Source organism: Drosophila gunungcola, unplaced genomic scaffold (assembly GCF_025200985.1).
Source record: "Drosophila gunungcola strain Sukarami unplaced genomic scaffold, Dgunungcola_SK_2 000022F, whole genome shotgun sequence".
NCBI classification, from domain to species: Eukaryota; Metazoa; Arthropoda; class Insecta; order Diptera; family Drosophilidae; genus Drosophila; species Drosophila gunungcola.
Window position 1 is genome coordinate 127,291 of NW_026453202.1, and position 288,358 is coordinate 415,648.

General features: G+C 38.7%; 1 protein-coding gene and 2 long non-coding RNA genes across 4 annotated transcripts; all 3 read right to left on the bottom strand.

Moving 5' to 3' along the window:
* Nucleotides 1–54,358: 54,358 nt before the first annotated feature.
* On the bottom strand, nt 54,359–54,799 carry LOC128263858 (uncharacterized). The gene is made up of 2 exons (XR_008268543.1): nt 54,678–54,799; nt 54,359–54,624 (listed from the first exon to the last, which is right to left on the bottom strand). It is a non-coding gene; the product is annotated as an uncharacterized LOC128263858 (long non-coding RNA).
* A 50,983-nt stretch (nt 54,800–105,782) lies between these two features.
* On the bottom strand, nt 105,783–111,923 carry LOC128263856 (uncharacterized). The gene is made up of 8 exons (XR_008268541.1): nt 109,691–111,923; nt 109,560–109,624; nt 109,301–109,498; nt 109,170–109,234; nt 108,909–109,108; nt 108,779–108,842; nt 108,648–108,712; nt 105,783–108,586 (listed from the first exon to the last, which is right to left on the bottom strand). It is a non-coding gene; the product is annotated as an uncharacterized LOC128263856 (long non-coding RNA).
* A 1,040-nt stretch (nt 111,924–112,963) lies between these two features.
* On the bottom strand, nt 112,964–208,358 carry LOC128263851 (double-strand-break repair protein rad21-like protein 1). Of its 2 annotated transcripts, none has more exons than XM_052999126.1 (8): nt 208,016–208,358; nt 207,671–207,961; nt 191,928–192,048; nt 176,225–176,401; nt 175,812–176,067; nt 175,002–175,752; nt 148,181–148,342; nt 112,964–114,003 (listed from the first exon to the last, which is right to left on the bottom strand). In XM_052999126.1, the coding sequence occupies exons 1-8, from the start codon at nt 208,271–208,273 to the stop codon at nt 113,878–113,880; spliced, it is 2,142 nt and encodes a 713-aa protein (XP_052855086.1). In that variant the 5' UTR covers nt 208,274–208,358; the 3' UTR covers nt 112,964–113,877. The 2 variants fall into 2 exon arrangements, with proteins under 2 accessions (XP_052855086.1, XP_052855085.1); XM_052999125.1 differs by having other exon boundaries at nt 176,222–176,401.
* Between the last annotated feature and the right edge of the window lie 80,000 nt (nt 208,359–288,358).

A 288,358-nucleotide genomic window follows, 5' to 3' on the forward strand; every position in this document is an offset into this window, starting at 1 on the left:
TATTGAGGATCGAACAAGCGAAATATAAAAAAGCCCAGTGGTGTAAGGGTCGTTAAACTGTTTTATGAACGCTTATACCCCTTTTTCCTATCCCACTATAATGCAAATTTAAGAAGCAAAATTTAGATGATGTTTAATTAGAACGCCTATTTCTGATGTTAGTGAAACACATAATATCTGGTTTGAGCCCAGATAATAATTAGATGCCATTGGTCCAAAGCGGTAAAAGGACATATCATCGCATTTAGAGTGGTTTAAGTGAAGATCATTACTAGCGCATCAGGATTTTAGTATATTTTAGGTCACTTTGCAAACGAATTTGCGAATCAGTTCTTTCAATGTGCCTACAGATTTTGACATCATCAACATACATCAGAGTATTAGACTCAAGTAATGTAGATAAATCTTTTAAGAATAAGGCGAAGAGAAGAGAACCCAAGTGACTTCCTTCCGGAACTCCGGAGGTGACGAGGACATTTTCAATCCATTTGAATAGGCGAGTTGGAAACTCAATAGGGATAGCTAATTAACAGCAAAAGGTGGTTTACTGCAGTGACGACATCAATTTTGTAATTTTGTTTGAATCCATTTCTAATAAAAGACGTAAATTTGTTTTTATTCAAAATATTGTAAATGTGAGTCGACGCCTCATAAAACCGTGATGAGATATGGACATTCATGAGTAGCATTGATGTTGTAATAGAAAAGATTATATCAACTCTAAAAACTTCGGTATGGCGCAGAGCTTCGACGGTCATTTATAATGTCTGACTTGCGACCTTTTTTTGGAGTGGATTCCTTCCATATTGAAGATATGCTACCTTGGCATTAATATGGAAACAAATAAAGGTAAAAACTCAGCCCTAGATGGTATGAGGTTGGTTTTAATACGTAAGCGTTGTGGAAAAAAGAGTCTTTCTCCGCATCGAGGTATCGATGCATATCGGAAACAATCAAACTCGTATCTATATAGATTACCCATCCCCGAGACAAAAAAAATTATCAAATACTATTTCTTCATTAATGATTGGCATAAAAATACTTGCCGAGTGCTGCAGAGAGTAAGGATGATATTAGTAAATTCGGTTTCACACTCTAAAAACAACTCTCATTTTTAGTTTTCTCTCTCACCGCTCTCTTGTTGAGAAAGCGCACATTGACTTAGAAAGTGAGAGCTCATATGCTAACCAACTCGTATATGATAAAGAGAGATAACTGTAATATTCAAACGGATCTGAAACAACGACAACTATAAATTTAGGAGCCGTCTTCGGAGGCCTAATTTAGGAGTTCATTCGCTGCCTCTGCTAAATCACATTCGGTGGTGTCCAATGGCCGTTGAGAGGTGCTTGGTTTCCGCCACTGTCTTCACACCTCCTGCACGTGATTTTTGCTGGTTTTGCCGATTTATGCCGCGGAAACTTGTTCTCTTGAAAAAAAGCTTCCCGCTCTTTGTCGATGTCTTCGTACTCGTCGGTCGAATCATAAGAAATTCTAGATCGTCTAACTTATATGTTCTCAAAAAGATCCGGTGCGCAGTTATCCTTAATAACCTCCTCTGCTTCACCTGGTCTGCGAGCTTTGAGAAAATCACCTCGGTAGGAAAGACGTTTGAAAGCTCTCGCTGTTCTCCGCCCATGCTCTCCAGTGTTCATTGTCGCTATGCCTTGTAGCAGTTCTCTGGGTCTTTGCTGTCCTTGTCTTCTGTCTTGACTTGAACCCTTAGTTCTTCCCGCCTTCTTTATGCTAATCACGCACAAATGTCCTCTAAGCTGTTCGGCGACCTGCTTTCCAGGATAACGCCAAGCATGGATGCCACGTGTGGCAAATCTTCTTGCGCAGTCTAATGTCCCTTGCTTTGTCCCGGCCGGTCGCGCCGAATGCCTGCTCAGTTTTTACCTGACGGTTCAGGCGTACTCCGGAAGCCGCCAACGTAGTCCCTGAGGTAAACGCTAGGTTCTAGACAAACGCTTCCCCCTAGCCTTCTTGCAGCGGACTTTTAGATGTTGAAGTAACCAAAAGCTAGCTTGCTGCTTGCCTCGATGTCATCGCTCTGCTCCTTGTTACGGTGTCCTGGTTCTGCTCCTTGCTTGCTTTTCAGGACCTTTGGCTCTCGGGATTCGTCAGCTGCGGTTCAGGACTCTAGCGGTGCACTGCTGGGCCCTCCGCGCATCGCCTTTCGAGACACCAGACGATCCAAAGCGCGTCCTTCCTGGCTAGTCGCACCAGGACATGACAGCTCTCACAGGTCGATCAACGACGACAACTCTCCTTATCGAAGGACTATTTTAGTGTATCTCTGCCTGCCACGCCAGGCAATACGCCAAGCTCAAATCGAGACAGAAGTTGTAACAAAGCGTCTGGACTTAGCCGTGTGACGCCTTAAGGCCCTCATGTACCTGTGTCACAATTCGGAGACTTCAAACTTCTTGATCCTTAATGACTCCGTACGGCTTCAAATGATTTTAACGTTGTTGAGCTGAGCTTTTCGGGAAGTAGGGACCTATGACAGACGAACTTAATAAATACTGTTTACTCAGGCACATTAACCATTTGTTTGTTCTACCCAGAGGCGAAAAGGTGAATAGGGTTTGGAGAAAAAATGCCCTACCTTGGCCCAAAAGTAAAGCAGAACATGACAAAGAATCCAACGGCCGACCAGCCAAGCCAGCAAGTCCAAGATCGAAATGCTCCTACTAATAAATCTGGACCACAGCAAAGCATCCTCTCCTGCCCGCCATTTCTATTACACTCTCTTATCTACTTTAAGGGTAAGGTCAAAGCCAGAACCTACATTTTAAAACGACTTTAACGCATTCCTACCCATTCCCATTCCTTATATTTAAGAACTCATACATACAACGGCTTCACCGTGGGGTAGTATTAACACAAATAAAGGATTTAAGTTACTTTTTGATAACCTACATTAGAATCTTAATTTATTTTCGATTTTTTTTTTGCTAATTTTAAAATGAATATAAATGTTCGAGTTTTTTACACGATAAATGCCTTTATTTGAAGAGTACTAGGATTTTTTTTATCACGTGGCGACGGATGGTCAGAGTCTTTTAAAAAAATGTAATCTTGAGGTGCGTAAAGCCTAGACTTAGCGATATAAACAAATAAATTAAATTTAGCTATTTAATATACTAGTTTATTGTGCGGATGAACGAAATTAAATTGAAAAATAGGCGATTTTGAGTTTTTGGAGCGGTTTTTAAGTCGGATTTACCATTTTTACAAATATAACAATAAAAAAAATGTTCTGTATTAATGATGTGTATTTACTGTATAAATTTCATTTAGATCGGACCATTACTTTTTGAATTACATTACGCACCGTTACGTTACCTGCCTTGAGAATTTAGCATTCATTCAAGAACGCACACCAAACACGCTTACTTACGTAAGCGCAATAGGTGAGTTACTTTTTGATAAGGTCGTACAGTCAAATCTGTACATCAGCACTCCTGCTCAGATCATCTCCTTCTAGAATTTACGATATCACAACAATTCCCTTTTGCTAAAGATATTTCTTACTAAGGAAAACCATCTGGCCTTACATTAAGAAAAATTCCTTTCAATAAGAATCCTATTTACACTTTCACCTTTCAAACTTAGTTCTAACACGAACAAAACAAATTGGTTAATATCTCAACTGTCACCTTTGGAGCACTGCTTTTTCATACTCACAGTCGGTTTCCTTAGTTTCGCTAATCGTTCGTGGTCGCCTTATCTTTCGTAGATTTTTTGGTTGCTTTTTTCTTGTACATTGCTTAATTGGCTTCTTTTTTTTCCTAACTCTTTTTTTTTCTTTACGACAAATCTTTTGGTTAATTCAGTAAATGTCTAGCTAGTCTCGATGTCCCTGCTCGGGCGCCATTTGTAAGGAGGCTCTCTTGTCAGGGTACCGAGCTCAGTTAGATCCAAGAGTCCCTTGCAAGAAATTTGTAAATCACAAAGAAACCAGACTAGGGAGTTCCTTTTAGTAGTGAACAGAGAGTTTTAGTGGTCAAAGCAAAGGTTATTCACGCCTAAGAAGGACGCCTTTCACTATTAACTCGAGAAATAGCGAGTGTATGTGTTACCTAGGCAAGAGAACGGTCCTTAAAAGAATAAAAATCTATGTATTATACCATTGGGAGAGGACAAGCCTATGTTTATTTATTTTCATGAGTTAACAAATTCTTGTCAACATTAAAAACCTTAATTGTAGTCTCGGCCCCGACCTGGTAGGAGTTATTTTTTACGATATGCTCCGTCTCACACCAAGTAGACGGCGGCAGAGATTAAGGGTGTTATTGGTTAGTTCGGTTTCACATTCAATATGCTGTTCGCAGGCAGCTAAAAACAACCCTCATTTTTAGTTTTCTCTCTCATCGTTTTCCGTTGAGGGAGCGCACATTGACTTAGAAAGAGATAGCTTATATGATAACCAACTCGTATATGACAAAGAAAGATAACTGTAATATTCAAACGGATCTAACAACTACAATACATTTAGGATTTTCTTAAAATATATACTTAAACTTTATACTTATAAATAAATCTGATAACAAAAAGAGTTATACTGAACAAAATCCGACTTGGCACCTAAGAAGCTCGAATGGTCGACACAGGACCCAGGCCTCTTATATTTTCTAAAACGCCTATTCTTGATATTTTTAAGCTAGGAAAGCCGGGTAATCCAGGGTGGTTTTCGAGAAGTCGCAAAGATGACGCAGTAGGAACAAACAGGTCAATAGACGAGTTGAGCAAGCTATTAATTTCAAGAGTAGGATGATGTAAAACTTCATGGGTTGAAAGAGGGTTGATTCTTGATACAGAAAAGATTGAAAATTCAGAACAGAAAACTAAATTCAGGAGCTTGCCGTTTGAGTTGACAACTGAATTGATTTGACTTAGGGAAATGTCAGCCATACCGTGAACAAACTCATGTGCACTAGTCTGTATTAAAGAATTGGAATCCTTTAAGGGCACCCAAACAAGAGAGGGAAAGAAATGTCAACAACACCGTGAACAAATTCATGAGCACTAGTCGGTATGAATGAATTGGAATCCTCTAAGAATACCCAAACAAGAGAGGAAATATTAAAAACACACAAAACAACTAGGTGATCATTGTCCCTAAATAGGACTGAACAGTATGGATTGCCGATAAATTTTCATATAAACAGAAATGTCAGATCGGGATGGTATGCATAAGCTAGAAATGTTAACAAAGGCATTATTAAAAGTGATGCGCACGGAGACAAACTATATGTTTTGACGGGGATTGCTGGTACTGACACTTATACGTTATTGGAAGGTGAAGGATTGGATTTTAATGGGCTAGTGTCCCCAGTTATGGCGACATCAGCAGTGGCAGTTGGTTGATTAGGCGTTTGTAAGTTATTCGAAAATGACGGTTGGAAGTTCAAAGACTTTTTGTTCCCAGCTACGGTGATATCAGCAATGGCAATGGAATGCTTAGGCGCGGAGCTCAATGGTTCCTTCAGGGCGGAAGGGCTAACCATGTGGGCGGTTAAACAGGTTCCGGCTGAGAATCAGTGGTGGCAGAGCCAGGTTGAGGATCGTCTTCGTTGCTGATGGGATGAATATTTCCACTGTTAACGGAAAAGATGTTTCCTTGGGGTTCAGCTATAGAACTGAATTGCATTAGTGACGGATTATCTGGAACAGTAATAGTTTTAGTATTAATTTGCGGGCTGCACTATTTACGTTTAGGTGTTAGTTATAGAATTTTAAGACTTTTAAAACGTGTTCCCATAGCTTTAAGCTGAGCTAGAACAAAGTTTGTGCGCAGATCCTGAAACTCCAGATGTGTTTCGCCCATATATGCTGAATCCTCTACTACCAGACGTCTGCACGTTGGACGCGCCCAGAGTAGACCAATTTTACGCTTTAATCGCTGACAAATGTGGGCACCGATGTGGCCAAAGTCCATACAGCCTGGATGAGTGACGTTATGTAGTTTTGTTATTGTAAGTGCATTTATTGGCGCAGCAGGAGAACATAGTTCTCGCAATAGAAGTTTGACAGTTGGGGTTAAGTAAATCCAAATTTATGAGAGATGCTAATGGTGAGTGGGTAAATAAATTCAACAGTAATAACAACAGCGTCCGACAAAACTAAATGAATCCAATAAACAAACATAGAAATATATGTACGCCTTTGCTGCGCGAAAAAAATAGTCATTTCAGTTTGATAAGTTCGAAGATAGTATAGTAAATACTTTGCATCATTGAAAGGTGAATAAATCAATATATTTAGCGTCGCTTGTGATCAGTTGTGTTTATTTTTTTCTCTGTGTTTTTGTCAAGTTTTAATTAATTTCTGAAAGTACTTGTGTTTTTCTTTTAACCAAGCTAGCTTAACTACATTATTTGTGTTTGGAACTAGGGTTTCTTATAAATCTGTACTCAATATTAGAGTTTTATTAATTTTATTTTAATTTGTCTAATCCCTGGGCACTGTTATTATAAATTCATTCTCTTGTACTTGCTTTGCCAGTGTAAATTATGTGTAAATTATGTGTCTTGATAGAGCCTCGGTTAATAGTGTTCACTGATTAGACATATTTATATGTGCGTTTTCGAAACACATTCGGTGCTTTCTAAATATAGACTCATAAGAAGCTCTTAAATCTGACCACCTTCGGAACGTTGAAAGAAAAATCAAAGTAATAATGCATACCATCCCGCATGCTTTTCAGGACCTTTGGCTCTCGGGATTCGTCAGCTGCGGTTCAGGACTCTAGCGGTGCACTGCTGGGCCCTCCGCGCATCGCCTTTCGAGACACCAGACGATCCAAAGCGCGTCCTTCCTGGCTAGTCGCACCAGGACATGACAGCTCTCACAGGTCGATCAACGACGACAACTCTCCTTATCGAAGGACTATTTTAGTGTATCTCTGCCTGCCACGCCAGGCAATACGCCAAGCTCAAATCGAGACAGAAGTTGTAACAAAGCGTCTGGACTTAGCCGTGTGACGCCTTAAGGCCCTCATGTACCTGTGTCACAATTCGGAGACTTCAAACTTCTTGATCCTTAATGACTCCGTACGGCTTCAAATGATTTTAACGTTGTTGAGCTGAGCTTTTCGGGAAGTAGGGACCTATGACAGACGAACTTAATAAATACTGTTTACTCAGGCACATTAACCATTTGTTTGTTCTACCCAGAGGCGAAAAGGTGAATAGGGTTTGGAGAAAAAATGCCCTACCTTGGCCCAAAAGTAAAGCAGAACATGACAAAGAATCCAACGGCCGACCAGCCAAGCCAGCAAGTCCAAGATCGAAATGCTCCTACTAATAAATCTGGACCACAGCAAAGCATCCTCTTCTGCCCGCCATTTCTATTACACTCTCTTATCTACTTTAAGGGTAAGGTCAAAGCCAGAACCTACATTTTAAAACGACTTTAACGCATTCCTACCCTATCCCATTCCTTATATTTAAGAACTCATACATACAACGGCTTCACCGTGGGGTAGTATTAACACAAATAAAGGATTTAAGTTACTTTTTGATAACCTACATTAGAATCTTAATTTATTTTCGATTTTTTTTTTGCTAATTTTAAAATGAATATAAATGTTCGAGTTTTTTACACGATAAATGCCTTTATTTGAAGAGTACTAGGATTTTTTTTATCACGTGGCGACGGATGGTCAGAGTCTTTTAAAAAATGTAATCTTGAGGTGCGTAAAGCCTAGACTTAGCGATATAAACAAATAAATTAAATTTAGCTATTTAATATACTAGTTTATTGTGCGGATGAACGAAATTAAATTGAAAAATAGGCGATTTTGAGTTTTTGGAGCGGTTTTTAAGTCGGATTTACCATTTTTACAAATATAACAATAAAAAAAATGTTCTGTACTAATGATGTGTATTTACTGTATAAATTTCATTTAGATCGGACCATTACTTTTTGAATTACATTACGCACCGTTACGTTACCTGCCTTGAGAATTTAGCATTCATTCAAGAACGCACACCAAACACGCTTACTTACGTAAGCGCAATAGGTGAGTTACTTTTTGATAAGGTCGTACAGTCAAATCTGTACATCAGCACTCCTGCTCAGATCATCTCCTTCTAGAATTTACGATATCACAACAATTCCCTTTTGCTAAAGATATTTCTTACTAAGGAAAACCATCTGGCCTTACATTAAGAAAAATTCCTTTCAATAAGAATCCTATTTACACTTTCACCTTTCAAACTTAGTTCTAACACGAACAAAACAAATTGGTTAATATCTCAACTGTCACCTTTGGAGCACTGCTTTTTCATACTCACAGTCGGTTTCCTTAGTTTCGCTAATCGTTCGTGGTCGCCTTATCTTTCGTAGATTTTTTGGTTGCTTTTTTCTTGTACATTGCTTAATTGGCTTCTTTTTTTTCCTAACTCTTTTTTTTTCTTTACGACAAATCTTTTGGTTAATTCAGTAAATGTCTAGCTAGTCTCGATGTCCCTGCTCGGGCGCCATTTGTAAGGAGGCTCTCTTGTCAGGGTACCGAGCTCAGTTAGATCCAAGAGTCCCTTGCAAGAAATTTGTAAATCACAAAGAAACCAGACTAGGGAGTTCCTTTTAGTAGTGAACAGAGAGTTTTAGTGGTCAAAGCAAAGGTTATTCACGCCTAAGAAGGACGCCTTTCACTATTAACTCGAGAAATAGCGAGTGTATGTGTTACCTAGGCAAGAGAACGGTCCTTAAAAGAATAAAAATCTATGTATTATACCATTGGGAGAGGACAAGCCTATGTTTATTTATTTTCATGAGTTAACAAATTCTTGTCAACATTAAAAACCTTAATTGTAGTCTCGGCCCCGACCTGGTAGGAGTTATTTTTTACGATATGCTCCGTCTCACACCAAGTAGACGGCGGCAGAGATTAAGGGTGTTATTGGTTAGTTCGGTTTCACATTCAATATGCTGTTCGCAGGCAGCTAAAAACAACCCTCATTTTTAGTTTTCTCTCTCATCGTTTTCCGTTGAGGGAGCGCACATTGACTTAGAAAGAGATAGCTTATATGATAACCAACTCGTATATGACAAAGAAAGATAACTGTAATATTCAAACGGATCTAACAACTACAATACATTTAGGATTTTCTTAAAATATATACTTAAACTTTATACTTATAAATAAATCTGATAACAAAAAGAGTTATACTGAACAAAATCCGACTTGGCACCTAAGAAGCTCGAATGGTCGACACAGGACCCAGGCCTCTTATATTTTCTAAAACGCCTATTCTTGATATTTTTAAGCTAGGAAAGCCGGGTAATCCAGGGTGGTTTTCGAGAAGTCGCAAAGATGACGCAGTAGGAACAAACAGGTCAATAGACGAGTTGAGCAAGCTATTAATTTCAAGAGTAGGATGATGTAAAACTTCATGGGTTGAAAGAGGGTTGATTCTTGATACAGAAAAGATTGAAAATTCAGAACAGAAAACTAAATTCAGGAGCTTGCCGTTTGAGTTGACAACTGAATTGATTTGACTTAGGGAAATGTCAGCCATACCGTGAACAAACTCATGTGCACTAGTCTGTATTAAAGAATTGGAATCCTTTAAGGGCACCCAAACAAGAGAGGGAAAGAAATGTCAACAACACCGTGAACAAATTCATGAGCACTAGTCGGTATGAATGAATTGGAATCCTCTAAGAATACCCAAACAAGAGAGGAAATATTAAAAACACACAAAACAACTAGGTTATCATTGTCCCTAAATAGGACTGAACAGTATGGATTGCCGATAAATTTTCATATAAACAGAAATGTCAGATCGGGATGGTATGCATAAGCTAGAAATGTTAACAAAGGCATTATTAAAAGTGATGCGCACGGAGACAAACTATATGTTTTGACGGGGATTGCTGGTACTGACACTTATACGTTATTGGAAGGTGAAGGATTGGATTTTAATGGGCTAGTGTCCCCAGTTATGGCGACATCAGCAGTGGCAGTTGGTTGATTAGGCGTTTGTAAGTTATTCGAAAATGACGGTTGGAAGTTCAAAGACTTTTTGTTCCCAGCTACGGTGATATCAGCAATGGCAATGGAATGCTTAGGCGCGGAGCTCAATGGTTCCTTCAGGGCGGAAGGGCTAACCATGTGGGCGGTTAAACAGGTTCCGGCTGAGAATCAGTGGTGGCAGAGCCAGGTTGAGGATCGTCTTCGTTGCTGATGGGATGAATATTTCCACTGTTAACGGAAAAGATGTTTCCTTGGGGTTCAGCTATAGAACTGAATTGCATTAGTGACGGATTATCTGGAACAGTAATAGTTTTAGTATTAATTTGCGGGCTGCACTATTTACGTTTAGGTGTTAGTTATAGAATTTTAAGACTTTTAAAACGTGTTCCCATAGCTTTAAGCTGAGCTAGAACAAAGTTTGTGCGCAGATCCTGAAACTCCAGATGTGTTTCGCCCATATATGCTGAATCCTCTACTACCAGACGTCTGCACGTTGGACGCGCCCAGAGTAGACCAATTTTACGCTTTAATCGCTGACAAATGTGGGCACCGATGTGGCCAAAGTCCATACAGCCTGGATGAGTGACGTTATGTAGTTTTGTTATTGTAAGTGCATTTATTGGCGCAGCAGGAGAACATAGTTCTCGCAATAGAAGTTTGACAGTTGGGGTTAAGTAAATCCAAATTTATGAGAGATGCTAATGGTGAGTGGGTAAATAAATTCAACAGTAATAACAACAGCGTCCGACAAAACTAAATGAATCCAATAAACAAACATAGAAATATATGTACGCCTTTGCTGCGCGAAAAAAATAGTCATTTCAGTTTGATAAGTTCGAAGATAGTATAGTAAATACTTTGCATCATTGAAAGGTGAATAAATCAATATATTTAGCGTCGCTTGTGATCAGTTGTGTTTATTTTTTTCTCTGTGTTTTTGTCAAGTTTTAATTAATTTCTGAAAGTACTTGTGTTTTTCTTTTAACCAAGCTAGCTTAACTACATTATTTGTGTTTGGAACTAGGGTTCTTATAAATCTGTACTCAATATTAGAGTTTTATTAATTTTATTTTAATTTGTCTAATCCCTGGGCACTGTTATTATAAATTCATTCTCTTGTACTTGCTTTGCCAGTGTAAATTATGTGTAAATTATGTGTCTTGATAGAGCCTCGGTTAATAGTGTTCACTGATTAGACATATTTATATGTGCGTTTTCGAAACACATTCGGTGCTTTCTAAATATAGACTCATAAGAAGCTCTTAAATCTGACCACCTTCGGAACGTTGAAAGAAAAATCAAAGTAATAATGCATACCATCCCGCATGCTTTTCAGGACCTTTGGCTCTCGGGATTCGTCAGCTGCGGTTCAGGACTCTAGCGGTGCACTGCTGGGCCCTCCGCGCATCGCCTTTCGAGACACCAGACGATCCAAAGCGCGTCCTTCCTGGCTAGTCGCACCAGGACATGACAGCTCTCACAGGTCGATCAACGACGACAACTCTCCTTATCGAAGGACTATTTTAGTGTATCTCTGCCTGCCACGCCAGGCAATACGCCAAGCTCAAATCGAGACAGAAGTTGTAACAAAGCGTCTGGACTTAGCCGTGTGACGCCTTAAGGCCCTCATGTAACTGTGTCACAATTCGGAGACTTCAAACTTCTTGATCCTTAATGACTCCGTACGGCTTCAAATGATTTTAACGTTGTTGAGCTGAGCTTTTCGGGAAGTAGGGACCTATGACAGACGAACTTAATAAATACTGTTTACTCAGGCACATTAACCATTTGTTTGTTCTACCCAGAGGCGAAAAGGTGAATAGGGTTTGGAGAAAAAATGCCCTACCTTGGCCCAAAAGTAAAGCAGAACATGACAAAGAATCCAACGGCCGACCAGCCAAGCCAGCAAGTCCAAGATCGAAATGCTCCTACTAATAAATCTGGACCACAGCAAAGCATTCTCTTCTGCCCGCCATTTCTATTACACTCTCTTATCTACTTTAAGGGTAAGGTCAAAGCCAGAACCTACATTTTAAAACGACTTTAACGCATTCCTACCCTATCCCATTCCTTATATTTAAGAACTCATACATACAACGGCTTCACCGTGGGGTAGTATTAACACAAATAAAGGATTTAAGTTACTTTTTGATAACCTACATTAGAATCTTAATTTATTTTCGATTTTTTTTTTTGCTAATTTTAAAATGAATATAAATGTTCGAGTTTTTTACACGATAAATGCCTTTATTTGAAGAGTACTAGGATTTTTTTTATCACGTGGCGACGGATGGTCAGAGTCTTTTAAAAAATGTAATCTTGAGGTGCGTAAAGCCTAGACTTAGCGATATAAACAAATAAATTAAATTTAGCTATTTAATATACTAGTTTATTGTGCGGATGAACGAAATTAAATTGAAAAATAGGCGATTTTGAGTTTTTGGAGCGGTTTTTAAGTCGGATTTACCATTTTTACAAATATAACAATAAAAAAAATGTTCTGTATTAATGATGTGTATTTACTGTATAAATTTCATTTAGATCGGACCATTACTTTTTGAATTACATTACGCACCGTTACGTTACCTGCCTTGAGAATTTAGCATTCATTCAAGAACGCACACCAAACACGCTTACTTACGTAAGCGCAATAGGTGAGTTACTTTTTGATAAGGTCGTACAGTCAAATCTGTACATCAGCACTCCTGCTCAGATCATCTCCTTCTAGAATTTACGATATCACAACAATTCCCTTTTGCTAAAGATATTTCTTACTAAGGAAAACCATCTGGCCTTACATTAAGAAAAATTCCTTTCAATAAGAATCCTATTTACACTTTCACCTTTCAAACTTAGTTCTAACACGAACAAAACAAATTGGTTAATATCTCAACTGTCACCTTTGGAGCACTGCTTTTTCATACTCACAGTCGGTTTCCTTAGTTTCGCTAATCGTTCGTGGTCGCCTTATCTTTCGTAGATTTTTTGGTTGCTTTTTTCTTGTACATTGCTTAATTGGCTTCTTTTTTTTCCTAACTCTTTTTTTTTCTTTACGACAAATCTTTTGGTTAGTTCAGTAAATGTCTAGCTAGTCTCGATGTCCCTGCTCGGGCGCCATTTGTAAGGAGGCTCTCTTGTCAGGGTACCGAGCTCAGTTAGATCCAAGAGTCCCTTGCAAGAAATTTGTAAATCACAAAGAAACCAGACTAGGGAGTTCCTTTTAGTAGTGAACAGAGAGTTTTAGTGGTCAAAGCAAAGGTTATTCACGCCTAAGAAGGACGCCTTTCACTATTAACTCGAGAAATAGCGAGTGTATGTGTTACCTAGGCAAGAGAACGGTCCTTAAAAGAATAAAAATCTATGTATTATACCATTGGGAGAGGACAAGCCTATGTTTATTTATTTTCATGAGTTAACAAATTCTTGTCAACATTAAAAACCTTAATTGTAGTCTCGGCCCCGACCTGGTAGGAGTTATTTTTTACGATATGCTCCGTCTCACACCAAGTAGACGGCGGCAGAGATTAAGGGTGTTATTGGTTAGTTCGGTTTCACATTCAATATGCTGTTCGCAGGCAGCTAAAAACAACCCTCATTTTTAGTTTTCTCTCTCATCGTTTTCCGTTGAGGGAGCGCACATTGACTTAGAAAGAGATAGCTTATATGATAACCAACTCGTATATGACAAAGAAAGATAACTGTAATATTCAAACGGATCTAACAACTACAATACATTTAGGATTTTCTTAAAATATATACTTAAACTTTATACTTATAAATAAATCTGATAACAAAAAGAGTTATACTGAACAAAATCCGACTTGGCACCTAAGAAGCTCGAATGGTCGACACAGGACCCAGGCCTCTTATATTTTCTAAAACGCCTATTCTTGATATTTTTAAGCTAGGAAAGCCGGGTAATCCAGGGTGGTTTTCGAGAAGTCGCAAAGATGACGCAGTAGGAACAAACAGGTCAATAGACGAGTTGAGCAAGCTATTAATTTCAAGAGTAGGATGATGTAAAACTTCATGGGTTGAAAGAGGGTTGATTCTTGATACAGAAAAGATTGAAAATTCAGAACAGAAAACTAAATTCAGGAGCTTGCCGTTTGAGTTGACAACTGAATTGATTTGACTTAGGGAAATGTCAGCCATACCGTGAACAAACTCATGTGCACTAGTCTGTATTAAAGAATTGGAATCCTTTAAGGGCACCCAAACAAGAGAGGGAAAGAAATGTCAACAACACCGTGAACAAATTCATGAGCACTAGTCGGTATGAATGAATTGGAATCCTCTAAGAATACCCAAACAAGAGAGGAAATATTAAAAACACACAAAACAACTAGGTGATCATTGTCCCTAAATAGGACTGAACAGTATGGATTGCCGATAAATTTTCATATAAACAGAAATGTCAGATCGGGATGGTATGCATAAGCTAGAAATGTTAACAAAGGCATTATTAAAAGTGATGCGCACGGAGACAAACTATATGTTTTGACGGGGATTGCTGGTACTGACACTTATACGTTATTGGAAGGTGAAGGATTGGATTTTAATGGGCTAGTGTCCCCAGTTATGGCGACATCAGCAGTGGCAGTTGGTTGATTAGGCGTTTGTAAGTTATTCGAAAATGACGGTTGGAAGTTCAAAGACTTTTTGTTCCCAGCTACGGTGATATCAGCAATGGCAATGGAATGCTTAGGCGCGGAGCTCAATGGTTCCTTCAGGGCGGAAGGGCTAACCATGTGGGCGGTTAAACAGGTTCCGGCTGAGAATCAGTGGTGGCAGAGCCAGGTTGAGGATCGTCTTCGTTGCTGATGGGATGAATATTTCCACTGTTAACGGAAAAGATGTTTCCTTGGGGTTCAGCTATAGAACTGAATTGCATTAGTGACGGATTATCTGGAACAGTAATAGTTTTAGTATTAATTTGCGGGCTGCACTATTTACGTTTAGGTGTTAGTTATAGAATTTTAAGACTTTTAAAACGTGTTCCCATAGCTTTAAGCTGAGCTAGAACAAAGTTTGTGCGCAGATCCTGAAACTCCAGATGTGTTTCGCCCATATATGCTGAATCCTCTACTACCAGACGTCTGCACGTTGGACGCGCCCAGAGTAGACCAATTTTACGCTTTAATCGCTGACAAATGTGGGCACCGATGTGGCCAAAGTCCATACAGCCTGGATGAGTGACGTTATGTAGTTTTGTTATTGTAAGTGCATTTATTGGCGCAGCAGGAGAACATAGTTCTCGCAATAGAAGTTTGACAGTTGGGGTTAAGTAAATCCAAATTTATGAGAGATGCTAATGGTGAGTGGGTAAATAAATTCAACAGTAATAACAACAGCGTCCGACAAAACTAAATGAATCCAATAAACAAACATAGAAATATATGTACGCCTTTGCTGCGCGAAAAAAATAGTCATTTCAGTTTGATAAGTTCGAAGATAGTATAGTAAATACTTTGCATCATTGAAAGGTGAATAAATCAATATATTTAGCGTCGCTTGTGATCAGTTGTGTTTATTTTTTTCTCTGTGTTTTTGTCAAGTTTTAATTAATTTCTGAAAGTACTTGTGTTTTTCTTTTAACCAAGCTAGCTTAACTACATTATTTGTGTTTGGAACTAGGGTTTCTTATAAATCTGTACTCAATATTAGAGTTTTATTAATTTTATTTTAATTTGTCTAATCCCTGGGCACTGTTATTATAAATTCATTCTCTTGTACTTGCTTTGCCAGTGTAAATTATGTGTAAATTATGTGTCTTGATAGAGCCTCGGTTAATAGTGTTCACTGATTAGACATATTTATATGTGCGTTTTCGAAACACATTCGGTGCTTTCTAAATATAGACTCATAAGAAGCTCTTAAATCTGACCACCTTCGGAACGTTGAAAGAAAAATCAAAGTAAAAACCACACTTAAAATAATGGTAAGCAAATTCTTGCAAGCAGCAAGATGATTGAAATTTCAGGATTTCCAATTTGTGCATTCAGTTATAAATGATGAGTGTGCAAGAATTTAGCCGAAATGAGTGTACAAAATAATGAATTCCCTAAATTTGAATATTTGTTGATCGACCATGTTTATGCCTTTATCAAAATTTCCTTACTATGTCTTTAAAATATATTTTTTTATTAGGGATGCCAAATAAATGAAACAACCTTCTACATTGAGGTCTGAATTTAAATTTTTTTTTTCAAATATTGTTTTCAAGATTCTTATTCTAGTCTTATCTATGGCCTAAACAAATACCGAATCTGTTTGCATAAGCGGGGGACATTTTGTCCAAAATTTTCCCCTTGGTGGTTGGAGTTCTGAACTCGCGGTTACTCTTTACTTCAAACGAGTTGCACCTTAGATTACTTTACTCTTGTGCCGCCGAAATGGGAAAGTCTGCTACCCACGCCGGAAAGTTCGCGGTAGTCACAGAGCAGTCTAAGGTGAATTTTAGGAAAAGTTGACACATGCCACTGTTGCTCTCAGATCGACTTTTCACCCCTGCCAGAACCTTCTACCTCCGAGCTCTAGGTGGCGCTAATAGTACCTCAAGGCCAATTCCTAGATGTAGCCAAAAACGTATCTTTTCCTCTCTTATTAGTGCTACAAGAATTTGAATCTTTTAAGGGCACCCATATATTAAAATCATCTTAAACAACTAGGTGATAATTATTCCTTAGACTGAACAGCGTGGGTTGCCGATAAGTGTAGCGTATAAATAAAAATGTCAGATCGTTTTGGTATGTATGAGCTATAAATTTAATCATTAAAATAACACGGACGGAGACAAACTCAATGTTATTGCCGACGTCAAGAGCGATGAGAACTGACAGGGCGTAGAATTGATCGCGGTGAGGATAACACCGGTCCCATCGATATATAAAGTAATTGTTTGCAAAATCAGACACAGTCGAGTTTAAACAAGTAAAAGCGAGTACGCTCGCATCAAACGAAGCCCTATTGCCCTATTTGCAAACAACTTATTAAGCTTACCTAATAAGTTACGTACATTTTGATAGTCTATGGTGAAGGCCGAAGTGTGGAGGCGGAAAATATATTTCAGGTTTGTTAATATAAAAATGTAATACTAGTTTGTATTAACGAAACGGGAAACTTGTGTGACTGCAGTTGGATTCAGCGGATTTAATTGCGAAAGAATGTGTAAGATTTAGCGAGATTGCGACGACGAAAGGGAGTGGTTTCGATAGAGTTCAAATGATCATTTTAATTTTCCACTAATTTCTCTTAGAAACTAACTTATGCTAGGTGATCATTGTCCCTAAATAGGACTGAACAGTATGGATTGCCGATAAATTTTCATATAAACAGAAATGTCAAATCGGGATGGTATGCATAAGCTAGAAATGTTAACAAAGGCATTATTAAAAGTGATGCGCACGGAGACAAACTATATGTTTTGACGGGGATTGCTGGTACTGACACTTATACGTTATTGGAAGGTGAAGGATTGGATTTTAATGGGCTAGTGTCCCCAGTTATGGCGACATCAGCAGTGGCAGTTGGTTGATTAGGCGTTTGTAAGTTATTCGAAAATGACGGTTGGAAGTTCAAAGACTTTTTGTTCCCAGCTACGGCGATATCAGCAATGGCAATGGAATGCTTAGGCGCGGAGCTCAATGGTTCCTTCAGGGCGGAAGGGCTAACCATGTGGGCGGTTAAACAGGTTCCGGCTGAGAATCAGTGGTGGCAGAGCCAGGTTGAGGATCGTCTTCGTTGCTGATGGGATGAATATTTCCACTGTTAACGGAAAAGATGTTTCCTTGGGGTTCAGCTATAGAACTGAATTGCATTAGTGACGGATTATCTGGAACAGTAATAGTTTTAGTATTAATTTGCGGGCTGCACTATTTACGTTTAGGTGTTAGTTATAGAATTTTAAGACTTTTAAAACGTGTTCCCATAGCTTTAAGCTGAGCTAGAACAAAGTTTGTGCGCAGATCCTGAAACTCCAGATGTGTTTCGCCCATATATGCTGAATCCTCTACTACCAGACGTCTGCACGTTGGACGCGCCCAGAGTAGACCAATTTTACGCTTTAATCGCTGACAAATGTGGGCACCGATGTGGCCAAAGTCCATACAGCCTGGATGAGTGACGTTATGTAGTTTTGTTATTGTAAGTGCATTTATTGGCGCAGCAGGAGAACATAGTTCTCGCAATAGAAGTTTGACAGTTGGGGTTAAGTAAATCCAAATTTATGAGAGATGCTAATGGTGAGTGGGTAAATAAATTCAACAGTAATAACAACAGCGTCCGACAAAACTAAATGAATCCAATAAACAAACATAGAAATATATGTACGCCTTTGCTGCGCGAAAAAAATAGTCATTTCAGTTTGATAAGTTCGAAGATAGTATAGTAAATACTTTGCATCATTGAAAGGTGAATAAATCAATATATTTAGCGTCGCTTGTGATCAGTTGTGTTTATTTTTTTCTCTGTGTTTTTGTCAAGTTTTAATTAATTTCTGAAAGTACTTGTGTTTTTCTTTTAACCAAGCTAGCTTAACTACATTATTTGTGTTTGGAACTAGGGTTTCTTATAAATCTGTACTCAATATTAGAGTTTTATTAATTTTATTTTAATTTGTCTAATCCCTGGGCACTGTTATTATAAATTCATTCTCTTGTACTTGCTTTGCCAGTGTAAATTATGTGTAAATTATGTGTCTTGATAGAGCCTCGGTTAATAGTGTTCACTGATTAGACATATTTATATGTGCGTTTTCGAAACACATTCGGTGCTTTCTAAATATAGACTCATAAGAAGCTCTTAAATCTGACCACCTTCGGAACGTTGAAAGAAAAATCAAAGTAAAAACCACACTTAAAATAATGGTAAGCAAATTCTTGCAAGCAGCAAGATGATTGAAATTTCAGGATTTCCAATTTGTGCATTCAGTTATAAATGATGAGTGTGCAAGAATTTAGCCGAAATGAGTGTACAAAATAATGAATTCCCTAAATTTGAATATTTGTTGATCGACCATGTTTATGCCTTTATCAAAATTTCCTTACTATGTCTTTAAAATATATTTTTTTATTAGGGATGCCAAATAAATGAAACAACCTTCTACATTGAGGTCTGAATTTAAATTTTTTTTTTCAAATATTGTTTTCAAGATTCTTATTCTAGTCTTATCTATGGCCTAAACAAATACCGAATCTGTTTGCATAAGCGGGGGACATTTTGTCCAAAATTTTCCCCTTGGTGGTTGGAGTTCTGAACTCGCGGTTACTCTTTACTTCAAACGAGTTGCACCTTAGATTACTTTACTCTTGTGCCGCCGAAATGGGAAAGTCTGCTACCCACGCCTGGAAAGTTCGCGGTAGTCACAGAGCAGTCTAAGGTGAATTTTAGGAAAAGTTGACACATGCCACTGTTGCTCTCAGATCGACTTTTCACCCCTGCCAGAACCTTCTACCTCCGAGCTCTAGGTGGCGCTAATAGTACCTCAAGGCCAATTCCTAGATGTAGCCAAAAACGTATCTTTTCCTCTCTTATTAGTGCTACAAGAATTTGAATCTTTTAAGGGCACCCATATATTAAAATCATCTTAAACAACTAGGTGATAATTATTCCTTAGACTGAACAGCGTGGGTTGCCGATAAGTGTAGCATATAAATAAAAATGTCAGATCGTTTTGGTATGTATGAGCTATAAATTTAATCATTAAAATAACACGGACGGAGACAAACTCAATGTTATTGCCGACGTCAAGAGCGATGAGAACTGACAGGGCGTAGAATTGATCGCGGTGAGGATAACACCGGTCCCATCGATATATAAAGTAATTGTTTGCAAAATCAGACACAGTCGAGTTTAAACAAGTAAAAGCGAGTACGCTCGCATCAAACGAAGCCCTATTGCCCTATTTGCAAACAACTTATTAAGCTTACCTAATAAGTTACGTACATTTTGATAGTCTATGGTGAAGGCCGAAGTGTGGAGGCGGAAAATATATTTCAGGTTTGTTAATATAAAAATGTAATACTAGTTTGTATTAACGAAACGGGAAACTTGTGTGACTGCAGTTGGATTCAGCGGATTTAATTGCGAAAGAATGTGTAAGATTTAGCGAGATTGCGACGACGAAAGGGAGTGGTTTCGATAGAGTTCAAATGATCATTTTAATTTTCCACTAATTTCTCTTAGAAACTAACTTATGCTAAGGTGGCGAGAGACGGAGCGAATTCGCAAAAGCGAACGAACGAAAACTTTATTGGCTCCCGTTCTCGCCCTACAACTAGTAACTTTAATTTAAATAACAGCACCAAGTGGGCAAACACCGCCACCTCTGAAGGGACGACGTCCTTCAGCTCAAAACGGGCAACAGGGCCAGTCGGTGGACCGCTCGCCGATATTCCCCCTCCTGCGTCCTGACGTCCGCCCCGCGAACCGCTAGCACACGGCCTATCCTCCACTGCTGGGGCAGAAGGTTGTCTTCAGCGACGACGACAAGCGCTCCCTAGACGATTTTAGGCTCCCCTTGTTGCCACTTGGGCCGTTGCTGGAGGCTAGAAATGTACTCCCGGGACCATCGCTGCGAAAACCTGTGCCTGAGAGACGAGACCCCTCGCCATTGCATATTGGTAAGTTCCATAGGCCATAAAAATAAAAATTCAATGTGAAAATATGACTTTAAATGTACCAGTTCTTATTTATAATTGGTCTAGCTATTTGAATTTATTCATTATTTTGTTTTGCTATATCTGTCCTCTTCAAGAATAGCATCGAAAGAGAGAGCATGATATTTATTGGGTATTTCAGCAACATGCAAGGTAAGCTTTTCCTAAAAAAATTGTCTAAGCTTATTAAAAACAAGGTTTTGTGCAATGAGAGTGCTTAATATTTTAAATAAAGGTATTAAGTTCCATTTTACAAAAAAAAATATATATATAAAAAGTAGAATAGCATCGAACGAGATAGCATGATATCTATTGGGTATTTCAGCAACGTGCAAGGGAAGCTTTTCCTAAAAAAATTGTTTAAGCTTATTAAAAACAAGTTTTTGTGCAATGAAAGTGCTTAATATTTTAAATAAAGATATTAAGTTCCTTTTTTAAAAAAAAAGTGTATATAGTATGTGTGGTGTTTTGTGTAAATCAATATTGTATTTAGTACATAATTGTGAGCTTTCTTGGTTTGTTATTTCTGTGTTTGGTTAGAGTTTTAGTTGTGATAGCATTCTTTGGCACAAAAAAATCTTTTTGTAAAATATTCTTAAGCATTTTAAGAATATAGGAATATTTAATTCAAGTGCCAAAAGTTGCCGAACGGCTTGCAATTATACAAAAAGGTAACCTAACCTATATTTTTAAAAAAAGACGTGCTTCTGCTGTGTGTTGTAGTTTGTTGCAGTTTCTTGTATTGTATTTTCGTTTGTTGTTATTTTTGTGTTATGTTTAGTGTTTATATTCTTTTCTTTAAAATAAAAGCTTCTTATTTCCTTGTGAGTGCCAATTTACACGATTGCGTTCTGTTCTGTGTCGTATCAATAAAAGCTATATGATATAATTGTGCGATTTTAAAACCGAATCTCGGGAATATTAAACTATTTTTAAATCTTAAAGAACTAAAAAAATGTAAAAACAAAAAAACTATGAAAGTACGATCTGGCCAATTATTGTCCTATATATTTATAAAATTTGTCTAGATTTTTGGTACAAGTTTCAAAGCGATAGCCCCTTTAGAAGTGTTTGTGGCCGCGGCTCCCATACAAGCCCGACCACTGTAGAGCGAACGATCGAATGCTTTATTGGCTTGTAACTTCAATTTAAATGTCAGCGCCAAGTGCGCAAACACACATCTTGGTTGCAGCAATAACGACACGGGTCGATTATGTTTCTTTAGGGAAGAGCAGACGATGTTTGCCCTTGCTGACTCCAGCTTCGGGGAGAATTTTTGGGAAAAAATCAGGTGATGAAGACTCCTATAGACTGGACCTCTGGGCGGGGCTAAGCCGGGTAAAATTCTTCGGGGTAAAGCAGGCAATGTTCCCCCCCATTCGAAGAAAAGCTGTGACAACATCATTGTTTGAAAAAATAAGAAATATTTAAAAAAAATAGCTGATGTTTATAAAAATGCAATGATCGATTATTTAAATATTAAAATAAAATGTTGTCTCAAAAATGTATTATTGAAACTGTATAGATTCGGGCGAGTACTGTAAAACTAACTTTTTAAATTCCTATGTAAGCATACAAAATCATACACACTTTTAAAATCAAAACCAATTTTTACATAAATATTTCGAAATTTTGATCAAAAAATTTAAGGACGCGAGTCTGAGAAAAACTTTATGTAAAAAAGCCGTTTATACCCGTTACTCGTAGTTTAAAACGGTATTTATTTATTTTGTTATATCCTAGCGCCTCAATTTTGGTTAACTTATAATTCAAAGGACAAATTAAAATGTTGGTCTTATTTAAAAAGGCATGCATGTTGACTAAGCATGTTGACTACCATGGGCATGTTGTTTTTATAGATTAATCTGCTGACCACAAGCTTTCCATAAGATAGTTCGATTTATGTACATTTATAGTATATGTAATGAAATGAAAATTCATAAAACCACTATCCCCACCATATTCGGAGAAGCGATTCATGTCTTTGAAATAAGCAAAACCTAACTAACAGTTTTTACTAAGAATCCTTTGCTCCTTTAATCTTGTGTTGGAGCTGTTTGAGGTCACTTGGTGACTTCATCTTGTCAAACTGATAACTAACGCCGTCCGTTTTGGAAATTTGCTCTTACGACTGTTTAATCATCGACAAAAAACGCGACCAGTTATATAAAGAGATAAATGCGGTTGAATTTTAAAAGCCTACAGTTTATTTTCAAACCTTAAATTTTTTGTTATCTTTGACATGAAAATCGAAATTGTTCACCAAATTAATACTAACAAAAAACAAAATTTGTTTTTTTTACTTATATTTAAAATAAATTAAAAAATGTGTAAATTAAAATTTATGTGAGCCAAGACAGATCTTAGTTTTACAAGTCGTTTTATTCAGATTTTCGGATTTTCGAAAGTGGGTCCTCGAGTAATAGAAGTATCTGCATAGGGGACAGAATGAGCAATGTGAAGCACCTTAAATTTCTTTCAGACAAGCAAGGAGTAAAACTTTTGAGCCGCCTGAAATAAAAAAGAAATATCATCATTAATTAAAATTGTTCTCAGCTATTTATAAATACGAAACCAATACAAATGTTGCCGTGAGAAAACACACACAAAGGCAACTTTACAAAGGGTGTGATACGGTCAAAGTGGAGTGAAAGAATATACATGTGAGTAGCTTGCTTTCGTTGTTTAAATAAAATCCAAATTGTTGACCAAATTAATAACACAGGTACACAAAATCAAACTTTTTCAAATTTCCACGAATCAATTTCGTTTTATCTACTTCTATTTACTCTCCCATTTTATAAAAGTCATGGCACCCTTAAAATGTCTTGAAATGAAAGCCAATTTATTTATACAAGTCAGAACATACATTTTTCACTTATGTATACAGTTCTGGACAAGAAATCCGGACATGCAAAAAAATGGTTGTTTTGGTTTTTTTTTTGATTGTGTTTATTGTTTCAAAAAGAATTAAATAATTGTATTTTCCAACCAAAACATTTTTTTCGATTCCAAAAAGGTTTTTTTTTAAATCTTAAGTTACTGTATATATATGAATATATTCAATATAGCCTCACAAAATTTACAAATGGAATGACGGAACAATATTGTTAGCTGTGTATCATAAAAAAGAGCTTGGTTGCTCACAGGACAGTTCGAGAGCACATTTTTACAAACTTTTCCAGCTGATCTGTACACGAAATTAACCCATCAAATCATTCAAGGATTACTTTAACATTTTGTTGGAAATCGAAAATGTCATGGAAGAAACACCAACCTCTCCACTTGAAGAAACATTATCGTCTACTTTCACTTGCTCACAGTAGTCAAATATCAGAAACCCCTGCCAACAGTGCCCCTTGAGGGGATATTTTTCTCTTATGGAGAAGAGATCTGCCATTGTATCAAGCGATTGAATGGCTAAAGAAATCATGTTTTTTTTCATTGTTACACGGTAGTGCAAGGTTTCAAGTGTATTTCCAAGATTGTTTCCGACCAGCTTGGGATTTGTAAAAGTCAAGAATTGTAAAAGATAAATCTGAAGAATATACGTTTAGCTTAATTTTGGATTTAACAAAAAAAAAAAAAATTTTTGACGATTCTGTTCTGATTTGGCGCTCAGGACAAAAGCTTTTTCTTATCTGTAATAACTACAATCTATTTATATTAAAAGTTTTTTTTTTCTATTTTTTGAACTCCCAAATATAGTAACTAAATTTTTTATATCCATATTGTTTGCTTTCCTATTTTTAATTGAAATAAGAGACAGAGAGCTTAATCGGTCTTATCCCATTATATTGCAAAGATTATTTTGTATGATCTTTAATTTTTAAAAAGACCTTTCAGCTTTTGCAATGGTAGCTGGGATAGTAAGAAATAAGCAACAAGCTGTAATTTTTAAACAGGATAAAATCAAGAATATGTGCAGCGGAATTTATTGTCTTTAATTTAAAAGAAGCCTTTAAGTTAAAAGAATATAATTTACTTAAACTTTGTGTTGTGCTTTTGTCATCGTAAATTGTGTATTTTTTATGTGTATGTTATAGGCTAACCATAAAAATGTAGTTTTGTGTTTCCGAAGGCGCACAGAGGTGCACAAGGTACAATATGGAAAAGTTGTTAACCAATATAATCCTAACAATATATAATTCGACCCCCTCGACCCCTGTTTTTTTACGATTTTTTTTTTTTTTGTTTTTGTGGTCTTAAATTTTTTTTTTAAGTTCATGTACTAGTCCCATGTTAGGTGTAAATTCTTTTACAACTATGTTAAAACGATTTATTAGTGTAATGAAGAAATAAACTTAATATATTACCCGTGCCCAGACATAGTAAATGACTTTTTATAGCCTTGCAGAAAGTATTATAATTTCAGTCAGAAGTTTGTAACGCAGTGAAGGAGACGTTTCCGACTCTATAAAGTACATGTATATTCTTAATCAGCATCACTAGGAGAGTCAATAATAGGGTTAAATATTTCAGAATTACGGTTTAAAATTCATCAAAATCGGACGACTATATCATATAGCTCCCATGGAAAGAATAAAAATATTTTAAAAAAAATTTTAAAAATTTAATTTTTTTTTCAGAAATTTTTTTAGAAATTCTTTTTGATTAATTAATAACTTTCCAGTCCAAAATTACTCTTTTAATTTTATTAAAATCGGAAAACGATATCATGTAGCTGCCATAGGAACTATTAAATAATTGTAATTTGATTAAGTTTAAATATACGACTTTAAAGTCTTATTGAGAATGGAACTGTGAACCAAAAAGAAGAAGATACAGCTGCGGTCAATATAGTAGTGCTATCGCCTCTCATCTTTAAATGTTTGTAATTGTTGTTTTTCTTGTCCAAATCTTGACATGATTGAATATTTTATAATATTAGACCATGTACACTGGTTTACAAATTTAAATCGATAAAATCCTCCAGAGATGAAACCTTGATTTTCCAATGACACTCAGAATTTTTTGTATGGAACCATTTTTTTTTAACGTGTAAATAACGATTTTCACCTGTTTTCTTTCGCATTTTATTTCATATCTACATTTCTGATTAACCGATTTCGGTCATCGAAAGCTTATTTCACTAAATATTTGTCATTCTTCAACTTTTCTGTACATGTTATAAGGATAGGTTTCCTAATATAGATGCTAGTTTGACTTAGTTTGAATAAATTGCTAAAACTAAAGTTCCGACACCATTAATAATATTCTTTAAAAATACACGGCTGATAACCGAAAATAATTTTATCATTTTATCTTAAAGATGGAACATTCTTAAAGAAGACAACAGCGGTCTAACAGTCGAAAAATAACTTTTTTTCGCAGACATTAAACTTCGTATAAAATGGGTTTACCGGCGTATTGTTGAAGAAAGTAGCTTAATGATTTAATCTTGAAGATAAAGTGATAAAATTATTTTTGGTTTTCAGTCGTGATTTTATGAAAATTAATTTATGTTGTTGAAACTTCAGTTTTACCAATTTATTTAAACTATACTATTATATCTTTATATTAGGAAACCTGTCTTATTCAAGTATAAGAAAGTTGAAGAATGATCTATTTCTGGAGATAAAAATTCGAATTTTTAAAAAAAATGGTACCATAAACACAAATGTTGAGTATAATTTTTTGAATCAGGGAGTTCATCTGCACCGGAAAATCAAGGTTTGATCTCTGGAGAATTTCATCGCTTTAAATTTTAAACCAGAGATATAATTGAAAACAAAAGAAATCCGGACCATTTTGAAGCTTTTTTTTATGAAAATCAGCCGTTATCCGAAATTAAAACTAGCTTCGGCCGGTCAAAATAATAGTAGTGAAGACAATTAATTTAGTAAATTTAAAAAATCGAAAAGAGTTATAATTCTTTATTATTTTATAAACAACATAATCCTTTTTTGTTACAACAATTTTGTAATTTAGCTATTATAATTAGTTTTCTGGATTTAAAAAAACACATAACCCGTGTTATAATTTTTCGAAAAAGTACATGTAATTAGAATAAAAAAAAACAAAAGCTGAATTTAAATTTTATAATTCGTAATAATTTTAACGCATTCAGTTATAAATCTGAGCTAAGAATCTTAATTTTTACGATGCGTGATCTCTTTGTAAAAATTTAAGTGTTTAAAGAATACCTTAGTTTATGAGGTCTTAGCATCTGAAATATCCTTAAATCAAAAATTTGCAGTGCATCGGCTTAATTGATGCTAGAAAAGTTAGGTAATAGACGAGTAAAGGCCAACAATCTTTTCACAAATACGAACAAAACAAGTTTTGAGACATATACCGCACACATGATTTTTTACAGAGCCAGAACTTAGGCTTAGTCTTTAATAATCAAAGATAAACTGTTTGATTTGGAACCAGACACCCTATACGTTAACTTTGTTTATCTTATCTTATAAGCGCATTGTATTATATCCACACTCACACGAGTGCATGAAGCGCAGCTTAATTCATATGTACACTCATAGAAAAAAATTTCCAAAATTTAGAAATCTCGCCTTTAAATCGACTAGTCTTTGAATCAATAACAAAAATTCAAGAAAAAATTTTAATTAAAAATGGAAATCCTTTCTGATTGTAAACTTTTAAGAAAAAGCTTTCTTAAAAAAAGACTTTTTTTGTTTTTTTTTTATTGTTTTTTGGAGAAAAAAAGTAACAAAAATTGTTTAGTTTTTAAAGGTGAATTTGCCTTTGAGTTCCCTAGTGCAATATCCTTCAAAAATAGAAAACCAGCCTTTGACTTACAAAAGCAACTTGAAAGAAAAAGAACGGTAAAATACGAAGTCAACGATGTCAGTCGGATGACTTTGCCAAAAGCTTAAAAAGCGTTCGGCTCAGCAACGTCATTCATTAGGTTTTTAAAGGAGAAATCGCCTTTGAGTTCAAGAAAGAAGTATCTCTCAAATATAGAAAAGCGGCCTTTTACTGAGCCGATTAATGGTAGCCTAGCGGCTAAGTTGCCTGACCAGGAATCTGAGCAGTAATTCTGAGCAGCACGAGTTCGAATCCCCCATCTCAGAAATCTTTTTTTTTTTGTATTTGATGAAAACGGGGAAACGCTCACGTGTCCTAATGTGCTTTGCTAAGTTAAGGCAGACAAAAAACTTAAGGAAATTATCTAAAATGATCAAAAAATTTTATGTTAATACATAAAAATAAACAATTTCTGAATAGATAGTATCAGATTCTAAACCATCTCTGAAAATGTATGATTGTTAAGATTTTTTTTAACAAGACTCGTCCAAGCTTACGAAACAGTCTTTGCTTTTGACGTTCATTCTTTAAGTGCGAACATAGCCTAGTGTTACAATGTCCATCTCCCGCGCAGAAGGCCCGGGTTCGATTCTGGCCGACGACCAAATAAAAATGTGAGTTTTATTAAAATTTCAAGTGCTATTTGTGTATCTAAATGTTCTAAATGTGAATTTCACAAATCATGTTTAAGTTTAAATTAAAATGCATGTGTGTTAGTTAGCTAGCGGGGTGGGAAGACCGCAAAACAAACATGGATTGTCCTGTCCTTGTCCGTTCTATCTCGTCGTGCGCTTCATTTGTGTTCAGTAGTTTTCAAGGCGAAACTTGTCAATGTATGTATGTCGATGACTGCGATTTCATACAAATTCTGGCAGAGCTTTGAGAAATTATCTTATTTTTAAGAAATACTGTTCTTGTTTCAAGAAAATAATCTAATTTTAAGAAATATTGTTTCTTGATTTCAGAAATAATATTTTCAAGAAATTTTATTTCTTTCAAGAAATTTTATTTCTTGATTTTATAAATAATATTTCTTGGTTGAATCACCATTAATTTAAGAAAGAAATTTTCTTCAAATGGAGGTGACTCGCCTTTGGCGAAAATTCAAAGGCGATTTCACTGGATTTTAAGAAGAAATTTCTATGAGAATGTGCGGTGAATGCAGATTAAGATCAAACCAAACAGTTATCATTTATTAACAATATATTTTCAAGCATTTTATAGTCGGTAGCCATTTCCGATACGATACGGTAAATTAAAATTAAATTCTAGTTGTTTAACATTTTCAAGTTAATTTTTTTTAATTTTTTTTATTTTAGATAATAGAAAAGTTATAATGTAAATATGTTAGATATTAGTAATTTTCATTTTTAAAGACTCTTGAAAAGTTACTTTTAGTTATTCGATGGACCTGAGTCTGATAAGACCCCTAAAGTAATTTGTTAATCAACTTTTAACAAATTCAGAAACAGCCACAATTCAAACAATTATTGCTCAAATCTTACCTCTTTTGACATAAATAACACTCAGAGGTTTCTTGAACATATAGAATAACGGACTTAAGTCAAAGCTTACAATAATCACCAAAAATTGCAATAAATCAATCTAAAACACGTTTGGGAAATAAATTATTCAAATATATTTAAGTTTTCTCATTATTTTTCAAATTGGAAGTAGCCTTACTATTATTTAGACCGCAACTGTACAAAAGTAAAGTTTTCGATGACTTCATAGCTTATTGGTTAGCGAGTTGACTACAAACCCAGAGGTCGCGGGTTTGAGTTCATGTCAAAAAGGATTTTTCTCAAAACAGTAAGTTTATTGATTATGTATTAATTCTCTAATCCAGATAACACATTTTCATTAACGTTATTATTATAAATATGCATTTTAAAAGCAAAAAAAAAATGTTGTGTAAAAAATAATTAATAAAATAATTGCTTCAATAAAATTCGCCCTAAATTTAAGAAAGATTGCCCTTAAACTAAGAAGTAACACGCCTTGACCTTGTTTTAAACAAAATTTTGCGCCTTATTTATGAACAATTTTTAGAATTATAGCCCTAAAATTAACAATCACGTTCTTAAGTTAAAGAAAATCGCCTTAAATTAAAGAAAACATTTATTTAGGAAAAATTGGCCTAAAAAAATGGGTGATTTCGGGCTAACATTTTTTTGAGTGTAGAAAAACAAAAAAAAAAAACCGTATTGAATTAATAATTTAAATGTTAAAAAAAATTAACCGAATTCAGAATAATAAAACCGTTTTTTAAATTTAGTTATATACATTAAATTAACTTTAATTACAAAAAACATTTTGAGGTTATGTCAGCGGCAGAAAAGTGGGCATGGTTAAGTTTAATTTTTGCAATTAATGTGCCAACTTTGAAGGCTCTATCATCAAGTTAATACCAAAAAATTCAAACAAAACCACTGTGCACTGGTCATAAATCTCGCATTTTTCAATCGTGGAAATCCAGCCTACAACTTCAGCCACCCGTTCCATAACACAGGTGAGCAATGGACGGCTTTAAAGCTACGCAGCTGTGTAGCGGTAACTTCGAAATTGCATTCGGCGCAAAGATAAATAGCGAAAAAAAAGACCGATCACACTATAAGCCGACAGAAGGAGACAGAAAATAATTTTATAAGCAATTTCCCGTTCTTAGTCAGTGCAGTACATAGGAGTCCACACAATTGCATTTACATACGTCTTTGGAATGAAATACCCCACCATTCTTCCCCACAGAGTTTACTATCGTAAAGTGAATTTCCTTTGCGGTTGCCCATGCGACGGCAGAATTGACCTACACATTGTATAAGTACTTTTCCTTTTGTTAATATCGCTTTGATGCGACAGAGCATAATTTTCTTGAAGAATCAAAATCTGAATAAAATTCAGTTTATTTATTAGTCGGACATTTAAATGGCAAATGCTTACTCGAAAGGATAAACAGAAAGTGAGTTCGAAATAGAAAACATAAAAATCAAAAGACTATAAATAAAATATATATATATAATAAAATAATAATAGAAAACGTCCGAGAATAACTTACAATAAAATGTATAAAATAAATTTAAAACCCAAAAAATATAAAGATCTCGGAATTTTTTAATTTATAAGAGTGAAGAAATTGTTATAAAAAATTGAAAATCAAAGGTGCCGCGAAAAACTAAAAATAAAATTTATAACAAATAATTAAAACCTTAATTAAACAAAAATATCCCAAAATTGGTTGAAAGTTATAAAAGTGAAGGGAGAAATTGTTAAAAAAAAAAAGTTTAAAACTGCCGTTATTAAATATAACATAACAAAAAACAACTTAAAAAAAGTTCAAAACTTAAAAGACAAAGGAAAAAATTAGAGGACTTTGAAAAATTTATAAAAGAATAGAATGTATTAAAACCAACGAATTCGAAATTTGAACACGGCCTCCACGCTGGTGAGGAGAGTTCCGAGCTCCTCCTGTCAAAAGGTCTTGGCCTACCGTCCAATGGAACAGTTGCGAATGTTTCGATACCGCCCACCTGCTCCTCCAGACGTGCCCGGAAATCCCTCATGTGCCGATCTGCGCCACGCCTTCTACGGAATCCCGCGACGACTCACGAACCTTTGAAATGCCAACAAGAACGTATCAGTGGTTAGGTCGTACACTAATTCAGACGAACCAGGCCAGTTCCCCATAATTTGCGTCAAGAGTTTCGGCTTGCAGCGAAAGCATTGCATACACGACGGAACTGTTGGTCGGCAGACTTCTTCAGCATTAACTAGCGATATTTTTCGCGCAGACAACTTTCGAGAGCTCGTGGGCCAGCGTGACACAGGGGAGCTTTTGGACAGCAACAACGAGAATTTGGCTTCGTACGGGATAGGAGCATTCAATTACCGACCCCCAACTCGTAGCAATGTCGAGGAACACCAATCTAATTTATTTTCCTGAATAAAAGGTTTTAGATTTTGAATATTCGATGCTACTAGTTTATTTTTCCGAATTTTACTTATGTCGTCCCTGAATTCGTGAAATTGGATAGCTTCAACAATTTTCTCAAAAGCGAAATCCAGTTCTCTTGGAGAAATACTTTTTTCGACACCTTTCTGCACCTCTGAATAAAACGGAAAACCTACGAGAACACTCACAGAAGCTTCAGGTGCGACGAAAAGGACAATTTAGCAATGGCCTGACACAATAATAGAGGCAGGTTGCACACAGCTCAAGGCGAGGCAAAGTTTTCGTCTTGAGGAAAGCTACTTTCGATGTTGCGGTCAATAAAAACACTTTCAAACCATCAACAGTTTGAGTACGAACGTGAATGACGCTCTAAAAATTCGCATGGAAATTATGTATTTGAATCGGGAATTGTGGATCTGTGTGATCCGGCACCTGCAGAAGCGTTGCTTTAAACGACTCCTATGATGTAAGCAACTGCATTGGTAGCGACTCGTCCCAGTCTAATTTTCGAAATTGAAAGTAATCATTAACCGGTAACCAAACCACGCCAAGGGTCTTAGTTACGTCTGAGTTTGCCATAAGTGGCATTGCAGCGTTGTCAGATGGGGATAACTCTGGGCAGTTTGAAAACCACTTTGCCAATTCAAAACCTGCCTCTTGCAAGACCTGAGAAACTTCGTCTCGAAGATTTTGCAGGTCCTCAACGCAGCCAGCGAGACTCCTCGCCATCGCATATTGGTAAGTTCCATAGGCCATAAAAATAAAAAATTCAATGTGAAAATATGACTTTAAATATACCAGTTCTTATTTATAATTGCTCTAGCTATTTGAATTTATTCATTATTTTGTTCTGCTCTATCTGTCCTCTTCAAAAATAGCATCGAAAGAGAGAGCATGATATTTATTGGGTATTTCAGCAACATGCAAGGTAAGCTTTTCCTAAAAAAATTGTATAAGCTTATTAAAAACAAGTTTTTGTGCAATGAAAGTGCTTAATATTTTAAATAAAGATATTAAGTTCCTTTTTAAAAAAAAAAGTGTATATAGTATGTGTTGTGTTTTGTGTAAATCAATATTGTATTTAGTACATAATTGTGAGCTTTCTTGGTTTGTAATTTCTGTGTTTGGTTAGAGTTTTAGTTGTGATGGCATTCTTTGGCACAAAAAAATCTTTTTGTAAAATATTCTTAAGCATTTTAAGAATATAAGAATATTTAATTCAAGTGCCAAAAGTTGCCGAACGGCTTGCAATTATACAAAAAGGTAACCTAACCTCAATTTTTAAAAAAAGACGTGCTTCTGCTGTGTGTTGTAGTTTGTTGCAGTTTCTTGTATTGTATTTTCGTTTGTTGTTATTTTTGTGTTATGTATCTGGCCAATTATTGTCCTATATATTTATAAAATTTTTCTAGATTTTTGGTACAAGTTTCAAAGCAATAGCCCCTTTAGAAGTGTTCCCATACAAGCCCTACCACTGTAGAGCGAACGAACGAAAGCTTTATTGGCTCTCGCCCTAAAACTTGTAACTTCAATTTAAATATCAGCGCCAAGTGCGCAAACACTCATCTTGATTGCAGCAATAACGACACGGGTCGATTATATTTCTTCAGGGAAGAGCAGACGATGTTTGCCTTTGCTGACTCCAGCTTCGGGGAGAATTTTTGGGAAAAAAGCAGGTGATGAAGACTCCTATAGACTGGACCTCTGAGCGGGGCTAGCCGGGTAAAATTCTTCGGGGAAAAGCATGCAATGTTCCCCCCCGATTCGAAAAAAAGCTGAGACAACAAGATTGTTTGAGGAAATAAGAAATATTTAAAAAAAATAGCTGATGTTTATAAAAATGCAATGATCGATTATTTAAATATTAAATAAAATGTTGTCTCAAAAATGTATTATTGAAACTGTATAGATTCAGGGCGCGTTCTGTAAAAGTAACTGTTTAAATTCCTATGTGGGCATACAAAATCATACACACTTTTAAAATTAAAACCAATTTGTACATAAATATTTCGAAATTTTGATCAAAAAATTTAAGGACGCGAGTCTGAGAAAAATTTTATGTAAAAAAGCCGTTTATACCCGTTACTCGTAGTTTAAAATGGTATTTATTTATTTTGTTATATCCTAGCGCTACAATATTGGTTAACTTATAATTCACAGGACAAATTAAAATGTTGGTCTTATTAAAAAAGGCATGCATGTTGACTAAGCATGTTGACTACCATGGGCGTGTTGTTTTTATAGATTAATCTGCTGACCACAAGCTTTCCATAAGATAGTTCGATTTATGTACATTTATAGTATATGTAATGAAATGAAAATTAATAAAACCACTATTCCCACCATATTCGGAGAAGCCATTCATGTCTTTGAAATAAGCAAAACCTAACTAACAGTTTTTACTAAGTACCAATCCTTTGCTCCTTTAATCTTGTGTTGGAGCGGTTTGAGGTCTCTTGGTGACTTCATCTTGTCAACTGATAACTAACGCGTTCCGTTTGGAATTATGCTCTTACGACTGAAACTCTAGTTTAATCATCGACAAAAAACGCGACCAGTTATATAAAGAGATAAATGCGGTTGAATTTTAAAAGCCTAAAGTTCTTTTCAAACCTTAAATTTTTTGTTATCTTTGACCTAAAATTTGCTTTCAGCCATGAAAATCGAAATTGTTCACCAAATTAATACTAATAAAAAACAAAATTTGTATTTTTACTTATATTTAAAATAAATTAAAAAATGTGTAAATTAAAATTTATGTGAGCCAAGACAGATCTTAGTTTCAGAAGTCGTTTTATTCAGATTTTCGGATTTTCGAAAGTGGGTCCTCGAGTAATAGAAATATCTGCATAGGGGGCAGATTGAGCAATGTGAAGCACCTTAAATTTCTTTAAGACAAGCAAGGAGTAAAACTTTTGAGCCGCCTGAAATAAAAAAGAAATATCATCATTAATTAAAATTGTTCTCAGCTATTTATAAATACGAAACCAATACAAATGTTGCCGTGAGAAGACACACACAACGGCAACTTTACAAAGGGTTTTGTAATACGGTCAAAGTGGAGTGAAAGAATATACATGTGAGTAGCTTGCTTTCGTTGTTTAAATAAAATCCAAATTGTTGACCAAATTAATAACACAGGTACACAAAATCAAACTTTTTCAAATTTCCACGAATCAATTTCGTATTATCTACTTCTATTTACTCTCCCATTTTATAAAAGTCATGGCACCCTTAAAATGTCTTGAAATGAAAGCCAATTTATTTATACAAGTCAGAACATACATTTTTCACTTATGTATACAGTTCTGGACAAGAAATCTGGACATGCAAAAAAATGGTTGTTTTGGTTTTTTTTTTGATTGTGTTTATTGTTTCAAAAAGAATTAAATAATTGTATTTTCCAACCAAAACATTTTTTTCGATTCCAAAAAGGTTTTTTTTTAAATCTTAAGTTACTGTATATATATCAATTCTGTATATGAATATATATATATGAATATATTCAATATAGCCTCACAAAATTTACAAATGGAATGACGGAACAATATTGTTAGCTGTGTATCATAAAAAAGAGGTTGGTTGCTCACAGGACAGAGAGCACATTTTTACAAACTTTTCCAGCTGATCTGTACACGAAATTAACCCATCAAATCATTCAACGATTACTTTAACATTTTGTTGGAAATCGAAAGTTTTTTTCTTATCTGTAATAACTACAATTTATTTATATTAAAAGTTTTTTTGTTCTATTTTTTGAACTCCCAAATACAGTTACTAAATTTTTTATATCCATATTGTTTGCTTTCCTATTTTTAATTGAAATAAGAGACAGAGAGCTTAATCGGTCTTATCCCATTATATTGCAAAGATTATTTGTATGATCTTTAATTTTTAAAAAGACCTTTCAGCTTTTGCAACGGTAACTGGGATAGTAAGAAATAAGCAACAAGCTGTAATTTTTAAACAGGATAAAATCAAAAATATGTGCAGCGGAATTTATTGTCATTAATTTAAAAGAAGCCTTTAAGTTAAAAGAATATAATTTACTTAAACTTTGTGTTGTGCTTTTGTCATTGTAAATCGTGTATTTTTTATGTGTATGTTATAGGCTAACCATAAAAATGTAGTTTCGTGTTTCCGAAGGCGCACAGAGGTGCACAAGGTACAATATGGAAAAGTTGTTAACCAATATAATCCTAACAATATATAATTCGACCCCTCAAAAAGTCAGGTGTTTTTTTTACGATTTTTTTTTTTGTTTTTGTGGTCTTAAATTTTTTTAAGTTCATGTATTAGACCCATGTTAGGTGTAAATTCTTTTACAACTATGTTAAAACGATTTATTAGTGCAATAAAGAAATAAACTTAATATATTATCCGAGCCCAGACATAGTAAATGACTTTTTATAGCCTTGCAGAAAGTATTATAATTTCAGTCAGAAGACTCTATAATGTACATGTATATTCTTAATCAGCATCACTAGGAGAGTCAATAATAAGGGTTAAATATTTCAGAATTACGGTTTAAAATTCATCAAAATCGGACGACTATATCATATAGCTCCCATGGGAAGAATAAAAATATTTAAAACAAAATTTTAGAAATTTAATTTTTTTATTTAGAAATTTTTTAGAAATTCTTTTTGATTAATTAATAACTTTCCAGTTCAAAATTACGCTTTTAATTTTATTAAAATCGGAAAACGATTTCATGTAGCTGCCATAGGAACTATCAAATAATTGTAATTTGATTAAGTTTAAATATACGACTTTAAAGTCTTATTGAGAATGGAACTGTGAACCAAAAAGAAGAAGATACAGCTGCGGTCAATATAGTAGTGCTATCGCCTCTCATCTTTAAATGTTTGTAATTGTTGTTTTTCTTGTCCAAATCTTGACATGATTGAATATTTTATAATATTAGACCATGTACACTGGTTTACAAATTTAAATCGATAAAATCCTCCAGAGATGAAACCTTGATTTTCCAATGACACTCAGAATTTTTTGTATGGAACCATTTTTTTTTAACGTGTAAATAACGATTTTCACCTGTTTTCTTTCGCATTTTATTTCATATCTACATTTCTGATTAACCGATTTCGGTCATCGATAGCTTATTTCACTAAATATTTGTCATTCTTCAACTTTTCTGTACATGTTATAAGGATAGGTTTCCTAATATAGATGCTAGTTTGACTTAGTTTGAATAAATTGCTAAAACTAAAGTTCCGACACCATTAATAATATTCTTTAAAAATACACGGCTGATAACCGAAAATAATTTTATCATTTTATCTTAAAGATGGAACATTCTTAAAGAAGACAACAGCGGTCTAACAGTCGAAAAATAACTTTTTTTCGCAGACATTAAACTTCGTATAAAATGGGTTTACCGGCGTATTGTTGAAGAAAGTAGCTTAATGATTTAATCTTGAAGATAAAGTGATAAAATTATTTTTGGTTTTCAGTCGTGATTTTATGAAAATTAATTTATGTTGTTGAAACTTCAGTTTTACCAATTTATTTAAACTATATTATATATCTTTATATTAGGAAACCTGTCTTATTCAAGTATAAGAAAGTTGAAGAATGATCTATTTCTGGAGATAAAATTACGAATTTTAAAAAAAATGGTACCATAAACACAAATGTTGAGTATAATTTTTTGAATCAGGGAGTTCATCTGCACCGGAAAATGCAAGGTTTGATCTCTGGAGAATTTCATCGCTTTAAATTTTAAACCAGAGATATAATTGAAAACAAAAGAAATCCGGACCATTTTATAGATTTTTTTATGAAAATCAGCCGTTATCCAAAATTAAAACTAGCTTCGGCCGGTCAAAGCAATAGTAGTGAAGACAATTAATTTAGTAAATTTAAAAAATCGAAAAGAGTTATAATTCTTTATTATTTTATAAACAACATAATCCTTTTTTGTTACAACAATTTTGTAATTTGGCTATTATAATTAGTTTTCTGGATTTAAAAAAACACATAACCCGTGTTATAATTTTTCGAAAAAGTACATGTAATTAGAAAAAAAAAAACAAAAGCTGAATACAAATTTTATAATTCCAGTTATAAATCTGAGCTAAGAATCTAAATTTTTACGATGCGTGATCTCTTTGTTTAAAGAATACCTTAGTTTATGAGGTCTTAGCATCTGAAATATCCTTAAATCAAAAATTTGCAGTGCATCGGCTTAATTGATGCTAGGAAAGTTAGGTAATAGATGACTTAGTATAGTAAAGGCCAACAATCTTTTCACAAATACGAACAAAACAAGTTTTAAGACATATACCGCACACATGATTTTTTACAGAGCCAGAACTTAGGCTTAGTCTTTAATAATCAAAGATAAACTGTTTGATTTGGAACCAGACACCCTATACGTTAACTTTGTTTATCTTATCTTATAAGCGCATTGTATTATATCCACACTCACACGAGTGCATGAAGCGCAGCTTAATTCATATGTACACTCATAGAAAAAAATTTCCAAAATTTAGAAATCTCGCCTTTAAATCGACTAGTCTTTGAATCAATAACAAAAATTCAAGAAAAAATTTTAATTAAAAATGGAAATCCTTTCTGATTGTAAACTTTTAAGAAAAAGCTTTCTTAAAAAAAGACTTTTTTTGTTTTTTTTTATTGTTTTTTGGAGAAAAAAAGTAACAAAAATTGTTTAGTTTTTAAAGGTGAATTTGCCTTTGAGTTCCCTAGTGCAATATCCTTCAAAAATAGAAAACCAGCCTTTGACTTACAAAAGCAACTTGAAAGAAAAAGAACGGTAAAATACGAAGTCAACGATGTCAGTCGGATGACTTTGCCAAAAGCTTAAAAAGCGTTCGGCTCAGCAACGTCATTCATTAGGTTTTTAAAGGAGAAATCGCCTTTGAGTTCAAGAAAGAAGTATCTCTCAAATATAGAAAAGCGGCCTTTTACTGAGCCGATTAATGGTAGCCTAGCGGGTAAGTTGCCTGACCAGAAATCTGAGCAGTAAATCTGAGCAGCACGAGTTCGAATCCCCCATCTCAGAAATCTTTTTTTTTTGGATTTGATGAAAACGGAGAAACGCTCACGTGTCCTAATGTGCTTTCCTAAGTTAAGGCAGACAAAAAACTTAAGGAAATTATCTAAAATGATCAAAAAATTTTATGTTAATACATAAAAATAAACAATTTCTGAATAGATAGTATCAGATTCTAAGCCATCTCTGAAAATGTATGATTGTTAAGATTTTTTTTAACAAGACTCGTCCAAGCTTACGAAACAGTCTTTGCTTTGACGTTCATTCTTTAAGTGCGAACATAGCCTAGTGTTACAATGTCCATCTCCCGCGCAGAAGGCCCGGGTTCGATTCTGGCCGACGACCAAATAAAAATGTGAGTTTTATTCAAATTTCAAGTGCTATTTGTGTATCTAAATGTTCTAAATGTGACTTTCACAAATCATGTTTAAGTTTAAATTAAAATGCATGTGTGTTAGTTAGCTAGCGGGGTGGGTAGACCGCAAAACAAACATGGATTGTCCTGTCCTTGTCCGTTCTATCTCGTCGTGCGCTTCATTTGTGTTCAGTAGTTTTCACGGCGAAACTTGTCAATGTATGTATGTCGATGACTGCGATTTCATACAAATTCTGGCAGAGCTTTGAGAAATTATCTTATTTTTAAGAAATATTTGTTCTTGTTTCAAGAAATATTTTTTCTAATTTTAAGAAATATTGTTTCTTGATTTCAGAAATAATATTTTCAAGAAATTTTATTTCTTTCAAGAAATTTTATTTCTTGATTTTATAAATAATATTTCTTGGTTGAATCACCATTAATTTAAGAAAGAAATTTTCTTCAAATGGAGGCGACTCGCCTTTGGCGAAAATTCAAAGGCGATTTCACTGGATTTTAAGAAGAAATTTCTATGAGAATGTTCGGTGAATGCAGATTAAGATCAAACCAAACAGTTATCATTTATTAACAATATATTTTCAAGCATTTTATAGTCGGTAGCCATTTCCGATACGATACGGTAAATTAAAATTAAATTCTAGTTGTTTAACATTTTCAAGTTAATTTTTTTTTAATTTTTTTATTTTAGATAATAGAAAAGTTATAATGTAAATATGTTAGATATTAGTAATTTTCATTTTTAAAGACTCTTGAAAAGTTACTTTTAGTTATTCGATGGACCTGAGTCTGATAAGACCCCTAAAGTAATTTGTTAATCAACTTTTAACAAATTCAGAAACAGCCACAATTCAAACAATTATTGCTCAAATCTTACCTCTTTTGACATAAATAACACTCAGAGGTTTCTTGAACATATAGAATAACGGACTTAAGTCAAAGCTTACAATAATCACCAAAAATTGCAATAAATCAATCTAAAACACGTTTGGGAAATAAATTATTCAAATATATTTAAGTTTTCTCATTATTTTTCAAATTGGAAGTAGCCTTACTATTATTTAGACCGCAACTGTACAAAAGTAAAGTTTTCGATGACTTCATAGCTTATTGGTTAGCGAGTTGTCTACAAACCCAGAGGTCGCGGGTTTGAGTTCATGTCAAAAAGGATTTTTCTCAAAACAGTAAGTTTATTGATTATGTATTTATTTCTCTAATCCAGATAACACATTTTCATTAACGTTATTATTATTAATATGCATTTTAAAAGCAAAAAAAAAAATGTTGTGTAAAAAATAATTAATAAAATAATTGCTTCAATAAAATTCGCCCTAAATTTAAGAAAGATTGCCCTTAAACTAAGAAGTAACACGCCTTGACCTTGTTTTAAACAAAATTTTGCGCCTTATTTATGAACAATTTTTAGAATTATAGCCCTAAAATTAACAATCACGTTCTTAAGTTAAAGAAAATCGCCTTAAATTAAAGAAAACATTTATTTAGGAAAAATTGGCCTAAAAAAATGGGTGATTTCGGGCTAACATTTTTTTGAGTGTAGAAAAACAAAAAAAAAAAAACCGTATTGAATTAATAATTCAAATGTTAAAAAAAATTAACCGAATTCAGAATAATAAAACCGTTTTTTAAATTTAGTTATATACATTAAATTAACTTTAATTACAAAAAACATTTTTGAGGTTATGTCAGCGGCAGAAAAGTGGGCATGGTTAAGTTTAATTTTTGCAAATAATGTTCCAACTTTGAAGGCTCTATCATCAAGTTAATACCAAAAAATTCAAACAAAACCACTGAGCACTGGTCATAAATCTCGCGTTTTTTCAATCGTGGAAATCCAGCCTACAACTTCAGCCACCCGTTCCATAACACAGGTGAGCAATGGACGGCTTTAAAGCTACGCAGCTATAAGCCGACAGAAGGAGACAGAAAATAATTTTATAAGCAATTTCCCATTCTTAGTCAGTGCAGTACATAGGAGTCCACACAATTGCATTTACATACGTCTTTGGAATGAAATACCCCACCATTCTTCCCCACAGAGTTTACTATCGTAAAGTGAATTTCCTTTGCGGTTGCCCATGCGACGGCAGAATTGACCTACACATTGTATAAGTACTTCCTTTTGTTAATATCGCTTTGATAAATCAAAATCTGAATAAAATTCAGTTTATTCTCAACAGTTTTAACAATCAAATGTATATTTATTAATCGTACATTTAACTGGCGCTTTCGGTATCAGTTGCAAATGCTTACTCGAAAGGATAAACAGAAAGTGAGCTTAAAATAGAAAACATAAAAATCAAAAGCCTATAAATAAAATATATATATATAATAAAATAATAATAGAAAACGTCCGAGAATAACTTACAATAATATGTATAAAATAAATTTAAAACCCAAAAAAATTTTTTAATTATAAAAGTGAAGAAATTGTTATAAAAAATTGAAAATCAAAGGTGCCGCGAAAAACTAAAAATAAAATTTATAACAAATAAATTAAACAAAGATATCCCTAAATTGGTTGAAAGTTATAAAAGTGAAGGGAGAAATTATTAAAAAAAAAAGGTTTAAAACTGCCGTTATTAAATATAACATAGCAAAAACCATTTTAAAAGTTCAAAACTTAAAAGACAAAGGAAAAATTAGAAGATTTTGAAAAATTTATAAAAGTGAAAAGGTGAAACCAATAGAATGTATTAAAACCAACGAATTCGAAATTTTTTAAAATTTAACAAAAAGGGGGTTACATAAAATAAACAACTTAACAAAAAAGAACAATCGAACAATCAAAGCAACTTTAAAACTGCAAAAAGGAACGAAGAAATCAACTAAACAGGAAATCAATTTATGGACGGCAAATGTGAACAGAAGACAGCCAATACTACGCATACTCTTATTTTTTGTTACAACTGATCTGCTAGGCAATTAAATTTTTTACGCCAGTATATACACCAAATAGACATTTATTTTATTAATAAGCGAAACAAAAATTCAAATTTTCAAAAATCCGATGTCTACCCTAAAGAAAAGGAACGATCTACCGGAAGCACTTACAATGCACTATGGTCCAAAAGTCGATTTTTTGGCGTAAACTCTAAAAATCTCACTTGCACACTATTTTTTTTTTAAAGAGTAAAAAAATGGGCAAAACAAAAATTGAGTCTGTGCGTCAGACAAGTTACTTACATTTATATAGTGACATATCCACAGTCCCACAGACTTAGCACATGCCTACTTATAATTCCACAGTACATGTATAATCATCGTACCCTATACTACCCTACAATTGTACAAACACATAACACATACACCCCATGCTACCCTACAACTATGAATAATGATCGAATGATAAGCATAGACTAAAAAACTTTTATTGTGAAAACATCCTGCCCCATTTTTCACACGCTCTAGGTTCGGACTCGACAGCCCGCCAACTCTATTATATTCCCTTATCTTCTTTAAGGGTAAGGCCAAAGCCAGAACCTAAATTTTAAAACGATTTTAACGCATTTTTACCCATTCTCATTCCTTACATTCAACGGCTTCACCGTGGGGTATAAAATATTTGAGTTACTTTTTGATAGCCTGCTTTCAATCTTCATCAAAAGAAATTACCTATTTTAAATATAAGAGACGTGGTTTCCAACGCTGAAAAAAAAAGATTTTTGCAATTTTTTTTTTGCTAATTTCAGAGTGAATATAAATATAAGTTTTTTACACGATAAATACCTATATTTGAAGAGTAACTAGGATTTAATCGGGGTCTTTTAAAAAAAATGGAATCTTGCGGTGCGTAAAGCCTAGACTCAGTGATATAAAAAATTAAATTAAATTGAGTTATTTAATATACTGGTTTATTGTGCGGATGAACGAAATTAAATTGAAAAATATGCGATTTGGAATTTTTGGCGCGGTTTTAAAGTCGGATTTCCCTTTTTTGCAAATATTTAAAATTTGTGAATAAAAACTTTCGTTCATCCGCAAGTATTTACTGTATAAATGTTGGGTATTTACTGTATAAATTTCATTTAGATCGGACCATTATTTTTTGAATTACGTTACGCACTGTTACGTTATCGCCTTGAGCATTGAGCATTCATTCAAGAACGCACACGAAACACACAGAGTTTGTACTTACGTAAGCGCAATAGGTAAGTAACTTTTTGATAACGTCATATAGTCAAATCTGTACATCAGCACTCCTGCTCAGGTCATTTTTTTTTTTTGAATTTACGATATCACAACAATTCCCTTTTGATAAGGATATTTCTTACTAAGGAAAACCAAATGGTCTTACTTTAAGAAACATTACTTTCTATAAGAAACAAACAATCCTATTTACACTTTCACCTTTCAAACTTATTCCTAACACGAACTAAACAATTTGGTTAATATCTCAACTGTCACCTTTGGAGCACTGCTTCTTCATACTCACAGTCGGTTTCCTTAGTTTCGCTAATCGTTCGTGGTCGCCTTATCTTTCGTAGATTTTTTGGTTGCTTTCTTCTTGTACTTTGTTTAATTGGGTTCTTTTTTTTCTCTTTTTTTCCTAACTCTCCCTTTTACGACAAATCTTTTTGTTTATTTAGTAAACGTCTAGCTAGTCTCGATGTCCCTGCTCGGGCGCCATTTGTAAAGACGCTCTCTTGTCAGGGTACCGAGCTCAGTCAGATCCAAAAGTCCTTGCAAGAAATTTGTAAATTAACAAGAAACTGGACAAGGGAGTTCCGTTTGGTAGGTGAACAGAAAGTTTTAGTCGTCAAACCAAAGGTTATTCACGCCTAAGAAGGACGCCTTTCACTATTACTTCGAGTAACAGCAAGTGTATGTGTTACCTAGTCAAGAGAACGGTCCTTAAAAGAAAAAAAATCTATTTGTTGGACTATTGGGAGAGGACAAGCCTATGTTTATTTATTTTCATAAGTTAACAAATTTTTGTCAACATTAAAAACCCTAATTTTAGTCTCGGCCCCGGCTCCGTCTCACAACGAGTGGGCGGCGGTAGAGACTTACAAATGTTTTAAGTGAATGTAGGCAATAACTTTAGAAATATTGATTTGGCAGTCGTTTCAATCCAAACAAAAAATTCAAAACGGGTCGTGAAAGGCGAAATTAGACTTTCATATTGACAGGAATATAGGGCGGAACTGTCTTGTAAATCTAAGAGGAACACAAAAATTAATAAAACTTAGTAAGGATCTAGAGTTATTAATAAGTTTAAATATAAAAATAACACTATTGCATTTTCTCCGGTCCTGCAAGGTTGGCAAGTCCAAAAGGCGGAGCCTGTTGATTTAGGGCGGCAGGTGAAGATGTGGACACCAGTTAAGTCCCCTCAAGGCAAACAGTAGCGATTGCTCCTGAGCTGATTGAATAGGGTTCTGAAAGCTATTGAGGATCGAACAAGCGAAATATAAAAAAGCCTAGCGGTGTAAGAGTCGTTGAACTGTTTAGACCAATTTTTTATGAGCGCTAAAACCCCTTTTTCCTATCCCACTATAATGCAAATTTGAGAGGCAAAATTTAGATGATGTTTAATTAGAACGCCTATTTCTGATGTTTGTGAAACACATAATAGCTGGTTTGAGCCCAGATAATACTTAGATGCCATTGGTCCAAAGCGGTAAAAGGAACATCGCATTTAGAGTGGCTTAAGTGAAGATCATTACTAGCGCATCAGTATAGTATATTTTAGGTCACTTTGCAAACGAATTTGCGAATCAGTTCCTTCAATGTGCCTACAGATTTTGACATCATCAACATACATCAGAGTATTAGACTCAAGTAATGTAGATAAATCGTTTAAGAATAAGGCGAAGAGAAGAGAACCCAAGTGACTACCTTCCGGAACTCCGGAGGTGACGAGGACATTTTCAATCCATTTGAATAGGCGAGTTGGGAAACTCAATAGAGATAGCTTTTTAACAGCAAAATTTGATTTACTGCAAAGACGACATCAACTTTGTAATTTTGTTTGAATCCATTTATAATAAAAGACGAAAATTTATTATTATTCAAAATATTGTTAATTTGAACCGACGCTTTATAAAATCGTGATGAGATAAGGACATTAATGATTAGCATTGATGTTGTAATAGAAAAGTTAATATCAGCTCTAAAAACTTCGGTGTGGCGCAGAGCTTCCACGGTAATGTCTGACCTGCTACCTTTTTTTTTGAGTGGATTCTTTCCATATTGAAGGTATGCTACCTTGGCATTAATATGGAAACAAATAAAGGTAAAAACTCAGCCCTAGATGGTATGAGGTTGGTTTTAGTACGTAAGCGTTGTGGAAAAAAGAGTCTTTCTCCCTGTTGTATATCGGAAACAATCAAACTCGTATCTACAAAGATTACCCATCCCCGAGACAAATAAAAAAAATCAAATACTATTTCTTCATTAATGATTGGCATAAAAATACTTACCGAGTTCTGCGGAGAGTAAGGATGATATTGGTTAGTTCGGTTTCACACTCTAAAAACAACCATCATTTTTAGTTTTCTCTCTCACCGCTCTCTCGTGGAGAGAGCGCACATTGACTTAGAAAGAGAGAGCTTATATGCTAACCAACTCGCATATGATAAAGAGAGATAACTGTAATATTCAAAACGGATCTGAAACAACGACAACTATAAATTTAGGATCCGTCTTCGAAGGTCTAATTTAGGAGTTCATTCGCTGCCTCTGCTCAATCACATTCGGTGGTGTCCAATGGCCGTTGAGAGGTGCTTGGTTTCCGCCACTGTCTTCACACCTTCTGCACGTGATTTTTGCTGGTTTTGCCGATTTATGCCGCGCTGCTCTTGAACAAATTCGTGAGAGTTTCTAGATCGTCTAACTTATATGTTTTCAAAAAGATCCGGTGCGCAGTTATCCTTAATAACCTCGAACTATGCTTCCTCTGCTTCACCTGGTCTGCGAGCTTTGAGAAAATCACCTCGGTAGGAAACATTTAACGTTTAAAAGCTCTCGCTGTTCTCCGCCCATGCTCTCCAGAGGTTATTATCGCTATGACCTGTAGCACTTCTCTGGGTCTTTTCTGTCCTTGTCTTCTGTCTTGACTTGAACCCTTAGTTCTTCCAGCCTTCTTCGTTCGGCGTCTGAGTTCAGCAATTTGACACTTGGGCATGGTTACGGTATTGTCCGACCTGCTTTCTAGGATAACGCCAAGCATGGATGCCACGTGCGACAAATCTTCTTTCTTGAGCAGATAAATCCATCCTTTTCCTATTTCTGTTTTATGCTGATTCTTACTGTCAGGTCAATCACGTTTTGAGCGCCAGATGTAACGAACTGATTTTGTTTATTCTGCTCGCTTCGAATATAGCTCAGAAGATCTATGTGTTCATCCCACCATATTTATATAATCGTGACCGCCCAATTGACCAGCAAGAACGCACAGAAAGTTGGGGTGTAAAAAAGGATCTTTATTTGCCGACTTGACGCTCGGCCTGGGGCTGATAGTGACAAATAGGTAACTTCTTCGCCGGTGCAGTATGAGCACTCTCCTTTCCACGTCGCTGCTCTGGGCTCTGTCGTTGATCACCTCGCTCCGTATTAATTCTGTTGCTGCAGGTTTCTCTCGGGGTTCATTCTGCTGCCGTTGTCTTGGGATGAGCTACGGGATGCCTCTCCCTTCTCAGACTAGGGAGAACACGCACTGTGCTCTTAAGATACTTCTGTCGCAGTCTCCAGTCCCTTGCTTTGTACCAGCCGGTCGCGCCGAACGCCTGCTCATTTTTTACCTGACGGTTCAGGCGTACGCCGGAAGCGGCCAACGTAGTCCCTGAGGTAAACGCTAGGTTCTAGACGAACGCTTACCCCCTAGCCTTCTTGCAGCGGACTTTTAGATGTTGAAGTAACCAAAAGCTAGCTTGCTGCTTGCCCAACGCTAGTCTCTCGTCGTCCTCGATGTCCTCGCTCTGCTCCTAGTTACGGTGTCCTGGTTCTACTCCTTGCTTGCTTCTTCAGGACCTTTGGCTCTCGGGATTCGATCAGCTGCGGTTCTAGGACCCTAGCGGTGAACTGCTGGGCTCTCCGCGCATACGCCTTTCGAGACACCAGCCGATCCAAAGCGCCTCCTTCCTGGCTAATCGCATCTGGACCTGACAACTCTCACAGGTCGATCAACGACGACAACTCTCCTTATCGAAGGACTCTTTTTGTGCAACTCAGCCTGACACGCCAGGCAATACACCAAGCTCAAATCGAGACAGAAGTTGTAACAAAGCGTCTGGACCTAGCCGTGTGACGCCTTAAGGCCCTCATGTACCTGTGTCTCAATTCGGAGACTTTAAACTTCTTGCTCCTTATTGACTCCGCACTAGTCAACTGGCACTTAATGACTGATTACTGGTAATAAACGACTGATCAAGCTTCCTGCGCTAGGCCTCTGTTTACAATTAGTTATCGGCATATCCTTGCCTCCTAAACCAAAGTCAATGGTCTTACCGTTCGACCTTTCGCCCTCTGCGCACGGCCTCTCAGCAGGGTCCGAAGCCCGTTGCTGTCCCGTCTTTTTTTATTTTGCACCCGGCACTCCGACACTATCTCTCCTGTCTCTCGGACTCTTCCTGTCTCTTTCTGTGCACCATATCTCCCACCGCACTACCGTTACTAAGGGCGAATTCGCGTTATATATATATCTATTCAACTCCTCACAAATGGTTTGCTTTTAAGAAGCCGACCACAGCAAAGAGAGTTCTCATCGCTGGACTCAAATTAAAGGGACAGGGTTATTCGGGAATAAATGTTTCTGGTTTGTGCATAACTCTAGTATACATATAATTGTGTTTCGATCCACCTACAGCTGAGCTTTTCGGGATGTAGGGACCTATGGCAGACGAACTTAATAAATACTGTTTACTCAGGCACATTAACCATTTGTTCTACCCAGAGGCGAAAAGGTGAATAGGGTTTGGAGAAAAAATGCCCTACCTTGGCCCAAAAATAAAGCAGAACATGACAAAGGATCCAACGGCTAACCCAGCCAAGCCAGCAAGTCCAAGATCGTAATGCGCCTACTAATAAATCTGGACCACAGCAAAGCATCCTCTTCTGCCCGCCAATTCTATTATACTCTATTATCTACTTTAAGGGTAAGGCCAAAGCCAGAACCTACATTTTAAAAAGATTTTAACGCATTCCTACCAATTCCGATTCCGTTTATTTAAAAACTCGTACATTCAACGGCTTCACCGTGGGGTAGTATTAACACAAATAAAAGATTTGAGTTACTTTTTGATAACCTACATTAAAATCTTAATTTTTTTTGCGAATTTTTTTTTTGCTAATTTCAGAGTGAATATAAATGTTTAAGTTTTTTACACGATAAATGCCTATATTTGAAGAGTACTAGGATTTTTTTTTATCACGTGGCGACGGTTGGTCAGAGTCTTTTAAAAAAAATTTAATCTTTAGGTGCGTAAAGCCTAGACTTAGTGATATAAACAAATAAATTAAATTTAGCTATTTAATATACTAGTTTATTGTGCAGATGAACGAAATTAAATTGAAAAATATGCGATTTTGAGTTTTTGGAGCGGTTTTTAAGTCGGATTTACCATTTTTACAAATATTACAATAAAAAAAATGTACCGTATTATTGATGTGTATTTACTGTATAAATTTCATTTAGATCGGACCATTACTTTTTGAATTACATTACGCACCGTTACGTTTCCTGCCTTGAGCATTGAGCATTCATTCAAGGACGCACACCAAACACACAGGGTTTGTACTTACGTAAGCGCAATAGGTGAGTTACTTTTTGATAACGTCATACAGTCAAATCTGAACATCAGCACACCTGCTCAGGTCATCTCTTTTTAGAATTTACGATATCACAACAATTCCTTTACTAAGGATATTTCTTACTAAGGAAAACCAACTGGCCTTACTTTAAGAAACAAGAAACAATAAGAAACAAACAATCCTATTTACACTTTCACTTTTCAAACTTAGTCCTAACACGAACTAAACAATTTGGTTAATATCTCAACTGTCACCTTTGGAGCACTGCTACTTCATACTCACAGTCGGTTTCCTTAGTTTCGCTAATAGTTCGTGGTCGCCTTATCTTTCGTAGAGTTTTTGGTTGCTTTTTTCTTATACTTTGCTTAATTGGGTTCCCTGCTCGGGCGCCATTTATAAGGACGCTCTCTCGTCAGGGTACAGAGCTCAGTTAGATCCAAGAGTCCTTTGCAAGAAATTTGTAAATCACCAAAAAACCAGTCTAGGGAGTTCCTTTTAGTAGGTGAACAGAGAGTTTTAGTGGTCAAAGCAAAGGTTATTCACGCCTAAGAAGGACGCCTTTCACTATTAACTCGAGAAAAAGCGAGTGTATGTGTTACCTAGTCAAGATAACGGTCCTTAAAAGAATAAAAATCTATGTATTGTACCATTGGGAGAGGACATGCCTATGCTTATTTATTTTCATGAGTTAACAAATTCTTGTCAACATTAAAAACCTTAATTGTAGTCTCGGCCCCGACCTGGTAGGAGTTATTTTTTACGATATGCTCCGTCTCACACCAAGTAGACGGCGGCAGAGATTTACAAATGTTTTAAGTGAATGTAGGCAATAACTTTAGAAATATTGATTTGGCAGTCGTTTCAATCCAAACAAAAAATTCAAAACGGGTCGTGAAAGTCGAAATTAGACTTTCATATTGACAGGAATATAGGGCGGAATTGCCTTGTAAATCTAAGAGGAACATAAAAATTAATAAAACTTAGTAAGGATCTAGAGTTATTAATAAGTTTAAATATACAAATAGCACTATTGCATTTTCTCCGGTTTTGCAAGGTTGGCAAGTCCAAAAGGCGGAGCGTGTTGATGTAGGGCGGCAGGTGAAGATGTGGACTCCAGTTAAGTCCCCTCAAGGCAAACAGTGATATAAAAAATAAATTAAATTGAGCTCTTTAATATACTAGTTTATTGTGCGGATGAACGAAATTAAATTGAGAAATATGCGATTTTGAGTTTTTGGAGCGGTTTTTAAGTCGGATTTACCATTTTTACAAATATTACAATAAAAAAAAGTGCTGTTTTAATGATGTGTATTTACTGTATAAATTTCATTTAGATCGGACCATTACTTTTTCAATTACATTACGCACCGTTACGTTACCTGCCTTGAGCATTGAGCATTCATTCAAGGACGCACACCAAACACACAGGGATTGTACTTACGTAAGCGCAATAGGTGAGTTACTTTTTGATAACGTCATACAGTCAAATCTGAACATCAGCACACCTGCTCAAGTCATCTCTTTTTAGAATTTACGATATCACAACAATTCCCTTTTACTAAGGATATTTCTTACTAAGGAAAACCAACTGGCCTTACTTTAAGAAACAAGAAACAATAAGAAACAAACAATCCTATTTACACTTGCACTTTTCAAACTTATTCCTAACACGAACTAAACAATTTGGTTAATATCTCAACTGTCACCTTTGGAGCACTGCTACTTTATACTCACAGTCGGTTCCCTTATCTTCGTGATGGCCTTATCTTTCGTAGATTTTTTGGTTGCTTTATTCTTGTACTTTGCTTAATTGGGTTCTTTTTTTTCCTAACTCTCCTTTTCACGACAAATCTTATGGTTAATTCAGTAAACGTCTAGCTAGTCTCGATGTCCCTGCTCGGGCGCCATTTGTAAGGACGCTCTCTTGTCAGGGTACAGAGCTCAGTTAGATCCAAGAGTCCTTTGCAAGAAATTTGTAAATCACCAAAAAACCAGTCTAGGGAGTTCCTTTTAGTAGGTAAACAGAGAGTTTAGTGGTCAAAGCAAAGGTTATTCACGCCTAAGAAGGACGCCTTTCACTATTAACTCGAGAAAAAGCGAGTGTATGTGTTACCTAGTCAAGAGAACGGTCCTTAAAAGAATAAAAATCTATGTATTATACCATTGGGAGAGGACAAGCCTATGTTTATTTATTTTCATGAGTTAACAAATTCTTGTCAACATTAAAAACCTTAATTGTAGTCTCGGCCCCGACCTGGTAGGAGTTATTTTTTACGATATGCTCCGTCTCACACCAAGTAGACGGCGGCAGAGACTTACAAATGTTTTAAGTGAAGGTAGGCCATAACTTTACAAATATTGATTTTGCAGTCGTTTCAATCCGAACAAAGAATTCAAGACGGGTCGTGAGAGTGGAAATTAGGCTTTCGTATTGACAGGAATATAGGGCGGAATTGTCTTGTAAATCTAAGAGGAAATAACACCATTGCATGTTCTCCGGTCCTGCAAGGTTGGCAAGTCCAAAAGGCGGAGCGTGTTGACATAGGGCGGCAGGTGAAGACGTGGACTCCAGTTAAGTCCCCTCAAGGCAAACAGTAGGGATTGCTTCTGAACTGATTGATTAAGGTTCTGATAGCTCCCATATTGAGGATCGAACAAGCGAAATATAAAAAAGCCTAGTGGTGTAAGGGTCGTTGAACTGTTTAGACCAATGTTTAATGAACGCTAAACCCCCTTTTTCATATCCCACTATAATGCAAATTTGAAAGGCAAAATTTAGATGATGTTTAAATAGAACGCCTACGTCTGATGTTCGTGAAACACGTAATAGCTGGTAATTTATAATGTCTGACCTGCTACCTTTTTTTGGAGTGGATTCCTTCCATATTGAAGGTATGCTACCTTGGCATTAATATTGAAACAAATTAAGGTCAAAACCCAGCCCTAGATAGTATGAAATTGGTTTTTAGTACGTAAGCGTTGTGCAAAAAAGGGTCTTTCTCCGCGTTTTACAATGCATAGTGTTTGCGAGGTATCGATGCATATCGGAAACCATCAACACTGGTATCTTTAAAGATTACCGATCCTTGAGACAAAAATAAATTATTATTAAATATCAAATACTATTTCTTATCAACTATAAATTATCAAATACTATTTCTTCGTTAATTATTGGCATAAAAATACTTACCGAGTGCTGCAGAGAGTAAGGATGTTATTGGTTAGTTCGGTTTCACATTCAATATGCTGCTCGCAGGCAGCCAAAAACAACCCTCATTTTTAGTTTTCTCTCTCACCGTTTTCTCGTTGATGGAGCGCACATTGACTTCGAAAGAGATAGCTTATATGCTAACCAACTCGTATATGATAAAGAGAGATAACTGTAATATTCAAACGGATCTGAAACAACGACTATACATTTAGGATTTTCTTGAAATATATACTTAAACTTTATACTTATAAATAAATCTGATAACAAACAGAGTTATACTGAACAAAATCCGACTTGGCACCTAAGAAGCTCGAATGGTCGACACAGGACCCAGTCCTCTTATATTTTCTAAAACGCCTATTCTTGATATTTTTAAGCTAAGAAAGCCGGCGGGTAATCCAGGGTGGTTTTCGAGAAATCGCAAAGATGACGCAGTAGGAACAAACAGGTCAATAGACGAGTTGAGCAAGCTATTAATTTCAAGAAGAGATTGAAAATTCAGAACAGAAAACTAAATCCAGCTTGCCGTTTGAGTTGACAACTGAATTGATTTGACTTAGGGAAATGTCAACCATACCGTGAACAAACTCATGTGCACTAGACTGTATTAAAGAATTGGAATCCCTAAGGGCATTCAAACAAGAGAGGGAAAGAAATGTCAACAATACCGTGAACAAATTCATGAGCACTAGTCGGTATGAATGAATTGGAATCCTCTAAGAATACCCAAACAAGAGAGGAAATATTAAAAACTCACAAAACAACTAGGTGATCATTGTCCCTAAATAGGACTGAACAGTATGGATTGCCGATAAATTTTCATATAAACAGAAATGTCAGATCGGGATGGTATGCATAAGCTAGAAATGTTAACAAAGGCATTATTAAAAGTGATGCGCACGGAGACAAACTATATGTTTTGACGGGGATTGCTGGTACTGACACTTATACGTTATTGGAAGGTGAAGGATTGGATTTTAATGGGCTAGTGTCCCCAGTTATGGCGACATCAGCAGTGGCAGTTGGTTGATTAGGCGTTTGTAAGTTATTCGAAAATGACGGTTGGAAGTTCAAAGACTTTTTGTTCCCAGCTACGGCGATATCAGCAATGGCAATGGAATGCTTAGGCGCGGAGCTCAATGGTTCCTTCAGGGCGGAAGGCTAACCATGTGGGCGGTTAAACAGGTTCCGGCTGAGAATCAGTGGTGGCAGAGCCAGGTTGAGGATCGTCTTCGTTGCTGATGGGATGAATATTTCCACTGTTAACGGAAAAGATGTTTCCTTGGGGTTCAGCTATAGAACTGAATTGCATTAGTGACGGATTATCTGGAACAGTAATAGTTTTAGTATTAATTTGCGGGCTGCACTATTTACGTTTAGGTGTTAGTTATAGAATTTTAAGACTTTTAAAACGTGTTCCCATAGCTTTAAGCTGAGCTAGAACAAAGTTTGTGCGCAGATCCTGAAACTCCAGATGTGTTTCGCCCATATATGCTGAATCCTCTACTACCAGACGTCTGCACTTTGGACGCGCCCAGAGTAGACCAATTTTACGCTTTAATCGCTGACAAATGTGGGCACCGATGTGGCCAAAGTCCATACAGCCTGGATGAGTGACGTTATGTAGTTTTGTTATTGTAAGTGCATTTATTGGCGCAGCAGGAGAACATAGTTCTCGCAATAGAAGTTTGACAGTTGGGGTTAAGTAAATCCAAATTTATGAGAGATGCTAATGGTGAGTGGGTAAATAAATTCAACAGTAATAACAACAGCGTCCGACAAAACTAAATGAATCCAATAAACAAACATAGAAATATATGTACGCCTTTGCTGCGCGAAAAAAATAGTCATTTCAGTTTGATAAGTTCGAAGATAGTATAGTAAATACTTTGCATCATTGAAAGGTGAATAAATCAATATATTTAGCGTCGCTTGTGATCAGTTGTGTTTATTTTTTTCTCTGTGTTTTTGTCAAGTTTTAATTAATTTCTGAAAGTACTTGTGTTTTTCTTTTAACCAAGCTAGCTTAACTACATTATTTGTGTTTGGAACTAGGGTTTCTTATAAATCTGTACTCAATATTAGAGTTTTATTAATTTTATTTTAATTTGTCTAATCCCTGGGCACTGTTATTATAAATTCATTCTCTTGTACTTGCTTTGCCAGTGTAAATTATGTGTAAATTATGTGTTTTGATAGAGCCTCGGTTAATAGTGTTCACTGATTAGACATATTTATATGTGCGTTTTCGAAACACATTCGGTGCTTTCTAAATATAGACTCATAAGAAGCTCTTAAATCTGACCACCTTCGGAACGTTGAAAGAAAAATCAAAGTAAAAACCACACTTAAAATAATGGTAAGCAATTCTTGCAAGCAGCAAGATGATTGAAATTTCAGGATTTCCAATTTGTGCATTCAGTTATAAATGATGGTTGTGCAAGAATTTAGCCGAAATGAGTGTAAAAAATAATGAATTCCCTAAACTTGAATATTTGTTGTTCGACCATTTTTATGCCTTTATCAAAATTTCCTTACTATGTCTTTAAAATATCTTTTTTTGTTAGGGATGCCAAATAAATGAAACAACCTTCTACATTGAGGTCTGAATTTAAATTTTTTTTTTTTCAAATATTGTTTCCAAGATTCTTATTCTATTCTTATCTATGGCCTAAACAAATACCGAATCTTTTTGCATGAGCGGGGGACATTTGGTTCAAAATTTTCCCCTTGGTGGTTGGAGTTCTGAACTCGCGGTTACTCTTTACTTCAAACGAGTTGCACCTTAGATTACTTTACTCTTCTGCCGCCAAATGGGAAAGTCTGCTACCCACGCCGGACATAGAAATATATGTACGCCTTTGCTGCGCGAAAAAAATAGTCATTTCAGTTTGATAAGTTCGAAGATAGTAAATACCTTGCATCATTGAAAGGTGAATAAATCAATATATTTAGCCTCGCTTGTGATCAGTTCTGTTTATTTTGTTCTCTGTGTTTTTGTCAAGTTTTGATTAATTTCTGAAAGTACTTGTGTTTTTCTTTTAACCAAGCTAGCTCAACTACATTATTTGTGTTTGGAAATAGGGTTTCTTATAAATCTGTACTCAATATTAGAGTTTTTTTAATTTTATTTTAAATTGTCTAATCCCTGTGCACTGTTATTGTAAATTCATTCTATTGTACTTGCTTTGCCAGTGCTCCTAGTGTTTGTTTTTGTAACTCTCTCCCAGCAAGCAAAGTTAGGAGCGCTCTAAATTATGTGTCTTATTAGAGCCTCGGTTAATAGTGTTCACTAATAAGACATATTGATATGTGCGTTTTCGAAACACATTCGGTGCTTTCTAAATATAGACTCATAAAAAGCTCTTAAATCTGACCACCTTCGGAACGTTGAAAGAAAAATCAAAGTAAAAACCACACTTAAAATAATAGTAAGCAGGTTCTTGCAAGCAGCAAGATGATTGAAATTTCAGGATTTCCAATTTGTGCATTCAGTTATAAATGATGATTGTGCAAGAATTTAACCGAAATGAGTGTAAAAAATAATGAATTCCCTAAACTTGAATATTTGTTGTTCGACCATTTTTATGCCTTTATCAAAATTTCCTTACTATGTCTTTAAAATATCTTTTTTTGTTAGGGATGCCAAATAAATGAAACACCTTCTACATTGAGGTCTGAATTTAAATTTTTTTTTTTTTCAAGTATTGTTTCCAAGATTCTTATTCTATTCTTATCTATGGCCTAAACAAATACCGAATCTTTTTGCATGAGCGGGGGACATTTGGTTCAAAATTTTCCCCTTGGTGGTTGGAGTTCTGAACTCGCGGTTACTCTTTACTTCAAACGAGTTGCACCTTAGATTACTTTACTCTTCTGCCGCCAAATGGGAAAGTCTGCTACCCACGCCGGAAAGTTCGCGGTAGTCACAGAGCAGTCTAAGGTGAATTTTAGGAAAAGTTGACACATGCCACTGTTGCTCTCAGATCGACTTTTCACCCCTGCCAGAACCTTCTACCTCCGAGCTCTAGGTGGCGCTAATAGTACCTCAAGGCCGATTCCTAGATGTAGCCAAAAACGTATCTTTTCCTCTCTTATTAGTGCTACAAGAATTGGAATCTTTTAAGGGCACCCATATATTAAAATCATCTTAAACAACTAGGTGATAATTATCCCTAAGACTGAACAGTGTGGGTTGCCGATAAGTGTAGCATATAAATAAAAATGTCAGATCGTTTTGGTATGTATGAGCTATAAATTTAATCATTAAAATAACACGGACGGAGACAAACTCAATGTTATTGCCGACGTCAAGAGCGATGAGAAATGACAGGGCGTAGAATTGATCGCGATGAGGATAACACCGGTCGCACCGATATATAAAGTAATTGTTTGCAAAATCAGACATAGTCGAGTTTAAACAAGTAAAAGCGAGTACGCTCGCATCAAACGAAGCCCTATTGCCCTATTTGCAAACAACTTATTAAGCTTACCTAATAAGTTACGTACATTTTGATAGTCTATGGTGAAGGCCGAAGTGTGGAGGCGGAAAAAGTATTTCAGGTTTGTTAATAAAAAAAATGTAATACTAGTTTGTATTAACGAAACGGGAAACTTGTGTGACTGCAGGAGGATTCAGCGGATTTAATTGCGAAAGAATGTGTAAGATTTAGCGAGATTGCGACGACGAAAGGGAGTGGTATCGATGGAGTTCAAATGATCATTTTAATGTTCCACTAATTTCTCTTAGAAACTAACTTATGCTAAGGTGGCGAGAGACGGAGCGAATTCGCAAAAGCGAACGAACGAAAACTTTATTGGCTTGCGTTCTCGCCCTACAACTTGTAGCTTTAATTTAAATAACAGCACCAAGTGGGCAAACACCGCCACCTCTGAAGGGACAACGGCTCAAAATATTGGTAAGTTCTATAGGCCATAAATATAAAAAATTCTATGTGAAAATATGACTTTAAATGCACCAATTCTTATTCTTAATTGCTCTAGCTATTTGAATTTATTCATTATTTTGTTCTGCTCTATCTGTCCTCTTCAAAAATAGCATCGAAAGAGAGAGCATGATATTTATTGGGTATTTCAGCAACATTCAAGGTAAGCTTTTCCTAAAAAATTGTCTAAGCTTATTAAAAACAAGTTTTTGTGCAATGAAAGTGCTTAATATTTTAAATAAAGATATTAAGTTCCTTTTTTAAAAAAAAAGTATACATAGTATGTGTTGTGTTTTGGGTAAATCAATATTGTATTTAGTACATAATTGTGAGCTTTCTTGGTTTGTAATTTCTGTGTTTGGTTAGAGTTTTAGGTGCGATGGCATTCTTTGGCACAAAAAAATCTTTTTGTAAAATATTTTTAAGCATTTTAAGAATATAAGAATATTTAATTCAAGTTGCCGAACGGCTTGCAATTATACAAAAAGGTAACCTAACCTCAATTTTTAAAAAAAGACGTGCTTCTGCTGTGAGTTGTAGTTTGTTGTAGTTTCTTGTATTGTATTTTCGTTTGTTGTTATTTTTGTGTTATGTTTTGTGTTTATATTCTTTTCTTTAAAATAAAAGCTTATTATTTCCTTGTGAGTGCCAATTTACACGATTGCGTTCTGCACTGTGTCGTATCAATAAGAGCTATATGATATAATTGTGCGATTTTAAAACCGAATCTCGGGAATATTAAACTATTTTTAAATCTTAAAGAACTAAAAAAATGTAAAAACAAAAAAGTTATGAAAGCTATAGGATATAGTGGTACGATCTGGCCAATTATTGTCCTATATATTTATAAAACTTTTCTAGATTTTTGGTACAAGTTTGAAAGCGATAGCCCCTCTAGAAGTGTTTGTGGCCGCGGCTCTCATACAAGCCCTACCACTGTAGAGCGAACGAACGAAAGCTTTATTGGCTCCCGCCCTAAAACTTGTAACTTCAATTTAAATATTAGCGCCAAGTGCGCAAACACTCATCTTGATTGCAGCAATAACGACACGGGTCGATTATATTTCTTCAGGGAAGAGCAGACGATGTTTGCCTTTGCTGACTCCAGTTTCGGGGAGAATTTTTGGGAAAAAAAGCAGGTGATGAAGACTCCTATAGACTGGACCTCTGAGCGGGGCTAAGCCGGGTAAAATTCTTCGAAAAAAAGCTGAGAAAACAAGATTGATTGAGAAAATAAGAAATATTTAAAAAAAATAGCTGATGTTTATAAAAATGCAATGATCGATTATTTAAATATTAAAATAAAATGTTGTCTCAAAAATGTATTATTGAAACTGTATAGATTCGGGCGCGTTCTGTAAAAGTAACTGTTTAAATTCCTATGTGAGCATACAAAATCATACACACTTTTAAAATCAAAACCAATTTTTACATAAATATTTCGAAATTTTGATCAATAAATTTAAGGACGCGAGTCTGAGAAAAATGTTAGTAAAAAAGCCGTTTATACCCGTTTTGGAATTATGCTCTTACGACTGAAACTCTAGTCTAATCATCGACAAAAATTGCGACCAGTTATATAAAGAGATAAATGCGGTTGAATTTTAAAAGCCTACAGTTCTTTTCAAACCTTAAATTTTTTGTTATCTTTGACCTAAAAGTTGCTTTCAGCCATGAAAATCGAAATTGTTCACCAAATTAATACTAATAAAAAACAAAATTTGTATTTTTACTTATATTTAAAATAAATTAAAAAATGTGTAAATTAAAATTTATGTGAGCCAAGACAGATCTTAGTTTTACAAGTCGTTTTATTCAGATTTTCGGATTTTCGAAAGTGGGTCCTCGAGTAATAGAAGTATCTGCATAGGGGGCAGATTGAGCAATGTGAAGCACCTTAAATATCATCATTAATTAAAATTGTTCTCAGCTATTTATAAATACGAAACCAATACAAATGTTGCCGTGAGAGGACACACACAACGGCAACTTTACAAAGGGTGTTGTAATACGGTCAAAGTGGAGTGAAAGAATATACATGTGAGTAGCTTGCTTTCGTTGTTTAAATAAAATCCAAATTGTTGACCAAATTAATAACACAGGTACACAAAATCAAACTTTTTCAAATTTCCACGAATCAATTTCGTTTTATCTACTTCTATTTACTCTCCCATTTTATAAAAGTCATGGCACCCTTAAAATGTCTTGAAATGAAAGCCAATTTATTTATACAAGTCAGAACATACATTTTTCACTTATGTATACAGTACTGGACAAGAAATCCGGACATGCAAAAAAATGGTTGTTTTGGTTTTTTTTTGATTGTGTTTATTGTTTCAAAAAGAATTAAATAATTGTATTTTCCAACCAAAACATATTTTTTCGATTCCAAAAAGGTTTTTTTTGTTTTAAATCTTAAGTTACTGTATATATATCAATTCTGTATATGAATATATAAGTTAACACCCAAAATAATACAATTTCTCAGACAGAGGAAATGAGTAAGCATTGATTGCACAACAAACAGCAAAGCAATGCCCTCAATAATAGAATTTCCCAAACCGTAGAAGAGAGCATTAATTGCACAACTAACAGCAAAGCAATGCTCTCAATAAAGTTCTAACGAACTTAGCTTGCACCTTTTGGTCAGCGATCGTGGGAATGCAGAATAGCCAATTTCCAAAGTTGATCGAACTCAACTTAGTGCATACAACAAAAACTATAATTAAAATGCACTGGCCAATTACAATTAAGTTTGGCCAACGGCGACGGCGACCAAGAGCAGCAACCAATAATATGAAAGAACGTCAGCAGAAACATCAACAGCGGCAGAGACGGCGGCAGCGATGGAGCGACGCGACGCGACAATTATTTAATCTAAGTAAGTTAGTTCTTAATCCAACTCAATAAAGAAAAGTTAGATTTTTTTATATAAAAATCATAATCAATCTTTTAACTGGCGCCCGAACAGGGACCTGATTAAAACCGCGAAAGGATAACAAGTTCCGCGTCTCGCGAAGTTCAGAAAGTAAAAAATTCTGACGTTTCGTTTCAAACCTCCGCCTAATCAGTGAGAAGTAAAAAACCAAAAATACCGAGATTCGGAAGTGCAAAAGTGCCGTTTAAAAAACGCCGCAAATTGTCACTCCTGAAAAAAAAAAAAAGGGACTTGTACCCGGTGGAATAATCAGGCCAAATTTTATCGCCGTGATCCCTTTAGTATCCGTTCGAAGGGAACGTGAATTAAGGTACAGAGAAGGCCCCTTAGTAAACTCACACTCAGGAGAGATCGTTGCAGAGTGGGATAAAACGGAATCTGCCGAGCCTGTCATCACGAGAGCACGCCGAGATATGTTACTACTGTAAGAATAGTTTTAAGCAATTTATTAACAAAAACATAAAAAATATTTAATCGAAAAATATTCAAAGAAGAAAAAGTTTTACCCAAATATAAAGTGTAGAAGACATATTTTAGTGAGTTAAAAAGAAAAAAAATCCAAAATATAGGGAAAATAAAAATTCCCACACAATAATTACAAAGGTAATAAAAAATCGCACACCCTAATTCTTAGAAGACAACTTCCGAATTCTGAATAACTAAAATTAAAAAATTAAATTAAACTTTTCGCTGCTCATATATCCATACCCAAAATGACCGAACAAGATTTGGCAGACAGACTCGCGAATCTTACCGGACCCTCATTAGCCAGTTCCACACAAATAAACACACGAATCATGACCGAGAGGGACATTGAGGAAAAAATAAAAAACAATCTTAGAGACAAATCTCAGTAAACTAGTAAAGGAAATACTTAATCCAAATAAAGATTTTTCCAAATATACAGACCAAACAATTAAAAGAGAATTAACGCACAATCTTAGTGAGTTAGATAAATTACCAGACATTGTTCGGACACTTAGAGACTTTTCAGGAAACAAAAGTGAATATTCATCATGGAGGAAAAGTGTCGAGAGGGTGTTAAAAATCTATGAAAACAGAATTGGTTCACCAAAATATTATGGAATTCTTTTAGCAATCCGTAACAAAATTACTGGTCAAGCGGACGCAGTATTAGAATCATATAATACCCCCTTAGATTGGACAGCTATTTCAAAATGCCTAACAGCGCATTTCGCCGACAAGCGCGACTTAAAGACCTTAGAATATCAACTATATGCTCTTAACCAAGGTAACAATACTATAGATGAATATTATCAGGCAGTCTATCAACAATTATCACTAATTCTGAACCAAATTGGCAGCTTAGATGCCTCACAAGAAACTATACAATCTCTGACAGCCATGTATAGGGAAAAAGCCTTAGACACTTTTGTCAGAGGACTTAATGGAAACCTGGCACAATTGCTGGCCATTAAAGAACCACATGACTTAGGACACGCTCTACATTTATGCAGTCTGCTAGAGAATCAAAAAGCTAGGAATAACCAGACACCAAAAACTCCGTATTTAGGGAGGGCACCCATGCTACCACCTAAACCTCAACAACCATATCGGATGGTAGCCGTCAAACAAAATTTCCATCCGCATCTCTACCATAACCCAAACCAATCCGGAAAACCCCTAACAACTCAAACTAACCAATTCAAATCTTATAGTCAACCTTATACAAACCAATCCGGTGTAGTAGCGTCCTATAACATACCAAAACCTCCGCCACGACCACAACCGAAACCGGTACCTATGGACGTAGATCAGTCAGTTCGATCACGTCATATAAATTATATGAACAAACCAGCAAATAATGATTATGCAGGGAAAAGACCTCTCAGCACCGCTAATGCCCCAAATAATAATAATATGCCAAGACAGTTCCATATTCAACCAGAGACAGGAAGTAACGCGCAGCAAAATTCAGATGAAGCTTCATCAAGTTCAGAACAAGAGTATTATCAGTTGGCAGAAGAAAATAACGTTAACGAACTTCAGGAGGAATATGTATGGCAAAGCGATAACGAACAACAAGAATACATAGATATGTCAGAACTTTATTTTTTAGAATAAATCGTTCCTCACTACCTTACTTTAAAGTAACCACGGGGAACGGAAAAATTCTAAAATTCTTAATCGACACGGGCTCTAATCAAAATTATATTCAAAATCAATTAGTACCAAATCCAAAGCCAAATGAGAACACTTTTTCAGTTAGTTCAGTCGGTGGTAACAATAAAATAACACAACACGCAATACTTAAGCTCGCTAATATTTCGGATACACCCATGAAATTCTTTTTACTAGACACCCTGAAAACCTTTCATGGTATCTTGGGCAATGACACAATGAAAAGACTAGGAGCAATAATAGATGTAAAAAATGATATATTAATTCTCGGAAATAAACGCAAAATTAAAATTCATCAACTAGCGACACAAGCAGTAAATACAATTGGACCGCAAGTCAGCCATATGACCGAGTCACAAAAATCAATAATAAAACTCCTCGTACAAAGCCACAAAATCCTCTTCGCAGATCCCGATTCAAAGTTAGCATACACAACTAAAGTAGTAGGTGAGATCAGAACTTCATCAGATTCTCCAGTTTACGGAAAACATTACCCATACCCAATATCACTCAAACAAGAGGTAGAAAAACAAATAACTGAGATGCTAAGAGATGGTATTATAAGACCTTCAAGATCACCATATAATGCACCAGTCTGGGTAGTTCCGAAAAAGTCCGGCCAGTCCGAAGAAAAAAAGTACAGATTAGTAATTGATTATAGGAAACTTAATGAAGTTACTATCTCAGATCGGTATCCCATACCCGAAATTGGAGAAATTATTGCGCAGCTCGGGGACAACAAATATTTTTCGGTATTAGATCTCAAGAGCGGTTTTCATCAAATACCACTAAAAGATACAGACATAGAAAAAACAGCATTCGCGGTAAATGGCGGAAAATATGAATTTACGAGACTCCCATTCGGTTTGAAAAATTCCCCTTCCATTTTTCAAAGAGCGTTAGACGACATATTGAGAGAATACATAGGGAAAATTTGCTATGTATACGTTGATGATATTATAGTCTTTAGCAAAAACGAAGTGGAGCACGGCAAAAACTTGGAAAGAGTATTTTCAACGCTACAAAACGCAAATATGAGGGTTCAAATAGAGAAATGCCATTTTTTTAAAAACGAAGTAGACTTCTTGGGGTACACAATATCAGAAAATGGAGTAAAAACCAACATAGATAAAATAAAAGCGATTACAAAATTTCCAGTCCCAAAAACATTAAAAGATCTCCGTTCCTTTTTGGGCATGACAGGTTATTATAGGCGGTTCATAAAAGATTACGCCAAAATAGCAAAACCCCTAACCATTCTTCTAAGAGGCGAAGAAGGCCGGATATCTAAGACCAAGTCAAGCAGAACTGCTATCAACTTGAGCAAAGATGCGATTACAGCATTCGAGGTTACCCTTGCCTATCCAGATTTCGGAAAAGAATTTCAATTGACTACTGACGCTTCAAGTTACGCAATAGGCGCAGTATTGGAACAAAATCATAGGCCAATAACGTTCATTTCACGCACCCTGTCAAAGACTGAAGAGAACTACGCAACTAACGAAAGAGAGATGCTCGCGATCGTTTGGGCGCTCCAAAGTTTAAGACATTATCTTTACGGGTATTCAAAAGTGGTAATATACACGGATCACCAACCCTTGAGTTTTTCGAATAGCGTAAATAACCATAACGCTAAGCTTAAACGCTGGAGAGACCTCATTGGCGAGTATAACCACGAGATCAGGTACAAGCCCGGAGTAGCTAATGTGGTAGCGGATGCGTTGTCCCGGGCCCCCGCAGAAATTAACTCAATCAGCTCCTCAGCATCAGCCAATAGCGACGAAAGCTCGTCACACAACCTCATATTTTCAGTAGAAGCTCCAATTAACGTATTTAAAAAGCAATTATTATTACTGACTGCCGATACAGAATCCTATAGCTTCGAAATGCCATTCCCAACATACCACAGACACATAATTAAACAAAAATCTTACACGGAAGAAAAACTTATTGCAATCTTAACTAGTAAACTTGATCCGAAGCTTATAAACGGAATCATTACATCCGAAGAGGTAATGGGAAAAATTCAAAACATTTACCCTACCTATTTTAAATCATACAAGGTAAGGTTTACTCAAAACGAAATAGACGACGTAACTTCGGAGTCCCAACAAAACGAAATAATTATCCTCGAACATAAACGAGCCCATAGAGATGCAAAAGAGAACAAATTACAAATTTTGAAGAATTATTTCTTTCCACAACTTACCAAGAAAATCCAAGCAATAGTTCAAGCCTGTCAAACTTGTAAAGAATCAAAATACGATAGACACCCCCCAAAAGGAGAAATCCAACCGACCCCTATTCCTAATTACCCAGGAGAAATAGTTCACATAGATATTTATATTACCGAAAAACATAGAGTCTTAACGGGAATTGACAAGTTTTCAAAATATGTTCAAGTAAAAATTTTAGAGTCAAGAGCATCTGAAGATATTAAAAATCCGTTGAGGGAAATGTTAATTGCTTTCGGTATGCCGAAATGGATAATAATGGACAACGAACGATCATTTGGCTCAGCAGCAATAAAGTTTATGTTAGAAGATGAACTCAAAATATCATTACACACCACCGCACCGTACGCATCGACAAGTAACGGACAAATAGAAAGGTTTCATTCAACCCTATCTGAAATCATGCGGTGTCTCAAAAAAGACAACGGGAGCATATCATTTGAAGATTTAATCTTTAAAGCAGTTCAAGAATATAATAAATCGATACATTCTGTAACAAAAGAAAGACCCATAGACATATTTTTCAGAAGCACAATCTCTAGTTCAACAGAAGACATAGAAAAGAAACGAGAAGAAATAAAAAAGAAAATTAAAAATAAACAAACAGCCGACCTCGAATACCATAATCAAGGAAAAATATTACCAAAACTTTTTAAGCCAGGCGAAACTGTACATGTAAAAATAGATAAAAGATTAGGAACTAAACTTACACCGAGATACAAAACCGAGAAAGTAGCGGAAAATAGAACGACCACCATTAAAACACAAACCGGAAAAATCATACATAAAAATAATATAAGAACATAATTTTTCAGATTATTTTTACCAACATGCTTGGGAATAACTACAGTCCTCGACTATTCCAATTCACAGAACAATTCACGACTATCAGATCTTAGAAGACAAGATAAATGAGCAGCTAGAAAACAACAATAGACAAGTAGTAATTAACAGATTAATTAATCAAAAAATAAACCAACTTACTAACGCTACTAATGCAATGTTGAAAATTACCCAGAGCTCGGAAGAAATCATAAATCAGAAAGCAAATATTTTAAAGTATAAAATTCAATTAATAAAAGAAGAAATAATTAACATAATATACGCAATTACATGGGCCAAATCTAATACAATAAATTCATTTGTACTTACAAACACAGAAACCAAAATAGTGGAAGAAATTTTTAAAAAAGAAAATAACTTATTTTTTAACATAGAAGAATTATTGGAATTTGCTCGAATCAAGTTAGCCACAAATGGCAACGACCTTATTTACATTATTAGCTTACCAACCATTGAATCAGATAATTGTAGAACTTTAAAAATTAAAGCAATAAAAAAAGCCCAAATAATCAATGATATAAAATATGAAAATTTTTTAGAATGTAAGAGACAATTATTGGCAATAATTAAACCTTGTGAATCCTATAATGATAAGACAAGTTGTAATTCAGAAAATTTGTTAGATTTAAGCAATGATACTTGCGTAAACGCTCTATTAAACCTTCGAGAACCAGAATGTAAGATGATCAACAATCAACATATACCGGATTTCGAAGAAATACTACCAGGCACCATCCTGCTAAACAACTTCAATGGACCAGTCTCACTAGATGAAAAACTTCTACAACTTCAAGGCTCTTTCATAATACAATATCGTAATTCGACGGTAACAATTGGTGAAACCATCTTCAAGTCAAAGGAAATCAACGTAGTCGAACCAGAACCTCCGTTATTCCAACTATTGGGCGAAAAGACTAAGTTAGAGGAAGTTCTATCACTACAAATGGTCAAGGAACTCAACATTAACAACACAAAAGCGCTGGAAAAATTAAGAAGCAAGGCAACCATAGAATCTTCCGTTAGCTACGGATCCGCCATCATCCTACTACTTCTTATAATAGGATCAATCACGGAACTCCTACGAAGACGTAGGTCAACGGAAAGGACACCAGTTTCCGTGCCAGAAACGCAAGAAAAGCCCACGCACTCCGGACCTGTACTCTACTACGTTGCGACCGAGGACAGTCGCGTTTAAGGAGGGAATAATACAATTTCTCAGACAGAGGAAATGAGTAAGCATTGATTGCACAACAAACAGCAAAGCAATGCCCTCAATAATAGAATTTCCCAAACCGAAGAAGAGAGCATTAATTGCACAACTAACAGCAAAGCAATGCTCTCAATAAAGTTCTAACGAACTTAGCTTGCACCTTTTGGTCAGCGATCGTGGGAATGCAGAACAGCCAATTTCCAAAGTTGATCGAACTCAACTTAGTGCATACAACAAAAAATATAATTAAAATGCACTGGCCAATTACAATTAAGTTTGGCCAACGGCGAAGGCGACCAAGAGCAGCAACCAATAATATGAAAGAACGTCAGCAGAAACATCAACAGCGGCAGAGACGGCGGCAGCGATGGAGCGACGCGTAGCTATAAAAACAATTGTTTAATCTAAGTAAGTTAGTTCTTAATCCAACTCAATAAAGAAAAGTTAGATTTTTTTATATAAAAATCATAATCAATCTTTTAACTTATATATATGAATATATTCAATATAGCCTCACAAAATTTACAAATGGAATGACGGAACAATATTGTTAGCTGTGTATCATAAAAAAGAGGTTGGTTGCTCACAGGACAGTTCGAGAGCACATTTTTACAAACTTTTCCAGCTGATCTGTACACGAAATTAACCCATCAAATCATTCAACGATTACTTAACATTTTGTTGGAAATCGAAAAGTCGTTCCGAAAGAAAATCTGTAATGGAGTACTCTAAACATTACATCTTAGAAAATGTCATGGAAGAAACACCAACCTCTCCACTTGAAGAAACATTATCGTCTACTTTCACTTGCTCACAGTACTCAAATATTAGAAACCCCTGCCAACAGCGCCCCTTGAGGGGATATTTTTCTCTTATGGAGAAGAGATCTGCCTTGGTAACAAGCGATTGAATGGCTAAAAAAATCATGTTTTTTTTCATTGTTACACGGTAGTGCAAGGTTTCAAGTGTATTTCCACGATTGTTTCCGACCAGCTTGGGATTTGTAAAAGTCAAGAATTGTAAAAGATAAATCTGAAGAATATGCGTTGAGCTTAATTTTGGATTTAACAAAATAAAAAACAATTTTTGACGGTTCTGTTCTGATTTGGCGCTCAGGACAAAAGCTTTTTTCTTATCTGTAATAACTACAATTTATTTATATTAAAAGTTTTTTTTTCTATTTTTTGAACTCCCAAATACAGTAACTAAATTTTTTATATCCATATTGTTTGGACTTTTTATAGCCTTGCAGATAGTATTATAATTTCAGTCAGAAGTTTGTAACGCAGTGAAGGAGACGTTTCCGACTCTATAAAGTACATGTATATTCTTAATCAGCATCACTAGGAGAGTCAATAATAAGGGTTAAATATTTCAGAATTACGGTTTAAAATTCATCAAAATCGGAAGACTATATCATATAGCTCCCATGGGAAAAATAAAAATATTTTAAAAACAATTTTAGAAATTTAATTTTTTTATTTAGAAATTTTTTTAGAAATTATTTTTGATTAATTAATAACTTTCCAGTTCAAAATTACGCTTTTAATTTTATTAAAATCGGAAAACGATATCATGTAGCTGCCATAGGAACTATCAAATAATTGTAATTTGATTAAGTTTAAATATACGACTTTAAAGTTTTATTGAGAATGGAACTGTGAACCAAAAGAAGAAGATACAGCTGCGGTCAATATAGTAGTGCTATCGCCTCTCATCTTTAAATGTTTGTAATTGTTGTTTTTCTTGTCCAAATCTTGACATGATTGAATATTTTATAATATTAGACCATGTACACTGGTTTACAAATTTAAATCGATAAAATCCTCCAGAGATGAAACCTTGATTTTCCAATGACACTCAGAATTTTTTGTATGGAAACATTTTTTTTTAAAGTGTAAATAACGATTTTCACCTGTTTTCTTTCGCATTTTATTTCTTATCTCCCTTTCTGATTAACCGATTTCGGTCATCGATAGCTTATTTCACTAAAAAATTTTCGTTCTTCAACTTTTCTGTACATGTTATAAGGATAGGTTTCCTAATATAGATGCTAGTTTGACTTAGTTTGAATAAATTGCTAAAACTAAACACCATTAATAATATTCTTTAAAAATACACGGCTGATAACCGAAAATAATTTTATCATTTTATCTTAAAGATGGAACATTCTTAAAGAAGACAACAGCGGTCTAACAGTCGAAAAAGAACTTTTTTTTATAAAATGGGTTGAAGAAAATGGCTTAATGATTTAATCTTGAAGATAAAGTGATAAAATTATTTTTGGTTTTCAGTCGTGATTTTTGAGAATTATTTTATGTTGTTGGAACTTCAGTTTTACCAATTTATTTAAACTATATTATTATATCTTTATATTAGGAAACCTATCTTATCCACGTATAAGAAAGTTGAAGAATGATCTATTTCTGGAGATGAAAATACGAATTTAAAAAAAAAATGGTACCATAAACACAAATTTTGAGTATAATTTTTTGAATCAGGGTGTCCATCTGCACCGGAAAATAAAGGTTTGATCTCTGGAGAATTTCATCGCTTTAAATTTTAAACCAGAGATATAGTTAAAAACAAAAGACCATTTTGAAGCTTTTTTTTATGAAAATCAGCTATCAGTTCTCCAAAATTAAAACTAGCTTCGGCCGGTCAAAACAATAGTAGTGAAGACAATTAATTTAGTAAATTTAAAAAATCGAAAAGAGTTATAATTCTTTATTATTTTATAAACAACATAATCCTTTTTTGTTACAACAATTTTGTAATTTGGCTATTATAATTAGTTTTCTGGATTTAAAAAAACACATAACCCGTGTTATAATTTTTCGAAAAAGTACATGTAATTAGAAAAAAAAAACAAATGCTGAATACAAATTTTATAATTCCAGTTATAAATCTGAGCTAAGAATCTAAATTTTTACGATGCGTGATCTCTTTGTAAAAATTTAAGTGTTTAAAGAATACCTTAGTTTATGAGGTCTTAGCATCTGAAATATCCTTAAATCAAAAATTTGCAGTGCATCGGCTTAATTGATGCTAGAAAAGTTAGGTAATAGATGACTTAGTATAGTAAAGGCCAACAATCTTTTCACAAATACGAACAAAACAAGTTTTAAGACATATACCGCACACATGATTTTTTACAGAGCCAGAACTTAGGCTTAGTCTTTAATAATCAAAGATAAACTGTTTGATTTGGAACCAGACACCCTATACGTTAACTTTGTTTATCTTATCTTATAAGCGCATTGTATTATATCCACACTCACACGAGTGCATGAAGCGCAGCTTAATTCATATGTACACTCATAAAAAAAAATTTCCAAAATTTAGAAATCTCGCCTTTAAATCGGCTAGTCTTTGAATCAATAACAAAAATTCAAGAAAAAATTTTAATTAAAAATGGAAATTCTTTCTGATTGTAAACTTTTAAGAAAAAAACTTTCTTAAAAATAGGAAAAAGACGTTCGGCTCAGCAACGTCATTCATTAAGTTTTTAAAGGAGAAATCGCCTTTGAGTTCAAGAAAGAAGTATCTCTCAAATATAGAAAAGCGGCCTTTTACTGAGCCGATTAATGGTAGCCTAGCGGGTAAGTTGCCTGACCAGAAATCTGAGCAGTAAATCTGAGCAGCACGACTTCAAATCCCCCATCTCAGAAATCTTTTTTTTTTTTGTATTTGATCAAAACGGGGAAACGCTCACGGGTCCTAATGTGCTTTGCTAAGTTAAGGCAGACAAAAAACTTAAGGAAATTATCTAAAATGATCAAAAAAATTTATGTTAATACATAAAAATAAACAATTTCTGAATAGATAGTATCAGATTCTAAACCATCTCTGAAAATGTATGATTGCTAAGATTTTTTTTAACAACACTCGTCTAAGCTTACGAAACAGTCTTTGTTTTTGACGTTTATTCTTTAAGTGCGAACATAGCCTAGTGTTACAATGTCCAACTCCCGCGCGGAAGGCCCGGGTTCGATTCTGGCCGACGACCAAATAAAAATGTGAGTTTTATTCAAATAGAAAATAAAAGACGAAGAAAGGAAAGAAGTTTTATACTTTATATGGACTTGGTCAGCGGATTGTTCTAGAACATACTCGCTTGTATTCCAACTCCGGATTAAAAGAATATAAATCCTCTAGTCCCAAGAAGGGAAACAAAAAATTTGTTCATAACCTCTTTCTGGATATGGCACAGCTCGTGAGTAATGCCAGTATTTTCCGTATAGAGAAGTATATGTACTAATTTAATTTCATAAAGGCGATAAGCTCAATGACTCGGCATTTGATTCCGGGTCAGAAAATCTACCTAGTTGTGGTTTATGCCTCTGCTTTCCTCAGATCAAGACACCTTGTCCTTTCTGCTATTTAAAAAAGAAAAACAAATTCTCTCGTTAATTTATAATTTTCGGACAGTCAGAAATACTAAGTCACTCGATCTGTTTTCCAGGAATAATTAAAAATTTAAAAAAGAATTTTAAAAAGAGTAAAGAAAATGTTACAGACTGTTAAATTTATGCATCTGTGAGTCTCAATGAATTAAACTGTATTCATTAAGGCCCCACGTTGGGCGCCACTTTTAATAATAAATTATAACTGTAGCGTGTAACGTTTGACTAAAGTACAAAGTACTTTAAATGTTTTCAAGGATCTGCATTGGCTGGGCACGCTAAATATTCCGGCTCTAGCTCGTCGGCTTGGGGGGTGGAGGTCTTGCTCGTACAGATCTTGACACTGTCTACGTATTACTATTAATAAAATCAGAATTGAGCGTGCATGCGACAATATCAAAAGCTAGTTACTTAACCGGAAAAAAAGATGCATAAACGTAGAAAAGAAGAGTTTTGAGAAAGTAATGAAAGGGGACAGTGTGAAAGAAAGAGAGAGAAATTTGTTGTTTGCGACGCCGTAGATGTAATTTGGCTCGCAGATTGCCCACCCTACCTATGACCACCTGCCGCTAGAGTATAACTCTGGTGATCCCTTGTGTACCCTACAACCGCAGAGACATCAGCTGAGTTCAGTTAGTTAGTTTTCTTTAAGCTTTCATTTTTATGTTTAATTCAATTGCAAGTTACATATTTAATCTTTCTTAGATAATTTACGGAAGAGAGAAACAATTTAGGCGAGAAAAGAAAACAAAATATAATAAGCGTTAAATCTCATGGGTAAATACTGGGCTTCACAGGTGTATAAAATTATTAATGTAAAGTACATATGTATTGTAAAAATAGTTAAAAATAAGTATAGGGTATGTTAAACAAAATGATCTTTAAAATAAATAAATAGTTATATGTTCAAGGAAATTCAATAATTTGTTCTTTCATGATTATTAATACTCATTCTTAATTCATCATTCATCAGTGGTTCGCTAGTTAATTACTTTTGATTTTATTTAAAATTAATTATTTTTTTTCCAAAGGAACAAAATTCTCAGTGTAAATTCATTTTTTTCAATTCTCTTTTTTTTATAGTTAATTTTAGAAGTAATGATTTCTTAAATTTTCGGCATTGACATATATATATATATATATATATTTTTTTTTTTTCTTTTTTTCTTGTTTATGAGAATTTAATTGGCACTAATATTTAAATTTTTAAATAATTTGAAATAAAGGTAAAACAACTCACACAGCTGGTTCCTCGGCGGACGATCGATCTTCCGACGTAGGTAGGCTGGAAAAGAAATCAAGGCATTTCTGCTTTGACATGGTTATTATTTTATATAATTATTTAATTATATTTATGTGCACTTATAATTATTTTGTTGTTTTCGAATCGAAACGAATTTAAGAAAATTTTGGCAGGGAAATAGAAACCGTAAATTAACCGCGCACTAGATGAATCATAACTTAATTTAAATCTTATAATTATTTAATTAAATTAAATTTTTTTTATAACATAATTATTGTCACTTTAATATTCAATCGCATTCTTTTAATACATTTTTCTTGATTTACGTTAACACATGGTTAGGAATTTCTCCCAGTGTAGCCTGGTTGGCTGATATGCACGTGAACATTTTTCGCAAGCTGCATTTTTTTTAGGTTTCAAATGAGGTTAAGATCGAGCCCAAGCGTAGATTTTACATTTTTTTTCTAAATTTGAATTTGGGTTAGGGCCGATCTAATTGGACATTTTTTTTTCTAGCCTATACTCTTATTTGGCCGAGGTAATTCCTCGTTAAATTAAACGAGAGAGTGCTCCCTGCTTCACCGGCTGATCACTAAACAAAAATTTGGGGTGCTCCCTAAGGCACTGCGGTTTGGCTGGCGGGGGCTCCTCAGGGCGACTGCAGTTCGCCGGCAATGGGGTGCTCTTCCGGGCGGCTGCAGATCGCCGACAATGGAGTGCTCCTCTGGGAGGATCCGAATCGCGGGGCAGCGTGGGTGCTCCGCGGGACAGATATAATTGCCGGCCAAGATGGGTGCTCCTCCGGGCTGATCCAAATCGCTGGGCAGCGTGGGTGCTCCACAGGGCAGATCTAATTGCCGGCCGAGGTGGGTGCTCCCCGAAACGCAAAATTTCAGCCTTTTAAAAGAGATCGAAAATTCAGCACTTGAAAATATTTAGCGAGAAAACCCACACAACTCTCTTTTTAGCTCGAATTATTACGTTAAAAAAAATCACTTTGAGAACTTCGAAATACCGCGTGTATATATTTTTTTTTCCACTTTGCCGATTGGGAACGGATAAAATTGCACACGTCTGACTGCCACGCCGGTTTAATTAAGAAGGAAGTTCAAAAATCAAGCGGCGTCGGTTGCGGCCTTTTCTAGAAATTTCTGCCAGATGAAAAATTCGCCCTTTTGGCTTAGAACAAGCTTCTCGGCAACAGCTGATCGTGGAACTATCTGGCATCACCCGCAAAAATACTAATTAGTATTTTTTTTTGCTGAACACTTATTTCCGACACAAAACAAACAAATGTTCTTCAGGCGCCGCTACATGTTCTAAATGTGAATTTCACAAATCATGTTTAAACCCTTAGTTTAAGTTTAAATTAAAATGCATGTGTGTTAGTTAGCTAGCGGGGTGGGTAGACCGCAAAACAAACATGGATTGTCCTGTCCTTGTCCGTTCTATCTCGTCGTGCGCTTCATTTGTGTTCAGTAGTTTTCACGGCGAAACTTGTCAATGTATGTATGTCGATGACTGCGATTTCATACAAATTCTGGCAGAGCTTTGAGAAATTATCTTATTTTTAAGAAATATTTGTACTTGTTTCAAGACATATTTTTTCTAATTTTAAGAAATATTGTTTCTTGATTTCAGAAATAATATTTCTAGACTTAAGAAATATTATTTCTAAATTCAAGAAATTTTATTTCTTTCAAGAAATTTTATTTCTTGATTTAATTTAAGAAAGAAATTTTCTTCAAATGGAGGCGACTCGCCTTTGGCGAAAATTCAAAGGCGATTTCACTGGATTTTAAGAAGAAATTTCTATGAGAATGTTCGGTGAATGCAGATTAAGATCAAACCAAACAGTTATCATTTATTAACAATATATTTTCAAGCCATTTATAGTCGGTAGCCATTTCCGATACGATACGGTAAATTAAAATTAAATTCTAGTTGTGCAACATTTTTCAAGTTAATTTTTTTTAAATTTTTTTTAATAATTTTTTAATTTTAGATAATAGAAAAGTTATAATCTAAATATCTAAGATATTAGTAATTTTAATTTTTAAAGACTCTTGAAAAGTTACTTTTAGTTATTCGATGGACCTGAGTCTGATAAGACCCCTAAAGTAATTTGTTAATCAACTTTTAACAAATTCAGAAACAGCCACAATTCAAACAATTATTGCTCAAATCTTACCTCTTTGACATAAATAACACTCAGAGGTTTCTTGAACATATAGAATAACGGTCTTAAGTCAAAGCTTACAATAATCAACAAAAATTGCAATAAATCAATCTAAAACACGTTTGGGAAATAAATTATTCAAATATATTTAAGTTTTCTCATTATTTTTCAAATTGGAAGTAGCCTTACTATTATTTAGACCGCAACTGTACAAAAGTAAAGTTTTCGATGACTTCATAGCTTATTGGTTAGCGAGTTGACTACAAACCCAGAGGTCGCGGGTTTGAGTCCATGTCAAAAAGGATTTTTCTCAAAACAGTAAGTTTATTGATTATGTATTTATTTCTCTAATCCAGATAACACATTTTCATTAACGTTATTATTAATATGCATTTTAAAAGCAAAAAAAAATGTTGTATAAAAAATAACTAATAAAATAATTGCTTCAATAAAATTCGCCCTAAATTTAAGAAAGATTGCCCTTAAACTAAGAAGTAACACGCCTTGACCTTGTTTTAAACAAAATTTTGCGCCTTATTTATGAACAATTTTCAGAATTATAGCCCTAAAATTAACAATCACGTTCTTAAGTTAAAGAAAATCGCCCTAAATTAAAGAAAACTTTTATTTAGGAAAAGTTGGCCTAAAAAAATGGGTGATTTCGGGCTAACATTTTTTGAGTGTAGAAAAACAAATAAAAAACCGTATTGAAATTAATAATTTAAATCTTAAAAAAAATTAACCGAATTCAGAATAATAAAACCGTTTTTTAAATTTAGTTATATACATTAAATTAACTTTAATTACAAAAAACATTTTTGAGGATGTCAGCGGCAGAAACGTGGGCATGGTTAAATTTAATTTTTGCAATTAATGTGCCTACTTTGAAGGCTCTATCATCAAGTTAATACCAAAAAATTCAAACAAAACCACTGTGCACTGGTCATAAATCTCGCGTTTTTTTCAATCGTGGAAATCGGTTAAACTACTGATCCAGCCTACAACTTCAGCCACCCGTTCCATAACACAGGTGAGCAATGGACGGCTTTAAAGCTACGCAGCTGTGTAGCGGTAACTTCGAAATTGCATTCGGCGCAAAGATAAATAGCGAAAAAAAAGACGGATCACACTATAAGCTGACAGAAGGAGACAGAAAATAATTTTATGAGCAATTTCCCATTCTTAGTCAGTGCAGTACATAGGAGACCACACAATTGCATTTACATACGTCTTTGGAATGAAATACCCCACCATTCTTCCCCACAGAGTTTACTATTGTAAAGTGAATTTCCTTTGCGGTTGCCCATGCGACGGCAGAATTGACCTACACATTGTATAAGTACTTTTCCTTTTGTTAATATCGCTTTGATAAATCAAAATCTGAATAAAATTCAGTTCATTCTCAACAGTTTTAACAATCAAATGTATATTTATTAATCGTACATTTAACTGGCGCTTTCGGTATCAGTTGCAAATGCTTACTCGAAAGGATAAACAGAAAGTGAGTTCGAAATAGAAAACATAAAAATCAAAAGTCTATAAATAAAATATATATATATAATAAAATAATAATAGAAAACGTCCGAGAATAACTTACAATAAAATGTATAAAATAAATTTATAACCCAAAAAAATATAAAGATCTCGGAATTTTTTAATTTATAAAAGTAAAGAAATTGTAATAAAAATTTGAAAATCAAAGGTGCCGCGAAAAACTAAAAATAAAATTTATAACAAATAAATTAAAACCTAAATCAAACAAAATATCCCAAAATTGGTTGAAAGTTATAAAAGTGAAGGGAGAAATTGTTAAAAAAAGAGTTTAAAACTGCCGTTATTAAATATAACATAACAAAAAAACAACTTAAAAAAAAGTTCAAAACTTAAAAGACAAAGGCAAAATTAGAAGACTTTGAAAAATTTTTAAAAGTGAAAAGGTGAAACCAATAGGCTGTATTAAAACCAACGAATTCGAAATTTTTTTAAATTTAACAAAAAGGGGGTTACATAAAATAAACAACTTAACAAAAAAGAACAATCGAACAATCAAAGCAACTTTAAAACTGCAAAAAAGAACGAAGAAATCAACTAAACAGGAAATCAATTTATGAACGGCAAATGTGAACAGAAGACAGCCGATACCACGCATACTCTTATTTTTTGTTACAACTAATCTGCTAGGCAATTAAATTTTTACGCCAGTATATACACCAAATAGACATTTATTTTATTAATAAGCGAAACAAAAATTCAAATTTTCAAAAATCCGATGTCTACCCTAAAGAAAAGGAACGATCTACCGGAAGCACTTACAATGCACTATGATCCAAAAGTCGATTTTTTGGCGTAAACTCTAAAAATTTACTTAGTGTGAGGTCTCACTTGCACACTATTTTTTTTTTAAAGAGTAAAAAAAAGGGCAAAACAAAAATTGAGTCTGTGCGTCCACGACTGCTTTAGCCTCCTATTAAAACAAAATTCCTAGTATTTTTGTTTGACTCTGAATTCAGACAAGTTACTTACATTTATATAGTGACATATCCACAGTCCCACAGACTTAGCACATGCCTACTTATAATTCCACAGTACATGTATAATCATCGTACCCTATACTACCCTACAATTGTACAAACACATAACACATACACCCCATGCTACCCTACAACTATGAATTATGATCGAATGATAAGCATAGACTAAACAACTTTTATTGTGAAAACATCCTGCCCCATTTTTCACACGCTCTAGGTTCGGACTCGACAGCCCGCCAACTCTATTATATTCCCTTATCTTCTTTAAGGGTAAGGCCAAAGCCAGAACCTACATTTTAAAACGATTTTAACGCATTCCTACCCATTCTCATTCCTTACATTCAACGGCTTCACCGTGGGGTAGTATTAAAACAAATAAAATATTTGAGTTACTTTTTGATAGCCTGCTTTCAATCTTCATCAAAAGAAATAACCTATTTTAAATATAAGAGACGTGGTTTCCAACGCTGAAAAAAAAAGATTTTTGCAATTTTTTTTTTGCTAATTTCAGAGTGAATATAAATATTCAAGTTTTTTACATGATAAATACCTATATTTAAAGAGTAACTAGGATTTTTTTTTTTATCACGTGGCGGCAGTTAATCGGGGTCTTTTAAAAAAAATGGAAGTCGGATTTCCCTTTTTTACAAATATTAAAAATTTGTGAATAAAAACTTTCGTTCATCCGCAAGTATTTACTGTATAAATGATGTGTATTTACTGTATAAATTTCATTTAGATCGGGCCATTATTTTTTTAATTACGTTACGCACTGTTACGTTATCGCCTTGAGCATTGAGCATTCATTCAAGAACGCACACGAAACACACAGGGTTTGTACTTACGTAAGCGCAATAGGTAAGTAACTTTTTGATAACGTCATACAGTCAAATCTGTAGAATTTACGATATCACAACAATTCCCTTTTGATAAGGATATTTTTTACGAAGGAAAACCAAATGGTCTTACTTTAAGAAACATCTTTCTTATCTTTCGTAGATTTTTTGGTTGCTTTCTTCTTGTACTTTGATTAATTGGGTTCTTTTTTTTCCTAACTCTCCTTTTTACGACAAATCTTTTTGTTTATTCAGTAAACGTCTAGCTAGTCTCGATGTCCCTGCTCGGGCGCCATTTGTAAAGACGCTCTCTTGTCAGGGTACCGAGCTCAGTTAGATCCAAGAGTCCTTGCAAGAAATTTGTAAATTACCAAGAAACCGGACTAGGGAGTTCCGTTTGGTAGGTGAACAGAAAGTTTTAGTCGTCAAACCAAAGGTTATTCACGCCTAAGAAGGACGCCTTTCACTATTACTTCGAGTAACAGCGAGTGTATGTGTTACCTAGTCAAGAGAACGGTCCTTAAAAGAATAAAAATCTATTGGATGGACCATTGGGAGAGGACAAGCCTATGTTTATTTATTTTCATAAGTTAACAAATTTTTGTCAACATTAAAAACCCTAATTTTAGTTTTGGCCCCGACCTGGTAGGAGTTATATTTTACGATATGCTCCTCTCACAACGAGTGGACGGCGGCAGAGACTTACAAATGTTTTAAGTGAAGGTAGGCCATAACTTTAGAAATATTGATTTGGCAGTCGTTTCAATCCAAACAAAAAATTCAAAACGGGTCGTGAAAGTCGAAATTAGACTTTCATATTGACAGGAATATAGGGCGGAATTGCCTTGCAAATCTAAGAGGAACATAAAAATTAATAAAACTTAGTAAGGATCTAGAGTTATTAATAAGTTTAAATATAAAAATAACACTATTGCATTTTCTCCGGTCCTGCAAGGTTGGCAAGTCCAAAAGGCGGAGCCTGTTGATGTAGGGCGGCAGGTGAAGATGTGGACACCAGTTAAGTCCCTCAAAGCAAACAGTAGGGATTGCTCCTGAGCTGATTGAATAAGGTTCTGAAAGCTCCCATATTGAGGATCGAACAAGCGAAATATAAAAAAGCCTAGTGGTGTAGGGGTCGTTGAACTGTTTAGACCATTGTTTTATGAGCGCTAAAACCCCTTTTTCCTATCCCACTATAATGCAAATTTGAGAGGCAAAATTTAGATGATGTTTAATTAGAACGCCTATTTCTGATGTTTGTGAAACACATAATAGCTGGTTTGAGCCCAGATAATACTTAGATGCCATTGGTCCAAAGCGGTAAAAGGAACATCGCATTTAGAGTGGCTTAAGTGAAGATCATTACTAGCGCATCAGTATAGTATATTTTAGGTCACTTTGCAAACGAATTTGCGAATCAGTTCTTTCAATGTGCCTACAGATTTTGACATCATCAACATACATCAGAGTATTAGACTCAAGTAATGTAGATAAATCGTTTAAGAATAAGGCGAAGAGAAGAGAACCCAAGTGACTACCTTCCGGAACTCCGGAGGTGACGAGGACATTTTCAATCCATTTGAATAGGCGAGTTGGGAAACTCAATAGAGATAGCTTTTTAACAGCAAAATTTGATTTACTGCAAAGACGACATCAACTTTGTAATTTTGTTTGAATCCATTTATAATAAAAGACGAAAATTTATTATTATTCAAAATATTGTAAATTTGAACCAACGCTTTATAAAATCGTGATGAGATAAGGACATTAATGATTAGCATTGATGTTGTAATAGAAAAGTTAATATCAGCTCTAAAAACTTCGGTGTGGCGCAGAGCTTCCACGGTAATTTACAATGTCTGACCTGCTACCTTTTTTTTTGAGTGGATTCTTTCCATATTGAAGGTATGCTACCTTGGCATTAATATGGAAACAAATAAAGGTAAAAACTCAGCCCTAGATGGTATGAGGTTGGTTTTAGTACGTAAGCGTTGTGGAAAAAAGAGTCTTTCTCCCTGTTGTATATCGGAAACAATCAAACTCGTATCTACAAAGATTACCCATCCCCGAGACAAATAAAAAAAATCAAATACTATTTCTTCATTAATGATTGGCATAAAAATACTTACCGAGTTCTGCGGAGAGTAAGGATGATATTGGTTAGTTCGGTTTCACACTCTAAAAACAACCATCATTTTTAGTTTTCTCTCTCACCGCTCTCTCGTGGAGAGAGCGCACATTGACTTAGAAAGAGAGAGCTTATATGCTAACCAACTCGTATATGATAAAGAGAGATAACTGTAATGTTCAAAACGGATCTGGAACAACGACAACTATAAATTTAGGATCCGTCTTCGAAGGTCTAATTTAGGAGTTCATTCGCTGCCTCTGCTCAATCACATTCGGTGGTGTCCAATGGCCGTTGAGAGGTGCTTGGTTTCCGCCACTGTCTTCACACCTCCTGCACGTGATTTTTGCTGGTTTTGCCGATTTATGCCGCGCTGCTCTTGAACAAATTCGTGAGAGTTTCTAGATCGTCTAACTTATATGTTTTCAAAAAGATCCGGTGCGCAGTTATCCTTAATAACCTCGAACTATGCTTCCTCTGCTTCACCTGGTCTGCGAGCTTTGAGAAAATCACCTCGGTAGGAAACACGTTTAAAAGCTCTCGCTGTTCTCCGCCCATGCTCTCCAGTGTTTATTATCGCTATGACCTGTAGCACTTCTCTGGGTCTTTTCTGTCGTTGTCTTCTGTCTTGACTTGAACCCTTAGTTCTTCCCGCCTTCTTCGTTCGGCGTCTGAGTTCAGCAATTTGACACTTGGGCATGGTTACGGTATTGTCCGACCTGCTTTCCAGGATAACGCCAAGCATGGATGCCACGTGCGACAAATCTTCTTTCTTGAGCAGATAAATCCATCCTTTTCCTATTTCTGTTTTATGCTGATTCTTACTGTCAGGTCAATCACGTTTTGAGCGCCAGATGTAACGAACTGATTTTGTTTATTCTGCTCGCTTCGAATATAGCTCAGAAGATCTATGTGTTTGTCCCACCATATTTATATAATCGTGACCGCCCAATTGACCAGCAAGAACGCACAGAAAGTTGGGGTGTAAAAAAGGATCTTTATTTGCCGACTTGACGCTCGGCCTGGGGCTGATAGTGACAAATAGGTAACTTCTTCGCCGGTGCAGTATGAGCACTCTCCTTTCCACGTCGCTGCTCTGGGCTCTGTCGTTGATCACCTCGCTCCGTATTAATTCTGCTGCTGCAGGTTTCTCTCGGGGTTCATTCTGCTGCCGTTGTCTTGGGATGAGCTACGGGATGCCTCACCCTTCTCAGACTAGGGAGAACACGCACTGTGCTCTTAAGATACTTCTGTCGCAGTCTCCTGTCCCTTGCTTCGTACCAGCCGGTCGCGCCGAACGCCTGCTCATTTTTTACCTGACGGTTCAGGCGTACGCCGGAAGCGGCCAACGTAGTCCCTGAGGTAAACGCTAGGTTCTAGACGAACGCTTACCCCCTAGCCTTCTCGCAGCGGACTTTTAGATGTTGAAGTAACCAAAAGCTAGCTTGCTGCTTGCCCAACGCTAGTCTCTCGTCGTCCTCGATGTCCTCGCTCTGCTCCTAGTTACGGTGTCCTGGTTCTACTCCTTGCTTGCTTCTTCAGGACCTTTGGCTCTCGGGATTCGGTCAGCTGCGGTTCTAGGACCCTAGCGGTGAACTGCTGGGCTCTCCACGCATACGCCTTTCGAGACACCAGCCGATCCAAAGCGCCTCCTTCCTGGCTAATCGCATCTGGACCTGACAACTCTCACAGGTCGATCAACGACGACAACTCTCCTTATTGAAGGACTCTTTTTGTGCAACTCTGCCTGACACGCCAGGCAATACACCAAGCTCAAATCGAGACAGAAGTTGTAACAAAGCGTCTGGACCTAGCCTTGTGACGCCTTAAGGCCCTCATGTACCTGTGTCTCAATTCGGAGACTTCAAACTTCTTGCTCCATATTGACTCCGCACGGCTTCAATTGATTTTTACGTTGTTTCACTGATTTCTGGGTTACTCCATCACTAGTCACCTGGCACTTAATGACTGACACTTGATTACTGGTAATAAACGACTGATCAAGCTTCCTGCGCTTGGCCTGCTTATATAGGCCTCTGTTTACAATTAGTTATCGGTATATCCTTGCCTCCTGAACCAAAGTCAATGGTTTTACCGTTCGACCTTTCGCCCTCTGCGCACGGCCTCTTAGCAGGGTCCGAAGCCCGTTGCTGTCCCGTTTTTTTTTATTTTGCACCCGGCACTCCGACACTATCTCTCCTGTCTCTCGGACTCTTTACTCAAATTAAAGGGACAGGGTTATTCGGGAATAAATGTTTCTGGTTTGTGCATAACTCTAGTATACATATAATTGTGTTTCGATCCACCTACAGCTCAGCTTTTCGGGAAGTAGGGACCTATGCCAGACGAACTTAATAAATACTGTTTACTCAGGCACATTAACCATTTGTTCTACCCAGAGGCGAAAAGGTGAATAGGGTTTGGAGAAAAAATGCCCTACCTTGGCTCAAAAGTAAAGCAGAACATGACAAAGGATCCAACGGCTAACCAGCCAAGCCAGCAAATCCAAGATCGTAATGCGCCTACTAATAAATCTGGACCACAGCAAAGCATCCTCTTCTGCCCGCCAATTCTATTATACTCTATTATCTACTTTAAGGGTAAGGCCAAAGCCAGAACTTACATTTTAAAACGACTTTAACGCATTCCTACCAATTCCGATTCCGTTTATTTAAAAACTCGTACATTCAACGGCTTCACCGTGGGGTAGTATTAACACAAATAAAAGATTTGAGTTACTTTTTGATAACCTACATTAAAATCTTCATTTTTTTTGCGAATTTTTTTTTTGCTAATTTCAGAGTGAATATAATTGTTAAAGTTTTTTACACGATAAATGCCTATATTTAAAGAGTACTAGGATTTTTTTTTTATCACGTGGCGATGGTTGGTCAAATTCTTTTAAAAAAAATTTAATCTTGAGGTGCGTAAAGCCTAGACTTAGTGATATTAAAAAATAAATTAAATTTAGCTATTTAATATACTAGTTTATTGAGCGGATGAACGAAATTAAATTGAGAAATATGCGATTTTGAGTTTTTGGAGCGGTTTTTAAGTCGGATTTACCATTTTTACAAATATTACAATAAAAAAAAGTGCTGTTTTAATGATGTGTATTTACTGTATAAATTTCATTTAGATCGGACCATTACTTTTTCAATTACATTACGCACCGTTACGTTACCTGCCTTGAGCATTGAGCATTCATTCAAGGACGCACACCAAACACACAGGGTTTGTACTTACGTAAGCGCAATAGGTGAGTTACTTTTTGATAACGTCATACAGTCAAATCTGAACATCAGCACACCTGCTCAAGTCATCTCTTTTTAGAATTTACGATATCACAACAATTCCCTTTTACTAAGGATATTTCTTACTAAGGAAAACCAACTGGCCTTACTTTAAGAAACAAGAAACAATAAGAAACAAACAATCCTATTTACACTTGCACTTTTCAAACTTATTCCTAACACGAACTAAACAATTTGGTTAATATCTCAACTGTCACCTTTGGAGCACTGCTACTTTATACTCACAGTCGGTTTCCTTATCTTCGTGATGGCCTTATCTTTCGTAGATTTTTTGGTTGCTTTATTCTTGTACTTTGCTTAATTGGGTTCTTTTTTTTCCTAACTCTCCTTTTTACGACAAATCTTATGGTTAATTCAGTAAACGTCTAGCTAGTCTCGATGTCCCTGCTCGGGCGCCATTTGTAAGGACGCTCTCTTGTCAGGGTACAGAGCTCAGTTAGATCCAAGAGTCCTTTGCAAGAAATTTGTAAATCACCAAAAAACTAGTCTAGGGAGTTCCTTTTAGTAGGTAAACAGAGAGTTTTAGTGGTCAAAGCAAAGGTTATTCACGCCTAAGAAGGACGCCTTTCACTATTAACTCGAGAAAAAGCGAGTGTATGTGTTACCTAGTCAAGAGAACGGTCATTAAAATAATAAAAATCGATGTATTATACCATTGGGAGAGGACAAGCCTATGTTTATTTATTTTCATGAGTTAACAAATTCTTGTCAACATTAAAAACCTTAATTGTAGTCTCGGCCCCGACCTGGTAGGAGTTATTTTTTACGATATGCTCCGTCTCACACCAAGTAGACGGCGGAAGAGACTTACAAATGTTTTAAGTGACGGTAGGCCATAACTTTACTAATATTGATTTTGAAGTCGTTTCAATCCGAACAAAGAATTCAAGACGGGTCGTGAGAGTGGAAATTAGGCTTTCATATTGACAGGAATATAGGGCGGAATTGTCTTGTAAATCTAAGAGGAAATAACACCATTGCATGTTCTCCGGTCCTGCAAGGTTGGCAAGTCCAAAAGGCGGAGCGTGTTGACATAGGGCGGCAGGTGAAGATGTGGACTCCAGTTAAGTCCCCTCAAGGCAAACAGTAGGGATTGCTTCTGAACTGATTGATTAAGGTTCTGATAGCTCCCATATTGAGGATCGAACAAGCGAAATATAAAAAAGCCTAGTGGTGTAAGGGTCTTTAAACTGTTTAGACCAATGTTTAATGAACGCTAAACCCCCTTTTTCATATCCCACTATAATGCAAATTTGAAAGGCAAAATTTAGATGATGTTTAAATAGAACGCCTACGTCTGATGTTCGTGAAACACGTAATAGCTGGTAATTTATAATGTCTGACCTGCTACCTTTTTTTGGAGTGGATTCCTTCCATATTAGTATGCTACCTTGGCATTAATATTGAAACAAATAAGGTAAAAACCCAGCCCTAGATAGTATGAAGTTGGTTTTAGTACGTAAGCGTTGTGCAAATAAGGGTCTTTCTCCGCGTTATACAATGCATAGTGCTTGCGAGGTATTGATGCATATCGGAAACCATCAACACTGGTATCTTTAAAGATTACCGATCCTTGAGACAAAAATAAATTATTATTAAATATCAAATACTATTTCTTATCAACTATAAATTATCAAATACTATTTCTTCGTTAATTATTGGCATAAAAATACTTACCGAGTGCTGCAGAGAGTAAGGATGTTATTGGTTAGTTCGGTTTCACATTCAATATGCTGCTCGCAGGCAGCTAAAAACAACCCCCATTTTTAGTTTTCTCTCTCACCGTTTTCTCGTTGATGGAGCGCACATTGACTTCGAAAGAGATAGCTTATATGCTAACCAACTCGTATATGATAAAGAGAGATAACTGTAATATTCAAACGGATCTGAAACAACGACTATACATTTAGGATTTTCTTAAAATATATACTTAAACTTTATACTTATAAATAAATCTGATAACAAACAGAGTTAGTCCTCTTATATTTTCTAAAACGCCTATTCTTGATATTTTTAAGCTAAGAAAGCCGGCGGGTAATCCAGGGTGGTTTTCGAGAAATCGCAAAGATGACGCAGTAGGAACAAACAGGTCAATAGACGAGTTGAGCAAGCTATTAATTTCAAGAAGAGATTGAAAATTCAGAACAGAAAACTAAATCCAGCTTGCCGTTTGAGTTGACAACTGAATTGATTTGACATAGGGAAATGTCAACCATACCGTGAACAAACTCATGTGCACTAGACTGTATTAAAGAATTGGAATCCTTTAAGGGCACCCAAACAAGAGAGGGAAAGAAATGTCAACAATACCGTGAACAAATTCATGAGCACTAGTCGGTATGAATGAATTGGAATCCTCTAAGAATACCCAAACAAGAGAGGAAATATTAAAAACACACAAAACAACTAGGTGATCATTGTCCCTAAATAGGGACTGAACAGTATGGATTGCCGATAAATTTTCATATAAACAGAAATGTCAGATCGGGATGGTATGCATAAGCTAGAAATGTTAACAAAGGCATTATTAAAAGTGATGCGCACGGAGACAAACTATATGTTTTGACGGGGATTGCTGGTACTGACACTTATACGTTATTGGAAGGTGAAGGATTGGATTTTAATGGCTAGTGTCCCCAGTTATGGCGACATCAGCAGTGGCAGTTGGTTGATTGCGTTTATAAGTTATTCGAAAATTACGGTTGGAAGTTCAAAAACTTTTTGTTGCCAGCTACGGCGATATCAGCAATGGCAATGGAATGCTTAGGCGCGGAGCTCAATGGTTCCTTCAGGGCGGAAGGGCTAACCGTGTGGGCGGTTAAACAGGTTCCGGCAGAGAATCAATGGTGGCAGAGCCAGGTTGAGGATCGTCTTCGTTGCTGATGGGATGAATATTTCCACTGTTAACGGAAAAGATGTTTCCTTGGGGTTCAGCTATAGAACTGAATTGCATTAGTGACGGATTATCTGGAACAGTAATAGTTTTAGTATTAATTTGCGGGCTGCACTATTTACGTTTAGGTGTTATTTATAGAATTTTAAGGCTTTTAAAACGTGTTCCTACAGCTTTAAGCTGAGCTAGAATAAAGTTTGTGCGCAGATCCTGAAACTCCAGATGTGTTTCGCCCATAAATGCTGAATCCTCTACTACCAGACGTCTGCACGTTGGACGCGCCCACAGTAGACCAATTTTATGCTTTAATCGCTGACAATTGTGGGCACCGATGTGGCCAAAGTCCATACAGCCTGGATGAGTGACGTTATGTAGTTTTGTTATTGTAAGTGCATTTATTGGCGCAGCAGGAGAACATAGTTCTTGCAATAGAAGTTTGACAGTTGGGGTTAAGTAAATCCAAATTTATGAGAGATGCTAATGGTGAGTGGGTAAATAAATTCAACAGTAATAACAACAGCGTCCGACAAAACTGAATGAATCCAATAAACAAACATAGAAATATATGTACGCCTTTGCTGCGCGAAAAAAATAGTCATTTCAGTTTGATAAGTTCGAAGACAGTAAATACCTTGCATCATTGAAAGGTGAATAAATCAATATATTTAGCGTCGCTTGTGATCAGTTGTGTTTAATTTGTTCTCTGTGTTGTTGTCAAGTTTTGATTAATTTCTGATAGTACTTGTGTTTTTCTTTTAACCAAGCTTAACTTAACTACATTATTTGTGTTTGGAACTAGGGTTTCTTATAAATCTGTACTCAATATTAGAGTTTTATTAATTTTATTTTAAATTGTCTAATCCCTGTGCACTGTTATTGCAAATTCATTCTCTTGTGCTTGCTTTGCCAGTGCTCCTAGTGTTTGTTTTTGTAACTCTCTCCCAGCAAGCAAAGTTAGGAGCGCTCTAAATTATGTGTCTTATTAGAGCCTCGGTTAATAGTGTTCACTGATTAGACACATTGATATGTGCGTTTTCGAAACACATTCGGTGCTTTCTAAATATAGACTCATAAAAAGCTCTTAAATCTGACCACCTTCGGAACGTTGAAAGAAAAATCAAAGTAAAAACCACACTTAAAATAATGGTAAGCAGATTCTTGCAAGCAGCAAGATGATTGAAATTTCAGGATTTCCAATTTGTGCATTCAGTTATAAATGATGAGTGTGCAAGAATTTAGCCGAAATGAGTGTAAAAAATAATGAATTCCCTAAACTTGAATATTTTTTGATCGACCATTTTTATGCCTTTATCAAAATTTCCTTACTATGTCTTTCAAATATCTTTTTTTTTTGTTAGGGATGCCAAATAAATGAAACAACCTTCTACATTGAGGTCTGAATTTAAATTTTTTTTTGTTTCAAATATTGTTTCCAAGATTCTTATTCTAGTCTTATCTATGGCCTAAGCAAATACCGAATCTGTTTGCATGAACGGGGGACATTTTGTCCAAAATTTTCCCCTTGTTGGTTGGAGTTCTGAACTCGCGGTTACTCTTTACTTCAAACGAGTTGCACCTTAGATTACTTTACTCTTGTGCCGCCGAAATGGGAAAGTCTGCTACCCACGCCGGAAAGTTCGCGGTAGTCACAGAGCAGTCTAAGGTGAATTTTAGGGAAAGTTGACACATGCCACTGTTGCTCTCAGATCGACTTTTCACCCCTGCCAGAACCTTCTACCTCCGAGATCTAGGTGGCGCTAATAGTACCTCAAGGCCAATTCCTAGATGTAGCCAAAAACGTATCTTTTCCTCTCTTATTAGTGCTACAAGAATTTTAATCTTTTAAGGGCACCCATATATTAAAATCATCTTAAACAACTAGGTGATAATTATCCCTAAGACTGAACAGTGTGGGTTGCCGATAAGTGTAACATATAAATAAAAATGTCAGATCGTTTTGGTATGTATGAGCTAGAAATGTAATCATTAAAATAACACGGACGGAGACAAACTCAATGTTATTGCCGACGTCAAGAGCGATGAGAACTGACAGGGCGTAGAATTGATCGCGATAAGGATAGCACCGGTCACACCGATATATAAAGTAATTGTTTGCAAAATCAGACACAGTCGAGTTTAAACAAGTTAAAGCGAGTACGCTCGCATCAAACGAAGCCCTATTGCCCTATTGATACATTTTGATAGTCTATGATGAAGGCCGAAGTGTGGAGGCGGAAAAAGTATTTCAGGTTTCTTAATAAAAAAAATGTAATACTAGTTTGTATTAACGAAACGGGAAACTTGTGTGACTGCAGTAGGATTCAGCGGATTTCCTTGCGAAAGAATGTGTACGATTTAGCGAGATTGCGACGACGAAAGGGAGTGGTTTCGATAGAGTTCAAATGATCATTTTAATGTTCCACTAATTTCTCTTAGAAACTAACTTATGCTAAGGTGGCGAGAGACGGAGCTTATTCGCAAAAGCGAACGAACGAAAACTTTATTGGCTTGCGTTCTCGCCCTACAACTAGTAACTTTAATTTAAATAACAGCACCAAGTGGGCAAACACCGCCACCTCTGAAGGGACGACGTCCTTCAGCTCAAAACGGGCAACAGGGCCAGTCGGTGGACCGCTCGCCGATATTCCCCCTCCTGCGTCCTGACGTCCGCCCCGCGAACCGCTAGCACACGGCCTATCCTCCACTGCTGGGGCAGAAGGTTGTCTTCAGCGACGACGACAAGCGCTCCCACGACGATTTTAGGCTCTCCTTGTTGCCACTTGGGCCGTTGCTGGAGGCTAGAAATGTACTCCCGGGACCATCGCTGCGAAAACCTGTGCCTGAGAGACGAGACCCCTCGCCATTGCATATTGGTAAGTTCCATAGGCCATAAAAATAAAAAATTCAATGTGAAAATATGACTTTAAATGTACCAGTTCTTATTTATAATTGGTCTAGCTATTTGAATTTATTCATCTTTTTGTTTTGCTCTATCTGTCCTCTTCAAGAATAGTATCGAAAGAGAGAGCATGATATTTATTGGGTATTTCAGCAACGTGCAAGGGAAGCTTTTCCTAAAAAAATTGTTTAAGCTTATTAAAAACAAGGTTTTGTGCTTAATATTTTAAATACAGATATTAAGTTCCATTTTACAAAAAAAAGTATATGTAGTATGTGTTGTGTATTGTGTAAATAAATATTGTATTTAGTACATAATTGTGCGCTTTCTTGATTTGTAATTTCTGTGTTTGGTTAGTGTTTTAGTTGTGCTAGCATTCTTTGGGACAAAATAATCTTTTTGTATAATATTCTAAAGCATTTTAAGAATATAAGAATGTTTGATTCAAGTGCCAAAAATTGCCGAACGGTTGCAATTATACAAAAAGGTAACCTAACCACAATTTTTAAAAAAAGACGTGCTTCTGCTGTGTGTTGTAGTTTGTTGCCGTTTTTTGGATTGTATTTTCGTTTGTTGTTATTTTTCTGTTATGTTTTGTGTTTATATTCTTTTCTTTAAAATAAAAGCTTATTATTTCCTTGTGAGTGCCAATTTTCGCGTTTGCGTTCTGTTCTGTGTCGTATCAATGAAAGCTATATGATATAGCTGTGCGATTTTAAAACCGAATCTCGGGAAACTATTAAACTATTTTTAAATCTTAAAGAACTAAAAAAAACGTAAAAACAAAAAAGTTTTAAAAGCTATAGGATATAGTGGTACGATCTGGCCAATTATTGTCCTATATATTTATAAAATTTGTCTAGATTTTTGGTACAAGTTTCAAAGCGATAGCCCCTCTAGAAGTGTTTGTTGCCGCGGCTCCCATACAAGCCCTACCACTGTGCATCGTCGCAAGCAGGATATGCTGATCTGGTCAGGGAGCGCAGCTGATGATGGGGTCAGGTGTCAGGGCTTTGCCGTCGTTCGGGTCGCTGCTTAGAGCTCCGAGGGTCCTGGAGTTGAACACGGCCTCCACGCTGGTGAGGAGAGTTCCGAGCTCCTCCTGTCAAAAGGTCTTGGCCTACCGTCCAATGGAACAGTTGCGAATGTTTCGATACCGCCCACCTGCTCCTCCAGACGTGCCCGGAACTCCCTCATGTGCCGATCTGCGCCGACGAAGATGGTGGCGTTGTCGCACCACGCCTTCTACGGAATCCAGCGACGACTAACGAACTTTTGAAATGCCAACAAGAACGTATCAGTGGTTAAGTCAGACACTAATTCAGACGAACAAGGCCAGTTCCCCATAATTTGCGTCAAGAGTTTCGGCTTGCAGCGAAAGCATTGCATACACGACGGAACTGTTGGTCGGCAGACTTCTTAAGCATTAACTAGCGATATTTTCTCGCGCAGACGACTTTCGAGAGCTCGTGGGCCAGCGTGACACAGGGGAGCTTTTGGAAAGCAACAACGAGAATTTGGCTTCGTTCGGGATAGGAGCATTCAATAACCGACCCCCAACTCGTTGCAATGTCGTGGAACACCAATCTAATTTATTTTCCTGAATAAAAGGTTTTAGATTTTGAATATTCGATGCTACCGGTTTATTTTTCCGAATTTTACTTATGTCGTCCCTGAATTCGTGAAATTTTCTCAAAAGCGAAATCCAGTTCTCTTGGAGAAATACTTTTTTCGACACCTTTCTGCACCTTTGAATAAAACGGAAAACCTACAAGAACACTCACAGAAGCTTCAGGTGCGACGAAAAGGACAATTTAGCAATGGCCTGACACAATAATAGAGGCAGGTTGCACACAGCTCAAGGCGAGGCAAAGTTTTCGTCTTGAGAAATGCTACTTTCGATGTTGCGGTCAATAAAGACACTTTCAAACCATCAACAGTTTGAGTACGAACGTGAATGACGCTCTAAAAATTCGCAGGGAAATTATGTATTTGAATCGGGAATTGTGGATCTGTGTGATCCGGCAGCTGCAGAAGCGTTGCTTTAAACGACTCCTATGATGTAAGCAACTGCATCGGTAGCGACTCGTCCCAGTCTAATTTTCGAAATTGAAAGTAATCATTAATCGGTAACCAAACCACGCCAAGGGTCTTAGTTACGTCTGAGTTTGCCATAAGTGGCATTGCAGCGTTGTCAGATAGGGATAACTCTGGGCAGTTTGAAAACCACTTTGCCAATTCAAAACCTGCCTCTTGCAAGACCTGAGAAACTTCGTCTCGAAGATTTTGCAGGTCCTCAACGCAGCCAGCGAGACTCCTCGCCATCGCATATTGGTAGGTTCCATAGGCCATAAATATAAAAAATTCAATGTGTAAATTATGACTTTTAATGTACCAATTCTTATTTATAATTGGTCTAGCTATTTGAATTTATTCATCTTTTTGTTTTGCTCTATCTGTGCTCTTCAAGAGTAGCATCGAAAGATGCAAGGGAAGCTTTTCCTAAAAAAATTTTTTAAGCTTATTAAAAACAAGGTTTTGTTCAATGAAAGTGCTTAATATTTTAAATAAAGGTATTAAGTTCCATTTTACAAAAAAAAAAGTATATGTAAAAAATAGAATAGCACCGAAAGAGATAGCATAATATTTATTGGGTATTTCAGCAACGTGCAAGGGAAGCTTTTCCTAAAAATATTGTTTAAGCTTATTAAAAACAAAGTTTTGTGCAATGAAAGGGCTTAATATTTTAAATAAAGGTATTAAGTTCCATTTTACAAAAAAAAGTATATGTAGTATGTGTTGTGTTTTGTGTAAATCAATATTGTATTTAGTACATAATTGTGAGCTTTCTTGGTTTGTGATTTCTGTGTTTGGTTAGAGTTTTAGTTGTGATGGCATTCTTTGGCATAAAAAAATCTTTTTGTATAATATTCTTAAGCATTTTAAGAATATAAGAATGTGCCAAAAATTGCCGAACGGCTTGCAATTATACAAAAAGGTAACCTAACCTCAATTTTTAAAAAAAAGACGTGCTTCTGCTGTGTGTTGTAGTTTTTTGCCGTTTCTTGGATTGTATTTTCGTTTGTTGTTATTTTTGTGTTATGTTTTGTGTTTATATTCTTTTCTTTAATATAAAAGTTTACTAATTCCATGTGAATGCCAATTTACACGATTGCGTTCTGTTCTGTGTCGTATCAATGAAAGCTTTATGATATAGTTGTGCGATTTTAAAACCGAATCTCGGAATATTAAACTATTTTTAAATCTTAAAGAACTAAAAAAATGTAAAAACAAAAAAGTTATGAAAGCTATAGGATATAGTGGTACGACCTGGCCAATTATTGTGCTAAATATTTATAAAATTTTTCTAGATTTTTGGTACAAGTTTCAAAGCGATAGCCCCTCTAGAAGTGTTTGTGGCCGCGGCTCCCATACAAGCCCTACCACTGTAGAGCGAACGAACGAAAGCTTTAATGGCTCCCGCTCTCACCCTACAACTTGTAACTTCAATTTAAATATCAGCGCCAAGTGCGCAAACACTCATCTTGATTGCAGCAGTAACGACACGGGTCGATTATATTTCTTCAGGGAAGAGCAGACGATGTTTGCCTTTACTGACTCCAGCTTCGAGGAGAATTTTTAGGAAAAAAAGCAGGTGATGAAGACTCCTATAGACTGGACCTCTGGGCGGGGCTAGGCCGGGTAAAATTCTTCGGGGAAAAGCAGGCAATGTTCCCCCCGATTCGAAAAAAAAGCTGAGACAACAAGATTGTTTGAGGAAATAAGAAATATTTAAAAAAAATAGCTGATGTTTATAAAAATGCAATGATCGATTTTTTAAATATTAAAATAAAATGTTGTCTCAAAAATGTATTATTGAAACTGTATAGATTCAGGCGCGTTCTGTAAAAGTAACTGTTTAAATTCCTATGTGGGCATACAAAATCATACACACTTTTAAAATCAAAACCAATTTATACATAAATATTTCGAAATTTTGATCAAAAAATTTAGAGTCTGAGAAAAATTGTATGTAAAAAAGCCGTTTATACCGGTTACTCGTAGTTTAAAATGGTATTATTTTAATTTGTTATATCCTAGCGCTACAATTTTGGTTAACTTAAAATTCACAGGACAAATTAAAATGTTGGTCTTATTAAAAAGGCATGCATGTTGACTAAGCATGGTGACTACCATGGGCATGTTGTTTTTATAGATTAATCTGCTGACCACAAGCTTTCCATAAGATAGTTCGATTTATGTACATTTATAGTATATGTAATGAAATTCATAAAACCACTATCCCCACCTTATTCGGAGAAGCGATTCATATCTTTGAAATAAGCAAAACCTAACTAACAGTTTTTACTAAGTACCAATCCTTTGCTCCTTTAATCTTGTGTTGGAGATGTTTGAGGTCACTTGGTGACTTCATCTTGTCAACTGATAACTAACGCCGTCCGTTTTGGAATTATGCTCTTAAGACTGAAACTCTAGTTTAATCATCGACAAAAAACGCGACCAGTTATATAAAGAGGTAAATGCGGTTGTATGCCGAATGAATCAATGAATTTTAAAAGCCTACAGTTCTTTTCAAACCTTAAATTTTTTGTTATTTTTGACCTAAAAGTTGCTTTCAGCCATGAAAATCGAAATTGTTCACCAAATTAATACTAATAAAAAACAAAATTTGTATTTTTACCTATATTTAAAATAAATTAAAAACCGCTAGCACACGGCCTATCCTCCACTGCTGGGGCAGAAGGTTGTCTTCAGCGACGACGACAAGCGCTCCCACGACGATTTTAGGCTCCCCTTGTTGCCAATTGGTCCGTTGCTGGAGGCTAGAACTGTACTCCCGGGACCATCGCTGCGAAAACCTGTGCCTGAGAGACGAGACCCCTCGCCATTGCATATTGGTAAGTTCCATAGGCCATAAAAATAAAAAATTCAATGTGAAAATATGACTTTAAATGTACCAGTTCTTATTTATAATTGGTCTAGCTATTTGAATTTATTCATCTTTTTGTTTTGCTCTATCTGTCCTCTTCAAGAATAGTATCGAAAGAGAGAGCATGATATTTATTGGGTATTTCAGCAACGTGCAAGGGAAGCTTTTCCTAAAAAAATTGTTTAAGCTTATTAAAAACAAGGTTTTGTGCTTAATATTTTAAATACAGATATTAAGTTCCATTTTACAAAAAAAAGTATATGTAGTATGTGTTGTGTATTGTGTAAATAAATATTGTATTTAGTACATAATTGTGCGCTTTCTTGATTTGTAATTTCTGTGTTTGGTTAGTGTTTTAGTTGTGCTAGCATTCTTTGGGACAAAATAATCTTTTTGTATAATATTCTAAAGCATTTTAAGAATATAAGAATGTTTGATTCAAGTGCCAAAAATTGCCGAACGGTTGCAATTATACAAAAAGGTAACCTAACCACAATTTTTAAAAAAAGACGTGCTTCTGCTGTGTGTTGTAGTTTGTTGCCGTTTTTTGGATTGTATTTTCGTTTGTTGTTATTTTTCTGTTATGTTTTGTGTTTATATTCTTTTCTTTAAAATAAAAGCTTATTATTTCCTTGTGAGTGCCAATTTTCGCGTTTGCGTTCTGTTCTGTGTCGTATCAATGAAAGCTATATGATATAGCTGTGCGATTTTAAAACCGAATCTCGGGAAACTATTAAACTATTTTTAAATCTTAAAGAACTAAAAAAAACGTAAAAACAAAAAAGTTTTAAAAGCTATAGGATATAGTGGTACGATCTGGCCAATTATTGTCCTATATATTTATAAAATTTGTCTAGATTTTTGGTACAAGTTTCAAAGCGATAGCCCCTCTAGAAGTGTTTGTTGCCGCGGCTCCCATACAAGCCCTACCACTGTGCATCGTCGCAAGCAGGATATGCTGATCTGGTCAGGGAGCGCAGCTGATGATGGGGTCAGGTGTCAGGGCTTTGCCGTCGTTCGGGTCGCTGCTTAGAGCTCCGAGGGTCCTGGAGTTGAACACGGCCTCCACGCTGGTGAGGAGAGTTCCGAGCTCCTCCTGTCAAAAGGTCTTGGCCTACCGTCCAATGGAACAGTTGCGAATGTTTCGATACCGCCCACCTGCTCCTCCAGACGTGCCCGGAACTCCCTCATGTGCCGATCTGCGCCGACGAAGATGGTGGCGTTGTCGCACCACGCCTTCTACGGAATCCAGCGACGACTAACGAACTTTTGAAATGCCAACAAGAACGTATCAGTGGTTAAGTCAGACACTAATTCAGACGAACAAGGCCAGTTCCCCATAATTTGCGTCAAGAGTTTCGGCTTGCACGAAAGCATTGCATACACGACGGAACTGTTGGTCGGCAGACTTCTTAAGCATTAACTAGCGATATTTTCTCGCGCAGACGACTTTCGAGAGCTCGTGGGCCAGCGTGACACAGGGGAGCTTTTGGAAAGCAACAACGAGAATTTGGCTTGGTTCGGGATAGGAGCATTCAATAACCGACCCCCAACTCGTTGCAATGTCGTGGAACACCAATCTAATTTATTTTCCTGAATAAAAGGTTTTAGATTTTGAATATTCGATGCTACCGGTTTATTTTTCCGAATTTTACTTATGTCGTCCCTGAATTCGTGAAATTTTCTCAAAAGCGAAATCCAGTTCTCTTGGAGAAATACTTTTTTCGACACCTTTCTGCACCTTTGAATAAAACGGAAAACCTACAAGAACACTCACAGAAGCTTCAGGTGCGACGAAAAGGACAATTTAGCAATGGCCTGACACAATAATAGAGGCAGGTTGCACACAGCTCAAGGCGAGGCAAAGTTTTCGTCTTGAGAAATGCTACTTTCGATGTTGCGGTCAATAAAGACACTTTCAAACCATCAACAGTTTGAGTACGAACGTGAATGACGCTCTAAAAATTCGCAGGGAAATTATGTATTTGAATCGGGAATTGTGGATCTGTGTGATCCGGCAGCTGCAGAAGCGTTGCTTTAAACGACTCCTATGATGTAAGCAACTGCATCGGTAGCGACTCGTCCCAGTCTAATTTTCGAAATTGAAAGTAATCATTAATCGGTAACCAAACCACGCCAAGGGTCTTAGTTACGTCTGAGTTTGCCATAAGTGGCATTGCAGCGTTGTCAGATAGGGATAACTCTGGGCAGTTTGAAAACCACTTTGCCAATTCAAAACCTGCCTCTTGCAAGACCTGAGAAACTTCGTCTCGAAGATTTTGCAGGTCCTCAACGCAGCCAGCGAGACTCCTCGCCATCGCATATTGGTAGGTTCCATAGGCCATAAATATAAAAAATTCAATGTGTAAATTATGACTTTTAATGTACCAATTCTTATTTATAATTGGTCTAGCTATTTGAATTTATTCATCTTTTTGTTTTGCTCTATCTGTGCTCTTCAAGAGTAGCATCGAAAGATGCAAGGGAAGCTTTTCCTAAAAAAATTTTTTAAGCTTATTAAAAACAAGGTTTTGTTCAATGAAAGTGCTTAATATTTTAAATAAAGGTATTAAGTTCCATTTTACAAAAAAAAAAGTATATGTAAAAAATAGAATAGCACCGAAAGAGATAGCATAATATTTATTGGGTATTTCAGCAACGTGCAAGGGAAGCTTTTCCTAAAAATATTGTTTAAGCTTATTAAAAACAAAGTTTTGTGCAATGAAAGGGCTTAATATTTTAAATAAAGGTATTAAGTTCCATTTTACAAAAAAAAGTATATGTAGTATGTGTTGTGTTTTGTGTAAATCAATATTGTATTTAGTACATAATTGTGAGCTTTCTTGGTTTGTGATTTCTGTGTTTGGTTAGAGTTTTAGTTGTGATGGCATTCTTTGGCATAAAAAAATCTTTTTGTATAATATTCTTAAGCATTTTAAGAATATAAGAATGTGCCAAAAATTGCCGAACGGCTTGCAATTATACAAAAAGGTAACCTAACCTCAATTTTTAAAAAAAAGACGTGCTTCTGCTGTGTGTTGTAGTTTTTTGCCGTTTCTTGGATTGTATTTTCGTTTGTTGTTATTTTTGTGTTATGTTTTGTGTTTATATTCTTTTCTTTAATATAAAAGTTTACTAATTCCATGTGAATGCCAATTTACACGATTGCGTTCTGTTCTGTGTCGTATCAATGAAAGCTTTATGATATAGTTGTGCGATTTTAAAACCGAATCTCGGAATATTAAACTATTTTTAAATCTTAAAGAACTAAAAAAATGTAAAAACAAAAAAGTTATGAAAGCTATAGGATATAGTGGTACGACCTGGCCAATTATTGTGCTAAATATTTATAAAATTTTTCTAGATTTTTGGTACAAGTTTCAAAGCGATAGCCCCTCTAGAAGTGTTTGTGGCCGCGGCTCCCATACAAGCCCTACCACTGTAGAGCGAACGAACGAAAGCTTTAATGGCTCCCGCTCTCACCCTACAACTTGTAACTTCAATTTAAATATCAGCGCCAAGTGCGCAAACACTCATCTTGATTGCAGCAGTAACGACACGGGTCGATTATATTTCTTCAGGGAAGAGCAGACGATGTTTGCCTTTACTGACTCCAGCTTCGAGGAGAATTTTTAGGAAAAAAAGCAGGTGATGAAGACTCCTATAGACTGGACCTCTGGGCGGGGCTAGGCCGGGTAAAATTCTTCGGGGAAAAGCAGGCAATGTTCCCCCCGATTCGAAAAAAAAGCTGAGACAACAAGATTGTTTGAGGAAATAAGAAATATTTAAAAAAAATAGCTGATGTTTATAAAAATGCAATGATCGATTTTTTAAATATTAAAATAAAATGTTGTCTCAAAAATGTATTATTGAAACTGTATAGATTCAGGCGCGTTCTGTAAAAGTAACTGTTTAAATTCCTATGTGGGCATACAAAATCATACACACTTTTAAAATCAAAACCAATTTATACATAAATATTTCGAAATTTTGATCAAAAAATTTAGAGTCTGAGAAAAATTGTATGTAAAAAAGCCGTTTATACCGGTTACTCGTAGTTTAAAATGGTATTATTTTAATTTGTTATATCCTAGCGCTACAATTTTGGTTAACTTAAAATTCACAGGACAAATTAAAATGTTGGTCTTATTAAAAAAGGCATGCATGTTGACTAAGCATGGTGACTACCATGGGCATGTTGTTTTTATAGATTAATCTGCTGACCACAAGCTTTCCATAAGATAGTTCGATTTATGTACATTTATAGTATATGTAATGAAATTCATAAAACCACTATCCCCACCTTATTCGGAGAAGCGATTCATATCTTTGAAATAAGCAAAACCTAACTAACAGTTTTTACTAAGTACCAATCCTTTGCTCCTTTAATCTTGTGTTGGAGATGTTTGAGGTCACTTGGTGACTTCATCTTGTCAACTGATAACTAACGCCGTCCGTTTTGGAATTATGCTCTTAAGACTGAAACTCTAGTTTAATCATCGACAAAAAACGCGACCAGTTATATAAAGAGGTAAATGCGGTTGTATGCCGAATGAATCAATGAATTTTAAAAGCCTACAGTTCTTTTCAAACCTTAAATTTTTTGTTATTTTTGACCTAAAAGTTGCTTTCAGCCATGAAAATCGAAATTGTTCACCAAATTAATACTAATAAAAAACAAAATTTGTATTTTTACCTATATTTAAAATAAATTAAAAACCGCTAGCACACGGCCTATCCTCCACTGCTGGGGCAGAAGGTTGTCTTCAGCGACGACGACAAGCGCTCCCACGACGATTTTAGGCTCCCCTTGTTGCCAATTGGTCCGTTGCTGGAGGCTAGAACTGTACTCCCGGGACCATCGCTGCGAAAACCTGTGCCTGAGAGACGAGACCCCTCGCCATCGCATATTGGTAGGTTCCATAGGCCATAAATATAAAAAATTCAATGTGAAAATGACTTTAAATGTACCAATTCTTATTAATAATTGGTCTAGCTATTTGAATTTATTCATCTTTTTGTTTTGCTCTATCTGTCCTCTTCAAGAATAGCATCGAAAGAGAGAGCATGATATTTTTTGGGTATATCAGCAACGTGCAAGGGAAGCTTTTCCTAAAAAAATTGTTTAAGCTTATTAAATATTTAATATTTTATATATAGGTATTAAGTTTCATTTTGCAAAAAAAAGTATATGTAGTATGTGTTGAGTATTGTGGAAATCAATATTGTATTTAGTACATAATTGTGAGCTTTCTTGATTTGTAATTTCTGTGTTTGGTTAGACTTTTAGTTGTGATGGCATTCTTTGGGACAAAAAAATCTTTTTGTATAATATTCTAAAGCATTTTAAGAATAAAAGAATGTTTGATTCAAGTGCCAAAAGCTGCCGAAAATAAAAGCTTATTATTTCCTTGTGAGTGCCAATTTTCACGATTGCGTTCTGTTCTGTGTCGTATCAATGAAAGTTATATGATATAGTTGTGCGATTTTAAAACAGAATCTCGGGAATATTAAACTAAAAAAAATGTAAAAACAAAAAATTTATAAAAGCTATAGGATATAGTGGTACGATCTGGCCAATTATTGTCCTATATATTTATAAAATTTGTCTAGACTTTTGGTACAAGTTTCAAAGCGATAGCCCCTTAGAAGTGTTTGTGGCCGCGGCTCCCATACAAGCCCTACCACTGTGCATCGTCGCAAGCAGGATATGCTGATCTGCTCAGGGAGCGCAGCTGATGATGGGGTCAGGTGTCAGGGCTTTGCCGTCGTTCGGGTCGCTGCTTAGAGCTCCGAGGGTCCTGGAGTTGAACACGGCCTCCACGCTGGTGAGGAGAGTTCCGAGCTCCTCCTGTCAAAAGGTCTTGGCCTACCGTCCAATGGAACAGTTGCGAATGTTTCGATACCGCCCACCTGCTCCTCCAGACGTGCCCGGAACTCCCTCATGTGCCGATCTGCGCCGACGAAGATGGTGGCGTTGTCGCACCACGCCTTCTACGGAATCCCGCGACGACTCACGAACCTTTGAAATGCCAACAAGAACGTATCAGTGGTTAGGTCAGACACTAATTCAGACGAACAAGGCCAGTTCCCCATAATTTGCGTCAAGAGTTTCGGCTTGCAACGAAAGCATTGCATACACGACGGAACTGTTGGTCGGCAGACTTCTTAAGCATTAACTAGCGATATTTTCTCGCGCAGACGACTTTCGAGAGCTCGTGGGCCAGCGTGACACAGGGGAGCTTTTGGACAGCAACAACGAGAATTTGGCTTCGTACGGGATAGGAGCATTCAATAACCGACCCCCAACTCGTAGCAATGTCGTGGAACACCAATCTAATTTATTTTCCTGAATAAAAGGTTTTAGATTTTGAATATTCGATGCTACCGGTTTATTTTTCCGAATTTTACTTATGTCGACCCTGAATTCGTGAAATTGGATAGCTTCAACAATTTTCTCAAAAGCGAAATCCAGTTCTCTTGGAGAAATACTTTTTTCGACACCTTTCTGCACCTTTGAATAAAACGGAAAACCTACAAGAACACTCACAGAAGCTTCAGGTGCGACGAAAAGGACAATTTAGCAATGGCCTGACACAATAATAGAGGCAGGTTGCACACAGCTCAAGGCGAGGCAAAGTTTTCGTCTTGAGAAATGCTACTTTCGATGTTGCGGTCAATAAAGACACTTTCAAACCATCAACAGTTTGAGTACGAACGTGAATGACGCTCTAAAAATTCGCAGGGAAATTATGTATTTGAATCGGGAATTGTGGATCTGTGTGATCCGGCAGCTGCAGAAGCGTTGCTTTAAACGACTCCTATGATGTAAGCAACTGCATCGGTAGCGACTCGTCCCAGTCTAATTTTCGAAATTGAAAGTAATCATTAATCGGTAACCAAACCACGCCAAGGGTCTTAGTTACGTCTGAGTTTGCCATAAGTGGCATTGCAGCGTTGTCAGATAGGGATAACTCTGGGCAGTTTGAAAACCACTTTGCCAATTCAAAACCTGCCTCTTGCAAGACCTGAGAAACTTCGACTCGAAGATTTTGCAGGTCCTCAACGCAGCCAGCGAGACTCCTCGCCATCGCATATTGGTAGGTTCCATAGGCCATAAATATAAAAAATTCAATGTGTAAATTATGACTTTTAATGTACCAATTCTTATTTATAATTGGTCTAGCTATTTGAATTTATTCATCTTTTTGTTTTGCTCTATCTGTGCTCTTCAAGAGTAGCATCGAAAGATGCAAGGGAAGCTTTTCCTAAAAAAATTTTTTAAGCTTATTAAAAACAAGGTTTTGTTCAATGAAAGTGCTTAATATTTTAAATAAAGGTATTAAGTTCCATTTTACAAAAAAAAAAGTATATGTAAAAAATAGAATAGCACCGAAAGAGATAGCATAATATTTATTGGGTATTTCAGCAACGTGCAAGGGAAGCTTTTCCTAAAAATATTGTTTAAGCTTATTAAAAACAAAGTTTTGTGCAATGAAAGGGCTTAATATTTTAAATAAAGGTATTAAGTTCCATTTTACAAAAAAAGTATATGTAGTATGTGTTGTGTTTTGTGTAAATCAATATTGTATTTAGTACATAATTGTGAGCTTTCTTGGTTTGTGATTTCTGTGTTTGGTTAGAGTTTTAGTTGTGATGGCATTCTTTGGCATAAAAAAATCTTTTTGTATAATATTCTTAAGCATTTTAAGAATATAAGAATGTGCCAAAAATTGCCGAACGGCTTGCAATTATACAAAAAGGTAACCTAACCTCAATTTTTAAAAAAAAGACGTGCTTCTGCTGTGTGTTGTAGTTTTTTGCCGTTTCTTGGATTGTATTTTCGTTTGTTGTTATTTTTGTGTTATGTTTTGTGTTTATATTCTTTTCTTTAATATAAAAGTTTACTAATTCCATGTGAATGCCAATTTACACGATTGCGTTCTGTTCTGTGTCGTATCAATGAAAGCTTTATGATATAGTTGTGCGATTTTAAAACCGAATCTCGGAATATTAAACTATTTTTAAATCTTAAAGAACTAAAAAAATGTAAAAACAAAAAAGTTATGAAAGCTATAGGATATAGTGGTACGACCTGGCCAATTATTGTGCTAAATATTTATAAAATTTTTCTAGATTTTTGGTACAAGTTTCAAAGCGATAGCCCCTCTAGAAGTGTTTGTGGCCGCGGCTCCCATACAAGCCCTACCACTGTAGAGCGAACGAACGAAAGCTTTAATGGCTCCCGCTCTCACCCTACAACTTGTAACTTCAATTTAAATATCAGCGCCAAGTGCGCAAACACTCATCTTGATTGCAGCAGTAACGACACGGGTCGATTATATTTCTTCAGGGAAGAGCAGACGATGTTTGCCTTTACTGACTCCAGCTTCGAGGAGAATTTTTAGGAAAAAAAGCAGGTGATGAAGACTCCTATAGACTGGACCTCTGGGCGGGGCTAGGCCGGGTAAAATTCTTCGGGGAAAAGCAGGCAATGTTCCCCCCGATTCGAAAAAAAAGCTGAGACAACAAGATTGTTTGAGGAAATAAGAAATATTTAAAAAAAATAGCTGATGTTTATAAAAATGCAATGATCGATTTTTTAAATATTAAAATAAAATGTTGTCTCAAAAATGTATTATTGAAACTGTATAGATTCAGGCGCGTTCTGTAAAAGTAACTGTTTAAATTCCTATGTGGGCATACAAAATCATACACACTTTTAAAATCAAAACCAATTTATACATAAATATTTCGAAATTTTGATCAAAAAATTTAGAGTCTGAGAAAAATTGTATGTAAAAAAGCCGTTTATACCGGTTACTCGTAGTTTAAAATGGTATTATTTTAATTTGTTATATCCTAGCGCTACAATTTTGGTTAACTTAAAATTCACAGGACAAATTAAAATGTTGGTCTTATTAAAAAAGGCATGCATGTTGACTAAGCATGGTGACTACCATGGGCATGTTGTTTTTATAGATTAATCTGCTGACCACAAGCTTTCCATAAGATAGTTCGATTTATGTACATTTATAGTATATGTAATGAAATTCATAAAACCACTATCCCCACCTTATTCGGAGAAGCGATTCATATCTTTGAAATAAGCAAAACCTAACTAACAGTTTTTACTAAGTACCAATCCTTTGCTCCTTTAATCTTGTGTTGGAGATGTTTGAGGTCACTTGGTGACTTCATCTTGTCAACTGATAACTAACGCCGTCCGTTTTGGAATTATGCTCTTAAGACTGAAACTCTAGTTTAATCATCGACAAAAAACGCGACCAGTTATATAAAGAGGTAAATGCGGTTGTATGCCGAATGAATCAATGAATTTTAAAAGCCTACAGTTCTTTTCAAACCTTAAATTTTTTGTTATTTTTGACCTAAAAGTTGCTTTCAGCCATGAAAATCGAAATTGTTCACCAAATTAATACTAATAAAAAACAAAATTTGTATTTTTACCTATATTTAAAATAAATTAAAAACCGCTAGCACACGGCCTATCCTCCACTGCTGGGGCAGAAGGTTGTCTTCAGCGACGACGACAAGCGCTCCCACGACGATTTTAGGCTCCCCTTGTTGCCAATTGGTCCGTTGCTGGAGGCTAGAACTGTACTCCCGGGACCATCGCTGCGAAAACCTGTGCCTGAGAGACGAGACCCCTCGCCATCGCATATTGGTAGGTTCCATAGGCCATAAATATAAAAAATTCAATGTGAAAATGACTTTAAATGTACCAATTCTTATTAATAATTGGTCTAGCTATTTGAATTTATTCATCTTTTTGTTTTGCTCTATCTGTCCTCTTCAAGAATAGCATCGAAAGAGAGAGCATGATATTTTTTGGGTATATCAGCAACGTGCAAGGGAAGCTTTTCCTAAAAAAATTGTTTAAGCTTATTAAATATTTAATATTTTATATATAGGTATTAAGTTTCATTTTGCAAAAAAAAGTATATGTAGTATGTGTTGAGTATTGTGGAAATCAATATTGTATTTAGTACATAATTGTGAGCTTTCTTGATTTGTAATTTCTGTGTTTGGTTAGACTTTTAGTTGTGATGGCATTCTTTGGGACAAAAAAATCTTTTTGTATAATATTCTAAAGCATTTTAAGAATAAAAGAATGTTTGATTCAAGTGCCAAAAGCTGCCGAAAATAAAAGCTTATTATTTCCTTGTGAGTGCCAATTTTCACGATTGCGTTCTGTTCTGTGTCGTATCAATGAAAGTTATATGATATAGTTGTGCGATTTTAAAACAGAATCTCGGGAATATTAAACTAAAAAAAATGTAAAAACAAAAAATTTATAAAAGCTATAGGATATAGTGGTACGATCTGGCCAATTATTGTCCTATATATTTATAAAATTTGTCTAGACTTTTGGTACAAGTTTCAAAGCGATAGCCCCTTAGAAGTGTTTGTGGCCGCGGCTCCCATACAAGCCCTACCACTGTGCATCGTCGCAAGCAGGATATGCTGATCTGCTCAGGGAGCGCAGCTGATGATGGGGTCAGGTGTCAGGGCTTTGCCGTCGTTCGGGTCGCTGCTTAGAGCTCCGAGGGTCCTGGAGTTGAACACGGCCTCCACGCTGGTGAGGAGAGTTCCGAGCTCCTCCTGTCAAAAGGTCTTGGCCTACCGTCCAATGGAACAGTTGCGAATGTTTCAATACCGCCCACCTGCTCCTCCAGACGTGCCCGGAACTCCCTCATGTGCCGATCTGCGCCGACGAAGATGGTGGCGTTGTCGCACCACGCCTTCTACGGAATCCCGCGACGACTCACGAACCTTTGAAATGCCAACAAGAACGTATCAGTGGTTAGGTCAGACACTAATTCAGACGAACAAGGCCAGTTCCCCATAATTTGCGTCAAGAGTTTCGGCTTGCAACGAAAGCATTGCATACACGACGGAACTGTTGGTCGGCAGACTTCTTAAGCATTAACTAGCGATATTTTCTCGCGCAGACGACTTTCGAGAGCTCGTGGGCCAGCGTGACACAGGGGAGCTTTTGGACAGCAACAACGAGAATTTGGCTTCGTACGGGATAGGAGCATTCAATAACCGACCCCCAACTCGTAGCAATGTCGTGGAACACCAATCTAATTTATTTTCCTGAATAAAAGGTTTTAGATTTTGAATATTCGATGCTACCGGTTTATTTTTCCGAATTTTACTTATGTCGACCCTGAATTCGTGAAATTGGATAGCTTCAACAATTTTCTCAAAAGCGAAATCCAGTTCTCTTGGAGAAATACTTTTTTCGACACCTTTCTGCACCTTTGAATAAAACGGAAAACCTACAAGAACACTCACAGAAGCTTCAGGTGCGACGAAAAGGACAATTTAGCAATGGCCTGACACAATAATAGAGGCAGGTTGCACACAGCTCAAGGCGAGGCAAAGTTTTCGTCTTGAGAAATGCTACTTTCGATGTTGCGGTCAATAAAGACACTTTCAAACCATCAACAGTTTGAGTACGAACGTGAATGACGCTCTAAAAATTCGCATGGAAATTATGTATTTGAATCGGGAATTGTGGATCTGTGTGATCCGGCACCTGCAGAAGCGTTGCTTTAAACGACTCCTATGATGTAAGCAACTGCATCGGTAGCGACTCGTCCCAGTCTAATTTTCGAAATTGAAAGTAATCATTAACCGGTAACCAAACCACGCCAAGGGTCTTAGTTACGTCTGAGTTTGCCATAAGTGGCATTGCAGCGTTGTCAGATGGGGATAACTCTGGGCAGTTTGAAAACCACTTTGCCAATTCAAAACCTGCCTCTTGCAAGACCTGAGAAACTTCGTCTCGAAGATTTTGCAGGTCCTCAACGCAGCCAGCGAGACTCCTCGCCATCGCATATTGGTAGGTTCCATAGGCCATAAATATAAAAATTCAATGTGAAAATTATGACTTTAAATGTACCAATTATTATTTATAATTGGTCTAGCTATTTGAATTTATTCATCTTTTTGTTTTGCTCTATCTGTCCTCTTCAAGAGTAGCATCGAAAGATGCAAGGGAAGCTTTTCCTAAAAAAATTTTTTAAGCTTATTAAAAACAAGGTTTTGTGCAATGAAAGTGCTTAATATTTTAAATAAAGGTATTAAGTTCCATTTTACAAAAAAAGTATATGTAAAAAATAGAATAGCATCGAAAGAGATAGCATAATATTTATTGGGTATTTCAGCAACGTGCAAGGGAAGCTTTTCCAAAAGAAATTGTTTAAGCTTATTAAAAACAAGGTTTTGTGCAATGAAAGTGCCTAATATTTTAAATAAAGGTATTAAGTTCCATTTTACAAAAAAAAGTATATGTAGTATGTGTTGTGTTTTGTGTAAATCAATATTGTATTTAGTACATAATTGTGAGCTTTCTTGGTTGGTGATTTCTGTGTTTGGTTAGAGTTTTAGTTGTGATGGCATTCTTTGGCACAAAAAAATCTTTTTGTATAATATTCTTAAGCATTTTAAGAATATTTTTTTTATTAACTTTGCTTAATTTATTGAATCTTCTCTTAGCTTTGAGACTAACAATAAGTTTTCGAATCTTAAAAGTTAAACATTAACTAACAGTGGACTGTAATTTTGGTTGCGCGTCCCTCAAGTTGGTCGCTGGGTAGGTAAGTTATTGCGACGAAGACGGGATTGGTTGCACAACTTATTAGATCTCTTGCAAGGTGGTTGGGGTGCAAAGATAGCTTGGTGAGGTACTTATCCTTTTGTACTGCGATAACTGCTTTGACTGGTGGGATGTTCAAGTCACGATGTATGTTTTCGTTGCGAACGTACCACGGTGCCCCGGTGATCGTTCTCAGGATTTTTGATTGAGCCCTCTGGATTATGTCGATGTTGCTATTGCTAGCATACCCCCATAACTGGGAGCCGTACGTCCATATAGGCTTTAGTACTGAATTGTACAGCAGGACTTTGTAGTCTAACCTAAGGGAAGATCGAGCGTTGATGAGCCAGTGTAGGCTACTGGCTTTCAACTTTAAGTGTGTTCCTTTGGCTTCAATGTGCCGGCGCCATGTGAGTCTTCTGTCGAGATGTACTCCTAGATACGTTACTTCGTTTGATTGCGGAAGCAGGGTGTTATTTAATGTGAGGTGTGGGCAGTTTTGCCTATTCAGGGTGAAAGTAACGTGCTTGCATTTTTGTTCATTTACTTTAATTCGCCAAACAGATAGCCATTTTTTCAACGTCGGCCAAGTGAAGAGCTAGTTGCGCAGTTGCTTGTATTGGACATTTTGAACGGCTGAGTATAGCTGTATCATCAGCAAAAGTAGATGTTGTCAGTCGACTGCTTGTCGGGATGTCTGCTGTGTAGAGGACATATAATGTTGGCCCGAGCACGCTACCTTGGGCGACTCCAGCCAAAATAGAAAAATCGTCAGATATGGCAGTGTTACATCTCACAGCAAATTTTCTGTCGTGTAGATAAGACTCTAAAAGTTTGTGAGTGTTGCTGGGAAGCATTGTCTTGATCTTGTACATTAGGCCTTCTAGCCAAACTCTATCAAACGCTTGAGAGACGTCCATAAATATGGCGGTGCAGTACTCACGTTTTTCGAACGCGTTTCGAATTTCTTATGTTATTCGGTTGACCTGCTCAATCGTTCCGTGTTTTTCTCGAAATCCGAATTGGTGTGATGGAATTCCATTCTGGATTCGTAGATATGTGTTTATCCGAGTTAATATGCATTTTTCAAAAAGTTTAGATAAGCATGATAGTAGGCTTATAGGTCTGTACGATGTGGGGATTGTGGGGTCTTTTCCTGGCTTCGAAATCATTATAATAATTGACTTTTTCCATCTTTTTGGAAAGTGGCCATGTTTAGCGATGGCATTGAAGAGATGTGTAATGGTGCGAACGGCACAATATGGAAGCTCCGTGATCATTTTAGGGGTAATGAGGTCGCAGCCTGGAGATTTTTTCGGGTTCATATGGTTTTTGATGATGCTAACGATTTCCAATGGGCGAAACTCGATTGGCTCATGGTGAAGCTGGGTGTCATATGCAAAAGTCGGCAGAGTGCATGCATTGGTGGCAGGATTTGGTTGAAAGATATTTTTAAGGTGGTCGGCGAATGTGCTGGCTCTATCTTTATCGCTGCGCGCCCAGCCGCCTGAGGGGTTTCTAATAGGCATCACGGTTTCTTTCGGTGAGCTAAGAGATGGGTGGGCTCTCCATAGTGAGTGTTTTGAGCAAGTTGATGACAGTTGCTCTATATAACGGCGCTGGGAATATGATTCTTCTTGTTTTAGAGCTTTAGTTAGTTGCCGTGAGGCGTATTTCAAGTTCTGCCTAGCAGATGGCGATCTATAGAATTGCCACTCCCGACATAAGCGCCGCTTTTCTAGGACAAGCTGTTCGATTTGTAGATTTGTCTTCTTTTGCTTGCATTGAATATTTGAGGTTTGGGGTGTGGAAACTCGAGCCGCAGTGACGAGTACGGACTCCAGTGTAGTTACAAAGCTGTCTATGTCAGCTTCGTCGTTGAGGCGAGGACATAGCTCAATATGTGTGCTAATATATTTTCTAAACTTGAGCCAGTTGGTTTTTTGTGAGGTCAGGTTAAACTGGTGTTCTAATGTTCCTGGTTGTTGGAGAAGATGAAATAAGACCGGCGAGTGATCAGATGAAAGATCCGAAAGGCATTCGGCGCTTATAAGATTTTTGGGAATATTTTTGGTTATCGCTAAGTCAATAAGATCGGGTAGTTTCTTTGGGTCTGTCGGCCAGTATGTTGGTCTACCAGAAGAGACATAGTCAAGCTTGTTGTTGGATTTTATGATTGCATTGTAAAGCTGCTTCCTTTTGGAGTCACGAGGCGAGATCCCCAGTGTGTGTGTTTGGCATTGTAGTCTCCTGCTGCTATAAAATGGTCACCTAATGTGTTGAAGAACTGCAAAAACTCATATTCGGTTATATTGAAACGAGGGGGGCAGTATACTATGTCCGATTCCCTCTGACTTGACTGCGGCGAGGGACGAAACTCTGAAACAAAATAAAAAAACACAATTAAGAAGCATATGCACAAATACAAAAATTAAAATCTACACATATCTGCCACAGATGCTCCCTGTCCAAATACAGCTGACGAAGCTATGATGAGGGTTGAGACTGCGTATAAATTAATATAAATTGTAAAAACATTTAAAATCAAAATAAACACAACACTTACCTGTCTAAAATGTTTCTTGGCTCCTTGACCAATCCCTACTGGTGTGACTGCGGCGAGGGATGAGACTGTGGAAATAATAAAATTAAAATAAATACACAATATATAAAATTAAATCAATGACCACACTTAACTGCAAAAATAGCGTTTTGGCTCCTTGACCAATCCCTACTGGTGTGACTGCGGCGAGGGATGAGACTGTGGAAATAATAAAATTAAAATAAATACACAATAAATAAAATTAAATCAATGACCACACTTAACTGCCTAAAAGCGTTTTAACTCCTGTCCGATTCCCTCTGACTTGACTGCGGCGAGGGACGAAACTCTGAAACATAATAAAAAAAAACACAATTAACAAGCATTTGCACAAATAAAAAAAGTTAAATCTACACATATCTGCCACAGATGCGTCTCGTGCTTTTGTCCAGATCCAGCTGACGAAGCTTTGATGAGGGTTGAGACTGCGTATAAATAAATTCAAATTATAAAAACATTTAAAATCAAATAAAACACAACACTTACCTGTCTCAAATGTTTCCTGGCACCTTGACAAATCCCTACTGGTGTGACTGAGGCGAGGGATGAGACTGTGGAAATAATAAAATTAAAATAAATACACAATAAATAAAATTAAATCAATGACCACACTTAACTGCCTAAAAGCGTTTTAACTCCTGTCCGATTCCCTCTGACTTGACTGCGGCGAGGGACGAAACTCTGAAACATAATAAAAAAAAACACAATTAACAAGCATTTGCACAAATAAAAAAGTTAAATCTACACATATCTGCCACAGATGCGTCTCGTGCTTTTGTCCAGATCCAGCTGACGAAGCTATGATGAGGATGAGACTGCGTATAAATAAATTCAAATTATAAAAACATTTAAAATCAAATAAAACACAACACTTACCTGTCTCAAATGTTTCCTGGCACCTTGACAAATCCCTACTGGTGTGACTGAGGCGAGGGATGAGACTGTGGAAATAATAAAATTAAAATAAATACACGATAAATAAAATTAAATCAATGACGACACTTAACTGCCTAAATAGCATTTTGACTCCTGTCCGATTCTAGAGTTAGTTGGTTGCCATTAATCAGTTGTATGCTTATAGATGTGGCCTGTAGATAGTTTTTAGCAGTTTTGTTATAATAGTGGTGCTTAATACGACTTCTGATTAGAATGCCAGTCCCACCATGTGCTTTACCGTCCGGATGATTTGTTCCATAGAATGAGTAGCCTCTTATTAGAAAATTTTATCTGTTTGTAAGGTGTGTTTTCTGAAAGTAGCATTACATCGATGTGATTGTCGAGTAGAAATTGAGTTAACTCAAGTTTGTGCTGTGAGACGCCGTTAGCGTTCCACGAAGAAATTCGTAGGGACGTCATTATTTTGGTTGTTGTGAGACCAGCATTTGAATCAGAAGATTTTGGTTTCGCATTAAATCTTGCATAGTTGTGCGCATAAACGACATAAACTCCATTAGGCTTTGTTGCAGGCTAACTATCATTGCTTCAAAGTTGCTTTGTGTCTGCTCCGTTGGTTGACGTTGTTGAGTCATGTTGTGTTCTAGACATGCTGCTTGTGGAAATGAAGTTTTAGATACAGGAGGAGCCAGTCCTAATTTTAGAGCGCTTGCAAATGTCACATTTTTGTTGAGGGTTACGGGTCCTAGTGAGGAGCTGGGTGCAGTCGAAAGGAAGACTTCAGGGTTTGATTTTGATGCTGTGAGCTGTGCGTTGTGGGAGCGGGCAGTGGTTCCTCGTTGATGGATGCGACTTTTTAGCTCCTTGTATATTGGGCAACCTCTATAGTTGGCTGTATGATTGCCGCCACAGTTGCCGCACTTTTTTACATTGGAGTCGTTTTTGCTCGCTGGGCAGAGTGCTGAGTCATGAAGGTCTCCACAAACTACACACACTGGGCGTAGTGTGCAGTATGACTTTGTATGGCCATATTCTTGGCAGTTCGTACATTGTACCGGCCCATTGCGCTTATGTGGTTGCTCTACTGTGATTCTACGGTGGAGAAGGAACTGAAGTTTGTATATGGGGTGCACTTCGTTTCTATTAAGGGGCTTAGTTTCCGGTTCGAGCTCTATCTTGAAGAGTGGTTGCGGTTTCCTATCCCTGTTCAAGATATTGAAGACTGTCTTAGTGTTTAAACCTTTGTCTTGTAGTGCATTTTTTACTTCTTCAGGTGTTACATCGGATTCAATTCCTTTAAGTACAACTTGCAGACCCTTGCTGCTTTTAAGTTGGTACGTGTAGAAGTTCTTTTTCTTGTCATTAAGATATTTAGACAACACTCGGTAATTGTCTTCGTTCTTCGTTTGAACTTTTGTTTCGTGTATGCTGCCCTTCACAAGGGGAATTATATGAAAGTTATCTTTTCCAATAAGCTCAACTATTTTGTTAACAAGTGCATTGCAGCTTTTCTCCCGGATGTATATTGGGGGGGCTTCGGTTTCTTCTTCTCAGCTTCGGTAGCTTCGTCAACTTCTTCGTCAGTAGCGTCTTCCAAAATTTTAAATCTGTTTGTATTAATGGGCGTTTCAGTCTCAGCTGATTTATAATTGGCACGGGTTATTTTTCGCTTAGAATTTAGGGGGCTCAGCTTTCTTTTGATTTGGATGTAGCGATCCATACCAGTCTGCACAACCGGCCTTTTATTTTCGTTGGTTATTGTGTATTTTTCGGGCAGCGCAGCGAACGCCGTTTTTGTGTTGGCTACGGGTTTGTTTATCGATGGCGAAGTTGCTGATGATGATAATAAACGGTTGGTCGATACCGTTGCTGCTGTTGTTGTTGTTGTTGTTACCGTTGCAGTGGTTAAAGACACTGCTGTGCTACTTATTGCTGATAAGCGTAGGTCAGTGCATACATGCATTGGAGTACACTCGGAACTTTTTGGCTTTAGAGACATCGATGGTAGCGCGGGAGAGCAAGAGCGCGCTCTCTCGCTCGTTACGTTCAAGAGGTCAGTCGAACTGGGGGTGATTGACCGCGTATTGTCTGGGTTTGCATAATTTTCGGTTGCATTATTTCTGATCGATGAGAGCCGTCTCTCGTCTTGCTCGCGCTGACGTTGCATGCGGATATCGTTTTGACTCATTGTCTTCACTTTAATTATAGTCTGCGTATATTAATTAATTAATTAATTAATATGTGTGTTTGCGATTACATCGCAAGAAGCGTCTTTTCGCGTTGTAGTAGGTTGGTTAGAAACCAATCTACCTATTTGTGCCCGAGGGTCTTTGCGGAATTTGATTATTTTCGATTTGCACTTTTCCAATTATCACTTTTTGAAAGCTTGCACAAATTAAGCACGGTCCGACAACACGTCCGATCGCGGCGACAGTCTGTGATTAAGATTTTAAGAATGTTTAATTCAAGTGCCAAAAATTGCCGAACGGCTTGCAATTATACAAAAAAGTAACCTAACCTCAATTTTTAAAAAAAAGTCGTGCTTCTGCTGTGTGTTGTAGTTTTTTGCCGTTTCTTGGATTGTATTTTCGTTTGTTGTTATTTTTGTGTTATGTTTTGTGTTTATATTCTTTTCTTTAAAATGAAAGTTTACTTATTCCATGTGAGTGCCAATTTACACGATTGCGTTCTGTTCTGTGTCGTATCAATGAAAGCTTAATGATATAGTCGTGCGATTTTAAAACCGAATCTCGTAATATTAAACTATTTTTAAATCTTAAAGAACTCAAAAAATGTAAAAACAAAAAAGTTATGAAAGCTATAGGATATAGTGGTACGATTTGGCCAATTATTGTCCTAAATATTTATAAAATTTTTCTAGATTTTTGGTACAAGTTTCAAAGCGATAGCCCCTCTAGAAGTGTTTGTGGCCGCGGCTCCCATAGAAGCCCTACCACTGTAGAGCAAACGAACGAAAGCTTTAATGGCTCCCGCTCTCGCCCTACAACTTGTAACTTCAATTTAAATATCAGCGCCAAGTGCGCAAACACTCATCTTGATTGCAGCAGTAACGACACGGGTCGATTATATTCCTTCAGGGAAGAGCAGACGATGTTTGCCTTTACTGACTCCAGCTTTCAGGAGAATTTTTAGGAAAAAAAGCAGGTGATGAAGACTCCTATAGACTGGACCTCTGGGCGGGGCTAGGCCGGGTAAAATTCTTCGGGGAAAAGCAGGCAATGTTCCCCCCCATTCGAAAAAAAAGCTGAGACAACAAGATTGTTTGAGGAAATAAGATTTATTTAAAAAAATATCTGATGTTTATAAAAATGCAATGATCGATTATTTAAATGTTAAAATAAAATGTCTCAAAAATGTATTATTGAAACTGTATAGATTCGGGCGCGTTCTGTAAAAGTAACTGTTTTAAATTCCTATGTGAGCATACAAAATCATACACACTTTTAAAATTAAAACCAATTTGTACATAAATATTTCGAAATTTTGATCAAAAAATTTAAGGACGCGAGTCTGAGAAAAATTTTATTTAAAAAAGCCGTTTATACCCGTTACTCGTAGTTTAAAATGGTATTTATTTATTTTGTTATATCCTAGCGCCTCAATTTTGGTTAACTTATAATTCACAGGACAAATTAAAATGTTGGTCTTCTTTAAAAAGGCATGCATGTTGACTAAGCATGTTGACTACCATGGGCATGTTGTTTGTATAGATTAATCTGCTGACCACAAGCTTTCCATAAGAGTTCGATTTATGTACATTTATAGTATATGTAATGAAATGAAAATTAATAAAACCTCTATCCCCACCGTTTCGGAGAAGCGATTCATGTCTTTGAAATAAGCAAAACCTAACTAACAGTTTTTACTATGTACCAATCCTTTGCTCCTTTAATCTTGTGTTGGAGCTGTTTGAGGTCACTTGGTGACTTAATCTTGTCAACTGATAACTAACGCCGTCCGTTTTGGAATTATGCTCTTACGACTGAAACTCTAGTTTAATCATCGACAAAAAACGCGACCAGTTATATAAAGAGATATGCGGTTGTAGGCCGAATGAATCAATGAATTTTAAAAGCCTACAGTTCTTTTCAAACCTTAAATTTTTTGTTAACTTTGACCTAAAAATTGCTTTCAGCCATGAAAATCGAAATTGTTCACCAAATTAATACTAATAAAAAACAAAATTTGTATTTTTACTTATATTTAAAATAAATTAAAAAATGTGTAAATTAAAATTTATGTGAGCCAAGACAGATCTTAGTTTCAGAAGTCGTTTTATTCAGATTTTCGGATTTTCGAAAGTGGGTCCTCGAGTAATAGAAATATCTGCATAGGGGGCAGATTGAGCAATGTGAAGCACCTTAAATTTCTTTAAGACAAGCAAGGAGTAAAACTTTTGAGCCGCCTGAAATAAAAAGAAATATCATCATTAATTAAAATTGTTCTCAGCTATTTATAAATACGAAACCAATACAAATGTTGCCGTGAGAAGACACACACAACGGCAACTTTACAAAGGGTTTTGTAATACGGTCAAAGTGGAGTGAAAGAATATACATGTGAGTAGCTTGCTTTCGTTGTTTAAATAAAATCCAAATTGTTGACCAAATTAATAACACAGGTACACAAAATCGAACTTTTTCAAATTTCCACGAATCAATTTCGTATTATCTACTTCTATTTACTCTCCCATTTTATAAAAGTCATGGCACCCTTAAAATGTCTTGAAATGAAATCCAATTTATTTATACAAGTCAGAGCATACATTTTTCACTTATGTATACAGTACTGGACAAGAAATCCGGACATGCAAAAAAATGGTTGTTTTGGTTTTTTTTTTAATTGTGTTTATTGTTTCAAAAATAATTAAATAATTGTATTTTCCAACCAAAACATTTTTTTCGATTCCAAAAAGGTTTTTTTTTGTTTTAAATCTTAAGTTACTGTATATATATCAATTCTGTATATGAATATATATATGAATATATTCAATATAGCCTTACAAAATTTACAAATGGAATGACGGAACAATATTGTTAGCTGTGTATCATAAAAAAGAGGTTGGTTGCTCACAGGACAGTTCGAGAGCACATTTTTACAAACTTTTCCAGCTGATCTGTACACGAAATTAACCCATCAAATCATTCAAGGATTACTTTAACATTTTGTTGGAAATCGAAAATGTCATGGAAGAAACACCAACCTCTCCACTTGAAGAAACATTATCGTCTACTTTCACTTGCTCACAGTAGTCAAATATCAGAAACCCCTGCCAACAGTGCCCCTTGAGGGGATATTTTTCTCTTATGGAGAAGAGATCTGCCATTGTATCAAGCGATTGAATGGCTAAAGAAATCATGTTTTTTTTCATTGTTACACGGTAGTGCAAGGTTTCAAGTGTATTTCCAAGATTGTTTCCGACCAGCTTGGGATTTGTAAAAGTCAAGAATTGTAAAAGATAAATCTGAAGAATATACGTTTAGCTTAATTTTGGATTTAACAAAAAAAAAAAAAATTTTGACGATTCTGTTCTGATTTGGCGCTCAGGACAAAAGCTTTTTTCTTATCTGTAATAACTACAATTTATTTATATTAAAAGTTTTTTTTTTCTATTTTTTGAACTCCCAAATATAGTAACTAAATTTTTTATATCCATATTGTTTGCTTTCCTATTTTTAATTGAAATAAGAGACAGAGAGCTTAATCGGTCTTATCCCATTATATTGCAAAGATTATTTTGTATGATCTTTAATTTTTAAAAAGACCTTTCAGCTTTTGCAATGGTAGCTGGGATAGTAAGAAATAAGCAACAAGCTGTAATTTTTAAACAGGATACAGAGGTGCACAAGGTACAACATGAGAAAGTTGTTAACCAATATAATCCTAACTATATAATTCGACCCCTCAAAAAGTCAGATGTTTTTTTTTACGATTTTTTTTTTTTGTTTTTGTGTTCTTAAATTTAAATTTTTTTTTAAGTTCATGTACTAGTCCCATGTTAGGTGTAAATTCTTTTACAACTATGTTAAAACGATTTATTAGTGTAATGAAGAAATAAACTTAATATATTACCCGTGCCCAGACATAGTAAATGACTTTTTATAGCCTTGCAGAAAGTACTATAATTTCAGTCAGAAGTTTGTAACGCAGTGAAGGAGACGTTTCCGACCCTATAAAGAACATATGTATATTCTTGATCAGCATCACTAGGAGAGTCAATAGTAAAAGTTAAATATTTCAGAATTGCGGTTTAAAATTCATCAAAATCGGACGACTATATCATATAGATGGATATCATATCATGGGAAGAATAAAAATTTAAAAAAAAAATTTTAGAAATTTAACTTTTTTATTCAGAAATTTTTTTTTAGAAATTCTTTTTGATTATTTAATAACTTTCCAGTTCAAAATTACGCTTTTAATTTTATTAAAATCGGAAAACGATATCATGTAGCTGCCATAGGAACTATCAAATAATTGTAATTTGATTAAGTTTAAATATACGACTTTAAAGTCTTATCGAGAATGGAACTGTGAACCAAAAAAGTAGAAGATACAGCTGCGGTCAATATAGAAGTGCTATCTCCTCTCATCTTTAAATGTTTGTAATTGTTTTTGTCCAAATCTTGACATGCTTGAATATTTTATAATATTAGACCATATACACTGGTTTATAAATTTAAATCGATAAAATCCTTCAGAGATCAAACCTTGGTTTTCCAATGACACTCAGAATTTTTTGTATGGAACCATTTTTTTTAAAGTGTAAATAACGATTTTCACCTGTTTTCTTTCGCATTTTATTTCTTATCTCCATTTCTGATTAACCGATTTTGGTCATCGATAGCTTATTTCACAAAAAATGTGTAATTCTTCAACTTTTCTGTACATGTTATAAGGATAGGCTTCCTAATATAGATGCTAGTTTGACTAAGTTTGAATAAATTGCTAAAACTAAAGTTCCGACACCATTAATCATATTCTTTAAAAATACAAGGCTGATAACCGAAAATAATTTTATCATTTTATCTTAAAGATGGAACATTCTCGAATCTATCAAGTAATTAACCTTTATTTGGAAAAACGGTGATTTTTGGGGTCTTATTGGCTGTAAAGCATATGCTAAGTGCTATTTGCAGATGTTAAAGAAGACATTAAAATTCGTATAAAATGGGTTTACCGGCGTATTATTGAAGAAAATGGCTTAATGGCTTAATCTTGAAGATAAAGTGACAAAATTATTTTTGGTTTTCAGTCGTGATTTTATGAGAATTAATTTATGTTGTTGGAATTTCGATTTTACCAATTTATTTAAACTATATTATTATATCTTTATATTAAGAAACCTATCCTATCCACGTATAAGAAAGTTGAAGAATGATCTATTTCTGGAGATAAAAATACGAATTTAAAAAAAAAAGGGTACCATAAACACAAATGTTGAGTATAATTTTTTGAATCAGGGAGTCCATTTGCACCGGAAAATCAAGGTTTGATCTCTCGAGAATTTCATCGCTTTAAATTTTAAACCAGAGATATAGTTAAAAACAAAAGAAATCCGAACCATTTTGAAGCTTTTTTTATGAAAATCAACCGTTATCCGAAATTAAAACTAGCTTCGGCCGGTCAAAATAATAGTAGTGAAGACAATTAATTTAGTAAATTTAAAAAATTGAAGAGTTATAATTCTTTATTATTTTATAAACAACATAATCCTTTTTTGTTAAAACAATTTTGTAATTTGGCTATTATAATTAGTTTTCTGGATTTAAAAAAACACATAACCCGTGTTATAATTTCTCGAAAAAGTACATGTAATTAGAAAAAAAAAACAAAAGCTGAATACAAATTTGATAATTCGTAATAATTTTAACGCATTCCAGTTATAAATCTGAGCTAAGAATCTAAATTTTTACGATGCGTGATCTCTTTGTAAAAATTTAAGTGTTTAAGAATACCTGAGTTTATGAGGTCTTAGCATCTTAAATATCCTTAAATCAAAAATTTGCAGTGCATCGGCTTAATTGATGCTAGAAAAGTTAGGTAATAGATGACTTAGTATATTAAAGGCCAACAGTCTTTTCACAAATACGAACAAAACAAGTTTTAAGACATATACCGCACACATGATTTTTTACAGAGCCAGAACTTAGGCTTAGTCTTTAATAATCAAAGATAAACTGTTCGATTTGGAACCAGACACCCTATACGTTAACTTTGTTTATCTTATCTTATAAGCGCATTGTATTATATCCACACTCACACGAGTGCATGAAGCGCAGCTTAATTCATATGTACACTCATAGAAAAAAATTTCCAAAATTTAGAAATCTTGCCTTTAAATCAGCTAGTCTTTGAATCAATAACAAAAATTCAAGAACAAATTTTAATTAAAAATGGAAATCCTTTCTGATTGTAAACTTTTAAGAAAAAAACTTTCTTAAAAATAGGAAAAAGACTTTTTTTGTTTTTTTTTTTTTTGTTTTTTGGAGAAAAAAAGTAACAAAAATTGTTCAGTTTTTAAAGGTGAATTTGCCTTTGAGTTCCATAGTGCAATATCCTTCAAAAATAGAAAACCAGCCTTTGACTTACAAAAGCAACTTGAAAGAAAAAGAACGGTAAAATACGAAGTCAACGATGTCAGTCGGATGACTTTGCCAAAAGCTTAAAAAGCGTTCGGCTCAGCAACGTCATTCATTAGGTTTTTAAAGGAGAAATCGCCTTCAAGAAAGAAGTATCTCTCAAATATAGAAAAGCGGCCTTTTACTGAGCCGATTAATGGTAGCCTAGCGGCTAAGTTGCCTGACCAGGAATCTGAGCAGTAATTCTGAGCAGCACGAGTTCGAATCCCCCATCTCAGAAATCTTTTTTTTTTTGTATTTGATGAAAACGGGGAAACGCTCACGTGTCCTAATGTGCTTTGCTAAGTTAAGGCAGACAAAAAACTTAAGGAAATTATCTAAAATGATCAAAAAATTTTATGTTAATACATAAAAATAAACAATTTCTGAATACATAGTATCAGATTCTAAACCATCTCTGAAAATGTATGATTGTTAAGATTTTTTTTAACAAGACTCGTCCAAGCTTACGAAACAGTCTTTGTCTTTGACGTTCATTCTTTAAGTGCGAACATAGCCTAGTGTTACAAAGTCCAACTCCCGCGCGGAAGGCGCGGGTTCGATTCTGGCCGACGACCAAATAAAAATGTGAGTTTTATTCAAATTTCAAGTGCCATTTGTGTATCAAATGTTCTAAATGTGAATTTTACAAATCATGTTTAAACCCTTAGTTTAGGTTTAAATTAAAATGCATGTGTGTTAGTTAGCTAGCGGGGTAGGTAGACCGCAAAACAAACATGGATTGTCCTGTCCTTGTCCGTTCGATCTCGTCGTGCGCTTCATTTGTGTTCAGTAGTTTTCACGGCGAAACTTGTCTATGTATGTATGTCGATGACTGCGATTTCATACAAATTCTGGCAGAGCTCTGAGAAATTATCTTATTTTTAAGAAATATTTGTTCTTGTTTCAAGAAATATTTTTTCTAATTTTAAGAAATATTGTTTCTTGATTTCAGAAATAATATTTCTAGACTTGGTTTAAGAGCTGCATTTCTTGTTTGAAGAAAAGAATCACCATTAATTTAACAAAGAAATTTTCTTCAAATGGAGGCGACTCACTTTTGGCGAAAATTCAAAGGCGATTTTACTGGATTTTTAGAAGAAATTTCTATGAGTGTATATGTAAGAGCTTTGACCAACTGCATTGTCTTAGTCAATACTTTTCCACTCATTTCAAAACGGTGTTTACGAACTAAATTAGACTATTCTTGTATTCTACCAACGCAACCATAGCGCAGCGCGTGTATCGACGCATTTAATTTAGAATGTTCGGTGAATGCAGATTAAGGTCAAACCAAACCATTTATAGTCGGTAGCCATTTCCGATACGATACGGTAAGCTACAATTAACATTAACATTGTGTAACATTTTTCAAATTCATTTTTTCTTTAATTTTTTAAATATTTTTTTAATTTATAATAGATAATAGAAAAGTTATAATGTAAATATGTAAGATATTAGTAATTTTCATTTTTAAAGACTCTTGAAAAATTACTTTTAGTTATTCGATGGACCTGAGTCTGATAAGACCCCTAAAGTAATTTGTTAATCAACTTTTAACAAATTCAGAAACAGCCACAATTCAAACAATTATTGCTCAAATCTTGCCTCTTTTGACATAAATAACACTCAGAGGTTTCTTGAACATATAGAATAACGGTCTTAAGTCAAAGCTTACAATAATCAACAAAAATTGCAATAAATCAATCTAAAACACGTTTGGGAAATAAATTATTCAAATATATTTAAGTTTTCTCATTATTTTTCAAATTGGAAGTAGCCTTACTATTATTTAGACCGCAACTGTACAAAAGTAAAGTTTTCGATGACTTCATAGCTTATTGGTTAGCGAGTTGACTACAAACCCAGAGGTCGCGGGTTTGAGTTCATGTCAAAAAGGATTTTTCTCAAAACAGTAAGTTTATTGATTATGTATTAATTCTCTAATCCAGATAACACATTTTCATTAACGTTATTATTATAAATATGCATTTTAAAAGCAAAAAAAAAATGTTGTGTAAAAAATAATTAATAAAATAATTGCTTCAATAAAATTCGCCCTAAATTTAAGAAAGATTGCCCTTAAACTAAGAAGTAACACGCCTTGACCTTGTTTTAAACAAAATTTTGCGCCTTATTTATGAACAATTTTTAGAATTATAGCCCTAAAATTAACAATCACGTTCTTAAGTTAAAGAAAATCGCCTTAAATTAAAGAAAACATTTATTTAGGAAAAATTGGCCTAAAAAAATGGGTGATTTCGGGCTAACATTTTTTTGAGTGTAGAAAAACAAAAAAAAAAAAACCGTATTGAATTAATAATTTAAATGTTAAAAAAAATTAACCGAATTCAGAATAATAAAACCGTTTTTTAAATTTAGTTATATACATTAAATTAACTTTAATTACAAAAAACATTTTTGAGGTTATGTCAGCGGCAGAAAAGTGGGCATGGTTAAGTTTAATTTTTGCAATTAATGTGCCAACTTTGAAGGCTCTATCATCAAGTTAATACCAAAAAATTCAAACAAAACCACTGTGCACTGGTCATAAATCTTGCATTTTTCAATCGTGGAAATCCAGCCTACAACTTCAGCCACCCGTTCCATAACACAGGTGAGCAATGGACGGCTTTAAAGCTACGCAGCTGTGTAGCGGTAACTTCGAAATTGCATTCGGCGCAAAGATAAATAGCGAAAAAAAAGACCGATCACACTATAAGCCGACAGAAGGAGACAGAAAATAATTTTATAAGCAATTTCCCGTTCTTAGTCAGTGCAGTACATAGGAGTCCACACAATTGCATTTACATACGTCTTTGGAATGAAATACCCCACCATTCTTCCCCACAGAGTTTACTATCGTAAAGTGAATTTCCTTTGCGGTTGCCCATGCGACGGCAGAATTGACCCACACATTGTATAAGTACTTTTCCTTTTGTTAATATCGCTTTGATGCGACAGAGCATAATTTTCTTGAAGAATCAAAATCTGAATAAAATTCAGTTTATTTATTAGTCGGACATTTAAATGGCAAATGCTTACTCGAAAGGATAAACAGAAAGTGAGTTCGAAATAGAAAACATAAAAATCAAAAGACTATAAATAAAAAATATATATATAATAAAATAATAATAGAAAACGTCCGAGAATAACTTACAATAAAATGTATAAAATAAATTTAAAACCCAAAAAAATATAAAGATCTCGGAATTTTTTAATTTATTAAAGTGAAGAAATTGTTATAAAAAATTGAAAATCAAAGGTGTCGCGTAAAACTAAAAATAAAATTTATAACAAATAAATTAAAACCTAAATTAAACAAAAATATCCCAAAATTGGTTGAAAGTTATAAAAGTGAAGGGAGAAATTGTTAAAAAAAAAGAGTTTAAAACTGCCGTTATTAAATATAACATAACAAAAAAACAACTTAAAACAAGTTCAAAACTTAAAAGACAAAGGCAAAAATTAGAAGACTTTGAAAAATTTATAAAAGTGAAAAGGTGAAACCAATAGAATGTATTAAAACCAACGAATTCGTTTTTTTTTAAATTTAACAAAAAGGGGGTTAAATAAAATAAACAACTTAACAAAAAAGAACAATCGAACAATCAAAGCAACTTTAAAACTGCAAAAAGGAACGAAGAAATCAACTAAACAGGAAATCAATTTATGGACGGCAAAATTGAACAGAAGACAGCCAATACTACGCATACTCTTATTTTTGTTACAACTGATCTGCTAGGCAATTAACTTAATACGCCAGTATATACACCAAATAGACATTTATTTTATTAATAAGCGAAACAAAAATTCAAATTTTCAAAAATCCGATGTCTACCCTAAAGAAAAGGAACGATCTACCGGAAGCACTTACAATGCACTATGGTCCAAAAGTCGATTTTTTGGCGGAAACTCTAAAAACTCTCACTTGCACACTATTTTCTTTTTAAAGAGTAAAAAAAAGGGCAAAGCAAATATTGAGCCTGTGCGTCCACGACTGCTTTAGCCTCCCATTAAAACAAAATTCCTAGTAGTTTTGTTTGACTCTGAATTCAGACAAGTTACTTACATTTATATAGTGACATATCCACAGTCCCACAGACTTAGCACATGCCTACTTATAAATACACAGTACATGTATAATCATCGTACCCTAAACTACCCTACAATTGTACAAACACGTAACACATACACCCCATGCTACCCTACAACTATGAATGATGATCGAATGATAAGCATTGACTAAAAAACTTTTATTGTGAAAACATCCTGCCCCATTTTTCACACGCTCGAAGTTCGGACTCGACAGCACGAAATAAAATTATCAAATTAATAAAGAGCAATTGGTCGGTGTTCTTCATTATAAATAATCTTGTATTAATTCGGTTAAATAAAATAAAAAATACTTTTTTTTTAATTTACGAATTATTCGAGCATTTATTTGGCGCAGCCAGTAGGATCAAAATTTTAAAAGAGTCATTTTAGTACAACTAGCTATCCAGACCAGGATTAAAAACAGTGACTCAAAGCTTGATCCGCAAAAGAATCTACGTGCGTGTAGTATTCAAAACCGAAAAAATCTCGTGCGGTTGGAAACAATTCCCTATCAACATCGTTTAAGGATCACTGGCCCTATGTAACGCTTGTACAACAATTGGAAGACACCTTATACATCCAGTCGCTGGAAGTTCAACATCGTAATATTTTTGATAAGTTAGAGTTAGAAAGTGACCCTGTAATTAAAAGTAATTATTCAGAAATGTTGAAGGGGACTATCAAAACCACCATTGACAGAAAATTACCAGAATGTACATGTCGTTGGCTCGCAAGGAAAATTAAAACAAGCCACCATGGGACTAGGTCCTTATGATGCAAATCCTGAAGACGTTTATTTACAAAAATCTCATTTTCATAATCGCAAGAACAAGGGAAATAAAAATCAAAGTAACAATCAAAGGTATTACAATGACAAACATAATACGAGTGCGTATTATTCATCAACTAATCAAAATAATTATCAATCTAATCAAGCTAACAATTCGGATAGAAATACTCAGAATCGTAATTCAAGTAACCCTACCGTTACTGACCCACAAACATATAAAAATTTTTGGAACAGTTTAAACCAAGGTAGGCAGAATAACCCCTTGAATTACCAACCTTCTAGGCGTAGGCGCAAATTTTCATCAAATTGCCTCGAAAACCTCGGACACGGGAGAAGAGGAAGAGTCAGTCGATATGTAAATATCACATATCAGAACAATCTTTACAAAGGTATGATCGACACAGGATTGTCATTAGGGAAATTTTTGCAAATTTAAAAGAAACAGAAGAAAAGCTAACGAGTTCAGACTCGAACATCTCAATGTTGAGGAGGTGGAATGTTTGAAGAAGGTCTTATACGAGAATGGATACATTCAATACAAGGAAGTTGAGAAGTTGACTTTTACTAGTACAATCAAGCATACTATCCAAGCCCAGCATGAAGATCCTATTTATCGTAAACCATACAAATACCCCCAGAGCGTTGATCAGAAGGTAAACAAACAAATTAAGGAAATTATGGAGCAGTGCATCATTCGAAAGTCTAAGTCCCCCTTTTGTTTACCTATTTGGGTAGTCCCCAAGAAGGCAGATGCCTCAGGTAAACCAAAGTTCAGACTAGTAGTCGGCTATAGGAATCTTAATGAAATAACATTCAATGACAATTTTCCGATTCCTAGAATGGACGAAATTCTTGATAAATTTGGGTAATGTCAATATTTAGCATCGGCTTAATTGATGCTAGAAAAGTTAGGTAATAGATGACTTAGTATATTAAAGGCCAACAGTCTTTTCACAAATACGAACAAAACAAGTTTTAAGACATATACCGCACACATGATTTTTTACAGAGCCAGAACTTAGGCTTAGTCTTTAATAATCAAAGATAAACTGTTCGATTTGGAACCAGACACCCTATACGTTAACTTTGTTTATCTTATCTTATAAGCGCATTGTATTATATCCACACTCACACGAGTGCATGAAGCGCAGCTTAATTCATATGTACACTCATAGAAAAAAATTTCCAAAATTTAGAAATCTTGCCTTTAAATCAGCTAGTCTTTGAATCAATAACAAAAATTCAAGAACAAATTTTAATTAAAAATGGAAATCCTTTCTGATTGTAAACTTTTAAGAAAAAAACTTTCTTAAAAATAGGAAAAAGACTTTTTTTGTTTTTTTTTTTTTGTTTTTTGGAGAAAAAAAGTAACAAAAATTGTTCAGTTTTTAAAGGTGAATTTGCCTTTGAGTTCCATAGTGCAATATCCTTCAAAAATAGAAAACCAGCCTTTGACTTACAAAAGCAACTTGAAAGAAAAAGAACGGTAAAATACGAAGTCAACGATGTCAGTCGGATGACTTTGCCAAAAGCTTAAAAAGCGTTCGGCTCAGCAACGTCATTCATTAGGTTTTTAAAGGAGAAATCGCCTTCAAGAAAGAAGTATCTCTCAAATATAGAAAAGCGGCCTTTTACTGAGCCGATTAATGGTAGCCTAGCGGCTAAGTTGCCTGACCAGGAATCTGAGCAGTAATTCTGAGCAGCACGAGTTCGAATCCCCCATCTCAGAAATCTTTTTTTTTTGTATTTGATGAAAACGGGGAAACGCTCACGTGTCCTAATGTGCTTTGCTAAGTTAAGGCAGACAAAAAACTTAAGGAAATTATCTAAAATGATCAAAAAATTTTATGTTAATACATAAAAATAAACAATTTCTGAATACATAGTATCAGATTCTAAACCATCTCTGAAAATGTATGATTGTTAAGATTTTTTTTAACAAGACTCGTCCAAGCTTACGAAACAGTCTTTGTCTTTGACGTTCATTCTTTAAGTGCGAACATAGCCTAGTGTTACAAAGTCCAACTCCCGCGCGGAAGGCGCGGGTTCGATTCTGGCCGACGACCAAATAAAAATGTGAGTTTTATTCAAATTTCAAGTGCCATTTGTGTATCAAATGTTCTAAATGTGAATTTTACAAATCATGTTTAAACCCTTAGTTTAGGTTTAAATTAAAATGCATGTGTGTTAGTTAGCTAGCGGGGTAGGTAGACCGCAAAACAAACATGGATTGTCCTGTCCTTGTCCGTTCGATCTCGTCGTGCGCTTCATTTGTGTTCAGTAGTTTTCACGGCGAAACTTGTCTATGTATGTATGTCGATGACTGCGATTTCATACAAATTCTGGCAGAGCTCTGAGAAATTATCTTATTTTTAAGAAATATTTGTTCTTGTTTCAAGAAATATTTTTTCTAATTTTAAGAAATATTGTTTCTTGATTTCAGAAATAATATTTCTAGACTTGGTTTAAGAGCTGCATTTCTTGTTTGAAGAAAAGAATCACCATTAATTTAACAAAGAAATTTTCTTCAAATGGAGGCGACTCACTTTTGGCGAAAATTCAAAGGCGATTTTACTGGATTTTTAGAAGAAATTTCTATGAGTGTATATGTAAGAGCTTTGACCAACTGCAAATTCTTAGTCAATACTTTTCCACTCATTTCAAAACGGTGTTTACGAACTAAATTAGACTATTCTTGTATTCTACCAACGCAACCATAGCGCAGCGCGTGTATCGACGCATTTAATTAGAATGTTCGGTGAATGCAGATTAAGGTCAAACCAAACCATTTATAGTCGGTAGCCATTTCCGATACGATACGGTAAGCTACAATTAACATTAACATTGTGTAACATTTTTCAAATTCATTTTTTCTTTAATTTTTTAAATATTTTTTTAATTTATAATAGATAATAGAAAAGTTATAATGTAAATATGTAAGATATTAGTAATTTTCATTTTTAAAGACTCTTGAAAAATTACTTTTAGTTATTCGATGGACCTGAGTCTGATAAGACCCCTAAAGTAATTTGTTAATCAACTTTTAACAAATTCAGAAACAGCCACAATTCAAACAATTATTGCTCAAATCTTGCCTCTTTTGACATAAATAACACTCAGAGGTTTCTTGAACATATAGAATAACGGTCTTAAGTCAAAGCTTACAATAATCAACAAAAATTGCAATAAATCAATCTAAAACACGTTTGGGAAATAAATTATTCAAATATATTTAAGTTTTCTCATTATTTTTCAAATTGGAAGTAGCCTTACTATTATTTAGACCGCAACTGTACAAAAGTAAAGTTTTCGATGACTTCATAGCTTATTGGTTAGCGAGTTGACTACAAACCCAGAGGTCGCGGGTTTGAGTTCATGTCAAAAAGGATTTTTCTCAAAACAGTAAGTTTATTGATTATGTATTAATTCTCTAATCCAGATAACACATTTTCATTAACGTTATTATTATAAATATGCATTTTAAAAGCAAAAAAAAATGTTGTAAAAAATAATTAATAAAATAATTGCTTCAATAAAATTCGCCCTAAATTTAAGAAAGATTGCCCTTAAACTAAGAAGTAACACGCCTTGACCTTGTTTTAAACAAAATTTTGCGCCTTATTTATGAACAATTTTTAGAATTATAGCCCTAAAATTAACAATCACGTTCTTAAGTTAAAGAAAATCGCCTTAAATTAAAGAAAACATTTATTTAGGAAAAATTGGCCTAAAAAAATGGGTGATTTCGGGCTAACATTTTTTTGAGTGTAGAAAAACAAAAAAAAAAAAACCGTATTGAATTAATAATTTAAATGTTAAAAAAATTAACCGAATTCAGAATAATAAAACCGTTTTTTAAATTTAGTTATATACATTAAATTAACTTTAATTACAAAAAACATTTTTGAGGTTATGTCAGCGGCAGAAAAGTGGGCATGGTTAAGTTTAATTTTTGCAATTAATGTGCCAACTTTGAAGGCTCTATCATCAAGTTAATACCAAAAAATTCAAACAAAACCACTGTGCACTGGTCATAAATCTCGCATTTTTCAATCGTGGAAATCCAGCCTACAACTTCAGCCACCCGTTCCATAACACAGGTGAGCAATGGACGGCTTTAAAGCTACGCAGCTGTGTAGCGGTAACTTCGAAATTGCATTCGGCGCAAAGATAAATAGCGAAAAAAAAGACCGATCACACTATAAGCCGACAGAAGGAGACAGAAAATAATTTTATAAGCAATTTCCCGTTCTTAGTCAGTGCAGTACATAGGAGTCCACACAATTGCATTTACATACGTCTTTGGAATGAAATACCCCACCATTCTTCCCCACAGAGTTTACTATCGTAAAGTGAATTTCCTTTGCGGTTGCCCATGCGACGGCAGAATTGACCCACACATTGTATAAGTACTTTTCCTTTTGTTAATATCGCTTTGATGCGACAGAGCATAATTTTCTTGAAGAATCAAAATCTGAATAAAATTCAGTTTATTTATTAGTCGGACATTTAAATGGCAAATGCTTACTCGAAAGGATAAACAGAAAGTGAGTTCGAAATAGAAAACATAAAAATCAAAAGACTATAAATAAAAAATATATATATAATAAAATAATAATAGAAAACGTCCGAGAATAACTTACAATAAAATGTATAAAATAAATTTAAAACCCAAAAAAATATAAAGATCTCGGAATTTTTTTAATTTATTAAAGTGAAGAAATTGTTATAAAAAATTGAAAATCAAAGGTGTCGCGTAAAACTAAAAATAAAATTTATAACAAATAAATTAAAACCTAAATTAAACAAAAATATCCCAAAATTGGTTGAAAGTTATAAAAGTGAAGGGAGAAATTGTTAAAAAAAAAGAGTTTAAAACTGCCGTTATTAAATATAACATAACAAAAAAACAACTTAAAACAAGTTCAAAACTTAAAAGACAAAGGCAAAAATTAGAAGACTTTGAAAAATTTATAAAAGTGAAAAGGTGAAACCAATAGAATGTATTAAAACCAACGAATTCGTTTTTTTTTAAATTTAACAAAAAGGGGGTTAAATAAAATAAACAACTTAACAAAAAAGAACAATCGAACAATCAAAGCAACTTTAAAACTGCAAAAAGGAACGAAGAAATCAACTAAACAGGAAATCAATTTATGGACGGCAAAATTGAACAGAAGACAGCCAATACTACGCATACTCTTATTTTTTGTTACAACTGATCTGCTAGGCAATTAACTTAATACGCCAGTATATACACCAAATAGACATTTATTTTATTAATAAGCGAAACAAAAATTCAAATTTTCAAAAATCCGATGTCTACCCTAAAGAAAAGGAACGATCTACCGGAAGCACTTACAATGCACTATGGTCCAAAAGTCGATTTTTTGGCGGAAACTCTAAAAACTCTCACATTGCACACTATTTTCTTTTTAAAGAGTAAAAAAAAGGGCAAAGCAAATATTGAGCCTGTGCGTCCACGACTGCTTTAGCCTCCCATTAAAACAAAATTCCTAGTATTTTTGTTTGACTCTGAATTCAGACAAGTTACTTACATTTATATAGTGACATATCCACAGTCCCACAGACTTAGCACATGCCTACTTATAAATACACAGTACATGTATAATCATCGTACCCTAAACTACCCTACAATTGTACAAACACGTAACACATACACCCCATGCTACCCTACAACTATGAATGATGATCGAATGATAAGCATTGACTAAAAAACTTTTATTGTGAAAACATCCTGCCCCATTTTTCACACGCTCGAAGTTCGGACTCGACAGCACGAAATAAAATTATCAAATTAATAAAGAGCAATTGGTCGGTGTTCTTCATTATAAATAATCTTGTATTAATTCGGTTAAATAAAATAAAAAATACTTTTTTTTTAATTTACGAATTATTCGAGCATTTATTTGGCGCAGCCAGTAGGATCAAAATTTTAAAAGAGTCATTTTAGTACAACTAGCTATCCAGACCAGGATTAAAAACAGTGACTCAAAGCTTGATCCGCAAAAGAATCTACGTGCGTGTAGTATTCAAAACCGAAAAAATCTCGTGCGGTTGGAAACAATTCCCTATCAACATCGTTTAAGGATCACTGGCCCTATGTAACGCTTGTACAACAATTGGAAGACACCTTATACATCCAGTCGCTGGAAGTTCAACATCGTAATATTTTTGATAAGTTAGAGTTAGAAAGTGACCCTGTAATTAAAAGTAATTATTCAGAAATGTTGAAGGGGACTATCAAAACCACCATTGACAGAAAATTACCAGAATGTACATGTCGTTGGCTCGCAAGGAAAATTAAAACAAGCCACCATGGGACTAGGTCCTTATGATGCAAATCCTGAAGACGTTTATTTACAAAAATCTCATTTTCATAATCGCAAGAACAAGGGAAATAAAAATCAAAGTAACAATCAAAGGTATTACAATGACAAACATAATACGAGTGCGTATTATTCATCAACTAATCAAAATAATTATCAATCTAATCAAGCTAACAATTCGGATAGAAATACTCAGAATCGTAATTCAAGTAACCCTACCGTTACTGACCCACAAACATATAAAAATTTTTGGAACAGTTTAAACCAAGGTAGGCAGAATAACCCCTTGAATTACCAACCTTCTAGGCGTAGGCGCAAATTTTCATCAAATTGCCTCGAAAACCTCGGACACGGGAGAAGAGGAAGAGTCAGTCGATATGTAAATATCACATATCAGAACAATCTTTACAAAGGTATGATCGACACAGGATTGTCATTAGGGAAATTTTTGCAAATTTAAAAGAAACAGAAGAAAAGCTCACGGTATACACAGTAAAGGGCCCAATAAGATTAAACAAGCCCACTGGTACATGTCCGTCCGAACAAAAATTTTAGGTGCATAAATTTTCTCACAAATTTGATTTCCTGTTAGGTCGTCAATATTTAGAAGATACCAAAGCAAAGATTGACTATGAGAAGGAACCTGTAACTTTAGGTTCAAAGACCTATAAATTCAGGTACGAGGAGGAAAAGGGCGAGACCGCATCAGCAAGATGCCTTGACCCAAAGAAAAAGGATGAGACCGCACCAGCTAAGTCCCTCAATCCAAAATCAAGGAAGGTTTATACCAAAACAAACATCAAAGTGCCTTACTCCTACAACCAGCAAAGATTCAGAGGACGAAAGTGCAACGCAATCCGATTCCACATCTATCGCTGATGAAACAATTAACTTCGCGATCAATAACGAATTACGGGAATGTAACGAGTTCAGACTCGAACATCTCAATGTTGAGGAGGTGGAATGTTTGAAGAAGGTCTTATACGAGAATGGATACATTCAATACAAGGAAGTTGAGAAGTTGACTTTTACTAGTACAATCAAGCATACTATCCAAGCCCAGCATGAAGATCCTATTTATCGTAAACCATACAAATACCCCCAGAGCGTTGATCAGAAGGTAAACAAACAAATTAAGGAAATTATGGAGCAGTGCATCATTCGAAAGTCTAAGTCCCCCTTTTGTTTACCTATTTGGGTAGTCCCCAAGAAGGCAGATGCCTCAGGTAAACCAAAGTTCAGACTAGTAGTCGGCTATAGGAATCTTAATGAAATAACATTCAATGACAATTTTCCGATTCCTAGAATGGACGAAATTCTTGATAAATTAGGGTAATGTCAATATTTAGCTAAAGGTTTCCACCAATTACAGATGGAGTGAAACTTAATTGCAAATACAGCGTTTTCAACCAAACATGGGCACTACGAATATACCTGCATGCCCTTTGGCCTTCAAAATGCACCGGCAACTTTTCAGAGATGCATGAACGATTTGTTGGAAGATTTAATCTACAAGGATGGTTTAGTATACTTGGACGATATCATAATTTACTCCACTTCATTGGAGGAACATATTTTACCACTATGGAAAGTCTTTGGAAAATTAAGGGACGCTAATTTAAAATTGCAATTGGACAAATGTGAGTTCATGAAGAAAGATACAGAATTCCTAGGACACGGAATTCGACCTAACCCAAACAAAACAAACGCACTCACAAATGTTCCATTACCGAAAATTTCAAAACAAATAAAATCATTTTTGGGATTATGTGGGTTCTATTCCTAACTTTGCTAAGGTAGTTTAAGGTAAGTTGCTAGGGTAGTTGCCCTTTAAGTTGAAAAAAGGAGCGGTAATCAATACCAAATGCAGAGAATACATAGAATCATTTGGACGGTTAAAGATACTGATAACTTCGGATCCAATTTTAATCTATCGGGATTTCTCAAAACCCTTTTCCTTAACAACTGACGCTAGTAATATAGCAATCGGTGCTGTTTTCTCACAAAATCACAAACCAGTATGTTACGCCGGCAGAACGTTAAGCGTTAGGTATAGTTTGGGTAACGAAATATTTCAGGTCATATTTATTTGGCAGGCCGTTTGAAATATTAAGCTATCATAAACCACTGGTGTGGCTTAACAATAAACAAGAATGGAAGCAAACTTCGGCAAGCCGAAGTTCATATACCCTTGCAGCTATTTCAAAAACTAAATACTCTTGAAAACGTTAAAATTATTATTTATTTGCGAGTAGTTTAAAAACATTGAAGCTATGATGATTTGCAGCTTAATTATACGATAGTTCCTTTGGCAGATATACTATTGTTCCTATGGGAGCTATATGCTATAGTCGTCCGATTTTGATGAAATTTAAATCGTAATTCTGAAATATTTAACCATAACTATATCTCGAAGAACTAAAAAAAAATTAAAAAACACCAAAGTTATAATTTTTTTATTTTTTTTTATGATTGTTCCTATGGGAGCTATACGCTATAGTGGTCCGATTTTGATGAAACTTAAGCCGAAATTCAGAAATAATAACCAATTAATATAACACCAAAGTTATAATTTCTTTTTATTTATTTTTCCGATTGTTCATATGGGAGCTATATGCTACCTGCAACAGAAAGACAACTATTGGGAAAGTTTCATGCAGATAGCTTTAAAACTGAGAGACTAGTTTGCGTTGAAACGGACGGACAGACGGACATGGCTAGATCGACTCTCCTAGTGATGCTGATCAAGAATATATACACTTTGTTATTATAAAAATTAAAATTATGATTTACTTGCGTATATGTTTAAAAACATTGAAGCTATGATGATTTGCAGCTCAATTATTAGATAGTTATTTTAGATATTTTTATTATTTCTATGGGAGCTATATGATATAGTCGTCCGATTTTAATGAAATTTAAACCGTATTTCTGAAATATTTAAACATTACTATATGTCGAAGAACTAAAAAAAAAAATTAAAAAACAGCAGTTATATTTTTTTTTTATTTCTTTTTTCGATTGTTCCTATGGGAGCTATGTTCTATAGTCGTCCGATTGTGATGAAATTTAAACCGTAATTCGGAAATATTTAACCATTACTATATTTCGAAGAACTAATAGAAAATTTTAAAAACAGCAGTTTTCATTTTTTAGCTATAGCTATAGTCGTCCGATCCGGCTCCTTCCGACTTATATACTACCTGCAATAAAAAGACAACTTTTGGGAAAGTTTCATGCAGATAGCTTTAAAACTGAGAGACTAGTTTGCGTAGAAACGGACGGACAGACGGACATGGCTAGATCGACTCGCCTAGTGATGCTGATCAAGAATATATATACTTTATAGGGTTGGAGATGTCTCCTTCACTGCGTTGCAAACTTCTGACTGAAATTATAATATTCTTTGCAAGGGTTTAAATATGTTATTGATTTTTATCACACAGGGAATCAAATCTTCCTTTCGTGCATATATATCTATTCGAAATTTGCTACATAAATTGAAGGTAAAAGTAGAGATTGGTTAGAAGCGAGTAGAGCTATCATGAAGGTATTTAACGATATGGGATAACGATCTGTCTGGCAGTTCACCCTCTTCACGACGGTTCAAGGGAATAGTATAGAAGTAAACTCAATAAGACCATGCTTATGTTCGAGAACTTATTGAAAGAGGCGAAATTCTTTCCCGACATAATCCTAATAGTGTACCTAGTCGTAAAACTAAAAAAGGAAAATAAACGGTTTGAGGATAATTAATAGAAACAAACGAGGTCTGGTAAATATGGTAAGAAAGGTGTACAAATACCTATTCGGCACGCTAGATCAAGATGACAGGGATCAGTTAGAGCAAAAGATCAACAATTTGTCAGAAAATTCTGCTCAGAATCATGATTTGAATATGATCGTAGACATGATTAACAGTGGAGTAGATATTATCAACAAATTCAAAACAGAAAAGGAGAAAGATCAGCAACAAGCAGTTCAAATCTTTAATATGCAACCATTCACCGAGTACATCGAGGATATAGAAATAGGTATGCAACTCACGAGACTGGGAATTTTTAATCCGAAATTACTTAAACACGATTATCTGAAACAAGAAAATTCTGAAAAATTACTAAAAATTAAAACATCTACTTTGCTCAAAACAGATACAAACGAAATTTTAATTATTTCCCATGTTCCTAGCGAAATCACAGAAGTTCCAGTTCTTGAAAAAGTCCCATATCCCGATGAGTCCAACTACATTCTCACCGAACCTATATTCAATAAGTTTTATATTTACGAGGATAAGGTATATTACACACATACAGACTAATAAATTTTCGACAAATGTTTAGTCGCGATTTTTAAACAGAACATACTGAATGCAAATAAAAATGTCAATTAATCAAAACTGTTTAAAACATAGAGTCTCTATTCAAGGAAACAACATTTTAAAATCAAGAATTTTACTATGCAAATAAATGAGTTTATAATTTCAAACCACTTTTCAGATTTTACACATTCAATTTATATTGTTAACAACGTAACCAAAATATAACTTTGGCATACATTCAGACAAAAGAAATAATTGAATCAAATTTAAAATATTACAGCGTGTTCCAAATCATATGTCTTACATCTTTTGTTATCACAATTTTAAGTTTAATTCTGTATGTCATTTATAAGTTTAAGAGCATATCTAAGCAACTCATTGTTAAATATAAAAAAACAAAAGAAGAACAGCCGATCCCGGACCAAATTGTAAATGATCAGATCATTCTGTCCTCAGCGACAGGCCAAAATCAAAGGTTAGGGGAGTGACATATCCACAGTCCCACAGACTTAGTACACGCCTACTTATAATTACACAGTACATGTATAATCATCATACCCTACACTACTCTACAATTGTACAAACACATAACACATACACCCCATGCTACCCTACAACTATGAATCATTATCGAATGATAAGTATACAGTAATAGGACACCACAACTCCACATAAGTCCCCAACAGTCGAGTAAACACAAGTCCCCAGCAGTAAACTAAACTACTTTTATTGTCTAAACATCCTGCCCCATTTTTCACACGCTCGAAGTTCGGACTCGACAGCTCAAAAACAAAATTATCAAATTACAAAAGAGCAATTGACTTCAAGAGAAATCAAAGTATTAAAAAAAAAACATCGAGATTAACCCAAAAGCTCGAGACCAAGGCTTGAACCGCAAGCCTTGCAGTTCTATAAGTCAAGTTCAGTTTGAGCCCTACATCGAATTGGTCGGTGTTCTTCGTTATAAAAATTCTAGTACTAATTCGGTTAATTAAAATAATATATTTTTTTTTTATAATTAAGATTTATTTGAGTATTTAATTGGCGCGTGAAATGAGCTTTCCAAAAAGGAATAGTATGACCTGATGCGACGAACTACGCGCTTTCAGCGCCAACTAGCGAAAATGCCGCAAGACTTTTTGACAACCTTATATATATATATATGTCGAGAGAACTAATAATAATACTAATTAATGTAAAATAAAACCAATGTAACTGAGAGAAACCTGTCATTTCAAATAAAGAATTGAGAGAAAGAAGTGTAACCTTCTAGGACCGTTAAAGGGTTTCAAGAGCGTGGCTAGGTGAGAACTCACCTTAGCCGGGTGTGGTGCAATTGTTGTTGCAATAAGATAGAGTTGTGCAGAGTACAATTGCGACTCGCTGCGCAACTTACTAAAAAAAACCCAAGTGAAAGTAAAGTCAAGACGGACAAATCAAGTCGCCAAGCGGCTAAGAGACCACCATCTCCGACATCAGAAGTGAGATCCCTATCGCCACAAGAACATTCTGATGGTGTGTTGCAGCCTCGCAAAATATTTCGGTGACATTGCCTATGTTTAATCTTGCTTCAAGTGTGGCAATCCTAGTCAGTTGCAAACTGCATGTACGAAGGGAACGACTTCGGCGAACAACTTTAACAACGAGAAACGAGTCGACATATGTGCAGTGTTTGAGCCAACTGGTATTATGAAGCAAATGGGTGAATGTTCTTTGGTCAAGGAGAAACTTTGCAACAAACTGGCTTGAAAAAGGATTTATAGTACGGTAGTGCTAAGAGGAATAGGTGACAAAATTGTAAAAAGTTACTTACAAATATTGGCAACTGTAAATATTTTCGAATTTAATGTAGAAGTCCTATTTCATGTAGTAATGGATAATTACCTTAAGTACGATACTATAACTGGTCGGGAAATATTACAGCTAGGTTTTGATGTCATGATTGATGCTGAATCAAATTATCAAATTAGTGAATAATGAAACTTCGATAAATACTTTAGAAAATCTGGTTAACGATAATGTGGAATTAGCTGATAATGATAAGGTAATATTAAGAAATATATAAAATGAAGTCTCAAATCGATTCAAAACTGGCATGCCACACATGCGTATTACTACAGGAGAATTAGAAATTCGTATAATTGATGAACATAAGGCTGTACAAAGACGTCCGTATAGATTAAGTGCAGAAGAAAAACTAATAGACAGGGACTAAATTCAACAAATGATTGAAAGCAATGTCATCCGCCCAAGTAGCTCTCCATTCGATAGTCCTATGCTTTTAGTTATTAAGAAAGATGGCAGCGATAGACTGTGCATTGATTTTCGCGAATTAAATGCGAATACGGTGACTGATAAGTATCCATTGCCATTAATATCAGATTAGATAGATTGATTACGTGGTAGTTAGGCCAATATGGGTCCTTGCTCTGTTATTCGGGTTGAAGAACGCTTCGTCAGTATTTCAAAGAGTAATAGTACGAGCCTTAAGTGATTTGTGTCTTAATAGTCCTAAACTCCAAAGAAGCTTTTACAAGATTGAAAGTTGTGCTTAAAGCCTTGTCAGATGCCGGGTTTTCATTCAATGTAAAAAAGTGTACAGTCTTCAAGACAGGAATAGAGAATCCCGGGTTTTATATTGAAGATGGCGGCATTAAACCAAATCCTAGAAAAATAGAAGCTCTATCCGCATTAAGCCAACCAACCACGCAGTTAAGACAATTTATAGGTTTGGCTTCATATTTCAGATAGTTTGTTTTTCGATTCTATGATAACCATTCTAAGGTATATGGGTTTGTTTGGAAGGAGAATCACGAACAAATACGTAAAAGGATTTTTGATGTGTTGACAAATGACCCGGTGCTAACCATATTTAACCCTCAGCTTCCGATCGAATTGCATACAGACACAGGATTGACGGCAAATGTAGGGTGATCGCGTATTTTATGAAGTGTACATCGGCTTCAGAATCAAAATATTCATTTGAGCTAGAGACTTTAGCCGTGTTTTGACATTATCTGCATGGTCCATACTGACTGCAATTCCTTAAAAGCGAGTCGCACCAAGGCTGAGCTGACACCACGTGTACACCGATGGTGTGCGTTTTTGCAGGCATTCGATTTTAGTGTAGAATATAGAAAGCAGAGTGACTTAGTTATAGTTGATATCATGACACAAGTAAATGAAGGTGAGATGCTTGAACTTCGAAAAATCTCATGTATATACATACAAACATATTGGTTGACCGCATGTATTTTTTAGTCTTAGTAACACTCTTAACAAGCCACTGGAGTGGAATACATCTCTTTTGTAAAGCTCAACCAAATTCAAAAATTAAAAGTGAATTATATCGTTTGATCAGAGCTCGGGTTTCTTTTTCTTATGTGGTCGGAAAAGTCGGCGCATTTTGCCCGATCATAAAGCCCTCTGCCGCTGCGGATGGCAGTTCACCATGGCCGCATTACAAATCTTTGACGCAGTCTGTGGCTCCGTTTTTGGTACGCAGCCAAGAGACAGCACAATACATTAAATAAAACAAAATTTTACATCTTCCCATTTTAGATTAACATCAGTATCACATCAAAAATTTAAGTTCACTTTTAAAGAATGTGTTATATATGTATATAATTAGACTCAAAAATCAACAATTAAAAAGAAAATTAACAATTGTAAAAATTAATTAACGGTCTAGCGATAAATTTGATCTCTGGCAATATGGACTCTAAGCGTCCATAGAATTTAAAAATCAAAATTAATCAAATCAAAGAAAATTCTCAAAGCACCTAAATCGAATTATCTCGCTAAACTTAACACCTGTATTTTAGAAAAATGGAAATATAACACAATATCGAACTATATTAGGAATGGGTTTTATGATAAAAGAATTATAAAGACCCAGAACATTTTAATCAAAATACAATATACAATTATTTACATATCTAAAGAATGTGTTAGAGATGTATATAATTAGACTCCAAAATCAACATTAAAAAAAGAAAATTAACTATTTTAAAAATTAATTAACGCTTTAGTGATAAATTTTGTCTCTGGCAATATGGACTCTTAGCGTCCATAGAATTTAAAAATCAAAATTAATCAAATCAAATAAAATTCTCAAAACACCTAAATCAAATTATCTCGCTAAACTTAACATCTGTCTTTTAGAAAAATGAAAATATAACACAATATCCAAAATATATATTAGGAACGGGTTTTATGGTAAAAGAATTATAAAGACCCAAAACATTTTAATCAAAGTACAATATCTTAATAGACTTGGTGATATCATCGATGATATTTCAGAAAGCATTCTTTTGGTCAGAAATAACACAATTTCTTAATTTTATTTTATCAAAATAAGAACTCGAAACTTTACGCATACATTTAAGAACAAATCTGTCACCTTTTAATCAATTTCAAATTTCTAAGAATTAATTAGCCAACAAGCGTACTTTAAACACAACAAACAAATAACGTAATTTTACAAGCAAAAATACCCAACAGTATAGGACATATGTTACTGCGACAAGACAAAGGACGAAGAAAAAACGATAGCAATCAAACTGCATGGGGAAGTCATTAACAACGAGCAACCGACGTGCAATCTAGTCGACAAAGGACGGATTAAATTCGAAAATAACGTTGTTCTGGTAGCAGACATACCAAGAACGCTTATCTCTTCTGAATGCAGGGAACCGTTTTGCTTTCCGCTACATAGGACTACTGCAGCGTCACTATAAACGACACCTTCAGCATTTTGGTCGCTATAATAACCCTACACAATCATAATCAAATACACAAGCACCGCTGCCTTCAGCCACCGCTACCCGCTCAGGCCAGCACTCCATTAACGTCACTCTGGCCGTCGCTTTACTCTAAGGGGTGAGGAGTTATAAATCCGCTCTTGGCCGGCTCCACTTCAAACCCGCCCTTAGCCCCCTCCCTTTCGACTTAAACCAACAACAACAACAACGCCAAGTAGCTCGTTTGGCAAAAACTCGCTGCAAGAATCGGTTTTCGTGAAGTTGAATAGAATTGAATTGAATTTCGCAAAACTTGTAATATACTTATTTTGGGAATTAATCAAGCAATTCAAAAACCTACATTTTATAGTTTGCAAAAAATGGTTAACTGCTCAAAGTTGGAACTATTTTTATGAACTTGAAGAATGGTGGTAAAACAAAGCAAGTTCAAACTAATTTTTTTTGATAATACTAACCCATACAGCCTAACTGACCCTACAAAGTCGGCCATTGCGGAATACTGAAGTGATTTGGCGTAATAACTTTTTACTTTTAATTTAAACTAAAAAAAACCAATAATTATCCTCTTCACGAAAAAAAAAATATTTTTTGTTTACTCTTTTTCTGCTTTATATAAATATTACAATTAAACCATTTTCGATATTGTCGAAAAAGGTTACCATTTCTGACGAATTCTCCAATTTTTAAAGACCGAAATGGATCCACATGTTTTAGTGCTAAAATGATTGAATCCGAGAAAGCTACAAGATTACTAAAAAAATCTTCATTTTTTTTCCGTCGAGAAAAATTGCGCTTCTTCCAAAAAAAACGTCCATTGAGAAGGATTGATACTCGATTATGTCTTGCCCATGATCAAGAACCTTATGCACCGTTGGTGTGAACATTTTTCTTGGATATCGCCGAACAACTTTGCATTTTGTTGCCTTGGTTTGTTCAACCAACAACCCTAATTAATTTCGAAACCGTTCTGAATTCTCTTTTTGGCATCGTTTCCGTTAATTGGTTTTTAGGCGAAGTGTAATCAAGCTTCAAGAAGAATTCCATGAATCGAATTCTGGCATGTAATGATTAATTATGTATGATGTAATTATTAGCATTCGCAATAGATTTGTATAAATTTTTGAAGTTTTTCTGTATACGCTGACAAATTGGCATGTATTAGCTATACTTATCTAAACATAACTCCATAACTAACAATATAAAACAATGTGGGAAGTTCAATGTTTTAGGAACACTTAACTTTACAAAGTTTGTCGGGAGCAGTCAATTGCGTCGCCTGATTTCTGTCCTATCTTCACATGATCATTAGTTCTTCGCTCGCTATCGACTTGCATTGACGTCTGTGCCAAATAAACGCTCCTAAATCTTTTTCTTTCCCGTTATTAAAACCGTGCCGTTTCGTTGTACAATTGCTAAAAAGGTGGCATAAATTAATGCCTCCTCAAAACAAAGTTAAATATAATTTAGAATGTGCATATGAAATAATAAAATAAAAATAAAAGTGTAGGTCAAAATTATGGAAGCAAAACCAATTGGTTTAACTCCCGGAATTAATTTTATTTTTTTTTTATTTTTTTTAGTTGTAATTATTTTTTTCTTTTTTAATTAAATTGATTCTATAAAAATTTTATTTTTTTAGTTTAAAATCTAAAGTTTTAGTTTGGTGGATTTTTTACACCCCTTTTGGTAGTCGTAACTAACAAATGGAGCCGCAGCCTGCAATTAAACAGCGGACAATAAAAACGGAGATTCCCTAATCCCTAATTCCCTAAACACTTTAAAAACACTATGGATTCGATTTAAGCTGAATGGGAATGCTTGCCGCGCGACCGATTGATTTTCTAGGTAATAAGATTGATGAGCAGGGCATTCGAAAATCAAACAAGAAAGGAAGCCAATTTCGGCAAGTCTTAGTTTTTAGCCCTTGCAGCTTTTGAAAAAATTTAAATATTCTGTTAACAACTTTATTCCGATTTTTATGCCCATAAAGTGAAGCTATGATGATTGTCGTTTAATTATTCGATCGTTTCTATGGCAGCTTTATGGTATCGTCAACAAAATTTTAGTCAAAGTTGTGATATAATAAACCATTACTACATGTTCGGCTAGCATTTTCCATTCCAGTATTGAAGTATATTCAAATCAGAGATCGGCACCGGTGCCTGATTTGACCACTACAAGTGTACTCGCTTAAAATGCTATGCCGGTGCTGGAAGAATAACAATGTGCAAGAAAAAAATTCGAAGATAACTGTTGCTTATTTTCTTGCGCTCTATTCTGGTCTAGAAAATTGAAAATATCTATTTTTATTCCTTACTTTGAATGTTAAGACTTTTAAAAATATGATCATAAAAGGATGTTTCAAAATTCGAATTATTTTCGGAGCTACAGCCAATTGTGACTTGGCGTTTGAGCTATTAACATTTTTTCCTAACCTAAAACGCGTTTTTCTCGAAACTACTTTTTTTGAGGGGGTTGACAATTATCCACGCCAAGTAGGCGTTTGCATTTTCTGCCAGTGAAGAGCGACAGGTTTTCATCCACTATCCCTACGCTCTCCTCCGCTCCGCTCTGGAGCGCTTTAGATAAGTTAAGCTTATGTAAGTTCCAATTTACAAGTGTAAATAAACATCCGCACGTTGGGCGAAAAACTCAATTATCTAGAGTTCTTGTTATTTTCGCAATCCTACGTGGGAATCGGTTTCACAATTCTATTCCAGCCTAAAGAAGCCACCCCTAACCCCAACAGACTATGTAAAGTATAAATATATTCTTGATCAGTATCAATACTCGAGCCGATCTAGCAATGTCCATCTGCCTGTCGGTCTATAGAGATCTCGGAAACTATAAAAGCTAGAGATTTGGGACTTGGCATGCAGATTATAGTAGTTCCTAAGCAGTCCAAGTTTATTTCAAAACGAACGTCCACAAATCGAGAAACACTAACGCGTCTATCACGTCACTCTGAGACATGTTAGGCCTTTTATGTTATACACCGTGTGTGTGTGTTCGGCCATATCCGTCGGTAGACAAAAACATTTGTAAAATCGCTTCTGCCGCTCCTCTGCCGCTGCTTGGCCGCTGTTCGACCGCTGCTCTTCCGGTAATCGCTGATGTAGAGAAACAGAACGAATGAACTGTTAGCGGGAGGTGGGAGTGCTGCACGCACTTAGCTTCTAGTGTTGGCTGTGCAGTTTCACAGGCTTTCATCTCTACAAAGGTTGAAATCATGTCAACCCACTCCACCACTCCATCTCAGCGAAAGGAAGCAAACTTTGGCAAGCCGAACTTTATTTACCCTTGAGGTATTGCCAAAAATAAATATTCTTCAAAACATCTAAATCTCCATTTATATGCGAGTATACTTAAAAAACATCGAATCTATGACAATTTTAAGTCAATTATTCGACCTTTCCTATGGCAGCTACATGTAATCTTTTTCCGATTTTAATAAAATTAATAGTGTAGTTCAAAAATTTTAAATCCTAACCATGTTCAATAGAACTAGAAAAAAAATTAAAGTAACAGAAGTTATAAGTTTCTTATTTTAATTTAAACCGTTATTCTGAAATGTTAAACCATTATATAAAAAAATAAATTAATTAAAAACAGCAAAGTTATTTATAATATTTTTTCATTTATTTTTTCGATTGTTCCTATGGGACATGATATAGTCGTCCGATCCGGCTCGTTCCGACTACCTGCAATAGAAAGACAACTTTTGGGCAAGTTTCATGCATATAGCTTTAGAACTGAGAGACTTGTTTGCTAAGAAACTGACGGACGGACATACAGACGGACGGACGGACAGACGGGCGGACGACATGGCTGATAAGGAATATATATACTTTCACTGCGTAGCAAACTTTTGACTGCAATTATAATACCTTCTGCGAGGGTATACAAATTTGCAACCTTTTAGTTTAAACATACAAGAACGGGATTTGTTTTGTGACGCCCCCCGCCACAAAATAAAATAAATAAAAGAAAACTAAGAACATTCCAAAATACAAAGCACTTTATTTTAAAATCCCACGTCAACACAGAGCCCGCGAAACTATTCCAACGCGCGCCCCAAAGCAAACAACACCTGGTCACACCAATCCGTCGGAGATATCGAAAGCCAATAATCAGTGGCATAAGCCATCACAAACCCCGATAGCAAGCCATCAAAACCACCGTCGCTCACGTTGGTCACACCAACTGTCGCCACGTCCTCAGACCAGTCACGCGCATTCCGATGGACTTCGAGGAAACATCCGCAGAGGGGAGATATCCGGGTAAGTGTTCTGGTTGCTAGTCTTGGAAGTGGTGGTGGATCCGTACAGTTAGTTTTTGAATCGGCTCTGCGACCCGATGAGGATCGCCGACGCCCGAATCAACTTTGGCCCGGCCATGATCACTGAACGCGACCGGTGTTGGATTTCAAGCCCACCTCATTGAGTTCCTCCCAGAAGTCACGTTTTCGGGTTCCGACAAAAAGTGGAAGGTCAAAAACGAACGATGAACGGTCCACTCACTAATTCCACTATAACCAAGAACCCGAAATTCCGAGCGACTGCTCTTCGAGGTACCGAAGCGCCGATACCCTAGAGAACGAAATTACCAACCGTCTAACTTAGTTATTAAATAACCAAATATAAGGTATTGGGTAAGGGGAGGTAAACAGTTCTGAAGATGAATCAAATCAAATAAAAATTTCTGTCTCGAACCCTGCCCACGGCGAGCTATACCTCCTCCCGACACAGGGTCGTTACTATTTGAAATTAACAATTTTTGTGTATCAGTTTGATAATAGCCTACTAGTCTGATAACCTACACATAAATTTAAATCCACATAGCCCGGCCTCATTTTTGTGAGTAAGTTGAGATAAAGCTTAAAACAAAGTTATTTTTCTCCGATAAGGCTTCATCCACTTAAAATCTGCTCAATATTACCGCTCATCTGGGCTGCAGTTGCTGTCCATTCTTGCCAGTAGTGGAGCAGGCGAGTGAGCATTTTTCCTTGCAGGAGAGTCACCTTTTATAAATATAGCGAATTCTCTATCGCTCAATGAAAGAGTGTTAATCCTCTCTTTCGCCTCCATTGAAGTCACTTACATTTCGAACTCCAGCGATCGCAGAAACTTCTAAGCGAAAAGAAAAACTCCACGGCAACCCACGAAAATATAATAAACTAAAATAAAGCAACACTTGAATTTGAACTCAACTGTCGTTTATTAATTATTAACCAATTGTTGTTGAAAAAGCTCGCCAACTCATAATATTTTGGTGACCCCGACATAATTGCCGTGAAATTTTGTGGCATTTTGAAAAATTAATGGAATGGACATAACTAAGACTTTTGGACTGGTCTGGGATCCAAATCGTCATATTGGATCTGGACGCCGCACAAAGCGCTGAGTATTGATAAGTTGATTATTGTTATTTATTATTTATTTCTTATTATTTATTATGTTTTTATATTGTTATTGTAAACATTATCTAAACTCGCGCCGCTGATAAAATTTCAACGCCACGTTCTTACACTATTGCCAGATTCAAATTGCGTCTCCTTAAAACCTGTAAACAAGATAAGACTCAGACCTCTCTTTCACTCAATTAAAATCAAAGCTCACTCAATCGAAATATAAAGTTCACTCAATTAAAAATAACTCACTCAGAAGATTGAAAGCTTTCGGAAACCGAGTCTTGATCCACAAGTTAATTAGATTTAAGAATCAGTTCAGTTCAAGACTTAAAATCAATTAGTAGTTTTCTCATAAATAAAAGAGTTGTAACTAGTTAACTTTTTAAAAAATAATAAATACATTTTTTTAGAAACTAAACTTATAGTTCAAGTTTTTAATTATATATATATTTTTTTTTGATAACAACCTAGACGAGATTCTGGAATTAGATGACAAAATTATTCACATAAAGCATATTTAAAATATGTAGACGACATTTTATTAATTATAAAAGCGAAAGAGGCTGAAGAAATACCAGACACAAACCGAAACCGAACCAAAAATCAAAAAAAAACAACTGCATTAGCGCAGCCACAGTTGAAATGTACAGATGCCGAAATGTACAGATTTGGACATCGAGAAAGAGAGAGAACGAGAATGACACTTGTTGATAAACGCTTTGCAGCCGTTATTCTGAATTCATATATTTGTATTCAACTTAAGTTTTCGTATTATTTAGTGTTATATACCATTTGTGCTGCGCCACACTGTTGAGATTTCTTAGTGATAAGACTACAGCCAAACATGTCGGACACACAGAAACCGTCTGGTTAAAATAAAAATAACACAGTCCACTCAAACTCGGGAATTAAACGTTTTAATTCATCACCATCACTAGAAGGTCTAAGTATACAATTGAAAGGTAAACGCAATATCACACAAACATAACAGTGGAAAAACAATCTTTGACAAACATAAAAAGCTTGACGATGGAAACACTAGACACACTGAGGAGTTGGTGCAATATTAGGATAGAAATGACGACACTGCACAGTGGTGCCGCCTTCATCAATTTTTTTTTTGAATCCTTGTACACAACAACTTGTCTTTAAAATGTTCATTTTTGAGGCACAGCTGTTCTTTGCTCAAAATATTTCGAAGCAAAATGTATTTTTCAAGTTATGAACTTAAGTTCATAACTTAAAATTATTTTTAATGGATTTTAAAGCTTTAGTAATAACTTAAACTTGTATAATAAATAAAAACTAGGTTGATTTGTGTTTTTGTGAAAATAAATGTTTTAACCTAGATTTTTGTACCACTTATGTGCGTCAACAACTTGTTCATCTAAGGTTTTACTTGTGTTCCCCCAAATTCACCCTTAAGTTTATCTGCGGAAAGTGACGGATCTTTTTATAATCGATAATATACTAACAAGCCTTCTCATTTTTAAAGGTCATATTTGACCATGAAAGCCTTTGTCTTTCGTGATTGTTTACAGTTTTCGATTGTCATTTGACTATTTCTTAATATTTTTGTATTTTTCGTTTTCTCAATGGCGATTCATATCAGTGTGCGTTTTCCCGACTGCATATTTTCAATTTGTGGTACATAATGGCTTTTGTATGGCTGTGTAAGTTTGAGATTGTTAAATTGGTTTAGTTTTCAAAATGAAAAAAAAATAAATACCCCCAAGCCAAAAATAAAAAATATCTGGTAGAGTACGACTTCTAGATATCTCTGGGACATTTTTTTTTAAAGATTTTTTGAAGTTTTTGTCGGCTGTCTTTTAAAGTTTTATTTTATATCTCGAGTTGTAGCCAACCGCTAATACTATCCTACCTTTCTGCACCACATCTGTAAAACAAACCACAACGAACAAAAAACAATACCAAAAACTAAACATGTTTTCAGAAAAATCTACCGGAAACTTGTACTACTAAATATAAATAATATACATTTAAAAACAATAATAAAAACCATAAGCAAAAAGACCAAAATTGAATTTTCAAAAACCATAATGTTAATTAAAGAAAAAGATGTTATTCGAGTGTAAAGTTTACACTGTAAACTGATTTTATGTCTGAGAAAAATAAAATTTTATCAAGCGTCAGATATGTGAAAAGAGATGATGAGCAATTAAGCGATTATTTTGAAAAATACCGAAAAGAGTTTAGTGATGCCACCCCGGTCCAATTAATCATTTTAAAATGAGGGTTTAAAGGCAAAAGTTTTCTGCATTTTACTCAGCTTTTCACAAAAGTCATAAAAAATGAAACGTGTGTTTTAACTAGATCTATAAATTTTGCTTAAAGGTTGTTTTGACAAATTTTATATTATAGGACAGACACATTTCATAAAATACCCTTTGAATTAATTTTTTTTTAATTATTACCTCAAATCGGGCTTTATTTCTTTTTTAAGCCATTTTTTTTTATTAAAAGTTATCACAATTTTTATAATCTGACATGTGCACATTGCACTTAAACCTTGTTTTATTTTAAGTACAATGTGCAAGTCATTAAGAATATATTATATATGAAGAAATCTCTTCTTCACTACGTTGGAAACTTCTAACTGAAGCTGTGTTACTTTCATCAAAACCAAAACCAATGGAGGACGTGTCACTTTCTCTGGGGAAAGCAGAGTACTAAGCATAGATATTCTTAACAAAGGCCAGTTTTACTGGACCAACAAATTTAGCCTACAACAGTATTAAGCAATTATTGGTATCTGGGAGCAGTGCTATGGAAGGATATGGAAGGAACGTCCAAAAGCTTTCGACTTCCGAACAATGACTGTAACAGAACACCACTATCTCCAGCATAATATGCTATTGTATGGCTGGCAAACAAGTTCTATAAGTGCGACGTAGAGCCCGACGTATTTGACAACATCGTTATACGTCCAGTTAAAGAAATACCATTGACTTCAACTTGAATAGCTCAGGAGACTGGAAAAGACGAAAGCGGTCAGTGTCCCAGGCGAGCCGGATATAAAGACTCGGAATATCACCACTAAATTTCATCTGGTTGCCCAGTCTTTGAACACATTGGTAGCATTGCCCTCTTATTTATTTTACTTTACTTACAAGGATATTAATATTTTGTTGACCATTATTTTAAAAGATTCTATTGGAATTGTTTCAAAGATCTTTTCGCACAGTGATACTTTGAGTTGACTGATATTAAGTATACCGGCTTGCCGCTCAAGTTTTTGGAAAAACTAACCTAAGCCAAGAGTTGGTGTACATATCGGTAAAAATAATTCTTGCTAAAGCCTTTTTTTATGTTTTACGAAACGTCACTACTGTTCGTTCCCTTATCATTAACAATGATTTCGTATACGTTGGGCTTAAAAGCTTTAGTTAGAAAATGCCTTAGCAAATATAATTGATCTTTTCCTGTGCAGGAATTTTTCTGCTAACTTTGATTTCTGGAAGGGACGGTTTTGAAAGTACGGTTTGGACGGTTTTTTTGTAATTCTGGATAGCGCGTCAACTATGAGTCTTTTCCGTTAAGATATTCTACAGTAAAATCACATTCTTCCAAGTCAAGTCCATTATTGCCCAATGGATTGCTGCTAATTCTTGTTCTGGGGTATATTTGTTACTTTCTCCATTTATAAATGATCTAGATGCTACTGATAGCTGTGTTCCACTATAATCTTGAATTAAAACAGCTCCACTTGCTTGTTTGCTTGCACCTGTTGTTATGCTAAATTCTTTATTAAAATCAAGATACTGTAGAAACGTGGTTTTCATTGAACTTTCAGATAATCAAAAGATTTTTGACATTCATCTGTCCATTCTAATCTAGTTATGAGTAATCGTAGATATAAATAAAACGTCTGCAGTAATTACAAAATGCAACAAATCTTGCGCTGTCTGCATCCGTTGGGACAGAGTATTTTTCTGTCAACAGGTTCTGGGCATAACGTTGTTGACAATGACGGATGCGTAAATGACGAAGCAACATTCGTCGCGTTTTTTTCGAAACAAGAATGCAACTAAATTAGGTAATATGTTGAATTTTAGCAATCTTTACTTCCCTATAATCTGATCGAACCAATACAGCAGATTTTCAATTTCTGATGCAATAAATTTGTCTCCACCCCACAGTTTGGTGTGAATTGTAACTACATCACACATTGCGCAACACAATGCAGTGACTGCTTTGAATGTTAATCTTACCTGTTTTCTTGTGTTTCCTGATGTAAGTTGGGAAAGATCTAAATTATCGTTAACGTTGAAATGTGCTCTAACGTCGATAAAAAGTTGAGCAGCTCTTTTATTCAAAACACGTTCTTCAAATTGTTCATCGGTTTCATTTTCCATCTGTTCGTCACTGTGATTCTGCAAAACATGTAAACAAAAATTGTTCTTAATTTCTTCATTCGCACAAACCATAACGGTAAAAAAAAGAATATTTCATATTTAGCGTTTGTTTTTAAAGGGTTTTAATGGCTATCAAAAAAAATTACTTCCGTGATTCTGTTTTTATATTTATATTTTTTTTCTTTTTTATTATTTATTGTCACTTTAATTATCTTAAAAAAATGTTAATCCAAAAATAACGACACATAGGGTCGTGGCAGCCAGTCCTCGACGTCCCTTTGGAAAAAGTGGTTTGCGGTGACCGTCATAGGGCATCTATTATATAAATATATATACATATGTATATATTAAATTTTCTTTGTGCCTATATTTTATCGTACACTCTAAAATATAAAAATCAGAATTCTACAGATAAAAAAAGGAACAAAAATAACCTTCGTAAAATGAAATTTTTTTGTAAGCCAGAGGCCCAGCCCCGCATAGAATTGTCTTGTTTAAAGGCATTCTTTAAGCAAAGCTACAACTCTGGGCCACGTAAGAACTCGTTGTTATTAATTCTTAAACACCTGAGGTATTTGTAATCTTAATAAGGTTCCTTTTTTTTGCAGCGTGTGGTTATCGGCGAAGAATACTGGCACAGGGGCGCAGGGGTACCCTATCCGGGCTTGTCCGAGCCAAAGGGGAGGGCCTAACGAGCCCCCGGACCAGTCTAAGGTCTAAATCGGCCGTTCCGAGAGTCAGCCTGGCTGAGGGCCCGGGTTAACAACCCAGTCTCAAACGTTGGGTTCAGGGAGATGGCGACACCCTGTCCTAACTATCGCCTTACCCGGGCATCGCGGATCTCTGCCCGGGTGGACCTTCCCTTTCTCCGCAACTCGTGGGATTCAATAATGAACACAATCAACAAAAAAACAAGAAAGGAAGCAAACTTCGGCAAGCCGAAGTTCATATACCCTTGCAGCTAATGCAAGAATTTTTTGAATTGAATTTTTTTAAACATTAAAATTATGATTTAATTGCGTATATGTTTAAAAACATTGAAGCTATGATGACTTGCAGCTCAATTATTAGATAGGTTTTTTATATAGTTATATTATTTCTATGGGAGCTATATGATATAGTCGGCCGATTCTGATGAAGTTTAAATCTGAAATTAATTCTGAAATATTTAACCATTACTTTATGTCGAAGAAATAAAAAAAAACATTAAAAAACAGCAAAGTTATATTTTTTTTATGCAATAGAAAGACAACTTTTGGAAAAGTTTTATGCATATAGCTGAGAGACGAGTTTGCGTAGAAACGGACGGACAGACGGACATGGCTAGATCGACTCGCCTAGTGATGCTGATCAAAAATATATATACTTTATAGGGTCGGAGATGTCTCCTTCACTGCGTTGCAAACCCTCTTTTGTAATACCCTCTGCAAGGGTATAATAAACACCACATTGGAGCCGGGCACTCCTAAGAAACCCGAAACAAATTGCGATAAGGCACCGGGACTACGTAATCAATAAAAATACAAGAATTTTTTTTACACATAAACTGTAAAATATTTACAATCGTTAAAATTCGTGACTGAATATGTGCACTTAAAACGCTGATAAGGCTCCGGTGCCGGTGCCGGACGTAGCTGAAATACAGATTTTTTTTCCTTTTTTTCCCTTTACATGAGCTTAAACTGCCGCATCAGCAGTTTTCGCTTGATGTGGCTTTGCGAGCAAATAAGTATCTCCAACTGTACACTAAGCGGGAAATTGGATTCAAACAATTACGTCATTATACCTCGATCGAAAATATTCCCCTCTTTCTTATAGTCGGCATATGTTCACCTGCCTATATTAAATTATATCCCCAAATTTTAAACAAATTACTAACTCTATAAATGTATACATTACACTCAACACTAAGAAAAACGACACAGGGAGTGGATACCAACGAGAAAACGCACAACAACTAGTTGCAATAAGTAACATCTACACAAATACTAAACATATTAATAATAAGATAAACATATTACATTACAATTGCATATTAAAATTACATCTTTATAACATAAGGAAGGTAACTAAATGTTAAAAAAAGTTAGCGCAGCTAGTAGAAGAATAGGTTTAAGAAGTAAGGGCAGTTTGCCAGACCTAAGTGAACTTGAAGAAGAACAGCAGCACGACCAAATAAATCAATCTTCTAACCCCATCATGAATCATTCACGCATCGGGTTCCATCAGACCCACAGTTAGCAACTCGTTGTTATTCTTCGCAATAGCAAAATTTAGAGGCCAACTGGTATCATTGTCTAACGACTCAAGCCGAGGTGGCCAGAACACCTCGGAAAAACACGCCCGTTACTCCGATATCTGCCTCAATGCATTTATGGTCGGATTAAACAGTCCACTAAAAACAATAATTAGATCCCGAAATCCGGAATCTATAGAAAAGGCTTACGAATTGGCACAAATAGAACAGAATTTTTTTTACCAAAAACGGTCAACAGAATAATCGTTACCGCGAGAATTATAATGAACGACAAAATAATAATCATCGCAGAAATTGTAATGATCAACAAAGTTATGGCCACCGCGGAAATTCGGGCGAACGAAACCGCCCATATCAACGTTACGAACAGAACCAGAAACAATCAGATAACAACAACACTAAAAAAAATGAGACACGACAACCATCCCAAAACCGACAAGACAGTCATTCATCTAGAACCCAAAACCCCTACTGCTTTCTGCAACATCAACGATGGTCCAATTTTTTACAAGAAGCCTCGGACAACCAGTCGGCTTCTTAAACAAAAAGTGCCACGGAAAATATTTACCTTATGTCTTTTTGTCTTCAAAATTTCTTACAACTAACCCACACAAATTTCTCATAGATACCGGATCAACTTACTCTTTTATGAGACCTGCTCTAGATTCAAAAGACCAGATTTAAAAACTTAACACTCCTATTAGCATTCATACCAGTTCTCAACAAATTCCAAATTCAAGAATATACAGACTCAGTTATCTTCCAACAATTCGATTCAACAAAAGAACCTAAATTCTTTTTATTTGACTTCCACCCACATTTTAATGGTCTCTTGGGCATGGACTTTTTAAGTACCCTAGATGCAAAATTAAACATAGCGGACTCTGTTCTAGAGATGAAAAAGGCTTCTTTACCAATCCTAACAAGCACAAACCCGGTAGACACAACACATACCGTACCACTAAACACGAAGATCAGATTGTCACTCCCTGTAAACATAATGGAAGGGGATTTCTTATTCGAAACCACATCCCTAAACAATGACTTATCAATCACGGGGGGACTATATACTGCACTGGATGGCTGCAACACATGACCAAACACTGTTCCTAGAGAAACCATTACAAGCTGAAATGACTCTTATACGGATTACGAGTACTTGAACTGCATGTTCGCGGGGGAAACCACACAACCCACAAACATACGGACAAAATTATATATCCAAACGGGACCCTTAAACAACGAAGAAACACAAAATTTACCTCAACTTTGCAAACAATTCAAAAAACTTTTTTATAACGAGAATAACCAACTGACGTTTTCGAATGTTGTCACACAAAATCCTATAGATACCCTTTCATACACAAGGAAGAAGTTCGGAAGCAAATTTCAAAGATGCTTCAACAGAATATTATCAGAAATAGCCATTCCCCTTGGAGCGCACCTGTATGGGTTGCGCCTAAGAAAACCGAGGTCAGAAAAAGTGGCGATTGGTAATAGATTTTTGAAAATTAAACGAAAAAACAATTTCAGATAGGTACCCAATCCCTAATATAGCAGACATATTAGACAGTATAGGGAAAACGAAATATTTTACAACAATCGATCTGGCTAGTGGTTTTCATCGTTTTGATGCAAACAAAACGGCGTTTACTGTTGAAAACGGACATTCCGAGAAACCTAACCCCAAACCTTTAACTAGACAACTAAAAGGAAAAAAATCAATAGTGATAGACGAAGAATTTAAGAAAGCGGTAGCCTATTCAAAAAATCTCTTGCGTAACGACCCGTTTCTAGCTTACCCCGATTTCTCGAAACCGTTCACCCTGACTACAGACGCGAGTAACTACGCCATAGGCGCAGTATTATCTCAAGGACCAAACACCAACGATAGGCCTATTTCATTTGCCAGTAGAACACTATCTGAGACCGAAGTTAGATATTCAACAATAGAAAAAGAGATGCTTGCGATCGTTTGGTCTGTAGGACACTTTAGACCCTACTTTTTCGGGCGCCGATTCAAAATAGTGACCGACCACATGCCGCTAGTCTAGCTGGAAAATCTTAAGGGCCAAAACCCAAAATTACTTCGGTGGAAAACCACTCTAGCCGCCTATGACTTTGATGTAGTCTAAAAAAGGGATCTCAGAATGTCGTCTCTGATGCACTCAGCAGAATAGAACCCAATCTAAATGTAATTGAAGATCCAGGAAGAATAACAGTTGTTCAGAAACCACTGAACTATTTTAACATCCAAACAATCTTTCAAATCGGTCCATCAATCACAGTACAATTAATTACTCCATTTCCCCATAAGATAAGGCGCATATTTTTGGAACCGGAGTACACATTTGACGCAATCACAAAAATATTGCAGACTATTCTTAAGCCAAACAAACGCATGCCATATTAGCACCCGACAACCTCTTTTATATAATCTAAGAAGCATACAACAACTATTTTACAGGCAATAACGTGTATAATATTTGTCGTTGCTCATCGCTTCTAACCGACCTTCCCGATCTACAAGAACAAAAGCAAAGGGTCCAGTCATACTATCTTAATAGTAACCACAGAGGTATCGACGAGACCCTTAACCATCTTAAAAGAGACATTTATTTCCCACGTATGAAGGAAATTATTTGCCTAACACTCAAATATGATAGACAACCTCACAAACCTTTTTTTCAAACCCCACCGGCACCAACAGGACTCTTAGATGTTATCCATATTGAAATTTATGTAATCAACAATACAAATAAATTGACCATCATTGATAAATTCTCTAAATTTGCACAAGCATATTCATTAAATAATAGAAATTCAATTAGGGTAATCGCAGCACTATCAAAATTTTTTAGTACCTTCGGCCTACCAAAAAAAAATGTCTTTGACCAGGGTGCAAAATTTTTGGGAAACCAGCTCACCGATTTTCTGACCCAGTATAATATAGAAACTCACATTACCTCATTTCAACAATCAACGGGAAACGCACCCGTCGAAAGACTTCACTCGACATTCTCGGAGCTCTATAGAATAATAGATAACCGCATAACAACATATAACAACGCAATACACTCTAGCACTGCTCAATGAGCAGCAGAAACAAGATAACACCTAGATTTTCTTTACACAAAGTCAGGGCCGACAAAGGAGTTACATTACTAACAACCAGACAACAAAAACGACACAAGCAGGAAATAAGAAAGATAATCAGGAGTAATAATAACACTCAATAAACTACTTCATTCCAGAACTACCCATTCCGCCACGCAATCCTTCTCTTTAGAAAGACTCAACGGATCTTCACCCCTCGCCATCATTTATCTGGGAGGCGCTCGTATAACACAGAGCTATACAATTCTAACCCATGTCGTAGATGTTCAAGAGTTTAAAGTATGCCTTTCCAGAATAAAAACACATTAAAAGACCTCAGACTAGATGAAACATTTGACATTTCGCTAGGAATTATAAAAGGGAAACTGCAACAACTAAAAGCTCAAGAAAAACAGGAAAATTTCGATAAACAGGTTATTATTAGACTTAATAATATTACGAACCACATAAATAGCAAACAAATCAAAATACAAAAATTTTTAGACACAGCACAAAACACTATCTTCAAGGAACATAGGGAAGATAGAGAAAACATTTTTACACTCCAATATATTAATCGAATAAATTTCCTTATTGATACCTTGAAAGAACACATTAATAATATAGCTGAGAGCCTTCTGGCCAGCAAATTGGGCTTAATCCCAAAATTCTTGTTTAACAAACGAGAAATAAATACTATAAGAAATATGTTAATCACACAAAACATTACCCTACTTACACCATCTTGTTTTACTTTTAATAACAAACTATTGTTTAACGTTAAGATACCAATTTTCGATACAAAAATTTATAAGTTCACCAACCCCTCCCAGTAAATAATTCACATTTTATCATTTCCCCCGAATTATTGGCACATGATAACAACACTTTACATCAATTCGCGAAAGTTGCCTTAAGGTGGAACAACAGTTCTTCTGTCAGGGAAACCACACGGACTCGACAACAAAAAACAACAAATGCTTGTCAGACATCGTCAATAACGTAAAGGAGACAAAATGTGACATGATAGACACAGGTCACGAAATGAACATATTCGAGCCGGAAAAGGGTTTATTTTCATATTCAACGGAAAGAACACCACCCTTAAAGCAACCTGCAACGATGAAATACTTTTAAATGGCTCTTTCGTAATCCGTTATTGCACCATATGGATAAACGGAAAAGAATTCAGCGACAGAGAACTGGTGGAACATAATAATTTCACCTTCGTACTTCCACCAGTCGTCAAAGATAATAAAAATTCAACGATCAAAACTTTATCACTGGAAAAATTACACTTAGAAGCCCTTTCGACAGCTGAAAAATCATCAATATGGATAATATAACACACTAAAAATTTACGGCCATATATTCAGAAATATCATTGACCCTTATCCTGATCGTCATCCTTCGATTATGTCATAAACCACAGGACATCCTCCTCCCACACCCGCCGCTGGCACTACCTTGGTGGAGCCGACCATTCCTTCGTTATGGCCCTCTCTCCACTCTAGGGGTGAGAAGTTACCGCACACATTGTTGCGGACACATCGATGGCCCCCAAACCTCAGCGACTCGGACAAATGGTCATTAACCCAAACACTGGATGCGTAAACGCTGAGTTTGGGAAACAACGGAAGTAAGCAGAACCAACACTTAATAGCTATGCGAAACCACAATCAAACCAACACATCAGATGCCAACTATGCAGATTCTCATTCTCCACCCGAATCTGCTAGATATGCGAATTCCCAATCATACCATAAACATTCCCATATATTCCTCTGTATTCCACAAGTTACTCTTTAGTTTATAGAATAATAAAGATTCATTATAATTTTGACCGAAGTCAAAGGAGGTTCTCATTTTTAAATTTAATTATATCAAATACACCGAAAACACCCATTGGACTCAACTCACAGTATACCACGACACTGGAAGCACCCATTGAACTCGACCCTCAGTATACATAGATACTGTAATTCGAGCGTTGGCTCCGCCTGTGCTGGCACTAGCTCGGGGGCTATCCCGAAAGGGCCCCATCCCAAATTGGGGGTGAAAAAAAAAAAACTGCAGAAGGTGCGGCTAAGACTGTCGCTCCACCGACCGAGCAAGGCAATTTTACATATGCGGAGAAGCGGACTGCCGCGCAGACACTCCGATCACATAACAGGAGCAAGAATTCCAACCCCTCAGCCGAATGGTTGAAGAAGGTGGAGTGGGCGAGAAAGGTGCTTCCAAATTATGGCCAAGAGAGCTTTAGTGCAGAGAACGCACAGCCGGAGAGGTAACGATCTCTTGAATTGCCGGTACAGGATTTTGATTGGGCTGGTGGACGAGGGAAATCCCGGAGGCCGGATCCCCAAAAAGCTGGCCATCTTGTGCATGGCACTGCTTCCCCCAGCCAACACCAAGCTGCAAGGACGAGGGGTGGTTTCAAGGCAGCGTCAAGGTGGTGGCCTGCGATAGTCAGTGGTCGGCTGACCTATATAAGATGGCGACAGAGCAGTTCGGCGAGGTGTACAAAGCGGCGAAAATCGTCGCGCTGGATTGGCGTGACGTCCCCAGTAGGCCCTGAGCGAGGATCTGGCTGCCGTCCTCTATAAAGACACCGGCAGACATCCTCTTCATGTTGCAGAGGTGCAACCCAAACCTCCCCACGCACGACTGGAAGGTCGTAAAGGTTGAGCAGCATGAGGGGGCCGGTGAGTCAGGCCATCGTCGTGGTGAACAAGGAATCAGTTTCCCCAATAGTGGCTGCTCACGGGGAACTGAATTTCGGTTTCAGCGAGATCACAGTGAAGGTCTACAAGGGAGACTCGAGCGCGGACGCTCCCGGAGACGAGGAGCCGGAGGACGGCTATTCCACCGACGCATTGTTGAGCAGAGTGATGCAGGCGATGAAGCCGGCTATTGGAGACGACGACCTCAGTGACGATGAGGAAGCCGACGTCACGGTGGTGGAGGGAAACGTTGCCGATGCAACGAGGAAATGAGGACCCCCAGACAAGCTAGTTCGACAACTGGTCGAAGAGAGCGAGGCGCTTAACTTCGTCCTGGTAATCGGCTGCGACGCAAATGCTCACCACACTCAGTGGGGAAGCCCATCAAGCAATAACAGGGTGAGTCTCTTTTTAATTTCATCCTTGGCTCGAACCTATTGCTATGCAACCGGGGTAACACCCCCCAAACGGTCATTGACCTCACCTTGCTTTCAGGCAGTCTGCTTGAAAAAGTCAGAAATTGGGAAGTCTCAAGCGAGCACTCCTTTTCAGACCACAGATTCATAGAAATTCATTCATTATCATTAGACCCCCCCACTCCAGTTGAATTCGTCAGCCTTAGAAGAATAAACTGGCTCGCTTATAGAGAAGCCTTACTAGGTATTCTTCCAATAGAACTTTCAAATGACAATAGTGATCTACCCAATCTAGATATTTTAGTAGGGACCTTCACAGAAGCCTGCCCCCTTGGTGGACCCAGAAACTTTCAGAACTCGGATCCAGCTGCAGAACCCTTTTTAACAGCAGGGAATGAAGATCTAAAATGGCAACAATATAAGTTGGAACTAGTTTCCTACTACAAGGTCATAGGAAAAGGAAAATGATCAGATGGTTCATGGTCAGACACTAGTGAGGAGACCCTAAGCCTACTTCTAGACTCCCACTTTCCGGGTAGTCTCCCGGTAGAACGAAAATCAGTCTGGTTCAAGCATCGACCTGGAAACGCTTCTGTTTAAACGTAACATAAGATGGGCCATATAAAGTTTCAAACCCTTCAATTCAGCAGGACCTGATCATCTCTCCCCTGCGCACATCCAAAGAAAATTTTCCGCACCATACTTAAGATAGGAAAATTGCCATCAACATGGAGGGAAACAAAGGTATTCTTTATACCCAAAGCGGGCAAAGCCTCGCACATGACGACGAAAGATTTCAGTCCTAAAAGTCTGACATCCTTTCTACTGAAGAGTTTTGAACGACTAATTGGACTGCACAATAGGTTAGTCATGGACTCAAAACAACTATCAGCAGCACAACATGCTTACTCAAAGGCCAAGTCCACCGAATCAGCTCTATACGCGGTAGTCAGCCAAATCGAAAAGTCACTTAACCACAAGGAATACGCACTAGTTGCATTCCTGGACATAGAGGGCGCTGTCAACAATGTTCTCCCTGCAGCCATAACCGAACCCCTCACTGACCTGGGTGTTGAGTTTCAAGTCGTGGAGCTAATCCATAAATTGCTGATGAGCAGAATGGTAACCTCCACCCTAGGAACATCAACACAAACAAGGTTCGTGACTGGACAACAGAAAGAGGTCTAGGGGTAAACCCCTCGAAAACGGAGCTGGTGCTGTTCACAAACAGATGCAAGGTTCCTCAACAAAACCCACCAACTTTAAATAACTGCTCTCTCTTTCAATAATAACGCTAGCGGAGCCCTTCGTACCACCCCCAACGCTATTCTGAACCTTCCCAGCCTGGACTTAGCCGGCATGGAGCGGGCCAAGATAGCCGCGGTTCAAATGAGGGACTTAGGGCAATGAAAACCCCAGGTTTTCATGCCAGGATACTCCAGCTAGACACAACGATCGCAAACGTCGATTATCTCGACCAATACAAACTCTCAAACTATATCAAACTGCTGCAAATCTCTACATAAGATGGCTATGCAGTTTAAAGTATACCTAATATGGGTCCCGGGTCACCGAAACATTGCAGGCAATTGTATTGCAGATGAGTTGGCCAGGCATGGCACTTCCGTTCCTCTCCTTCCGGACAAGGAGAACATTGGTATGCCGATGGCACCCTGCAAGCTAAACATTAAAAACAAATATAAATAACTTGCGAGCCTAGCGCAGGGTTCAGTTCCGTTTGTGATAGCGAGGCTGATAATGTTGTTTGACTGAGATTCGTCTGTGTAGATGTAGGTGTACGAGAGATCATTGGCTTGCTTTTCTGTGAAGTGTTCAGAATGTTTGTGGGGGTGTGTTTGTTTTGTTGAAGTTATTTGGCATTGTCACGATTCTTGAGAAGTTGATGTTCCAGGGTGGTGTGGTTTGCGCGGAAAGTGTTTTTTGTTTAAATGGCAACTGATTGGCTTTGCAGAACTCTATTATTCGGTATAAGGTTGATTTGGATTGGTTACGCTTTGGAGGGCGATAGGATTTTAATATTTTTATAATTGGGGAGTTTTTTGCGTTGATTAGAATTTTTATGAGCTTTGACGTTAGAAGGTCTCGTCTATCTCCTAGAGCGTCTGCGCGGGCTTTGAAAAGGATGTTGAGTTGATCTGATAGCACCAAGAGCGATTCTGAAGGCTGTGTTGATAGTAGATTTTATTTTTCCTAGTGTCCCAGTTTTCCAAGCTGCAAGTTGGTCAAGGATGGAGTGGAAGTCAAGTGATATTATTGATGTATGGTTTCATCAAGAGATAGCGCGTGCTAATCAATAGCCGATTTCCCTTTCTTGAAACCAGTTTGACTGTTGTGAATGAGTTTGTCGTTTAATTCAAACCACAACAGTCGCTTTGCAATAATTTTATCCAAAATTGTTGATAAACATGAGTTCAGTGAGATAGGCCGGTATGAATTTAGGTTTTATCTGTGTTTGGCTTGGCAATTGATATTATTAAGCTATTTTTGTAGTCTTGGGGGATGTATCTATTTAGTATTTTGTTTTGAAGATAAATAACTTTATCTTTGGTTTTTTTTTTACCAGGTTTTTATTCTGTCCAGTCCAGGCGTATTTCCTTTTAGTTGATTTAATGCTGCTGTAAATTCAAGGTGAAATTTTCGATGCTTTCTTTTTTTGCTTGTTTTAATGTAAGTCTAAAAACAGCATTTGATTATTTATAAAGTATTATATTTTCGGTAGAAATTGATCTTTTTAGGATGTTCCAATGATTTGGTCTATTGTGGTTTAATAGACTGTCGTTATATTGAGTGATAAATTTCTATACTGTTTTGCCTCTAGAATTTTGTTTGTCGAGCCCCAGTTTTTTGAAAACCGTTGAAGTCGCCAGTGACTAAGGTGGGTATGTGTAAGGTGTCCAGAACGGATTGAAGGTTTTGCAAGGTAAACTATTTGTTTGGTGCTATGTATGCTGAGATAATTCTGAATTTAATCTTGGAGTTGACTTCTGTGCTGACTGCGTCAAAGTCGTCACTAAGGGTTATTTCTCGAGCTTGTAGAGAATTGTGTGTCAAGAGAGCTAAGCCTCCGTGGAATGTAGATGACTTTTTTGATGTGAGGGTATGGTTAATGGGTACGGGTATATAATTGATGTGTTTTAAATATTTAAATAATTTAAATGTATTTTATGTGAGTTTCTTGTAGTTAAATTATGTGAGGTGTGTGTTTTTTAATAGTTAATTGTAGTTCGCAGTAGTTGTTTAGGTATCCGTTCATGTTCCATTGTATAATTTTGATAGCCATTTAAAAGGATGTTTATTAATTGACGGGGGTTTTGAATTGGTTGATTGCGTAATTGTTTTAAAGAGTTCATTAAAATAGCAAGTATTGATTTAGTTTTTAAATATAGTTAAACCTTTTATTTCATCTGAGTCATTAAGGCACTAGTCTTAGATCTAGTTTGAATCGAATTATTTTGACTACTATTGATATTTTTTGTTTTTCTTTTCTCTATCTTCAATAAGTTTTTAGGATAAATAAAAAACTTCGAATTGGACCAAACTCGGAACTAACAGAGCAGGTGTACATTTCATCTTCTTCTTCATAATGTATTATTTTCCGGTTTTTGCTTGTCGTGGGCTCTTCGATGTTTGTTGGTGATGAGGGTTTGGTAAGTGGAGTCTCCTGATGTTTGTGGTTTTGACTTGTTCTGGCCACTGATAAATATAGAGCTCCGTCGTGCTGGTGAGTCCTTGTTGATAGACCAGGCATTTCGGTTTTCGACTTTTTGTAGCACTTTTATAGCTTTGATTTCTTGATTGGCCACTGGCAGTTGATGCAGCTTGGATTTTCTTTACATTTTTCCCCGAGGTCTGTATTAATATGGGGTGTGCGACTACACTTAATGCATGATGATGAACTTTTACAGAATTTAGCAATGTGTCCAATACGCCAACAATTCGAGCAGCGCATTGGTGGAGGAATATAAGGTCGAAATTTAACCTTTTCGTAGCCCATGTTTATATTTTCTGGTAGACTAATTAACAAGTATGTAAGAATAATTAATCCAGTTTCAGAGGATTTACTCAAAATGAACTTTGTTATCTTTTTTACTTCGATAAAGTGTTGATAGTTTAGGTTTTCAAATATATCTTTCTCTTCAATTCCTCTCAAGTCATTGCAGTGTATAACTCCTTTACAAGAATTCAAAGATCGTTGTTCTGATATTTGTATACCAATATCACCGGGTATGTAGGTTAGTTTTAATAGTTTGTCGACTTGGAATTTATTTTTTGTTTTGACTAGGAGGTTTCCGTCTCTGGCCTTGTTGCAGTCTACAACTTCTCCATCAACGGCAAAGTCAATTGTCTTTTTGATAAGGAATGGGGATATTACGTTGAACGTTCCATTGTCCGTACTTGTGGCCACGAGGTATTTCCCGTCTGGTGCGGGGGGTCTCCTCCAGGGGGGGTCCTGCATCGTTGATTTTATGTTCTGATTTGATAAGTGTTCTATTAGTAGACACGAGTAAGACACGAGGAGGTTCACTTCGGGGATTTAAACTTTTTTGCTTTGAGGTACTCAAGAAAGACACAGCCGTTCGTATCGACGGACGAAATATAATCAAGCGTCCCAAGCAACCGGGCCTCCTGCTACCATGACTATGTAGCCGAGGTATGACTTTCGATTGGATGATTCTGATCCCCAGTCCGCATCTGTGTAACAAACAAAATTTTTTAAATTATTACCATTACCATTACAAAATCGTTCCCATCGCAAACGGTGTGGGTGATGGTTTGCTCTGTTCCATATCCCATTCTGCTAAGAAATTTTGGGTTCACCGTTTCTGATGAATCCCCTAGTCCCAAGTATAAATTTACAGGTCCTCGGTCAACTGCCTCAATGTGGTCATTTAATTTCTTTATAATCGCCGCCATTTTCCTATAGTTCGGGTTCGATGACGTCCATAAGTTGATGTGTTAAAGGCCTCAGCCCATAGAAATTGTGGTAGAGTCGCCGCTACCAGCATACACCTCGCAATCTAGACTTAAGTTCGGTTGGCCTTTTCTGCTACTCCATTCTGCAGGGGTGTATAGCTCACTGTTGTTTTATGAATAATTTCGTATTCACGTATTCCCGATCGTTATCGCTACGAATACGCTTTGCTTTGCATCTAGTTTGTCGCTCTATTTAAGTCACAAAGACTTTAAAGGCACTTACGCCTTTTCAAAAAATAAGTCCATACATATCTCGCATAATCGTCAATGAACGTTATTACATGCTCCATATATTGAGGCTACGCGCATTGGTCCACAAATATCCGTATGTGTTAGTTCAAGTATATTTTTTGTGTATATGCCATTAAAACGATCAAATGGTTTTTTGTTATTATACATTTCGCACAATCAAAATCTCTTGCATTGAAAAGCTACGCTACTCCCGAAGTATTTCGTTTTGCTATTGATATAGCAGAACAACGAACATGTAAATATGCCATTAAAACGATCAAATGGTTTTTTGTTATTATACATTTCGCACAATCAAAATCTCTTGCATTAATCAATACAAATTCTCGTACTTAACATATCCCTGAAAGTTCCTGTAAACTGTAAGTTCTGGTGTCCAAATCCAGTTGAACTGTGCCGCTTCTTTTTTACCCGGCAATCTGATCATAAAGATTTCGGCATCTAAAAGCGCTTCGAACAATTTCTAATTCTTTTCTTTAATGACACAAGAAATTTTATTTGTAAAGTGAATTTCCATAACTAATTTATTTACCAAATAATAAAAAATTGTTTCTCAGTTCCGTGACAAAAAACTGTTATTTTATTTTTACTAATACTACGCCTTGTGCTTCAGCTTTATCGCCTGATACATCGTAATAATCTCATTGCTCTCTCAAATTTCCAAAATATGTTTGTTCCCTGCACATGTGAAATAAAGCACCACTGTCTAATATTACACTGTTATCACCGATTCTAGGCTTTCCATTGTGTGCACTCATCACCATGTTTACTTTACTACCACAAGCAAAACATTTTAGGTTTCGTCTTCGATCGCATTCTGTTTTATTAAACTTCTTTATACCCTTCGCTTAAAATAATTGCTCTTCGTTCCGTTATCTTTCTCAATCCCTTCCAGAACCTTGGAATGTGCTTTTCAAAACACATGCAAAAACTGCATTGTGGGAAGATCCGAAATCAGAAAAATCTTATTCCTTAGATTCGTAGTTACGTCGACTATGTTTTTCCCGAGGCATATTTTATTTATTTGGCAATTAGCAAAAATGATGCACCATTCAGAAAAAAATTAAATTTTTTACGTAATATTTTGAACTATAAAAGACTATAAAAATGGAACAAATAAAAATTTCGAAAATCGTACTCGGCCAAGCATAGCGGTAAGATTTGTGAGTAAATGGAAAAACAAAATTATTAAAAAAAATTATTTGTCCTACAAAAAGTTTTACTCGGCACCTAAAAAACACTACTTTCGGAAAAACGCGTTTAAAGGTTAATTGCGGTGTAAACCTTGATTGAAATAGGTACCTTAGCTGGAACATGCGAAAAAATATTATTTTGACAAAATCCTTTTTTATTCCCAAACACACGCAGGTAAAAATCATGAAAAAAAATCGATTTTTTGAAACTGCGAGAGAAGATTATCCCCTTTACAGCAAATGATTAAACAAACTGACTTTTCTGTCGAGTCCATGCGCACAATATATTTCATTTTACTTGTCTAAGCTTCCCGTGAGTTTGCAGAAATGCGCAAAATATATTCCATTTTACTTGTTCTAAGCTTCCCGTGAGTTTGCACAATTCTGATATGAAAAAGCTCACTTGGTTTCACGTACATGATACTTATGATATATACACAAGAATTTAAAAAAATAAGCTCTTCTTCTTCAATTTTTTTTTCACTTTAAGCGTTCAAATGACTAAGACTTTATTTCTGCTTTGTGAGTATGCGCAAAGGGTATGGCTATTTGAGACGTCTACACTGTCTTCCATGGCAAGTATTTAAACAAAATTATTAGTTATGGATGAAAAAAGACATTGATAAGACATTAAGTGAACAAAGCGATCTACATAAATTTTTTAATCTAAAGAATACTATAATACTAATTTTATTATTAATAACAGCGTTTGAAAAGCTACGCTACTTCCGAAGTATTTCGTTTTGCTATTAATATAGCATAACAACGAATATGTAAATATGTAAATGCCCTGCTCTGCTAGCAGTTCCGTAGCATGTAAACTATAGCAATAGCAACAGCGAACAAGAAAGGAATCAAACTTTATATACCCTTGCATGTATTGCAAAAATTAAAATTCATATTTAAAACATCTAAATTTTGAATTATTTGAGTACCCATTAAAACCCTTTGAAACTATGATGATTGTCACCCCAATTATTCGATGGTTCATATGGCAGCTATATATTGTTTTCCGATTTGAATAAAATTAAAAGCGTAATTCTGAATAGTTAAACTATTTATATGTCCAAAAGAATTACAAATAACAAATTGAAAATTAAAGAAGTTAAAATTTATTTTAACTTTTGTTTTTAATATTCCGATTGTTTCCTTGGGAGTCGTTCCGACTTAAGTACTAACAAAAAACAACTTTTGGGAAAGTTTTATGTAGCTAGCTTTAGAACTGAGAGACTAGTTTGCGTAGAAACGGACGGACAGACGACTAGATCGACTCTTCTAGAGATGCTGATCAAAAATATATATACTCTGTAGGGTCGGAAATATCTCCTTTACTGCGTTGCCAACTTCTAACTGAAATTATAATACACTCTGCAAGAGTGTAAAAATTAATTTCAGTGCTCTGCGTAGCCGTATTGATAGTACAAAATTGAGAGCGTGAAGAGAGCATAGCAAGTGATTTTTGGTTTGTTTTTCTGTTTTTTCTGTTTATTTCTTTTTTTCAACTTTTTGTATTTTATGTTTCTCATGCACTGATATTTTAGACTGTCGCTGTTGCATTATATCGCACATGGGATTTTTATGCAGAAGTGGAAAAGGAGAGCTCAAAAGGACGACGCGGCGCAGCGGCTGCCACCCGCTGGCGGAGGCGCATCAAAGGTCACACGGTGTTCCACAGTGAACTTACTTAGTCACACCGATAGAGGAGATCCCAGAGGAGATCTTTCAGCCACATCAGGGGTCAAAAGTTTTTGATTCTTGGGCAAACCAAGCCCACTCAAGGCGGTAAACCACTTTCTTGAGTTTTTCCAACTTGTTGCAGCAGCTTTCTCTTAGGTGCACAAGCGAAGCGTGCATCCCGCTTTTTCCAACAGCTGTTTGTCAAGAAGTTGCCGGCAATCACCCAGCTGATCGGAAGCTTGCCACCCTGCGTGCCGCCAGAGGGCGCCAGTTTATTAACGATCAACGCTTACTGTCCTGAGCTTGATCTTTGACGCAAAGTTTCCGCATTCAAATTTGAATTGAAATTTTCTACATAGCGCAGAATGCGGTCTGTATGGGCCTTCAGGTACAAAAGGCCGCGGAACAGGCCTAGCCAACCCCCTCCGCGGAGTACCAAAAGCGCGGTAAGTGCTCCATCGCGCAAAAATCGGAAGGAAATCTTCGGTCACCGCGGGATGCCCATACTAATCGGGCTGTGCAGGCTGCGTCTGAACCGAAACAGTCGGCAGCCCCATTACTAATATCGATCCTCGGCAGCCTGATCTGCTAAAAAACGCATCGCGTCTGTGCCATTGTGGGCGGCGGTTCGGTCTGAATCTTTGAACTGGAGCGGTCGGCAGCTTATCTTCAACTGGCGGAAAGAAAACGCAAAAAATTGGAATGTCGAGTAGCAACTTTACTCCATGTGGCAACCACTTAAGTGAAAATCCACCCGCAGACAATTCTACGGCAGGCGCACGGATTCTTTAGGCTCCAACCCTCGTTCCAACCAATGCTGCTAAGCCGAAGCCTACTTGGCCAACAAAGTGTAGGAGACGACGAGCAATGGCCCTTTAACTCTCGTCTTAACTGCAGAGAACCCCACCGGGGGGCTAAATCCCTACCCCACACCCCCACAAGTAAGGAAGCAGGTACTTAACTCGGACGGGGCAGGAGTTGAAACCTCTACGCCGAACAGAGCCAGGGACACGCCTAGCCCGCATAAACGAACCCATCCCCTTAAGAAGGCCAAAACTCCGCACACTAATGCCATGGAACCAGGAGAAATTCTAGACGAGATACTTGGGAAAGTGAACGAATAGAAGGTTCGGAGCATCAACCAAGTGATGAAGAACGCGATCGCCAAGATGAAGGAGCTTCAAACGGTGATCCTCCAACAGCTCGGAGAACGGGCGCAGCCGTCCCCAAAGAGATGACGGATATAAGTTGCCAAACCGTGAAAAGACAAGTAGCTGAAGTACCTAAACTAGGTTCAGCACCGCCCTCCTCAAGAGAGTGCCTTGAAAAAGACGCATCCCCAGAAAACCCCAGCCACAACGGGGGCTGGCAAGTGGACCTGGCACATAATTCGCACACAATGCGGGCGCAGATGCGCTGATTATCCGCCCAACGTCAGGGCTATCATACAGCGAAGTCCTGTGTCTCGTCACTTGAGCAGGGATGCGAGACTCAGCGAGGTGGTTGAGAAGGTGGCAAAAGTCAAAAGGGCATGCAAGTGATTAAGCTGAATCTCAATCGCTGCGCGGCAGCGCAAGACCTGCTGTACAGCCGTGTTATGGAGCAAATTTAAGCCGTTTGCTATAGTTGTATCCCTGAAGGCGAAACCACAGTCGACATAGGAAAGCAACTTACAATAGCTGAGTGCCAGAAGGGAGTGCGTGAAGGCAAGGCGCCCCTACCAACGCAGGCGGAGAGCCAGCTCGCACTGGTAGGCTTCGAGGACGTCATCCAGGAAGAGATTGTGTTGGAAGCCATGATGGTCAAGCCTAGCATGTCCCCCGGACCTGGTGGCGTCCCGAACCGGGTGTTAAAACTCGTCCTAACTCTTCGCCCCGAGAAGCTAGCCGGGACTTACGGCAGCTGTCTAAGGGAAGGCTCCCTCCCGGCGAGATGGAAATCCCAACGCCTCGTACTCCTTCCTAAACCTGGGAAGCCGCCTGATGACCCGTCGTCCTAAAGGCCAATTTGTCTTATAGATGGCGTCGGTAAGGTCCTGAAACACCTAATAAGCTCTCGCTTAGAGATGGAAAGGTGCAGAAAAAGAGTACTGCCTCCCCTCGACATCAGGAACGCCTTCAAGATGGCTAGATGAAGCTGCACTCTTGAGGTCTTGCCGAGGATGATTAGGAGCTATTTAAACGACAGCATCCTGCAGTTCGACGTCCCAGAGGGACTGGAGACCGTCAGGATTACCGGTTGAGTTCCTCAAGGTTCCGTGATGACGGAGTTCTTCGCCCCGCTCTGCCAGGGAGGACCCAGGTAGTGGGCTTCAACCGGAGCTTTGAGCTAATCAGCGCATTTTTAGCCATCCCAGGCCTGTACCTTGTTCCTCAAAAATTCGAGGCAGTGCTGGTTAGCAGGCAAGCTACAGCCGAAGCCTTAAATCCACTCATAGGCTAGCCGCCCAGCGTATATGCAGAGCGTTTAGAACGCTGTCGGGTCGTTTCGTACACATTTTTAAAATTGGGTTTATTGTTGCAAGAATAAATTAAATGAATGTATTTGCTAACCAAATCAACTCTTTTTTCGATTCCAATATTTTTTTTTTTTAGAAAAAATCTTTAACTAAAATTATTGATACTTTTTAAAAAAATTTAGGAACTCGAAAACAATTTAATTTTTTTTTTAGTAAGTTTCAAAATATTTAAAAAACCCAACTGAAGCGCTAATTTCGCGAAGGCTCATATTTTCAGATGGGAAAGCCAATATGGCACCATACGATTTAGCAAAGTAGACGGTATTTTAATACTAAATACATATTAAACAACACGAAAAAGGATCCAAACCGATTAAACCTTTTTCACATATTTTACGCCAGTTCAAAGCTTGCATATGTTTTCGGATTTCTTTGGCCGCTACTGTATTTGTGCATCAGCAGTCTATTAGTGTTTGCGAATTGTGCTTCTATCCAGAATAATTTCGTTCGAATATTTATGTAAAAATAATTAGTATGTTTGCTTATCTAATGACTTGGAAGGTATTGACAGAAACTTTAAAGTTTTGAAAGTTTTAAAAGGCGTTTCAACTGTCAAGATGTTTGGTATTCAGAAGCAGTATTTCTTTTGTGCATTTTTATTTGAGATTTTAGAGAGTTATCCATCTTAAGAAATAATTATTAGGTAAAAAATATTCAATTGAATTTATTAAAGCAGCTGTTTCCAAGAACGCTTTTTATAAATAGAGCCTTCTCAGTGCTGTCGCCAAAAGCAGTACTGAAGCTTTCAATCTACATCATTGGGTCGATAGAGGAAATACCTCTTTCCCTACCATAATTGTACCGTAAACTATTATGTGAAACTAGCTGAAACACGGGTAAGTTCGATGTTGCCGCAAATAAAAAAACCTTGGAAACTTTAAATTAAAAAAAAAAAAACAATCAATTATAGAGACTTGGTAAACAAAATAATCATATCTCTAAAGCGCTGATTTTTTAAATTAATTAGACCACCAACTTCTTAATATACAAAAACTATTTAATAACATTGTTTCCGCTTTTTACGAGTTTGTACTGTGCAACTTATTGTGGTGGCTTTTAAATGTCAACATTTTTTCAAATTTGATCGAGCCTTAGCTTTCAGCTTTTTTAAAATGAACTTTAAATAAACGTTTTTATTCTAATAAAATGATTCCTTAATGACTAAAATAGTCTTACCAAAACTCGGGATAAAAAAGAAAATAGCCATAAAACGGGATAACAACGGAATTTGTGATTCTCGAACTAACTAAAAAACAAGAAAGGAATCAAACTTCGGCAAGCCGAAATTCATATACCCTTGCAGCTATTGCAAAAATTTAAATATTCTTGGAAACATTAAAATTATGATTGACTTGCGAGTATGTTTACATTGAAGCTATTTAAAGCTTATTTGAAAGTTCCTATGGCAGCTATATGATATCGTTTTCCGATTTTAATAAAATTAAAAGCGCAATTCTGAACTGTCAAATTATTAATTAATCATAAAGAATTTTTATTGTTTCCATGGGAGCTTTAAGTAATTCTTAAATATTTAACCATTACTATATCTGGAAGAACTAATAAACAAATTAAGAAACAGCAAAGTTATAATTTTTTTTATTTATTTTTCCGATTGTTCCTATGGCAGCTATATGATATAGTCGTCCGATTTTAATGAAAATTAAACCGTAATTCTGAAATATTTAACCATTATTTCAAAACGGAGCCATGCCCACTATTACGCCCACAAATAGTGAAAGAATGTACTGTCACTCTGAGACATGTTAGACAGTAGTTAACGGTATCTGTTAACACATACCAAAATGTTTCGGTCAGATCTATTGCTAGACACAGAGATTTTCAAAATCGAGCTATTATTTTAAGAAGTAATTGGCAATTTATGTATTGACGTCATAGTCACTACAGTGCTGGTTAGCAGGCAAGCTACAGCCGAAGCCTTAAATCCACTCATAGGCTAGCCGCCCAGCGTATATGCAGAGCGTTTAGAACGCTGTCGGGTCGTTTCGTACACATTTTTTAAAATTGGGTTTATTGTTGCAAGAATAAATTAAATGAATGTATTTGCTAACCAAATCAACTCTTTTTTCGATTCCAATATTTTTTTTTTTTTAGAAAAAATCTTTAATTAAAATTATTGATACTTTTTAAAAAAATTTAGGAACTCGAAAACAATTTAATTTTTTTTTTAGTAAGTTTCAAAATATTTAAAAAACCCAACTGAAGCGCTAATTTCGCGAAGGCTCATATTTTCAGATGGGAAAGCCAATATGGCACCATACGATTTAGCAAAGTAGACGGTATTTTAATACTAAATACATATTAAACAACACGAAAAAGGATCCAAACCGATTAAACCTTTTTCACATATTTTACGCCAGTTCAAAGCTTGCATATGTTTTCGGATTTCTTTGGCCGCTACTGTATTTGTGCATCAGCAGTCTATTAGTGTTTGCGAATTGTGCTTCTATCCAGAATAATTTCGTTCGAATATTTATGTAAAAATAATTAGTATGTTTGCTTATCTAATGACTTGGAAGGTATTGACAGAAACTTTAAAGTTTTGAAAGTTTTAAAAGGCGTTTCAACTGTCAAGATGTTTGGTATTCAGAAGCAGTATTTCTTTTGTGCATTTTTATTTGAGATTTTAGAGAGTTATCCATCTTAAGAAATAATTATTAGGTAAAAAATATTCAATTGAATTTATTAAAGCAGCTGTTTCCAAGAACGCTTTTTATAAATAGAGCCTTCTCAGTGCTGTCGCCAAAAGCAGTACTGAAGCTTTCAATCTACATCATTGGGTCGATAGAGGAAATACCTCTTTCCCTACCATAATTGTACCGTAAACTATTATGTGAAACTAGCTGAAACACGGGTAAGTTCGATGTTGCCGCAAATAAAAAAACCTTGGAAACTTTAAATTAAAAAAAAAAAACAATCAATTATAGAGACTTGGTAAACAAAATAATCATATCTCTAAAGCGCTGATTTTTTAAATTAATTAGACCACCAACTTCTTAATATACAAAAACTATTTAATAACATTGTTTCCGCTTTTTACGAGTTTGTACTGTGCAACTTATTGTGGTGGCTTTTAAATGTCAACATTTTTTCAAATTTGATCGAGCCTTAGCTTTCAGCTTTTTTAAAATGAACTTTAAATAAACGTTTTTATTCTAATAAAATGATTCCTTAATGACTAAAATAGTCTTACCAAAACTCGGGATAAAAAAGAAAATAGCCATAAAAACGGGATAACAACGGAATTTGTGATTCTCGAACTAACTAAAAAACAAGAAAGGAATCAAACTTCGGCAAGCCGAAATTCATATACCCTTGCAGCTATTGCAAAAATTTAAATATTCTTGGAAACATTAAAATTATGATTGACTTGCGAGTATGTTTACATTGAAGCTATTTAAAGCTTATTTGAAAGTTCCTATGGCAGCTATATGATATCGTTTTCCGATTTTAATAAAATTAAAAGCGCAATTCTGAACTGTCAAATTATTAATTAATCATAAAGAATTTTTATTGTTTCCATGGGAGCTTTAAGTAATTCTTAAATATTTAACCATTACTATATCTGGAAGAACTAATAAACAAATTAAGAAACAGCAAAGTTATAATTTTTTTTATTTATTTTTCCGATTGTTCCTATGGCAGCTATATGATATAGTCGTCCGATTTTAATGAAAATTAAACCGTAATTCTGAAATATTTAACCATTATTTCAAAACGGAGCCATGCCCACTATTACGCCCACAAATAGTGAAAGAATGTACTGTCACTCTGAGACATGTTAGACAGTAGTTAACGGTATCTGTTAACACATACCAAAATGTTTCGGTCAGATCTATTGCTAGACACAGAGATTTTCAAAATCGAGCTATTATTTTAAGAAGTAATTGGCAATTTATGTATTGACGTCATAGTCACTACAGTGCTGGTTAGCAGGCAAGCTACAGCCGAAGCCTTAAATCCACTCATAGGCTAGCCGCCCAGCGTATATGCAGAGCGTTTAGAACGCTGTCGGGTCGTTTCGTACACATTTTTTAAAATTGGGTTTATTGTTGCAAGAATAAATTAAATGAATGTATTTGCTAACCAAATCAACTCTTTTTTCGATTCCAATATTTTTTTTTTTTAGAAAAAATCTTTAATTAAAATTATTGATACTTTTTAAAAAAATTTAGGAACTCGAAAACAATTTAATTTTTTTTTTAGTAAGTTTCAAAATATTTAAAAAACCCAACTGAAGCGCTAATTTCGCGAAGGCTCATATTTTCAGATGGGAAAGCCAATATGGCACCATACGATTTAGCAAAGTAGACGGTATTTTAATACTAAATACATATTAAACAACACGAAAAAGGATCCAAACCGATTAAACCTTTTTCACATATTTTACGCCAGTTCAAAGCTTGCATATGTTTTCGGATTTCTTTGGCCGCTACTGTATTTGTGCATCAGCAGTCTATTAGTGTTTGCGAATTGTGCTTCTATCCAGAATAATTTCGTTCGAATATTTATGTAAAAATAATTAGTATGTTTGCTTATCTAATGACTTGGAAGGTATTGACAGAAACTTTAAAGTTTTGAAAGTTTTAAAAGGCGTTTCAACTGTCAAGATGTTTGGTATTCAGAAGCAGTATTTCTTTTGTGCATTTTTATTTGAGATTTTAGAGAGTTATCCATCTTAAGAAATAATTATTAGGTAAAAAATATTCAATTGAATTTATTAAAGCAGCTGTTTCCAAGAACGCTTTTTATAAATAGAGCCTTCTCAGTGCTGTCGCCAAAAGCAGTACTGAAGCTTTCAATCTACATCATTGGGTCGATAGAGGAAATACCTCTTTCCCTACCATAATTGTACCGTAAACTATTATGTGAAACTAGCTGAAACACGGGTAAGTTCGATGTTGCCGCAAATAAAAAAACCTTGGAAACTTTAAATTAAAAAAAAAAAAACAATCAATTATAGAGACTTGGTAAACAAAATAATCATATCTCTAAAGCGCTGATTTTTTAAATTAATTAGACCACCAACTTCTTAATATACAAAAACTATTTAATAACATTGTTTCCGCTTTTTACGAGTTTGTACTGTGCAACTTATTGTGGTGGCTTTTAAATGTCAACATTTTTTCAAATTTGATCGAGCCTTAGCTTTCAGCTTTTTTAAAATGAACTTTAAATAAACGTTTTTATTCTAATAAAATGATTCCTTAATGACTAAAATAGTCTTACCAAAACTCGGGATAAAAAAGAAAATAGCCATAAAAACGGGATAACAACGGAATTTGTGATTCTCGAACTAACTAAAAAACAAGAAAGGAATCAAACTTCGGCAAGCCGAAATTCATATACCCTTGCAGCTATTGCAAAAATTTAAATATTCTTGGAAACATTAAAATTATGATTGACTTGCGAGTATGTTTACATTGAAGCTATTTAAAGCTTATTTGAAAGTTCCTATGGCAGCTATATGATATCGTTTTCCGATTTTAATAAAATTAAAAGCGCAATTCTGAACTGTCAAATTATTAATTAATCATAAAGAATTTTTATTGTTTCCATGGGAGCTTTAAGTAATTCTTAAATATTTAACCATTACTATATCTGGAAGAACTAATAAACAAATTAAGAAACAGCAAAGTTATAATTTTTTTTATTTATTTTACCGATTGTTCCTATGGCAGCTATATGATATAGTCGTCCGATTTTAATGAAAATTAAACCTGTAATTCTGAAATATTTAACCATTATTTCAAAACGGAGCCATGCCCACTATTACGCCCACAAATAGTGAAAGAATGTACTGTCACTCTGAGACATGTTAGACAGTAGTTAACGGTATCTGTTAACACATACCAAAATGTTTCGGTCAGATCTATTGCTAGACACAGAGATTTTCAAAATCGAGCTATTATTTTAAGAAGTAATTGGCAATTTATGTATTGACGTCATAGTCACTACAGTGCTGGTTAGCAGGCAAGCTACAGCCGAAGCCTTAAATCCACTCATAGGCTAGCCGCCCAGCGTATATGCAGAGCGTTTAGAACGCTGTCGGGTCGTTTCGTACACATTTTTTAAAATTGGGTTTATTGTTGCAAGAATAAATTAAATGAATGTATTTGCTAACCAAATCAACTCTTTTTTCGATTCCAATATTTTTTTTTTTTAGAAAAAATCTTTAATTAAAATTATTGATACTTTTTAAAAAAATTTAGGAACTCGGAAACAATTTAATTTTTTTTTTAGTAAGTTTCAAAATATTTAAAAAACCCAACTGAAGCGCTAATTTCGCGAAGGCTCATATTTTCAGATGGGAAAGCCAATATGGCACCATACGATTTAGCAAAGTAGACGGTATTTTAATACTAAATACATATTAAACAACACGAAAAAGGATCCAAACCGATTAAACCTTTTTCACATATTTTACGGCAGTTCAAAGCTTGCATATGTTTTCGGATTTCTTTGGCCGCTACTGTATTTGTGCATCAGCAGTCTATTAGTGTTTGCGAATTGTGCTTCTATCCAGAATAATTTCGTTCGAATATTTATGTAAAAATAATTAGTATGTTTGCTTATCTAATGACTTGGAAGGTATTGACAGAAACTAAGAAAGTAATTGGCAATTTATGTATTGACGTCATAGTCACTACATATTTGAACAAGAAAGGAAGCAGACTTCGGCAAGCCGAAGTTCATATACCCTTACAGATATTAAATATTCCTGAAGACATTAAAATTGTGATTTACTTGCGTGTATGTTTAAAAGCATGATAATCTGCAGCTCAATTATTTGAGTTCCTATGGCTGTATGATATCGTTTTCCGATTTTAATAAAATTAAAAGCGTTATTCTGAATTGTCAAATAATTATATAATCAAAAAGATATTCTAAAAAAATTAAAAAAGTTTAATTAAAAAAAATTTTTTTTAATATTTTTATAGTTTCCATGGAAGCTTTATGTTTTCGTCGTCCGATTTTGATGAAATTCAAACCTTAATTCTGAAATATTAAACCATTACTATATGTCAAAGAACTAAAAAAATAAATTAAAAAACAGCAAAGTTATAATTTTTTCATTTAGTTTTCCGATTGTTCCTATGGGAGCTATACGCTGTAGTCGTTCGATTTTAATGAAATTTAAACCGTAATTCTGAAATATTTAACCATTACTATGTGTCGAAGAACTAAACAAAAAATCAAAAAACAGCAAAGTTATAATTTTTTTTTATTATTTATTTTTCTCCCATAGGAACGGAGCTGAAACGGACGGACAGACGGACATGGCTAGATTGACTCTCCTAGTGATGCTGATCAATAATATTGTTGCAAACTTCTGACTGAAATTATAATACCCTCTGCAAGGGTATAAAAACGGAGTTTGGGCAAGAATGAGGGAAAAATTTAAATGAAATAATAAAATGCCTTTGGATTAGCGTGGCTAACGTTGATTCATATGCAATTGTTGTTGCTCAGATAAAAAAATAATAAATTAATTAATAAATTAATATTGTTTTCAACTAGTCTTACGAACTTACCTGAACAACAAAGGTTGGAATTTCATAGTTGTGCCATCCTTTTGAAAAGTCTTTTGTCCTTTTGGAAAAGCCGTTTTCATTAAGTAAAGGTTGTTCCTCAGATTCATTTAATATTGCGCTTATCTGATCTGTAGGTATATTTGGGATATTGTCTATCTCACTAATATTCGTATGCTGCGGAGTTGTGTGACCGTGATCTAATCCAGGCGGCGTTGAGTCTCCTTGATTAAAATCATCCCCCATGTCATTAATCGTATTTCTTGGTGTTAATGGCAGGTCATTAATTGGTGAAAAATGTTCCATATCATTTAAGGACAATAAATCAGGACTTCTCATGTGATCGAAAAGAGTTGATGCATTTTGACAGCCAATACTTTCTTGCTCTTTTGTTGCAATGTTTAAAGACACGGCAGATAGCCCTATAGATTTTTGGTCTTCTCTTAAAACTTCAGGGACCTCTAAGCTTTGAGTAAGTGAATCTGATACATGGTCCAAAAAGGGATTAGTTACAAGATCATTCTTTCGTTTGCGACCTTTTTTATTAAAAATAATTAACGAATTCTCGTTTTCATGGGTATAAAATTCCAATGCAAGAATTTCCATTGGAGCCACACTTGAAAAGTCCTCAAAGAATGTTGAATGTGAAAACAACTGTCTATTATAATTATTAAATAAGGAGGTGGCTGGTATGGATCTTGATGGTAAGGAAAACAGTTTTTCAACACCTCCGGTTTCTTTCCAATACATCAGTCTACAAATAAAATAAAGACATCTTTACTATCTATGTTTTTCGCAATATTAACTTAATACCTTTTTGTAGGGGGGGCCAGATCGAGAGTAGTTAATATATCAGAAGTATCGGCTAATTGTGCTTTCATTTCCTCTCCAGAAATATTTTTTATTTCATCAATAATAAGTTTTCTTTTGCGTTTGGCTTTTGTTAATCCCTTATAAATGGTTGCGTCAATTGGGGCTAAAGCGAATCCATCATCCTCGTTTTGGACAAGAGTTAATTCATTTATGGGCACATTGTCGCCCACATTGGAATGTTCGTGCAAAATAGTTTCTAAAAAAATAATATTGTAAATTATTCAACTCAAACGTATCAACAATTTGGAGAATCTCTTGAAACTAAAAAAACAAGTAAAAACAACACAAGCAGTCATATTTTGTATTCTGGGCGTCCAATTATTTGACACATTTGATTATTAAATTCTTACCACCTTTCTCATCAACAACTGAATTTATGCAAGATGTGGCAGGCGACGGAACGTTATTACAATTGTCAATTTCATCTTCATCAAAATCATCTGCGATTATAATTGCTGTAGGTTCCTTAGCAATCTGCTCAACTGGCTGAGAAGGTTCACCGAAAAGGTCATCTTCGAAAAGTTCTGGTTCTAAAAAAAAATAATAAGAAACGAGAAGTGTAAGCTTGGTAATCCGAAGGTATAACATTTACTTGTCGATCTTCTCTTTCGCTAAATGGTCGAAAATGTAATAATACAATATATTGCAAGGTAACAAATTAATTTAAAAAGGGTAATCTTTATTTGTAATAATTATGACACAAGTTTACTATTTCCGACATTGCGGATGGTTAAATCTGAAACATTTAAAACGAATACATCTTAACTTTACATCGTTTTCCCTTCACAGTCAGGAATTTTTTTCAACAAAAAGTTTTGTTCTGCTACATATTTGCAAGCCATGCTCATTACTCAGCAAACAAACTAACTATTCCCCCACAAAACAATCGGGGCTTGGGTGGCGCCATCTTGAAGCTAGGAGCGTGCAGCACCCCCACCCCCGCTAACAGTTCTTTCGCTCTGTCTCTTTACATAAGCGATCTTCACGACCCTTTCTAACAAGCGTTAGATAGGTTTTGGCCGGCAGAACAGCGGCGGCAGAGGACTAAGTAACTAGTTTGATTTGAAAACAAGAAAGGAAACAAACTTCGGCAAGCTGAAGTTCACATACCCTTGCAGCTATTGCAAAAATTAAATATTCTTGAAGACATTAAAATTAAGATTTACTTGCGTGTATGTTTAAAAGCATTGAAGCTATGATGATTTACAGCTCAACTATTTGAGTTCCTATATGATATCGTTTTCCGATTTTAATAAAATTAAAAGCGTAATTCTGAACTGTCAAATAAGTCGTCCGATTTTGATGAAATTTAAACCGTTATTCTGAAATATTAAACCATTATGTATGTCGAAGAAAAATGTAACAAATTTAAAAACAGCAAAGTTATAATTTTTGTAAATTATTTTTCCGATTGTTTCTATGGGAGCTATATGCTATGGTCGTCTTCTGTAAGCTAGACGTACGTTTGCGAGGCGAATAAGCAAATAGGTCGTTACAACAGCATAGTGATAACTTTACTATGAATGATGTACATTGCTGTCCAATGGATTCATAGGCAGTTTCCTTAAACAACCTTTAAGACAGCCTTTAAATATGTAGCTGGATGACCTGGTTTTCCGCAAAGATAGCAATTATTATTGTTCTTTTTGTTGCAATCTTTCTTCATGTGGGACGGATCGGAGCCCTTAAAGTAATTTCTTTTAATATCTGGTTACTATACAGGCAAAGCCTGACGCTCTACAACAAAGAGATCAGGAAAGCCAAACGGAAAAATATAGGAACTTCTGTGAGGCAATAAATAACGTCAACGAGGGCGCGAGACTGCATAAAGCAATGGCTAAAAGTGCAACGGATAGTAATTTAGCCCTGAGGAAAGGGAATAACACCTTCACCTCCACGGATCGGGAGAAATTAGAATTGCTATTTGACACGCATTTCCCGGGAAATACTCCCACTACGGGAAACATAATGCGTGATCAACATAGAACCCCTAGGACAGTAGCTAGTGACTGGGCAGCAGCCAAGTCTATAGTTACGCACGAGAAACTCAAATGGGCTATTGGAACCTTCCAACATTTAAATCACCGGGATTAGACATGATCTCTCCAGCTTTCTTACAGCAGGGGCAGGAACTACTCCTAATCCGCCTATGAAGACTAATGGTGAGCAGCCTAGCCCTTGGATACATCCCAAGTGCATGGTGCAGCGCTAGGGTGGTCTTCATCCCCAAGATCGGGAAGAAAGATATCAGCAGCCCAAAGTCATTCAGACCTATCAGCTTAACTTCGTTTTGTCTTAAAACGTTGGAAAAACTGGTAGACTACAATATCAGAAGAACAGCTCTCAGAGACTGTCCGCTGCAAAACACACAGCATGCATACAGAGCAGGCCGTTCAACAGACACTGCAATTTATCAACTATGTCGCACCCTAAAAGGGGCAATGGACAGCAAAGAAATAGCTATCTGAGCCTTTCTAGACATAGAGGGAGCCTTCGACAACACATCACATGATGCGGTTCGAGCTGCCCTGCCCAGAAGGAACATAGTTGTTACTACGAGCAACTGGATTGGCAACCTACTTGAATCCAGGCAAGCAACATGTACACTGGGTTCGGATAGCGTGACAATTGCAACCAGCAGAGGCTGCCCGCAAGGAGGAGTACTCTCCCCTTTGCTATGGAGTCTGCTAGTAGATGAGCTTCTCAGCAAACTTGCTGGAAAGGGAATCCAATGTCAGGGATACGCCGATGACATCGTGATAATCGCCGGGGGCAAATTTGAAGCGACACTCTGCGGCATCGTCCAACTCGGACTAAAGACAACGCTAGACTGGTGCAGGGAGGTTGGACTCAACTTAAATCCTGCTAAGACAGTTATCGTTCCCTTCACAAGGAAGTACAAACTACATAAAATGAGACAAATCTCACTGCTAGGAACACCTATAGAAATTAGCCGAGAGGTTAAATTTCTGTGAATCACCTTGGATAGTAAGCTGAACTTCGCTTCCCATGTCCAAAAAACATTGGAAAAGTGTTACAGAGCACTCTATACCTGTCGGAAAATTGCTGGGAAATCCTGGGGAACCAGGCCTCAGATAATACGATGGCTATACTTAATGATCGTGAGACCAATCCTCACTTACGGAGCACTTGCATGGGGCAAACGAGCTAAGCTCACCAGCATGCAAAACCAGTTAGGAAAATTGCAAAGACTTGCCTGCGTATGCATGACAGGGGCAATAAGGACATGTCCTACAACTGCCATAGAAATTTTGATGGAGCTAACACCACTCAACTGTGTAATTGAAATTCAACGCAAAGCTACACTCCTGAGAATATGCACTGAGGGCACAGGTAGTGGTTGCATTCTAAATAACAGGGATGCGACTAATCTGTTAGGTGAGGTGCCCCTTATACTCCACCCTAGGGATGAAATGACAGCCGAATTAATCTTCGAGCAGAGCTTCACAGCACACCTAGGCAATAAGAAAGATTGGACCACATTGTCTGAAGTGCACCCTATGGCTAAACACACCATAGCATGGTACACAGATGGATCCCTGACACAACAAGGCACGGGCCTTGGAGTGGTAGGGCCTCGCATAAAATACCACGAATCCCTTGGCCAATATACCAGCATATTCCAGGCTGAGGTATGTGCCATTCGACGTTGTGCAGAGCTCAACATACAGCGTGGATACAAGGAAAAGGACATATCAATCCTTTCGGACAGACGAGCAGCAAATACTGCTTTACATTGTAACAAAATCACCTCGAAACTAGTCCTAGAGGTGAAGAGAAAGCTAAATATATTGGGCAGCCGAAACAGGCTGGCCCTCAGATGGATTCCGGGACATAGGGATATATCAGAAAATGAAATTGCCGATAAAATGGCTAAACTAGGAGCCGAACAGCCCCTGATAGGACCAGAGTCCTACTGTGGCATAGGAGGCAAACTATAAAGGAATACTTTAGGAAAGAGGAAGGCGCCATGAGGCAAGAACACTGGAGGAATACCCCAGGCCTAAGGCAAGCCAAAACTCAAATAAATAACTACAACAAGAAGAGGTTCAAGGAACTTATTCAACTAGGGAAAAATTCACTAAGGATCGTTACCGGATTACTAACCGGGCACTGTAGACTGAAAAGTCACCTAGGTAAGATGGGAATAACCAGCAGTAGAACTTGCAGATTCTGCGACATAGAGGACGAAACCTCTAAACACATCATCGCAGACTGTCCAACATTAGCAAGTATAAGATGTAAAATCTTAGGAACTCTTACACCTGAGCTCCTAGGAAAAAACAAACCACTAAAACTCCTCGACTTTATTCGAGGAAGTGGGTTGATATCTGAGCTGTAGGCTCCGAATGGAAGTACAATAGATCTTACAGGTCGCGGTACACTAAACACCCCGATACTAATAATAATAATAATAATATCTGGTTTATAATCAACGCTTTAAGACTTGCTCATGGGGTTATGACACTACATTGTTGGCGTCATTCATTGCTGACAACTATATGGGTATCAGTTCACATCACACCTCAGCAGATGATATTTTGAATCCCAGTCCCGAATGGTAATCTTATTTAACAAATAAACGATTTCGATCTGACTCCACCGTACATTCAAATCACATTTTTTCAACTCTTGCACTCACTAATCAATTTTTCTGCAAAAAATGAACACAATGCATCGCCCTTTTTGTAAGAGACAAATGGATTAAGTCTGATTAATGAGGAAACATGAAAGAATGGTGGGGTATGCTTCAGGCAAAGGTACGGCTATTTAAGGCCATACTCCTTCCAACGTCAAGCCGGGGAATTACTTGATGGGACACTTCCTGGGACTCTTTACTAAAAAGGGTGTCAACGTGCATCACAAAGGCTCTCAGGAGGATGCACTTCTATTCTCTGCCAACGAACCCCTTTAACAAATCAGCCTCTGTCAGTTTCCGGTTGACCGTTAATGGACCGGTCTCAGCATCATTGTTATACTATTATAATTTCAGTGAAAAGTTAGCAACGCAATAGAGGTAATTTTTCGACCCAATAAAAATATAGTTGATCAGCATCACAAGGAGAGTCGATTTGGCCATGACCGTCTGTCCGTTTCCACCCAAACTAGTCTCTTAGTTTAAAAGTTATCTGGATGAAACTCTGCACTACCTGCAATAGAAACTAACATTCTCTGCTTGCAATTTCTAACTTAAAAAACTAAACCAACCAACTTACGTATTGAACCTCCCATAGTGATACTTATACACCTAATGCTTACACGCAGAGTGTAGAGGTGGCGTTAGCAAGCAGCTACTGCGTTTTAATTATTATAACAAGTGGTAGCCTACGCTGAGGAGTTTTTCTTTCTTCAGAATTTCCACAAAACACTTTTTATCTAACATAACTTCTTTCAGGTACTATTTTGATCAGTCAGAGAGTGTTTTTATGTATGTTCAGTTCCGCTTCATATGCACTTATTTAAAATGAGAAGCACAGCTCTCAATAATTGGTAATTGTTTAACTGAATTCTTAATAATACGAAAATAAAAAAAGTTGGTATTAAGAGACCGATTTGTTTGTTCTGTTGAGTCCAACACTCAGGGAGAGATCGTTTGCGTAACTTCTTTCTTCTTTTTTGTCAATTTGCAGACTGGATTGGCAAAATCGGTTAACGGTTATTTGCGAGCTCTGTTCACAACTGTGGAAAACGTGCTTTGACATACAAGCTACAAGATGAGCACTTTGAGGTACAGTTATTTTTTTTATTTCTCTTAGATTACTTGTTATTATTCCCTCCTTTTGACTGGCTTACGTGCGGCCGTTTAAGAAGCTTGATAGATTGATCAACTAGTCATGGCTAAGAACTATGTTTTGGATCGTTATCGTACCGAAAAATCCAGGCCAGTCAAATTTTTTTCGTTTTAACTGCACAATAAATTAGCGCCCAATTGCCTAGTGGGTAAGAATCAATGTTGGTAACTATAATAAACACAAAGGTAGTAATGCAGCAAACTGCACAGGAGCTTGTGCGTACGGAAAATCTCCTTTTGGAGCTCTTAATTAAACAAAAATCAGTTTAGATGGTTTTACTAATATTATCTTTCTTGAATGCAAATGGCATTTTGCAGCACAAAAAAGAGATTCTTAAACCAATATGGCATTGTCGTCATGCTTATATCAGAGACTCACTTAACTAACAAAAATTACATTCATCTTAATGGCTTTACATTTTATGCGACAAATCATCCCGATGGTAAAGGTCATGGAAGTGCTGGTATTCTTATTAATAATCGCATTAGGCATTACCAATTACCGTCATTTGCAACCACTTATATACAGCAATATAAATACACATAGACAATCAAAGCGGCTACATAAACATAGTTGCCGTATACTGTCCACCACGCTTTTCCATTTCCGAAGAAGAATTTGCAAAATTTAATCGACTAGATTTTAGCTTTATAGCTGCTGGCGAATTTTACGCAAAACACAGCTACTGGGGATCACGACTCACCAGCTTCAAATGAAGACAATTGTACAACGCTTGATTAACACCACAAAACAATCTTGACTTTATCCCTTTGGGCAAGCCTACATACAGATCCTAAAAAGAAACCTGATTTGATTGATTTTGCTGTTACCAGAATAGTGCATCAGTCTTATACGCGCGTAGAGCACTTATCAGATCTATCATCGGATCACTCTCCAATCTAACTTCACCTCTCTGACCATCCAAAGCCCACAATTTTAATCTTCTAGTAAATGAGTTTGGCTGAAATACAGAAAGTACATAACTACCCACATTGGTGACTGTCTAATCATTTCTGGTGAAGAAGACATCAACAGCTCATTGGAAGCATAAACGAACAGCAGGAGCGGTTAAAACTAGCCAAGAACCTACTACGTAAAGCTTTAGAAGATAAGAGAAATCAAGCTAAAGTATCCTTTATGGAGCGACTCTCTCCAAACCGTAAACGATATCCACTGTGAAAAGCTAAATCAGGCATATGCCCACCAATGGAGCGTGAATCACGTTTTGAAACACAAACAGGAGATTGGGCTCGCAGCAACGTAGAGAGGGAAAATATATTTGCCGTTTACCTAGAAAACGTCCTTAAACCACTTTTAGCAACAAAAAGCTTTGTGTTCCTAATAATCGACAATCATAAAGCGATCCTGCCTATCATATTCCAATCAGAAGAAGATACAGTCATAAAATGTCAAGATTGAACAAGCGCCGGGCCACGATTTAATCTCCCCTAACCCTAAAATAATTATTAAATTGCAGAGCTGTGCAATATATTTTCTCACCGTAACAATTAATAGCACCACTAACCACTAACTAAAAATGAGAATAAGAATGAGAGAGCAAAAAACCCGAACGCACACGAAGTGCATGGACCTGCTGCTGTGAGCACGGTGGACCTTCCGCGGTCCGTTTTTTTGTGTCCAAATGCGTTGTATGAAATGACCAGTCTATATGTTGTATGGTTAGTGATAGCACACAATGGAAGAAGTCTGTCATCACAATGATCCACAAATCCGGAAAGGACAAGACCCAGCCACCTTCATATAGGTCAATCAGCCTTCTGCCGTGTATATCAATGATATTTAAAAAGCTGCTTCTGCACCGTAATGGCCCATAATGTCATCCTTATGCACCAATTTGGCTTCCGCAAAAAAACTCGGAACCATTGAACCAGTAAACTGGATAACATCTGAGATAAGAATTGCATTTGAAGGCCGAGAGTGTTTCTCAGCTGTTTGTCTGTAAAAGACGCAATCGAGATGGTTAAAGACAAGTACACGGTCAAGCTTCTGGCCCGTCCTAATAGACTTGCGCGGTCTTTAATCTGGAAGTCTAGCCATACACGACTCCTCCGAAGAAACTTCCCCACCCACCAATAATAGTAAGCCGCTTTTAAAATAAAATTAATTGTAATTATTTAAATAAATATACTAGATTAATATTTGCCTAGTTGTCGTCAGTCTCTAAGAGAAAAGATTCCATAAATAAAATACGGTATGAGCCAAGAAAAAGAAAACTGCACTAGTGTTTATTAACTACTCCAGAAGAAGTGAAACATCCCCAAACTATGTATCATTCACCAACTTATACGGTTTTTAGTGTACTTCTGGACCAATTTTTGTGCGGTGATCATCGTACATACGGTTTGGTATTGCTCCGAAACAAGTTCAAGTTGAGTTTAACTAAATTCAGACCTTCAGTTCAGTGATCATTTCCAAACTAAATAACTTTATTTTAATATTTTGGTTGACACAACGCACCATGGCTCAAAGTCCAGATTTTTGGCATAAACTCTAAAAATAAACCAAAAATGATGAAAATTTGCACAATTGTTTTAAGAGTAAAGTAGAATTTCGAAAAATTGTATTGTCAATTTGACCACGCTTTCCCCCAACCCCCATACAACCCACTTATCAAAAAAAAAGTGTAATTTTTCTTTTCTTATGACTATTAATATTTTTACACAGGTTCTGCTTAGGCTTTTAACTTTTCATTTTTAAACTTCTTTAACTTTTCATTTAATAAAATGAGGACTATGTTTGCAAGGGTTCGACAATATTTAAAAAAATGGTAAAGTTCTAAAGTCTTAGTGGGACTTATTTCTTCCAGTTTTCGAAATGATTGGTAGCTTGCCAATAGAAACAACCATTTTAGAGGCAATCCACCGTCAGTCACCTGTTTTAAACCTCTCTATCTGTTAACATAATTAATAAAATATTTAACTTTTTTTGTTATTTTAACTGTTCTGTCTTCGGTTAATCAGCTTTTTTCTATCGTTTTTATTAAAAAGCTTTTTATGGATTAGAGAGCTGCAAACTTCTAGATGCGATGCATGAGTAAACTCATAAACACCTGCAACAAAACAAATATGTTTTTTTTTTTCGAAAAGGGGCAAAAATTAATAGAAATTGAGTCTTTAGTAATTTGTTGAAAACATTTGTACCTTTAAGGCGTTTTGAGACTATTAAAAGTAAAGTTTAACAGAACACGAGTACTTTTGTTAGAATAACATAGAATTACACTTTTAGAACACATTGGACAACACAATCTAACAGCTGACAAAGTTAAAAAAAAATTTTTTTTTGGTCATTTGGCGCGAAGAAGTTAATTTTTTTTTGCAATGACTACTATATCATATAGCTCCCATTAGAACAATTGAAATATTGAACAAGAGAGAACGCTGTAGTAAGCTTGCCGACTATTAGATTCCCATTAATACGCCAACCAAGTTAAACTAAATATTCCTCCTACAAAACAATTGAAAACAACACTAGAAGCTAAGAGCGTGCAGCACACCTACCCCCGCTAACAGTTCTTTCTTCTGTATCCCTACTGCAGCGATTACCGGCAGAGCAGCGGAAGAAGGGCGGCAGCGAACTTCATAACCCTATAACTTCTAAAATAATAGCTCGATTTTATTTGTATCTACTGATAGATATGACCGAAACACACACACAGAGTATAACAGCAAAGGTATAAAATGTCTCAGAGTAACGTGACAGAAGTGCTTAGTGGCTCAGTTTGTAAATAATTTTGCGCTGCTTAGGAACTACTAGAATCTGCAAGCCAAGTCCCAAATCTCTAGTTTTTATAGTTTCCGAGAATTCGACGTATATTTCACTCTTTTGTTTATTTCTTTTGGATATAGTAATGGTTTAAGAATTCAGAATTACGCTTTCAAATTTATTCAAATCGGAAAAAAATAATTGATTTATTCAGCTGAACATCATCATAGCTACAAAGTTTTTAAATATACTTAAAATTTGTATACATAAATCGAAGTTAAAAACTCGAGGTCATAGTTGGTTATAAATCTTTATAACACAACTTTTGATATTCCCTAGAGAGTGGGCCCCAGACTCTGAATAACACGCCACTTCCACAAGCTGACGATGTAACGTACCTTGGCGTCCACCTAGACAGGAGACTTACATGGCGGAGACATATCGAAGCTAAGAAAATTCATCTAAAACTAAATAGCCAATAGCCTCCATTGGCTCATAAACGCTCGCTCCCCCCTCTGCCTGGACTTCAGGGTCCTGCTCTACAATTCAACGCTTAAGCCAGTCTGGACTTACGGCTCCCAATTGTGGGCAAACGCGAGCAGCAGTAACATCGACATTATCCAGCAAGCACAATCAAAAATCCTGAGAAGTATCACTGGGGCACATTGGTATGTTCGGAACGACAACATCCACAGTGATCTTGGCATTCTACCCGTAAAAGATGAAATATCAAAACAAAGAGCGTCCTACCACACCAAACTAACTTCTCATCCAAACCAGCTCGCCAGGGGCCTAGCCAGGGTTTCCAACCGGACCCGTTTACAACGAAATGACCTTCCAGCTCAGTAATAGTTATTAGAGTCCTTACATCTCGCGTCAGTCATCTTGACTGTCAGATATAGTTTTTAATTTAAGATTTTATATACTTATTATTAGTCTCAATGTAGAGAAAATTCAATAAATAAAACGCATATGTAAACATAAAAAAAAAAAAAAGAAATGTAACAGCCTATTCAGCTACATTGCGTCTATTCCGATATCGATAGAAGACCTGCGTGAGTACTTCTAGGCTATTAATAAGCTCAACTACTTGATTTCCGAATACAACTGGACAAACTTATACAATTGCATGGATATGGAAAGAGACACTGAATTAATATAAAGCGTTTTAAACACGTATTTTAATGAAAGCGTTCCTGACTGTCTTCCTCCAAGACATAAGAGACCTCCGTAAATTACACCAGAGCTTCAAAGCCTTAAAAACCTAAAAACAAACGAAAAGTACAAAAGGACGGATTTTAATGTTCTTAACAGTCAATGCTATTCCATGTATTTGAACTGGCGTAAAGCCGAATTTTCAAATAATCCTTAGCAATTTTATAACTTTGTAAATTTAAAGCGAAAAAAGTTCGCCTGGCCTTAATCAGTATGATTCTGAAATTGCTGTTTTATTTGCCAAGATCTTCCAAACTACCTATAGTGCGGATTCTTGTCTAAATTCAGTTTACCCTTACAATTTAAAACAGGAAAATTTTATTTTTTGCCACGTAATAACAGAAAGTTCTCTTTTAAGGCATTTGGAGACCACAACATCAACATACTCTCCAGCGCCGGATGGGCTTCCTGGGTGTGTGCTTCAGTTTTGTGCCTTAATTTTATTTTTTAACTTTATATTAATTTTATTATAAAATCAGACTGAGGTTATACATGATGGCCCATCTAACGCTTGCTTTTTGAACTATCGATAATTTTGATTTTGTCATTTCGAATGTCATTGTCAATGTGTCAGATATTTAGTAGAAGGTTTGCGGTTTACGAAATGGTTTACGCTCGAAGAAAATTGGGAACTATTGAAAAAATACAAGAAAATTGCGGTTAAAATTCGGAAAAAAAAACGCCTTCCCATGCAGTTTGTGGGTAGTTTTGTGAAGCGTGTGCGTGAGACTGGATCGTTGATGGATAAAACAACACGTTAACGTGCTCGTCCAAACTGACCGAACTGGTCGGTCGAAAATATTGCTGCGGTGGCCGAAAGTGTCAATGACAATCCGTCGACGTCAACTCGGAACCGTACTCAAGAGTTCGACATTTCGCGCAATTCCCTGCAACGAATTTTAACCAAAGGCCATATAATATTCAGTTTGTTTAAGCCGCATGACCATCCAATGCGTTTCCGGTTCGCGGAATGGGCCCATTTTTACCGAAAAATCGTGTTTTCTGATGAGGCCCATTTCCACCTCGGTGGTTATGTTAATAAGCCAAACTGTAGGATTTGTGGTTCAGAAAATCCACATGTCGTCTTAGAGAAGCCAATGCACCCAGAACGAGTGACTGTTTGGAGCGGTATGTGGTCGGGTGGCATCATTGGGCCGTTTTTCTTTGAAAACGAGGAAGGAGCCGCTATAACCGTTAATGGTGTCCGCTATTGCGGCATGTTGGAAGACTTTTTCTTTCCCCGGATGGTAGAGGAAGACATAGACGGCGCTACGTGCCACACAGCCAACGTCACAATCGAACTTTTGCGCGGTACGTTCGAAAATCGCATAATCAGCCGAAAGGGCGATGTCAACTGGCCGCCATGCAGCTGCGATTTAACCCCGTTGGACTCTTTTTTATGGGGTGCCGTCAAGGATAAGTGTTACGCCAACCACCCAGAGACGATTGACGACCTATAGCACGAAATTTAAGCCGCCATCAGGGCCATAGAAGGCCATACCATTGAAAATGTGTTTAAAAATTGGGTCGACCGAATGGTAAATGGAAATGTATACTCGTTGTTTTTTATAGAGATTTTAAAACGTGGGCCACCCTGTATATACAGATTTTAGTAAGGCTTTTGATTCTGTTATTCTGTTTTATTTAAATAAGACCATCTCGTTTTCGAATAATTGATAAACTTGGATTTCAAGTTGTCGTATAATAATTTGCAATCGGGTTTCGGCTTACAGTCTGTTATTGATTGTTTTCATGGATGGTGTCAATATAACCTCTTAAATCGAAGGGCCCAATCTGCGATTCTGTTGCGAACGATTGTGTCGGGGCTGCGAACGAAATGAAATCGTTCATGCGCCATACTAAAGGCGGCCTTTTATAAGTTATCAGCTGTTTTGGTGAGGCTAAAGATGAGCCGAAGGCCGCTGGTGGTAGGCCGCCTAAGGAGAACACCGCGCAGCCATCAGCAGGCGAGCAGCAGAACGCTTTCACGGATCAGCAGCCGGCCAAAATAGACGGAACCCAAACAATCCGTAGCGGAGGGTGTGCAGCCAGACTCTTCTCAGATTTCTGATTTGTCTGCTGTGGCTTCACAATCAGTGAACCCAGAAAACCCAAGTAGCTTAACTTCACCGCCACAACGATATATTGTGTCGGGAATACCGGCTGAAGTTGGTTCTGCACAAACTCAGTCTTCAGTTTTGAAAACCCTTTAGTGGTTTCACCCAAGAAACAAATATTTTTTTCTCGCCTTTCCCCGGCTTACCCATCTTCTGATGCGCTGACTTATTTACTACAAGACAAAACTAAAGCCGATCATGTTAATGCAAAAGTGAAAAATTAAACTTCTCTTACGCTAGGGACATTTCATCTTTTAAGATCACAGTCCCAAACGACCATTTTGAAGCCGTTTGCTGTGTCGACTTTTTTCCGCAACATATGGGGGTAAAAGTGTTCGAAAATAAGAGACTCAGTCTTCCCAGTCGAGGCCCGACTAGTGTGCCATCTTTTTCTTCAGCTCCCTTTATGCTCCCTCTTCAACATAACATAACATCCCGTTACCTTCTTTCCCATCAAAATACAACAGTCTTACTTGTTCATACATTCTGAGTTTCACACTTACGCGAAGCACCTTTCCATTTTTTAAGAACTGACAGAGAGATCAGTAAATAGTTTCAGGTGATTTAAATACACCGAATGCGACTTGGTCCACTAATAACTAATATCTCACTACCTTTAGCCACTAACCATACAACATATAGACTGGTAATTTCATACAACGAATTTGGACACAAAAATTTTAAAGCGGGAGACCCCCCGGGCTCTCAGGTTTTTTGCTCTCGTTCTTATTCTCATTTTTATGCTCGCGCACTCATTGCACGAGTTCAGCCGTTCAGCCGCAAAGAGGCGCATTTTGAAGAAGGTTTCCTTGTGCTTGAATTGGTCTTTGTATGTATGCGTGATCATGCATTCTCTTACACGGGTGCATTTGTGCGTTTATTTCATTCCGACGCATCAAGAATATTTTGTCTTTTGCTACTTTTCAAACTTGGTACATTAAGAATATAGGCGTTTTTTACTATTGGGTTATGATAAAAATGTGAATATTATATGTAATAATACATTTTTTTATATTTCTGCATACATTTCGTTTTTTTTTTCAAATTACAATAATTGGTAGAAGTAAAATGTTTTACATATATGTATGTATGTATGTATGTATGTACAGGGTTGCCCATATTCGACGGACCCATGTTTTTTTTTAAAAAATCAAAGAAAAAAATAAAAATTTGGCGGTTGGCAATCTTAATCATTTAATTTGTTCCAAGTAGATTTGTTTACATCAATTTTTGAATATGATATCTTTCAAATGGCCGCCTCTGGCGTTGATGGCGTATTATGCCCTTTTTGCAGCATTTTCCATAGTTTTCGCCAACATTTCGGCCGGAATAGCGGCTATTTCTTCACGAATGTTGTCCTTGAGCTCTTCTAGGGTCCTTGGCTTGTTAACGTAAACCTTTGACTTCAAATATCCCCACAAGAAGAAGTCAGGCGGCGTCAAATCGGGCGAACGCGGTGGCCAGTCCAAATCACCACTTTTCGACATCAAACGGCCCGGAAACAATTTCTTCAGAAAATCGATTGTTATGCGACTTGTGTGCGGTGGAGCGCCGTCTTGTTGAAACCAGAACTTCCTCATACGCTTTCGACGAATAATTGGCATCACAAAATTGGTCATCATGTCGCGATAACGCTCCTGGTTGATGGTAATAGCATGGCCATTTTCATTTTGGAAGAAAAACGGCCCAATGACCGTTTTCGAACTAACGCCGCACCAAACTGTGACTTTTTCGTCGTGAAGAGGCACTTCTTGAATCTTCCCAGGATTTTCAGTGTCGCAAATACGGCAATTTTGCTTATTTACGGTCCCATTCAATGTGAAATGGGCTTCATCGGACATGATAATTTTGTTCCAAAATTGATCGTCATCTTCGGCCATTTCGATGACTCTTTGGGCCCATTCCAATCGACGAGGCTTGTCCGTAAGCAACAATCTTTGCGTCAATTGAATTTTGTACGGGAACAAATGCAAATCAACGCGAATAATCCGTTGTAAAGTGGACCGAGCCATGCCCAACTGCTGAGAACGGCGTTTTTGGGATGTTCTTGGGGACCTCTCAACACTTGCTCGTACGGCAGCGATATTCTCGTCCGATCGCCTTGGTCGACTTTTATTTGGCCTCTTCGGATTAGAAAGAGCCTCACCAGTCGTAAATTTTTCGTATAAACGCTTTTCACATTTTTTAATTTTTTAAAAGCACGTTGAGTTTTTACAATTGATTTGTTCTGTTGAATGTAAATTTCTTCTATTTCAGAGCGCTCGCGTGGCGTGTATTGTTCCATGGTAAAAATCTGCTTGGACTGACGCTTCAAACGCGGTATGTCATTAAGCGATCTGGCATCTCTGTCAAAAGTTATGGCGTCGTCAGATGGGTCCGTCGAATATGGGCAACCCTGTATGTATGTATGTATGTATGTATGTATTTTATGTATATATATTTAATATAAATCAGTCCACTGATATGGGAACAGGGCATACCGCAGTCGTGTTACTTGAAACACCTTCTGCTCTTCAGTGGTTGAGAAAACTTAAGCTAAATCAGCTTTTGTCGATGTTTTGCGGATGGATGGTGCCTGCATACCCTACCGACGATTGCTTTTAGGGGGAGCGTGCTTTTAGGACACTTGTTTTAAATGTTATGTTTAGTGATCTTTGGTTGATTTATTTTTTAATGATTCGCAGTGCAATTTTAATTGTCTTTTAAAAATATCATTAGTATTAATATGTATTTTAACCTATATTGCCCCTCTCCCTTATAAGAAAATTCTTATGAGCAATGTTTGTAGAAACTTTTACGGCTGATAGCTTTTAAAAATTGTTAGACATTATATTTTCTGCACAAACATTGTATCTAAATAGTACAGTTTGGGAAATCCATTGAAGTTGCAAACAAAAAAAACGTACTGAATCATGGTTTCTTATTTGGTTAGTTTTAATAACTTTTTAAATCAGTTTGCAAGTAAAATGGCGCAGAAAACACAATAAAACAACAACTCCAATTGAATATTTTAACGCTTTTTGTCTGGTCAAAATTTAAAAAAATTTAAAATTCAAAGTCTATTTACCCAATTGGACTTTGAATTTTTTAAGCCTTAATGCAAAAAATTCCAAAGCAGCGCTCTTAATTAAATTTATTTAGATATTTTATAGATAATTATTAATAGGTTTTTTTATATTTTGACTTACGGCCAAAGGAATCTCCAAATCCATCACCGTCTAAGCGAGCCCCGGATATATCTGCCTGGTCCTCGGTTGCTTGGGGACCCAGCGTCTCGATTTCCAAAACGTTACTATCAAAAAGTTTTTCCTAAAATAAAGTAGTAAAATCATTTTTCTTAGTCGGATATTTTACCAGCCATGTGTAACGTACTGTTTCATCAGTTCAGCTACTACAGTTTAGATCAGTCTTTTTTAGCAGGGGCGAAAACACATGTTCTTTCCAATTATATATAACTGTATTTCCCTATTCCTTTTTTTTATGTTTACCGTTTTTCAATATATTCATTTATAAATATTTTCAATGTGTTCGGATCAGAACCCCAATTGGTCGCTACCAAAACGAACCGCAATATTAGTCTTCAGCCACCAACAAACATTGTTTGTATAAGTATATTGCTTGCTCTCGCCATGTTCTCATTTTTTCCGCTATTATAGTGTCAAAGTTATCTAATCCGAGCGATGCTGCGATCGGCTGGCTGTAAGAGGCTTAAAGAAGATTAAAAGGGCAAGCCAGAGCACTTGCATTTTGGATCACGAATAGTTTAAAAATTAAATTGCCATTGAAGACATTCGAATTTAAAGTCTTGCGTGTGTATTTTATTTCGGAAGAGGTGGCATAAAGTGAATTTCTCCTCTAAACACAATGGAAAACATCAAAAAAGTTGTTTTTTCTTTTTTCGTGAAAGTAATAGTTTTTTTGTAACTTGTAAAATAAAAGCCAATATATAAGAGTTGAGTTGTTCATGAATGAGTGCTCAATTGCTCAGTTGCTCACTTGTTCAGTTGCTCACTTGTTCAGTTGCTTACTTGTTCAATTGTTCAGTAGCTTGGTTGCTCAGTTGTTCAGTTGCTCAGTTGTTCAGTTGCTCAGTTGTTCAGTTGCTCAGTTGTTCAGTTGCTCAGTTGTTCAGTTCACTTGTTTAGTTCAGTTGCTCAGTTGCCTAAGGTTCTCTTTTCGCTCAATTTTTTTTTTGCTGACTAGTTCTTTTTTTTTCTTATTGATATTTTTGATATAATAAATTTTTTTTATTCCCACAGCTGCTTATTATTACTTACTATTTTAAAGCCTGTTCCTATTGACAAATCTGATGGATTAACATTTATTTTTAATTATTCGTTTATTTTTATTAAAATTTACTTATTTATTTTTCTTGTATTTCTGTTTAAAAATGTCAATTTAAAAATGTTAACCTTCTATTGGTTTTTGCTTGCATATTTCTTTTTGTTCTGTTGTTTTGTGCATCATTCTTTGATTAGTGGTTCACAAATTTAGTGGCAACCGTCGCTTTCAATAATATGTTATTTTTGCAATAGCTGCAAGGGTATATGAACTTCGGCTTGCCGAAGCTTGCTTCCTTTCTTGTTGTATTGGTCTTCGGACAGCGCAAAAAATATTTTCTTGAGCTATCGACTGTTAACTGCGAGTATCTGCTTTGGGTGAAATTCAAAAATGAATTTTAAAAGTCAAAAGCGCAACAGAATACTAAAATGATTAATAGTTTGCATTAAAAGTCACGGTCCAGTTCGGAACCTCATTTATTCGAAACAAATCGACAAACCCGTGGTTAGAGAGGATTGTGATGTCGAAGCCCACACTTTGGACAAACCTGGCAAGCTAATAAATAACAATATCAATAGCCATAAGCAATTGTTTCTATTGGTTTAAATAGTCAAATATACTTTCGACAGTTAAATATTTTGTTTCAGTTTAGCCAGTGTGACCGTGAACAGATAACACAAAAATTACCTGCAGAAGCCAGGATAAAATTGAGGTTAAAATTGCTGGAATTTCGTCTGATAGCGCCGCCAATATAGTGGCTTTAAAGCTGGTTCAAGATGTGCAAACTTGTTGGAACTTAGCATTTAAAATGTTTGATCGATTCGTACATTGAAAGTGGCAGTCATGGTTGCCGTGACAATTCTTCGACCAGACTTGGTGTTAGATCACGAAGACTGGCATATAGTTAAATATGTGTTACCAGTACATAAACCGCTGTATCAAATATATGTAGAAATATCTCCTGAACAAAATGTTACTCTCTCAAAGGATATTATTCTAAGCCCACCGATTCAAAGATTGGGAAGAAAATGATCTCTATGCCGAAAGAACAATTCTGGATCCAAAGTTGTTGAACAACACTGGATGAATAAGAAGTATCAGAAAGTCATAAATTTCTGGACAAATGAGTTTTTGGAGGAATACGACAACCTTTTCAAAGAGGTTTTTAAGTCATCTAATGATAAGGCAGCTGCTATACGAGAAGTAACTAAATATCTCAAAGAGGAATGCCTCAACAGAGAGGAGGATCCCTTTATCGATTGTATAACATTGCATTACAGCGATTATGTTTGCTAGCAACTGTTCCTTGCGAAAGGCTTTTTTCTGCTGCTGGCGAAATAGTTACAAAGAGGCGATCTCTGTCAAATCAAAATAAAAGACGACCCAACTTCAACTTTTTTTAGATGTTCCTTATATTACCTAAATTAAAATTTATATAATCTTAAAAAATACACCATATTGTACTGTTTTTAATTAATATTTGATAAGAGGGATGTTAAAAATAATATAAGCCAAAAAAGACAGCAATAAAAAAAATTTGAAAAAAAATTGTCAACAAGTGAAACATGTGAGCAAAATTTATGAACTAAACAACTAAACAAATAAACAACTGAACAAATGAGCAACTAAACAACTGAGGTGAGCAAGTGAGCAACTGAGCAAGTAAGCAAATGAAAAACTAAACAAGTGAACAACTGAAAATGAGTGAGTTTGTTCACTCAATTAAAAGTAATCAACTGAACTTTTTTACCAATGTTGTCTAGTTTACCTAACACTACAATATATAACAGTTTCAGTAGCGGACAAAGAAATTCAGAGACCTAGGGTACGGCCTATATATGCTTTGAACGGACGTAAAATGTGTAAAAAGGTTTAATCGTTTTGCTTCTATGGGAGCTTTATGATATAGAAGGTATAATAGGGAAAGATTCATATCAATAGCTTATATACAGCGTGAAATATCTTGAAAAAAAAATATTTTAACCGAATTCACCCTATTGTTCCTATTTGAGCTACTGGATATAGACGTCCGATCAGCACGCGCCGTAAACAATTACGATTTGGAAAGATGCATGTTAATAGCTCTTACACTGCGCGAAATATCTTCAATTTGTGCAAGTTATATCCGGTTGTTCCTATGGGAGCTAAAGGATATAGACGTCCGATCGAGGCGCTTTTGATCTGCGTACACATGTTTAAGGACGACTGTGAAAGTTTAAGATCGCTAGCATTTAAACTGAGCTCGCAAACAGTATTGAATCTGACAGACAAACGGACAGACGGACATAGCTATATCGACTCCCCTATTAATCCTGATCAAGAATATATATATATATATATATACTTTATGGGGTCGGAAACGTCTCCTTCACTGCCTTACAAGCTTCTGACCAAAATATTTATACCCTCTGCAAAGGTATAACAAGAAAGAACAATATTGGCGAATTTTTAGATTTTTTTAGATACGCACTACTGAGCCAACAAACTTGAAACTCAGTATTCCCGCTAAAAAACAATCGAATCTTAGGTGGCGCCATCTGTCAAAAAGCATAGCCAGCACTAGAAGCTAGAGTGCGCGTGGCTCCATATTAAAATATGCGCTGCCTAGGAACTACTAGAATCTGCATGCCAAATCAAGAAATCTCTAGTGTTTTTAGTTTCTGAGATCTCGATGTTCATACAGACGGACAGATAGACGGCATGGCTAGATCAAAAATATATATAAATTATATGGTCGGAAACCTTCCTTCAACCTGTTACATACTTTTCAACGAATACAATCAATATACCCTTTTACTCTACAAGTAAAACAAAAAATATATTGTTCGAGTTCCTATTTTTTAAAAAGGATAAATAATTTTAATTTGAAAAAACCATTATTGGAACCGAAAAATACATTAATTTAGTTCGTTTAACAAGAATTTTCTTGAAACAATATACACGATCTAAAAAAAATTAACGAAATGAACGTTATTTTTCCTATCTGGATTTCTTTATCACCTACTGTAAATTGATTATATTTCCCAGTGCTACCAGCATATATCTTGTTGTTACTGCACTAGTCACAAGGTGTTTCATTATGTATTATAATTTAAATAATTTATATCTAAGTTTACATTGTTTCTTACTTAATAGGGTCCTAGATGGGCTTCAAATTGCTTTTGAACTGTGAAAAATGTCCTTTATTTTTAATTGGTTGGATTATTGTTTCCAGATTTTTATGACACAATAATCCTAAAACACTGGCTTACAAATTTAAGTCGACCGAATTTGCAAATGGACTTCCTTTTTCAGAAAAGAACACCACACATTTTTTCTACGATACCATTTTGTTTTTATGTGTAAATAATTTTTTCACCTTTTTCATGCCAATATTATTTCTTATCTCCAGTTCTGCTGAACCGATTTCGGCCTTGCTTGATCTGTTATTGATAGCCCATGCATAAATTTCTTCGAGTTATCTTTTGCTAGCAGTTATCCACTGTCTTCTCTATTTAACGGTAAACATAATATTAACACTCGGACAAAACCATATGCAAATATATTACTTAAATTGAGATTAATAACGGTTTAAGACCTGACCGTTGCAAGAGCCCACGCTCAGTATGTATAAAGGACTTAATTATTTCTCCTGAGACTTCAGCCTGACTTCTATATGCTGTATGCTTTGGATTAGTCAAGTAAAGTCAGGAATGTCACATTCATCATATAACCGGTTCCTAGTTTCTTCAACCACATTTAGTATTGCTGGTGGATTTCTTAAAGCCAGACTGCTAATTACAAAATCTGTTATTATAAGTTAAAAATGTACTTATCTGTCTGGATATTATGGTCCTTAAAGCTTTAAACGTGGTCGTATTATAATCATTAGGTCTACAATAATCTTTTGAAACAGGTATTTTGTTTGCCGCTTTCTGCTTTTTAGCGTAAGTTGAAGTCATTATGTCACTGTTAAAGATGTACGTTATTTGCAAAAGTATGTAGTAAAATTATTTAAGGACTTTTTATTCATGTCATCAAGTTCAATTGCATTTCATTTGATAGTTCAAAAAATATAAGTTACATACATGTTTGGCGAATTATCGGTTACCACTAATTGCAAAAATGTCTTGTTTAAATCTTTAAAATTAAAGTCAACTAAAGAGTTTGTCTTTTTAGTGTCAATACCATATCTCTGAGAATTATTGCCTGCAGATTATAAATTTTGAGCTTAAAGGTATAAAAAGAGGCTTAAGCTGAGTTAATAAAATACCTATCAATCCTTTCTATAAGCTTTATTTTGTCTGTTTATACTAATTTACTTTTCACCAGTTTTTGTTTAATAGGATGGTTTGTGGAGTTTAGAAAATTTATGAATGAAGCAGGAACGGTCATCATTAAAAGTTTTACAATAAAAATAATTTGGTAATGGTTACATTTTAATTTTTAAAATTTTCTTCAATGAAAATCATTATTTTTTAATAATTTAATACAACTTAGGGAATAATTATTATTTTAATTCAAAAGCAATAAAACTGAAAAACAAAGATTATTAAGGATTTTCTTTTTTTCATTCAATAAAAAACTTAATCGTAAGTCCTTTCGTCTGTGCTTGATTTTTCGCCAAAATTGTTTTATATCCTTGTTCATGAATCCCAAAGCTACCCTCGAATACTTAAAATTTTTTTTTCTGCACTGAATAAAAAATTAATTTAATTATTTGTATTATTTTGATCAAAATAAATCATAATTGATCTTTCGTCAAAATTGTTCCATATCCTTCTACCTCAGAGCTAACCTTAAGGACTTTTTTGTTCTCTGCACTACAAAAAAGTTAATTCAATGATTTTTATTATTCCGATCAAAATAAAACTCAATTGTAAGTCCAGGCGTCTGTGTTCAATTTTTCGCCAACATGGTTTCATATCCTTGTTCAGGGATCCCAAAGCTTCCCTTGAGGACTTTTTTTTGCGCTGAGCACATTCTGAGCATTTTTTTTTCAATTCACGTGAAAAACATTGTTTTGGAGTATAAAATTTGCAAACAAAAGTTTAGTGTCAACTATGTGAGCAACCTAAAGCGCTATTAAGAAGCGAAGCAAAAAAGTGATAAGTTGAATCGAGTTAATCGAATTCATAGCTTCGTTGTTTTTAAACATATACCATTGGCGGTTTATTAAATATTTTTGTAATAGCTGAAAGGGAATGTACACTAAGTTGCATATATAAACACGATTTTCTCTGAGCGCAGGTACAATTGTGTATGAGTGAATTCTATAAGCTATGGCTTGAGCTCAAGCTAACTGTTGAAGCAGCGAATAACATTTAAAGCCAGATATTAATTGAATCAATTGAAGCATATTTTTTAAGATATTTTACTTGAAAAAACCCGTTGGTATTTATGTCATTTATTAATTTAAAACATATAATATATTAATATGTTCATTGCAGACTTGCTCAACATCACAGACTTCTTCCAGTACGTCGAATGTATTAAGATGGTTTGAAGCTGAGAATTCAGTAATTTCGCAAAGTTCGTCGTTGAACGATTGACGGCAGAGGATAAAACTGATGATGGTGGGCCACAGGAACAACTAAAAAAGGGATACAACGAAATTGACGGCTATAGTCCTAAACCAATTTGTGTAACCACCAATATTATGGAGTATTGCGAAGAAAAAAACACGTGTACCCCAATTTATACCAGCCGGCCAAAGTGGTTCATTCAGTTCCTGCCACTCAAGAGAGTTTTGAAAGATCGTTTTCGGCACGCAAAATGATGCTTACAGACCAACGTTGCAACCTCGTTGGCTTAATTACTTTTTGTAAAATAAAAAATTAAATAAACTTTAAAAAACCTTACATTATAAAGTTCTTATATTTATTATTATAATGTTTGCTGGCTCGAGGTCAAAAATTGGTAAAAAATTAATACAAAAGATATATGATATATTTCGGCTGCGTTTCGGCAACCGTTTTTAGGGCAACTACAAACAACATAAAAACACATAATTTGATATTAAGTTTGATGTTATAGGTTATACATTTAAAACAACAATAATTTACATTATACATGATTTTAACACGACTGCACCGTAGGACGTGAAGATTAAAACTAAGTTGCTTGTAGCAGATGTATATAAATATGAGCGCAACTTTCAACTACCGATTTCTAGTTAAGTCTTATGTTTGTGGGTTTATTTATTATATGTAGCATTTCTATGGTAAATCGTTTTTTGTAATGTTGTTCTTGTTCCAAAATTTTTGATGCGTCAAAATTTGGAAAAGGGCCGCTGGTATTATTTTGATGTCTTAATTGAAAATCTGGTTTGTGTTGCGATAATCGAGTTTTAAGTTGTCCCTACATATAAGCATTCACATTTGTCAATATCATCTCCATTGCACGGTATTTTGTATATAACATTGTTTTTGTCGGAGATTTGAATTTTTGACTTTTTTTGTTAAACATTTGTCTTACCGTGTGGTTTGTGTTGTGAGCTCTTTAAATTTGTTCCTTATTGTAACATTAAGTCCATTAAGCGTTCTGATAATCTTGGTATATAAATTACGGACATACAGTTGTTTGGAACTTTGGTTTTTGGTCAAATGTAAATCCGTACAAAATAGATTTACCGGCAGATTGTTGAAGCTAATAGGTTATTAGATTCGTGAATGTTCCATCTTCAAGGCAAAGTGATACAATTATTTTCGGTTTTAACGCGTGTTTTTTTTAAGAACTAATTTATGTTTTCGGAACTTCAGTTTTGGCAATTACTCATGCTTTGTCGAGTACTAGCTTATATATTAGGAAACATATCCTTATAAAACGTATGGGAAAGTTGAATAATGATCTGTTTCTAGTGAAATGAAAAGTGACATGAAAACAGGTGAAAAACGCTTTTAGCATTTAAAAAAAAATGGTACCATACAAAAAACTGTGAGTGTAATTTTTTTAATCAGGGACTCCATCTGCACCGAAAAATCAAGGTTTGATCTCTGGAGGTTTTCATAAATTTAAAATTGTAGATAATGTTATCATTAGTCGATAATTCGATTAGGTCTATAAATGCACTCAAAAACTGAAATTTTGCCGTAAAAAAAACAATAAAGTCGAGTTTCCCGAATATTAAATACTCGATACTCAGCCAACAAACTACAAACTAAAAATTCCTCCTGCAAAAAAATCAAACATTTTTTTCGTTCTGTCTCTCTACTGCAACGATTACCAACAGAGCAGCGGAAGAGAACGGCAGAGTGGCGGCGAAAGACTGTCACAAAGTGACAGTACATAGATTTGTGGCCGTTTGAGTTGGATAGGCTCCGTTTTGGAATAAACTTGTGCTACGTGGGAATTACTAGAACCTGCATGCCAAATCCAAAATATCTAGCTTTTATAATTTCCGAGATCTCGACGTTCATACAGACGGAAAGGAACAGATCAACTCGGTTATTGATCGTGATCAAGAATGTATATACTTTATAGGGTCGGAAGTCTTTGTTCAAACTGTTAGATGCTTTTTAATGAATACAATAACCCTTCTAAACTACGAGTTATTATATTTTTTTTTTTAATGGACCCTGAAAGAATTGGTATTTGTTTTTATTTTTTATATTTTTATATATTATTAGAACTTATTTGGTTGATCAGCAGACCATTGCTATTTACTTTGTTGAAAATTATGAATGAAAATTCTTTAACCTATCCTTATGAACTGTTTAATTTTTATACCCTTGCAGAGGGTATTATAATTACAGTCAGAAGTTTGCAACGCAGTAAAGGAGGCCTTTCTGACTATAAAAAGTATATATATTCTTGATCATCATTACTAGGATGGTCGATCTAGCCATGTCCGTCTGTCCGTCCGTCCGTTTCTACGCAAACTACTCTCAGTTTTAAAGATATCTGCATGAAACTTTTTGACCTATTAATAATTTGAAAGTTCAGAATTACGCTTTTATTTTTATTAAAATCGGAAAACGATATCAGATAGCTGCCATAGGAACTATTGAATAATAAAGCTGCAAATCATTAGCTGCAGAGAGGAGTTGAGACTTCAGTGTATTAACAAAGCTGTGTACGTTGGCCTCATCGATGATATGAGGACTTAGGTCAATGTGTGAGCTTATATATGTCCTGGTTTTCTGAGAAGTCAATTTAAACGATTGTTCCAATGTTCCTGGATGTCGAAGTAAAATAAACAGGACAGGCAAGTGATCAGATGAAAGATCTGAAAGGAATTCGTAGCTTATCATATTTTTATGAATATTTTTGCTAAACGCAAAGCCTATTAAAACGGGCAGTTTCTTTGGGTCTGCCGGCCAGTATGTTGGTCTACCAGAAGAAACATAGTCGAGCTTGTCCTCTGCTTTTATAATTGGATTGTAGAACTGTTTTCCTTTTGGAGTCATAAGACGAGAACCCCAGTGTGTGTGCTAGGCATTGTGGCATTGAAAAATTGCATAAAATCACCTTCAGCTATAGTGAAGCGAGTATACGGCGGCAAGAGTACGTTGGTTGCCAGCATTTAGTTGTAAATTAATAGATGTGGCCTGTAGGTAGTTTTTAGCAAATTTGGTATGATAGTGGGGCTTAATACGGCTTTTGATTAGAATTGCAGTTCCATCCTTACCATCTGGATGATTTGTTCCCTAGAATCAATAGCCTCGTTTTTGAAAAATGTATTTGTTTCTATTTGTACTTGTTTCTGAAAGCAGCACTACGTCGATATGATTGTCGAGTAGGAATTGAGCTAACTCAAGTTAGTGCTGTGAAACGCCGTTAGCGTTCCACGTAGATATCCGTAGGGAAGTCATTGTTTGGGTTGTTGTGAAACCAGCATTTGAATCAATAGATTTTGGTTTCGCATTAAATCTTGCATAGTTGTGCGCATAAACAACAAACTCCGAATAGTTTTGGTGTAGGCTGCATATCATAGCTTTAAAATTGCTTTTTGTCTGCTTTTCAGCTCCTTACTTTACAGCTCCTTATAAACTGGGCAACCTCTGTGTGTGCAGTGTGATTGCCACCGCAGTTTACGCACTTTTTCGAGTTGCAGTCATCTTTGTTCGCTGGGAAGTGTGCAGTCATGAAGCACTCCACAAACTACACACACCAGGCGCAGTTTACAGTGTGACCTTGTATGGCCACATTCTTGGCAGTTCGCACATTGTACCGGGCCATTGCGTTTGTGCCGTCCGGCAATTCTGCGGTGCAGAAGGAAGTAAAAATTATATAAAGGGTGCACTTCGTATATCTTTAGGGGCTTATTTTCTGGTGCGAGCTCTACATTAAAGAGTGGCTGCGGCTTTCTATCCCTGTTAAGGATATTGAAGACTGTCTTAGCGATAAATCCCTTCTCTTGTAGCGCCCTTAAGTACGTCTTGCAGGCCCTTGCTGCATTTTAGCTGATATGTGTAAAAGTTATTTTTATTCTCGGTAAGATATTTCGATAATACTCTGTAATTATCTTCAGACTTCATTTGAACTTTTGTTTCTTGAATTTTTCCCTTTACAACGGTATTATGTGGAAGTTATCTTTTCCAATAACCTCGATAACTTTGTTGACAAAAGCATTGGGACTTTTTTCTCAAATATAAATAGGCGGAGGCTTTGGCTTCCCTTTTTCGACTTAAGTAGATTCGGCCGCCTCAACGTCAAAGGCGTCTGCCAATATGTTAAAACGGTTTGTATGGGCGTTTCTGTTCCAGCTAGGCTAGAATTACCACGGGTTATATTGTGTTGAGAATTTAGGGGGCTCAGCTTCCTTTTAATTTGTATGTAGAGATCCATACCAGTCTGCACAGCCGGCTTAACATATTCATTGTTTTGTTTTGACGTATTAATATTTGCGCTGCTAGCTTTTGTTGACAAAGTTGCTGATGATGCCGTTAAACGCGCAGTCGATCAGTTGCAGTTGTTGCTGTTGTTACAGTTGACGTTGCTAATGAAATTGTGATGCTAGAGCGTAGGTCATTGCATAACTGGATTGGAGCACATTCAGCGCTCTTTGGCTGCAGAGACATCGATGGTAGCGAGGGTGAGCAGGAACGCGCTCTCTCGCTCGCTACGTTTAAGAATTCGGTCAAGTTGGAGGTATTTGACCGCGCTTGATCAGAGCTTGCATTATTTTCGGTTGCTTTAAAAGAGAAGTACGCGTTATTTCTCTCGACTCTCGACTTGCTCACGATGACGTTGTGTGCGAACGTCGTTAAGACCCATTGTAATCGAGGTAAAGTTAATTTGAGTTTTGTGTTAAGTTTTATAGTTAGTTGACATATAAACATTCGCGATTTCAGTAGATTTATTAATTATTATTAGCACAATAAATACAAGTCTGCATGCGACGACGGTTCAAATTACCATATTCACGTCCACTCTATTGCTAAAAACGCGAAAGTCTGTCATGTTAGACATTAGTTTTTGGACTATGTGTGTGTGTTTTGGTAATATCCATCGGTATAACCACAATTTTAGTCAAAAGTTATTGAGTTATTAAGTCCTCTGCCGCTGCTCGGCCGCTGCGTATTCCTTTTTTAAAGGGTTTTCGACATTTAAATTTAGCACATTTTGTTAATCTATACAAAATGTATGGTGAAATATTAAAAAATGTATTATAACATATAATATTCATATATTTATCATAACCCAATAGTAAAAAACGCCCATATTCTTAGGGTACCAAGTTTGAAAAGTAGCAATAGACAAAAAATTCTTGATGCGTGGCAACCCAGTCGGAAGTTAGAGTACGCATTCCAATAAAAAAAAGCTTCTTTCATGCATGCTTTGCAAGCGAAAAAGAATATAAGAAGCTATAAAGAAGCATTTTTTATGCATTCTAAAGAGTTTTTGTGAAACCGTCCCTTCCACTACAATGCATTAAAAAGCCTTCTTTTGCAATGTAAAAAAAACTGAAACCCGAACGATGCCGATCGTTCGATATTTTTGAGATCGTGTTTTTCACCGAAAACCTCGCTTACGAAAGAACGCAAAAAGAAGTCTTGTTTCGGAATGGACAAAAAAATGGGAAACCAATTTAATCTATTTGCCTTAATGAACAGCAGCGGCGTAAATATATTCACTTTTTATTTTTAAAAACAATATCTGAACGCTTTGTTATGTTTGGGGTATATGACTTGTAAAACTTTTCCTAAAATTAATTCTGTAAAAAATATTCATATTTAATTTTATTAATAATAATATTTAATATATTTTTTATTGTATTAGAAAATTATTAATTTGAATCAGTTTTTTATATATTTTAATATATTTGTTGCGGTTTTAATTTTCAAGTAAGTATGTTGATATAAACAAACTAAATAGGAGTTCCAATACTGTTAATAAAATAACATGAACCAAACAATGGATTAATTAAAACAATAAGTGATGTGTACCTGTGCCAAAAAAATATTAAATTTATAAACACTTATTAACAGTCTTAAAAACAGTGTACGGTCAAAAAAAATGTAAACAAATTGTTCCTAAAACTGTGTGTGGCTGTTAATCAAACAAATAAAAAGAATTATTTTTTTGAGCGTACACTGCGATAAGACTTGAGTTTTAATTTAATTAATGCGTTTTAAATATTATTTTCGTTTAATTCCACAAAAACTATTTCAAAACAAAAGGTAATTTATATATATTTCATAAATTTAAATTTTTTGTTTTGTGAACTGGTTTCGTTTATTTGTGTGCTTTCTTTTTTCTCTCTTCCTTTTACTTCTACCTAGGGTGGACTTACATCTACATACAAGTAGTGTTTTTAGGGTGGACCTAAGAACACAAATTAAGTGAACATAAATAAACATAAATTTAAATAATTAGACATTACATAATTAAAAATTTTAATAATTTAATTGAAAAAAGATATTTTACAAAATAAACACATATGATACCTATGAATCTCCTTGAAAAATTATTAGAATGGTACCATAATAATAATGTTACTAGAGATCAACTTGATGCACTTTTAAAAATTTTTGAACTCGGAAAATCTAGATCTTCAGTAGGGTATTAAGTCCAAGTTTGATAATGGAGCTTAATTATGACGGTTCTAGGGACAGGGAAGGTTTTGCGTCCTACATTCATTTAAATGAAACATTATTCGGTAAGTGTTTTACAAACTAACAATCGTATTTTAATAAAATTACATATTTCCTTCTCATTATTATATTTTATATTATATTTTCTCATTATTATATTTTCAGAGTCACAAAGAAGAGACGGTTACCGCTTCACAGACCATATTAAAGACCTTCGACTGGCCTTCACTAGGGCCAAAAATAAAACTTATAATGCTAAAAGTATGGCCAAAAAGATGAGAGAGGACGAAAACGTCCAGGAGTAATACAATGAGTTTTAAAGCATGTTTATATTAAAAAAAATTAAATAAATAAAAATTGGAATTGAAGAAAGAAACGGTTCCCAATAGCTTTTTTGGGAACGATAATATTTGCATTCTTGGGTAAGACTATTAGAAGGCATGTTTTGGAATCATTCTAAATGTGTTCTTGTGGAAGGAATCAATATTAATTCTGTAGATGTGTTACACAATGCTTGCTTTGGAAGTTATCCAGGAAGGTTCCCGAGGAACGTTTCTAAGTTCATTCTAACAGTGCGCTGTAGAATGCTTCCTTCGTAAAGTACAAAAGGAAGGGAAACCCGAGCGTTTCCGAAGTTGAAACTACCTTCCAATGGAACGCATTAAGACTCGTTCTTAGATCGGTTCTAAAAGAAGGCTTGCTTTTTGTCCCGTCTCGAACAAAAAGGAAAGGGAGCTTTCAGGGATCTGGAATGCGTTTTTCGCATGCAAAGGAAGCGTAAAAGAACGCATCCTGGAAGCGTGTTTTTTTCCGACTGGGAATGAAATAAACGCACACATGAACCCGTGTATGAGAATGCATGATTACGCATACATACAAAGACCAATTCAAGCGCAGGGCAGCCTTCTTCAAAATGCGCCTCTTTGCGACTGAACGATCGAACTCGTGCAATGAGTCCGCGAGCATAAAAATGAGAATAAGAATGAAAGAGCAAAAACCCCGAATGCACACGAAGCGCCGGGCCCTGCTGCTGAGAACCCCGGGAGACTGCCGTTCGCAAAATTTTTTAAAAAGCGTATTTATTTCATTTTCCTTCACAACATCTTACATAATTTATTTTGTTATGTTGAAGGTGCGATCTTCACGACTTTTTTACATGGTTAAGAGGTGTTTTTGTTTGATACGTAAGAGGTCAATAGAATTCATTTTTAAAAAGTCAAGAAAAAAGTCATTTAATGGACATGAGTTTAATAAGAAACCTAAAGTAATTTGTAAATCAACATCTAAAAAATTCAGAAACAGCCACAATTCAAACATTTTTTGCGCAAATTGTTCCATATATTATCTCTTTTGACTTAAATGACGTTCAGAGTTTATTGACCATATAAAATAACGGTCTAAAGACGGTTTAAAATAATCGACAAAAATCGAAATAAATAAACCCAAAAAAACAATTGGGAAATAAATTATTCAAATATATTTAAGTTTTATCATTATATATATGGAAATAGCACTACTTTTATTTTGACCGGGAGGAATTAGTCATCATTTCAGAAAATGATTGATTTCAACAAAATAAACTACAAACGAGCCGTTAATTTTCAAACTTTCAGGATCCATGTATTTATCAGCTTTACGCAAAAAAGTCTCGAAACATGTGTATTTTAACTAGATGTCCAATATTTACTTAAAGGGTTTTTTATAAAATTTATATTATAGAACAAAAAAGAATTTTAACCACAATTACAAAACATTTTAAGATGAGGGTCTATATAGTAGCAACCTTTGTAATATAATAAAATGTTTGCAAGGGAAAGGAAGAAAAATGGTCACTTAATATATTTTAGGTAATATTAAAAAACTAATTTAAGACAATTTTTTTGAAATTATTATGCAAAAACACAGCAAGGCTCACGCAGAGCCCAAAACGAGCGAGAAAAAAAAATTTTTTTAAAATAAAGGAGTCTTGAAAATCTCAAACGTAGATTTTTAATTTAGCTTCAAAGACTTCATCAACTTATTGGGTTAAACATAAATGTGGTACTTAACCATAGCAAAGCTTTATCTAAATTCGTTTGGCTTTTTCACCCTTCGAAATCCCTTAAATTTTGACATAGTTTTCTTAAAGCGAAAAACGTCAACAATATTGCGAATTTGGCTTATTAATCTAGTGCCCGTAAGTAATTGCTGCTGATTTTACAGAAAGTTCTAATGATATCTTTCTAGGTGTAGATCATGGGGCTTTGAAAATAGCATGTGTACACATTGCGGAAATATTCACAATGTCAGTCCCTCATTGGAAACTCACGCAGTGTTTGTGCTTGTGTTCTCATTTAGTTAAGGGTGAGGCGAATATAAAACAACCACTATTAACTTAACAAAGTAGGATCACAAAAGTAAAGCTTATCAAGTGCAATCGTGGGTGCCGACTGGTAATGACGATACAGTACATACATTTAGGAAGAGCTCAGCTAAGACCAAAGCCCATTTTCTTTTCCGAACAAGAAGAACATTTTGCCCATTTCAAAAAGCGAAAAGCTTCCGTTTTGCAACACCTGGAGCAAAACGCAAAGCACTGTTCAAGAGGAATTTGAAAAACTTTTTAGTCTTTATATATTAAAATACAAACTTACATTGATATTTGACGGTATGGATCCTCGCATAATTTCTGGCGTTTCTGCTTCAAAACCAATATCACCAAAGCCGTCATCCTGAAGGGAGAGCGACAAGCTGCCGTAATCTTCTCTCATTGTTATTTCGTCTGCTCTGGATTGGTTAATAGAAAATTGTGCTTCAATATCTATATCGTTTAGTTCGGGCAACGCAGTATCAAAGTCATGAAAAACTTCAGGCAGGGTTATCGCATTAACATTCGCTTCTCTGTGACCTTCTGGTAGGTCGACCATGCCTGGTCGAAAAGCCATCTACAAACAGAAATATTATGTATACGTACGTATTTCATTTCAAATGGAACATACCTTAATCTTAACAAATGCTTCATTGCAATCAGCTAATAAATATTTAGCTTTTCTTGAATAAATGCGCACAACTCCCAGCAGCAAGTGGCCAGACGTCCTTAGCGCCAATTTTACTTTAGGCTGCAAAATGCCTTCAACCGATTTTTCAATGTTAGTTTCAAACACATGGGCTTTTGTAATCTTTTTGTCCCAATGTGCAGCTAACCAGATTCTAGCCAACGGGCCTTTCTTGGCCAAAATAATGTGTTCATAGAACATTTTAATGCATTAATAGATTTTATTTTGTTTAAGTTGGTGTCGGCTTCGTCTCAGGCTTCATCTCCCGAAAATGTTTATTTCCATAGTAAACTATCGATAACATCTGATGCCAAGGTAGCAATACGAAATATCGATCTTTTAATGCACTTCCTGTACTTGCTTTTATGCCCTCTTTCCACACAGTCCATCCGTTGGTAACGGGTGTGAAACTCCGATTTCCTTAGAGCACATCCACCATCCGATTTCAGCTGATTTGAACAGCTGTCGCTCGTCAATATGTAAACAAAGTCAACAAGTCAGCCATCTTTGTTTATCTTTTCATGAGCCACAGCTGTTCAGATCAACTGAAATCCGAAGTTGGATGTGCTCTGTTGAAACCGGAGTTTCAAACTTTTCAAAATCCATAGGTTTTTCAGGGCTGCAGAGTTTCACATTTGTTCAAATTTCCAACCGTTTCCAACGGATGTGCTGTGTGGAAAGCTGGCATAATGCGCCAAATGAATCAGGCTATAAGTTATTCCAAACTTTAATTTTGCTGTTCTTAACTACAGCTTTAGTATTTAAATATCATAAGTCATAAAAAGACGAGTAGTTGAAAACGAATTCGGACATCTTAAGGCAAGGTTTCGTCGGTTTCCCAATGTTCAACACAATGTTGCACAATCTGGTAAACATGCACAGCCTCAGCATCAAGGCTGGAATTTTACAAAAAACAAAAAGTCAGCAGAAGCTATTGAAGAATTTTTTGATATATAAACAATTTTTTTTATTATAAGCAATTTGTACTTTGTACTTTTTATTGTATTAAAACCATAGCTCGCAAATAACTGTTGACCGTGTTTTTCCTTACGCTCTGCTCGCGAAAATAAGCAAAAAACAGGATCTTCCTTTGTTTGCTTTCTGAGCAGCAGACTTTTTTTCTTTTCGTTTGGTTTTCGTGAGACGCTCTCTTACCAAACATTGCACGATGAGAAAATAAAGTGATGCTCGCACATTGAGACTTACTAGAACCAGATTGACTGAAAAAGTCAGCGCAAACGGTCTCAATCGAAATTTACAAAGCCAAGTGACGCAAACACACATGCGAAAGACTTTTCTTGAATTGTCGTTCAACAGCAAATGGTCAGAGCAAAATATATCGGAAAAATCTGCTCGTCGTTTGACCGCGGACAAAATATTTATAAGAACAATGCAATCGGTTGCTCTCGTACTTTTTGCTCAAAATCTGAGTGCAAAACACATATTTTGCAACGAATCGCTTATGGCCTCTTTCGACACAGTCCATCCGTTAGAAACGGTTGGAATTTTTAACAAATGTGAAACTCCGGTTTTCACAGAGCACATCCACTTCCGATTTCAGCAGATCTGGTCAGCTGCGGCTCGACAAAACGTAAACAAAGTCAACAGGTCAACCATCTTTGTTTATGTGTTGATGAGCTACAGCTGTTAAGATCAGCTGAAATCGGAAGGTGGATGTGCTCTGTGGAAACCGGAGTATTACTTTTTTTCAAATATCCCAACGGTTTTTAAGGGATGGACTGCGTGGAAATAAGACTGCACCGCAGAAACATCGGCTAACTATCGCATAAATTAGTCCGTCAAAGTCCGTCAAATGTTAACGGCGGACTAACTGGGAAGTTTTTGGAACGGCAAAACCTTATGGACCATCCCGTCAAGGTGGATGGATCTCCGTGGAAATACTCTATTAACAGTTATTTGCGAGCTATGATTAAAATTAAACAATTGAACAAGACCCTAAAATATAAAAAAAAATTTCAAACTATTTAAAACGTTAAAATTCTAAATTCTTGTATGTTGCATTTTTAGCTGAAGTCGTCTGGAATATACCAAAATAGATCGATTCGTAAGCAGCTTGCGCTATCGATAAGATTCACCCACTGTTGATAGTTGGAGAGGATCTAACGATTTAAATTTAGGAGTTAAAATAGATAAGTTAAACCACCGGGAACCACATCTAAAGGGCCCCGGAAGTTTAGGAGACTCGTGAACAGAGAATACTTACCTGGCGGACCGCATCAGCAGCGATCCGATGCAGCAGCAGCAGCGATCAGCAGCAGACTTCATCAGCAGCGATCCGCAGCAGCATCAGCAGGGATCCGCAGCAGCAGCGGTCAGCAGCAAACTTCATCAGCAGCGATCCGCAGCAGACTTCAACAGCGGCAGTTCGTAGCAACAGCTGCAGACTTCAGAAGACTTGAGCAATTGCCTCAGTGACGGCCTCATTGGGTGATTCCCAGCGTAAGTCCGTTTCGGGAACGAAAATTCTAATCTGGAATTAGAAGCTTAATTCCGCACCATAGCTGCGCATCCAACCATAATTGGGTGTCGCGAAATTTAACGACGAATGGGATCTGTTTAGCATACTTACCTTTTCCAGCACGTCACTTCTTTTCCCCTAAAGCTCCTCAGGATTAGGTGACCCGGTTGGCAAACGCTTCCGAATTGGTGCCGTATTTTTAATTCCTTGGCTGTTTTGCCAAACACTTATAATTTTTTTAGTGTCTAAAAATGTCCCTTGATTTGTTGCTGCTTTGAATCTCATCTTGGTCTACAATCGTCCTTAAGTGTAAAGTGAGTAAGAATTAAACCTGAATGTATTTTATAATTAATCTTACCCGAAATTAAATTTAAACAAACTTCCGAAATGTTTGTGTAATTTACCTTGGGCGGGGAGATGAGCCGATCATAATCCACCAGGAATAGACTCCAGTCTGCCGGAGATGGGGTGTGACTCCAACATTACCCTTGGGGAACCCAAGGAAGGGTGGTTGCGTTGTGGCAGTGACGCCAAAGCCACAAATTTCGTCCAATTGTCTCTTTTTTTTGTGTTTGCTGCGACACCCGTTAGTACCGTGGACTTATTTGGCCGCCCTCGCTATTTTCACATCTATTGATTACTACATTACATGCAAATATAATTATCAAAAGCGTTACCGCTTTTTTTTCTTTTTTTTTGTGGTTTAAGATGCCGCAACACCCGTAAGTGCCGTGGTGAACGTAGAAATCGCCAAGCTATTGGTTTTGTTACTGGTTGGTTATTCAGATGCTTATCTTAATATTTTCGAGATATTCAATTATAATTTGGTATGAGTTTGTTGGTTCGTGTTTAAAAAAATTGTAAACGTCGTGGTATTTTTTCAGTGTTGTGTAATTTTGTCTTGCAGAGTTGTATTTTTAGTTGTCGTGACTGGACTTAAGAATTGCAATTGCGCTGTTTCTGCTATCCGTCAAGAAGGCTTCGCGAGTTATGCCTACCGAAACGACATGGTCGAGGGCCTTATCAATCGCTAACAGTTCGGCCGATAGAGACGACAAAATCTATTTACTATTTACTAGCTATTTACTAGAAACGCTGCGCTTTAATACTTATCTGTAACTGACCCGTCTGTGAAAATGATGTCAAAGTCCCTATTCATAAGAGATCCCATTTTTTCCTTAAAAATTTGTAAAATACTAGCTGTATTCATATCACATTTGTTTTTGGCTGTTCCCTTAAAGAAATCTTGGTCTACCCTTATTTTACTATTATGTACAGGTAATGGATCACAGATTTAAACTTGATCTAGGATATGTATAAAGTCTTTATATAATTTGGCATAACCAACATTAATTTCATTGGCTATTATTCAAATTATTCAAATTCTGTACTCGGATATAAGTTCGGTACCGTTGTACACTTTATTAAGCCGAGTACGCGTCTAAGACAGAAATTTGTTTGTACTTTTATTTTATCCATTGCTGTTTTGGACATTTTGATAAATGAAGAACATGCATATTTTAGCGTACTTCTAAAAAACGCTTTGTAAAGCAGAAGTCCTTTCCTGGAATTTACCCCGAAAGTGCATCCACCAAGAAATTTTAGAAATGCACATGTTTTTTTGCTGATGATATTGCCTGTTCAATGTGTGCGCATGGAGAGTTATTAGCGGCTACTATTTGTCCTAGATATTTGATTTGCACTACATCTTTAATTGGAATTCCCTTATAAAAAACTTGAAGCGGCTGTTTGCGCAGATTAAAGTGAATAACGCTGGACTTAGCTGGATTAAAGGATAAATTTAGCTCACTACACGCTATTTCAAACTCTGTTATTTTTTCTAAAAGTATATCCGTTGCTCCTGAAAAGGTAGCATCGAAACAAACCAGAAAGAAGTCGTCTGCGTATTGAAACATTTCGTAGTTTTCGTCATTCAAACTGTGAAGATTTGCAGTGTATAGATTAAACAAAGTGGGGCTAAGGCAACTACCTTGGCAGACTCCTCTATCAATTTCAAGGCGACTTTTCCCCTTGACAAGAACTCGCTTCCTAAGGAAGTCAGTTAACCAGGCAACGTGGTGTTGATTGAAGTTGAGATTTTGGAGTTTGGTCTCTAAGATTCCTATATCGACACTGTCAAAGGCTTTTTGCAGATCTAAACATGCTGCCACTACCTGAAGTCCTTCTCATTAGATCATTTATGTACATAGATGTGTATCTTGTTTCCTAAATGCATACGATCCGTTCGGAAGCAGCCTATTTTGTGAGATGTGGTGATCTAACTTGAGTTTAATCTTATCTTGTTATCTTAAAAAGTACACTTAGCAAGCAAATTGACCTATAGCACTAACCATACAACATATAGACTGGTCATTTCATACAAGGCATTTGGACACATAAAAACGGATCGCGGGAGGTCCCCCGTGCTCACAGCAGCAGGTCCCTGCACTTCGTGTACGTTCGGGTTTTTTGCTCTCTCATTCTTATTCTCATTTTTATGCTCGCGCACTCATTGCACGAGTTCAGTCGTTCAGTCGCAGAGAGGCGCTTTTTGAAGAAGGCTGCCCTGCGCTTGAATTCGTCTTTGTATGTATGCGTGATCATGCATTCTCATACACGGGAGCATGTGTGCGTTTATTTCATATCGGCGCATCAAGAATATTTTTGTCTTTTGTCACTTTTTAAACTTGGTACCCTAAGAATATATTGTATAATATATTTTTTTTAATATTTCAGCACACATTTTATTATTGTTTACAAATTCAAATCAGTGGTAGCAGTAAAATGTTTTACATATATGTATGTATTCGAATTTATAGAAATCAGTCCACTGAGATGGGAACAGGGCATATCGCAGTCGTATCACTTGAAAAAACCGACTGCTCCTCAGTGGTTGAGAAAACTTCAAACTAAACCAGTTCTTGTCGATGTTTTGCGAGCGGTTGGTGCCTGCACACCCTACTGACGATTGCTTTTAAGGGGAGCGGGCTTTTAGGACACTTGATTTAAATTTTATGTTTGGTGATCTTTGGTTGATTTATTTTTTAATGATTCGCAGTGTTATTTTAATTGTCTTTAAACAATTCGTTATAATCCAAGATATTGGTACAATTAAAATCTAAAATTATTATCATTAAAATAAATTATTATCATTAAAAAAATGTGTATTTTTATATTTGTTCCATTTACCTTTACAAAAATATAAAAAGTATTTTATTATTTTTTTCTTGTTTAAAGACAATTAAAATAACACTGCGAATCATTAAAAAATAAAAACAACCAAAGATCACTTAACATAAAATTTAAATCAAGTGTCCTAAAAGCCCGCTCCCCTTAAAAGCAATCGTCAGTAGGGTATGCAGGCACCAACCGCTCGCAAAACATCGACAAGAACTGATTTAGTTTGAAGTTTTCTCAACCACTGAAGAGCAGTCGGTGTTTCAGTGACACGACTGCGATATGCCCTGTTCCCATCTCAGTGGACTGATTTCTATAAATTCGAATACATACATATATGTAAAACATTTTACTGCTACCACTGATTAGAATTTGTAAACAATAATAAAATGTGTGCTGAAATATTAAAAAAATATATTATACAACATAATATTCATATTTTTATCATAACCCAATAGTAAATACGCCCATATTCTTAGGGTACCAAGTTTGAAAAGTGGCAAAAGTCAAAATATTCTTGATGCGCCGAAATGAAATAAACGCACACATGCTCCCGTGTATGAGAATGCATGATCACGCATACATACAAAGACGAATTCAAGCGCAGGGCAGCCTTCTTCAAAAAGCGCCTCTCTGCGACTGAACGACAGAACTCGTGCAATGAGTGCGCGAGCATAAAAATGAGAATAAGAATGAGAGAGCAAAAAACCCGAACGCACACGAAGTGCAGGGACCTGCTGCTGTGAGCACGGGGGACCTCCCGCTATCCGTTTTTTTGTGTCCAAATGCCTTGTATGAAATGACCAGTCTATATGTTGTATGGTTAGTGCCTATAGTTATCTATAATTGATGAGTCTACACTTCTTTTTGGAATTGGTACCACGTTTATCTCCTTCCAGCTTTCTGGTATTTGGCCTGACAGCCATACATTGTTAATAAGATTAAATAATTCGGATTTCTTTGCAGAAGAGAGCATTTGTATCATTCGATACGATAACTTGTCTAGTCCCCTTGCTGAGTCAGGCTTTCTTGATGCTATAAATTCAAAAAAGTCATCTAATTCAAAAGGATTTCGGACATAAAATAGCTGATGTCTGTTTGGGTTGGGAGAGACTGCTATTGTACATGTAAAACTGTTTGTCTTCTTCTTCAGACCAAGTGTTGCCAGTTCGTTTAATCTGTTTATATTTTTTAATTCTATTCCAGATGTTTGGGCTTTTCGAGATTTCATTAACAAATGATTAAAAGTTGGATTTTCTTTTGTTTCTTATGTAGTTTTGAAGTGACTTTTTTGCCTCCTCAAAATTTTTGGAGCGTTAGAATTTCTGCCTAGCAGCATTTCTTAGACGAAAAAGTTTTTCAGCTTCCTTACACCACCATTTTTTGGGTTCGTAGTTATATTTCCCTGTTTTTTTCACAGTGTTTGACTTAATTGACGCTTCTAGTGACTTGGTTATAGGTTCTATACTGGTAAAGTTGGTGTTTTCGAATTCAATTGCCACTTTGTCGTGGAGAATTTTAAAAGTATGTCGGAGATGTATAAGAAGCAAAATGTAAATTAAGCTGTAAAGCATTGAGAAAGAGAAAGAATATAGAACAAAAGAAACTAAGCAATGAGTAATTTGTAGTTCCTTTTATTTGCATAATTGCTGAGATCGAGGATTGAGATCGAGAGAGAGATCGAAGATAGAGAAATACACGTTGACCGCGACTCACTGCATATCAGTACCATAATGCAACGGGAAGAACAAGAAAAGTCTCAGCCTCTGACAAGTATTTACTTCAGTACTGACATTATTAATAACAATTCCAATCGGGGAATGATTGCTGTTGGTAATTTTAACTTTGGAGGAACTCCATGTGATATTTAAGTTCCTTCTGTTACAAAAGGTGAGACCTAGTACCTAGAAATGAACAGGACTGAGTGAGAAGGTTGGGGAACCATCATTTAGGCAAACAAAACCAGCATCAAGCGCTACTCTTTCCAATGTGTGACCCTTGGCATCGCTGTTCAAGCTGTGGTTGACTTCGCATTAAAGTCACCTCCAATAACGGTGGGGTCGGCCAATGTAGACGCGTAGTTAAAAATGTTTTTAAGGCCCTGTTTTAGATCGGGTACTGTGGTGGTTGGGATATATAAGCTAAATATATTAACATTCTTCTTAAGATATAGAGTTTGAACTCCAATGTTTTCTACTAGATCAAATGATTTTAGAATTCTAAACTTGAGAGCCGTCCTCTCTTGGTTTGCAATAAAATTTGATATCTGGGATACTACAATCAGTATTATCCTTAACCCAGATTCTGAGAGTAAAGTTATGTCAACGTTGTTATTTATTAGATACATATTAAGTAGGTGCTTGTTGTTAAGTTTGTTCAGGCTTTGAATGTTGATTTTAAGAATTTTCATTACGGATTACAGTTAGAGAATAATTCAAATGAACTGGCACTCTGAAGTGCATCTAAATCCGCGTTGCTCTTGTTCACAAAGTCCCTGATGTCAGTTAAAAATTGTATAACTATTGTGTTTCTACCTACTTCATTTCCTGTGTTACCAATAAACTCCGTGATTTTCATACATAAAGCATTTGGTGTATCCTGAGACACATTGGAACAAGTCTGAGCAATGGAACTCAGATTGTTCATCCCGTTCGCTTTGGTTGGCTGATTCTGCTGATGAATTAAGAGTACTGTTTGCCTGATTAATTTGCCATGGTGGCGTGGGGAAAGATAACTGATCTTCCATCGCAGGCGCTCATCTGCAAAATAGGGATGGGTATTTCTTACTCGTCTCTTGTATAGTAAGGTTTTCTAATGTCCTAGTTTTCTGAATGGCATACGCTTTCTTCCTGGCTGAACAAGATGGAGATATAGCCACGTGGCTTTCCTTGCAATTGGCGCACTCAACTTTTGTGCATGCTTCTTCTTCTTTGTGCACAGAACCACACTTTAAACATTTCTACTGTCCCTTGCAATGTTTTGCGGTATGTCCAAAACGGAAACACCTGAATCACTGCACGAAATATACATACGGCTGAATTTCCACCTTTGAGTACAAGAATTTAAACTCCTTTGGTAGTTGCTGCCCATCAAAACTTGTTTTGACCCTGCCTGTGGAAAGAAGTTCATTCTTGTTGTTTTTATCCTTTTTCATAATTCTGCAACATCTAAAATAAGAATCTGTGAGGAGATCTAAAAGCTCTTCATTTTTAAGATTGGTTGTGAAATGCTTAAAAATCTTCGGAATATAACCCTATCCTTCTAACTCATTACAGCTTGCTAGATTGTTTGCTAAAACGGCCTTTTCAATCCCGCCAATTTTTAGCTTTTTCAAAGAAGCCGACATTTGAAATTGATTAATGGCTTTCCTTTGTGCAGTATGGCTTAGCTTGTCTATACAGACCACGAACGGTCCTTTATGATTTTCATCGTAGCAGTTCTGAGAAATAATTTTTATTGGACTTACAGTTTGTTTATGGCTTACACCCGGTTTTTTCCATTCTTATGTTCCTTTAAAGTTTCCATTTTTGTGTTTGTACCTACTTCATTTCCTGTGTTACCAATAAACTCCGTGATTTTCTTATATAAAGCATTTAGTCTATCCTGAGACACATTGGAACAAGTCTGAGCAATGGAACTCAGATTGGGGCGGTTTTAACAGTTTTCTTTACATCCTGTTGCCCTTTGCTCCTTGTAGCAATAGTTGATGCGACATAAGTTGGTTTGACTTTCGGAATGGTACCACTTGGTGGTGGCTTTTCGTTTTTCTTTTTCAATCCCATTTCAAAGGAATTTTGGGCGCGTTGGCTTTTCCTCCGAAGGCGTGAGCTTCCTGGAAATCCAAGCGTTTTTGGAAACAACTATCGAAAATTTTGCGGCCAAATAAATTCACACGGCTTTGAGTCAAAACCTTCACCACTGACGGCTAAAACGCTAGTGTGTGTGTTTTTTTTTTTTTTTTTTACTTTTTCTATAAACTTTTGTTTTGATTCGCAATGTGATGGTAATCGTCATGACGTCCGATGAGTCGGAATCGATTGTTCGGACTGCAGGGCATAAGGGGTACTCCGCCCTGGGACTCCGTGGATAACCGGTACTACTCTTGTACCGGGACTCTTGTGGACTGGTGGAGAGGAGTCATTTAAATTTTATAGGAAGAACGGGTGGCGTTTCCACCAGAGGGAGGACAATTGCTTCCGGGCACAGTTCACAGGGTTCAGCTGTGATTTTTTTGGAGATGATGAAGTTGATGAACGAGGTGTTAAGGCCTTCATCTCAGCGGCCTCAGCTTCCCCTGTAGAACATGCTGAATTCGATGGGCACCGCAGGAGCTCAAGCCCCTGGCCAAGCCCCCAAGGTGCGGTACCAAAGCACACACAGGTGGCCGGCACGGACGCTTCCAGGCCACCTCCGCCGAGGGTGCCACCCAAACCGCCGAGGAGGCTGTTGGATTTCCAGGAGTTGAAGAGCAGCAGTCCAGGGTATCCTCCGGACCACGGAAGGCCGCGCCGAAACGATGGCCCGGCACGAAACTGGTAAATTGAGGACTGCAGGGCGTCAGATTTCCTCGGGGAGCCGCGCCTGTATGCCAATGTTGGGCCGGTGGCTGCCAAGCAGCAATGGCGAATTGAGCTGTGGGGCGTATCCTTCGACGGTGAGAATGAAAGGAACTCGGTGGAGGATTTACTATTCCGGTTGGAGTTTTTGCAGCGGCAGTGCCAATGCCCGTGGCAAGAGGTGCTCCGAAACTTACACGTGCTGCTGACAGGGCGGGCTCGGGAGTGGTACTGGGTGCACGTGCGTCACTGCAGTGTGGACAGGACAGCCTCGCTGATGGATAGGTTCCGATGCCACCAGACGGAGCACGATCGGATGCATGAATTTCTGCAGAGGGAGCAGCAGCCTGGAGAAGGAGTTGAGGACTACGTCCACGCGATGCAGCAGCTAGCGTCCCGCCTGAAAAAGCCACTGTCAGAGCGACAGCTGGTTAAGATAATTAAAAAGGGCTTGAGGGAAAGCACAGCAAGATATGTATATGCGATGGAGGTGCTCACGGTGGATGAACTACGGAAAGAGCGCTGCGAGGTGGAACGAAGTTTTGGACGACGTGGGCGGACCACGTAAACGCAGCCGATGCGGTATCCTCCGGCAAATAAGGCCAAGGTTAGCGAGGCTATTGGCCTAGATCCTGGTGAGGATCCTGCGAGGCACGAGGTGGACGAAATGCGGGCTAAGCTCAGGAATCCGTTCCGAGTGGGCTGCTGAAATTGCGGAGCCGTGGATCACGGGTTCCGTGACTGCGCAGCGACAGAACGCAGACTGTTCGCAGGCCAAACAAATATCTCCCAAACATCCGGATTGTGCGGCTGGGCGATCCGATGGCGAAGAGGATGCGTCCTGACAGGAGTCCCGCAAGTATGAAGAGTTGGTAGATTTAAATAAATGTTTACTTTCTAAGAATAGTAATAAGTCCAAATTATAATACTTACCCTATGCAGAGAGGATGCGGCGGTACTTAGAGATCAGGAACAGGATCTTCTCAGAACATCAGTTAGGCGGGATGCGTATAGTGTCTCGCAAGGTTCAGAAGGCCAGGGCTGCCGACGCGAAGCAGTGGCCGCCGTGAAGCGGAGTTTATCGCGAGATCCCACACCATTCGCCACAATCTGATTCCTGAACAAGCAACTGACGGGATTGTTGGACACTGGAGCGAACGGCATCTGGAGAGGATCGGTCGATCATAGGACGGGTTAAGCTACCTGCGGAATACCGGGGACGGACAGAGCACATTCTCTTTTATTTATGTCCTTACCTGGAGCAGCCAGCTTATTTTGGAGTGGATTTTTGGCAAGCATTCGGATTGGCTCCAGCAATAAAAGGCCACATCGATCACGAAAGCGTAAAGAAGGCAGAAGATATACACGCTAGGAAGATGGAGCACTACGCTGACGTCGAGCATGACGACGAGGAGAAAGCTGATCCCGAGTCCTGAACGCTTTCCAAAGCCGATAAACAAGAGCTGGAGGAGATCAAGCAGCAGTTCTTGACTTTCGAGAGGGATGGCTTAGGTACCACCAGTCTGGAGAAGCACACGATTGAGCTGATTGACGGAGCCAACGTGTTCTAAGATCGACCCTATCCTATGTCTCCCGCGAAACAGAAGGTGGTCGAGGACGAGGTCGACAAGATGCTAGCGCTCGGGGTCATCTCGGAAAGTAAAACCCCCTGGACCAACCGCACCACCGTGGTGTCAAGGTCTGGAAAACACCGGTTCTGCTTAGACGTACGTAAGCTTAATGATTATACCATTTAAGATGCTTACCCGTTGCCCATTATTGACGGCATCCTGTCCAGAATCGACCAAACGCATTACATTTTCAGCGTGGAGTAGAAGTTCTGGCAGATTGAGTTGCACACGAAAAGCAATGAATACACAGCATTTACGGTTCCTGGTCGGCCTCTTTACCAGTTCCGTGTGATGCCTTTCGGACTCTGTAATGCATCACAGAGGCTGGTGAGACTCATGGACCGAGTAATTTCAGCTGAAATCCGCTCGAATGTGTTCGTCTACTTGGATGACTTGCTAATACTAGCGCCTGACATGAGAACGCACTTGAAGTATCTTCGCCGAGTCGCTGAATGCCTGATAGCAGCAGGGTTAACCATAGGTCTGAGTAAGTCGAAGTTTTGCTTTCTTTTGCTTTGACCTACCTCGGCTTTATAGTGGGTTGACTTTGTCTACGGATGGATATAGGGCGTGCAGCAGCTATAAGGCGGATGCGCGAGCCAAGGCCCATGAAGGAAGTGAGAGTCTTTCTTAGAATCGCTGGTTGGTACCGTCGGCTTATAAAGAACTTCGCGACGTTGGCAGCTACGCTCACGGAATCCTTGAAGAAGACTGAAAATAAAAAGTTTTCTTGAGTCCAGTAGCACAGCTGGCAGTAGAGTCCTTTTTCACACAGTGCAGTGCATCCCAGATCGGAGTCTGTGCAGTGTTGTTTCAGTGGGATGAAGATGGCCAGGAGCAAACAATAGCGTTCTTTTCGGCCAAGATGAATCGTCACCAATTTTACTACACCTTCACCGAAAAAAATGTCTCGCGGCCCTGCTGGCCATCCGAATGTTCCGGCCGTGCGTCACGGGTCATGTCAGCTTTAAGTGGCTTATGTCCATGAAAGACCTTTCGGGTCGGATGGCTCGGTGGTCATTGCCGCTCCAGGGATTCCACTTCAACATCGAGCACAGGAAAGGAAGCGAGAACGTCGTGGCAGATACCTTTTCGCGTTGTGTTGAAGAGCTAACGGTGAACCCGTCAGAGTTGCTCGGTTTCGAGACCACCGAGTTTGCTGGGGAAGAGTACTGGGAGTTGTTGCAAGAAGTGGAAAAAAAGTTGGCCAACCTACCTGATTTGAGCATAGTGGACGGTTTCATCTTCAAGAGAGTCTCTTCTGCAAATTTGGATGACGAGATGGAAGGCTTCGAATGGAAATTTTGGATTCCCCACTTTTCTGAAAGCCATAAAAGAGGCATCGGCCTCAAATGTAGTGGAGTTCCTCATTCACGAAGTTTTTTACAAGTTCGTGGTTCCAGAAATAGTGCATTCGGACAACGGCCGAAAGTTTACGTCCAAAATCTTCGAGGAGACGATGGAAAGCTTTGGCATTACGCATATCAAGACGCCAGGCCACTCTCCGCAAAGCAACGAAGCGGAAAGGGTAAACCAAAGCGTGTTGGCGGCGATCCAAAGCTATTTAGAAGAAGACCATCGAGAATGGGACGCGTATCTTCCGGATCGCAACGCGATTCATTCAGCAACCGTCCTTTACCGTATTCGGACATGTTCCTGAACGGAGCCAGCTACAAGTTGGCAAGGAAGTTGAAGTCGCTATGTGATCACGAAATGGCGGGGATGAGAACGTCTGAGAAACTCCAAGTGATCCATGATAAGGTGCAGAAGAACGTCGAAACTGCATACGATCGGAGTCGCCAGCGGTACAACAAAAGGGCTGGTACGTTTCTTGCGAAGCCGGGTCAGGGAGTGTATGCGTACGAGCTCGAAGATCTTCAAGGAGACCGATCAGAGTCTACCATGCCAAGGACATCAGGTTGTGAACTGGAAATAGGAACAACAAAGTACACGAGCTCAGAATCGGATTGTATCTACTTCCCGTCAAGCGTTTGCCCCGCGTTGGAACTACATCTTGGTATCGAGGCCAGCTGAATCCTGTTAGTCCAAATCCAAATGCTGCCGTGACAACTGTCCCACCGCTAGTTATCGGCGTCTCCTTGCCGCCTGGTCCATGGTTTTACCATTCGAAGATCGGTGCCGTACCGTTACTGCCTTCTACACATGGCCCACCGCTGCTCTCTTTTATTGCCGTCTCTCTCTGACCCTCCCTGTCCTTGTCTGGTGCTCAGGGCACCACTTTCTCTCGCCGCACTACCGTTACTACGGGCGAATTCGCCGCGTAACTGGTAACTGGTAGGCCACTGCTTGCATGCGTTTACTATGCTTGCTTTCTAACTTGTGGGGAGTTATTCAACTCCTCACATTCTCCCCTTACTTCGGGAACGAAAAAAAAAAGACTCGTTGTTCTCTCTGCCTTGATACACTCCATATTCTGACATCCTTCCCTCGAAGTGTCTTCTCCTCGTACTTGCCTTGGTTTACTTGTAGCCCTCTAGTCAACTCGTTCTTCCAGGTGGTTCCCACGACGCTCACAGCTCCTTCTTGAGTTCCACAGCGCCGATCCTCCTTCCAGATTTTGAATCTTCCGCACCAGACGTTTTCTCATAGACTTTTGAATTCCCGCCCCAGACGTTTCCCCATAGACTTTTGAATTCCCAGACGTTTCCTTCGTTGACTTTCTCGATTTCCGTGCCTTGTCCTCTCCGTTGGATGGTCACTCTACGCCGTGCCGATCGGTCTACAGCTGATATCGGTGTTATCGATATTCTTCAGTGTGACTCTCCGTTGTATGGTCACTCTCCGCCAAGCCGACCCGATCGACAAAATCGTACAGTGCCAATCGGCCGCTATAAATCGAAGCGCCCCCATCCCTTTGTTTATGGTGACTTCGCACAATGATATGATAAGAGCAATTTCCTATCGATTTGTTGTTTACTTATTGTCTCTTTCCTTCAAAGCTTGGCCCAGGATTGCAGAGTTGACCTGTCATGCCCTTGGGGCCGGGGTCAATGATCCTGCTAGGTTCATCACTCTCTTGCGGCGTTCTGCATTTAGTTGGCAAGTGGTTTGTTTCCCTGATGACTCTGGCTTCATGACCGACGCAGAATCCTTTTGTATTGTTGTCACTGTGCATCATTGTGTCCTGCGTACTATAAGGACTCTGGAACTTGCCCGACGCTATAGTCCGTCTTTTTGTTGTTGCATGCTTGTGATGTCGTGCCTTCTATAAAGACTCTGGTACCTGCCCGACGCTTTAGTCCGCTTTTTCTGTCATTGAATGCTCGTGTTATCCTGCGTTCTATATAGACTCTGGTATCTGCCTGACTCTTTGGTCCGCTCTTTTTGTTATCCTGCGGTCTATATAGAATCTGGCATGTGCCCGACGCTCTAGTCTGCACCGCTTGTTGTTGCCTGCCCGTGTTGTCCTTGCTTGTCTGTACCGAGTTCTTGTGTTTGTTGTTTAAGCTCACTCACGTGGACGGTTCGTTCCTTTTGTGTTTCCTTGTGGCGGATTCTACAAATGACTGGTGAGACGAAGTCTATCACCGTATACGGTCCGTCATATCTCGGCGCTAGCTTTGCCGTGAAACCCTCGGCTGCCTTCGACAAATGGTGCTCCTTTGCCCAGACCGTGTCCCCTATTGCTGGATTCCACTGCCTCCTTCGTAAATTGTAATGCCTGGCTTGGTTCTGAACAGCTTTCTCCATGTTCCAGCGCACAATTTCGAAGATCTCCTTCATCTTGTTGGCCTTATCTTCAGGCTTCTGCATTCCTGTGCCGATGGTTTCCCTGTCGTACAGGGCGCTGGGCAGCCGAGGCTCTCGAGCCTCCAACACGGGGAGTACCCTGTTTTTTCCGACGTACTTAAGTTTACCGCTAGCATAATCTCCGGCCACTTCTCTACGCAATTCTTCTGGTTCTGTCCTGCAAACTGAGCTATCATGGGTTTAACGGTTCGGTTTGCTCTTTCTGCCGGATTTTTCTGCGGTGTATATGGCGCTGTGAATTGTTGCTTAATGCGATTATCGCTGAGGAATTTCTTGAACGCTTGGCTGGCAAACCACCGTTGAGGCTCCGAACCTAGCGATAATTCTTTCTCGGAACGCCTTTTGAAGTGTTTCCACTTTGAAAATCTATCTATCAGCACTAGCAACATCTGGTTACCATGCTTTGATCTTGGTAATGGTCCGACAAAGTCTGCGCATACTGTTGCCCATGGTTCCTCGGGTATCTGCGTCAGCATCTTCCCAGCTGCCTGCATCTGGTTAGGTTTGTATTTGAGGCATGTCTCGCATTTTCATACGAGTCTTCACTGACCTGTCTTCTTTTTCACCATGACAATCGGGGAGCTGTACTTCTCGAGTGTTCTATGCATCCTTTCTCTAGCAACTCGTCGACTTTCGCATTGATTTCCCCTTGAACAGTTGGATTTTTCGAATAGAATCTCTGTTTGATAGGCTTGTCGTATTTCATGGTTTAATTCGGCTGGTATCGCTGGCCATTTCCCGCTCTCTGGCAGCACTCTATGCTTCTAACCCCCACCTTACCGCAAATCCAGCAGAAAAGTAGCCGCTGGTTTCGGCATCCTCGCTCCCAATGTCCGTGATCGGCACACCGTCTGCAGGCTTCATGTGGGTTTACGACGTGCGTCTGTAACCTTTGGGCTCTCGGTGCTGCGTTGGGTGGTCTCTGATTAGTAGTAGGTGGCCTCCATAACGTAATATGGTGAAATTAGTTGTTCGGAGTCCATTGGCGTGGTCCGTCGATGTGCGCTTGGTGTTCTCCGTCTTCTTCGCATTTTCTACACGTTACTTGTTGTGGTTCTGTTGATTTGTTTCGCGAGACTTTGTTTTCTTGTATAAACGCTTCTCGCTCTTTCTCGAGTTCCTCATTCTCATCAGCCAGCGCCATTAGAGACTCTAGATCCTCTATCTTATACGTTCTCAGGGAAATCCTCAGATCAGGCGTGTAGTTTTCCGAGCTGATATAGTACCAGTGTTTCCTTTGGGGAGTAGCCGAGTGGTCTCTTCATGGTCTGCATGTCAACCATATAGTCCTTGAATGACTCTCTGAATCCCTGTTACCTTTGCTTGACCTGGTCTGCGAGCTTTGAGAAGAATCCCCTTGGTAGGAGTTAAGTTTGGAAACTGTCGTTGAACTCTCCCCATGTCCTCCAGTGTTTTTTGTTTGAAATAAACCACTTTAGGGCCTTGCCTTGCAGCAGTTCTGGCATGGCTCGGGGAATGAGGTTCAGGTTCAAACCGTGTGTGTCTGCTGACCATTCTACTTGTTCCAGAAACTTCAGCGGTTTTTCCGTGCCGTTAAACTTGAAAGACCATTCCCTGACTTGCTTTGCGACTTTTGCATAGTCTGCACTATGGTTTTTTTTTTCGTTTTTTTTGGCATAAACTCTAATTTTAAACCTGTTGAATTGAAATTTGGATTGTATACATTTTATAAGCTCCCAAGATGGCCTAACAAGTTTCAAATGATTTGGGGCACTATTTCATATAGCTGCCATATAACCCATCTGGCCTATTGCAAAAAAGCTCTATTAAACATTTTTATTTCATATTTTCTTTATATTAAATGAAAAAAAAGCAATTATCTAAGATCACATTTTAGTATTAATCTCCATTATTAGTGCCTCATTCTGAAAGTAAAGATTCATTTTACAAAATTTTAAATAAGTATGGTTATGTTACTTACTATAGAAGTTACTCAATTTTCTTCTAGTTCAAAGTATTCATCTTCTGAAGCAATAACCTCAAGTCCGTCCAGTTCTTCAAAATCTTCGTCGGACGAATTCTGTGTGGAAACTGGATCATAATTTTCATATTGAATTTCCAAATGTGGTGCTTGTAGTAGAGATATAACTGCTGCTGGTATGGTTTTTTTTTTTAATTGTATTTAGTCGATCCTTTAAATATGTACTGGACATCAATGGATCAGAAATATCCATGGATCTAATGAAAATCTGTAATATTGTCTAATCGACTACATTTTCTAGCGTGACCTCTTCTATCGCTCTTAAATAATTTATTTCGGGACTCTGATGTATGTTCACTAAGGCATCCTACAGGAACTGAACAAGTGTCTATTATTTGGTAGCCATGCACTAAGACTTTGTGAACAGTGGGCGACATCGGATACCAAGGATATTTTTTGTGATATGCCACAAAAACATTAGCACAGAAGTCCTTAAACTTTTCCGAGTTTATTTCGTACTCGCAGTTAATTGTTATTAGAATTGTATGAAAACGTTGTAAAATATCATAATCAAAACCAAGAATTGATGAAAGTAAAGCTGCATTGGAAAATGCTCTTCTTGCATTGTGGCCGTCATTGGAGTTTCCACTGCCATTTGAAAGAGGCTTGTCCACATTTAGGCCCATTTCTTTAATCATTTTTAATTGTAAAAGCCTTTTTCGTCCTTTTAGTTTAGGCTTATCGCTGTCCTTGACATGCCATGTGACCAATATACTCGACAAATATATTTTTTTCTTTAAATATATACAAATATATTTGCATGTTGCGAATCTGGGCATCCAAATTTTAATTTTCTTTTAATATAAGAGAGGTAGTTTCCTTAATGAATTCAATATTCAATGGGCGGCAAAATCTAACAGATTGCGGAGTCTTATTGAGCCAAATAATTTCTTGCGTTTCATTTGTCAATTTCAATGGGACAATTGTAGTAACAAACAGTGAACTGTCAATTGAAGGATTATCGTGGATCTGGAAACTCTGTTTGTATAAACTCTGGTTGGACGAACCATCATATCCTCGTGTTGCAATTCAAGAATGCGGGTGATGTATGATCCAAAAGATTTTGCAATGATCCAAGTGCCTTATATTCAAAATATTTTAATTTAGAATTAAGTACGGCCGGATATGCCGGGTATATATCACATCCGTGCATTTTTCCATTTCGTTGTATATTTATATACTGACGTTTTGTAAATCCATTTTCCATTAAAAATGCAAGGCCACTGTCACCTGACATTTGTTTGGGCTCATTCTCAGCTGCTTTTAAAACAACAGATAAGTCTTTTTCGTTCGATTTTTTAGCTGAAACTGTGGCAGCATGTATGAGTAAGGGAGATAAGTTGTTATTCTCCTCTGAAAGTTCCGCGGCAAATTTTCTTTTCAGAAGAGGACCAGCGATTTCGTAATCACATTTTGGGCGACCCACTTTATTTGCCATTGCATAATGACCAGTGATTTCTATGAACAAGCTTTTTCCAAGCCATTTTGCGTGCTTTCCCTTAAATCTTTCTAGAGTTGAATTACATTTAGACAAGTGTTTATTTAAATAACTAACAAAGGATTTCACTTTTTCCTTAATCGACTTTATGGCCGTTTCGTTATCAATATGTGCTGTGATCACTCTCAATATGTGCTGTTGTACGGCGTCTCCTGAGCGATTTTTGTTGCTCCAAATGTCAACCAGTTCAGCACGACTAAACACATATTGTACTAAAAAATTTTGATTTTTTCGAAAACGTGTGGATTCGGACCAAAACCGTTAGTTTCTCATTAATCTGCACACTTTGGTTAATAGTTTCTCGTTTATAACTTTTTGCAACATTTTGCCATGCAAAAGTACTGATCCACGAAACACAACTACACTTGTTAAGCTCGTTCTAAAAATACACATAAACAAAACACGGTATAATTGGACAAAAACACATAAAAACGACACAAACATTGGTAAACTTTAGTTTAACATACATGGACAAACGTTTTCCATATTTATTCATCTAACTTTTTAGTAAACTTTTGCCACAACAAGCGATTAAAGTCGCACAATTTTTCGCGCCAATTTCATACAAAACAGATGGTACATAATCAGCTGGCTTTAACAGCACGCCAGCAGAACAGTGTTACTCCATATGTTAAAGTTAGATATTTTTTTATCTGTCTAGGGTGTTTAAAAATTAAAAATAAAAAAGAATTTAAAATACAAAAAAAAAAAAAAACTGACTTTATGCCAAAAAAAAACGCGAAAAAACCATAGTGGTCTGGTGCGCTGGGCCTTAGCTGCTCCACTCCATGCTCTCCACGTCCAGGCTATCTATGAGTTGTTCGGCTGGGACTTGCAATTTGCCGCTTGAGCCTGGTTTGTCGTAGCTTTCCTCCAGCTCAGCACAATTTTCCGCCATTCCTGGGTCGTTTTGTGTTTTCGTGACATATTCTGAAATTGCTTTACGCATGTCCTCCGACCTGCTTTCCAGGATGATGCCAAGCTTGGCTGCCACCTTTGAGAAATCATCTTTCTTGAGGAGATAGATCCATTCTTTTCCCATTTCTGTTTGATGCTGAATTTCACTGTCAGGACAATCACGTTTTGGGCGCCAGATGTAACGAACTGATTTTCTTGGTTTATCTGCTCGCTACGAATGTCGTGCTTCTAGCTCAGAAGATGTAAGTGTTTGTAAGTGTTTATAATTTATATAAACGTGACCGCCCTATTGATCAGTGAAAACGCACAGAAAGATTGGGAATATACAAGGATTTTTTATTCGCCGACTTGACACTCGGCCGGGGTTTTGTGTTGGCAATGTGGAAATATGCTTCCTAACCACGTTGAACGTCTCGCTGGGTTGTGAGTCTTGTGTGTCTCCCTCGTCGGCTTTGCTCGCGATGCCTTCTGTTGCTGTTCTAATCCTCGGCGGGATTACAGGGCTTAGGGATGCGTCACCGTTCCCAGACTAGGGTGAACAGGCACTGTGCTCTCAAGACGTACGACTTTCGCAGCCGCAGCCTCCTGACCCTTGTTCTGTCCCGGTCGGTCGGACCGGACGTCAGCTCAGTCTTTACCTGCTACGACAGAAGCAGCCAACGCAGTCCCTGGGTCAAACACCAGGTTCTAGACGAACGCTTCCACCCTACCCTCTTTGCCGCAGACTTTCGAATTAGTTTATGATGCTCGCACGGCGCTTGTTGTTCGTCGTCCTGGGTGTCCTCTTTGTCCTTGCTCTGCCTCCAGATGTCTACACTGACTCCGCTCCTTGTTGGCGTAGCGCTCACGATTCGGTAAGCTGCCGTTCTGGGACTCTAGCGGTGAACTGCTGTGCTCTCAACGCTGAATAAACGCGCGTCCTTCCGGGCGAGTCGGACCTATACCTTGTACATTTTCTGCAGGACGATCAGGCATACGCCGGAGTTCGCCAATGCAGTCCTTGTAGGCAGGCAGCTATATCTAGACCACTTTCCTTCTGAGCCCTCAATTCCTCGTCGAAATACTCTATTTGTTCAAATCTGTCGGACACGCAGGGTGGGATGCCAAGATCAAATCGCGACAGAAGTTGTGACAAAGCGCCTGGACCTAGCCATGTGATGCCGTAAGGACCTCAGCTACCTATGTCTCAATTCGGAGACTTCAGCTCTAAGTCCCGAACGTCTCGACGTTGTCTTTGATAACTCCGCATGGCTCTACTTGGTTCTTCACGTTGTTTCACTGATTACTGGTTTACTTGATGACAGATACTTGTTGACTAATAGAAAGCGACAGATCCAGCGCTCGGCCTGCTTATATAGGCCTCTGTTTACCGCTAGTTATTGGCGTCTCCTTGCCTCCTGGTCCAAAGTCCACGGTTTAACTGTTCGACCTTTCGCCCTCTGCGCACGGCACCATTATCAGATCCTTTACTTCCTTCTGCTCACGGCCCTTCGGTGCTCTTTTTTTTTTCCGTCTCTCTCTGACCCTCCCTGTACTTGTCTCTCTCGCCGCACTACCGTTACTGGTAACTGGTAGGCCACTGCTTGCATGCGTTTACTCTGCTTGCTTTCTAACTTGTGGGTAGTTATTCAACTCCTCACAGCAGTCGTTTTTTGTGGTGAAAAAATTACTTTTTAAATACTGCCAAATGGACAATTTTCTAAATAGCTACTGCTCGCAGACATACACCGCTGCACCTAAAACTTTAATCGCCTTTATCTCGAAAATACATTTTTAAAAACTGCTGACATCATAACTCTACTGCAAGTTGACCAATCGTTTTCAAATTAGCACTCCTACCTACTACGACCAACGCACTGTTGGATTAGAAAAAAATTGTCCATTTGGCAGAATTTAAAAGATCATTTTTTCACCACAACAAATGAATATTTTGATTCAAACCGATGCCAGTTTGTAAATATTTGATACTTTTTAAAGATCGTAGGCTATTATAGGGAAAATATATTTAATTTTCATAATATTTTTTAATTTTTCGGTTTCCGCCACTCATTGCCTCTGAGAACCCCTCTTTTTTTAGACTACGCCTCTGAAAAATCCCATACAGAATCCTTCAGAATCCCACACAGCTCATCCATTCGGAACTGTTGGGATTTTTCCATGATTTTCCTGGAAAAATTCTTGTGCACCAAGGAAAGGGAGTTTTTGGAGGCACCGGAGGAAACCAAAAATTGTATCATAACAGTCGTTCATAACCCAAATATAGTATATCACCTAAATAAATGTATATATAGTAAGAGAGTACATACATTTTGTAAATGTAAGGTAATTTAAGGTAAAGGGACGCATTATGTCAAGTATCTAGGTAAGGTAAAATGTACAAAAAAGGCTAAAAACCCTTTTTTTATGTACAATTTTTGTAAATTTGATGTCAAATTATTCTTTACAAAGTTGTAAATAAATTATGAGATTTTGTATACGCTCTAGCATTGAGGTCTGGTTGTAGATACATTTAAAAAAAAACATCTTTTATCTTGCATATGCAATGGAATTCTGTTAGAGTTTCTCTATCAGGCATAGGTGATTATTTGAGCTCCGAAAATGCAAACGTTTTTCACTGAACAAAATAACTATCAATCTTTCGGTTTTGGCGCGTTTCCCTAACAAGTGTCTCGCAACGTCCTCCACTGTTTGAAAAACACCCAACAGAAGAAGTAAACATTATAATTACAATAAATATTTATTTATGCAACACTCAAAGCTTTTTGGCTTTTTGGCTTCCGGTGCCGTCCTTCCTTCCTTCTAAGTTGCCGCAACACCCGCAAGTGCCGTGGAGTTACTTAATATTAATATTTTCGAGATATTAAATTATAATTTGGTATGTTTGTTGGTTCGTGTGAAATGGTAAATGTAGTGGTATTTTTTCAGTGCTGGGTAATTTTGTCTTGCAGAGTTGTATTTGGAACAGCTGAATGTGATGTGCGAAGCGTTATCGAAATCGTTGCAACTGTTACATCTGTTATTGCTTTATTTACTACTTGCATTTTGTTTAAAGTATAATTGTCAAAAGCGTTACCGCTCATTAACCTGTTTATGATTTTTATACCCGAAGGCCTGAGGTTGCAGTTCAAGTTGTTAAACCAAGGTTTGCTTAGCGTTGTTGGGAAGAGTTCGCAGTAACCCCGCTGTTTACCACCAGCGGATTCGGCGTAGTACAGTGAAGGTACCGTGTGAAGGAGCGTTTTTGGCAGTTAAGTCCACGAAATCGTTTTGGGGAATGCCAGTGTGATTTTGTATGTAATGGATTTAAACAGCCAGTAGTTGAAGATGATTGGCAATTTTCTTCTTATATTGCAGCTTATGTAGTTGTCGTGACTGGACTTAAGAATTGCATTTGCGCTTTTTCTGCTATCCGTCAAGAAGGCTACGCGAGTTATGCCCACCGAAACGACATGGTCGAGGGCCTTATCAATCGCTAGCAGTTCGGCCGATAGAGACGACAAAATCTATTTACTATTTACTAGCTATTTACTAGAAACGCTGCGCTTGAATACTTATCTGTAACTGACCCGTCTGTGAAAATGATGTCAAAGTCCCTATTCATAAGAGATCCCATTTTTTCCTTAAAAATTTGTAAAATACTAGCTGTATTCATATCACATTTGTTTTTTGGCTGTTCCCTTAAAGAAATCTTGGTCTACCCTTATTTTACTATTATGTACAGGTAATGCATCACAGATTTTAACTTGATCTAGGATATGTATAAAGTCTTTACATAATTTGGCATAACCAACATTAATTTCACTATTGGATACAAGTGTATCTTTGGCTCGCAGCTCATAGGCAAAAACTTTTATCAATTATTCAAATTCTGTACTCGGAAATAAGATCGGTACCGTTGTACACTTTATTAAGCCGAGTACGCGTCTAAGACAGAAATTTGTTTGTACTTTTATTTTATCCATAGCTGTTTTGGACATTTTGCTAAATGAAGAACATGCATATTTTAGCGTACTTCTAAAAACGCTAGATATTTGATTTGCACTACATCTTTAATTGGAATTCCCTTACAAAAAACTTGAAGCGGCTGTTTGCGCAGATTAAAGTGAATAACGCTAGACTTAGCTGGATTAAAGGATAAATTTAGCTCACTACACGCTACTTCAAACTCTGTTATTTTTTCTAAAAGTATATCCCTTGCTCCTGAAAAGGTAGCATCGAAACAAACCAGAAAGAAGTCGTCTGCGTATTGAAACATTTCGTAGTTTTCGTCATTCAAACTGTGAAGATTTGCAGTGTATAGATTAAACAAAGTGAGGCTAAGGCAACTACCTTGGCAGACTCCTCTATCAACTTCAAGGCGACTTTTCCCCTTGACAAGAACTCGCTTCCTAAGGAAGTCAGTTAACCAGGCAACGTGGTGTTGATTGAAGTTGAGATTTTGGAGTTTGGTTTCTAAGATTCCTATATCGACACTGTCAAAGGCTTTTTGCAGATCTAAACATGCTGCCACTACCTGAAGTCCTTCTGCTTTTAATGCTTGCACTTTGTTTATTAGATCATTTATGCACATAGATGTGGATCTGTGTTTCCTAAATGCATACGATCCGTTCGGAAGCAGCCTATTTTGTGAGATGTGGTGATCTAACTTGAGTTTAATCTTATCTTGTTATCTTAAAAAGTACACTTAGCAAGCAAATTGACCTATAGCACTAACCATACAACATATAGACTGGTCAAGCGCGAACATTGGACCCTTCGCCAAAAGTGATTTTATTGCTGGCGGGAATTCGGTGTCCGTTTTGTTTACAAACCAATCAGCTGTTTTTTTGTTGTGTGTTAGAACTTTGCTCCGTTCCATCTGCAGTCTTTCTAGTTTCCTTATTTGTCTCATCTTGGTTGTTTTTGTTAGTTTTTTGGTAATGTTCTGCTCGCTCTCCATAAATGATGTGAAGTCGTTCTGGTTTAGTTGTTTTTGTAACATCTTTCTCTTATCCTCTCTCTTTTCAATTAGTCTTTTTGTATATGATGTTTGTGTTTGATTAGCAAGCTTAATATTTTCATATGGTAGAAATGTGAGTGTTTGTCCAGTAATTTGTATCGTCTGTAAACAATTTGTGGCTCCTAGTGCTGTCTTTTATGAATTTGGGTATTATTTTTGTCTTCCTACATTTTACAAGAAATTTAATGTTTGTATTTAACTTGGTTAATTTAGTTGACGTCAGTTGAAAATTGTTAATCGTTGGTCTTGCTTTGTAGTAGTTACGTTTTTTATCCCCGTATCCCATTTTGAAGTGTTATGCTATCGGCATGCCTTCCGTTATTTTATATAGTTGGTTTTGGCGACCTTTCCAAAGTATATTAATTGTTAGCCGGCTCGAGGTCAGGATGTTGAAAAAATAACACAATTTTTTTTTAATTTTGGTTATTTGTCAATATATTTCGGATGCTCTTCGGCAACCGCCTTTAGGATTTACAATTTACATAACATTTGACATACATTTAATTTTCACGTCTGCGTCCGGTGACGTGGAGTTGTTAACTAATTATTCTTTCCCTAGTAAATGTCTATATAAATGAGCGCAATTGTCAGTGTCCGTTTTGTAGTTCATCCGTATGTCTGTAGGTGTTTTTATGATACGTAGCATTTCTATGGTGAATCGTTTGGCATAGTGTTGTTCTTGTGAAAAGATAGTCGCCTCTTTCAAGTTCGGAGAGTGATTATTCTTGGCACAGTGGGACATGAGTGCTGTTTCTTGCGCGTTCGTATGGTGTCTAGCTTTGAAGTCCGATTTATGCTGTGCTAGTCTAGTTTTTAGTTTCGATTTTGTTGTTCCTATATATATCATGTTGCATATTTCGTTGTTGTTGCCGTTGCACGGTATTTTATATATCACGTCTTTTTTGTCAATTTCATTTATCTTTGATTTTGTTCTGTTGTATATAGATTTTAATGTGTGGTCCGGTTTATGTGCGATACTTATGTTTTCTTTGTCGTAGCATTCCGATTTCGCTACACGTTCGGATAATGCCGGGACGTATGTAATTGACATATATTTTTTGTTTTTATTGTTTTTAACGCTATTTTGTTTTGTTGTTTTGTGTTCCGATAATAATGTTTTTATTATGTGTTTTGGGAAATCATTGTCTGTCAACATTGATTTTATCTCCTGATTCGTCTCTTCGTGGTAATCCGTGTCTGAAAATTTGAGCATTCGCTGTATACAGCTTCTAGCTGTATTTAATATCATATGTTTTGGGTGTTTGGAGTTAAAATTGATGATTCGTCCGGACGCAATTAGTTTCTTGTACCATTTTAATTTTAATCGGTTTCCACGTCTAATTGTTACTGAGTCCAAGTTCAAGTTCAAGTTCTATTGTAAATTTTATATTATTGGCGAAAGAGTTGAGCATGGTCTGTGTAGTTTTAATGTCATCCTCTTGAATGATTGCGAACAGGTCATCTACGTATTTTGTCAGTAATCTTGGAGGTCGTCTTAGTGTTTCTAACGTGTTGTCCAAGAGGCTGGCGATCCCATAGGCATTCCTTTTAATTGTGTGTAAAAATTGATTTCAAATTTGAAATATCTGTTTTCTTTAATACAAAATTTTATTATGTCCATAAATATTAATCTTTCATCGTCGCCAATATATGTGTTGTTGATTTTGTCTTTGAATTCTTTTGAAGGTTTTATGTTATATTTTAATATGTCAATTATGTATTTGCATAGTGCATAGGATGGTGATCCGAATGAATTTATGAATTTTGGGTAGTCCATATATTCTTAGTGGTAATGCTTATTTCTTTCGATCCTTGAGATAAGTTCCATTTTTGATAGTTTGTCCCTTATTTCGTAATTTTTTGTTTGTGTCTAGGGGTGGGGTCTTTCCTTAATGTCCTGTATGTGTTCTTATCCTTTAATATGTCCTTCATTTTTTGGTTGTAGTCATCTTTTTTCATAGCTACCGTCTTGTTACCTTTGTCAGATGTCGTCATTTTCTTTAAGAAATCTCTTTTGAGGATTTCCGTCCGCAATTTATTTTAAGAGAGGGAATTTCTTCTTCTTTATTGGGAGAACGAACTTTGGACCTTTCGCCAATAGTGATTTTATTGCTGGCAGGAACTCGGTGTCCTTTTTATTTACAAACCAATTAGCTGTTTTTTTGTTATCTGTTAGAACTTTGCTTCGTTCCATCTGCAGTCTCTCTAGTTTCATTATTTGTCTCATCTTGGTTGTTTTTGTTAGTTTTTTGGCAATGTTCTGCTCGCTCTCCATAAATGATGTGAAGTCGTTCTGGTTTAGTTGTTTTTGTAACATCGTTCTCTTATCCTCTCTCTTTTCAATTAGTCTTTTTGTATATGATGTTTATGTTTTATTAGCAAGCTTAATATTTTCATATGGTAGTAATGTGTGTGTTTGTCCAGTAATTTGTTTATGTCAAAATGTATATCTTTATCTTTTATGAATTCCTACATTTAGAAAAAATTTAATGTTTGTATTTAACTTAGTTAATTTAGTTGACGTCAGTTGAAAATTGTTAATCGTTGGTCTTGCTTTGTAGTAGGAGAGAGCATTTGTATCATTCGATACGATAACTTCCCCTTCCTAAGTCAGGCTTTCTTGATGCTATAAATTCAAAAAAGTCATCTAATTCAAAAGGATTTCGGACATGGAATAGCTGATGCCTGTTTGGGTTGGGAAAGACTGCTATTGTAGATGGCGTATTTTTAATTACATGTAAAAACTGTTCGTCTTTTTCTTCAGACCAAGTTTTGTTAGTTCGTTTTATTTGAATTTTGTATTTGTATTTTATTATCAAATTTCATCCTAACGCTACAAGTTTGGAACTTATAAGTTAATGCGCTAGTCACTAAGAGTTGCAAATATTTAATTGTTACATTATACTTAAAACTAATTTTCATAAAAACTAATTTAAGTCGCCTTCTATTTTTACTTTAATTTACGTAATAGTGTTTTTAAGGTGTGTGAATAATTTTATCTTGAATTGCGTGGCACTGCTATTATTTTTAAGATGGTTGGGGAGCTGATTCCATGATCGAATAGCATTAATTAAAAATTGTATTTCGGATGTCAATGATCTAGGTCTTATGCAAGTAAGATTGTTTGCTCTTCTAGAGGATGTAAACTGAAGTTTTTCAAAAAAATACGAAGGTACTTTTTGGAAAATAATTTTTTGCAGAAAAATTAAGATTCGCATCTTTATCCATTCATTTAGCGAGATATCGAATATTTTCAGCGAAAATTCGGATACGTGATCTCTATGTGGTAGTGTGAGGAGTCTTAAAACTCCCCACAAATTCTGAGACAGGAGAGCTGCATAGCAACAGCGAAGGAGGCGAGAATGCCGGAGGAGTCAAGGGCAACAAGGTCAAACGGTAAACAACGGACCTTGGACCCGGGCAAAGCGGAGACACCGTGGACTAACGGTACCACGCTGGACATTGGACCCTCACACGGCAAGGGCAACAGGGTCGAACGGTAAAATGGTGGACTTCGGACCCGCACAAAGAGGACGCACCGTGAACTAACGGTGCGGCAGTGGACCTTGGACCCGATCACGCGAGCTGGAAAAGGGAAATAACGGGACCATCACAGGATATAAAAGGCGGCGCAAGCGCAGCACAGAGGAAGTAATAGTGCGAGAATCAAAGCGAGTGCGTGTACGCGAGACCAGTAGCAAGTTAATCAAGTGTCGAGGACCAGGATCAAGATCGCAAAGTCGAGACGCCGAACGACTGAGAGTCTACAAGGCTGAGGCTTCAACGCTGAGATCCAACGGGTGCTAGGTCGTGGTTAAATCGAGCTCAGGGAGTCCGTGCGTGGAGTCTGCGATAAAGGTGGCTGGGCGAAGAGGTCGAACCGAGTTCAACCGGCTAGGCGATACACCTTGCCGACACAATCCGGACCAACTTAGGGAGCCTGCGATAAAGGTGGCTAGGCGAAAAGGCAGAACGGCGTTCTACCTGCTAGGCGAAACTTCTTGCCGCCACGAGGCAGATACCAGCAAGCAGTCGACGACGAGGAGCGACGCCGGGAAGGACAGCGACGAGGAGCGACGCCGCAGAGGACGACGACGAGGAGCAGCAGCAGCTGAAGAGCCGCGAGGCTTGTACAAGGAGACGAATAAAGACAGTTACGATCCCAACAGAACTCTTGCGTTATTCATTGGTCAAAGGCAATCACCCAATATAAATTTGGTGGAACGAACCCACAACCTCTCTGAGCTAGCCGCCCGTTAACGTAGCGAGCGAGAATACATAGAAATCAGGTCGTTACATCTGGCGCCCATGAGTGATTGCCCTGACCAAGAGAACAAAAGATCAAAGATGGGAAAGTCCTGGATTTATAATCTCAGGAAGGAGGACTTCGCCGAGGTGAGCAATTTTCTGGGAATAGAACTTGAGGGCTCGGTAGAGGCGATGAGGAAGACCCTGGCAGAGACGGTTGACCGCATAACAGAAGACCCGGGCGTGGCAGAGTTAGTGGCAGGTCTGGAGGTCAAATTCCGGAAGCTGCCGGTCCCAAAATTCAAGCTAACAGCCGCAGATGCCGAAGGCCTTATAGCAAGCCTGGATATTCAGAGCATGGCAAGCGACGGCAGGCAGCGAGAAGGCAGCCGCGAGAGGAAAGAAAGCGTACGGCCACATCCGCAGGACTACGCCAAGGTGGCCAAGCAAGTCCGAGAGTGGAACTTTCGGTATGACGGCAACGACAAGCCACTGGAGTTCCTGGAGCAGGTGGAGTGGTCAGCCGTGACATATGGTCTGGATATAAACCAGATCCCAGATCCCAGTGGAGTGCTGTTCGGGAAACGCGCAACGATCCCAGCCTCCGAGGGGCGGCCAGGGATCGTAAGGTGCTGCCTCTCAAAAATAATGGGCGACCTGAAGGCGGAAGAAATGCAACTGTCCGCCACAGTGCTCATAGGTGACGCGAACGTTAAGGCCACGGTGGACACCGGCGCGACAGCGAGTTTCATCAGCAAAGAGCTGGCGGACAGGCTGCAGGCGGCAGGAAAGGTTGGACCCACAAAGAGGCAAGTACGGATGGCGGACGGTAGATGCGGAGACGTAAAATCGCAGTTAGAAATTCAAATCGGACTTGGCACAAGAAAAGTGTCAATGGAGCTGCTGATCCTCCCAGGATTGATTGACGAACTGTTGCTAGGATGGAACTTCCTCACCAAAATCGGAGCCGAGGTGAAATGCGCAGGTCACAGAGTGATGATACCGGCGAGGGACAGACACCGAGGCTGGCTAGAGGAAAAACTGTCGGTAGCAGTCGTGGAAGCCGCGAAGTAATTTTCGGAGAAGGATGTGGACCAGTTTTTAAAGATCGAGTTGGAGAGCATGGAAGATCTGCAAGGCACGTCAAACGTGGCAGTACACAGGATCACCATGAAGGACGATCAGCCGGTCAAACAGCGATACTATCCGAAGAATCCAAAAATGCAGGGCGAGATCAACGCCAAAGTAGACGAGCTACTTGAAAAGGGATGCATCGAACCGTCAAGGAGTCCTAACAGCTCACCAATAGTCATGGTGAGAAAGAAGACCGGGAAATGGAGGCTCTGTGTGGATTTCCGTGAAGGATGCATATCCAATGCCGATGATCAACTACATCCTGGACCAACTCCGAGAAGCTAAATATATTAGCAGCCTCGACTTAAAGGACGGGTACTGGCAAATACCGTTGGAGGCAGCCAGCAGGCAGTATACCGCATTCACAGTGCCAGGGAAAGGCCTGTTTCAATGGAAAGTTATGCCTTTCGGTTTACACTCGGCATCAGCAACATTCCAGCGGGCGTTGGACCAGGTAATTGGACCTGAAATGATGCCGCACGCTTTCGCGTATCAGGATGATATAATCGTCATCGGACGGACACTAGAGGAGCACATGCGGAACCTAAAGTAAGTATTCAGAAGACTGCGAGCGGCAAACCTGAGAGTAAACGCGGATAAGTGTAAATTCTTCAGGAAGGAACTTCAATACTTAGGGCATCGCATTACAGACCAGGGCATCGGGACGTATCCGGAAAAGGTATCAGCGATAGCGTTGCTAAAACCACCGGCAAATATCAAAGAACTACGGCAGTACTTGGGAGTGGCGTCGTGGTACAGGCGTTTTGTGCCAGATTTTGCCACACTAGTGCATCCGCTGAACGCCCTTCTCCGAAAGGGTGTCAAATGGGAATGGACCGACGACCACCAGCAGGCCTTTGAAGCTGTCAAGGCAAGATTGGTCGCCGACCCAATTTTGGCATGCCCGGATTTTACAAAGCCGTTTGTGCTGCAGACCGATGCCAGCGATTATGGGCTGGGCGCCATTCTCACTCAAAATTCCGACCAGGGTGAGCGGGTGATATCCTATTCCAGTCGGACCCTAAACGGGTTGGAAAAAAGTTACTCCGCCACTGAAAAGGAATGTTTAGCAATCGTGTGGGCCATAAGGAAATTAAAGCCATACCTGGAGGGATACCACTTCAAAGTGATAACAGATCACATGGCCTTGAAGTGGTTGAATAGCATCGAGAGCCCAACCGGAAGAATCGCGCGGTGGGCACTGGAGCTCCAGCAATACGACTTCGAAATAACATACAGGAAAGGCCAGCTGAATATTGTGGCGGACGCACTGTCGCGGCAGCCCTTACCTGAAACCTGGCAAAGGTTGAAAACGAAGTCACCTGGTCAGTCAGCAGAACAAGCCGAATGTAGCTGGATAAGGGACATAAGGGGCAAGATAGCACAGAACCCCCAAAAATATCCGGACTATTTAGTGGAGGCCGACCGGCTATACCGGCACATTCCTCACAGAGCAGGCAACGAGTCATGGTTGAGAACCACGATACGCCGACGGCCGGACACGAGGTATTATTGGCCGGGCATGCACCGCGACATTAGGAAGCACGTGCGGAACTGTGAGAGCTGCCTCAGGTACAAGCCCAGTCAGCTCCAGGCAGCCGAAAAATGCTCACACAGATCCCAGAGGAGCCCTGGGCCACAGTATGCGCCGATTTCGTTGGGCCGCTTCCTCGGTCGAAACACGGGAACTCGATGCTACTAGTGCTCGTAGATCGGTTCTCGAAGTGGACGGAAATAGTGCCAATGCGTAGGGCTACCACGGAGACGCTGGAAAAGGCAATCCGGGAAAGGATTGTCTCAAGGTACGGCGTGCCGAAGGTCTTAATCACCGATAACGGGGTGCAGTTCACGAGCAGGGCGTTCAAGCGGTTCCTGACAGTGTTGGGAGTGCGGCACCAGTTCACAGCCCCGTACACACCACAAGAAAATCCCACGGAGAGGGCCAATAGAACTGTAAAAACAATGATCGCCCAGTTTGCCGGACAAGACCAGAGAACGTGGGATGAGAAATGGCCAGAATTGCAGCTGGCCGTGAACACTAGTGTAGCCGAGTCCACAGGGTATTCGCCGGCATTCGTCACGCAGGGTAGAGAGCCCAGGTTACCGAGCGCGTTGATTGATGAAGAAACCACCGGCACAGGAAGGGAAACCCAGACCCCGTCGGAGAATGCGAAAAAAATAAACGAAATCTTCGAGCTGGTCAGACGGAACATGGAGAAGGCGGCGCAGGATCAGGCGCGCCACTACAATCTCCGGAGGCGCCCTTGGAAACCACAGATTGGAGACACGGTATGGGCCAAGGAGCACCATCTATCCAAGGCGGCAGAAGGATTCGCGGCGAAACTGGCCCCCAGATACGAGGGACCGTTTAAAATAATTAATTTCGATTCTCCGGTTATTTGCAACCTGCGGCACGAACACACGGGCAAAGAAAGGAAAACACACATAAGCCAGTTAAAACCCCAAAGCAAAGAGGGGCAGTCTCAACAAATCCGGCGTATCGGAGGAGCACTGTACCCTAACCGAAGAAAGGGGGAGGACGATACACAGTATCGAAATTAACGGTCAAGCACACACACACCGGCACACACGTCAGGAGCGCGAGAGCGGGACAGGGAGGGTTTAAAAAGCCGTAGGCACCGTTACCGGCTAAACACACACAAGCACGGGTTGCGTAGGAGGCGTGTACACGGAGGGCACCGTTACTTGTAAACGTTACACGGACACAGAGCGGAGAGCGAGTCCCGTTACCGGTTCACGTCTCCGCGAATAACGGAACCGAGGATACGCGGAAGAACCGAGGTTTCGTCAGCGACGGCGCTGCATGGTGCAGGTCTTTCCAAAAAAGATAACCATCATGAGCGCACGTAAGAGCAACACCCAATCGCGAGTGGAACACGAGGTGAGGGAGGAGCGCGCCAGGGAACAGCCAGTGGCGAAGTGGAGACGGGACTCCGATTTCGTTCTCCAGCTTCTGGCGTCCCCCCTGGTGTCGCGATCCCCGTCACCGGTCAGCGAAGCTGACGAGGAGTCCACCGGGGAGATCTCGGACGTGGAGCTGCCGTCCGAGGAGGAGGACCCAGGAGCAGACGCGACGGAGATCGCAGAGGTCGTCGCCATCTCTTCCGACGAGAGTGGGCCAGAGGACGCGAGTGAGTAGGAGGAGGCGGAGGAGGGGACGGAGACCGTCAGTCCCGAGGTGTCCTCGGACGAGGACGACGTGGCGCGGCGAGCGGCGAGGGACCGGATGATCTTCCGCCGGTTGAGCAGGGCGACGGCAGGGCTCGGGAGGATCTGCCTAGGGCAGATGCCACCGTCGGGCAAGCCCAAGGAGTGGGCTCGGATCCTGGAGGCGCGGGCGGTCACTGTCCGCCAATGAGCAGACGGTCAAGTGGACGTAGCCCGCGCCCGAGGAGGCAGCAGAGGAGGCCAGGATGCGAGAGGCCATCGAAGCCATCGAGTGGCGGCGCCCACCGACGCTGAACCCGCGCGATCCGAGGGCCAAGTCGGCGAAACGCGTCGCGGAGACGGCCGATCGCGCGGGGCTGGAGGTGAATACCGAGAAGGAACGCGAGGCCCAGGAGGGGCTGGAGAACGGGCCATGGGAGTGGCCAACACCGCCGGAGACGTCGCGGGACACGGCGCCACCCCCGAAGCTGGCGCGGCAGACTTCGTGCCCGGAGTCGCGAGACCCACCAACAAGGCCGACGCTGCGGAGACAGCAGTCGGAGGGCGCGAAACCGTGGGCGGAGGTTCCGGAGGCGGAGTGGCCGGGGCGGGTGGCCGAAGAGGCGCAGCGACAGCGAGGAAGGCAGAGGAAGGCCAGGTGGGCCAAGCTCGTGCTGGAGGAGGGACAGCGCTACCGAGTCAAGGCAGCAGGGGGGCGGGTGCTGGTGTTTAAGGCCCAATAAACGGATAACAGCATTAAAGCCCAGCAGTTATTATTTGGGCAGGGAAGCACAACACAGCACAACACAGGAAAAAAAGAGTGGTCCGCCGCAGCAGCCGATCGCGGAACGGTGGCGGTGAGGGGGGGAATCACGAGGCTTTTTTCCCTTATGTCGTCTTCAATTTTTAAAATAGCTTCTGTTTTTCCTAAAACCGGACTGATTATTAGTAAGCATTGCATTGTCGGACATAAATTTATCAACTTGATCAGCCGTGAGATTCTCAAATACCTTTGATAGGTAAGGTAAAATGGAGATGGGTCTGTACTCATTATTTGATTTAGGAATCGGAATTATTTTTGCCCCTTTCCAACAGTCCGGATATGTAGATTTTGTCAGTACAGTATTAAAGGTATAGGTTATATATGGCAGTATTTTTGGCAGCAGAATTTTTATAAATTTAGGGTTTATGTTGACAGACCAAGTGGCGTCACTCTTAATTCTTAGTATACTTTGAAGGACATCACACTGATTAACACACATAAACCTAAATCTAATATCACAAACAGTTTCAGGTACAAATCGTGGGTTCAGATATTTATTTTAAGTTCTTTTACATTTATGTCTTGTTCAAGTCTTGGTTTAACTTTGCATGTTCCCAGGTTTTTAATTATTTTCCATGTCTGAGCAGTGGAAGATGCGTTGTTGAATTTATGGGAATAGAAATTTGTCTTGGCGGTGTCAGTAAGTTTGGTCACATTTTTTCTCAATGACTTGAACACTGCGTAAGCTTGAGGTGTCCTGTACCTTCTCCACTTATTGTACGACCCGTCACGCTGTTATATTGCGTCTTTGATGTTTCTTTGGAACCATGGTTTTTCAGAAAAACGAATAACTTTGCTACGAACAGGTACGAGACAGTTATATAAATAACAAATATTGTTTTGTAAAAGGTTAACTTGTTCGTCTACTTCGAAAAGGGAATATATGTCATTCCAATTGCACAAATTAAAGGTGGAGTCCAAAAGGTCATAATGATATTTCTAAAGTCCCTAAAAACTATTGGATGGTCAAGGTATTGTAGGTCAATTGCGTAAGTCAAGTATATGAGGTCATGTTTTGAAAACGATGGGACAATAAGTTGGTCATATGTAGCTACTTTGTCTGTATCAGACACAAAAAATAAGTCTAAAAGCGTAGGGGACACAAAGTTAATTAACTTCATCCCCAGCGATTTCATGTCCTCTGCAAGTTGGGATTCCCTTAAAATATCGCTATTAAAATCGCCTGTTATAATGACGTCTGAATAATTAATTGACACGTCAGGAATGATGTTTAAAAATTGTTCATAGTCAATCCGGCAGTTAGGTCGGTATATACACCCAATTAGTAGCTTATCAGCATATCTTTGACACACATTAAGACCAGCTCTCTTCTTTCCGAGAACCCTTAACATCGCATGGCTATGTTTTTATGGCTATGGATTTATGTTTATGTTATTGTTGTTGCTGTCACCCATTTTAAATTATTTAATTGTAATATTAGCTGCGCTCGCAGTCTATAAATATGTATTACACCAAGAAAGAAAATAAAATTAATACGACTGATTCTAATCCTAAATAAATATAATAAAACTACTGACAATTTCACAAAAATGGAATATAAATATAAGAGCGTCTTAGGTGCGAAATTAATTATCATTTAATGTCCCAGAATTAGCAGCTTCCAGCGCAGCTAATTCATCGGGGGTGCAAATCTACATTTGTGCCAGTTCGCCCAGGCTTTGCACGCAAATGCCGTCCCCTCCCTCTCTCTCCTTTACGAAAATATCTCCACGGCGAGAGAAAACAGCTGTAAGGCGCTTCAGCCTCTTGAGATGCATCGCCCGCTTGAAAATTTTATATTTTGTTTTGGTCAGCTGTTCGTTTATATATATAAACGCTGGCGAGTCTAGGCCGATGAGCTTTAAGCTCAGTTGCGTTTTAATTATAATTGGATCCACTTCTGTACGGATCAATTTTCGCGGTCGCGTTCGAAAAATTGAACGTACTTTAGGCGGCGGGGTCAGTTTGAGAGAGAAGCACAGTGGTTGAAAAAGTGCTTTCACATTTTCCCCCTGGACTTATGGGACCCCATGCCAACGCAAGTCACAGGCGACTTCCGACGCCGCCTGTGCGTTGCAGGAGGCCACCCACTTTGCCTTCAACTCGTCAACGCGCTGATCCTGGCTGTTTTTGGACAGTTTCGCCTCCAGCTCCTGGACCCGCTGCCTCAGCATCCCCACCTCTCTCACCTCGCTCTCCAATTGAGTAACTCTTTTTCTTCCAGAGTGCCGGTTATACGTGCCTCGTCATCACGGATCTCCCCTGCAAGACTTTCCTTAAGCTCGGAAAATCTGAGGTAAATCGTGTGAAGCAGTTGAACATTGGAGTCACGGGCTCCCTTCAGATCGGAGTGAGTTTCCTTCCTAAGTCGCTTTGCTGCTGAAGACATATTTGTGTTGGTGACGAGAGAGTTGAGTGTTTTTATGTGTTGAGTGTTTTGTCTCTGTGTTCTTGTGTTTTGCTATGCACTGTTTCTTTTATTGTTTTGTTGTTGCACTTAAAATTGTGGATTTATTAAGAAGCGATTTTACTTCTTAAAACCAATTTATTCCGGGCAACAAGAACTTTAATGTGTTTTACTCTTTTTTATGGTGCTGCCGTAAGCAGTTTTTAATTTTTTAAGCCGAGTTTAAGATGTCTTTCTGTGTTTAAAGCGGGGCTTCACAAAAGTGGGTCTATTTCTCTTTCACGTTATTCGATATCTCTGCTTATATTTTTTAAGATTTTTAATACTATTCCAGATGTTTGGGCTTTCCGAGATTTCATTAAGAAATGATTAAAAGTTGGATTTTCTTTTGTTACTTATGTAGTTTTGAAGTGCCTTTTCTGCCTCTAGGGCTTTTCGGGCGTCTTCAAACTTTTTGGAGCGGTAGAATTTCTACCTTGCAGCATTTCTTAGACGAAAAAGTTTTGCAGCTTCCTTACACCACAATTTTTTGGGTTCGTAGTTATTTTTCCTGTTATTTTCACAGTGTTTGACTTGATTGACGCTTCTAGTGACTTGGTTATAGCTTCTATACAGGTAAAGTTGGTGTTTTCGAAATTAGCTTCCACTTTGTCGTGGAGAATTTTAAAAGTTTTTACTTCAGTACTGACAGTATTAATAACAATTTCAATCGGGATATGATTGCTGTTGGTAATTTTAACTTTGGAAGAACTCCATGAGATATTTAAGTCCCTTCTGTTACAAAAGGTGAGATCTAGTACCGATAATTGAACAGGACTGAGTGAGAAGAACCATCATTTAGGCAAGCAAAACCAGCATCAAGCGCTACTCTTTCCAATGTGTGACCCTTGGCATGGCTGTTCAAGCTGCCCCATGTAGTTGACCTCGCATTGAAGTTTCCTCCAATAACGGTGGGGTCGGACAATGTAGACGCGTAGTTAAAAATGTTTTTCAGGCCCTGTTTCTGATCGGTTACTGTGGTGGTTGGGGGGATATATAAGCTAAATATATTAACATTCTTCTTAAGATTAAGAGTTTGAACTCCAATGTTTTCTACTAGATCAAATGATTTAAGAATTCTAATCTTGATGTTGTTGCGGATATAAATCCCAACGCCGCCATAGCCGTCCTCTCTTGGTTTGCAATGAAATTTGAAATCTGGGATACTACAATCAGTATTATCCTTAACCCAGATTTCTGAGAGTAAAGCTATGTCAACGTTGTTATTTATTAGATACATATTAAGTAGGTGCTTGCTGTTAAGTTTGTTCAGGCTTTGAATGTTGATTTGAAGAATTTTCATTACGGTATTACAGTTAGAGAATGAGATTCAAATGAACTGGCAATCTGAAGTGCATCTAAATCCGCGTTGCTCTTGTTCACAAAGTCCCTGATCTCAGTTAGAAATTTTATAACTATTGTGTTTCTACCTACTTCATTTCCTGTGATACCAATAAACTCCGTGATTTTCTTACATAAAGCATTTAGTTTGTCCTGAGCTACATTGGAACAAGTCTGAGAAATGGAACTCAGATTGTTCATCCCGTTCCCTTTGGTTGTACTGGCATATGAATTTATAGAATGTATACCTTTGGTTGATTTTGCTGATGAATTCAGAGTACTGTTTGCCTGATTGATTTGCCATGATGGCGTGGGGAAAGATAACTGATCTTCCATCGCAGGCGCTCCTCTGCGAATTAGGGATGGGTATTTCTTACGCGCTTCTTGTATAGTTAGGTTTTCTAAAGTCCTAGTTTTCTTCCTGGCTGAACAACATGGTGATATAGCCACGTGGCTTTCCTTGCAATTGGCGCACTCAACTTTTGTGCATGCTTCTTCTTCTTTGTGCACAGAACCACACTTGAAACATTTCTTCTGTCCCTTGCAATGTTTTGCGGTATGTCCAAAACGGAAACACCTGAATCACTGCACGAAATACACATACGGCTGAACCTCCACCTTTGAGTACAAGAATTTAATCTCCTTTGGTAGTTGCTGCCCATCAAAAGTTATTTTGACCCTGCCTGTGGAAACAAGTTTATTCTTGTTAATTATATCCTTTTCCATAATTCTGCAAACATCTAAAATAGCAATCTGTGAGCTTAGGAGTTCTAAGAGCTTTTAATTTTTAAGATTGTTTGGTGTTATGGAACTGCATTTTTCCCGGAGGCCAGCGACGGCTAGCCACGGAGTCCCAGGGTGGAGTTCCCCCTATGTCCGACTCATCGGACGTCTCACGTCACTGACTTGACGATTACCATCACTATCACAAATCAAAACAAAACAAGGTATTTTTTACATCAAAAAACTAAGACATTTGGACGAAATTGGTGGCTTCGGTGTCCTCGCCGCAACGCACCCACCCTTCCTTGGGTGCCCCAAGTGTAATATTGGAGGCCCACCCCATCTCCGCAGACCGGAGTCTATTCCTGGTGGATTAGGATCGGCTCATCTCCCCGCCCAAGGTAACTCACACAACCGTTCCGGTAGCTTGTTTACATTTAATTTTGGGCCAGATTAAATATAGAATACATTCAGATTTAATTCCTACTCATAATCTACTCTTTTCATTAGCAACGCTTAAGGCCGAACTCCGACCGTCGCCCAGATGAGAAATGGTCAAAGCAACAATGGAAGGGAAATTTTTGGACGCTTAAAATTACAACTTTTTGGCAAAATCGCCACGTAGGGTGAATTAGACGGCACCGAATTGGAGGCGTTTGCCTACCGGGTCACCAAATCCTGAGGAGCTCCAAGGAAAAAGTAGGGACGTGCTGAAAAGGTATGTACGCTGAAAAAAATCCCATACGTCATTAAATTTCCCGACGCAATTTAGACGTAGTTGGACGCGCGGCTGGGGTGCGGAATTAATGCCTCTAATTCCAGATTAGATTTCACAATGAGTATTCCGAAACAATTTTTGACTGCCTGATTTCACAAATTAATAACTACACGTAATTTATTGCAGAGTTTAACGTTGGTTATTGTCGAAGCTGCAGCCAGAAGAAGAGACCGCTAGCGGCCAAAACCAGCGCGAGTCCGCACGGAGCCAAATGGTCCGGAGGATTTGCTCAGCGTCTGCGCCAGAGGGCCCGGAGGCTGTGCGTCGTCCCAAAGATGATCACGTGTTCAGCGCAGGTATTCGTTCCTGGAACGGACTTACCGAGGGAAAATCTGTATGTGGCTGACGCGGGAGGCTGTTGCTGCTGCTGATCGCTGATGCTGCTGCGGCTGATGCTGCTGTGGCTGATGCTGCTGCGACTGATGCTGCGGCGGCTGATGCTGCTGCGCTGCTGATCGTTGCTGCTGCTGCTGCTGCGGCTGATGCTGCTGCTGAAGCTGATCGCTGCTGCTGGTGGACGACGTGGTCTTCACGACCAGATTAGGTCCGCCAGGTAAGTATTCGCCTACCCGAATCTTCTAAATTTCCGGGGCCCTTTAGATAGGGTCCCCGGCGGCTTCAATATTTTGCGAGGACGCTTAAAGCGCCTCACATTTTCCCCACTTGAAAACCTAGTATCTCAGCCATTGAGGGCAGTATTATGTTAAGTTCTCATTACATGTTAAGTCTCCAAATATAGATTTAAGCTTAAAACCTAAGTTATCCTAGTTTCAAACATAAGCGCGCAAGGTTGCCAGTGTTGATCAGCAAGATCGGTCACCTGGCCAGTCTGGTCGAAAGTCGATAGTATCGATAAGTTATCGCAATCACCCGTGAACAAGCGAGCGTGCTGTTAAGCGCAAAGCGTGCTGTTAAAGGCAAGCTTAGCGCTGATGGCGCGAGCGTGCTGTTAAGCGCGAACTTGCTGTTAAGGGCAAGCTTAGTGCTGATAACGCGAGCGTGCTGTAAAGCGCAAAACAAGCGTGTCGACGTGGTACAGCGATCCGCTGAGATCGCTCTTTTCTTTTGCGGCAGCCGAACAGAACGGTCCACCAGGAAAACGCAGCGGAAGTAACCAGCGGACGGCGACATCGGATCAAGCTCAGATGTAAAATAAGCAACAGAGATCAGAGACAGACAGTACTGAGTGCGAAGGTCAGGTGGGATAAAAGAATAAATAAAAGGAAGATAAACTTGTGAAATTAAAAAACACCAAACTGGTAGTAAAATTTAGTGAACTTCGGGGAGTGCTTTTTCGGGTTGGCCAGGTTGCCGCATTGCGTATCCGAGGTCTGTTTTCTCTACGCAACGCGGAAACCAAAGCTACCCACGTGATACTCCAGGTCGGGCAAAGTCTCGTGTTGCTTCTCCGAGGTCTGTTTTCTCTACACAATACGAACGCTTACCAGACCGGAGAAGAGCCAGGGAAACTATCGCCGGCTTTTCCTACTCACGTCCAGGTAAGGGACAGGCTATTAAAATTTAGTGAATTTCACGGAAGGTCTTTTCGGACCAGTGAGGCTTCTGAGATGCGTCTCCGAGGTTTTTACGGACCAGTGAGGCTTCTGAGATGCGTCTCCGAGGTTTGTTTTCTCTACGCAACACGGACGCCCAAAGCTGCCCGCGTGCCCATTCACGTCGGACAAGCTCCCGTATTTCGTTTCCGAGGTTTACTCTGCCCAAGCCGAACGCTTGCCGGACGGGCTAATTTCTGTCGATTTCCCCGCGCCCTCCCCTTCGCTCCGCGCAGGGCCCAGTCGAAATCCCCGCAAGTTAAATCTACGCCGGTCCCGTTTTCGTATGGCGTTTTCGAGGTTTGTTTTCTCTACGCAAAACGGACGACGAGGCCGGCCACGTGATCCCGATAACAAAATCCCGGCGGCAACTCCCAGTCCCGTTTTCGTCTCCTGTGTTTCTACAAATTTAACTGTAGAGGACTCTGGCCGGACTGAAGCCTATCCCAGCAACAGGGACGACCTAGGTATCCTGTAGGAGTTGGGTTTTTTTTGGTATCAACCGCATGGTTTAAAGACCCATGTCCGGCCGTGAGACCCAGCCACTCCCACCTCATCATCCAGCAGCCATCCGCGCGACGCCCACTCAGAGGTCTTACAGCAGCGGACATGAAAACGGACCTAGAACGAAAAGCGTCGGAGGACGCAGAAGAAAAACCAGCTTCGTCAACCGCCGGACAGATCGAGGAGGGGAGCTTCTCCGAATCCGACGACGCATCTGCGACCCAACCCATGTGGTCGGTAGAGTTGAATCGGGTATGTCATCAAGAGTGGGTTGAGAATCGCTCCTCCTGAGGTCTTCTGTAGAGTCCTCGTGTTGTTCTTCGCGCGGGTGATATTCCTTCAGATCGCCTATGCCAGCTGCACGCCTCTTCCGGCCGTCTACCTGCTGTAACCGCACGACATTTGATGATAGAAATTTCACCACCTTAAATGGACCCGCGTACTTCGGTGCAAGTTTTGCGTTAAAGCCCTCGCTGGCATTGGACAGATGGTGAAGACGGACTAGCACCTGTGAACCTATTTGGGGTCGCGTCGCCTCAGGTTGTAGTGTCGACATTGTTCCTGAGAAGCTATCTGATTGGTTGTACAGGGCGGTGCGGAACGCTTCCTGAAGCCTTTTGGCTCGTTCCATTGGGTCCAATGCAACGAAGTCGGCTCCGACGAGCGCGAACGGCTCCGTAGGTTACCGAGTGAGCATCTTGCCAGCTGGTTTACGCTGGCTAACCTTGTACTGTTGGCAGGTCAGACAGCTAGAGCAATACCGTACCACGTCTCGATGAAGTCCAGGCCAAAAGTAACGTTGGGCGATCCTCCTGAGTGTCTTCCGGATGCCCAGGTGCCCGGCGATGGTCGTGGCATTCTCCTAGTGCCCCAAGTGTAATATTGGAGGCCCACCCCATCTCCGCAGACCGGAGTCTATTCCTGGTGGATTAGGATCGGCTCATCTCCCCGCCCAAGGTAACTCACACAATCATTCCGGTAGCTTGTTTACATTTAATTTTGGGCAAGATTAAATATAGAATACATTCAGATTTAATTCCTACTCATAATCTACTCTTTTCATTAGCAACGCTTAAGGCCGAACTCCGACCGTCGCCCAGATGAGAAATGGTCAAAGCAACAATGGAAGGGAAATTTTTGGACGCTTAAAATTACAACTTGTTGGCAAAATCGCCACGTAGGGTGAATTAGACGGCACCGAATTGGAGGCGTTTGCCAACCGGGTCACCTAATCCTGAGGAGCTCCAAGGGAAAAGTAGGGACGTGCTGAAAAGGTATGTACGCTGAAAAAAATCCCATACGTCATTAAATTTCGCGACGCAATTTTGACGTAGTTGGACGCGCGGCTGGGGTTCGGAATTAATGCCTCTAATTCCAGATTAGATTTCACAATGAGTATTCCGAAACAATTTTTGACTGCCGGATTTCACAAATTAATAACTACACGTAATTTATTGCAGAGTTCAACGTTGGTTATTGTCGAAGCTGCAGCCAGAAGAAGAGACCGCTAGCGGCGAAAACCAGCGCGAGTCCTCACGGAGCCAAATGGTCCGGAGGATTTGCTCAGCGTCTGCGCCAGAGGGCCCGGAGGCTGTGCGTCGTCCCAAAGATGATCACGTGTTCAGCGCAGGTATTCGTTCCCGGAACGGACTTACCGAGGGAATATCTGTATGTGGCTGACGCGGGAGGCTGTTGCTGCTGCTGATCGCTGATGCTGCTGCGGCTGATGCTGCTGTGGCTGATGCTGCTGCGACTGATGCTGCGGCGGCTGATGCTGCTGCGCTGCTGATCGTTGCTGCTGCTGCTGCTGCGGCTGATGCTGCTGCTGAAGCTGATCGCTGCTGCTGGTGGACGACGTGGTCTTCACGACCAGATTAGGTCCGCCAGGTAAGTATTCGCCTACCCGAATCTTCTAAATTTCCAAGGCCCTTTAGATAGGGTCCCCGGCGGCTTCAATATTTTGCGAGGACGCTTAAAGCGCCTCACATTTTCCCCACTTGAAAACCTAGTATCTCAGCCATTGAGGGCAGTATTATGTTAAGTTCTCATTACATGTTAAGTCTCCAAATATAGATTTAAGCTTAAAACCTAAGTTATCCTAGTTTCAAACATAAGCGCGCAAGGTTGCCAGTGTTGATCAGCAAGATCGGTCACCTGGCCAGTCTGGTCGAAATTCGATAGTATCGATAAGTTATCGCAATCACCCGTGAGCAAGCGAGCGTGCTGTTAAGCGCAAAGCGTGCTGTTAAGCGCGAACTTGCTGTTAAGGGCAAGCTTAGTGCTGATAACGCGAGCGTGCTGTAAAGCGCAAAACAAGCGTGTCGACGTGGTACAGCGATCCGCTGAGATCGCTCTTTTCTTTTGCGGCAGCCGAACAGAACGGTCCACCAGGAAAACGCAGCGGAAGTAACCAGCGGACGGCGACATCGGATCAAGCTCAGATGTAAAATAAGCAACAGAGATCAGAGACAGACAGTACTGAGTGCGAAGGTTAGGTGGGATAAAAGAATAAATAAAAGGAAGATAAACTTTTGAAATTAAAAAACACCAAACTGGTAGTAAAATTTAGTGAACTTCGGGGAGTGCTTTTTCGGGTTGGCCAGGTTGCCGCATTGCGTATCCGAGGTCTGTTTTCTCTACGCAACGCGGAAACCAAAGCTACCCACGTGATACTCCAGGTCGGGCAAATTCTCTTGTTGCGTCTCCGAGGTCTGTTTTCTCTACACAATACGAACGCTTACCAGACCGGAGAAGAGCCAGGGAAACTATCGCCGGCTTTTCCTACTCACGTCCAGGTTAGGGACAGGCTATTAAAATTTAGTGAATTTCACGGAGGGTCTTTTCGGACCAGTGAGGCTTCTGAGATGCGTCTCCGAGGTTTTTTCGGACCAGTGAGGCTTCTGAGATGCGTCTCCGAGGTTTGTTTTCTCTACGCAACACGGACGCCCAAAGCTGCCCGCGTGCCCATTCACGTCGGACAAGCTCCCGTATTTCGTTTCCGAGGTTTACTCTGCCCAAGCCGAACGCTTGCCGGACGGGCTAATTTCTGTCGATTTCCCCGCGCCCTCCCCTTCGCTCCGCGCAGGGCCCAGTCGAAATCCCCGCAAGTTAAATCTACGCCGGTCCCGTTTTCGTATGGCGTTTTCGAGGTTTGTTTTCTCTACGCAAAACGGACGACGAGGCCGGCCACGTGATCAGGATAACAAAATCCCGGCGGCAACTCCCAGTCCCGTTTTCGTCTCCTGTGTTTCTACAAATTTAACTGTAGAGGACTCTGGCCGGACTGAAGCCTATCCCAGCACAAGGGACGACCTAGGTATCCTGTAGGAGTTGGGTTTTTTTTGGTATCAACCGCATGGTTTAAAGACCCATGTCCGGCCGTGAGACCCAGCCACTCCCACCTCATCATCCAGCAGCCATCCGCGCGACGCCCACTCAGAGGTCCTACAGCAGCGGACATGAAAACGGACCTAGAACGAAAAGCGTCGGAGGACGCAGAAGAAAAACCAGCTTCGTCAACCGCCGGACAGATCGAGGAGGGGAGCTTCTCCGAATCCGACGACGCATCTGCGACCCAACCCATGTGGTCGGTAGAGTTGAATCGGGTATGTCATCAAGAGTGGGTTGAGAATCGCTCCTCCTGAGTACTTCTGTAGAGTCCTCGTGTTGTTCTTCGCGCGGGTGATATTCCTTCAGATCGCCTATGCCAGCTGTACGCCTCTTCCGGCCGTCTACCTGCTGTAACCGCACGACATTTGATGATAGAAATTTCACCACCTTAAATGGACCTGCGTACTTCGGTGCAAGTTTTGCGTTAAAGCCCTCGCTGGCATTGGACAGATGGTGAAGACGGATTAGCACCTGTGAAATGCCGTCCCCTCCCTCTCTCTCCTTTACGAAAATATCTACACGGCGAGAGAAAACAGCTGTAAGGCGCTTCAGCCTCTTGAGATGCATCGCCCGCTTGAAAATTTTATATTTTGTACTCATAATCTACTCTTTTCATTAGCAACGCTTAAGGCCGAACTCCGACCGTCGCCCAGATGAGAAATGGTCAAAGCAACAATGGAAGGGAAATTTTTGGACGCTTAAAATTACAACTTGTTGGCAAAATCGCCACGTAGGGTGAATTAGACGGCACCGAATTGGAGGCGTTTGCCAACCGGGTCACCTAATCCTGAGGAGCTCCAAGGGAAAAGTAGGGACGTGCTGAAAAGGTATGTACGCTGAAAAAAATCCCATACGTCATTAAATTTCGCGACGCAATTTTGACGTAGTTGGACGCGCGGCTGGGGTTCGGAATTAATGCCTCTAATTCCAGATTAGATTTCACAATGAGTATTCCGAAACAATTTTTGACTGCCGGATTTCACAAATTAATAACTACACGTAATTTATTGCAGAGTTCAACGTTGGTTATTGTCGAAGCTGCAGCCAGAAGAAGAGACCGCTAGCGGCGAAAACCAGCGCGAGTCCTCACGGAGCCAAATGGTCCGGAGGATTTGCTCAGCGTCTGCGCCAGAGGGCCCGGAGGCTGTGCGTCGTCCCAAAGATGATCACGTGTTCAGCGCAGGTATTCGTTCCCGGAACGGACTTACCGAGGGAATATCTGTATGTGGCTGACGCGGGAGGCTGTTGCTGCTGCTGATCGCTGATGCTGCTGCGGCTGATGCTGCTGTGGCTGATGCTGCTGCGACTGATGCTGCGGCGGCTGATGCTGCTGCGCTGCTGATCGTTGCTGCTGCTGCTGCTGCGGCTGATGCTGCTGCTGAAGCTGATCGCTGCTGCTGGTGGACGACGTGGTCTTCACGACCAGATTAGGTCCGCCAGGTAAGTATTCGCCTACCCGAATCTTCTAAATTTCCAAGGCCCTTTAGATAGGGTCCCCGGCGGCTTCAATATTTTGCGAGGACGCTTAAAGCGCCTCACATTTTCCCCACTTGAAAACCTAGTATCTCAGCCATTGAGGGCAGTATTATGTTAAGTTCTCATTACATGTTAAGTCTCCAAATATAGATTTAAGCTTAAAACCTAAGTTATCCTAGTTTCAAACATAAGCGCGCAAGGTTGCCAGTGTTGATCAGCAAGATCGGTCACCTGGCCAGTCTGGTCGAAATTCGATAGTATCGATAAGTTATCGCAATCACCCGTGAGCAAGCGAGCGTGCTGTTAAGCGCAAAGCGTGCTGTTAAGCGCGAACTTGCTGTTAAGGGCAAGCTTAGTGCTGATAACGCGAGCGTGCTGTAAAGCGCAAAACAAGCGTGTCGACGTGGTACAGCGATCCGCTGAGATCGCTCTTTTCTTTTGCGGCAGCCGAACAGAACGGTCCACCAGGAAAACGCAGCGGAAGTAACCAGCGGACGGCGACATCGGATCAAGCTCAGATGTAAAATAAGCAACAGAGATCAGAGACAGACAGTACTGAGTGCGAAGGTTAGGTGGGATAAAAGAATAAATAAAAGGAAGATAAACTTTTGAAATTAAAAAACACCAAACTGGTAGTAAAATTTAGTGAACTTCGGGGAGTGCTTTTTCGGGTTGGCCAGGTTGCCGCATTGCGTATCCGAGGTCTGTTTTCTCTACGCAACGCGGAAACCAAAGCTACCCACGTGATACTCCAGGTCGGGCAAATTCTCTTGTTGCGTCTCCGAGGTCTGTTTTCTCTACACAATACGAACGCTTACCAGACCGGAGAAGAGCCAGGGAAACTATCGCCGGCTTTTCCTACTCACGTCCAGGTTAGGGACAGGCTATTAAAATTTAGTGAATTTCACGGAGGGTCTTTTCGGACCAGTGAGGCTTCTGAGATGCGTCTCCGAGGTTTTTTCGGACCAGTGAGGCTTCTGAGATGCGTCTCCGAGGTTTGTTTTCTCTACGCAACACGGACGCCCAAAGCTGCCCGCGTGCCCATTCACGTCGGACAAGCTCCCGTATTTCGTTTCCGAGGTTTACTCTGCCCAAGCCGAACGCTTGCCGGACGGGCTAATTTCTGTCGATTTCCCCGCGCCCTCCCCTTCGCTCCGCGCAGGGCCCAGTCGAAATCCCCGCAAGTTAAATCTACGCCGGTCCCGTTTTCGTATGGCGTTTTCGAGGTTTGTTTTCTCTACGCAAAACGGACGACGAGGCCGGCCACGTGATCAGGATAACAAAATCCCGGCGGCAACTCCCAGTCCCGTTTTCGTCTCCTGTGTTTCTACAAATTTAACTGTAGAGGACTCTGGCCGGACTGAAGCCTATCCCAGCACAAGGGACGACCTAGGTATCCTGTAGGAGTTGGGTTTTTTTTGGTATCAACCGCATGGTTTAAAGACCCATGTCCGGCCGTGAGACCCAGCCACTCCCACCTCATCATCCAGCAGCCATCCGCGCGACGCCCACTCAGAGGTCCTACAGCAGCGGACATGAAAACGGACCTAGAACGAAAAGCGTCGGAGGACGCAGAAGAAAAACCAGCTTCGTCAACCGCCGGACAGATCGAGGAGGGGAGCTTCTCCGAATCCGACGACGCATCTGCGACCCAACCCATGTGGTCGGTAGAGTTGAATCGGGTATGTCATCAAGAGTGGGTTGAGAATCGCTCCTCCTGAGTACTTCTGTAGAGTCCTCGTGTTGTTCTTCGCGCGGGTGATATTCCTTCAGATCGCCTATGCCAGCTGTACGCCTCTTCCGGCCGTCTACCTGCTGTAACCGCACGACATTTGATGATAGAAATTTCACCACCTTAAATGGACCTGCGTACTTCGGTGCAAGTTTTGCGTTAAAGCCCTCGCTGGCATTGGACAGATGGTGAAGACGGATTAGCACCTGTGAAATGCCGTCCCCTCCCTCTCTCTCCTTTACGAAAATATCTACACGGCGAGAGAAAACAGCTGTAAGGCGCTTCAGCCTCTTGAGATGCATCGCCCGCTTGAAAATTTTATATTTTGTTTTGGTCAGCTGTTCGTTTATATATATAAACGCTGGCGAGTCTAGGCCGATGAGCTTTAAGCTCAGTTGCGTTTTAATTATAATTGGATCCACTTCTGTACGGATCAATTTTCGCGGTCGCGTTCGAAAAATTGAACGTACTTTAGGCGGCGGGGTCAGTTTGAGAGAGAAGCACAGTGGTTGAAAAAGTGCTTTCACATTTTCCCCCTGGACTTATGGGACCCCATGCCAACGCAAGTCACAGGCGACTTCCGACGCCGCCTGTGCGTTGCAGGAGGCCACCCACTTTGCCTTCAACTCGTCAACGCGCTGATCCTGGCTGTTTTTGGACAGTTTCGCCTCCAGCTCCTGGACCCGCTGCCTCAGCATCCCCACCTCTCTCACCTACGCTCTCCAATTGAGTGACTCTTTTTCTTCCAGAGTGCCGGTTATACGTGCCTCGTCATCACGGATCTCCCCTGCCATACTTTCCTTAAGCTCGGAAAATCTGAGGTAAATCGTGTGAAGCAGTTGAACATTGGAGTCACGGGCTCCCTTCAGATCGGAGTGAGTTTCCTTCCTAAGTCGCTTTGCTGCTGAAAACATATTTGTGTTGGTAACGAGAGATTTTTATGTGTTAGTGTTTTGTCTCTGTGTTCTTGTGTTTTGCTATGCACTGTTTCTTTTATTGTTTTGTTGTTGCACTTAAAATTGTGGATTTATTAAGAAGCGATTTTACTTCTTAAAACCAATTTATTCCGGGCAACAAGAACTTTAATGTGTTTTACTCTTTTTTATGGTGCTGCCGTAAGCAGTTTTTAATTTTTTAAGCCGAGTTTAAGATGTCTTTCTGTGTTTAAAGCGGGGCTTCACAAAAGTGGGTCTATTTCTCTTTCACGTTATTCGATATCTCTGCTTATATTTTTAAGATTTTTAATACTATTCCAGATGTTTGGGCTTTCCGAGATTTCATTAAGAAATGATTGAAAGTTGGATTTTCTTTTGTTACTTATGTAGTTTTGAAGTGCCTTTTCTGCCTCTAGGGCTTTTCGGGCGTCTTCAAACTTTTTGGAGCGGTAGAATTTCTGCCTTGCAGCATTTCTTAGACGAAAAAGTTTTTCAGCTTCCTTACACCACAATTTTTTGGGTTCGTAGTTATTTTTCCCTGTTATTTTCACAGTGTTTGACTTGATTGACGCTTCTAGTGGGAAATCTGGGATACTACAATCAGTATTATCCTTAACCCAGATTTCTGAGAGTAAAGCTATGTCAACGTTGTTATTTATTAGATACATATTAAGTAGGTGCTTGCTGTTAAGTTTGTTCAGGCTTTGAATGTTGATTTGAAGAATTTTCATTACGGTATTACAGTTAGAGAATGAGATTCAAATGAACTGGCAATCTGAAGTGCATCTAAATCCGCGTTGCTCTTGTTCACAAAGTCCCTGATCTCAGTTAGAAATTTTATAACTATTGTGTTTCTACCTACTTCATTTCCTGTGATACCAATAAACTCCGTGATTTTCTTACATAAAGCATTTAGTTTGTCCTGAGCTACATTGGAACAAGTCTGAGAAATGGAACTCAGATTGTTCATCCCGTTCCCTTTGGTTGTACTGGCATATGAATTTATAGAATGTATACCTTTGGTTGATTTTGCTGATGAATTCAGAGTACTGTTTGCCTGGTTGATTTGCCATGATGGCGTGGGGAAAGATAACTGATCTTCCATCGCAGGCGCTCCTCTGCGAATTAGGGATGGGTATTTCTTACGCGCTTCTTGTATAGTTAGGTTTTCTAAAGTCCTAGTTTTCTTCCTGGCTGAACAACATGGTGATATAGCCACGTGGCTTTCCTTGCAATTTGCGCTCTCAACTTTGGTGCATGCTTCTTCTTCTTTGTGCACAGAACCACACTTGAAACATTTCTTCTGTCCCTTGCAATGTTTTGCGGTATGTCCAAAACGGAAACACCTGAATCACTGCACGAAATACACATACGGCTGAACCTCCACCTTTGAGTACAAGAATTTAATCTCCTTTGGTAGTTGCTGCCCATCAAAAGTTATTTTGACCCTGCCTGTGGAAACAAGTTTATTCTTGTTAATTATATCCTTTTCCATAATTCTGCAAACATCTAAAATAGCAATCTGTGAGCTTAGGAGTTCTTAGAGCTTTTAATTTTTAAGATTGGTTGGTGTTATGGAACAGCTGTTCCCCCTATGTTCGTCTCATCGGACGTCTCACGTCACTGACTTGACGATTACCATCACTATCACAAATCAAAACAAAACAAGGTATTTTTTACATCAAAAAACTAAGACATTTGGACGAAATTGGTGGCTTCGGTGTCCTCGCCGCAACGCACCCACCCTTCCTTGGGTGCCCCAAGTGTAATATTGGAGGCCCACCCCATCTCCGCAGACCGGAGTCTATTCCTGGTGGATTAGGATCGGCTCATCTCCCCGCCCAAGGTAACTCACACAACCATTCCGGTAGCTTGTTTACATTTAATTTTGGGCCAGATTAAATATAGAATACATTCAGATTTAATTCCTACTCATAATCTACTCTTTTCATTAGCAACGCTTAAGGCCGAACTCCGACCGTCGCCCAGATGAGAAATGGTCAAAGCAACAATGGAAGGGAAATTTTTGGACGCTTAAAATTACAACTTTTTGGCAAAAACGCCACGTAGGGTGAATTAGACGGCTCCGAATTGGAGGAGCTCCAAGGAAAAAGTAGGGACGTGCTGAAAAGGTATGTACGCTGAAAAAAATCCCATACGTCATTAAATTTCGCGACGCAATTTAGACGTAGTTGGACGCGCGGCTGGGGTGCGGAATTAATGCCTCTAATTCCAGATTAGATTTCACAATGAGTATTCCGAAACAATTTTTGACTGCCTGATTTCACAAATTAATAACTACACGTAATTTATTGCAGAGTTTAACGTTGGTTATTGTCGAAGCTGCAGCCAGAAGAAGAGACCGCTAGCGGCGAAAACCAGCGCGAGTCCGCACGGAGCCAAATGGTCCGGAGGATTTGCTCAGCGTCTGCGCCAGAGGGCCCGGAGGCTGTGCGTCGTCCCAAAGATGATCACGTATTCAGCGCAGGTATTCGTTCCTGGAACGGACTTACCGAAGGAAAATCTGTATGTGGCTGACGCGGGAGGCTGTTGCTGCTGCTGATCGCTGATGCTGCTGCGGCTGATGCTGCTGTGGCTGATGCTGCTGCGACTGATGCTGCGGCGGCTGATGCTGCTGCGCTGCTGATCGTTGCTGCTTCTGCTGCTGCGGCTGATGCTGCTGCTGAAGCTGATCGCTGCTGCTGGTGGACGACGTGGTCTTCACGACCAGATTAGGTCCGCCAGGTAAGTATTCGCCTACCCGAATCTTCTAAATTTCCGGGGCCCTTTAGATAGGGTCCCCGGCGGCTTCAATATTTTACGAGGACGCTTAAAGCGCCTCACATTTTCCCCACTTGAAAACCTAGTATCTCAGCCATTGAGGGCAGTATTATGTTAAGTTCTCATTACATGTTAAGTCTCCAAATATAGATTTAAGCTTAAAACCTAAGTTATCCTAGTTTCAAACATAAGCGCGCAAGGTTGCCAGTGTTGATCAGCAAGATCGGTCACCTGGCCAGTCTGGTCGAAAGTCGATAGTATCGATAAGTTATCGCAATCACCCGTGAACAAGCGAGCGTGCTGTTAAGCGCAAAGCGTGCTGTTAAAGGCAAGCTTAGCGCTGATGGCGCGAGCGTGCTGTTAAGCGCGAACTTGCTGTTAAGGGCAAGCTTAGTGCTGATAACGCGAGCGTGCTGTAAAGCGCAAAACAAGCGTGTCGACGTGGTACAGCGATCCGCTGAGATCGCTCTTTTCTTTTGCGGCAGCCGAACAGAACGGTCCACCAGGAAAACGCAGCGGAAGTAACCAGCGGACGGCGACATCGGATCAAGCTCAGATGTAAAATAAGCAACAGAGATCAGAGACAGACAGTACTGAGTGCGAAGGTAGGTGTGATAAAAGAATAAATAAAAGGAAGATAAACTTGTGAAATTAAAAAACACCAAACTGGTAGTAAAATTTAGTGAACTTCGGGGAGTGCTTTTTCGGGTTGGTCAGGTTGCCGCATTGCGTATCCGAGGTCTGTTTTCTCTACGCAACGCGGAAACCAAAGCTACCCACGTGATACTCCAGGTCGGGCAAATTCTCTTGTTGCGTCTCCGAGGTCTGTTTTCTCTACACAATACGAACGCTTACCAGACCGGAGAAGAGCCAGGGAAACTATCGCCGGCTTTTCCTACTCACGTCCAGGTAGGGACAGGCTATTAAAATTTAGTGAATTTCACGGAGGGTCTTTTCGGACCAGTGAGGCTTCTGAGATGCGTCTCCGAGGTTTTTTCGGACCAGTGAGGCTTCTGAGATGCGTCTCCGAGGTTTGTTTTCTCTACGCAACACGGACGCCCAAAGCTGCCCGCGTGCCCATTCACGTCGGACAAGCTCCCGTATTTCGTTTCCGAGGTTTACTCTGCCAAGCCGAACGCTTGCCGGACGGGCTAATTTCTGTCGATTTCCCCGCGCCCTCCCCTTCGCTCCGCGCAGGGCCCAGTCGAAATCCCCGCAAGTTAAATCTACGCCGGTCCCGTTTTCGTATGGCGTTTTCGAGGTTTGTTTTCTCTACGCAAAACGGACGACGAGGCCGGCCACGTGATCCCGATAACAAAATCCAGGCGGCAACTCCCAGTCCCGTTTTCGTCTCCTGTGTTTCTACAAATTTAACTGTAGAGGACTCTGGCCGGACTGAAGCCTATCCCAGCAACAGGGACGACCTAGGTATCCTGTAGGAGTTGGGTTTTTTTTGGTATCAACCGCATGGTTTAAAGACCCATGTCCGGCCGTGAGACCCAGCCACTCCCACCTCATCATCCAGCAGCCATCCGCGCGACGCCCACTCAGAGGTCCTACAGCAGCGGACATGAAAACGGACCTAGAACGAAAAGCGTCGGAGGACGCAGAAGAAAAACCAGCTTCGTCAACCGCCGGACAGATCGAGGAGGGGAGCTTCTCCGAATCCGACGACGCATCTGCGACCCAACCCATGTGGTCGGTAGAGTTGAATCGGGTATGTCATCAAGAGTGGGTTGAGAATCGCTCCTCCTGAGGTCTTCTGTAGAGTCCTCGTGTTGTTCTTCGCGCGGGTGATATTCCTTCAGATCGCCTATGCCAGCTGCACGCCTCTTCCGGCCGTCTACCTGCTGTAACCGCACGACATTTGGTGATAGAAATTTCACCACCTTAAATGGACCCGAGTACTTCGGTGCAAGTTTTGCGTTAAAGCCCTCGCTGGCATTGGACAGATGGTGAAGACGGACTAGCACCTGTGAACCTATTTGGGGTCGCCACTCGCGTCGCCTCAGGTTGTAGTGTCGACATTGGTCCTGAGAAGCTATCTGATTGGTTGTAGAGGGCGGTGCGGAACGCTTCCTGAAGCCTTTTGGCTCGTTCCATTGGGTCCAATGCAACGAAGTCGGCTCCGACGAGCGCGAACGGCTCCGTAGGTTACCGAGTGAGCATCTTGCCAGCTGGTTTACGCTGGCTAACCTTGTACTGTTGGCAGGTCAGACAGCTAGAGCAATACCGTACCACGTCTCGATGAAGTCCAGGCCAAAAGTAACGTTGGGCGATCCTCCTGAGTGTCTTCCGGATGCACAGGTGACCGGCGATGGTCGTGGCATTCTCCTAGTGCCCCAAGTGTAATATTGGAGGCCCACCCCATCTCCGCAGACCGGAGTCTATTCCTGGTGGATTAGGATCGGCTCATCTCCCCGCCCAAGGTAACTCACACAACCATTCCGGTAGCTTGTTTACATTTAATTTTGGGCAAGATTAAGTATAGAATACATTCAGATTTAATTCCTACTCATAATCTACTCTTTTCATTAGCAACGCTTAAGGCCGAACTCCGACCGTCGCCCAGATGAGAAATGGTCAAAGCAACAATGGAAGGGAAATTTTTGGACGCTTAAAATTACAACTTGTTGGCAAAATCGCCACGTAGGGTGAATTAGACGGCACCGAATTGGAGGCGTTTGCCAACCGGGTCACCTAATCCTGAGGAGCTCCAAGGAAAAAGTAGGGACGTGCTGAAAAGGTATGTACGCTGAAAAAAATCCCATACGTCATTAAATTTCGCGACGCAATTTAGACGTAGTTGGACGCGCGGCTGGGGTGCGGAATTAATGCCTCTTATTCCAGATTAGATTTCACAATGAGTATTCCGAAACAATTTTTGACTGCCGGATTTAACAAATTAATAACTACACGTAATTTATTGCAGAGTTCAACGTTGGTTATTGTCGAAGATGCAGCCAGAAGAAGAGACCGCTAGCGGCGAAAACCAGCGCGAGTCCGCACGGAGCCAAATGGTCCGGAGGATTTGCTCAGCGTCTGCGCCAGAGGGCCCGGAGGCTGTGCGTCGTCCTAAAGATGATCACGTGTTCAGCGCAGGTATTCGTTCCCGGAACGGACTTACCGAGGGAATATCTGTATGTGGCTGACGCGGGAGGCTGTTGCTGCTGCTGATCGCTGATGCTGCTGCGGCTGATGCTGCTGTGGCTGATGCTGCTGCGACTGATGCTGCGGCGGCTGATGCTGCTGCGCTGCTGATCGTTGCTGCTGCTGCGGCTGATGCTGCTGCTGAAGCTGATCGCAGCTGCTGGTGGACGACGTGGTCTTCACGACCAGATTAGGTCCGCCAGGTAAGTATTCGCCTACCCGAATCTTCTAAATTTCCAAGGCCCTTTAGATAGGGTCCCCGGCGGCTTCAATATTTTGCGAGGACGCTTAAAGCGCCTCACATTTTCCCCACTTGAAAACCTAGTATCTCAGCCATTGAGGGCAGTATTATGTTAAGTTCTCATTACATGTTAAGTCCAAATATAGATTTAAGCTTAAAACCTAAGTTATCCTAGTTTCAAACATAAGCGCGCAAGGTTGCCAGTGTTGATCAGCAAGATCGGTCACCTGGCCAGTCTGGTCGAAATTCGACAGTATCGATAAGTTATCGCAATCACCCGTGAGCAAGCGAGCGTGCTGTTAAGCGCAAAGCGTGCTGTTAAGCGCGAACTTGCTGTTAAGGGCAAGCTTAGTGCTGATAACGCGAGCGTGCTGTAAAGCGCAAAACAAGCGTGTCGACGTGGTACAGCGATCCGCTGAGATCGCTCTTTTCTTTTGCGGCAGCCGAACAGAACGGTCCACCAGGAAAACGCAGCGGAAGTAACCAGCGGACGGCGACATCGGATCAAGCTCAGATGTAAAATAAGCAACAGAGATCAGAGACAGACAGTACTGAGTGCGAAGGTTAGGTGGGATAAAAGAATAAATAAAAGGAAGATAAACTTGTGAAATTAAAAAACACCAAACTGGTAGTAAAATTTAGTAAACTTCGGGGAGTGCTTTTTCGGGTTGGTCAGGTTGCCGCATTGCGTATCCGAGGTCTGTTTTCTCTACGCAACGCGGAAACCAAAGCTACCCACGTGATACTCCAGGTCGGGCAAATTCTCGTGTTGCGTCTCCGAGGTCTGTTTTCTCTACACAATACGAACGCTTACCAGACCGGAGAAGAGCCAGGGAAACTATCGCCGGCTTTTCCTACTCACGTCCAGGCTAGGGACAGGCTATTAAAATTTTGTGAATTTCATGGAGGGTCTTTTCGGACCAGTGAGGCTTCTGAGATGCGTCTCCGAGGTTTTTTCGGACCAGTGAGGCTTCTGAGATGCGTCTCCGAGGTTTGTTGTCTCTACGCAACACGGACGCCCAAAGCTGCCCGCGTGCCCATTCACGTCGGACAAGCTCCCGTATTTCGTTTCCGAGGTTTACTCTGCGCAAGCCGAACGCTTGCCGGACGGGCTAATTTCTGTCAATTTCCCCGCGCCCTCCCCTTCGCTCCGCGCAGGGCCCAGTCGAAATCCCCGCAAGTTAAATCTACGCCGGTCCCGTTTTCGTATGGCGTTTTCGAGGTTTGTTTTCTCTACGCAAAACGGACGACGAGGCCGGCCACGTGATCCCGATAACAAAATCCCGGCGGCAACTCCCAGTCCCGTTTTCGTCTCCTGTGTTTCTACAAATTTAACTGTAGAGGACTCTGGCCGGACTGAAGCCTATCCCAGCAACAGGGACGACCTAGGTATCCTGTAGGAGTTGGGTTTTTTTTGGTATCAACCGCATGGTTTAAAGACCCATGTCCGGCCGTGAGACCCAGCCACTCCCACCTCATCATCCAGCAGCCATCCGCGCGACGCCCACTCAGAGGTCCTACAGCAGCGGACATGAAAACGGACCTAGAACGAAAAGCGTCGAAGGACGCAGAAGAAAAACCAGCTTCGTCAACCGCCGGACAGATCGAGGAGGGGAGCTTCTCCGAATCCGACGACGCATCTGCGACCCAACCCATGTGGTCGGTAGAGTTGAATCGGGTATGTCATCAAGAGTGGGTTGAGAATCGCTCCTCCTGAGGTCTTCTGTAGAGTCCTCGTGTTGTTCTTCGCGCGGGTGATATTCCTTCAGATCGCCTATGCCAGCTGTACGCCTCTTCCGGCCGTCTACCTGCTGTAACCGCACGACATTTGATGATAGAAATTTCACCACCTTAAATGGACCCGCGTACTTCGGTGCAAGTTTTGCGTTAAAGCCCTCGCTGGCATTGGACAGATGGTGAAGACGGACTAGCACCTGTGAACCTATTTGGGGTCGCCACTCGCGTCGCCTCAGGTTGTAGTGTCGACATTGTTCTTGAGAAGCTATCTGATTGGTTGTTCAGGGCGGTGCGGAACGCTTCCTGAAGCCTTTTGGCTCGTTCCATTGGGTCCAATGCAACGAAGTCGGCTCCGACGAGCGCGAACGGCTCCGTAGGTTACCGAGTGAGCATCTTGCCAGCTGGTTTACGCTGGCTAACCTTGTACTGTTGGCAGGTCAGACAGCTAGAGCAATACCGTACCACGTCTCGATGAAGTCCAGGCCAAAAGTAACGTTGGGCGATCCTCCTGAGTGTCTTCCGGATGCCCAGGTGCCCGGCGATGGTCGTGGCATTCTCCTAGTACGCGTTGACGCTGTTCTCGGGGTACGCATTTGAGGGCCAGGTGATCTGTCGAACTTATAACCCTCCAGGTAGCAACGTAGCTTTCGGGTGGCCCACACAATGGCGAGGCACTCCTTTTCCGTGGCCGAGTAGTTCTCCTCTGCCCGCTCGAGTCGACGGCTCACGTAGGCGATTACTCGATCGTCGCCCTCAATGTTCTGGGTGAGGACCGCGCCGAGTCCTTTGTCGCTGGCGTCCGTCTGAAGTTGGAACTTATACTCAAAATTTGGACAGGCCAATACCGGGGCGAACGTCAGTAAATCGAACGCCTGCTGTTCTTCCCTGGTCCACTTTACTCCCTTCCTCAGAAGACGCGACATTGGTTGTACTAGGGAGGCAAAGTCTTGGACAAAACGTCTGTACAAAGATGCGATTTCGAGATGGCGGCGAAGTTCCTTGACGTTAGTCGGGGGATGTAGTCCCTGAATTGCCGCTATTTTGTCGGGGTCTGTCCTGATGCCTTCCTCACTGATCAGGTGACACTAATCTTCTTGCACTTACCCCGATTTAAGCGTAGATTCGCTTCTTGCAGGCGCCGGAAGACTTCCCTCAGATTGCGCGCATGGTCCTTCCACGTTGCCCCGATGACGATGATGTCGTCCAAATAAGCGAAGGCGTGGGGCTCCATATCGGGGCCGATGACGCTGTCAAGGGCTCGTTGGAAAGTCGCTGGGGCGGAGTGAAGTCCAAACGGCATGACTTTCCAGTGGAAGAGTCCACGTCCGGGGACAGTGAGGCCCGTTTTTGAGGTCCAACGTGGAGATGTACCGGGAGTTCCGTAGACGTTCCTGGATATGGTTGATGCGTGGAAGCGGGTACGCGTCGGGTATGGAGTGTGCGTTGAGTTGACGATAGTCAACGCACTTTCGCGTGTCCCCTGTCTTCTTTCGGACCAGCACCAGCGGTGCGCTGTGCGGGCTTCGAGAGGGTTCGATTCGTCCGTCCTGCAGCAGTTCGTCCACCTGCTCGTTGGTGATACGCTGCATGGCCGGGTTCTTGGGATAATACCGCTGTTTCAGAGGTTTATCTTCTCAAAGAGTGATGGTGTGCTCGGCTATATCCGTTGTTCCTTGCAGATGGTCGAAGTGCCTAAGCTCCTCTTGAAGGAACAGGAGGGTTTTCGCGTCGAGAGGTTCTTCAGACACTAGAGATTCCGGCGGGGATTCCGCGACTGTGGCCAGGTGTCTGTGAGGGCAATGCTTCCGGAACGGATTGCGCCTCTGAGCGTTTTCTGTGTCCGGTTGGGCGGGTAGTTGATACTTCCCGATTCCCTGCGGGCTTCCCGGGTAAGATTGTGGCGTATCCGGGTCGTCGGGGGACGTTCCTTACGTTGTGCTGGCTAGGCGTTCCCGACTCGAGAGATACTTCCGAAAAGGGTTCCTTTCTTGGCCACGGCGGCAACCGGTAGCGGCTGGAGGTTGTACTTGTTTTCCTTGGTGGTGACATCGGCCGTTGTTATTTCCGTGGTAGTACCGGGGTGGTGGTGGTGGCGAGTGCTCCGATGGAACTGGGGTTGGGTTCTGGTCCGCGGTCGACGTGATGTGATGCCTTGGGGCGGGTATGGAACCCGTTGTGGCCCCCTCGTTGGTCCTTGTTGTCCGCTGGGTTGAAGCCGGTGGGTCCGAGAGGTGGGCGATCGCCGCTGTGGGCGCCGCTCGGATGGCTGGGCCTGTGTCGGCTCTTCATGTGGCAGGCAGGGCTAGCTGGAGGCACACTTGACCGCAGATTAGGGTTGCCCGAATGCTGCAGAGGAAGGCAATCACGAGGATCACCTCGTCCAATATCGTTGGCAGTAGGGTCATGCGGACATATTGTTGGCCTAGGCGTACTTGTGCGTGCAGGGCCTTGGTGGCTTCCTTCGAGGATCCGTCCGCCAGGGATATTCGGGTGCGAACCTCTTTGATGTTTCGACCCGAATCGAGTAGGTTGGCGACCGCTTCGCTGTGTCGATTGTTGCCGAGAAGAGTGGTCCCTTGATGGAAACCGTGGCGACGATCCGGCCTCCCGTCAAACGGAGAGGTGGATCTAATGATGGGGGAGCGCTGGGTGGGTCGCCGCCTGCTCCCTGTGTGTGCGAGGACCCCCGCTGTTTCCAGACTGGCGGCAGCAGTCAATGGTGCGGACACCACGTTTCCCGCAGTCCTAGCAGTATAGGACTGGTGGGTTCTGGCATTCCCGGACGAAGTGTCCCACCTCCGCGCAGCGATTGCAGGCTCGGGCCACGTCGACGGGTGTTTCCGCCTCCTGGGAGATCATCCGGTTTGATATCGCTGGACTCGGTGTGCCGAAAGGCGTCGTCGCTGGTCGTATGGGCTCTCGTCGGCGAGGGTCGGGCGGAGGGCTGCTCCTCGTAGTGTAGCTACCACTGGCGGATGAGACTAGTGCTGCTTGTCTTGCTGGGTCTCGGTCCCGAGCTATTTCCAACGCGGTGGCTAGTTGCGTCAACCCTTCCAGTGAGGAGAATTCATGGTGCCTTACGAAGAGTTGATACTCCGGCAGCAGGTTCTCGTAGATCCTTTCGAGCTCCTGTCGAACGTGTAGTTCGCCCGTTGCATCATCAGGCGTAGTTCTACCACATAGAACTTGAAAGGCTCGCCGCCTTGCTGGTGGCGGGCCCGTGGAGGGAGGAAAACTCCAAGAACTCCCGCTTGAAAGTTTCCAGGGCACGGCGTGCATCTGGTAGGCTCGGTACCAGCCTTCGGCGCGGCCTGATAGCAAGCCAGCGATGGCCCGGGGGATGTCGCTGTTCCGTACGCTGTATGCTGTAGCGCCTTCCTCGACTCGTTCCATGAAGTGCAGGGGGTCGGTTTGCCCATCGAAAAGGACACCCCATCCTCGAAGCTTTTCGGCGAACGCGGCTGCCGAAATATGCTGGGGTGGCGATCGGGCCGCGGGGTTGTGGCCTTGGACTCCGCGTCCTGGGCTCGTGTGACGATATTCTGGGGACGGCACGAAGAGAAGGATGCCACCTGCGCCGGGCATCGGTGAGGTGGACCGGTTGTTCATTACCTTTGGTGTAGGAGCCTCAGGGTAGATGGCCTCCAGCGCCGGGCTGTGGTTGGATCCTCCGATGAACGATGCGAGCCGGGGTCGCAATTCGTCCACCTGGCCGTGGGTGTTCAGGCCGAACTCCTTGAGTAGAGCTTGGAGTTCGTCCGTTCGCCGGTAAGAAATCCACCTGACCCCCATGGCTTGGGTCGCGGATGCGTCGTCGGACACGGAGAAGCTCCCTTCCTCGATCTGAGCGGCGGTTGACGAAGCTGGTTTTTCTTCTGCGTCCTCCGACGCTTTTCGTTCTAGGTCCGTTTTCAGCGGTCGACCCGGTGTACGGTGCGGCTGGGTGTCCGCTGCTGTAGGGCCCCTGAGTGGGCGTCGCGCGGATGGCTGCTGGATGATGAGGTAAGAGTGGCTGGGTCTCCCGACTGGCGGCGGGGAATCCGGTGTCCATGGTGAGCGTGGTGATTGTGTCCTCGTCGCGGTGAGTGCTGTAGGTGGCGCGGCTGGGGCGCAAGTCGGCGGCGGAGCTGGCCTCCGGGGTGCTCCTGGTGTGATTGGCGTTGTCGTAAGTGGCAGTACCGATTTCCCTATTTATTCTTTGTCTAGGCTTTTAAATCTTGGGTGCTCCTAATCAAAACAAAATCTCACGGCAGGACATGGGTCTTTAAGCCATGCGATTGATACCAAACAAAAAAAACGAAAATATGGGAGCTTGTCCGACGTGGATGGGCACGCGGGCAGCTTTGGCTTCCGCGTTGCGTAGAGAAAACAAACCTCGTAGACGCAACTCAGAAGCCTCACTGGCCCGAAGAGCCCCTCGGTAAAATTCACTAAATTTTACTAGTCAGCCTAGGCCGGCGGTAGTTTCCCGCGCTTTTCTCCGGTATGGTAAGCGTTCGTAGAAAACAGACCTCGGAGACGCAACACGAGAACTGGCCCAACCTGGAGTAGCACGTGAGTAGCTATGACGGTATGGAGCTCGTCCTCCTTCGGAATAGCGCTGTCCATAGCCTTGAGAAGAAGATGCTTACCGGATTTTACGGCCGCTTCCCAAAGGCCGCCTGAATCGGTTGGCCGCAGCATACGACATGATGCTCTGCTCGTTGGTGTCGAAAGGTTCCAAAAGCTCCTTCAGGATTCGAGCAGCTCCCACAAAATTGACAACAGGACCACGACGACCCACAAACCTGGATAAGCATAAAATAAATGTATTAGACGTCAAATCTTTTACAATCTCCAAATGTACAGCCTTGAAAGCAAAACAGACAAACACTGCTATGTACATCTTGATTGACTGCTTTCCCCGAATTACAAGTGAGACTTCAACAGGCCCAAAGAGATCCACTCCGATTAATTCAAAAGGTCTATTTTTATGCAATCGATCTCTCGCGACGTGCGTTTATAAGCCAAACCACTTGTCTGAAAAGCCCAACCAACGACCGTGGACCCGCAGTGTGTGTTCTATGTAAGTGTCTCAATTATAGGGACACATTTTTGCAATTTGTAACGTACACACTTAGGCGTACGATACAATTTTCGAATAATAATATGTTAGGTTATAGGTATAAGCGTCGGACCGTGAATATTAAATATTAAGTTAGTAGTATGTAAGTTATAGGTGTAAGTGATCCATAATGAATAATAAATTTTAAGTTGAAATTGAATATTAAGCTAAGTTCCTAACCCGAGTGGCAACGCCAACAGATTTTTAGTGGGTAAGGAAAAATACTAGAAATTAAGAAATATACTAGAAATCCCGAAAGCGGGAAAAAGAGAGCGTGGGGAAGGTGGTCTCACACCGATCGAGCAGGCGGTCTCTCGTGCCGGAAAAGTAGAACGGAGCGGACGCGCCTCCCTTAACTCGCTTGCCGGATTATTCGAGTTGCGCCTCGACCGCGCGAAGGCACGCGGTTCGTGAAGAAGTGGACGAGTGATTGTTTTGAGGTTAGTGTATGCAAAATTCCTATCCGTCAAACAAAGGCGGTGTAGCGGACTCGTAGGAAGACAGTAGATAAATAAAAAAGGATAATAATAATAATAATAAAATAGAATAATAAAACAAAGTAAATTCCATGATCGTGATTCTTTTTATTTATAGTAGCCTAGCTCCCTTCCTCGTAGTGCATGTGACCTGTACGTGGACATCCGTCCCGTCCGGTCTGGTATCCAAACCTCACTCCCCGTAGTATTTGGGACCTGTACGTGGACACCCGGCCCGTCTGGTCCAGTATCTTGGTTCCCCACATCGTAGCATTTGAGACCCGACGTGGACACCCATCCCGTTCGGTCTAGTATCTTAGATTACCCCCCCCCCCCCTCGTAGTGCATGGGGCCTGTACGTGGACATCCGTCCCGTCCGGTCTAGTATCTTAACCTCACTCCCCGTAGTATTTGGGACCTGTACGTGGACACCCGGCCCGTCTGGTCCAGTATCTTGGTTCCCCACATCGTAGCATTTGAGACCCGACGTGGACACCCATCCCGTTCGGTCTAGTACCTTAGATTCCCCTCCTCGTAGTGCATGTGACCTGTACGTGGACACCCGGCCCGTCTGGTCTAGTACCCTAGTTTTCCTCCTCGTAGCGCATGCGACCGGCACGTGGACACCCGGCCCGTCTGGTCTAGTACAATAGCTTTTCTCTTCGTAGTGCATGTGACCTGCGCGCGGACATCATTCCCGACTGGTCAATCGTACCGCCATCCTTTCACCTCAATCCCCCCTCGTGTCTGACAAACCCTATCCGGCTTGGCCTCGCCCGAAGGTCCAGCCCGGTGGATTTTTGGCATCCGATACATCGAGAACGACTTGCGCGCGTCGCAACTCCCCGGTCCTACTCTCGCGAAATAGTATCCTGGCTTGGCCTCGTCCGAAGGTCCAGCCCGGTGAATTTTTGGCCTGCGACACGCGGAAAGCGACTTACGTGTCCCAATCGCGGAAGTGATCGGCGGGACTACCCGGCGTCCCCATACTCGCGAAACCGTTCGTCTGGCTTGGCCTCGCCCCAAGGTCCAGCCCGTGGAATTTTTCACCCAGGAGCAAGACACGGCGTGACCAGCTCCGACACCAACTCTCTCTCCCCCGGCGTCTATGAGAACCTTCGGCGTGACTCCCCAAACGACTCATTCACTCGTTGAATGATACTCTCTAGTCCGGTGTTTCGGTGATTTACAAATTTCTTGTAAAGGACTCCTGGATCTGACTGAGATCTGTACCCCGGCAGAGAGCATCCTTACAAGTGGCGCCCGAGCAGGGACACCGAGACTAGCTAGAGAATCACCCAAGTGGCTTAAAGACCCACTGAAGAAAAAGAAGGGTAGGGTCACCCGAACCGATCTCCGGAAAGATCTAGAAGACTCGAGAAGGAAGTTCACACCAAACTAAATCGAAGAGGATAACCAACGATGAGTAACCCTAAGGAATCTGACGGTGAGTACGAAGAAGCCGATTTTGTTAAGAATCCAGGTATAGGAGTCCGCTGGATATATGCTCGCCGAAAAGATGAACTCAGCGCTCTCGCCCTGGAGTTTGGTTTTAAAGCCGACGGAACCGTCGAGGAGACCAGGAAGGTATTCGCCAACCTCGTCAACACAGGGTCGTTCCCACAAAGTGTGTGGGACCGACTGGCTCAGTTGCAGGAGCAATATAGTAGCCGGGCCCCAAGTCCGAACCCTCCAGGCAGGAAAGGCGAGACGGGGCAGTTTGCAGAATCCCTCACCATTCCCATGACGACCGGAGCCACATCGATCGGGACTCCAGCCCGTCATCGAGGGATCCACCCAGGATCGACGCACGGTACCTGGATGCCACCGGTAGGCGCCCGCTTACCCGCCGATCTACAAGGACAAGAGACACGGAGCAGCACGGTTCCAACTCAACATCTGCTCCCCGAGAAGATGCACAAATGGAATTTACGGTTCGATGGGAGTTCGGATCCGTTGACTCTCATCGCCGCGCTCAAGGAAAAGATGATGACTTACAGGATAAATCCAGAGGAGGTACCCCGCGTTATGTCCGAGATCTTGGAGGGCCCAGCGGCACGATGGTTTCGCACGAGCCACCTACAGTCGGCCTCATGGGGAACTTTCAGGAGGGAATTCCTCGACTTCTTCCTACCACCTCGATATTTCGAGCGGTTGGAAGATGAGATACGGACCCACGTGCAGCGAAGAGGAGAGCCTTTCAAGACCTACTTGATCGAGCTCAGAACCAAGATGCAGCAAGCCGGTTATCGAGAAGAGGAAGAATTGTACCGGGCATATGAAAACATGGCTCCAGAATACCGACTGTATATTAAACGCAGTGAATTCGAGACTTTGACACAATTGACCCATATGGCCACAGAATATGAGAGTGTCAAACAACTCGAGACGACTCGACGCGAGCCAAAAGTAACCACGGACCGGAAGCAAGAAGAACCTCAACTTCGCCGATCGCCGAACCCATTCCGGAATCCGGTGAATTTAACGCAGACAGGACACGTGACCCATCAGATGATCGGTCAAGGAACCTCTCGAGTAGATATAAGGCGGGCTTGTAATCGCTGTGGAGAGAACGGACATCTCCAAAGGAACTGCCCCAATCCACGTCGGGATTTCTGTTGGGACTGTGGACGATCAGGAGTTTTAACGATAGAATGTTGCCGTCGAAATGCGTCGGGAAACGGGGAACGCCTCCGCCGGAACCCGGGTGCGGCGGAGACGAACGGAGCAGCAACCCGACCCCAGTAAAACCCCCGTTGAGATTACACGGCGGGCTCATCACAGCAGCGATAGAAGTCGGAGGACAACGTGTGGACGCCACCATCGATACAGGGGCATCGAGGAGTTTCGTCAGTGAAAGTTTTTCTCGACTGGCCGCGCGTGCTGACGAGTTACAGGATGTTGTCACTAGAATAGCGCTGGCCGATCGGTCATGTCTGGATGTGACAAAGCTCTGGCGAACCTCGGTTACGTTGGCCGGCACTACGGTGCTCTTACCCATGTTAGTAATGCCCACCATGTTAGATCGTATAATACTTGGAATGGACTTCCTCAAAGTAGCGGGAACTCAGGTGCGATGCGGTCGAGCTACCCTCGACTTGCAAAATGAAGCCCAAGCGGCGGGAGACCATTTTTTACAGCCAGTACTTATAAAGGCGCGGGGCAACCAGGAGAAAACGGTACACCCTGTTGCGGTTGGTGCCCATTTGGGAACTGCCAGGCCAGAAGAAGCAGAGATACCCAGTCCTATTCCCACGCGAACTATAACCCCGAACATCAATGCCGGTGCGCCCATTAGGTTGGGGACGGTAGAAGACGAAGAACAGCGACAGAGCACATTATTGAGTCCGGCGCAACAAAGCTTCATCGATCGGGAACTGGCCTTATTCGAGAAACTGCACGGGGTGTCTCACGTCGCCGAGCACACCATCGTCATGCGCGACGACAAGCCCGTAAAACAAAGATATTATCCCCGGAACCCCGCGATGCAACATGTCATCGATGCCCAAGTAGACGAACTGCTCCGTGACGGGGCCATCGAACCCTCCAGAAGCCCACACAGCGCTCCCATCGTATTGGTCAAGAAGAAAACTGGCGATTGGCGCATGTGTATAGATTACCGTCAGTTAAACGCACACTCAGTGCCCGACGCCTACCCAGTCCCGAGAATCAATCACATTTTGGAAAAATTACGCCACGCCCGATATATCTCCACGTTGGACTTGAAGCACGGCTATTGGCAAATTCCCATGGCTAGGGATAGTCGCCAATATACAGCGTTCACGGTCCCTGGGAGAGGATTGTATCAATGGAAGGTCATGCCCTTCGGGTTGCATTCTGCCAGCGCCACGTTTCAACGCGCTCTGGATAGTGTAATCGGCGTGGAAATGGAACCGGTCGCCTTCGCTTACCTAGACGATATTATTATCATAAGCGCGACAGAAGACCAGCACTTTACTCATCTCTCGGAAGTTTTCCGCAGATTGCGGGCCGCGAATTTAAGGATAAATCCAAAGAAGTGTTGCTTCTTCAAGCAGAAACTCGTCTACCTCGGCCACGTCATCAGCAGTTACGGAATCCAGACTGATCCCGAGAAGGTGTCTGCTATCAACGGGTTGAAGGCCCCCTCTAACTTAAAGGAACTCCGCCAATGGATCGGGATGGCCTCGTGGTATCGGCGATTTGTCCCTAGCTTCGCGACTATCGTGCAACCGATGACCGCGCTACTAAAGAAAGGACGGAAGTGGACCTGGGGACCAGAACAGCAAGCCGCCTTGGAAGAAATTAAAAGATGCCTGACTACTGCTCCCGTATTAGGCTGTCCGGATTTCGACCAGAAGTTCATTTTGCAAACAGACGCGAGTGACGTCGGCTTGGGCGTAGTTTTATCACAGGGCTCCGAAAGTCAAGAGAAGGTCATCGCATACGCTAGCCGCCGATTAACCTCCGCGGAACAAAATTACACTACCACGGAGAAAGAGTGTCTGGCCATAATCTGGGCAATCAGGAAGATGCGGTGCTACTTGGAAGGGTACCGATTCGAGGTCGTTACCGACCATCTAGCTCTCAAGTGGCTAAATTCTATTGAGAGCCCTTCTGGCCGAATAGCGCGTTGGGCGCTAGAATTGCAGCAATTCCAATTCGACGTACGCTATCGACGAGGTAAATTGAACGTCGTGGCCGACGCACTTTCTCGACAGCCTTGTGAGATACTGCAGGGTGCTGTCGAACTCGAGGACCACTGCGACTGGATCAAAAGGATGAAGGAGCAAATACAGGAGGAACCCGAGAAATTCGCTGACTACATGATCGAAAACGACCAGCTCTACAGGAACATGGGTTACCGAGCTGACGATGAGGACTACTTCCCGTGGAAGCTCTGTGTGCCAACTTCTCGTAGAAGCCGCGTCTTACGTGAATGTCACGATTCCCCGACCGCAGGACACTTGGGAGTCCGAAAAACAATTACGCGTCTGACCCAGAGGTATTTCTGGCCCGGTATGTATCGCGACGCGAAACGCCATGTTCGCCATTGTGAATCTTGTCAAAAGTTTAAGACGGAACAAACCAAAGCGGCAGGTAAGATGCTAACCCGGGTTGTCAGCGAACCTTTCGACATTCTCTGCGCGGATTTTGTAGGCCCGCTACCCCGGTCAAAACAAGGTAATACCATGCTTCTGGTGTTTCACGACGTATTTTCGAAATGGGTAGAACTGATACCACTCCGGAAAGCCACCGCAGCTCAAGTGCAGAAAGCGTTTCGGGAACGTATACTTGCACGAGTGGGCATTCCCCGGAAGTTCGTGTGCGACAATGGAACCCAGTTCACAAGCCGGGTCCTGAAAGACTATTTCACCAAGCTCGGCGTAGAAGTCCAGTACACGGCTCCATATTGTCCACAAGAGAATCCCACAGAAAGGACCAACCGCACTGTGAAGACGCTGATATCCCAGCTGTCGGAAGGCGACCAGAGTTCGTGGGATAATATGCTGCCAGAGATATCCCTCGCGATCAATAGCAGTGTATCGGATTCGACAGGGTATAGTCCCGCGTTCCTAACTCAAGGACGGGACCACGCTTGCCTGCGATGCTGTATGATGAACTGACCCCCGGATCGGCGGTCGTGCATACAGGTCCTGAAGACAAGGCGTCTCACCTCAAAGGCATCTTCGACATCGTACGAGCGAATCTTCAGCGAGCGTCTCAAGACCAGGCGAGACATTATAACCTACGAAGGCGAGAATGGAGACCCACGCTCGGCGGTCAAGTTTGGCTGCGTCAGCATCCCTTATCGAAAGCAGTCGAGGGATTCGCCGCCAAACTTGCTCCCAGGTATGACGGCCCTTATACCGTTACGAAGTTCACATTTCCGAACTTGGTACGCCTGCAACGTCCCGGAGATCGACGGCGACGCATCGCCAACATATCCCAGCTCAAACCGTACTACGCAGAAGCCCCTCCGGATAGGATCGACGATAGTATTGTCGGATCGAACGACCCGATGCAGTAAGCGGCATACAGCCGCAGAATAGTATAACAACTAGTCTAGTAAACATTGTATAACCACGGTATAACCACTGTATAACCACCGAATAACCATTGTGTAACCAGTCGAGTAACTATTGTATAACCATTATAATAGATTAAGGCCGAGTCCTTTGTTAGCTACACCGTCAGGTAGGGAGTTCGAAGAGGTGGGGCAATATCAATAAGTTAAGTTTACCATTTCAGATGGATGAAGTAATTGTGTTGTCGGACGACTCCAACGATACGGAGGTCTTCCACATGGAGACGGGTCATCATGACGGAGCCGACGAAGCGATGGAAAGGGAGTTCCTCACGTCGGACGGCGAAACAGACGGTAGCTCGGTGGAGACAGACGACTGTTCCCAGGCTCCGGAAGGATCCCGGTTCGCAGGACTCCGCGGAGGCTTGTGGAGCCCCGACCCGACGGGTCGCGACAATATCATCATCCGACGTCGCCCCAGTCCGCTCCCTACCGCCTGGAAGACGACGAAGACGACGCCAGTGACCAGGATTCGGAGATGTTCAGCAGGCCCCACGTTCCAGGGAAAGCTCACCAGGTGGGTCCAGCGGTTACCCCAACGGACGACGACCAGGGGAGCCGTACTATACGGAGTCCCGACGGCCCACCTCGGGGGAGGAGTACCCGTGGACCCGACGCGACCCTCGGTCAGGCCATCCGGGTTACCCAAGGCCCAGTCTTCCGCGATTCCCGGACGTGGAACATTCGTACCATCATACGTCCGAAGACCAGGTCTGCCGGTATGCGGGACACGTCTCGTTCATGCGCATCGACGTCCGCTCGGTGGTAGTCAAAGTCCCGGGGTTACCAGCAGAGGGACCCTACGTCGACGAGCCGCTATCCCCGCCTCTGCCCCCGGCGTTGGAAAACAGCAGAGTGATAGATCCCGACGTTGATGTCGAGAAGGCAGTCGGCGAGAGGATAGGACAACCGAGGACCCCGCCCCGACGTACTGTAGTGCCCCCCGTGTCGGTTTCTCTAGGGGTTCAGACATCCCCAGCCGTGGAGCGGGTCAAGGAGACGAAAATGTCTAGCCAGAGTACCCAGACCTCTCCGGCTAACCAAGTTCGGGTACAGGAGGTAGAACCCGTACAGGAAGCGGGACTCCCCGAACCCAGGGTCATAACATCAGACTCCCCGGATCCCGTATACCTGGCGGGATTCGAACTGATCTCCGACAGCGAGGACGACGAAGGGGAAAGGCCATTATTCCGCCGGTGCTTCCAGACGTCGCCGCAGCAGGATCCGCGGGACGTGGACACCTCGGCCAGATCTCGGCCAGATTACCCCTATCGAGGCGACGCTGGACAGCGGTGGGACGGGGACGTAGATCCCCAGCACTTCCCTAGCTGTGCTCATCCAATCGACCAGCTGACCGAGTGGGAAGATCGCTTGCTGGACCAGGTCCTAATGGACATTTCGGAGATCGATTCGACCGAATCCGCCGCTAGGAATACCCCACCGAATGCCACGACGACGGACGGCGTAGAAGCCGTATCGAATTCCGCACTGAGGTTGACGGAACCCACAGGAGGGGAGGACGACCTCTGCCCGTTGCCGGAGGGCTGGATGGGTGGTAGCGGTTTACGTTACCTACCCAGGCGTATCGTCCGGGAGATCGAGAGGAAGGTAGCGACCCGGGCCGGCCGCGGACGCCGAGTCCGCATAGCCATAGGAGGTGACGGACTCCGCTTCATCGTCACCATCAAGAGCGACGGGCGCCTCTTTATCGCGCCGCGGGAAGAAAGGGGGGGGTGTAACGTACACACTTAGGCGTACGATACAATTTTCGAATAATAATATGTTAGGTTATAGGTATAAGCGTCGGACCGTGAATATTAAATATTAAGTTAGTAGTATGTGAGTTATAGGTGTAAGTGATCCATAATGAATAATAAATTTTAAGTTGAAATTGAATATTAAGCTAAGTTCCTAACCCGAGTGGCAACGCCAACAGATTTTTAGTGGGTAAGGAAAAATACTAGAAATTAAGAAATATACTAGAAATCCCGAAAGCGGGAAAAAGAGAGCGAGGGGAAGGTGGTCTCACACCGATCGAGCAGGCGGTCTCTCGTGCCGGAAAAGTAGAACGGAGCGGACGCGCCTCCCTTAACTCGCTTGCCGGATAATTCGAGTTGCGCCTCGACCGCGCGAAGGCACGCGGTTCGTGAAGAAGTGGACGAGTGATTGTTTTGAGGTTAGTGTATGCAAAATTCTTATCCGTCAAACAAAGGCGGTGTAGCGGACTCGTAGGAAGACAGTAGATAAATAAAAAAGGATAATAATAATAATAATAAAATAGAATAATAAAACAAAGTAAATTCCATGATCGTGATTCTTTTTATTTATAGTAGCCTAGCTCCCTTCCTCGTAGTGCATGTGACCTGTACGTGGACATCCGTCCCGTCCGGTCTGGTATCCAAACCTCACTCCCCGTAGTATTTGGGACCTGTACGTGGACACCCGGCCCGTCTGGTCCAGTATCTTGGTTCCCCACATCGTAGCATTTGAGACCCGACGTGGACACCCATCCCGTTCGGTCAAGTATCTTAGATTCCCCCCCCCCCCCCCCCTCGTAGTGCATGGGGCCTGTACGTGGACATCCGTCCCGTCCGGTCTAGTATCTTAACCTCACTCCCCGTAGTATTTGGGACCTGTACGTGGACACCCGGTCCAGTATCTTGGTTCCCCACATCGTAGCATTTGAGACCCGACGTGGACACCCATCCCGTTCGGTCTAGTACCTTAGATTCCCCTCCTCGTAGTGCATGTGACCTGTACGTGGACACCCGGCCCGTCTGGTCTAGTACCCTAGTTTTCCTCCTCGTAGCGCATGCGACCGGCACGTGGACACCCGGCCCGTCTGGTCTAGTACAATAGCTTTTCTCTTCGTAGTGCATGTGACCTGCGCGCGGACATCATTCCCGACTGGTCAATCGTACCGCCATCCTTTCACCTCAATCCCCCCTCGTGTCTGACAAACCCTATCCGGCTTGGCCTCGCCCGAAGGTCCAGCCCGGTGGATTTTTGGCATCCGATACATCGAGAACGACTTGCGCGCGTCGCAACTCCCCGGTCCTACTCTCGCGAAATAGTATCCTGGCTTGGCCTCGTCCGAAGGTCCAGCCCGGTGAATTTTTGGCCTGCGACACGCGGAAAGCGACTTACGTGTCCCAATCGCGGAAGTGATCGGCGGGACTACCCGGCGTCCCCATACTCGCGAAACCGTTCGTCTGGCTTGGCCTCGCCCCAAGGTCCAGCCCGTGGAATTTTTCACCCAGGAGCAAGACACGGCGTGACCAGCTCCGACACCAACTCTCTCTCCCCCGGCGTCTATGAGAACCTTCGGCGTGACTCCCCAAACGACTCATTCACTCGTTGAATGATACTCTCTAGTCCGGTGTTTCGGTGATTTACAAATTTCTTGTAAAGGACTCCTGGATCTGACTGAGATCTGTACCCCGGCAGAGAGCATCCTTACAAATTTTTAGGCATTAACAAGGAGAATTTAGCGTTGTGAGCAATGGGGGCATGCAGAAGACGACCACCTACTCGCAACAAAGAGTATGACGACGTTCCAAACTGTTCAACAGATAGAAACGGATTTAATTTTTGAATTCCAGCACGGATATTAGCGGATTTTTCTAGTTTTACAATTTCTTCAGCAAATGCTGTCTTTTGAATAGCTTCAACTACTTTAAGAAACACACTTCCAAGCTCGTCCGCTGACGGACAAATTGAATTCCATGATATCTTTTTCCTTCGGTTGATAAATCGATACATATAAGCCACAATGCGAACTACCTTCAGATAAGACGATGACCTTTCACAATAGTTCAAATCGGGTTTAGTTCAACATCGGCCGCGATAAGGGCAACGCGTGCCTTTTTAGTTTCTAGTGCTGCGTGTTTTTCTGATAGCTGAAAATGAGAATTTATTGGCCAACACTCGGCTGGGCACCGTCTTTTTAAAGGGGCAACCCTAGATTTTACTGTTAGCAACTGCACCGACACCCCACTTGGCTCAACCACTCTAACGTAAAGGCAACACCCATATGCCCGTATAGAAGGATCAGCAAACCCATGAATTTAACACACTTCTTGTTTGCGTGTTCCAACAAATCTTGGAATAAGCGTTTTTTACTAGGTTCCACATCTTTTCAAAGTCTTGGGACACAGGGTCATCCCAGTTCAGACTCAAAAGCCAAGCCTCTTGCATATTTTCGATCTGGTTATTATTGGGCACAACAAACCCAATAGATCAAAAAGTGTGGCGATAAAGGACAAGATTGATCTTTTTGTAACCACCTGATTTGTGGATACTTTCCTAACGCCGTACTTGAAAACGTCAGTCTGTGGATTCCATGTCAATCCAAGAGTCTTGAGATCTTGAAGATCTCCGTGTAAAATTTCCGCATTCGATTTGTCGCTTGTACCTGTTTTGCAATTTTAAGCCCATTTTGTCAAAACAAAGCCCACTGGTTCTAGGATCTTAATTAGCTCCGCTCCGGTGAGGAGATCATCGACGTAGAAGTCCGTGCCAAGACATTTTACACCTTGAGGATGAGATTGCATCTTACTGCTAGAAATGGAACACTTGCTGTCACTCCCACTTGACGGCACATTTTAGTTGTGTCTGCAACAAGTGCGTATTTGCGACAGCAAGACCTAAGGAGAGTGGAATATAAAAATGGCTGTATTGTTGGTCCTACCATAAGAAGGTCATTACGCGATAATTGCGAAGTAGTCTTGCAAGATGCATCAAATACCACTCTAAGCTTAGTAGATGTGCTTCGTGGACGTTCTACACATTGGTAGGGTATAAAACAATGCGAATCTTTCGGAATTGAACCCTCGTGTGCAGTCATAGGTCCGAGAGCCAAATACTCTTCCATAAATTGATTAACATTAACTGTGTGTTCGGATTTTTAGTTAATCGTCTCTCTAACGATAAAAAACGCCTTCTTGCCTTTCAAACGATGATCCGAGACACATTGGGCTAGATTTAAACGGTAAGGATAATTGCAATCGACCTGATGGTAAACGAACAATCGTTTCTCGAAAGACTTTTTGACAAAGCATTTCTTTAGGGGTATATAGTTTGTCACCCGAAACATTTTGAACTTGTTCCAACTCCCAGACTCCTCAACTATGCTCACCATAGAACACGCTTCAGTCCTTTGGGGTTGTTTTGATTTACACCGCCCTGACACCAACCAACCAAAAACAGTGTTTTGCAAAGTCAGAGTATTTTCTTGTTTAATTTGGCCATCTTTCAAAAGATCAAAAACGCGTCTGCTCCAAGCAGGCTTGTGAAAAGCTGGATCAGCAAGCTAACTAATTGTTGTTTGCACAACTTGGTGCGCAGATAAGCTAGATTTTCCAATTCCCAACAAATTAATTTCTTTTCGAATCCGTTTTAACTTCAAACCTCTCGCAAACTCGTCCTGGGAATCTGAATCCAAAAGTACCCTGGCTGGCTGAATCTGACAGGAGCCACCTTTAATATCTACAACTACTGTCGCCAAAACAAATTGCTGTGCATCGAGGGCGCTTGCATGATTCGACTACAAAAGGCTTGAATGTTCTGCAGCTTGCACTCCTATATGGCTAGCCGCAGGATCTAAGTTTTGTTGTATGTTTGCGTAAGCCGTATAGCGATGTAACAATGTATGGTGGGGCTTTGAGCATACTCTGCAGTGAGCTGCCTTGCAGGCGGATACATTATGCCCTTTTCTCAAACAATTAATGGAAAGTGGGAACCCTTTGGCTAATTTAAAATCAGATATTTCAGAAGCAGCTTAGAATGATGGACATGTCGTGATAAAATGATATTTCAGAAGCAGCTTAGAATGATGGACATGTCGTGATAAAATGATATTTCAGAAGCAGCTTAGAATGATGGACATGATGTGATAAAATGATCATTAGACTTGCAGAACAAGCATTTGGCTGTTTCAGAGGTTCTTATTGTTTGTGATACTGCCAGTAAAGTTTTGCCAACATGCTTGTTTCTAGTATCTTGTTGTCCTCTGCGACCTTTTGAACGTCCACTTGTAGCCTCTTCAGCCGAAAAATGCTGAAATCGCTTATTAAGGGCTGTAACACACTCAGAACATAACGGAATAATCTTAATTCTCAAGGCAGGTGCTTTGTATTCAATAGAGTTGTATTTAACACTGATTTGTTTACATTGTTTGGTGGGGCTAGATTTTTTACTGAAAATAACAATGCCCTGGTTAGCACGCAAAAATCTTGAAGTTCAGACCGTGCTGACAAGTCCGGATCGACATTTTCAATTTGCAGTTGTAACGAAAACGCACGATTTATTTACGTATCTAAAATACAAACGACAATCCAACTGTACAGAGCTAAGCGAAATCTTTTTATTTTGCACGGCTTTAGCTGTACGATTTATATCCTTTTAAACTGAATCCGATTTTGAAACAGCTTCTTCTACAATAGAAGTATTGCAGTCAGAAGCTTTAAGACGTTTAGGCAATTTTAAGAAAATTACAAAAAAATTGATTTAAATATTATTCAAAGCTATAATTATTGAAATGTTTCACTGTAACTCTGAACCAAATCACTCAAAACAATCGAACTTCGTATGAGTGATCTCCAATTAAAAAAAAATAATTTTTAATTATTTCACAACGTTTTAATTCTGGCAAATGTACCACAGTAACTCCGAACTAAATCATTGAAACAAACCGAACTCAGTTTGAGTAATCTCCAATTAAATGAGCGCAGTGTTATCCTTAATAATTTTTAATTATTTCACAACGTTTTAATTCTGGCAAATGTACCACAGTACATAATTCCGAATTAAATTACTGAAACAAATCGAACTTAGTTTGAGTGATCTCCAATTAAATGAGCGTAGTGTTATCCAAAATAATTTTTAATTATTGCGCAGAGCTGTTTTTACATATCCACAATGTTCCACTGTCACTCTAAACCAAAACGCTAAAAAAGGGCTCAATGTAGTTCGAACATAAAAGTATCTTCCAATTAGACGAGCGCAATGCAAACAATGAGTAAAAAACTACCATGCAAATCACTCAATTAGCTGCGGTCAAATAACTGTGTGCAATTATGTATGCAGCCACAGCAAAACGAAATTGGCACAAAGAGAAGACGATTACCAAAGATACGGTAATTCTTTTACTGTGACACTTTTGGCTGGTACTTTCGAATTAGCGATAATATCGGCTCCAACCAAATTTTCCAAAATGCCTCCAACGATCTGGCTCCAACGAAAAGTCCAACGGCTCCAACGAAATGGGTCCGACGAAAATGTCCAAAATGTCCACTGGGGGCGCCAAAATGTTCGTGCAAAATCACGAGTTCCAATAATAATTCGGACAGACGAGAACAAAACTTGTGGACACCTTCGTTTTCAAATTGAGAGTGCTCCACTCAAATTTATTCAAGCTCTTCTAGAGCCATTAAATGAGTTTTCAAGTTACAATAGTGGTTCTAACGAGTGCGAGTAATACAAGAGCGCAAGTTCGACTTCAAGAGATCTTAGGTACTAATTGTTACATTGTTTTGACTGAACAAAATCTTTTAAATCTGCGCCAAAGAAGGGCATAATTAAAAAGATTGTTATGCGTATAAAAGAAGAAAACGTTGAAAGAAGGTAAATAACAAACAAGCACAAAAAGCAACAACCCAACCTGTCTTCGCGATTATGTTAAATCGTTAGATGGCGATAAAAAGGTGAAGGTTATCCTGGATTCTGGTGCTACAGATCATCTCGCAAATGACGAGAATTAACGGTGTAAAGATATTCAAGGATGGATCTATTGTAGCTGAGAATTCAGGTATGTTCAATACACCAATTCTTGAATTAAAAGCGAATACATCTAATGTGGAAAAGAAAAATATCACATTTGAAAAGGGAAATTGCTGAAAATTAAAATAAATAATTTATTTAGTGACAATAATCTTCTAGATAATGTTTATCCAGCGTATGAAAAATGTTTTAAAGGCAAACAAACCAGATTGCGATTTGAAAAAAGTAAAAATAAAGAATACATTAATAGACCCCTATTCTTAATCCATTCTGATGTATGCGGGCCAATAACTCCTGCTTTTTGTTGATCAATACACATTATTGTGTAATTTTTTTATGAAACACAAATCAGATGTTTTTTGCAATGTTTAAGAATTTTGTAGCGAAAAGTTGGGCGTATCAGGAAGGATGATCAGAACGATTACTGAACCCTATTATGGTTAATGGTGCTAAATTAGACAAAAGCTACTGGGGTGAAGCTGTTCTAACAGCAACCTATTTAATGAACAGGATTCTTAACAGGGCACTTGATGATAGTTCAAAAGCTCCATGTGAGGCATGGCACAATAGAAAGCCTAATTTAAAATATTTGAAAATATTCGGTTCAACAGCGTATGTTCATATTGAAAACAAAAAAAGAATATTTGATGAAAAATCATTTAAAACTATTTTAGTTGGTTATTAACCAACTGGTTAAAGACTATAGGACGTAAATATTGAAAAATGTATTGTTGCAAGGAATGTAATCGTAGACGAAACAAATATGATTAATTCATGGGCTGTGAAAAGTAATTGGAATTCCTGAGAGTAACGAATTTGATAGAACGAATATACTAAATGAGAGTAAGGGGAGTGACAAAGTTACTATCCTGAATGAGAGTAAGGATAGTGAAAATGTTTGTATCCTGAATGAGAATAAGGACTTGGCGCTTTTATTTGAAGTCACTAGTTGTAGGGCGAGAGCGGGAGCCAATATAGCTTTCGTCCGTTCGCTCTTGCAAATTCGCACCGTCTCTCGCCACCCTAGCATAAGTTAGGTTCAAAGATAAATTATTGGAGTATTAAATTTAATGATCATTTGAACTTCATCGTAACCAATCTCTTTCGTCGTCGCATTTTCGCACCAGTTTCACACAAGTTATCGCAAATAAATGATCCCGAATCCTACTGCAGTCACAAATTTCGCGTTAGTTAACATAAAATAGTTTTAAATTTTCATGGTGACCCAGTTGTGATAGCAGAAGAGTTCGCGATTTGTTCACATATTTTTTTCGGTGAAAAACTATAACAATTACCAACAAACACACAAAACCAATTTATACGTATCGGTTCGGATAAAAAATTAAATTCCCAAATAAATTTCGTCGCTGGAAATTTTCTGCCGTGTCTTGGTTGTTGCCCAAGTAGTTTTTTCCGCCGCTGCAACTTTAATTGTTTAATTTGCTGCTGCCGCTGGAACATAGATGTAAAAAGGAAGTTGCAATGATCGAGTCGGCCAACCAGGTATAGAGTGCTAAAAGTTAACCCGTGGAGTTTTGTTAATTGTGTTTTGGCCCATCTTTCAACTTTTTGTTCGTGTACAAATCGGTAGATAGTGAGCATTCTAACCAAGAAATAAAAATTTGCATTTACTATCAACCAAAATTCTGCAATAAACATAATATATTTCGAATTATATGTGAATCGCTTTGGCCCATAAACAAGCAAATAAAATTCTCGTCGTCGACCCAATCAGTGAAAACTTAATTCCCTTAATTCGCGTCGTAGTGAGCACCAATTTAGGGTATAAATAAAACAGCTGGAAAAAAGTGCAAATTGTGAAAAGTGTAGTTCTCAAAAATTAGCGGCAAAAAATTTCGCCGCAGTTTGTCTGAACACTTTGCCGCGCTTTCAGAATTTAAACGCGCTTTTCATGATTTTTGCGCGGCTTTCGCATTAACTGCGTAAGAATGCATTAACTGCTCAAGAAAAGGTCACAAAGGTCAAATAATGCAAATCGAACAGATGTGGAGTGTGCAATTCCTCACTTCACACTTTGCTACACATATATTCCCCAAACACAAATCTCGCGTTGGCACCCCCTTCTCCTTCTCCCACGCTCGTGCAGGAGTCTCCATCCACTTCGCATGGCGTTCAAACCAAAAGTGGCGAGTTTGTATTAGCTCGAGCGTTGACTCTGGTTCACAAATAAATTTTGTGACCAATGACCTCGCGTGTGCATGAGCTTGCGAGGCATTTATGGAACTAATGCCCAAGCCACAAAAAAATTACACACGATTGTGAAGTCGCGAGTAGGGAACAGCCAGTTGTCGTCCGATTTTTGGATTATGAAAAATATTTTTGGTTATCATCCGGTTCAAGCGGTGGTGGGTGCCTGAAAATATTCAGTTGGCAGATCCATTCTTCTTCAAGCCCCTGAAAATATTCAGTTGGCAGATCCATTCTTCTTCAAGCCCCAAAAAAAAAATAAGCTTATCAGGGCTAATACGTTATTTGAACTTTTATCTATTGGCCAGATAAAGCAGGGGCCTGAACTCCCCATTTACAAAGGACAATTCTCGGCTGGATAGTGTCAGGGAGATGTGCCTCTGAAAATAATGTAAAGGCTGAAAAAATGGTACATCTCAGCTGCCAGGAGGAAGCGTTGGAGTCAATTGACTAAAGTCCATACTCCAGAGCAACAACTCTGTCAACAACACTTTGAGAAAAATACTCAAAGACTGTCGTCCGGTAGATTTTCGGTTCGTTTGCCGTTTAAATCTGACCCAAATACTCTTGGTTCGTCATAAGAAGTTGCGAAACGTAGATTTTTGTCGCTAGAAAGGAAATTGTCAAAGGTCCCTTCGCTGAAGAAGATGGAGGAATATGTTTCAATGGGCCACATGTCCATCACCAATGACAAAACTCTACACTATTTCATTCCGCACCAATGCGTTCTACGGCCACAAAGTACTTCAACTAAGTTGAAAGTAGTTTTCTATGCATGGAGCCGTACTCCCACGCAGGCAGCGTTGAATGACATCTGTAGCTGTACTCGACTCTGCTTTGGCTTAGAATGCATATGTTTGCCCTTGCCGCCGACGTCAAAAATATGTATCGCCAAGTGATGGTGGACGAAGCTGACCGAAACTTCCAGCTCATAGCATGGAGACGAGATCCTTCCGAGACCTTGAAAATCTTTAGGTAAAACACCGATACATATGGAACTTTACCAGCACCGTTTTTGGCGATTCGGTGTTAAAACGGCTAGGAGAGATGGCACAAGCAACTCATCCAAAAGCCGCAAAGGTTATTTGTTTACTGGCGCCGGATGCGCCGGTCTTGCCTGCAAAGTCTTCGAGACGAAGTTTCTCAGGTCTTGCAAGAGGCAGGCTTTGAATTGGCAAAGTGGTTTTCAAACTGCCCAGAGTTATCCGCATCTGATAGCGCTATAATGCCACTTATGGCAGACTCAGACGTAACTAAGACCCTTGGCGTGGTTTGGTTACCGGTTGGATGACTCTTTCCTGGATCTTCGCGCGACAAAGTGAAATATTTAGTCGGTGACTGCTCGACTTTTCGACCCACTTGGCCTCTTGTGTCCTTTGGTCACAAAGGCAAAGATGTTGTGGCTTCGAAAAATAGATTGGGACGAGTCGCTACCGATGCAGTTGTTTACATCGTGGGAGA

Coding starts and splice junctions, on each gene's coding strand:
- LOC128263851 (XM_052999125.1), bottom strand. CDS start 208,273: ATGTTCTATGAACACATTATTTTGGCCAAGAAAGGCCCGTTGGCTAGA. Junction 207,962..208,015: donor AAGCATTTGTTAAGATTAAG/GTATGTTCCATT, acceptor TTCTGTTTGTAG/ATGGCTTTTCGACCAGGCAT. Junction 175,753..175,811: donor CTGGCCCCCCCTACAAAAAG/GTATTAAGTTAA, acceptor TTTTATTTGTAG/ACTGATGTATTGGAAAGAAA.